Source organism: Plectropomus leopardus, chromosome 3, assembly GCF_026936395.1.
Source record: "Plectropomus leopardus strain MGB_pleo_1.0 chromosome 3, ASM2693639v1, whole genome shotgun sequence".
Classification (NCBI taxonomy): domain Eukaryota; kingdom Metazoa; phylum Chordata; class Actinopteri; order Perciformes; family Serranidae; genus Plectropomus; species Plectropomus leopardus.
The window spans coordinates 28,162,266-28,450,623 of record NC_142178.1 but is presented as its reverse complement, the minus strand read 5'-3'; the positions used below and the strand labels follow the sequence as shown (position 1 = coordinate 28,450,623).

The window sequence follows — 288,358 nt, the reverse complement described above, 5'->3', positions numbered from 1 at the left end:
GTACTTGCAACGTGTATTTAATTTCACCCTGTCTTCAACTAGCATGTTATTATCTTATTGCTGATGCTAAAATTGCGTTCAACCAAGGTTAAGATATGAATATTTATCAAGATCAGTCTCAAGTACAGCTGAGGCTGAACTGAAGGTCAGGGGATCACCAAAGTTACTGGTATTAATCCTCTGACGATTTAAAATGTGTACCAGATGTAATACTTCTTAATGCAATAGTTGTCGAGATATTCTACTTTTGTGGAAAGTGTTGGGACCACCAGACGAACCCAACACTTCTATCCCTAGAGCGACGCTGCCAGCATAGCTAAAAAAAGGCATTCAGGAGTTTCCTCTTGATAAATAGCTTTCTAAAAAGAGTAGTGCATTCTCCCAAAACCGAACTTTAACTGACATTGTAAGTTCTGCATTAAAAGTACAACTCTTTGCACCACTGGCTCCCATAAAACAGACATCAGTTATATGACCTCCCACACTCTTAAGGGCTTTGTTTCTGCAAAGAGGAGAGATGAAGCAAAGACAGCCTGAGGGTAGTAATCCGGTTATGTCTCTCTCAGGTGAAGAGGGAGCCTGGATCTTAAGGCCTCGGGACATAGCGAAAGGTATGATATGACACACGCAGCCCTGGGGGTCATTTGCTGTACAGCATAATTAATCTAGCATGTCACGTTCAGCTTGTTAACACTGGGGTTCAAAGTAAAACAAACGAGCACCGCCACGCAGCGTCCGGTTCTGCATTGTCAACATGAATGCACTCAAGGATTCCTTTGAGATGTAATGGATAAAAAGGGGATGGAATAATGAATAATTTATCACGGTGTGTTAATTTCATGGTCTGTTAGTATCCTGGACAATGGCACAATGTGTAACATCCTATTGGAGGGATGTTATGCAATTCTCCCCTCTAAGACTTCGCATTTATGCTTTGAGTTAAATAAAGAGCTCTTGAGAAGTGTGTCTGTATTTTTTCTTGACAGCTTTCTAAATTACAGGATTATAATGTCATTAAAAGAGCAACATTAATGTTCAATTTCATTTACTGCCTTGTTAATAAGGAGTCCTGCTTTGGTTAGTGTTCATAATTAAATACAGATTATTCATTCATTGATTCAATACTGCTTACTTTAGACTAATCATAATACATACAGTGGATGTTATCATTCTGAATACTATATAATAATGTTAATATATAAAATAGTCACTGTTTTTTTTAAAGATATTTTTTAGGGCTTTTATTGCCTTTATTAGACAGGACAGGCAGATTGGAACCCACGGCCACTGCGGCGAGGACACAATCTCTGTACATAGTATGTCTGTTCTACCTACCGTGCCACCATGCGCCCATTAGTCACTTTTCTTTAACGTGTTATTATCATCACTATCAGTTTTTGAACATAGCTGTGCACACACCCACTTTATTAGAAAAAAGCATCCTGTTACAATAATTATCGCATATTTATTCAAGCATCCTTTGCAATCTGCAACACTTTTTTATGTTATTGTTTTTTTATATAATACACAGCAGTCAAATGCTTGTTAAGTTATGAGACACAGCTTTTGTTGTGCTTAAATTAACTGTGTCTATTTCTGTGTATGTACATGCAGTGGTGCCCCCAGAAAGTTTTCATAGAGATGGGAAATCATGCAGTGGCACAAAAAAGTGGCACAAAAAACTTTAATTTAAAAATTTGCTTATGCTGTTTTAGTAGTCTTTAGTGATCTACATAGGCTACATGAAAACTGTGTCAGTATGGAGAGTTGAGGAAATGCACATCCTGATTAGTGTGATGTATTTATTCTAAATTTTATGAGATCATGGAATATGTTAATGTTTTTAAGATGTTATATTTTGTGATTTGTTTTGTTTTATTCTTAGATAGAAAAGCCCAACAAGGGACAGGGGTTGCAAACTAACCTTGGCTAGAAGCCTTATATGCAACACATCAGTAAATGGTTTTTGAACTTGCTACTATGTTCACTGCATTGTCCCTGTCAAATAAACTAATTAATAAATAAAATTTTATTTTATAATAAAAGTTTATTTTGTTTTTTTAATCTTATCACAATTTTGGGTTGTTTCCACAAACATAAAGTGACACATTGTAAATGCGGAAAGAAGAAATAACACATTTAGGTAGATATGTCCTCTTTCAAAAATGAGACAGTCTGACTCATGAAGGTCCTCCAGAACTAAGAAATAATTCACATTCAAAAACTATTGTTGTATGCGGTGTTGAGCTCTAAACTTTGCTAATCTGGTCAAATTAAGCTGAGCCAAAGTTAATTCAGGAAGACACTATGCATTCATTAATTCTCTCTCTCTCTCTCTCTTTTGTCATCATCTCCCTGAGCCAATCATACGGTTACTTTCAAATTTCAAAACAGTTCTTTCATGCCATCGCTGCAAAAATCTATGTTACCCTCCTTCATCCCATTCACCTCCACATCTCATCTATTCGGATCTTTAGCCAAAACTTTTCCCCTCTTCACCACAACCAATTGTGTCTAGACTCCATCGGGGGAATGTTCCAGTACCACTTATGGCGTCACAGCCCCCTAAATTGATGATGTTTAGTATCTTAGCATCAAAGACTCTTCACATTTCAACAACTTCTGTCTACAGGTATCAGATGCTTAAATTCAATGCTTTTAAGACATTTTTATATTATATTTTTACCAAATTTAAGACTTAGACTAAGGCTAGTTCATGATTTGGGGCAAATCGTCTTTATCTTAAACACTGCAGGCATCAAAGTAAGTAGGTGATCCTGGACAAAGTTAGTTTTATCTACATTTTGCCAACAGGTAAGTGCAAGTTTAAGGTAAAAGGAGAGTATTAGGTTCAGTGGTAGGTTTTAAGATATATAAGATCAGAAATGTGGACTTTTACACAACAGAGTTTCACTCTTTTCTGCAAAAAGAAAATGTAAGCAGGATAAATGAAATTTGTGGCAATTAAGAACTCACAAATTAAAATGTATGGCTATTTAGTGACTTTTAAGGCGTAATATTTATAAAATTAAATGTAAGACAATTTAAGACTTTTTGAAGTACCAACAGACACCCTGCTTGACAGTGCATGTGATTAAATTTGTTTGACCACTATTGATATATGGTGCACTGGGAACATGCTGCAGTCCTCCCAATTACGACTGCAGTTATTATGGACAGATCTGATGTTTGCTTTGTTGCGAAGGATGATTCAACACTCGATAGCTCTCTCTGCAGTGGTGGAGACGGTGCACACTAGCTCACTGACTCCAACATGACCTTTAGGAATTAGATGATGTAGCAACTTTACATGCTGCTGTTCTCTCCTGTCCTGAGGCCTCCAGTCATGTTTCCTCCACTCTCCCTCTATCTACCGTGTTTTTCATTTGTCCCAAGTTCTCCCCTGAACCACCATAAAACATTCACACACACACACACACACACACACACACACACACACACACACATATACAGACGCACACATGAATATAATTGAATTCAGAGCAGGAAGTCTGTGAGCTGCAAGCGCTCTCCTTTATCTGCCCACAGACTGAGTCAGATCTAAATCTTTTTACTGTTATCTTAGATTGCACCAGTCTCATGTTTATCTTATGGATGAATAATGGCCACCAGGGAAGTCTTCAACAATTATAATCTATAGGAGGAAATAGAATAGTATTTCATGATGCATTAGCCAGACCTGGCTATATTTGTATGACTTCTCCTGTGGTGTGAAGAAACACAACAGAGCACAAACAGGGCAGAGCTGCAGCTGTCCTTATAACTAATATCTTTTTCTGGTGTTTTCTAAGGTGATACACATATTCCTTAAACCTTACACATGTACTTTGACCCCTGCTGCATGGCCATTAATATAACCCACGATTAATTTCTTACAATCACGCAGAAACGAGCACCGTGCCTTATGGAAATGCATTTAATTACAATAATACAATGTGGGTGTAGCTGAAAATTCTCAGCTGCCCCTAGCTAGTTCATTTAGCGTGGCCATAACTTAATGAAAGATGAATGCTAATATTGAATTCATGCCATTTAGGGTTCATTATGCTAATAAATCTAGTATGCTGTTAAATGGCACGAAACAGTTTGGTCGCGTTTCCACAGCAACCCTTTTTATTATTAACTGGCGGAATCATAAAGATGACAAGTAATGAATATCAGAGCTGTATCCGAGCCAAAAACAACACAGGTGACGTGACATATTCTGGATTCATGCAAGGAAACTTCTGAGAGGATGGTGTGATATTCGCAGGCTTGCTCTGTGAGGGGGGGGGGTTGCATACTTTATATGGGGAATCGACGTTTTGGGGCTTCGTGACCTTTCTGCTGATCTGACCATAGTTGTGAATGACAAGTGCATTGATTCCTGCAGCGCGTGCTTTGTTCCCACATTAAAGGTGAGTGTGCTACTGTGATGGGAAACAGGAGTCTGCATCTGACCACAAAGAGCAACAAATGTGACAACATCTACACTAACTTTCCATTTACTCTTAATATTTTAATATGAGGCAATTATTGCAGATTAAGTGGTGCCTTTGAGAACACTTTCTAAACGTGTCCTTTTTTTATTTAAATATTCCTTTTAATGGCGAATTTAAGATGAGAATTAATCATCCTTATCTCAGCAAACAAATGCCTGTCATGTTGCACCTACTGCAAGCGATCCATGCTTCGGGGATTTAAATATCATTGGCAAGATGTTCCTATTGTCTCAGTGACGAGGAAATGTTGCTGAAACAGGAGACATAAATAACCTTGAGCTCTCATTGACAGCTTGTTACTCAGTCTTTATTAGCAAAAGGGGCCTATAAATCATGGCCTTGGAAATGATAAGTTCAACATATGAGCTATGGTGTTTGTCAACAAAGAGGTGATGGAGAGAGTCTGGGATATTAAGAGATGAAGAGCAATACACCTGTTACGCTGTGCATTTAATTCATCTAATCTAAGACTCTCAATAAACTAATCTGGATTTTAGTTTTTCAATTACTGAGTCAAGCTCCTAACTTAGCAGGAGTAGTTTCTCTGTAAAAACGCACTGAATCAGCTTGAAAATGTATTCAAGGTGGAACACAATGCTCTGTGCTCCACCCTGCTTCACTCTCTACCGGATGAATTTTAGGTAGTAGTTCCCCCTGCAATTTTCGACCTTTCGAAAAGCATCCCACCTCTGTCTGGCTCCCCTGGGGTTTTTGACAGCACTGCAGCCCTGGGCATCATCAAAGCCCTTCTGTGAAATCTCTGACATCGAAGCACCTCGTGCCATATTCTGCAGGATATGCACCTCGGCAATGATCGCTCTGGAAATGTCTGCCAGTTTAGCACCGCAGGTAGTAATGGGAGCTCCATTTTGCTTCCCAAATGACCTGCCTTTACTCTAAGGCTTTTTTTTTGCCTGTATGTCATTCTCTTGATTCCTGTCAGGGATACGCTGACAGTAATACAGCCAACTAACAGCATCCCATGAGGATCGTGGGACTGGAATTACAGTTAGGGACTGGACACAGAGTTATGACAGTGCCTACTTTTTTCCTCTTTAATTATGTAGTAAACTTATTGCAGAAAGAGCCTCATATCATCAGATTTTTTAGGAATCTTGTGCTGTTTCTTTGATTTATGTAAATACATTTATTCAAGTTATCTAAATAATATGCAAAGCAGAGAGCTACTTTAAAGCTATGTTTTTGTAAATGATATCAACTTTAGCTCTGTTAAGGGACCGTATGAAATCTCTATTTTTATTTTTTTTAAAGCAAAACATTTTTACAGCCAATGATGGAGTTGAAATGGTAGTAATGTGGCTGTGAAGGGACAACTATCAATATTTTTACCCAACCCCTGCATTTTACAAGATGAAAATAAGTAGAAGATTAAAAAATGACATAATGCTGTAGCCTGGTCATAGGCGGTATAATATATTATTGGATGTATTCACAGTGACGTCACTCACTGGTTTTTGGATGCCTGATCTGAAGTCTTGAGTTTGGCATTTTTGCCATCGCCATCTTTTTTTTCTTGTTTATTTTTCTATCTTGTTGAAAAAATGTGATGCGAGTCATAAAAAAATATTTTTAGTTTATTTACTCTTGTTTACTTGTATTTCTTGTAAAAATAAAATAAAGGAAAAAACCTTAGGAACTGTTTGGATGCAGGTTTTTTACAGCACTTGTTTAAATGACTTGCATCAGAATCATTGGGAGATTGGGACATCCCTACTATAACGTGATCATTTGTTAGATGTTGTGTTTCAAGATTGTTCACTGACCCATAATGGGGACAAAAAAAAAAAAAAAAACAATTAACGGAGCTTTAAAACCCCCTATTGCCAAAACACACACAATATGAATAAGCAGTACCTAACGTACAACATCCGGATATTATATGATGCAAAGCCCTGCATCCCAAGGCTATTACTGCAGATTAGAGAAGTGCTCAACAAAGTAGATGAGTCAAATAAAATACACTTCCAGCCCTTTTTTGGGTAATGCATATTCATTAGACTGCACCCATATACTGTAGTGTGGAGATCACGCTGAGCAACTCACACTGAAACTTGGATAACTGCACTGATACGCAGGTCTGCCTCCCATATGCTCCCGCTAATGAGGTCAGACCAAGTCTCACACTTATTTGAGTGGTCCAGCTGCCTTATAATAAGCCTCCATGTTTGTGTATGCTAATGATCTCGCTGCTAATAATGTAATTTAGAAACTTGCCAACATTTCACCCCCTCAGATTCCCCGTGTATTTCCATCTCCTTCTATGTGAATAAGCATTTTAAGTATGACTTAAGACCTGGGAAACACTATGGGAGAAGGGGTGGTCAAATGTCAAGGTTTACTTGCCGAGCAGAGGTTGTTATGAAGAAAACGATTGTATGGAGCGACACAAGTGTTCAAGGTTTGAATGTAAAAAATACCGAATTATGATAAAATGGAAACAAGCCATTTTGATGCTTGCTTTTCATTTATGCAATTGTGCTCTCAAAAGCCGAGCCTTTTCAGTGTTACATACAAAACACTCATGCATGCAAGATAAAAAAGCTCTCACTGTTTGAACAAAAGCCTCTTTCGCTGCTCAGAGTACAAAGCAGTTTCTACCTCCACGCTTTTAGCTGATACAGGGAATGTCCTCATAGTTAGGACACAAAAGCCATTGACAGAATCTACAGATTTACGCAAACTCATTTTAAAAAAAATCCATATTCTGTCATTAAACACTTGGCCTCTCCCGCCTTGTCGGTGCTAATCTGATTGCCACTGCACAAATGAATGGTGAGTCAACAATTGAGTAATTTATTTATATATTTATTTATTTCAGTAACCTAAACCTAACCTACTTTAGCTGCTTAGCAACAATCAAAGCAGTGTAGAAAAACAATACATTTGGATATGAAATAATAAAAAAACATAATTCTTCCAAAAGCCTTGAACAGCCAATCGTTCATAACAATTAGGATGAGTTATTGGTCCAATCAAGCAAATCTATCTGTAGACTTTGTTATAGAGGGTGTTTATTGTGGTCCATCATCGCTATTAGACAGTTTAATTTGATTGTAGGATGTCCCCAAGACATGGATGTCATTTTCAACACATAATGGCTGACCGCTGATCCGAAAAGGACAGCACAAATTTTACAATTATATTGATGGATTTCTTATTTCTATTAATAATTCATCAAATAAGACTGAGTACATTTTACCTGGAAGAAATTTATGGCAAATGTTGTGGGCAGTAATTGCCATTATTGTACTGACCTTGACATGGCACTGGCTTAATGTGATGAATAAAAAAGGAAGTGACCCAGAGTTCACCTCCTGAGCAGCAGCAACAGAAATAGCAACAAACCTCACAACACAGTACGTTTCATTTTAGTCCCCTTTGCTGGTTTGTTCGCACTTGTTTCCAGGCCAAAAAGCATGTAACAACATTACTTTGACAACAATTGTATTGGCATTTCACAAAGCAGTGTACGATAAAGTGATTTAAAAGCGGTACCGTAAGCATGTTTCGCTCTTTCATCTGATTGGTGGAAAAAGGCAAATACAGCAGGTCATTGATCTGCTGAAACCAAAATGCTGATTCAGTAAAAAACACACCAAGGTAGAATAAAAATCTTAGAATTTTTTTTTCACAGGGAAGCTGCAAAAACATGGACTTTGGGCTCATACAGAAGATGAAATATATTTCCCAAATTGCTGTCTCTGATCACACTGGCATATATAATAGATTACAGCAGCCTGGCCTCCAAAATTTCCGTAAAGACATCACCCATACATTCAGTCTTTGGATTCCCTCCCTGCTCTTCTGTTCTGTATTTGCAGGCAGTAACTTATAGATAATACAGCACATTGCATGAGTTTTAAATCTTCCCTAAATCGCCTACTTTGCTCCAAATGGAGACAAAACAGCCTTTCTGGGGGGCTATTATGATGCCAATGATTAGTTATTTTCAATTTCGTGTGCCTTGAACCATGGCAGATATTCGGCTCCTCATTGCACCGCTTCATTTTACTGTCCTTCTTCAGCCCACTCTGATCACCTCATGTTTCACTGTATCTCATGTAAGCTCCTCGTGGCTATTATTCACAGCCTTCTTTGCCTGCAGAAGATTCTGCTACGTTGCACGGTGAGGTCTGAAACCTCGACATCGGAGGCTGAGGCAGACGGCTTCCTCTGCAGGGGAAGAATGGACTGTTGTGCTCACGTGTAGGTGGAGATAATATTTGCGTTTTATTTCTTGCATATTGCAGGCAGCCTTATGTAATGTCGGTGTGTACTCAGCAGTGGTGGAATGTAACCAAGTACATTTACTCTATTGTACTGAACTAAAGTAGAAATCTGAAGTACTTTTACTTCACTTTAATGTTTTCATTTCATGTCACATTATACCTCACTATATTTCAGAGGGAAATATTGTACTTTTTAATTCACTACATTTATCAAATGCTTTACAGAATACAATTTTTGCATTTAAAAAAAAAACATAAGAAAAGTTTAGAAAATACAGTGTTTTGCTATAAATTAAATGATCTAACAGTTTATATAAGTAGAGCTACAATGATTAGTTGATTAATCGATCAGCTGATTGACAGAAAAAAATAATTACTTATTATTTTTGATAAAGGTTAAAGTCCTTTTCTTTTTCAAATAATTTTGATGATCTTTTGTTTTTTTTTTCCTTTTGTTTGTTTGTTTTAGAGTTGTCTGCATTTGTGTTTCATACTTTAAGTACTTTTTCCTGAATATATTTACCAACCTTCAGTAAAATTTCATTGTAGAATTTAAACTTATAAGAGAATATTTTTACAATGTGGTATTAGTTATTTTACTGAAGTAGAGGATCTACATACTTCTTTCACCACTGGTACTCAGGAGTGAACAATTTACAGCAACTGATGTCCAAGCGCTAACATCCACCCGGCCTGTCAGCTTCACTCATCCCTCAGACATTTGCTGCTTCATTAGTAACATAATGAAAGCAGTTTCTAATACATCGGCATTTACATCCACCTTTGTATGTAGTGTAATGTCACCTACAGCAGTTGTGCATCGCACAAACACGTGGGGCTATAAGGTTCTGAATTATACATGATTTAATTAAATAGATTCAGGAGGTGATTCAGAGAGCACAAAGGAAATGAGATTCCTAACACGAGATGGTCCGCTGCGCTTTGTCACTTCAAGATTAGCATTGTATTGCCACTTTCTTTTGTCACTGCCTGCTATTTGAATGGGACAATAATAGCTACAATTTCGTTGTCATTAAATAATGAGCAGTGAGAAATATGCTGAATTCAAACTTTTAGTGAGAGATAGCTTGGCCCCTGAAAAGCAAGAATGTGGAGAAATCTCTTGCTTGCTGTAATCACTTGATGATACTGATTCGCAGCGATTGTCTTCCCTAAAAGAACACTTGACATCAATGAACGGATTTACACAACAAACAGAATTAACTACTGTTGATGATTAATGATGAATAATAGTTGTGTGATCTACACTCTTGACTTCAAATGTGGTAATTGATATTCTCTGTACCGTGCTACACTTGTTTCCCACCTTTTCCAAAAATAATTTCCCCACTGATTGGCTGCTTGGGTGAGCTCAGCTGATGAGTTGGAATCATGATCTGACCTTTGCCTTGCCTGAGTAGATGAATCAGAGGCTGGGGGAGTCTCAGTGACCCTCATTTCCCCACAGCGGCATCTCAAACGGCGCAGCTGATGCCCAGGTATCTGCAGGATAATGTGATTCCAGTTCATCGCCGACACTATTGCCATGCAGACAATGGCGCGGGAAAATGAGGCCGTTCTCAAAATTGCCATGTAGGATGCCAGAGCTGTCCTCCTCTAGTCAGCAACATTTGTCAAATTCAGATTGAATCAGCGGTGTTGTGCTCACACAGGCGATTAGGGAAAATAGGCTTCAGTTCAGCATCTCAAGGCGGAGGCAGTCTATACAGCCACTGTCTCGTCTTTTTACTCATAAGCCTTAAAGGTTATGTGACTCTTCAAATTAATGGCAAATATGTTACAAAGTATGGCAACTATCAGAGAGCTACTGCCTTCATAAGAGTGAAACAGTTTCATTTAGTATGCTCTAGATATTTCTAGCCACTTGATATATTGTAAAACAAACAGAGCAGCAAGAGAACCTCTACAAGAACTTAATCCCTGGAACTGAAACTCCTGCTGCTATTGTTCCAGCTGCTTTCGCTGCCGCCGTAGTATATGCTTTCTCCCTCCATACAAAATAATGAGAAGTCCCTGCATAATGTACATTTGGAGCTCTTTCTACATTCTGAGTGCCAAGAGATTCATTTTTCCACACCGTGGTGGATCCAGCCACTGCCACAGTCTAAATTTGGATTCCTCCTCCGTTTTGTGGAACTATGCTAATATGGCCCCCAGTCATCCGATGGTTACCCTGGCCCATTAGTGGCAATTACACTGTTTGTGTGACTAGTGACAAAAACTTGGAACCTGACTGTGAAAACGGTTATTTTCCCATTAACCGTTCCAGCGCTTTATCAACCCAGAGCTGGCTGTGCTCCGAAACCGCACCATAAAACATCTGCAGAAGAAACAATGCAATTATAGAAGCCATCTGGAACAATAACGTTGGAGAATAGATATGATTAACACTAACACAAACAGATGGCAAAGTGTTAGATTGCTGTTCGACAAGCACATAATAGGAGGAAACCTTAAGTCCAATTATCAATGGCAACAGTCTGCGGCGTTTAGGAGGAAGCCGAGCCTTTGCAGCAAAACGAGGCTGCTGGGGTTTTTGCTGCGACACGGACTCTTGTTTCTCGTGAGCATCACTGGTGCACTTAATGGCGCACTAAAAGGAGGATGGTGGCGTCCAGGTACACATAATGAGTTCATCAAGTGGTTTGGGTTAGGGTGGGCTATTTAAATGAGCTGTCGGTGTGGTGGGCCCTCGTGAGACTGACAGCATGTGCTCGATAATAACGTCTGGAGTTGGATGCTGGATCCTTTGTTACTTTCCACCTAATGACCATACAATCAGTTATCAATTATAAAGTTTGCCTTCATCTGAATTCACTCCATTAGCAAAAGCGACATCAGCCATTAAGTAATCCTAATGATCTTTGTGACAATAGAGATTTCTCCAAGGATGATGTTTACTTTTCTCTGCCTTATGCCTTTCTGTTTTTTGGGAAGGAACATCACTTTATGAGCAATTTCAATAACAAAATACAGTGTTTCTTTTCAGCTCTGCCTTGACTGCTGATGATTGTCAGCATTGTCACACATTCTCCTCTGTCTAAAGGAACATATCATCTCCCTTGAAAACCTAATCAGGGAATGACATGTAATTGCACTCTGCAAAACTATCCTTGTCAACTAGTCTGGGTTTAGCAGCCGTTCACTGTGCACCACTTTGATAAGCCATGTACAAAACAAGAAACACTCCAACACCGCCGCCGCCACCACCTTCCCTTAAGCATCATCCAGAGGTCTTCAGATCTGCCAACAATGAGGCCTCTGCAGGAATGTATCCAGGAAAATATACCCCTATTTGTGTGGGATTATACAAAATGCATTTGGCATCAGCTCCTATTGAAAACAAGGCTTACCAATGCCCTCATATTCTGTAGGTCGCAATGTATACTAGAGCAAATACATCAAATTGAATCTATTTATTGCCAAAAAGTCACAATCCTCTACAGGATAAAAGGAAACTAATCTCTGGTGGGTTTGAGATGAAGTGGAGTCGCTGCAGTTTAATTGAATAAAAACACTGGAGTGCCAACTTTTCATCATTTTTAACCATCACTGTTACTGCACTGGCTACACCAAACTGCTTTTAGTTTGTTTTGTTTTTTTTAGCATTTTACCACAAAGCTTACATTAACAAACTTGAACTTCCAGGTTCCAGAAGTGAGAAAACCTTATTTAAATTGACTTTAAAATTTGTAATGCTGCAAAAGATCTAATGCTGTTTATTAAGTATTTCAGTTTTTAGACGTCATAGACTAAAGATTGGAAAAAAAAAACATCTTACAAAGAGTGTTGAATATTATAGATAAGAACAAAATCATATTACACTAATGTAGCTACCCAAACTGCCATGATGGCAAATTTTCATATGAGATGTAGTCTTTCGACCACACAAAGTAAATGCTTTACTTTGTTAAAAAGGTATTTTAGTGCTGGAAAAATGGTCTTTTCATAAAATTTGAGAGGTGTGCACACAATAAGCATGTCTGAGAGTAAAAGTTCATTCTTGACTTGTAAATTGTAGTTTAACAAAATAATCAGGACTTAAAGCTGCTATAATAAATATTCAAACATTAACGATGGATAAATATGCTGCTCAAATGACGAACCTGCAATCACCACCCTACCCTGCAGCTCCTCTCAGCTCTACAGAGCCACCTCACTTTATTGTTTTGGTTTAAATGCTGCCAGTTTTACTATTTTTGGTTCAGCCTCGCCACTCTCATTAGCCTCATTTTTAGATGAACAGGTATTTTAACAAAAAAAGCTCTCAGACCTGCCCAGCACCAAATGGCACACAGTCAAGGTTTGCAATTAGCTGGTGAATACAGAACAGCATTAAACATCTGAAGAGACAGATCTTTCCCTCAGCAGTTGGTGGTATCCAAAAACAGAGCCAAAAGTAGAGTGTATATTGGGCTTAAATTTATCAGGCGGCCAGTAACACATTTCCAAATGACTGTTAATGTCGCTTGGTATTCAGTTTGGCAACAACTGACGCCTGGTTAATTTCTTTAAGCAAGATAATCCTGATCTGCCTGCCTAAACGCAGGCTATCATGAAGGTGATTTCCTTGTCAATCTCCAAAATAAGGTGCACAGACCTCTGGGTCCATGATTTTTTTTTTTTTTTTTGGTGAATGTGAAAATATGCCTTTGTATTGGTCTTTGCATGCTTCTCTCATCGAACCATGTAGAATGAAACAAATTAATGTGCCAGACATTAACCTCCTGCCCACACTGCTGTCATCTGTACGTATAATTCGGTGGAGACAAGGATTAGAGCTGCTGGTGGGTACGATATCGCTGATGCACACATTCTGTAAATGAGCTTGACATTTAAACCAGACATGCACCTTATTGAAGCTGACAGCTGTGGTAAATAATCAAATTAATTTATTTTGCTGAGATGGATCATGCCTCTGCCAGGTTTGATGCCTTTATATTTTATGAAAGTGGCGTCAAAAATGGATTCTGCATTGACACTCCAATTTGTTATATGCAGAAAAAAAATCTCTGAATTTCTAACTTTTAGGTTTTCATTGTCAAGGTATGATTGAATATAAGTGCTTAATCAGGAGAAAAGCAAGCCAGTAACAACAAAAATGATAAATGATAAATAAAAATAATAAAATACAAGAAAATTATATAATCCCCTCACATAGCTGTGGATGGAGATGTTTGTAACAATTGCTCAATTTATCACCAGATTCTAACAATATGAAAAAAAAGCTTATGGTTTATTTAGAATCTTCCTCTGCTTGAGAAAACACATTGATTCAGAGCTGCTTTAATTATTTATTCAAGGAAATAAGGAGTTTTGTGCTGCTCTTTGGGGGTTCAGTCATAGAAAATGTTTTGTTCTGTTCCTTATTTATAAAAGGAATGACATATGGTAAAATATAATGCTTTTCCAGGAATATTGTGCCAGAGCAACTTAGCACAAACTTGTTCATACACAAGAAAATGTGCAGATTGTTTGAGAGGAACGAGGGATCAAAAGCTAACTCTACCCTTGACATCCATTATCAATCACTGTACACACCGCAATGTCTGACAGTAAGAGTATCCCTATTGCACACATCAAAAATGAAGTCATTTTCATCACAGATATAAGATGTAACAGGCATCAAGGAGTGAGCAGTGAGCCTCTGCCAACATTTTACCTGCCCGAAGGTACTGCTTAATCTGACAAATACACCAGCCGCCACTGATAAAGTAGACTAGAATTTGCCAGCTTTGTATAATCTGATCTTCTTGAAATATCTTCAAATATTGTAGAATATTAGGTCCTAACTTTGTGTGGAGGGCATCTTATTTAACTCCAGAAGGGGCATTGCTACATCTGTTCATCCTCAAATAGGATGCCGCAGGGAAGAGGTTTTTTCTGTAGGCCGACGCAGAATTTAGCGTCGCCGTGGTTCTCGCGTCAAAAAGCCTGATTTTTCCAATAGATTTTGAATTATTGCAGAAAATTTGTTCTGTGGCAAACAAACATTTATGATACTTACACATTTTGTATAGCAAGATAGTCTTCACAAAAGGAACACCACTTTTAGCATTTTTGAAGCCTAAATGTAATTGCCACAATTAAAAAGATAAAGTTTGGCTATAAACCAACTACACTACGATCACATAACTTAACGTCACCACCACAGCAAGGCTGTACAGCTGTGTTCAGCACGGCTTAGCGTGATGACATATTTTAGTCTCATTTCGCCACATATTAGAAACCCCCTTTTCTAAGACACAGAAAAGCCTCAAAGGTTACAAGTGGCGTATTTACTGTAATATTTTATGCCGTAGAACAAAACCTGAAAGTCTCTTAAGGTAGTGTTAACCACAGCCCTTATTTTAATCATCTAACTCAGACCCCATTAAAAAAAATGACTTTGAGGGGAGTGAACAGGAAACACTGGAATGCCAACTCATTTTCAGGTTCAGGACTCATTCCTCTATGACCAACTAACAGACACGGAAAAACATATGAGAATATAGTACTCCAGTAAAAGCACAAGGGAAGGTAAGACAGGTAAATGTAATCTGAGTAAACATTACTGCATTATATTTTAAAATGGGGGGGGGGTAGATGACATATGATAACAAATTAATTGCAATACATGTCAACTTATACACAATGTCATTAACAAGAGCCCGCATGTCTAAACAAACATTACTTTGAATATCTTTCAGCACTCTGCAGCCTTTGCACGAAACTTAATATCAAAAACACAACAGCCTTCCTCAGTGTAACCTGACAAGACTTAACCTAACAAAATTCAGACAATTAAACAAAATGGCCAATAATAAATAAAAAGAGCTATGGGCACGGCAGTGGACGCAAAAAGATGAATTAAGCTATGTACATTAAACAGCTTAATGCTGCTAGAATCATCACAATGAGACAGCCACATCCACAAACATTAAAACTGCTGCCAGGAGAACAATATGAAGCAGTGAAGGTTGGTGAAGTCACACCGACGACTTCAATCTACTTTCAGCCCTGGGTGTAATTTGCTTAAGACAGTTGCATCATGGTGGGCCCTGTTGGCCTCTGAGGGGAAATGTTTTTACTGAATCCAGAAGTCACTGACTGAGACCTCACAGACTGCTGGAGGACGGTTTTACGCTGTGAGCTCCACTCAAGTGCTCAGCATGAATATGTAGGTTTGCAGAGCACTGCATAAGATGGTATCTGTCCCCTCTTACTTATCATCTTGGTGCAGTCAACTGTAAGACATCTTGGTGGTACTGAAATTTGTACCTCTGGGTTCAGCACTTGTGTGTTTACTGACATCTGTGGACCAGTGTGTTTTGATTAGTGTGGTCTAAAGTAAAGTCTACCACATGGAGGAAAACTCTGCCTCTCACTCCTGAGCTATGAATTTACACTAAACATCCAGATGAGATGAAGTTGCTGATAAACAAATGAATCCCTTTGTAGTTATCTATCTCTACCTGTTTTGTTTGAACAAAAGGCCTGAATTCTAACACATCATCACTCCGCCATCGCCTGTTGCTCAGTTCGCTTTAGCATTTCATAAATTACCAACCTAAAGTTAGAGTGGAAACACTTGTTGATGGCAACTCTATGCAAAGTCATTAGAATTCACCAGTATGCAGTTAGGTCTACTATTTTCTCTATGCGTCCCTCCAACAGCAAAAAACGACATAAAACTGTGTAAAAACTGAGTACACACTAGAAATGATTGAAATAAATACTAATGGCCTATATGCTTCAAAATCCTAAATAAACTACTTTAATACTTTGCAAAATATGATAATCTGATATGCACACCACAATTTACAGTCTGTGTAGCAGGTGAGAAGAAAAAACAAAACAAAAAACTCTGCGATGCCTGCATGCCTGCATGGCATGTCCTGACTGAGCCCCGTGTATTTCAACCGTAATGTCTAACTTAAGTTACGACTCAGTGCCAAACAACACTGCTGGAGTTAACTTGAGTTCTAACTTTAAAGGGTTAAGCTATCCCTTCTCTTTAGCGTACTTACAGAAGTTTTGATTTGCAGCAACACAACCTGTTTGCATAACCAATTTAGCACAAAACAAAAGGGAAATAAAATACAATCATAAACCGTTCTTTTGCTGCAGAAAAAACCCCAAAAGATTAGTCCTACCTTATTCAGCTGCATGAATCAGTGTCCTTATTCTTGGAGTCTAAGTTGGTCTGGCAGAAGGAGAGGCCTGTCCAAGACAATTTCTCCAAAGTGGTGCAAACACCTAATGATCTTCACAAACGAAACGTGGCCTGTGGCATAAAAATACAGATACTTTAGTCTTACATATTGTGTGACAAAATTAAGTATTTGAGGAGAACTACTACATAAATACAGGACTACGTTCAGCCCCAAAAAAACGTTGCAAAACATTGATTTTAATAACAAAGGTGATGCGTTGTGTTACACTCTGTTGTGTTACACTCTGTTGTGTTACACAGGCGCACTGCCTTTTAAAAAGGCAGCGTTTACTTTAGTTCAATTCAAAGGTTTTTTTTTCCATGGGAAACAAGTGTTCACCCTGCTAAAGCAAGTGTGATATGTAAACCAAAGAAGTAGGTACAGTAAGGAAAGATCTAACATGTGTTTACAAGTTGCTACTGATTGGTGACACCTCTGAAACACCCACCAAATGAGAAAAAAATTGCCTTAAAACCCGTTGCACACTGTTTTACTGTGCGTTTCATACCATTACTACCATACCATATATTAAGGCAAAAAAAGATTTAGTATGTCCCAATACATTACATAGTACGTCAAATGCAGTATGCCAAAAATACCAGGATGTTCTACTATATCCAGCAGTTTTTGCAGCTCACTTTTTCTGCTAATCTGACCCACGGTCCTCTTGGCAGCGGAGGACATGTCACATCCACTGAGCAGCAGAGACAGATGACAGCAGATTGACTGCTGATTGACAGCCGACTGATAGCTGTCACAAGCAGCAATGATGGATGACAAGGCACTGAAGTGGCTGATAACCAGTCCAATGGTAATAATGATAGGAATATAAATTGTTTAACCCTTTGAAACCTAAACCTAGACCTAGTTAATTGGCTGATTTCTTTCAAAAACATGGGGACAAGGAAATTAGCAACTAAAGAAGAAATAACCCCAAAATTAGTAAAAAGTACTAGAAAATTATCTGAAAAATAGCAAAATCAAAAAGAAAGTAAAGTAAAAAAGTAACAAGCAAATTACATGAAAAACATGCTTATATATCAGTCTAATTCTGAAACATATCTTTGAAATATATGAAATATATAATGTTGATAATTATACTTTTCTGAACATTTTTTCCCTATTTTTTTTGTTGTCATTTTCTAAAACCTACGCATTTCTTGCCGTTTGCAGGGCGTTTTTTTGTCACGTTGCTCTTTGCCTTTTCTGACATGTTTTTGAATGAAATCAAACCAACTTTGTCAAAGTTCAAAGCTTTAAATGTTTGTGAAAGGCATCTGCATGTAGCACAAGAAAAGTAATGTTGCTCCAGGTTTCAAAGGATTATGTGAACAAAATGATCATAAAGATAACCAAAAGCAAAAAAAAAAGAAAATTACAGACAAAAGTTACAAAGAAATGCAAATACTGGTTTATGTTATTGTAAACATAAAATGTTTGCTTCTACAATGTATAAGGTTTTAACTTAAAAGTTAAACTATATAAATTGCAAAGTGCCAAAAACAAAGCTCTTGGCGTTTTGTTTTATCTCCATGGTAACGGATATATAAAAAGGTCAAAGTTAAGGGTGCAGTGTTGTGAAGAAGTAGTATGTCCTGATTACTGGACGCAACAGAGCATAGGCCTGCTTTGTAAGGGTAGCAAGAGGACCTACTAAAAATAATATGATAAAAATATGCCATTCAAAACGCACCCATAGTTTCAAAGAAACATGTGGTTCAGTCCATAAACGGTTTTGCTACGGTTTAAAGTGCCCCAGGTCAAAGGTAAATCTGAACCCAAAAATGGCGACGCCCTTTTACCTAGCTTAACTAGCAAGGCTAAATTTGACCGGTTACATATAGACTCACAACTTACTCAACTTAAAGAAAAACGACAAAATACACAGACTTAACCACACTATCTCAATTTAGCTAAAGGCAATTTCGGCTGCACATTCAGCTTGCAACACAAGGAAATAGCATGCTGATGTTCACAGGAAAAAGTTTTGAACTCACCAAATCCTCTTCAAAACTCAAAACCAGCATCCAGCAAGTTAGACCGAAGGTGAACACTACGTCCTCCAAAAGGCGAACAAATAAAAATGCATATTCCTCAAATTTGCGTCTTTACGCTTACTGTCCTTTCTTTGCTTGTTTGCGACTTTTCGCGTCTCTCCTGCAGGTCTCTCGTGCCATCTGCTGTCGTCTCTTTGTTTTCCCTCCCTCACCAGCACGCGGCGCTACAGCTGCACTGATTGGTTGTTATCGCAGCACTGCTTAAAGGAACAGTACACCAAATAATAATAGCAAACTCAACAGTGTAAACAGTGTGACACTATATTTATGATGTGTTTAACCTTTTATTTGTATTTCCAGTGTGCAGGATTTAAGAGAATATACTGGCAATGATATAATATAATATAATATAATATCATATAATATGTATGCTGGTTTCTTGCAGAACTACTGCACCTTGCACGCTCGTGGTGTTCACACTGGGAGCGTTGTTGCTGCAGCACTGCTACAGTGCTGCCTGCTGCTGTAACTACTGTATTTCCTCAATTTAAAGCTGATACTCTGGGTTGTCAGCAACATGGTCATGCAAATATTTCACACAAAAAAGTCTAATGTTAACAATTGAAAGGATTCCATCTACAGAAACATTGTCAGGGGGCTTTTATTTTAAAAATGGAAGCAGAAAAGGTTGAGTAAAATAGACACAGAAATTGCACATGCTTAACAAGAATAGGCTATGAGTAAATGTGTACATGTAAGCCTACCTATAGAGTAATATATAAGAGATACTGAAACTGAAAAGCATGTCAGACGGTGACTGAATTACATTTTATTTTTATTTTTTATATTTACTAATATATTCATTCAGTGCAACAAGAGATTAACTTATTACTGTCACTTAACCATGGGTGTATTTTCTTGCATCAAATGCATTACTGCAATGCATTGTGGGCGAATTCCACCTCTCGAGTGACCATCGTTGTTCACCAGCTCCCACAGTCCTCCAGGGGCCCATCTCACCAAGTTCACTTCAGGTTTTCAGTTCAGTTCACAATTGGAAAGACACTTATGATGGCGGCTGGGATTTCCCCGTGGGCAAGTGCTGAGGCGAAGTCAACAAGGGCATGTTGAGTAACTATTGAAATGCAGTCCAGGTCTCTTTATACATCCCGGCCCAGATAGGACAGCATCTGGATCAAGACCTGAGGGAGAAGGGATGCCAGGTTAATAGAAGGGACACATTTTGGTCATCCCCCTTCAAATCGCCTACTGGAGTCATCCTCTGGCAAACAGAAGAGTCTGTACATGATTTCATGGAAAACCACTCAGATACTGCTGACAGATAAAACCATGGCCAGAATAACCCACTAGGGGGCCAAAAGTCAGGATGTGTGGCCCCTATTTAGTTCCATTCAACCGTCATTCTCAAGTTAGCTTGTAATCATTCGTGAGAATTTGATTAAAGGCAAATTTAATGAGGAATGTGAATCATATAAGAAATGTACCAATTGAAATATTACAATTTCATAGCTAGTGTGAGACACAATGCCCCTACATGGGATGGGGCCACCTTTAGGCCCCTCACGGTTTGATTGGTCTGACATCCCTCAGCCCACACAATTACCTAAAGTGAGATTCCACATCACACTGCACTGAAATCATCTGCTCTGTTTAGCATTAGATTTAAGACTTTTCAGTTTCTGTGTGTGTGCAGCTTTACAGAACGTTGGGTTGCGTAATGGAGACAGATAACTTTGTTTTACAAATACAACTGAATGTCGAACATTGCAAGAACCGTGTGCTGTGTTGCATTCTTACTCTCTTGTGTTTAAGTGGTATTTCGTATTATGTAGACAAATATTGAAAGAGTTTTAATTGCTGTGTGAAAAGAATCTCAATTCATGCCATTTGTTTTGGTGAGCAGAGTTCATAATTAAGTACTTGTGTCAATATTTTGTTGAATAAATGTTTCTCATTTCTTCTTATCTTTATTGACATAGGGAAGATCCTCTGAGAGTCGGTCTGTTTAGATGAGCTTTGTTCACTTTCAGTAGAGGACATATAAGGTCTAACCTCCTGAGCAATACAGGCCTGGTGGATTTAAGGCTTGATAATATAGCAAAAATATTTTACATATTGACCAGTATTGATGTTTTTAACAATATTTAATTTGGTAATACTGCCAGTTTGAAGATTATCCTGAGAATAACTGAAGCCAAAAGAAACCACAGGTGTAAGTGTGGTTTATGCTCACCTAATGTCCCTGGTGTGATGGTTCACATGCCAGAAAATAACATAATTGCTCTTTCATGTTGAGCACAAAGGTTCAAAAGTTGTTGCAGTGCATGGTTGTGTAGCTCTGATTTTGTTCTAACTAGGTGCCCACAGCGCACACTGGGCTTTTAAGTTCAACAAGGAAGACTGGCTGGGAAGGTTCACCTGTACAGACATCTCTATGACTCTTCAGTGAGAGACCAGGGAAAGTCAAATGGCCATAAATTGTTGGAAAGAAATAGCTCACCACCACACTGAGAGGCTTTTCACTGCAGGGTGTGAAAGTACATGAAAAGTTGAATTTGTCCACCAAAATATCCAACCTGTTCTCATTTTGAAGTCATCAATACTGCCACTTTGTCAGCATAAGATGCAGGTGCCAAAAGTCACTTTTCACTGTATTGGCCAGACTGCACCTGGCATGGCAGTATGATACACAGATGGGCAGCACAGGTTGAGAACGTGGCTGGACAAAACCTGTTTCAGCTCTTTAGTATAGAGCTGGACAGTGTCAGGTTGAAACAACGCTGGTAACAACATTATATAAGGAAGTGGGAGGTCACTATCAGGGGGGCCGGAGGAGCAGTGGATGTCTACAACAAACCCTGAACTTTCACAGGGGAACCTGATGTTTGCTGCCAGAATTAATGTAGAGCAAAAAGATTATGTTTTGTTTTGGTTTTTTTTGTGTTTTTTAAACCTATACCTGCTTTTGTTGCCTAAACATAACCATGTGCTTTTGCTGACATCCCAGTGCTGGTAGCGGCATCTCTGAACGTCCACAGTGAATGTAAGAGTATACCTCCAGCATAATTTGTGGACGCAAGAGTCCACTGAAAAAGTAGCAGTATGTGACGGCTTGGTATGAGAACGTGTTGAAATGTCTCAACATCTACTTCATGGATTGGCATAGCAGTTGGTACAGATATTCAGGATGAATCTTTCCAACGTAATGATGAATTGCAGTGACTTGTTTAATCCCCTGATTTTTCTTACAGACATCATCAGGTTTAAACTGTGGTAGTGCCATGGGAGGCGAATGGTTACAGTATATGCCATACAGCTGCAACATCCCCGGATCAATTCTAGCCAAAGTACTTTGTTGCAGGTCACACCCCTCCATCTGTCGTCTACTCTCTCTGTCTCCGTCTCACTCTCTCTCTCTCATTAGACAGATTAAAATACCCCACCCGGCAAAAAAGCATGTTAAAATTGTCTTTGTGAGCATTACAGCATGCTGATGTGAGCATTTGGCTCAAAGCACTTCTGTGCTTACATACAGCCTCACGAAGCCACTAGAATGGCTGTAGTCTTGTTAGTTGTTAAAATGCGAGTGAATGACCACAGGCTCTGTCATGTGTTGTATTACTGTCGACACAGGAACTCAAACACAGATTCTACGTGTCAACAATTTAACCAAAAAAAGTAGAAAAAAAAAAGACCTTAACTGGATCGCTGCCAGTTGCCAGCTAGGCGACTCCATGCCTGCAGAGGCATCCAGTGCGAACACTTCCTGGTGATAGTGACTGGAGATGGTAATTATTGATGTGGAACACAACATTCTGTCATTCCCTAGACTTCTAGTTTCATGCTGTGTAGCCATGCTCATGTGAAGTGACAGACTGGCGCGAATAAAGGACCCACACAGGCCCGTGAATTACTGTAAGGAGGCTGAGTGTGATTTATTTTCCTCTCAAGGCAGATTACTATGCAGCAAATTTGAATTATGATGTCCAAATTGCACTGGAATATTGAGCAGTTTATGAATTCCATAGATGAGGCTGAATGAGCTGCGAATACACTGAGGTTACTCTGAGAAGTATGAGAAGGATGAATGTTTAACAACCAGTAAATTCCCTGTGACTTTACTGATAACATGCCACAATAAATCAAAAAGAAAACGTCTTGCACAGTTGGGATTATCAAAAATGTTCATGGTATCTTCAGCCTGTGGCAAAGAGGAACATTTTACTTCACTTTGTTCTGCTCTCTCTATAAATTACTTTTTTTTATTTCTCTACATCCCAGTTTCTATCATTTCAGTTTTTTATTTTTTTTCTCAGTCCTCGTTTGTCTTCGCTGCCATTTTCATTCCATCTCCGCCTTTTCTTCATTTGAATGTCAGGAACACTATTAAAGGGCATCTTTCAATCGGCACACATCGTGCGTATACTTGACCGGGCTTGTTGTTGACAACCACCCCTGGGTTCTCAGTTGCCTGTTCTTCTTCTAAGGAGGACAGACATGACCTGGTTACGTTACTGAACAACGAAGTGAGGGCCCTCCACGCTTGCCTCCATGGCTATTTTCGGGAGAGGTTGGTGGGGAAAGCCGAGTTGGCAGATATTTCCAGACTTCATAAATGAGCTATGCAGAGGGCCCCAGGGGACAAAAGGGCATAAGATACTCTCTGTGAATTGGAAAAGGAGGGGAGCAGAGGAAAGGAGAGGAGCTGTGATCAAGAAAGTTAGTGGTCACATTGACTTCACCCGCAGCTCCCAGAGTATGCTCTGCACTGCCTGCTTGTTTCATAATAAGCAAAGCAGGATGGCCCCTGACTTTTTGTGGACAGCTTGCTAAGGTTAGCCTTTCTAGGTTGACATATGACTTCCCAAGGGAGCAAATGGTGGAAAAGTAATTTGGGGGTGACAGTATCTGGGGAGCAACAATTTAGTTTGTTTTACTGAGCTTTGGTGTTACTTTAAAGTCCATGGAAGAGGGGGCCAGCCAGGGTACGGTTTTGGCCATAAGACACATTACACTGGTATGGTTTCTTTTTCAGAAACGGGTTATGTAACGCATTAATACCTCAACATTTTGGGAGGCTAGCTTGTTTGCTGTCTTACCAGAAGTAGGATGAGAGGTTTATCAATTTAATGCCACATTGGACACACTATTACAAGATGGGTGGTTGCATAGGCAGGAGGTGCGGAGAGGCCTCTAGCTTCAGGAATACATGAATCTGGGAAAGTACAGAAGCAAAGAAGTCGCCACAATTTTAAAATTTTACCTTTACTTTCTTTGTAATGTTACTTTTGGAAACAATGTCTAGGACTTTGAGAAGAACCTGTGTAGTTCTTGACTGCTCCAACAGTAGTGACAGACTTCAACTTTGGAAAAAAACTGAATGAGAAATACACACACCTTTTCTTCATGTAGAGTGCTGCTGAGATCGTACAGTCCACACAGATTCCCTGGACATGCAGAGGACCAAGATCAAGAAGTGGATCCAGAATTTTAAAAGAAAGGACTTACCTATAAAACAACACGTTTAAATTTTTACTAATGTAACTGGTCTGTAATGATTTAAATGCAACTCTTTGTTCACTGTGCTAGCTTATGTTAGCTAGAACAATAACTTCAGTAATGTTATGTTACAGCACTTATCACTTGATTTTAAGTTATATGTAAACCTGAATAACATTAAGATCGCCATCCATATAAAGTAGCTTCAACAGTAACTGTGGGCCACTGCTTAATGTTGTCAATCCAACTACCCATGTGGCTATCACCATGATGATTTAATTTTACTGTTTAACACTGTACACACGGCTGTCACTGTCAGCAGGCAGCAGTCAATTGCACTGCAGTAATGGCGGCGCAGCAAGATGTTGGAACACACAAATCGGTCGCCGTATTTGTCTCTACACCCTCTGATCACTCTAAAACTGTCTTATTCATTCATTATGTGTCCTCTTCTTTGGCCTCTACTGAGCCACTGCTAAGGTGACATTTAGGAATCACCTGGATTTTGTTCAGAGTTGGAGGGTGCAAAACCATGAGGCTTTAACACGAAACAAATCCCAGCTTTATGCAGTAGACACATTCATGTGAACTGAAAATGTGTCATTTACTGTGTTGTTCCACCACCAGTCACCCTTTGGGGACAAATACAAATTTGATTGATTGACTGATGAATACTAAACACTGGACTGGTAATTTGGAGGTTTAATTACATGAAATCTGAAGGGACGCCCTATAGTTGCTCACCGGGTAGTGCGTGTAGCATGAGTCCTTACCCCGGCGGTGCGGGTCGAGTCCAACTAAGGCCCTTTGTCGCACGTCATCTTCTCTCTCTCCCCTGTCTCCTGTTTTTATTAATATAAAGTAGAAAATGCCAACAAAAAGAGAAAACAAAAACAAAAGAGTTTGAAATATGAATAATTTACATGTTTAGATTACAAAACTTCTCATTCAACAGCATTTTAATTACTGGTTGCAGCATGGCCAGATTAACCTGAGTCGGACATCCTGGTGCAGAAATTTGGGGATGGACCTCTGTTGCCTTGAAATTCTTATCAATTACAGTGCTCACAGCCCACTATATCAATGCAAAATTAAACCAGTACTTCTATAGTTGAATACTTACTTTTTCCAGGTTTTCTGTTTATCAGATACTGTGGCTGGTGGTAGTTTGATGACAGACAATTTTATTTAGGAATATGTATCATGTAAGTACAATGTAAACTACGTCTTAAAACTAGATTATGAACAGTGTTGGGCATGTTACTGAAAAAATATTGAAAACCTGATTTATTGCTCATTGCATGTTACTCTTTTTAAAAGTAATATTATTACTGCATTAAGTACTCCCTGCCAACAGTATATTTTTGTTATATTACTTTTCCGTTACAATAGAGGGGTGACAATCAAAGCAAGGTTGAGTTGAGTTGTTTTATGGGTAAATGTAATACTATTACTTAAATTTTATCAGCCCTGTATAGTCTGGCAGCCTGCAGGGAGTCCCCCAATGTCAGCTGGGACAGGCTCCAGTCCCTGGTTACCCTGAAACCTAAGCCTCAGGATAAACCTGAATAGAACGGGTGGTTACGAAAAATGAATAATGTGCATTAAAATGCATCTTTTCATTCAACTTTTTATAGATGTCTGGGGCATTTTTTTGGCCTGCAAATACAACAGCTAGTTGTCTTATGTTGCAAAAATATGAAAAAAATCACATCAAGTGCCACCTGTCTGACCTCTTTTGTACCTGACAAATGCTGCTTTTTGTTGTTCAACCAAATCTGACCCACCTTTGTTTATGTGGTTTTGTCTGTTCCTGTACCTGCAAAGCTCTTTGTAGCCAGCTTTATTGTAGTTACTGTGTTTTTCTGTGTCATTAGCAGGGCACATTGTGTTAGAATTCATCTTTGGTCCCTGGAATAGTTATTTTTATGTTCTTGAATAAAAGGAGAACACATTCACAAAGATGTATCACATTGTCATTTCCTTTCAAAAAACACTTAATGATTTTCACCACTTTAATAAAATTAAACCTCAACAGTTAAAGGGGCAATTAAAATGATTTGTGCTGCCCCATAGTGCAGAGAGACCGAAAATATCCCTGCAGGGGTTTGACAGAATTGTTGATCAATACCAGTGACTTAATGATTACTTCACCAGGTGCTGACATCCCTGGATTTTTAAAAGCTTTTATTTCCTGGCCAGTGCTCTGTTTTCAAGCAAAAACTACATATTGCATATTGAGAACACTTATTCCCTTCACCTGCTTCATTTTATTCAACTCAAAGAAAGGAGATGGCTCCATGGATGACATTAATGGACATTTGGGCTGCAGAGGCTAATACATCAAGCCACATAATACTAAAGGACAAAACACTGTTTACATGAATACATAAAATCTTTTTTCAAATAAACTTACTATAAGGTTAGGCAAGTTAGATAAAGAAAAAAAAGGTAGTTTGGCTTAATATGAGTGTGGCTGTAACTAATGTTATGTAACGTCACATGACCTGTGTTACTAGCGAAGCATGCAAAACATTCTAACACAACCTGGTTATCGAAATCACTCGATTTCCGTTTGGTTTCATACGGGACACAAACACCTGGGTAAAAGTTTAGACACTGTTTGACCCATCCACCTCCACTACCACACTACTAATGTGCACTTTCTCACTCTTTATACTACAAAAGCTGCCTGGTGTTTAAAATACTGCTGCTGCTCAGTGCATTTAATACTGGCACTAGGGGTGCTTCTGTGCTTTGGTGTCTGATGCCAAGGGCCACTGAAACTGAAGGCCATTGGCCATGCATCGGTATTTGACAAGTTACACTACATACATACATACACTACAATGGCTGACACAAAAATGCCACTGGCCCCATCTGGAGGCAGTATTATGATTTTCTGTTCTGGCCTAGCATAATACAACATGGTGGACTCTGTAAAAGAGGACGCACCCTGTATGTAGATATAGACAGCTCATTCTAAGGTAACAAAAACACAATTCTTAGTTTCATGTGATTTTATACTTGTTAAAACATAGTTATGAATATTACATTCCATGTCTGCCGATATATCCCCCTAAATCCTGTACACTGGACCTTAAACAATTGATCAATGGACTGCATGTATGAGAGAGGGGTTGCTTGCAATGACTAACCAACAGACTACCGTGACCTGAGTTTGTTGTGGAGCAGCTTTCAGCTAACTGTTTAGATTTTACTGTCTGCATCTTTACTGTTTGGATTCACTCCCACCACTCTCATCAAGTGGCCATTAGGAAGTCAAGTGAGAGCAAACAGAATTGGACCACAATCAGAAAAGACTAATCATGCAAATTGTTGCAAAAACAGGCAATCTTATAGATAACTAAAGTCTGCGAAAATTAGCCTTCAAGTCATTGGTAACACCTGACCAAGCGAGGCTGTTGTAACAAAACCCCTGAGTGTATTAAACAGGGGTGTGTCTAGGGAATGGCCTGGGATGGCACAGGCCACCGAGAAATCTGATTGCTTATCCCATTAATACTGGCTGACCGCCCAATCAGTTTGAACTGTGTGACGTGTAATCTGAATTTTCGTTTGTAGATACAGTTTAGTCTTAAACCTGAGAGGCAGTAATGTGCGAGAGTAGTGTCTAGCCTGACTAATTTTACATACAAATACACGTGTAGAACGATTAAAAAGTTTGTTCACACATACTTATTTATTTTTAAAGTTTTTGGACACTTTAATTTTGTTGGCTAATTTTTTTGGCTTGCTATTGTACTATTTACTTTTGGAGGAACAATTTCTTTAATAAAATATGGAAGCTTTATTTTACATTTGTGTGGTGTCACTTTGTGATTGGTAGATTGATTTATCTTTTAAAATAAACTATAAACAGGATAAACAGGACTGTAAAACACTGCAGTGTTAGTATTTAAAGTAGGGTAGCGGAGACAAAAAATGGTAAATTAAATCTATGCACACACATGTACCCGCAGCTCTCATACTTCATGCCACCCCCACATAAGTCAGTAACCCACTCGGGCCATCCCCGGAAAAAAAAATATCTTGACAAGCCACTGGTATTGAAATGAGCAAGAAAGTCTTTTATGGAAAAACAAGAACAATTGTCTTTATTTTGTCTTTCTTCTTTTAAAATCCAACACGGTATACAGTATATTTTAACCACAATATTTTACCAAACACAACCAAGCACATAACCTTAACCAATAATCCCATTAATCATCTATGTGAGTCATATGTCAAGTATTTTGGAAACCTGTTTTGTTGATAAAGGAAACGACCTTGTAGGTTATGGGAGGACTTGCCCCTTCAGGGTTAAATATAAAGTAACTTGAGCTGTGTGAGTGTTTTTATTTTTTTTTATTTTCACATATTATTACAGTTTTTAGGGTGAAGCAGCTCACACAATTAGAAATGACTATCCCTCTGCAGGTGGGCCATGAACCTAAACGCCTCTTCAGGCAGAGCCTTCTAACCCTCCCTCCTTGGTGGTCTCTAAAGACACCCTATTAATTGAACAACACATGCACTATAACACTTGTGCCATGTCAGCAGGGGAATCCTCTTCTCCCCACTCAATTGAAACCTCAAGCACAGCTGCTCAGGCTACTCCGGGGTAAATACAGGTTATGCTGCCGCCTACACACAGCAGGTCCTCCGACAGGAACCCACACTCCCACATACGAGTTTGTTTCTGCGGCGGCAATGACTGTAGTTATCCTGTAAGGGCTCTGTGACTGTTTTTGTAAACTACATAATGTCCCCACCCGAGAGTGTTTTGCAGATGCTTTGCAGATACTTACCAACATTTTTGACAGCTGGATGAAGAGAATCCTCCACATGAGGTGGCGCCTTTCAGCTGCAGGTAGCACTGTGCTCAATCCCTGTGGTCCCCCTATAGGATGTCAACAAAAATAGATTTTTTTACAAAAGGTTTGTTGTCCCTTTCAATGTGATGATGTACTCTGGGTTTTTCTGTAGTCTTTATAAGTTAAACTCAGTGAAATGTTGACAGATAGGGGAAAAAATGTCACTGTACAATCACTTGTATCCTCTCTGAATTTGCAGGATGACACAAAAGATGCCTGGAAAGCTGACATTTTCAGTATTCATTCGTGATATTTATGTTATGTTTTTAACGATGTGTAGACATTTATTCAAGCCTTTGGAGGGCAATTTAATTAATTTACTGTGTAATATCACAGACAACTGCAAGCCCCACCTTTTCTTCTGAGTTATCAGCTGCCTCAAGCATTCGTGAAGGCTGTTAGTGGCTTTAAGGTGAGTAATTTCCTTAGCCAGACCTCATTAGCCTGATTTATCATCCCTAAACGTGTTTTGTCAAAGGCCATTGGCTAATTGATAGCCACAGTCAGCTTTTTTCAGTATCTTTCACCTTGCTACACATGTTAAGGTTCTTGTAGTGGTTCTGTCAGTGCAGAAGAATTGTATCTTTCATATAATCCAAAATCCAGATCCTCCTGTGAGATGTATTGCTTTATTTTTAGAAGAAAAAGATTTACGAGTGCAAATAAAACATAAAGTTCTGTTGAAAACTGTCTGTGGCGGACAGGCTCCAACAAGGGAGAGAACAAAGTCAGGAAATTGTCCCAGATAGAAACTTTCAAATCCTCCCTTTTGGCCTGTTAAATTTTTGCCTGCATTTCAGTAAAATTAAGATGGCTCCGTTGACAAAATCCAGCAACTTTGATCATCATGCCATTCACTTGAAGATTTTATTTTATTTCTTTTCTGCGTGTTATACACAAAGTTACTTCAGTCATATCTGGAGGGTTTATAGATCAGCTCTCCCTGCACATTTCCATCTGTCAAGGAAATGGAGGTACCCTACGGCTTAAAGACAGTATCAGAGAGCTAAAAGGAAAAAGGAAGGATTGAGGCTTCTCTTGAGACACCAGCTGCTCTGATGTATATTCAGGAGTACAGGAAAAGAGGTGACGAATCTATTGAAAATATGTCAAGTGGCATTCAATCATGGGGCAGTGGGGCGCTCTGCCAAGGGAGAACATAGGTCTAAAATCAGCTCCGGGGCCATCTCCCTAGCTCTGGAGCAATGCCCTTTTGGAGCTGAACTTGCTGCATCATCGAGTTTGGATTCTTACTGGAGGACAAATGAGCAATTTATACCACTATGCTCTTATCAACAGCTGCAGAGACATCCTGATTTTACAAAACGTGAGTTTTAAGCCACAAAATGCTATGTACAATTACAAAACCCATAATTACCTTTGAAACCTGAGAAAATTGACTTGATTTCCTTAAAAACATGGGAAAAAGGCAATGAGCAACAAAAGAAGAAATTACCCATAATAACACAGAAAATTGTGCAATAAATTAGTAAAATGTTGACAAAAATGACCTGAAAATTAGCTTGACAAAAATAAATTAAATAAAAAAATTAAACCATTTCAAATAAGAAAATGACGTGGAAAAAGAGCTTAATATACAATCCTGCAACATAATTTTAAATTTGACATTTTTCACTAGCTTTTGAAAACTTATTTTCCAAATCTATTAATTTTGTGGTACATTTTTTAACCAAGTTGCTTACTGTCATGAAAGATATCACACCAATTGGCCAAAGGTTCAAAGGTTTAATATTCGCAAAAGGCATCTTAAAGCAGCACCAAAAAGATGATGTCGCTCCAGATTTCAAAGGTTTAAACCGAAAGCCTTTTTTTTTTTTAAAAAAAAAGGAGTTTTGAAACAGTAGTTGTGCTATACAGTGCTGTACAGCAATGTAATGCAGTGCACTTTGTATATATGCTAAGTCTGTGAACACGTGATCAGTGTGTTTATAGAGGTAAAAAAAAAGTAGTACTGTAGAATAAATGACTAAAAGTTTGCAAAAGTAGGGAGATTGCAGTGATGGATGGGTCAGTCAAACAAACACACTTTCTCGAGGAGACTGGTATTTGAAAACAAGAACTATGAGTTATTTTTGAGTTGTGTTACCACATTGTTTCTTTTCCTAACCTTAACCCCTAACTCTAGTCCAGTGAAGTGACAGCACGACCGGCCATCTCTCCGACAGTCACTGAGCAGTTTTGGAGTTTCTACTTTGCTGTGTTAAGTAGTGCCTTTGGCTGAAGAAGACCCATAGAGGTCAAAATGATTCACATACAAGCACACATTTATTGGAATGAAATATTTTTTGTGACAATATTTATTTTAAAAACAATTTCCATTTTTGAATTTTTTTATTTCCTATACTTTTTTCTTTACTTTTTTGTTCATATAAACATAAAACTCTATCAGTTCTGCTCATGAAGAGAGCATCATTTGTAACTTTATGTAAAATACGTAACTTTGCATTAAGTGGGCTTTGTAACATAATCCGAGGGGTGCTAATTTGTTAGATATCATATACAAGTTACACTGTGACATTTCTGCCAAACACCCCAGGACTTCAGGGAATAAAAACTTACGGAATTGTCACACAGTCAAAGAAAATAAAAAAGCATATGTTCTGGGATATAAATGCTGATGGAGTTCAAATCACCTTTTCTTGCTGCTGTGCACCTGACAGTGTTGTGTGCAGAGATGCATTGGCAGAAGAGGAAGCGATAGCTGAATATTTTTCATTGTTTGGTATGGTGTCATTGTTTGGCTGACCGCACTCTGCACCAGAACTGAGGGTGGCGATCAGCAGAGCAGCTGTTAGACAATAAAATGCGTCTGGACACCGATGTAAACACAGAATGTGAACAATGCAGATTGCAAAACATTAAAAAGGACATTTTTTAAAAGTAGGATAAGCATTCAACCTGCTAGATAGACCTTTACAATACAAACAATGCCATTTGGTGAGATATTGTATGTTGAATGTGCTCACAGGGTGCCTTTTGTCAAAGTCCTAGTTCATGAAAATCAATCATCTCAGGTCTTCTTTCTTCCCATACAAGCAAGGGCATACTTGGAAATGTTACCCTCATTTTTGTATTTTAATCACTAAAATCTCGCTAAACAACATCTTGGTCTGTCCACCTGTTAAAATGCTGAGGAGAGAGGAGAAAAGTTGATGAAACTGTTGATATATCATCTAGGTCTCTTTAATCATCACCGTGTGTTTACAGTAATTAAGCTCTGCAAGCAGCAGCAAGTAGTCAAAAGACTTTCTCTGCCCCAGGTTTTGCCTTTATGGATGCTACAGTGCCCTGCCTTCTAATTGGTAGATTTATACCTGCAGCCTGAGAGGAAGAATTGCAGACACTATTTATAGTCAGTATTCTCCTAAAAAGGCAGCAAAGGACAAAGCTCTTCTTGAAAAAGAAGAAACTACTATGTTTATCTAACTTCGGTCTCTAACTTTAAATGGTGTTAGTGCCTTAATAATACCACAATTTACACACATACAAAGCCTGATAACCGGCTTCATTATAAATTGCTATTTCCTAGATATATAATTGTGGGAAATAGCACTTACATATTTACAATTTTCATGTGCCTCCTGTGGTCCTGCTACTTCTGATGGCTTAAATATACCCTGTATACAAGCATTAATGCAAGTGCCTTGGCTTGCTGAGAAAACAATCACTGAAAAAATGTGCATTGCATGGGGTGTCTGGAGGCTCAGTGGATACGGCGGAGCCCCATATACAGAGGTTGTATCCTTGCTGCAGCGGCCGCAGGTTCATCTCCAGCCTCGGCCCTTTGCTGCATATCACCCCCTCTCTCTTCCCCTTTCACGCTCACACTGTCCTATCAAATACAGGCAAAAGTCAGTTTCTAGGCTTAAAGAGCCTGAAAGTGTCAAAAAATGCATTTCCTCCAATGCCCACTTGAGGCTGGCTCCAAAACGTAGTAACTTCCCAGAGACCCCCATGTTAAAATGCCCAACTTTACAGCAGAAATAAACATGTTTACAGCCTGGCACAAAACAAATTTTTAGTACCATTAACAAAATAACAGCAGGTTCCACTTATATTCAATGACAGCATAGTATAATTTAAGCACCGCCATTTCACCAGACAAGCTGGCTCCATTGAGTTTGAGTCGTCTTTTATTTTGAAGGAAACATAAACCAGACCTTGACGTAAGGACATGGGCTATAACTCTAAATGACAACAGTATTTTTTAACAGTCAGAAGGCGTACATCAAGAGCATAATGACTGCATTTTCACAAGACTGCAACTCTCAACAGATTGCAGTGCATTCTGAGGTGGCAGAGTCAAAACAATTCATCACTGATTTTATTTTCCTGATAGAGCGAGAGAGAGAGAGAGAGAGAGAGAAAGAGAGAGCATGTTTACCAATAACGTAACTTTCAAAACTTACTGAGTGAGGAAGGATAGGAACTACAGATTCTTCTGATACTTTCTTAGTAAGCGGTTCAGATAGTTTCCTTGCATTCAGGTCAGCCTGCTTCATGATAAATTCATGAATAAAAATCAACACTTAGAGAAAATCGCTTGATGAATTCAAAGCTATTGCTGATATTTCTGTATATTCTCCCATTCCTTTAGCTGTAAATGGGTACTAATGAATCAGCACTAAACAGCCATTCTGTCCTTCAGTTGTCCCTCCGTCTTTGCAAGGTTAGCGGTCCCTCTAAAGTTTAAACTCTGAACTTTATATCAAAGGATCATACAGAGGCATGTTGTTGCTCAGGAAACACATGTAAGCATAAACTCCCAGGGAAAGATTATGCAACATTAAAGACTTAATACTTTCTTTTGCCACGTTAATAAAGTTAATGTTTGGTTGATAACACCAAACAAAAATAAGGACTCTTGTTTAGCGCTTTTGAAGCTGGTGACATGTGAAACAAGTCTGCTGAGTTTTCTTCAGTACTGTTGTAGCGTTAAATTCCCATTATAAAGAACTCCAAGTTGCTGGCTGCACATCAGTTCACTAGAAATGAAACCTTGTGAGCTGTTTGATTGTTGTTAGAGATGAGATTAGTCCTATCAATGTGGTATTATGTGCATACTGAAACAAGGTAAAAGACTGGGAGCGGAGAATACGGTTATTTCTTTAAAATGAGCTTAACAGTGGAGACAAACTCATCCCTGTGGGACTCCAGTTTTAATGACTACAGACTTGAAGAACATGTTAACCGTGACCACCTGCTTTCTCCCATGTATTATTGATGATTTTGTGGTGATTTGTTTCCCTCTCCCTGACTCTCTCTCTCTCTCTGGGGCATTAAATATCATGTTATTTCTAAATTATAAGTTAATTTACATTAAGCAATTCACATGAATGCTGTAACTAGAAGTCCAAGCAGCAGCACTCGCTGCTGGAGCCCTGCTGTTTTTGTTCTCATTATTCTTTTTTAAATATTTGTCTACAGTGTTCATGCAGCAAAAATTATGTAACCAAAAGTCACCAAAATTGAGAGGTGTGATCCAAACTCACTACTCAGACAAATAAAATGACACTTATCAACCTGAAGGTAAGGCTATAATAATCAAGTTTACATTATCACAATTATGTCTAAAAGTTTAGCAGCAAAATTCTTTCATGATTTTTTATATTTCAATTCATTTCTGTATTTGCTCCCATCATCTACTGCTCCAAAAATACCAACTTTTCTGTTTTTCACTTTTTGAGAACTTTTCGGGTTTGACTGGCTGAGTTTCAGTTGCTACATATCTATCTATCTCACTACCCATCTATACAAATGCATATCCAGTGTCAATTAATAAGCATGCTCACTTTACTGGGATCATATACAATCCAAAGCTTAATTCACTGAGGTCACCCCCTCCTCTCTAAGTTATTCCAGGAAACACTCAAACCATTAACTGAAGTGGAAATAGGTGAGGCAGGGTGAGGTAAAGTGAGTACACCAAAAAGGTAAATTACCACATTTTGTCACATAATAACTCCTGGAGGGTACTGGATATCACTGATTGATTATATATAACAGTTTAAGAGTATCCAAGTGTGGAATTGTCTTTAACATTCATCTTGCCCTAAGTTGCTGGCTCTGCTCCCTGACTGGAGATAGTAAAGGAGTGACATTTATTTTCACATTTTCACCCAATATTGAGGTGTTTTAAATGGATCACCTATACTATTAAAAGCATTAAATGGCGTTTTGCGGCTGATTTATTATGTATTTTGTGCTAAAGATCCATATTCATGTGTGAGGAACATGAAAAGCAGTTCTGTAGTTCAGCCAAACTGCCAACATTTTTGGATGTTAATTGGCCCGATCCTTGCTGAGAAAGAGTCAGCCATTGTTAAAAATGACCTTTGGTTTGAGTTTGCAGGAAAACATTCTTTTTAAGTGACAAAATGTTTTATTCTTAAATCACAATCAGAGTACGTTAATGTCATTGTGGTTATTTTTGACGTCTTGTTTGAAATTTTCCTGTATAAATCTACCTCACAGTATTACTATCAGGCTTAGTATAGCTTCAGATGGCTGTAAATACGGTGTATAAACAATGCTGCAAAAAGTATTAAATTGATTTTTGTACTTAAACTTCAACATCATGGTGACATTTGGCCACTGCCATTTTAACTGCAATATGAATTCTTTTTCATGGCTTTATTGGTAGAGTCAGTGGTGTGTGTGTAACCTCTGCAATTTCACTGAAAGGAGGATGTATGTAGTAAAGTAATGAATGATAAATTATTAAAAAATAAATAAAGCCATAGATGAAAATAATTAGGTGAAATAAAAAATAATGTTGGAAACAAAATGAGTGTCATCTGGTTAAATCTACTGCACAGTTCACACTGGTACACCTACAACAATAATCTGTTATGCATGTAATTGATAATACTGTTAAATATACTCTAAAATATTTCCTAAAAAATTACATGTGCTCCTGTCGTATAAAAAACAAATAATGAAAAAGTTGATTATACGGATGGCAATTCTCTGCCATAGCATTTCAATGCATTTATACTCTGTGATTTCCTCTCAGTATAGAAGTTTTCATTGTTAGTGATAAAGTCCATCATTCTTGGGCAGGATACAAGAAGAATTTTTTTGCCTCGAAGGTTGCCGCTTGATTTTTAGTAGGAATTTTTGTTTATAGGAACATCTTACCCACAAAATGACCATTTGTAGATCAGTCATGCCATATTACCTTAAATTTACGGAGAAAAGATTTTTCTCGTATGCCTCAACAAAACAGGGTGAACATATTGATCTATTGATTGACTAGGGACAACATAGAAAATCAACAAAACCTTACTATTAAAACTGAACCAAAAGAAAAACTTATCTATGCTCTCTTCAAAGCAAGGATCCAATATTAAGGTTGTTTTAGCAAAAATGCATGTGTTTGGGAAGTACTGAATGTGATTTATGAGACGTGGATTGTATTGCACAAGTTGTGCAAGAGTTTGTAAATGGAAAATGTGATATTGTCTTGCTGTTGTTAAATGTGGTCTCCAATCAATCAATATGTTCGCTGTTTTCTGTGGAGGCATGCAAGGGAAAAAAAGTCAAGGTAACGCAGCATGAGTAATTGATTTACATTTAATTATCATCTGTGAATTATACCTTTTATGTGCTAATTCTGATGCAAGAAACATATAAGCATAACTATGGTAATGTAGTTCAAATGGATAAAGTTTCATTTAGTAGATAAAGAGGAGGAGAATAGGAAAAAAATATATGAGTAAAATCATCACTGCTTGTAAGAGGATTCTCTGCTAATATATTGTTTTTAAGCTTATATTTTGAGCAAATGGATGTACATAAAATGTGACAGAATTCAAAGAGTGAGTTGAGTTTGCCGCTTTTAAAGAGAGTCTCTATGCACCGCTGTTTCAGACACAACTGTGCCGAGTCATCCCAGCTGCCTGACAGTGATGTATCATTAAAGTCACTGTCAAGTGACCTCCTCACAGCATTCATATTTCTAAGTCTGTTCTGAAAACCTCTCATCTCATAACGTACCGTGATTATTTTCTGCACCAAACTCAGTCAGAGTGAAGTTCAGGTGTGCAGCAGGAGACATATTGTGATGTGACATCCTAGTACAGCCAATTCAAAGATATTTTCTGTGTCAAGAAGATGTGAAACGTATGGTCGCAGATAAACTCAAAGACTTCAATGAAAGCTTAAATGTTTTGTGAAAGTGCACAGAGGCTGACTGTGGGTATCAAAGATGCTGTTGGTTGTCTATGGTCTTTCTTCTTTTGGCTTTGATTACATATATCTTTTCTCAGTAGGATAATATGGAATAGATAATAGATGTGCTGTCTGCAGTCCAACCACAGGCCCTGTACTACTTTGAATGTTTAATTCAATTCTGTCTATTGAAATTTTTTCTATTCTTGTGGTGGGTAACACCACTGCAAATGTGAAAACAAAACATGTATAAACCTGTTTTTGTCTGCAAGGTTTAAATCTAAAGTCAGTAGAGTTAGTGTTGGTTGGGAAGAAAATCTGGACCAGGCCACTATTAGCATAACGTATAACACAGCCAAACTATCAGCATCTCTGGTTCATCTTCATCAATTCTGATACTTTTTATGATCAATTGTCAGTCCAACAATGTCAAATCTAATTCTAATAAGCAAGTTTTAACCCAGACAGAATAAAACATTATCTTTAGACCTAAATTACTTTGATTTTAGCTACTTGGGGCCAGCAGACAAAAAAGCTGTACATACAACATGAACACACTATTACTTTCTGAACTTGATTTAGCAAACTTGCTAATAGTCTTTGACCAAATCTGGATTTTTTGAATTTAAATACATAAGAAGGATTAAAAGGATAAAAAAAAACAAAACTATAAAAATATTATACTGGGGCTGCACTTTAAGCATTTGGTTCCCTTATAGCATCTGTACACTATTTTATTTGATTTTTTTTGTTATTGTCCACCACAACATTGTTGTTGAAAGAAACTAAACCTATTTTCTCAGGCCTCAAACCCAGCACAAGAGAACTGATGTCGATCCAGGTGTTAAGGGGTTAAATGACTTTGAATATGGCTTCGCAAACAAACCTGTCATTCTGAAGAAACATGAGATGAGTTGCCCTTGTTTTATGTAATGCTGTTTATGTACTGCAGCATCATATCAATTGCTTTGTTAATAATGACAGCTTTCTATTAGTCTGCTGCCCGCTGGAAACAGCGTGCAGTTGCACAGCAACAGAGAAGGGCAGCTAATCAGCTGAATCAATCTTATTGGTCTGATCACTTCAGATACCAGGGGCGACTGTCACAAAGGAAGCACAGGAAGGGCGTCAACGTTCACTCTGTGGCCACCAAGTTAGAGGAGGAGGCCTCTGACGAGGGCTCAGGACATAAGACGATGGAGATGGAAGTTGTCAGTGAACCCTGTTCATGAAAGATAGTAGACAATATTATAGCAAATAGCGTGTTTCTATCTTTTTCTGTCATCTTGGATTTCCACATCCAGAAGAAAACTATTTGTCATGTACCTGCAGCAGCTGTGAACCAGTGTGAGGTGGGAGTAACTGAATGGAGAAAGGTAAATACTCCCTCTAGTGGGGTGTCATGCTGTGAAGTGACCAGGGATCGGATGATCTGATGGTTCAATATGGTGTGAGATACTTAACAGACTCTTCACTGAGGAAAGATCCCTTAGTGAATGAAAAACCAACACACAGTCCCCAAGAAAGACTGGCACTGTCTTACATTTAATACTGATGCAAGGTTTTAATTTAGCTGTTGATACAAACCGAAACTATAAATACAACAGTCTCAATATTGTGCAGACAAATACCTATTAAGCTCCAGACTACCTGCCAGACTGAAAAACAGTCAACTCAAAGCCTATACAAAGCCACTTATTTCATATAGATTACTGAAGAATTCTTTATTATTTGGAGCTCATGCTGAGCGCATGAACTGACAGTGACTGTTTTCAGTGCTCGTAAATGTTTGATCCTGTTATCATGTGTACAAAAGAGAAAAAAAAACTATTCAGTTGTTGGTAATTCAAGGCAAATAAGTCATTACCACTACTTCTCCTTCAGATTACTATGCTAATGTGATTATTTTTGTGTGCTCATTCTGCAGTGATTGAGGAGTGCACAAACCATGGCTGTCATTTGCGGCTGTGTGCCTCGCTGATTTGAAATGTGAAATATTGTACAAATGACCACAGTCATTTGCTGGTTGAGGGTGATAAAACTTTCTCAGCTAAGTATACCAAGGGAGAGAGGATGAGATCAAATATATGCAGGGAAAATTGACTTGGAAGCCGAATGCTACAGAGTGAGAAAAAAACATGATCGTGATGCATGCTTTGTACACATGCACGCATTGAGTATTAATTCAAGAAGCATGAATATGTAAATGAAGTCATAAAATGTAACTGTGTTGACAAAATATGAGTCAAAGTCAAATAGGTTTTGGAGACAAAGCGCTAAATCAGTGAACTATTCCCCAAATATCCACACTGATCCTCCTGGTCTGCATGCATAAACTGTGTTGTCATTGGCAACAGCAATGTCACTAAATCCTTGCAGGTGTGTTTCTTGTTTAAGTTGCAAAGGCAAATTTTATCAACATAAGAGTTCCTTCACACCAGCAAAAAAGTGCATTTCTGTCTGAAATAACGTCATCAGGAATTACCAAAATGTCACCTAACTATCAGGACAATCTACAGCACAACGACCCACAAATACTACCAACTTCTCTTAAAACCAAGTGTGTGTCTCCATACAATTTCATTTAACCTAAATCATGTATCATATCTGCTCATCACATACAAATACTTTAGAATTCCCAATAGAATTAGTCTTGATATGATAAGTAGTTTATGAAGAGTATGAGATAAAATGTATGCAATGTGAGTTCGCTATCAGATTCTGCAATTCAAATAGACTCTCCTCCCTGTTGGTCTTGTTGCACTGCAAAAACACACAATCCACTTGAATGGAGAAATAAAGTCCGAGCATTACTTCCAGGCCAGTTGTTTTTCTTTTGTGGGTCACTGAGAAAAAAAAAAGTTTTTCCATATTATAAGATATCTACTTTTAGTTTTGTATATGTGTATGTCTGCCCTGGATTATTAAGAGAACTTGATACAGCATTAGAGAGGGGACCCTGTTCATTTTTCTGAAAGCTGCTTAGTGGCAAAAATCTATGGCCACAGTACTACAGTAGTATACCCAGATCATCTGCATCATGGCGTACATAGAGCAAGTGCACTGAAGGGCTAACTACCACCAGCAGAATGAGGCTATTTCTTGCCTAAAATGTCTTCAGAGAGATATTTTAATGCATTGCTTGGTCATAATACAAGACCTTGTGAACAGGAAGTTGATTCCATTCTGTTACTTGTATTTTAAAAAGAAGGCTGAAACTACTGAGATCAAACATTAAAACTAAGCAATGCTGATGAAATAAGACTCAAGATTCTGTTACTTTGTTGTACGGAGCCCGGGAGGTGACATCAATATAGTTTTATTTTTTAAAAAACCCACCCGCGCTTTCAATTCCCTGCACCCGTTTCATAAATTGCAAGTGCATTTTAGTAACTTCCACTTGAATCTTTATTTAAAATGCGTGTGCTGTATAGTAATTCGCATGCAAGTTGCTGAATCACGTGCAATTTATAAAACAGGTGCACAAAATACAAATAAAACGCACATGCAATTTACTAAATTGTGCGATTGTAACGCAAACCACCCATGCAAATTATTAAAATGTGTGTGAAATAGAAAGCATGCAAATTTAAAAAATAAAACCATATTAACATTACCTCCAAGGATCTGTAGTGTTGCCTATTTCTCACCTCAAATGGTTTTAGAAACACAGTATTTAAGTGTACTGTTTTACTGTAATTAGAAATTATTTGTTACCAGCTAGCTGCCATATTACTTCACGTGTCAAAATGGACAAACACGCATTACATCACTAACCAGCAGAAGTGTTTATTGGTCTGTTGTGGCACAGTGCATTCTGGTAGGTTTTATACCCCTTGAGCAAAAGCAAATGCAACAGTCCACTTCCTCTGGCCATGTAGCACCTATTTCATGTATTTTAATCTTTTTCCTGCATAGTCAGCCCAGTTTTACAAAAAGACCATCTTTCCAGCAGTGAAATCCCTCTTTAATTAGCTCCAGCTAATTTATTCTGCTTGCAGAATGTATTACCTGTTAGTTTATCATCTGAAGCGACAAAAACAACTGTTAGTGGCTGCTACTTGTTTGTATATAGCCCCTTCCAAAAAGGACATGCAGAGGTAAAATATTTGGTAAGAGATCTGTTAGGCAAAGAGCTTAGCAAATCCACATTTTTGGCATCATGGACCTGACTCCTGGGGGCCTCATTTTCTTCACAATGTAACTGGCTATTGGAACGGAACCCTCAGCCTTTGGCCTGTTATTAAGTTATGAACGTTAATTAGCTCCATCTGATATAATCTGCTGCTAGAGCATAGAGCCTTGTAGCATCCCAAATACGGGTATTCTGCCAACCTGGAACCCAATCCTCAACCAGACACAAACACATTAAAAGACCAGAGGAGGTAGTTTTGTGCCATTTTGCCTCTAAAAAACAAACATAGAAACAGAAGCAGATGACATGAAATAACAGCTGGAGTGGTTCCAGATGTCTAGCAGTGCGCGTTGACATCAAAATGTAAATCCACTCAGCGGCGTCCGTGCTAAAGAACAACACAGTAATATTTGTCCTTAAATCCCCCAGCTGAATGGACTCAGTCTTGATTTAACCTTTTCCATTGTGGCTCTTACACTTGGTGGCCAGAGTGAATAATGCTTACCACATCACTTGTGGTAATGGGATTACAGCAGTATGAAGACAACAGCTTGTGACATTACATGGAAACACTTCCAAGGCTAATGCCTCAAAATGCCTCTCTCCTCTTTTCCTCCCCCTCCATCGTTCTATCTCTCTCTCCATCTTTGATTCCCTATTTCTGTCTGTCTCTGTCAGAGTCAATAACGAACCAGCTGTTTCTCCTCTCTTACCGATCACTAAACATCGACTCCTTGTTCTCCGAGCTTGGCACAGGCATAGATACAGTATTCCTTGCTTCACCATCAAAGCCTATACAGTGACAATAGCCCACAATGCACCTATTATCAATTCAAACAACAGCGTAAACAAGCCTCACTGCTGTGCTTGACATTGTTTTCAAGATTCCTATTTTGCTGTATTTTGCTGTTTGAGTGTGTCTGACCTAAAAATGAGCAGCCAGGACTTGTTGGATTCCAGTCTCTTCAAAGAGGAAATGTCTTGGGAACCAATTTGCCAGCTCTATGGGACGGCATTGTTTAAACTTTTTCTGTAATGAAACAAAATATTTTTAGACAGATTTTTATAGCTCGTCCTATCTTGTATTTTCAGGGTGTTACAAGTACAGTGCAAACTGCACCAAACTATCTGAGAACATGAACTCTAGTTTGAGTCAGTTTGAGGTGGCACATGTTGTCATTTTCTGTTCTGGAGAGCATTTCCAGATGACAAGAGTGACAACTTTGTGAGAGTGTGCAACTGAGGGTTTAGGGAACTAAGTAGAGAGAGAAACCTGTCGCAATCAAAGTTAATCAGAGAGAGGAAAACAGCTGCCATGGAAAATAACTAAAACTGCTACAAAAGTGTTTCTCTGGTGTGGAGAAAGTTGCACAGTTCAGATCTTTAACACATGACAAGGGCTTGGGTAATTGTGTTCAATTAAGACCTGTGCAGAAGAAAACACCCATTAAAGGCTCTTGTCATTATTTACCTGTCTGAACAGAGTGACACTGATGAGACATATTGACCCTGTTTATGCTTGGTTTTAGAGATGCCCTTTGGGTGATTGGATCTCAAGTGGACGGAGCTAAATAACCAAACACACTTTGGTCTCATCACTCAAACCACTTGCTGAGGTGCTCAGGGAAGTATTTGACCACATATTATGTTTGTGCAAACACTTATATGTCCTGATGTGTCCCCAGCCTGTTCTCATGATGAAGTCGTCAAATGCTGTCACTTTGTCAGTGTTTTTGCCGTAAGTAACCGTCACCGAAAGTCACCTTTTCACTGGGCGGCATCAGTTTGTAACACAGCCAGATGGAAACTGTCACAGCTATATGATACTCCACCAGTCAGCTGGACAGCACCTGGTGCAGCAGTATGATACGTGGACTAGCGGTCGATAACACGGCCGGAAGAAGTCTGTCACGGCCATATGATACGGTGCTGGATGGCATCAGATTGAAACACTGGGTAATAATGTTACATAAGGAGCTTGAAGGCCCTTATGGGGCGGGCAGGAAGGGAGATGGATGGGTGCAACAAATCTTGGACTTTCACCCAGGAGCCTGGTTTTTGCTTCCCATATGAATGTAGACATAACCATGATGTTTTTTTCTAAACCCAACCATGTGCTTCTGTTGCCTAAACCTATCCACCCATGCCTTCATTGCTGAAACCCAACCATGTGCTTTTGTAGATGTGCCAGCATTAGTGGTGATATGTGATGACTTAGGAGATGAAGAAGAGATGTAAAATATGGCGGTGTGGGACAAATCTTTAATATAGTGAAAAGAATTCTCAATCCACATGTCACAATTTATTTAGTGGCCTCAAGGATTACCGCTATCTAAAGTAATGCCTTTTTAAAGGGCACATTATTACCACCTCCTCCACCATGGCCTTGATTTTTATTGTTTTGACTGCGCTCTCTAATGCCATCTACTGGCGATTTTAGCTACCATAAAGGACGCATTAAAATATGAGCGCAGTGACATTTACAATGTTCGAAATAGACATATCTATTTTTGTATGCAAAGGGAGTATAACTGAGCCATATCCTTCTTTTGGAAGTGACATAGAAAACAACAAAATCTAAACAGTGAAGACTCAGGATAGACACAGGTGTGAGCGTTGATATGTCTCGGCTGTGCACTTGTGTTCTGAACACTGAAACACATTTCCCAACAAAGTGTAAACAGGCTCATTGGCAGACAGAGCCACAACAAGACACTATGGACATGATTGATTTAGAAAAGGAGAAGAGAGAGGGGGGGGGGTCACCTTTTGACTTAAACAACACTATAAGAGATCTCCTCCTGTCTCTCCCTCTGTGCTTCCTCACAAATGTCCCCCAGCAACAGCTTAGCAACTTCACAGCAAGGACATCATGACAAATTACCTACTGCAGCATCCAGTATAGTTTGTGGTGTTTTTTGTATAGTTTGTTGGTGCAACTAAAGCAAGACCAATAAACAAATTAAAATCAGAATGAAACATAATGTTATATATATATATATAAAAAAGACATAAATCACCAGAGAGCCAAATGTCAGAGTAAAGAATAATACCGTAGCTATGTGAGGTATGTGTTAACTGAATAGTAGGTTCATTTCATATATTTTCATTGTTTTTTGTTGTCTTGTTTTGTTTAGATTTCTTTTAATCTCACCTAGGTGTTATGTGTTCCTTGTACATTTTGTGGCTGCATTATTCCCACCTTGTATCTGTATTGTTGTCTATATTCAGGGCTAGCACTGTGGCATAGGTGGACTGGCAGGGCTCCAAAGGTCCCGCCCTTTCCTGAGGGCTCTTGTGTTTGAAGCTTTATTCATTTATTTATACATTTATTCATATCCGACTCTGCTTGCAGATAGGACTCCTGGTGTAGCTATAAGATCAGCATTGAACTCTGTCCACTTCCAGACACAGTTAAGATTATTGTGCAGATTTTAAAGTGAGACCATGTAATATTTGCTGAAAAGCAAAGGCATAGAATTGTAGGTTTGTGTTAAAGGCTAAAAAAACTGTGTTACAGTCAGTAAACTGACTCAGTAACACTGCAAGGTCTAGCTTATGTTTGCAAACATTAGCCACAATAAGCAAGTGATCATACCAGACTACCTAAACAGAGGTGGACTTGCAGACAGTGGAAGGGTACCCTTGTGGGCACTTCATCAAGTTTCCATTAAGTAAAGTGCGTACCACAACAACTTATTTTCTGTTTTTGAAAATTATTTGCTCACCCAGACAAACAGAAACAAATCAGTAGTCATATACTGGAATAATATTGTGGGCACGAGGTTTTCTGTGTCGCATTTCTTGAAACACATCTATATTTAAAAATATGAAACTGTGAGCTGCAGATACCAGAAACAAACTTCCAGGAGATCTGAGACCAGCTTCAACACCTTTTGCTTTAACTGTAAATCTAAGTTTGCCACTGCTTACTTTGGGTGTTTTCAGATCTGCACTTTACATTTTATTTTCTCACCTATGAAAGCACATTGAATAGTGATGTGTATGAAATGTGCAGTACAAATGAAGCAGTGTCTCCTGTTCCTGCTGCAGCCTACATTAGGAAACCTCAAGGAAACTATACACAGAATACAGATAAATAACAGAAATTGAAAGTGCAACAGTGGCAGCTGAGGAAATATGAGGATTTAGACTGTGGCTGATCAGCCTTGAAAGGTGTAACTATCGTCTAACAAGCTCAACAAGGCTCCAAATGATTTTCTGATCAGATTGATGAGGAGATGTAAGCACTGAGAGGTAAATAAAAAATGAGCTAGACAGGGTAATGAAGCTGCTTTTTCCACACAGAAACAGAACCAACCACACGATGTTTTAGACAAATAGCAGATGGTCGAGCACTGAAGGGGAAGTGTGTGAAGGATCTGACTTCTGACCAGCTGGGTCCAATGCCAATGTGACAATTTGTGTGGCAGTTTGGTTTTGCAGTGAATGGACCTCGTAACATTTGTCATAGAAAATTTTGAAGAAACCATAAAATTGTAGTGATATGTGCAGCATTTTATGCTGCTCTGCCGACTGCTTTTACTACTGCTCTCTGTGGTCACCATGACCCTGATGAGATAAACACTAATTAGCTCTAAATCAGGTATTATTCATTCAGCAGAATCTCCATTTTGCGAACAATGGTTAAAGAATGAGTCACAGCTTATTACTAATTCAACTGGCCTGAGAACATTATTACTGATGCACATACTGCTTACTGTACTGCTCTCTGTCACCCTGACATTTCCATAGCGCCAATCTCACAAGGTTTACTTCTCTGTTTTGTGTGCAAATTATTGTCATAGCATTTGTCTCAAATACCAAATGACTCTCTTTGGAAAGACACATATCAGTTAACAGTAAGTAACAACCATAAACTCTACAAACCCTTGGTGGTAGTGTTTTCTGATGCCATCTATGTGCCTATGCGGCTTCACTGCTTGTGGCGCTCTGTTTCATTTACTGTAACCAGAATATCCATAATTGGACAGCAGATTGGAGATGAAGTGAGCAAGTACCACTTCTCTCTCTGTGTTTGAAACCTCTCAATAAAGTAAGCTAGTACTTATTTTCATTATCAACTAGTTCACTTTAATTTTTCAAGTTATCAAGTAGTCTGTAAAATGTCACAAAATGTCACAAAATGGTGGAAAGGCAGCACAGTGGTTCAACTGTTAACACTATTACCTCACAGTCAAAATGTCCTGGGTTTTGAATCAACCAGTTGAAAGCAGGTGGATTGAATAGTAAAAAAATAGGCCATTACAAAGTTCTGGAGTTCAAGGTAACAGCTTCAAATTACATGTCATTTCCAATTGATGTAGTCATGACCAAGATCAGAATGTAACGAACCATCTGTGACTTTGTTGCCTAATCCTAATTATTGTGAAAGTCCGTCTTGATGCCATGTGCTCATGTTGTGTAAATATAATGATGTGCTGCATCATCCCACCATGTGCATTTGCTGACATCACAGTAGCCACATCACAGTAGCCACATCACAGTAGCCACACCAGAGTAGCCACATTTCGGAGTGTAAACAGCTGACACAGAAGGATACCTAAAACATCATAAGTAGATGCGGAAGGTCACTGAAAAAGTGGCACCATGTGATGAGCTGGGATGAGGACATGTGGGCACAGCCATAAACAGTAAAAAAAAAAAATCAAATTAGAAATGTGTCTAGCAACTGGTTGCACTTCATGTGGGGAATTTTACATCCAATCACAGCAATTATGTTAAAAATAAGTCACAATATGTACAGGCAGTTAAGTGATATGGCAGCCACTGTGGTCTTGACTGGTCCTTTTTTCTGAAACAAGACTATGTAAAAATGGTTGATTTTCAGATAAGGGTATTAAAAAATGCTCTTGAGACCAACGTTAAGTACTAAATGGACCTGCACTTTTATAGTGCCTTTCTAGACTTCTGATTACAAAAAACACTTGAACATAAAATGTCCCATTCACCCATTCACACTGGTGGCTACTGTACAAGGCCCCACCTGCTACTCAACTTAAAATGCACCCACAAACTGACAGAATAGCCATCAGGAGTAATTTGGGCTTTAACGTCTTCCCCAAGAACTTTATTTGACCTGATGAAGATCCGAGTAGGATTGAAATGTTGTCTTGAATAAATTTGTGTGGCATAGAGTAAGTGTGCAGACATTACCTTTTTTCTTCATTCAAGTCTTTCAAAAGCTTTGCACCTACACGATGTGCATATAACCATCTTTGTTCAACTTGCCCAAGAACTTTGACATACAGACTGGAGGAGCAGGGAATCAAACTGCTGATCTTTTGCCTAGTGGACTACCTGCTCAACCACCTGAGCCACGGCTGCCAAAACAGTGCTGTCTCTGACTACTAGTTCAAAACTCAAAGGTGTTCAGTTTCTGATGACATGACTATTACTTTCTTTTGAATCAACAGTCCTTTTAAACACTGCTGACCTTGTGGTCTGGTCCCCCCCATTGTTGACTCCATGGCTACAGCCTTGGTCGTCCTGATAAATGTAAGTCCATTATTAACTCTCCCTTTAGTTCTCCTTTTATTTTTCATCAACTCTTAAAGAAAGTATCTGTCTCTTAAGCTGTTAAATGCTCCAGCAAGTCACTAACATTGTTACATTACGAAAATGTAATCTTCAGCGGTTTCAGTATCCAGCCATGTTGGTGGCGTTTTGACAATATATAATTTTGATAAATTAATCTATTAAGGAAATGATTCAATGCATTACCAGAAATGTCGTCTAACAAGTCGATGGATTTCAGTGTGTCATTTCCTGTCTGCCCCAGAAAATAGTGCAGAGATGAGATATCGTCTCTGTGTGACTAACAGATCTCACCATGGTGGTCCTTAACTACATGTGATGTGAATGATATTTCCATTACAGTATGAGCTTATCTTCCCTTTTGCAATTGCATCTCATAATAGTCTATTATCCACGGCTTTTCATGCTTGATTATTAAATAGGATTTCAAGGCTCCACAGGAGTTTGCCAGCAGCAACAAATGAGGCAGAGAATTGAGAATTGATTTCTTATTGAGCAGAGAAAACACCCTCCCTCCTCAAGCCCACTGAGCTTGACTACATTCTCGGATATACATGACAACTTTATCCGAGGCTGTCATATTTCATTGGGGTTGTTTTCCCATAAGAAACAGAGAAATGGCAATGCAGACTTGCCTTCTGTGGGTTTTGAGATGCAGTGGTGAGTGCTGGTCTCTGTGGGGAACCGCAGCGGTGAAAGCGGAGAGCTTCACTGCTGAATTATGAGTCCCTTAGCCCCAGAGCTTTTATTGTAACCTTTATGACACACAATATATGCTGGCACCCACACAAGCATATGCACAATTGTTCACACACACCCACGCACACAATCAGACAGAGGTGCAGACATACTCTGCAGACTGACCCAGCAATGTATCTGCATACTCATTCATACACACATTCACCAGCAAAAGCGCAGGCTCTGCTGTGTCTGTGCAGTACGATGTAATGATTCAGCTCAGTGGCCTCCTGTGTATTGTATATGGCCTAGAGCGTTGCAGAGGACACACCAGTTGGTGTTTGTCTGTAGATTCCTTTTTAATAGAGAAGCATGCTTCCCTCAGACAACATCTGCCTCAATGTAAGGACAACCCAAGTAACATGGATAAGTGACACAGAGTTTCATGTGTTTGCTGCTAAGAAAGAAACAAGACAGATTGCTTCAAGATTCAACCGTGTCCTCGACTGTATAAACAGATAATAAACATGTTTAAAGGAAACACATGAGAAGATATGGATAAGAGAATTTTGATTCTGCAATATCTGAAAAGGCCCTGTCAACAGACCATAAACAAATGTTCTATTATGCATTGGCTGCCATCTATTTACCCAGAAGTTCTGTCAGACCAAGTGCACCCAAAGAGAATCCCAGTGGACACCAGGATTTCCCAAACATAATGGTGGGCAACCACAACTAAATCATCTGCTGCCACATATGTATACAGTTGGATTGTTCATAGCGCACATTCGGGGCAGAGACAGCGCAGCAGTTTGTCAGGTGTATTGAAATCGAAACTTAACCATTTCTTCTGCTGGTTCACTTGAAATGTACTTTTACTTATAAGCTGCTCCTCTCATCCACTGATGTGATCTGACAACATGTTCTCATGTCGACTCGTCACATTTTGCTACTTTGTCAGTGGACTTCCGTGTTTACATATTACGCTCTAAGTATCCTTCTGCGTCTGATGTTTAAACTCTGGGATGCCGCTACTGTGATGTCAACAAATGCACATGTTGTTGCGACATGGGATAACGCGACATGTGGTCATGTTTTGACAACAGGAGCACATGATTACCAACGCTGGGCTGTCAGAAAATGCACATGCTGGCCCGCATGTTAAGGAATAGGGGAAGGAGGCACATCATAATCGCATATCCACCACCACTTCCACCTGCCCTATAGGTGCCCTCGCACTCCTTATATTACGTCATTATCAACAGTGTTTCAACCTGAAGTCGTCCTACTGTACATGTACTTTCATGTACATGCAGCAGGTGCTGACCGGCCATCTGCTGGCATGTAATAACAATGCACTCAGTTCCATCCGGCCTGACAAAGTGGCACTATTTTATGGATTTGGAATGACAACAGGCAGGGTCTGATCAGCTGGGAATGAATCAACAGATTAATTATCCACCCGATAAGTGACAAACTGCTGCTGCTGAAAAAGACAAGTCATGGAGAGCTCCGCCCTCTCAATGCATTCATGGAACCGTGAAATCTATAGATGATACAAAAGGATACAAGGGACACACAGGCATTTAAGAGAGGCAAAAAAGGTCCTTCTCTTGAACTCTATGTGTTTGATAGCCAAATCTAAACATTATTTGGCAGATGCTTCTGGAGAAGCAGCCATCAAATCTCCTCTGAGCATTAATTGCTTTGGCTCAGGTCTGCAACTGACATACAAGAATGAATGAGAATTTGGGAACTCTGAATGAATGATCTTGGGTAACGTGTTGGCATTATGCATAATGTATCAGGGCTTAATATTAATCCTCTATGAAAGGAGAAGTTTTGCAAGACAAAAAACTAAAGATTTCACCCAAGTTCTACAGAAACGCAATAACTTGAAGTTTCCAGCAGCATTTAAGATTCAATAATATTTTACCGCATGTGAAACTGAGATATTTTAAGACATAACACAGGCATCACTTCACAAAGTGCTGACCTTATAGATATATAAGATCTCCATTGAAGAGAAACAATATCCTCTCAAAGGCATAAAACAGATTAGTAATGAAATCCCCGTGCAACAAACAGACTATCAGCTGAGGCATACTGCAAAAGGATTCATTATGCATCACCGCATGTTGATATCTTGATATCTCGGCTGATTTTTTCATTTCTTTGCTCACCTAACAATAGCCCAAAACGTTCCAGCTTGAAGCAAGAATGTTTTGTACCACTGTGTGTGTGCATGTGTGTGTGAGGATAGGAGGGCATTGGGGGTAGCAGGCAGGAAAGCAGTGCAGGTAATTGACACCAAAGTATGTGTGTAGGCCCCTGGCTAAACCGAGTCTATAGAGCAGGCACCCTGGCGATTGTTGTGCCACACTATTGTTGCTCCATTCCTCATTCCCCTCTCAACAATGGAATCTTCCCTATGCATTTTTTCCACACTGGTTGGAGGAGTATCATCCATTCATCCACCTGATTGTCCCCAAATGCAAAAACCCTCTTAGCTTTATTCTGTTTGGCTCCTTCGGGAAAAGTAATAACTGAAAGCATAATGTTCTCGGAGCAAGCAAGACTGATTTAATGCCTCACCTCAGAACACCTTAGCATGCATATGTCTCTCTTTCCTTCCTCTCCCTGTCCTCCCCCATGGGGCCTGGACTGAGTGTTTGCACAATGCAAAGGGCTTGAACTCAGAGCCCTGGTAAATGCTCTGTGAGAAAAGATCAATTTTTCATGAATGAGACCCTGGTGTTTTAAGAAGCGGGCAGGAGCAGGCGGGGTGGTCTGCTTTCACCAGCCGATTAACAAAAGAAACACTGATGTCCCACAAGACAGCACAATGCAAATCCACGAGGACTCTGGTGGATCTAAAATGATTTTTTTTCCTTTAAAGTCACAGAAAGTAAGTTTGAGAATAACTAGCATGGTAAATAATTTTTATCTCTGCTTGCTAAGAACTTTCAGCTGATCAGATGTGAGCCACAATGAAATGCAGTTGTTTTTTTTTTGCTTTTTTTTAAAAAGGAAATTGAAACAATGAAGCTATGAATATTGTCAAGTGAGAGTCTGACATATTTTCTTACTTATTTATACTGACCCAACACAAGGTTTGCTTAATTTAAACAAAACACACAGCCGGTATACAGAATGAAAGGTTAATTAATGGTGTCATGCCGTTGATCCAGCGGCCCATAATTTCGAAGCCCCAATAGTCCAACACTGGCACCAAAGCCCATTTCTCAGACAGCCAGTTATCCCAAAAATAAACGCCCATAGCTCTGAAGTTTTGTTTCTCAGAAAATAAACACTCCCTGTGGTTAATTTCTCTGCAACATTTCAGAAACTGATCTTGGGTGTTTTTACTGACCTTTCACACCATTTCCCCGGCGGTGTTTGAGCAATCAAACCCAGGTGTTCTTTATCGACCCGTCCCTGCTTTTCCAGCAATTTTGTGACACCAAACACAGGTGCTTTGAGCCTAAACATAAAATTTTACAGCCTGTTCTCATTCTGAAATCTTTAAATTTTTCGTTGTCAGTTATTTCTGTGTAACCCTACACAAAAAGCCACCTTTCACAGCAGTATAATATGCTGTCGATGGCACCTGACGCAGCTGTATGATACATACATGGACAGGCATCGTCAGTTGATAAGGTGGCTGGACGGAAACTGTTGTGGCTATATGATAGATCACTGGACAGCTTCAGGTTAAAAGGTTGCTGGCAACAGCGTAACATAAGGAGCCTGAAGGTCCTGATAAGGCAGGTGGGTCCCGGACTTTCATCTGGGAGGCCGGTGTCCTTATGTGCCGGCATTGGCTGCCATGTGCTTTTGCCTAAACATAACCTTGTGTTTTGTTAACATCCCGGCGTTGGTTGTGGCATCCCAGAACATCAACAGCAGTAGCAGGAAGATACCTAAGGCTAAATATGTAGATGCAAAGTCCACTGATGAAGCAGCGATATGTGACGACTTGGGATGAAAATGTGGTGTCTTTTCTTAACCATAACTCAGTAGTTTCTGTGCCTCAACCTAACCTCACATTCACATTGTTGTTGGGAAACATAGTTTCAGTGTATCTGCTACAAAATAATGTGAAAATGTCACATATCTGTCTGATGTAAGACAAGATACATTTCATGTTGATAGTTAATGGAAAAATGCTACTTAAAAACAGACCTTCTTTGTTGTCTTTTTTTTACTGCAAACTGGTTACATTTCCACCAGCTAAACTGGCATCCCAAAATATGAGTGCAGAGGATGGTATAGATGAGGATGCATTTAATAGAGTTTTGCCCGACTCAGATATTGATTCAAGCCAGATTACACGACCGAAGAAATGCAGCAGAAAGAGGCAGAGGCTGTGCCTGCCATGCAAGAGGATATGGCAGGTGGGGACCCTCCAGAATCTAAGGTGCTGAGAGAGGTGACAATAGAAGCTTGCACGTAATGCATCTTGGTATATGAAGTTCGACTGGCACAACTCTGCAAGCACTGAAGAATTTACATAGACTGTATAAAAATAATGGACGTAGCAACCATTAATTCACACATTTGTTTATGGACTCTTGCTTTTAAGCCTCAAGTTTGGCATTTTGGATGTTGCCGCTACAGTTTTTTGGATCCAAAAGTGACCAAATTGGATGCGAGGATGGAGCTGTGGTGGAGCAAGGGGTGGAGCAAGGGGTGGATCTGACTCATAGACCAAGAAAGCCTTGAAAAGAGCCTGTCAAGTGACGGTGCCCTTAATTACCAGCTCATTCTCATTCCAAACTCATAAAATAGTTTTTGGCATAAGAGCCCAATGCAAAAAGGCACTCTTCCCGTGTGCATGAAATGCTGCTTGACGTCAGGTCAAAACGGGGATGCGGTGTTATTATAGTTCAGCAGACAGCAGACAGCCAGACGGCTACTGCCGCATTTGCCTGATATGCGCAAGGGTAGTATGACTCTTTTTCTACACCTACCCTTGCACCTTATTCCCCTACACCTAACCATCCATGCCAGCACATGCGTTTGTTGATGCTCGCATTGGTTGCCATGTGCTGTTTTTGCCTAAACTTAAACACGTGCAGTTTATCCCACCATGTGCATTTGTTATCATGGTAGCGAAATCCTAGACTGTAAACAACAGATGCGGAATGATAGTTAAAATGTAATATTTGACACGGAAATCCACTGACAAAGTTGCAGTATGTGACAATTTTGGATGAGAACATGTTGTAATTACACATAACTTTAAGCCTTAATGAAATGTAAATGGAAGAGTTATGAAAAACATCCAGTTATGAAACTGAAATAGCTATAGAGACCACGACTGCTTTTATTCCAAGCTATGAACATGTTTTTCTGCTGTAAAGTTGGGCATTTTAACATAAGCATCTATGGTGATTGACTCACCTTTGAAGCCAGCCTCAAGTGGCCATTTAAGGAACTGCAGGAAATGCATTTTTTTTGTACTCTACATTGGCTTCATTCTTCAGCCTTGTAGGTAACCACTTGGAATTTTTTTACTTCAATTGATTGCATTTACCCTCAACACTGATTGGACATGCACATTTAAAGTGGTGAATTGTCCCTTTAAATAGCAGCAAGCAGATAATGAAGTGTCAAGTATTCACCTACAGTGGTACCAAATAGTGCAACTGGTAGCAAAACAGTCTCATCATCCCACTTCTTTCAGTGAGTGAACTCTGTGAAGTATTGCTGTGGACACTTTAATAGACTTTTCAAGAGGGTCTTTTTAGTATTAATTTCACAGTTGCATAGCTACAAGAGGATTTAATTTGTTCGGGCCAAACATGGTCTGTGTGACTCTTTGACTCGCACTGTGAGATTGGAGAAAGTCCAGTTTGGTGGCTACGCAGCTAATTGTCTGTGAAATACAGCATGCCTATTTCAAGCCAAATGATATTTCTCCCTTTTCATCAGCTGCAATTTCAAAGCAATGAGGTCGCTGAGTGGCACTGAAACCAATGAGGCATTAAAAACCAATACATTTTTGTATTGTTAAGCACATGCCCTTATACTCTATGTTCAAAGCGTCCTCTAACAATACATATACTTAGTGTGTAATATACCAGTCGCACATCCTCAGCATACATCCTGCATATCAAGACAATGGAAGGACTTCTTTGAGGAGCCAGAGCACGCTTTGTCTCGGGGGTTGGCCGCCAAGACTTTTTTTAAATATCACTCACTGGGAACCGGGAGAAAGAGCAATCACCCAGTTGATTAGATTAGCGGACACGGGACAGATGAAGTGTCGGTCGGCTGATTGAGAGAAAACGGAATGCGGGCCAGGACCTGCTACTGCGGATCACATTAATTGTGCTTTAAGTCTACTGGCCTACGGCTTAGCTTACACTTCTTCCCAGGAACACAATTAATATGGAATGTCTACTTGTTGCCCGCCACATCCGTGTGTGATCGTGATTTCACACACAAATTAATGCTCTCACATACATGTGCACACACACCAGAGCTCCAGGGATGATTAGTGACGACGTTAGCTGCCTCCCAATGAGATTTACCACATCTACTACGAATCCTAAGGGCGCAGCATTCATCAAATGCTCATTGCTGATGGCCATTTTGTTAAAGTCTCTTATATCATAATTGCCTGGAAGCATGGTAATGCTTGTTGTGGCGTTGCCGTTTAGTCCAACAAACCTTCCAACTAATGAAAGCATGTTGCTGCCCACTTGACTGGACAGAGAGATGTTCTGGACAAAGACAAACAAAATGAAGGGCTTCACGTTGGCTAATTTGTTTTTCTTTGTAATACACCAGGAGTGTGTTACAATGGTAATGCACCTCTGTGTGTATGTGACTGACTAAGAGAAGAGCGCTGAACAGGGATCAGCACCTCCCCGACATGACTCCCACCTGAGCTACACAGTGATGGTGGACAGCACAGAGAGCAGGAGTTGCTCAAATTGGACACCAGGGAGTTCTCAACCAATTAAAGGTGTGGCTGACCTATCAGTCAAGCTGCATGCTTTAACAAGCTACTGTTGTCCAAGCAATTGCTACTAAAAAAGGTTAAATGGTCAAACAGGTTTAAGTTTGATGAGTTTTTTTTTCAATGTAATTCTCTGGATTTCTACCATTTCTGCATTTTACCAAGCAGTACAAATACAGCTAGTCTACCTTTTATAGCTCCTTTGTTTTTATTTTATAGTAGATACTAGATTTGCTCGAAACAAGGACAACGAAACTTCTTGTTTTTTGTTTTGTTTTTTTATTTTAGTCATTAAGCTGTGCTTGGTTTTGTCTTCAGTTATCTGAATCAAGAGTGTAATGTTTGTTGGGCTCATAAAGACAGACATCTAGACTTTCTTCTACTGTACAAAAATGAAGCCAAATTAGCACAGATACAGTCGTTGCCATGTCATGCTGGGGACGTCATTTGGAGCCAGATCGCGAGCACACAGCTGTCAATCATGAAGTCAAAACCCAGTTTTTAAAACATAGGATAACTTAGTTTGATTAGCATTTAACATACCACATGACGAGAAGAAATACCTAAAATGACGGAAACCATCACAACGCAAAGCAAATTTTAGAGTTGTCATGTTGTCATGATTAAAAAACACAGCCAATACAAGACTGACACAAGAGCTGAAGACTATGTATAAACCAAAGGACAAAGGAGGCTGGAGGGAAATAACAGAAAGAACCACAGTTTATAATTTCTGAGATTTGTGAGAGGCTGAACTGTTTACAAACAGGTGCATAATAAAGCCAGTAAGCATATTTATCAAAATGTTGAGCTATTTCTTTAGAGAAGAAAAACGCTTGGAGGTAGCTCTGCCAATGAGTCAAGGTTATGGTTCTGTGTCTTGTTTTGCTACAAGAATTGTACATTTTCTTCCTTCCACAAAACTATTAATCTATGGATTACTAATGCGTAAAGGAACATATCAATTCTGTTGACAGCTGTTGGTTTGACTATGACGTAATATCATACAGGTCGTGAGAAATCCCTGGACTTCAAATACCATGTATATCATGGAGCTATACATGATATATCTTTCATGTTGCCCTTTCCACCCTCGGCTTCACCTTCATCTCCCCCTCTTCTCATTCTTGCTCATTAAAATCTTCCCCATTGCACCGGTTCCTCCCCATTAGTTCTCACGCTGGCCTTTGGAACTTTCTCAACTCAAACTCTTGAGTTCTTCCTTCCCATCCCCTTGTCACTTCATTTTTTTGATCCTCGTTTCTCCCTAACTGTCTCCTGTATTACCCTCCTTTCACAGGAGACTCGCACATCCTCCTGTACCAGTTTTAATTCTTCTTGATCTCGGGGCTGTCTCCCTCTAATTCTCTGGCAGACTTCAGTGCCTGCAGGACAGATTCACACGGACGTCGTTTCACACTCAAGCTGAATTCTGTCAACTTTTTGGGTCTTGTAATGTAATATTTGTGCTGCAGTGAATCTTCCTTTTCCATGAAAACGTCTGTTCTCTACAGCGCCCTCTGGGCACCTGATGTAGTCCGTAACAGCACAAGAATGGGAATTTGACGATGCAGTGTCACAAAATACTGTGATGTTGTTATAGTGTGTAACAATAGTGTTATCTTATTATTTAAATGAAAAAGCTATGGAGAGACTGACATTTAATTACATTTTAAACTTTAACTTTTTGATATAGAAGTCAAGAAAAAATTGTGACTCTTTCTTGTACTGATTTGCAAGTCTGGAATGAGATCTCCCTTTTTGCCTTTCAGAAAAGGAAATTAAAGGTTTATGACATCAAGTTCAAAGCAAGGGTTTTAAAAATGTTTTTTTTTTTCTAAAAACCAATGTATAGACTCATACAAAAGTAATCCCTCTGAATCATCACTTATGACTCACTTGAAGTGTTTTGAGGTGTATTTATCTACAGAAACCCTCTGCCTGTATTTTTTAAAATTTTCTTTTTAAAGTGCTGTGTCATGGTGCATTTATGCTGCTACCTTTGGGCACTCGTGTAGCCCCCAACAAACTTCAGCGCAAAGGCATGGTCAGAAGTTAACAGAAAGGTAGAATTTGGGAGAGGGGGTGCAGGACAAATGTCCCACCCAATATTTTGAATATGTGCATTGCGCTCTGTATCAGTGCACATGCATACTCACAGTGCATATCTGTAGACGTTTTGTCCATGTTACAGTGCAATGGCAGAAAATTATTTGGTGAGAAAAATCAGTTTAATTACAACAAAAAGTTGTTTTTATCTTTAACCAGAGGGATAGTGCTGTGAATGTGAGCTGCTCTGTCACACTCCTTGTGGTTGAATCTTTCTTCTGATACCATACTACACTGGTCACACTGACACAAACAGCTACTGAAAGCTCCCTCGCAAGTGCAGAAAGCCCATCAGACAGTCTCAAGTGAGACAATTATAAGTTCTATCCAAAATTTGCCGCTTGTCCGATAGCATACTGTGTCAACCCTCGGATAGCCTATGATTGTGCCTCACACCCATAAACACGCCTTGCGTTGCTGAATAACTAACCATCTGATGTGAGATGACACTTTTTTAGATAAGAACAAATGGGGTCCTGCCCCCTTTTCTACCATCTGCGGCCCCCTCACTAAACAGTTTAAAGTGCTAAGGGGTTATTTCCAACCGCTGCCATGCGCTTTCAATGGGAGTGGCGAAAAGGTTAATGAATTCAACACTGTAAGCCACGACTCCCCTTACAGTGGGCACAGCGAGAGGTGGTGGGTGCACGGGGCTCCAGCAGCATGCTGATGAAGGTGCAGCAGTAGAGGAGAGTGTTGCTGCCCCCTGAAGGTGGAGATCAGCAGGTGCAAGGCTGGCGGAAGGAGTCGGTCAGAGGTAGGCTGGGGAAATGTCTGACTTAATTTAACAAAATGTCAGTAATTATATTATCTCTGTAGAATTAATGATTGTCTTTTTTTTATTTCTTGAATGAAAAATACCTGGAAATTACTTGAGATAGATTAGAGTGTAACCTTTTTTTTTCTTTATTTCCTTGAGGAGTATCACAATTTTAACTTTTTCCTAATTATGGAAACTATTCAGAACAAAGCTGGAGGAAGCTGGTGAATTTTCATAAACTTCCTTTCTCTTTCTCAATAAGCAGAAATTTCAGGTCGGATGTGGGGACATGTCCTCCTTAATATTTAGAATATATGCATTCATCCTCCCTAATAAAAACATTGAAGTAGCATACGAGAAGGAGGATTTTTACTTTGACAAAATTTGAAATTTTTGACACAAGACATTTGAACCATAAAAAGGCACAAATTACCGAATAAGGGAAGTAAAGTGTATGATGCTAAAAAAAAAATCTGTGGGAGCAACCCCAGGCTCCCCATTTCAAATGTGTCCTCCCCAAATACAGTGTCATAAGGATGAGGTTTTTCTGTGGGCTGACGTGGAAATTAGTGTCACCCTGGTTTGGTTCCCTTATCATAAAGCCAATGGGATTTTCCCATTGGATTTTGGATTATTTTAGAAAATAAGCTCCATGGCAAACAAACGTTTATGATACTTACGGGTTTTGTACAGCAGGATAATTTTCATAAATATCCTAAAAACCCATTTACTCCAAGATGAGAGAAATTGGATTGTTGAAATGCAAGCTCATTTCCAGGTTTTAGGACTCATTTCTGGGGTTTTCTGTATTGAAGCCAAACCTACGTCCTTGCTTGTCTCCATTTGAAACAATTAGTCAATGAACTGATTTATCACCCAACAGAAATTCAGTTACAAAGACTTTCTAATACTTTTGGCATCAGAATTTTGTGATGCACACTTTCCATTATTTTTTGCACTATTTTGGCATCCAAAAATAAAACAATTGATTGCAGCTCTATCTGTTACTTTGTAGTGTAGTAGTAATTGGGTGGGATTAGAAAACAGGCAGAGTGAAAACTACTGCACTGTAAGATCACACTCCACCCTCTGCCGAGTAATCTTGTCAGTAAGCAGCAGCACATGCAAATTCACCAAGAAGCTGAGGCAGATACAGAGAAAAGGAGAGGCTTATAGACAGAGAGAAAGAGAGGAGAGCACTCACAATAACAATAAAATCCTCCAAATTAGGGATTTATATTGGATGAAGTAATTGTTTTCGATTGTATACTGTAGTGTACTGTATTATATATTATATTGTACAGCAATCAAGAAATGGACTGCGTCAGTATAATACAGAACTCACATATGTGATACTTTTTTAAAACATATGTATATGTAATATTCGTAATCTTCTGTAAACTGCTTTGGCAGCATGTTTTTGCTCATGCCAAAGATGCTTTTTGAATTGAAAATTGAACTGAATTGAGAGGGAGACAGAGAGAGGCAGGGAGGATTTGTGTGTGTCTGTGTACTCTGTCCCGGTATCTGAGCTGCATCTCACACTGCATCTCAACAACTTGACAGAGGGCGTCAGCAGCAAGGGACCTGAACCAGTGACCAGAAACAATCCCCAGGCAGGCTGTGTATTTCTGCTTTCCCTCCACACATCCCTCCATCCATATCCTACCCATCCCTCCCTCCCTTGTAAATCAAAGCCGCATGCAGCTCAGCTCCAGAGCCGGCCAGTGGTACATCAGGTGGAAGAAAATCCAATCTATTTGATTGAGATATTATTTGCATAGTGCGTACACTGCGGCTATTACGACTATGATTAAAACAATCATTCCAAATCTGCTCTTACGGAAAGCTGGCGGAGCAGAAACCACATTATTGCTGTGATTGGCTGCAGATAACTTTTGCCATGCGTGTCAGTTGGAGGAAAAAAATCCTTTGGAGACGCGTCTTTGCTCTGCATCCCATGAGGCTGCATCATTCATTTTGCGACGTGGCGTATGGTTCAGCATTCAGAGTCACGGGCCAGCAGCTTTGTGTTTACTCAGTAGTTACGAAGTCCATGGAATCGACACAGGGGCCATCTCTGTGTTTTTCTACTCCCCGTGCAGTTACTCCCCCCCCCGCACTTAAAATGACAAGCAGTGCATATGTGGCCCTGCGACTCTTGAGTGGGAAGGCATCCAGTCAACACTGAGAGGGAGAGAGGGAGCAGTTGGGGTGGATGCACCATCCTTTATTTATGGAGCTGGAAGCAGCCATGACTGACAACCTGGGACAGCAGAGAGGTCCGTCTCCCTCAACCCCCCTCGAGCCTCAGGCTGTCTCACACCCAGGACGCTGTCACAAACACTCACACAATCATCGGCACTGTCGGCTGAAAACCTCCTTTCTCCATAATGTCATCTTATCAGCGATGTTCTTGCTTAACAGCCTTTCTGGGTTTATCTAGAGACGATGAGCATTTTGCCAAACTGTAGATGACCAGGTAAACTTTCAAAGAACAGTGTGTAGGATTTAGAGGAATCAAGCAGTGAGGAGTGCAGATGGTAAGCAGCTGAAACCTCTTCCATGCGCCAAGCATGATGTCCTGGTTATAAATCCTTCAGTATTTATTATTCCGGAGATTTTTTACTGGGAGCCAAATTTTCCGTAAAGGTCTCCTTCTCTCCAAAACGAAGGGACCTGGTGATTTAAACCAGCTAAAAACACTGAATAAAGCAGTTTCACTTTACAAACAAATGTTTCTCCAACGCTGTTTGGATTGTATGGCTTGGCTTGTGTGCTAACTTTTTTCTGATCCAGACACCCAGGAAGTTGTGACTGCGAGCTAAATTATATATAAATTATGGACGTCTTCCCCTTTTCCAAAACAAATGGACTCTGTGTTTTCAACAATCAAAAACACTGAATGAAGCAGTTTATTGTAAGAAGTTGTTTCTCTGATGCTTTTCAGTGCATTGCAGATGGATTGTTAGCCTAGCACCTGTTAATGTGTGCTCACATTTTTTCTCTGATAACTTAAGATTCAGATGCTCAGGCGTTTTTTACCAAGAGCCGAAAACAAATATACATAGTGTAAAAGTACTGAATAAAAGAGATTCACGTGAAAAAAAAATCTGTGTTTTGCGGAGGGGCTGCTAACGACCGCGGCACAAAAATAATTTAAAAAAAAAAACAAACTCAAATGGCTCTGTTTAGAGGCAGTGATTGGTTTGTCTGGTTTGGGCTACTGTAGAAACATGACGGTGTACATGGTGGACCCACTGCCTATGTAGGTATAAACAGCTCATGCTAAGGTAACAAAAACACAACAGCACCTATTTTCAGGTGATTACACACCATACCTATGTTTTTACAATTAATTTCTGCCAATATATCCCCCTAAGTCCCGCAAACAGGACCTTTAAAGCTGAAAAAAAATAGATCTAATTTTTTTTTTTCGTTTAGGGAGATACAAGGCTTTTGATATGACAACTGTGACGCTTTGACCTGAGTGTGTAGAGGCACCAGCGTGTTCACTGACATGCACGCACCCCTAAAAAGAGAGGATTGGATGTGTAAGTGACAGATACATGAACAGATTTGATCTTGACAGGCTTTCATCCTATGAGAAGTCTTATTCTGTCTGGCTGCTTTTCACACACACTCCTCTTGTCCTGCTTTTAATTATTTTTTTTTTTTTCCGACTGAACCGTTGTCCGCGTTCGTGGCCCGCCTGCACTGAAGCAATGGAAGAGCACATAAAAGCCTTTGCTCAAACAGTGCAGCATAAATATTGTAACACACAAACATATTTGGCCAATTTACACTTTTTCCTTTGTCTGACAGTTCCATCAACAAGCAACTGGGTGGTTTCCATTCACATAAATAAAATATCAGGAGGAACAATGTGTGTGTGTTTTTTTTAAAAAAAAGTTTCTCTACATCAGATGCTCGGCATGGATGTGTTGGACTACAGAGAAGCGAGTGACAGCTCTCACATAACTTTGATTTTATCTGTTCTAGCATACAAGAGTGCATTTTATTCCATGGGAGACAGTAGCAATGGTCTTTTTTTCCCCTCGCAAAGCTATAAATAAACTTCAAAGCGATAGAGAACGACACATAATATCATGGAAATAAAATGCAGAGTCTCCTTTCAGGACTCGTGCTTGCCGCAGAATGTTTAAAATTTAAACATGCTTGTCGCAGCTTTTACAAAGTGCCTGACAAATTATCAGCAGCAACTGTGAGAACATGAAATGCCTCCCCAGATCGAATTCTTTTAATAGCATGGAGATGGTACATCGGTGAAGTGTTTGCTTTGTTGGCTAGAGATCACTTCACAGAGCTTCCATTGGTCTGACAGCCGGGGAGAACCCTGTAATAAGTGCCTTAACAGCTGAAACACCTACCAACGGGATGACAGCGCTTTCATACATCATGTTCGCTGATCGATAAAGGAAGAAAGTCGACACCTTCTTAAGAGCACCACTTGTCCTGAGACTTTGAAAGGAGTCTGAGAGACTTTAAGGGTTTGAGGCAGTGGGTTGGAGGTCCAGCAATGTGATTAAAAGCGCTGTTCTTTTAGGTCAAAGCCAAACTTGATCAGTAGTTCGCTCAGGCCTGCAACATGCTAAGGATCAGTGTCTGTGGGAGCAATTTGATTCACAGACACACGAGCCCCAGCTTTGCCCAGAGCAAGATGTGTTTTTTGTTTTAGCACGAGATAACCCTCCTTTCATCTGCTGGTTTGTGACTTGCAGTGCGATGTGGGTTTCACTGTGGACACACTGAGCGGAGGCTCTGAGCTGAGGACAGACAGAGAGCAGGTCCAAGCTCGCATGGCAATTACAACGATACATGCAGGAGATGTGTTTCAGCATGGCTCAGTAGTCATGTTGATGGGAAAGTGATAATGTTTGTATATGAGAACTTGATATACAATATATATTTATCAAATTCATACATGTGAGTGTTTGCCAGAGGGAGAGAGCTACAGTGCAGAAATTCAGTTGTTTTTTGGCCCTTTTCAGTCGCAAAGAAACACTCGCAAAATAACCATATCAATTTTTTTACTGCATGTGGAATTAGTGAGGAAAATGTTTCCAAAAAAGACAATATTAAGCACACCAGTATAAACAGTCTCATGCACAGACGACAGGCGGGGGCTGCCTATTGTTCTGACCAAAAATATTCTGATGCCCAGTTAGTCTAAAAAATGTCCCATTGGACTGAAGCCCATCTCTTCAACAGCCAGTTAACCAAAAAACAAACAGCCAGTGCACCAAAGTCCAGTTAGTCTGAATAAATGCACACCCTGAAGTTTATGTTCATGTAAACCATAGATATGTTACATCCATCCATCCATCCATCCATTTTGATCCACTTATCCAGGGCCGGGAGGGAGGCAACAGGCTGAGCAGAGTACTCCAGACCTCCCTCTCCCCAGCAACACTTTCCAGCTCCTCCTGGGGGACCCTGAGGTATTCCCAGGCCAGATGAGGTATAGAGTCCCTCCAGAGTGTTCTGGGTCTGCTCCAGGGCCTCCTACCAGTTGGACATGTCCAGTACTCCTCTAACAGGAGGTACCCAGGGGTCATCCTTATCAGATGCCCAAACCACCTCAACCGGTCCTTTTTGACACAAAGGAGCAGCGGCTCTAATCCGAGCTCCCTCCGGATGTCTGAGCTCCTCACACTATCTCTACGGCTGAGCTCAGCCAACCTCCAAAGGAAAGTCATTTTGGCGGCTTGTATTGACAATGTCATTCTTTCGGTCACTACCCAAAGCTCATGACCATAGGTGATGGTCAGAACATAGATGGACCAGTAAATCAAAAGCTTTACCTTCCAGCTCCCTCTTCACCACAACAGTCCAGCAATACATTTATACAATATTTTGTAGCAGAGAATTTGAAACTCCATGTTCTCAACAAGGCTGTGGCGATTACATGGTTAGGCACAAAGACCACTTGGTAATGCAGAAAAGTCAATGGAAAAGCAGGGCCTGGTCAGTGAAAAACACCCAGGTTTGGTTACTCAAGTACTGCTTGAAAATCCCGCTAGAAAATGCTGCAAAGTGCGGTAAAAACACCTGTATCGGTGGCTTATATGCCACTGGGAAACCAAAACTAACTGCAGGGAGTGTGATTTTTTGAAGAATCTTTACTATGGTACAAAGGGTATTTATTTTGGGGATAATGGGCGTTCAGGAAAATGGGCTTGTGGTCAAATCGAACATTTTTGGTCTAATGGTGCCTCTGAATTTGCCTTGGGGGCACATGAAAACTTTAGAACTTGGCTTGAGGAGAGTTCAAACGTTTTCACGTGCTTTGCGTGCGTGAGCCCAGGCACACTCAGGGTGTGGTACTCGTAGGCGTAAGTGCCTTTTAGCAAAATGTATGTGTTTGGGAAGCACTGAGCATATGTCTGAATAATGGGATTAGGATTATACTGCACAAGTTGTGTGAGTTTGTAAATCGATGTTTAGATACAATTTTGCTGTTGTTAAATGCGGCCCCCATTTACTCCAATTCATCAAAAATTTTCTTTGGTTTTGGATTCTTTGTTCACTCTGGAGGCCTGCGAGAAAAACAAAGTTTTCCTCACAAATTCACCGTAACACACACTGCGTAATTAATCACTGGGTGGGTGAAGCATTCCCTCAGGCTGAGCCAGTTTTATTTATATAGTCCAAAATCACTAATTTGTCTCAGAGGTCTTCACATTCTAGACAACCAGTAGTAGAAATACAATATTAAGTGAATAAAGCTGTCTCAATGGAGTGAGGGAGAATCGCAAAGAGGGAAGGTCCTAATGCAGATTTAAAGCAGCTGGACAGTTTCAGTGAAATATTGAAGACATAGACAGACAAGGTTTGGCCAGCAGGCAGGACAGGTAATGGAAGGAGCCCAGATTGCAGGCAAGAGAAGCTCAAAAGCTATGACCAAAAACCAGATCGCAATCCCGATACACTGACAGAGAAACACAGGATCTGGGCTTGTATACAGAGAGCAGCTGATGACAGAATGGCCAGGCTGAGCAGCAAAGCAGATAATAGGAGTGGTAACAGGTGTGTAGATGGGTTGGGCAGTCAGGTGATGGGGGAAAAGTCTGAGGGCATGTGGTGGATGGATGGAAAATGACATGAAGGTAAAAGTGGAAATGAGAGGATCAGAGCGGCAGAATGAGCAGCACTATGCTCAAGTAAAGTGGGCAATGTGACAAAAGCACAAACGGATGGTACAAAGTAGACATTAAATACAAAAAAATAAAGAGTTTCAGACAAAGTTAACCAGTGTGTGGCTGTTATACTGTTGAGACTGACATTGGATGCAAAAGTCTCAGGCAAAGAAATTAAAAAAAAAATGTTAAAGTTAAAAAAAAATGTACATCTTTGGGGAAAGTATTAATGGTTATATAATAATTGTAAAACGATACTCTAAACTACAAGAATGCAATGCAGTGTGTGTGTGTGTGTGTGTGGTGTGTGTATGTACTGAAGAGGGACATTACAGTGCACTTGTGCAGCTCTACCCAACACTTTGGCGCCTCCAAATGGCGCCATGTGGCAACTTCACTTAAAACTCAGAGATCATGTAAGCCTATTGGAAACCTGCCACACTCCTCATCTCTACATTTCTTTACAATAAATTTCATAAAAATAAACATGATCAAATCTAGTGCATCTTAGTATGGTATAATAAATCTCTCATTTTTTACAATAACCCTGTTGTCACATGACCTAAAAATTGAACTTTGGTCTTGTGATAACAGGTGGTCTTATACTGGGGAGGGATGGTAACCTCTGGCTCTATTCAAGAATTGTCTTTAGCACCCCTGAGGTTTCCCCAGACCCCCACTGACTGCTGGTCAATAACTCTGACCCCTCCACAGTGCACGCTGCAACCTGTTGTAGTTACGGATACATCACCTATGTATCGGCTATGGTATCAATGCTCGACCACACCCCCTCTTACCACCCGGAGATTAAAGAAAAGATTTGCAAAAGAGGGAAATGTGACCCTCCTAAAAATTACTTGGTAGAATGGAGGCAGCATTTACAGTACTAAGCATTGAAATGTTCTACAAAAAACAAAGCTGCGTGCATGTGTGTGTGTGTGTGTGTGTGTGTGTGTGTGTGTGTGTGTGTGTGTGTGTGTGTGTGTGTGTGTGTGTAGGCTACGTGCATGCAAACCTTCTGGCAAAAGAGACAATGGAGCGGAAGCAAAAGAGGCAGACAGAAAGCAGACTGCAAAGATGTGGGTTTGAGGTGAGCAGTAGGTCTGTGGATTGCTTGAACAACACTTGCATAACAACACTGTTGGCAGCATGTCACATGTTGTATTAAGAATTTCAGAGTTTGTCCGGGTTGAGAACAAATAGCTTGTAAAACCTGGCTAGCAGCCAACCTCCATATCACTAGCTGGTGTCCTGAGGTCTCTGTCTCTTTTTGGGTTACTTCCTTCACTAAATAAAACATCAGTGGTCTGGATAACCTGTATCATGAAAGTGGATCACCAGGCTCTGTTAACAAGAGGGTTACCAGCTATGTGTGGAGAAGAGGTGGGCTGTTACAAGCTACAACTTTCAGACACATCTCACAGTTTTTACTCAGGGAATGGAGCCGGCTCCTTTTTGTTTTTAACAAAGTTAAAAAAGTTAAATAAGCCTTCTGCATTAGATTTTCATTGACATGTGTATAGTATGAATAGAGGTATACGCTGTGATATTACATAAAGTGGTTATTATGTAATTGTATGAAACCTGATTGTTAGGTGCTTTGTATATATGTTGGTTTATCACAGCTTGAAAGATGATTTTCTCTTGAGTTTGGAAAAGTGTCAGCAGTTGGCTCACTTTTCTAGCCTTGGTCTGGTTGTGAGGAGCTTTCTGTTTTTGTCTTGAGGCAGAGACATTAAGTACTGCTGAATTATTATTTTAAAATATTTATTTATTTATATATAGGCATTTATTTATTTTTAATGTTCCAAATAAAATATGTTCAGTTTTATTCAGTGTCTGCGAACATTCAGGCAGTGGTTCAGTGCGGGATGGGGGGGCCCTGCTGGTTAATCGACACCAGACAACTAGAAGACACTTTGGTACCATGTAGCTTATATTGTAGCGCGTGTTTCTTGTCTTTACATGTGGGTGCGTAAGTGTGTGTGTGTGAATGGCCAGACAGGACGAGCACCGCCTCAGGACCCATAGATGGAGTGGGCTTATCGAGGATCTATTCTTTCCCACACTCCTGTGCTCTGACCCAGACCAGGCCTGCTCTGATTTCCCCTGAGTGAAGCCACGGCAGCTCTGATATTCTCCGGAAAACTTTATCTCTCCAGCAAAGCTAATGGTCAAAAATCAAGACGTGTTGGCTCAGCTGATCACTCAGAGGAAGCTGGTGTGGTTGAGAGGCAGATCGGGCCCCGGCCAATCGATAACCCACTTAGCGTTACGACGTTAGCATTCATCGACAGACAGCTTGGGGATGAATGTGCTCCCTTTTATTCGGGATGAGCAACAAAAGTTGTGGTCATTTTACAGACATTATCCCATCAATCAGCACTTCCCCTTTGATCTGCCTGACAAATGATATATGTCATCTGTGATACCTTTTGTGTATTGGTGCAATTTAAAAAACTTAACTGAAACTGAAATTTATTTTTGCAAGCACATAAGTATATATTTTTGGTCAAAAGTGTACATATATGTATATATATAATTTATTTTTTAAAATAATATATACATATTTATATATATTTTTCTACTTATTTTTAAAGTTGACATAAGTTGGCATAAAAATTATTTATTACTCCAATTGGCCATTTACCTCTCTCAATACTATCAAGCTTTCAAGTCTTGCACAGCACATAACGGGCAGATTTAACACTTAACATTTATCATTTCTGAGACAATGGGTCTTTCATTTCAGACAGAGGCAGACAAAAGCACGCTTCAGATCATTTTTACTGCCAAATTTGGCGGCTGTTACGACATCTATAGCTACACTTACGCGAACATTAGCTCCATTAGTTGGTTTAAAACACCGTCCATGGCTGACTTCAATGTTTCAAGCTGACTCACTTAAAATGAGAAATATTAATAATGCAATAATAAGTATTGTCATTGGTCGAGGATCCATATAGAGAACACTTAAGAAAAACAAACAAAAAAAAACATTTTTTTTGCTGTGATGACTCCATTGATGGATAACTGAACAGGGCTACTGCGCACAGGCCCAGTGGCCCAACATGTCAGGGTGCCCCCTGTCCTTCACTTGCAAAATGCCCCTTAAATGAACATGTACGGAACAGGAGACTCAAAATGACCACAGAAAGACCACAAGGAGCTAAGAAACAGCCAAAATGACAAAGTGATACAACACAACCAAAACAGAGAAAAACTTACCTTAGAGATCCAAATGACGGGGGGACCGCTCGCTCACCTATTAGAGTGTACGTCCCATAAAGGCTGAGTCCTTTGGAGTGGCCCAGGTTTGATTCCTATAAAAGACACAAAATAATGTCAAGGGGATACAACATGACTAAAAAGACACAATTACTTCAATACAATAAAAAAAAATACCTAAAAAAGACAAACTACAAATATAGCTGCAAGTGGCAATTCCAGGGCTCAAGCCAGAACAGATCTTTGAAACTTGAAAGCTGGGTGAGATCAAGACCTTTGACAGTTAATGACAGAGCTTTAAAGATAACAGTTTTTGACGATCGGACCAATGCTTATTCATTTATGTGTCCAAATCTCTACCGGGTGACTCTTTTTTGGCAACACTACCACTTTCTATTGGTCAATTGCAGAAACATTTTGGGGACAAGATTCAATGGATTAGTCAGAAATATCCACAAATTTAGTGATGTTTGTACAAATAGTCACTGATATATTTCCAAATTTCGTGAAAGGCCAATGCAGTTGTTTGGGTGTGGTGACACCCCATATTGAAAGACTTCACAACAATTTTCCACATGTGGTTCAACATTATTATTTAACATATTCTGCAATTTTTGTAATGATAGGACAAAAAAAATCTGTTTAAAGACTGATTTGTGTTGTGCCAGATACACTTATTGCATTTTTTTTATTGCATTTTTTGCATCTTTTAGCACCAGACAGTGGTCATTTTGAAGGAAACTTTTAGGGTATATTTGAGGTTCCTCTGTGGACAACTTAAAAACCACAAAAAAATACCACATAGTGGTGCAAAACTTCCACAAAGTCTGTTTTTTGCTCCTGTGTAGGGGAGGTTTGCATATCTGTGCAGAGGAGCCCATTGTCTCAATCCGCCCACGTGTGAGTGTGTGCATATTTAAATCATGGTTTAACATAGGGAGCACTGACCACCCCTTGCTGTAATTCTTGACGGTCTGGTCATTTTCCATCACAACAACTGTACTCATTGCACTCAGCAGGTGTTTAAATAAGAAAAAGTCATTTCTCATGGTAATGATAACTGATGTTGGCAAGCTAGGAAAACTAGCTTCCACTTTCCTGGTGGAATGCAGAACGTCCCATCCCACCGCAAAATTGTAATTTCTAATCAGGTATTGGGAATTTCTTCAATTAGGTTAGATTACATAGACTTTATTGTCCATCAAGTAGTTGGTAATGACCTTCATTTAAACTTTTGGCAGGCTGAATGGAGCAAAGGTCAGTATAATCAGGTTGCAGGTAAGGAGGGACAGTTATCAGTTCATGGGTCGAGCAGAGTTCGTAGAGAGACTCGGGTGAGCTCACGTTCACAGGTGATAGTTCAGAGTTCGAGTAGGGAAATCGTGCACGTGGAGCGGACTGGCAGGTGAATGTATAAGGTAAGTTGCAGAAACACTTGCAGCAGGGAGCTTGTGGGAAAAGCGGGTACACCAGAGAGGCAGTGCAGACTGACAGTGTGAATGCGTCCATGTCAGAATAGCAAACATGTTTCCTGTTCTCACTCTTCTGCTGACATTAAGGAAATCATGCAGTCCTAGACACTATTTTCATTGTCTCTCACCCCTTTCACTCTGGGAGTCTTCTTTGTTTATTTTGGTCATTATTTATATCTCACTTCAGGCCTGTGTTAATGAGGCGTTACAGCACCTGGCTAACAAGATTATAGCATGGAGTAAAAACATCCAGACTCCCTCCTCATTGTTCTTGGGGACTTCAACAGAGCAGACTTCAGTAAGAACTGCCAAAATACAGACAGCATATCAAGTGTCCCATCAGGGACAATAACACATTGGACCACTGAAAGTTTTTACATGCCTGCTTTGATTGGAGAGTTTTTGAGACTGCAGTTACAGACCTGAATGAACTCTGTGACTAAAACCTTCTGCACATTCAACAAAAATTAACTGTGGCCTATTGCAAAACTCAGGCAGTGTCATCAGGCCAAGGAGGAGGCCTACATAAGGGGGCCAGAAAAACAATGGCAGACGATATCATGGTAGCAAAGAGGAGGTTCTCTTCAAAAAAGCTGATGCCTCGGGACCTCGACTCCCCCCAGGGACATACACAAGGATCCTGTTTGTGGATCTCAGCATTAAGCACCATCATCCTAGAAGTCCTCTGCTCCAAACAGCTCATTGTGCAAGCCCCCGCCTGCAGTGCATCACAAAATTTCTGACAGACCAGATGTAGCAAGTGAGGCTGGGCAAAATCACATCCAGCACCCTGACATCAGCACTAGTGGCCCCCAGGGATGAATGCTCTTCCCACTGCTCTTCTCTCTCAGCACCAGAGATAATCAGCTAGCTTTGCTTGGGGCGACTTTTGCAAAATGTTAGGAGGTAAGGGGCCAGTCCCAGTGTGAATCCGTTTATTTTTATTGTGAATGAGAAAATGGTTAGGGGGGCACCAAGCACCCTATTGCGTGCCAGATTTGGCCCATGAGCTGCATGCTGAGTATCACTGCTCTACACCAACAACTCCACCTCTGGAGACCATCTGTAAAACTCCTGAAACCTTAAGATGACACAACCGTAATTAGCCTCATCTGGAATGGTGACGTCTTACACACGGGAGTTGAACAGCTGACCCTCTCGTATGGTCAGAACAACATGAAGCTGAACACACTCAAAACTGTGGAGATTGCTACAGACCTCAGGAGGAGCCCCACAGCATTGCCCCTCCATCACCATAATAAAACAACACTGTGTCTAATGTGGAAACCCTCAGATTTCTGGAATCAAGCATATCCCAGGACCTCAATCTGATGTCAACTGATGACCCAGCAGAGGGTCTACTTGCTGCACCAAGTGAAATCAGTCATACACTGCCAATACACTGAAATACCAAAGCATCCACTGCTGCCATTACAAAGTACAATTTTACTGTACCTATCATATGTCACTGTTAATATAACCCTACATGCTGTGCATACAGTATATAGAAATGCATACATGCACATACTGTACATAATCATCCAGTCCAGGTATATCTATTCAGTATTTATTTCTTTGCACTATTTTTTATAGTTTACAACTTACAGAACACTCTAGTTCTATATAGATATTTTTATTTTATGTTTATTTTTGGCCATTGGTAATTGTTATATATATTTATATAGTATTTGATATAATATTGGGGGCAGTAGCACAGCAAGGTACCACAAACCTCAACTGCTGGGGATCCCTGTCCATGGGCGGCCCTCTTGCTCATCTGGACATTTCTCCATTTAATGCATTTGTATATATCCAGTTTGTACATGTGCATGTATTTCTGCTCTGTGTGTATGTATGTAAAAAAAAAATCCCCTCTGGGATTATTAAAGTATTATTTTTTCTTCTTCCCCTTGAATTTATATAAAAACCTTTTTGTTTCACGTACAAGTGCACATAATAGTCCTTTCTATTTTGAATCTTTATTTGTACAGCTGTGTTGTCTTTGTTCCTCGCTGTTATGTCAATTTCTGTGTAACTACAGGAGCCTAATTCCTTGTATGTGTATACACACTTGGCCAGTAAAGGTGATTCGGATTTTGATTCTGACTAATAAAGGCAACAGAGGTTAGTTAATCTAGCTTGCTAATTTCCCCTTTTCAAGTGGAATACAAATTTAACAGCATAATGGGTCCTTTAATCGTTGTGAAGGAACAGATGGTAGTAACAGTAAAACTATGTGAGCATCTTAAAACCAATTCTGCTTTAAAAAAAAAAAGTTTTATCGTGTTATGAAAAAAGGAAAATACTTTAAGTAACTGCAGTATAATGTAGTTTTTTGTCCTTTCACAAAAAATCTGATGATTCAAATCTCAGTTTGACTTAAAGATTATTTCCATGATGCTCTGTTGACTGAGGTATTAATAACTTTAGCAGTCGTAACTCATCAATTTTCACCTCGGTTGACAGAGTCATGAGATGCTTCAGGAGTCTCTCCTCTGCCATGCCGCCTACAGCTGCTACAAACAGCTGTGGTCAAATTTTCTCACGGGCATCATTTAATTGTTATCATGCAAAGCCCTCCTCTCCCAGAGGAGAAAGTGGGTTTTCTATGATAACAATTAATTTGTCACTCCCCGCAACAAAGTCACTTCAGCGTCCTCAAGTGCCAGCTGCGTCTTCGCTGCAGAATAATAACCGTTTGTTTTTATTTTGATGTTGTCCGCTTGCTCGGCTACAGAAAGCTGGTGGTGAGCCACAGGTTTCATTATGAGGCACACGTGATGGCAGCTGAAAACAGATGGTTCACAAGATTCCAAAGGGTTATTTTCTTAGGATTTTAAATTTGATGGTATTTTTTGTGCCAAAAAACTGGAATAAAAACAAACAAGCTGTATCAAAATTTGCTTTATTTGCTCAGACTCAGACATTTGTAAAAAAAAAAAAAAAAAATCACAGACATAACATTTTTAAAATAAATAATCTGCATAAATAGCTCTTATGTCAAGCAAAATAAAAGTGTGTGCATTTCAACAGTGCCATTTTTTACACAAACTTTCTGCTATAGAACTGTACATACATTTGCATCTATACCTTAACATCCATAACTCTCCCCTTCCTGTGTCCTAGCTGTTAATCATCTCCCCCACACCACTCTTCCCCTCTCGATGTCATTTCCCAATCCTCTCCAGTGCAGGAGTTCAGTGAAAGCTCTGCTCTCAGCATTCTTCGGCATGTGTTCTCAGTCTTTATGTGACCTCCGGGACTCTGTTCCGGATAACTTTCCTCCCCAGTTGCCCCCAAACAACCCCCCCCCCCCCTCAAAAAAACTCTTGTACTTTCACTCTGCTCTTCTCTTTCTGTCGATACACTCCATCTTACGGGTCTCGTTTTTGTTTATCCTGAAAAGAGTGAGGAAGAAAAACTGGGATCAGGCCAGAGGACTAATACAAAACATCTGGAGGTTTGTGCGAGGAGTCACGTGTTAATGCTTGATGAGATTTGTGGAGCCAACTAATGCAATAAAACCCTTCTCTTTTACAGGAAGATTGCTGTCTCATTTACTTTGTTTTTTTACAGATTAAATTGGTACGTTTTGGCTCCAGAGTGCTACATCTTTGGGCCAAATCAAGCATTTTTGTGGTGAGATTTTCTGCATGAACTCTCAAGAAAATGGTGCAAAATGCCAACTGTTGCAAGAGGATTCAGTCAGTAAGTCTAGCTCAGATGCCTTTTAAAAAAGGTTGGATTTGTGTGCAAATTTAAGCTCGGATGATCAAAATGACAACTGCTTAACTCCAGGTCTAGTTCGAAAGTTAGTCGAGCTGAAGTGATGTTATTGTGTGTGCTCAGCAGTGATTGTGTGCATCAATTGCATGATGCAAATTACCTTTCCCAGCATTTCAAAAAAGCATTGGCCATCCTCCCCTCAGTGTTTATACAGATTTTGTCTGTGGAGTTATCTGGATTGTTCATGGTTACACTGAAAAACAAAAAACAAGAAATCAAATTCTGAATCAAAATCCCCTGGACTCATTCTAAATGTTATGAAGCTGCATATATTCTAACTTACATCAATTCAGTTTTATCACATCCAGGACGCTTTTCAAGGACTTGGAAATCCGACATGTTTCCCCTGATGAACTTGATTGTGCTGAGGCATGAGCAGCGTCCGATAAAGTCATGAGCTGCAGGGGAAAGTTTTTAAGAAAGCAGTTAAGTGGGCAACCTCAGAACGAGTCACATACAGTTTATACACAGAAATAACATGCATTAAAACTTTAAGAATGGGAGTATTACTGTAGGGTTAGATAATGCATGATCAGTTTTTAATCTTTTGCATTTTTTAGTCAGTACTGCAGCACACATTTTGCAATCTGTAAATATGCTGCTTTTAGAATGATAAATGGTACTTGAACTCACCTTGATAGACCTGAATACAAACTGCAGCCACAACAGCCAGCAGGAGAGTGCAGCTTTTCTGTGACATGGCCATTTATGTGTCCACCGACAAATAAGTCCAGAGATCTTTCGGAGGAGAACAGTTAGAGGAGAGAAGAGTGAAGAGCTGCGACAAGCCTCTTGCCCTTTTATAGGCAGAGGAAAAGTGGGTTTACCCAGAGTCCATGCTTTTTCCCGTCAAGCCAAACCTGAAACATAGTCTGGAATTTCCACACTAACTCTGGCGACACACACAGGAATGTGCCCCGCACTTCTTTCACAGTCAAGAGAAAATGATCACTTTCAAAATGACTCCACTACATGGTGATTAATACCTTATTAGACACTTTGCCTGGGCATGTCCAGGCAAACCAAACTCTAAAGAAACTGTATTTATCTGAATGATTACAGCTGTTGATGACTTTAATGAAAGTTCTTCTGAGAGGAAGTCAAACAAGTTGAAGTGGGAGGTTTGCTTTAAAGGGATAGTTCTGATTTTTTAAGTGGGGTTGTATGGGGTACTCATCCATAGTCAGTGTATTACATACAGTAGATGTCAGTCGGTATGTGTCCAGTTTGGAGAAGCAGGCTGAAGTCCTGGAGTCTGGCTCTCAAGAGAGCACTATAACACCATCACTTTCCAGCTGGAAATCACTGTGTGACACTGAGGTCACGCAATGAAAAATACTTTTAATATGTCTAAAATGCGTTCGGTTGCTCACCACCATCCACAGCAGTACATAACTTAACTTCTATTTCAGCCTCCAGCCTACATCTCCAAACTGAAGGCATGCCAACTGCCATGTACTGTATGTAATATTGTCTATAACTAAGTACCTCACATCAAAAAATTTGGACTGTCCCTTTATGAGCAGAGCCTCACTTTGGTTTTACAACTGTGCAATTATGATTAACAGCTAAACGCTGCAACTCTATAAAATGAGCCTGAGGATTGTATTTATTCTGTGTATGTAGATGGAAATTCCTATTTTATGCTTATTAGTTTATGTTCTGACTAATGAGTACTGCATATGAGTTTATGTGCTGTCAACTGACGGAAAACAGAGCGTGGAGCGTTTTTGTAAAATCTAAACTTTTAAGGGCGATCTCTTAATTTTTTTCAACATTCCTCTCGAGTGTTAACGGTTTACTGGCAACCTCAAAAACATGATGACACACTGTGTGAGGGAGGACGTGGATGCACTGGAGGAAAGCCAGCAGACTGAGGAACAGCACCTGTTGTTCTATGGAACATACTTAAATACATTTACTGTAGTAATGGTTTAAACTGCGTCATGAATCAGCTTCTGATTCTGGTATTTACAAGTGAGCATTTTCATGCTGTGGCAAGTGTCATCCCATTCATGACTGAACAACTCCCTGTGTGGTAAAGTGCAAGTTCCCATGCCTTTGCATGGTAGATCCATTTTCTAAATAGCCTTGGGTGACTCAGTGATTGCTTTGCCAGGAGTTGGTATTTCAGCATTTGGAGCCTAAACAAGGTTGAAAGTTAAACTCCATGTAAAAGCAGTCCCACTGTACTTCATACAAAACTCAGGCCTAAATAAAGAGCTGAACTATGCTCCATATCTCTTAAAATATTTCTTAAAATGAAGCACTTGTTTCACGTTCTTAATCTCCTTACACTGTAGTACTCCTCAGTACAGGTAACCATCTTCAGTGAAGAATTGGAACCTATACCCCCTTTTCTACCAAATTAGCTCCAGGTCTTAAACTGGTTGTGCTCATGACTCTTTAAATTTTGATGCTATCTAGTAAACCAGCTCATGTTTACACCAGTTTTGAGAGGAATCATTATAATGAAGGATGTGTCATTGTTGCAAAGTGCACAACAGGAGCCAACAATAGCAAAGTGGCAGATTGCATTGATTACCTGCAAGCTTTCGTTCTGTCATTACAGCTATTTGTTTGACCCAAAAACAAGCATGGATGAACTATTATTAATGGGATCACTGCACACACCTTTTCTCCTTATGATTGCTCACTTCATCTCTCAATTGTTGCCTTATCCATCTTGTCTTTCCAATCTGTACAATATGACACAGCAGCTGATAATGTCACAGTTTGCACTTCAAGTCACAAAAAAACCCAATTTTTTTTGTTTAAGCTAAGATACAACTTTTCTGGATCTGAATTAATTCATCTCTAGTCAAAATGCTCAGAACTGTTCAAAATTAGGTGGGGGCAACCGAAACAGAACCATTACCATGTTGGTAAAAAGCGGTATGAGAAATCATGTACACTGAACCATGATATATTTAGATATATTAATTTCTTATGTCTTTTTCTATGAAGTTATTTTTTTCTGTTTTGTTGTGACTATCTGATGTTATTGATTGTTTAAGATAAATTTGAGGGTCTTGAACACATCAGTGCTTTGTTCTAGTTGACCTGATTGTGTACTTCATTGATTTCACTTGTGACAGTTATCCAGACCTGCTCTGATTGCCTGGCAGGTGATGCCAACCTTGGTATATCTGTGAGCTGCCGCCTGTTTTTACATGCCCTGATGAAGACTGGGAATGTGCAATGCGTAGGCGCTAAGCCCATTTATTAAAGGCTTTTTAAATTTTGCAAAGCTGGGTCAGACGGTTTCTGCTGTATTTTTTTTTTCTTTTTAATTTTTATTCATGTTTGAGAGGAAATAGAAATCTATCAAAACAGGCAATGGAATTTGACATAGTGTTGGGGCAGCAACATGTGATGGCATTAACTTAGATATATATTTATAGTTATTAGGTTAGAATTTTCATACTGTCTGCCAAAGAGTCTTCAAGACATGCTGTGAAAGGAGAGGTCACACTAAATACTTGCAACTTTAGCCTGTTGAAATTGTTTGGTTCTGAAATTTTTACATTTTTAATACTGTAAACATATTTCCTGTATGTTCTGGTTCTATTTTAGTAAAGAGACTACTGAGAAACTAAAATGTTTGATCATAATAATCTTGCTATAATAAGACATTTTAAGGTGGCCTAAGAGACTTGCAAAGTGCTGCACATGTTAATTAAATTACATTGTAAAGTTACTTGTAATCGATTAGTTAGTTAGTTACTGAGGAAACAAATGGAATTAAATTACATTTGTTAGATTAAATGTGGGTGATTACAAAGGAAAATTCAAATACGAATATATTCTTTTTGGTAGAAAGCTCACATGCATTGTATGACTGATTCTTTTCATCTTTTGTCTGTGCAGGATTTTCCTCTTCTAGCGTTTTTCCGGATAACGCAGGTCAGCAAACCATTTGGACAAACTTGATTGCAACAAAATTAGGGTAGGATGCTTACTAGAAGCTGTCTCTAAGTCCATTTCTATTCATAGAGCATTGTTTTTGTACTCTTGTTTGAATGTGCACTCCTTTCCTCTAAGCAGGAACACATGTATGTTGCTGTTTGAGGTGATTCAGCTGTGTGCTGTATCTGTGTGCTCTCCCTCCTGTCAGCACGTGGAGTACTGCCCTTCCCTACTCTGCTTCTTGCTGGATTGTTGCAGTGCGTAACCTTCATCTCCACTTTCTCACAGCAGTAAACTTTATGGTTCTAAGCGTTCGTCCCCTGAGGAAGAATGCATGGTATTCTGTGCTGTGCCACTGAGGTGTATATATAAAGTATTGTGGTACGATCTGGCAGTGGAAAAACATTTATTATTTTGTTCCGGAAGCGGGTACAAACCATAGACTGTAAACAATGGACGTTGCAACTATGACGTCAGCCATTAGTTTGTGGACTGCTGTTTTGAAACCACGAGTTTGGCATTTCAGTCATCGTCATGTTAGGGTTTTTTTTGGCACCAGAAATGACTGTATTTGGACGAGAGCTTGCAGATGTGAAAGAACGAGGATCGGATCTGACTCATAGACTGCAGCGACCGGTAGCAACTCCTCGCAGACAGCCTGTCATTCAAACAGCACCAACCCTAAATATGCGCAACTTTGGGCCTTGATAAAATGTAAATGGGTGAGGCATATCAAAAAATACAAAATAAAAAATGACCTCCCGTACAGTTGTCATGAATGTCTAAATTAGCTGTGCAGACTAAAACTGTTTTTTTACATGTTTATTTCTGCTGTAAAGTTAAAGCCATTCTTATTCAGAATCTGTTCTGGAGCCAGTCTCAAGTGGCCATTTAATGAACTGCAGTTTTTGGCACTTCTACATTGGTTTTATTTTTCAGGCTCTGCAGACAATTCAGCTCCCAGTAAAACTGTCCTGATTGTCTGGATCAAAAATAAGATGAGCCCACATTAGCAGCACATGCCACAAAAACCACCCAAATCTTACACAGCTCATCTCCGCATGTTGCGCATTGTATTGTGTACATTTGTATGTTGCTCTGTAAAACATTGCATGCTTCATTGCCCCAACTGGTTGTCTATTTATGTCTGTTGATAACGCCCCTTGGAAAACAAAAAGGAACTGAGAGATTCCAGACTAACATTTTGATTTGTTCTGGCAACGCCAGCCTAAGCATCACCAAGATTGTAATGTGAATAACATTCTCAGTGTAGCAGGAAATAAGCCTTTTACAGAAACTTTTTTCCTGATTATGAGGGTTAAAATTATTGTTTTAATGAATTTATTGCACAGGGAACTGTTGTCACATGGGACAAAACAATTTTGTAACAGGCCAGCAGCCTCTGACTGAGTCTGGAAGCAACATGTTCTGACACAAGCTCAGTTTTGTGGTCTATTTCACCTGTAAACAGAAACAGATGGGTTAAAAAAAAAATTGGCCTGGAGAGTCAGTTGAGGACAGCAAATGTCTTGCATGTTTCGTAACAATAGCACAAAAGTAAGGAGACTTTTGCAGCCTGCTCTCTGCAGAAAATCTCTAACCAAAAACAAAAGCTCTCTGGCAAATTTTCTATTATACCAACTGAGCCAAAGTAGTGAAAGATGAGAAAGAATTCTTCACAGCAGCATCTTGCAGTCTACTAGAGTGTGTGATTGCAGAAAACAAATGACAAATGTATTATTTTCTGCTGTGACATATTACCTCATTTGATGCTTGTCTCTGCCTTAATTATTTGGCCCCCTCATCTCTATTGTTGTTGCAGTTTCTTAGTCAATAACAACAAAATAAAAGTCGTGCTTTAATTTACTTGAGGCCTCTTCTTTTATTAACAACTATAGTTCAGAGCCAGGATGATTGTATATCATATTACAGATCCTAGATAATCACATTTCATTTTTATGTGTCTATTGAAAACATCACAAACTCCCCGTGGCAGGAAGTGTAAAGTCATCAGACTCTGAGCTTGTACACCTGAACACAAAGAAAGTTGTAATTATTGCTCTATAAACCAACAGATTATTTTGATGAGGTATTTTATCTCTTTAATGTGCAAATGCTTGCTATGTGACCTCCTCTGTTATTTATTGTATTTTCAAGGTTATTTACCATAAGAGCAATGTTATTTTTAATAGATCACCTAGCACCAGCTTTATTTATTCATTCAACAGGCAAACCTGAAGGCAAGTATATCTGTACTGCATGCTTCCTGTTGGACCTGAACCAAATATTTTCCACATTCAAATGCATATTAAAATATCAACAAACGGGCCTTATGTCATTTTTACAACAAAGAAAACTTGTGCTAAATACTGTGTTAATGTTTCCACTTGTGCTTTTTCCTTTCGTGACAAGTCAAAACGACCGCTGTGAGTTAACTTGTTAAATAGGCTTCCTCTGTACACAGGACACTCTAAACATGTTTTTATCCGCACTTCAGTTCCAATAAACAGCCATTTTATTGTCCATAAACATTAGAGTGCAAAAGACAATTTTGCATGCATTTATCAGGCGTAGGCGCACACACACAGTTCTCTCCAAAATCACAACTTTCTGTTACAATATCGCAGCTATTACAAATCGAAATGTCCATAAAAATACACCTTGTAATGTGATTAAAACTGTAAGCCTGTAACAGGTTAGACTACTCACTATTAATGTCACTGACAGCCGGGTTTTGCCCAAACACATTCTGCCACATCTACTCCATTATTATGAGGATTTTTTCTCACATTATTTCCAGTGGTTGTGTCATGCACATGGATGCGTTCCCACAAAACCTCTCTAATAAAAAGATAAAAATCTTCTCTGTTAAAAAAAAGGCAACAGGAAGTAACAATGAAAACATTTTATTGCACAATAAGTTCCTGCAGTTTGATAAACCACCATTACACATGGAAAGGATTTTCAGTGTTTACAAAATCATAAATTTAACAAATGAAAACATTAAACAACACTGACAGCATATTTGGGGTATTATTGTGGTACTTTAGGCTTCATGGGGGTTAACTTTTCCAAACTCAAACCACAGCAGCCTCTCCTCCCAGGCTATTTGAAGTGTCAGCTGGCACTGCTAAGTGGCTATAGGTTTGGAGATGGAACGCTATGTGTAATGCTCACCGCATTTTTAAAATAGCATTTGAAATTCAACATCTCCTTTTCAAATAAATTGTAAATACAATGGAGCGGAATAAGAAGAAAGTAGAAGCAAGAGTGTAGGTTTCATGTTGAGAGGGGACCAACACATTCGAATCCAAGATCAACAAATACCGCCACTTTGTCAGTGGACTTACACGTCTAAATATAACACACTTTACACACTTGAACAATGCAGCGTTCTGCTTTGCGAAATAATAAGATCATGCAAAGTAAATGTACTGTGACTGCTTTTGTTTAATTGTCAGGAAATGTGAAATCACCCACACTAAAACCTGTTTATACTCTGCGACTGCAGTTCACTGCAGTTCAAATCATGATACGAGCCTAGCAGTTTGCAGATTTGATTCTAATATTGTCTGTAAGTTCAGTCATTGGATTTCAGGCAGATGACTTTGATGAGATGAGATGGATTTGATTGCGTCAATGCTGAGATCCTGCGGCATCTTCAAAGCTCTTAATATCTTTCCGCTTTCTTCTGCTGTATTTTACATTTAAAGTTACCCTTGTAACTGTTTACACATGACGAAAGTCTTCGGGATATTACATCCAAACTTTGAATGAGCTACAACAAATCTGTTTTTTATCACTTCTCTGGCACACTTCTGTGTATCTTATTGCAGAGGTCACAGTAACGCACACCTTTTTTTAATTTAATAAGTTCTAGAGAATTTCTTATCTGCACCTCAAAATCGCTGTAGATTTAATTAAAGCATATCCTCTGTTGTTTAAAGATGCAGTGCAGAAGCAGCACTTTCCTGTAAATGTTGTGCAATAGATGAGACAACGGCTCATAAGTCTTTTCTTATCTGCACACTGTTCACTTACTACATGAATCAATGTATTCGTTTGGAAAATCATGGTGTGTCTGAAGGTTTTTGCACGACAATCATCTTTCTGAGGAATACACGAATTTTCACAATCTTTGTGCTTGATGTATGCACTGTTGCACAATGCGTATGAGCAATTAAGGGTCGGTCAGAATACAACTCGCAGGCTTGTTCTGTGGAATCGTCTCCGGGGGGGCCGCTCTGCTCCCACTTTCCCTAACCACATGTTTGTTGGACATAACTTGGGTGATTCCTGCCAAGACCCAGCTGGAGACGCTTCCACATGGTCAGAAAACTTCAGGGAAAAAGAAACTAAAAGTAGTCGGCTGAACATGAAGTACAGCTTCAAAAGATAATAAAGTACAGGAAGTGTTTAGAGTCTGCAGGATGTTTACATGTCAAGGGACAAGGTCATCGCTGAAGCATGAGTGAATTACATGTTTTTCCCACAATTGTTTTATTGTGTTTTGAACAACATGTATTTAAAGCTTTTGCACAGTACTGTGCTCTGCATTTGAGCAGTGTAGAGGTAGATAAGGTAAAGTCAAACAAATTACAAAAAAACATACAGTGAATTACTACACATAAGGGATGATGGCCAAAAAGGAATTAATTACCAACGTGAGTGTGTGCAACCTGACGCGCAGCACAGTGTTATATGTAGTACAGCAGTGTTTCTCAAATGGGGGTACGGGTACCCTTAAGGGTACTTTAGAGAACAATAGGGGGTACATGGGATTTTTAAAAAAATGCTCATTAAAAAAATATCAGTCATGCTTTATTCCTAAAGTAATTACACAATATTACATTTTTTAAAAAGTACAAATAGTTACATAGTTAACATAGTTAACCATATTTTATATTCAGGAGGGGAGCGTGGAGTTAGTTAGGAACCTTCTGCATCAACACAAAATTACCTTCCACAACACTAACACTTGTAAAGTTATGAAATAATTATGGACTCTGCTAACAATTTAGCAAGTTTTTTAAAGCACAACCCAAATGTGAAAGGCACAGTTTTGTGAGTTTTTTTTCCTAAAATTCTGCATCCACTGGATGGTCAGGACACCTCGCTAAGACATAATAACTATATAATTTAAACTTAAAAGAAAGTGCATACTAAATATGAGCAAAGTATGTTTAAAATGTCACGTAGTCACATATTTCTTTGAGAGAATTCTTTTTGTTAAATTGTACTTTTATAAATTACTGAGATATTGAATTTGATTTTCTTACTAGTCTTTATTTCAGTGGCCCCCATCAAGTAAACGTGGTTACCAAAGGTTACACGTAACATTAAGATTTTTGTAGCCTATTGAGGCTGTTTCATTAACAAAAAAAAAACAATGACAACAACCTGTGAGTTATATAAAAAAAATATATATATATGCTCAGGGGTTGAAATGAAGGCCTGTAAGTTACTGAATGCCTTCTAATTCAGTTTATCTTTTTAAGCAGAAAATCTCTTAAATCTCGTAGCAGATTAAACATTCACTCTGTGACTTAACAGCGGGTTTTATGCAATAAGGAAAAGCCTTTGTCTTGTTTATTTGTTTTTTCTTTTTGTAATAACTAGACAATTCTGCCCCAACCAGTGGTGTAGTGGAGGGTATATGCAGGTATATGGGGTATACCCACCAATCAGGCAAAAAGCCATTGAAATATATAGGACAGTAAAACCAGTTCCTCTTTGGAAACCAACCATCTGCCTTATAGTTAACCCACCTCATCACCTGCCACTACACCACTGGTTCCAGCTGCCCCAGGAGAGCAGACACACTTTGGACTTCTGTGCTAGCTACCACAATAGTTCAGACTGTTAACACTTGGGGTTAAGTAATGAATTCGATATTTTGTTAAGTTCACAATTGTCTGACTCACTGGATGTAGACTGCGAGTATAAGCCTGCCATAGGCTGCCATTTATTAGCGATGCCGAAGACAATCGTGATTGATTTAGAAAAATACAAACAACCCAGGCCCCCCCCCCCCCAATACTGAAATGATAATGGATGCTTCTAGACCTTTCTCCGGCAATGACACAGAGTGATGAACATGGTTTTGGCTACCTATGGCTATTTTCAGGTAGACCAGAAATTACTGTGTTTCAGGTTTTGATCTGGCAATGACAGCACAGCAACAACAACCGTGTATGTATTGAGGAAGTGGATCAAATGGAGGATTCATTGAATTCATTCTGAAAGACAAACAGCCAAATTCAACAGATGATAGTGTTACTCACTCACTCAGAGACAGATTTTTGCCTGTACATGTGTCGTTGGTAATCCACCTATTTTTTTTAGTTGTTTTTTACCTATCCTCATACATTTATGGTTCATATGATATCCTACAAATTAGTGCCCCACAAATAGTGCTGTGAACTAAACATTAAGTAACGTGATTAAAATATAGTTACGGAGGTAGGGTATAGGAAAAGAAATATGGTGACACTGTACCTTAAAATGACTAAAAGTTCGCATGAACACTGGTTTCCTCGGACGTCCTGAGGAAAATTTCTGTGTTTTAGGAGCCATTTTCCAAACCAAACTAGCTTCCTGAAGGGACCCCTCCCTTCTTTACTCCTAGTGCATCAGTCATGTGATCATGGCTGTACATACTATGTACATATATGTACGTATGTGTACACACACACACACACACACACACACACACACACACACACATATATATATATATATATATATATATATATACACATTTTGGTGCATTAGTTTTCATAGGAAAACATACAAACAGTGCACGAAAACAGCCTGTATTTTTATACTTGCTTTACATATACAGGCCTTCAGATGAGTCTGATAGCACAAATCAGAGAGTGTAACTTTAAATATTTAAATTGGAACCTAAAACCCAAAGAGAGTTAACATTTCCAGCTTGACTGAGGGCCCCCTGGTGGCTACGGGGCCCTACGCAACCACTTAGTTTGCTCATGCCCTCGGCTTTTCATTTGTTTGTTCTGCCCTTGATATTTTTCCCTTTTCATCTTTTGTTTCATGTGCTGCGCTCATTCAACACTTCAAAGGGAATGCATATCACTTTTGGAAAAGTGGCTGCACTCAATTATTCCTTACACATAAATGAAACATGCAACATCGAGCTGATGTCGAAGCACGCTGCAGGGGTAACTGAGTAAATCCAGAGGTGAAGATAATCTGTTCACTCGGTTAATCCCACCTACAGCTCACACCAGGCCTGCAAATAGGGATTGTGCAACCAGCTTGTCACGCAGGTTCTGGTTAAAATGCACTGACGAGTCACTGTTTGAATAATCAGCTACAGCAAGTGATATATCTGATAGTTCAACTGGAATCCAGGGTGCGTAGGTGCTCGAGGAATTTGAAAGTATAGATGGAGCCAGGGGTGTTACTCCGGGGCATGTGCGCGCCATCCAGCGGCGGTGGCCTCTGAGGGGCCCGTGGAGGGGGTAAGGAGATGGCTGGGAGAGCTCTTTGATGGAATCCACATACTTCTTCATGGTATGTAGGGAACAATTCACGTTGCCATCCTCTGTGTCGCTCTCCTGCATCTCGTTGATGGTGGGAAGTCTGTCCACTGTGGACAGGAGACATCTGGACTTCATCCTGCAAAGACATGCATGTCTTTTAATGCTGCTAATGTGACAACATGATGTAAACATAAAAAGTGATTCCTTCTTTTTTATGCACTCCTGAGCCATTTACTCAATCAGGAAAGGGTAATAGATGAAATTTACAAAATATAATCTTTAATCTAAAGTTCCTCCTGAATAGTGATAAACATTTGGAATATTATATCACAAGTGAAATAAAAAAAAGGCACATTTTTAATGGCTTAACTATTCATACACTACCCCCCTCGACACCACCCTCACAGCAAAATATAGTCTCCTTTTCTTATTAATATTTGGAGTTTCCAAAGTTAGCTTTCTGCATTTTCTGCAAAGTCTATCTAAAAGGAGCAGTTTTTAAAAAAAAAAAAAAATCAACTGCTTATAAACCCAGCTCACTAAACATTAACCACAGTAACTTTATCAAACATAATGTGTCTACTTTCCCTTTAATTTGTACCACTTTACATATTTTTTCTAGCTACCTTCTAAATAAAATATCAATAAAGATTTGCACAATACAAAAATGCTGAATGTGTTTTCAAAGTAACATTTTGGTGGATCATAACTTTCCTGACAGTATGATGCAGTACTAGTGCCAAGCTGAGAAAAACAAAGTGAATAAAGCATTGAGAATAAAGTCATAGTATTGCAAGAATAAAAGTGTAATTTCGGGAAAAAAATTATAATATTACAAAAATAAAGTTATAATTTTGATTAAACAATAACTGTAATTTAATGAGAATATAGTCATATTATTTCAAGAAAAGAGGGGAATTTCAAGATAGTCATTATTTTTCATCATATCATGAGAATCAGGTCATAAAATATGGGATTGATAGTTCAAATAGTTATTACAAAATTTAAGTCAGGATATAATGAGAATAAAGTCATACTATTTCACGATTACTATTACAAAAAAGCCAAAATATTACACAAATTAAGTCACAATTTTACAAAAATGCCATACAACTAAAGTTGTAATTCAATGAGAATGAAGTAATACTATTTTAAGAAAAAGACATAATAATACCAGAATAAAGTCATAATTTTGAGAAAAAGTTATTCTATTACAAGAATACAGTAATCATTTAATTAGAATAAAGTTATGCTATTTCAAAAAAAAGCTGCAATATTAATATAACACAAAAAAGTCATAATATTACACAAATCAAGACATGTTTACGAAAAAAGACGTAATATTAGATTAAAAAGTTGCAATTTTTCAAAAAGTTGTAATATTATGTGAACAAACCCATTGTTTTATAAGAAAAAACAACAACTTTAAAATCTATGCCAAAAAGTCAGGTGATCGTATAAAGAGTGACAAAGTCAGCTTTTAGTTATCAGGGGTTTTTTCTCAACGTGGCCCTAATACTTCTTTGTTTAATGGAATAATAATATAATAGATCAGTCTCAAATTAGTACATTTTTAATTGTGCAATGTAAAACCCCCCTAAGGTTGCTAAACTCCCAAATTACCAGACTAACATCCCACAAAGGACATGACATCATTGTGTCTTAAATGGTAGCTAAGGCCCTATTTAGGAATACTGAAATGAGAACCATCTCTATACAAATTTCCATCAAAACACAGACTCACCTAGAAATGTCTCTTTGATTCCTCCTGATGACAGTTGGTCTTGCGACAGCAATTTCTTCTCCGTGTCTTTCTGTTTCTTTCCTGCCAGTGCTCTCTTCTTCTCCTTTCTATTTTCACGTGGAATGCCAGCAGTCTGTGGGTGTCAACTGTGCTTTTGCTAAGGCTCTCAGCATGTAAGGAACATGTTGCAGCAACATGGAGGTGTGAATCTGTAAAGCGCTGTCGGAGGATAAACCAGGCCGGGGGAGCTTTATAATGCATTAACCAGACTAGGCTAACAGAGCCAATTATAGCCATCAGTGCACAAAGAGAAAGTCAGGCTGTAATGGAGGATTTGGGTTGAGACGTACTGTACGGCAGGGTGAAACAAGGTGGTCAGGGGGTGACGAGGTGATCAGTGTGTGGGTTGTCGATGGGACAATGTCATTATCTCACATCCAGATAGTTAGTGGCTGCACAAGTTAGAGTTACTTTCATTGATAGGTTGAAATACTCGTTCTGAATACGTCAGTCTGTCAATTTTCTTTATTGAGACCATAAGTCCAATAAACTGCTTTCTTTCTTCTTACTGAACTATAGTGGTTTCCCCACAGCATATTCAATGAATTTTAAAGTCAAATTTTAATATAAAAAGATGAAAAATGTTGTTTTATGAAAGTTACTGAATGCAAACAAAAATGGAATAAATTACACCTTTTATATCATACTGTATGACCTTGTGCAAAGACCTTGAGTAAGTATTTTTGTATCTTAAGGTCATTCAAATAAATTAATTAGAAATGAAAAAAGGATGTAAAATAGACATTTTTGTCATACCCCTTGGCAGTAGAAGATTATAAAACCACTGATGAGAAATCTACAGGTAGATTAAGCTTCTATTCACAGAAAACGTGTAACAGTAAAAGAGCCTGCTTTTGTTTACAACACTCCATGGCTTCCTTTTAAACCATTTGATTAACACTTACTATTACATCTTTTTTTTATTTCACTTGAATAAAGACTCTTTTGTAGAAGTGGACATTCTGCTAAATTAGATATTTTCTCTGAAAATTAAATTATTATCAGCTCTGAATACATTTTTGTTCCTTCAGGTGACAAATTAAAGCCGAGAAACGCCAAACTAACATCAAAGAACAAGTGGTGAAGAGACGAAGGCCAACTGCTAAAGCGCCTCACGCCGCATTTGTCAAGGCCAAAAAGTTGACTGGACTAATAGCACATATTTTCGGCACATGCATGAGACAAAATAACTCTCCATACCAGCCGGCGGCAGCATTCATTGTAAGGGAAACTGGAAGATCGACAGACGCTAGTTAGCCAATTAGCACTTCAACAACAATACCTGATGTTGAAAGAATAAAGCATATTTACTGTGTGCTAGCCACCATATAACACAAGGAATTGCAAACCTTTTCTGCTAGAGTTCAATGGGTAAAAAAAGCTAAACATACGCAATATAATAAGTTCATTTTGACCTCATAACTTTGGCTGCTTGTTTGATTTCCTTCACTGAGCTGAACTGCCAGAGTGATGTCTCTCCCTGCCAGGCATCACCAACGCCAATGCAGATTTGAGATGCTGAATCAGCTAAAAAAACAAAAAAAAAACAGCTGACAAGGGTTGACAAGGGCCGACTAGTGCTAATGGTGCAGGATACACCGCAAAAAAACAGGCCACCGATGACCCGACATTGACAGTCGGCCAGCTTGGTGTGTCAGGGCCCTGAATAAATGAGTGGTGAAACATAACAAATTTAGATACTTAAAAAACAAAGGGCTTGAGAGGTTTTAACAATTTGAAAATAATGCAAATCATTTACTGTGGCCTCAACAGTCACCAGAGTTTAACACCATCAACAAAACAGGATTGTGATGGAGTATCACCTCACTAACACACTTTATGTTGTTTTCACTTTCCATCTGTATTTCGGCGCCGGCCCTCTGTTCGTCTCACTGAACTAATCTATTTAGATCAGTGATGTAATGACCAATTGAGACCACTATACAGTCTGCCAACATGGTCATAGTCTCACATTGTTCACAGAAATTGCGATGGTGGTTGAGAACAGCTGTTACAGAAAATACATTTTCGTAACCGTCTAGGAACTCAAGCCATCTGGTGTTGCACTCAAAGAAAGTCACTCTTGTTTTAAAATGTCAATATATTTCTCTGTCCACTGAAAAAGACAAAACCCACCATGTAGTTACTGCTCGGTGCTCTTTCTTAGGGTCAAACAAGCAGCAAAATACTGAACAAACTACCTGTGTGCTGTCTACCAAAGCATTACAGGTTTTTATTGACTGTAGACAACCCAAAATTACATTATTCGAGTTACCCTTATATATTGGTAATTACTAGTTTAGTGAGGATCCTTTTATGTCCTCTTGGAAAAAAGGATATTCAACTAGATTTGCTGTCTTTACCAAAATTGTACTATTATCTGGTCATCCTAAAGGTGCTGGCAATTACTTATCACTTATTTTAACCACAAGTCTTTTGAAAATATTTGAACATTTCGAAAGTCATTCACAAAAAAATAACAGGTCTTTCTTGAGAACTGACCCACATCTTTGATCAGCACATCGTCATAGCCTCACAGAAAAACATGGTGTTAAAAAAGGACTTTTGTTAACAATAACAACTGTCAGCTGCAGCTGAGTCACATGCCAGGGAAACTGCATTAGGTTTCAACGACAGAAAAAAGTCTAGGAACTGAGACCGTCTGCTGCAGCACTCAATGAAAGTCACTTCCAGTAGAAATACCACCCAAGGGATTGTACAAACATCCTTCACAACTCCTCCCTGCGTTCAACATCCACCCTTGTCTGACTATGCTGTCACAGTTCCAGGAAAAATGTACATCAATAACTCAGGACTTTCACTGAAATTGTTAGTAATCACTGAATTGGAAGCAGAATTTCAACACTGCACTATAAATTAAGTGTGACCTTATTTTTCCATTAGCTAGACACCCGGCGTCAGACCATCTTTAACTTTAAAAAAACAGTAACACCACAGTGCGGAAGTATTTAGAAGAAAAATCCAAACTTAAAGGTTCACTGTGTAGGGTTTAGAAGGACATGTTGGCAGAAAAAGAATAGAATATTATATGTTTTCTTTAATGTATAATCCCCTAAAAAATAAACAAGTGTTATTGGATTCTCATCCACAGAGATCGCCGTGTTTCTACAGGAACCCCGAATGGACAAACGAAATACTGGCTCTAGATAGTCCATTTGCATTTTAACATCGGTCACCATAGTGAGTAGCCCCTCTGCAACAAGAGTGTTTGAAAAACAAAGGGTTTTTTGATGTGAAACCGCTTTATTTCATGTTTTATTGATTTAAATCATCAGGTCTGTTTGTTTTAAAATTAAGAAATTTCTGGGGATAATTCAGCTCCCAGAAAAGACCTCCTGAAAGTCTGGATCTTAATGTGTTTGAGAAAAAACGATAAGCACACATTAGCAGGTGCTGGGCTAACAGCCCATATCTGACAGCATCAGAGAAACACTGATTTCAATCGCAAAACTGCTTCATTCAGTGTTTTCAACAGTTTTAATCACCAGGTCGGTTTGTTTTGGAGAGGCAGAGACCTTTGCAGGTAATTTGGCTCCCGGTAAAAAACAGTGACCAACATCAATGAACAATGAAGGAACTCTGAGCAGGAGATGTTTCAGCTGGTTGCAATCTGCATAATCCTCACCGCTAAATCCTGGAACTGGACCTGAACTAGTAGCTAAAGTTACCAAATTAATAACAATACATTTAATGTAGTGGAGTAGACGGAAAAAGAAGCATTACATGAAAATACACGTTGCTCAAAATTGTACCTACATATAGTACTTAAGTGTACTTAGTTTCATTCCACCGCTAAAAATAACCACACCTGATATTCCTGATATTACTACATTCCAGTTTCTCTTTTTCATAATTCTCGATTAATTACAAAATGTGATGAAAAAATTTACTCCAGACATTGCAATAATGGTATTATGTTAAATAGGCAATTAGTCCTCATTAAAATGAGATTTTTATCTGGACACGGTTGGGTTTTAATGAAAATAAAGTGCAGAAATTTGCATTAACACTCGTCTTTAGGTCTGCAGCAACACAGCCGCTCCTCACTCTCTCCTCACTAAGGCTGTTACCTCAGACACTGCTCCGCTGAGAGCTGACCTCTGGGACACACAGCTAACTATAAAATGGTGTACACTAAGCTTGCATGCTAATGTGCTATTTGAGGAACATTTCTTTGTCAACACAGCCAGACATAAAGCCTGAGATTAAGGCCAGAGCTGAAAATAGGTGCTGCTGTGATTAAGAATAGACTGTGAGGCTCAAGTGCTGTAGACGTTAAGGAGGACTAAGATGGGCTAATTACACCACATCTCCTGATATAATGGTAGTCCACCTTAAAACCTGGATAATCTGGTCAATTCTTTTCTCCAGTTGGTAAGTTAGTTAGTTGGATTCTCCACTGAACTATTTGCACAGCAAACTGAATAGGGGGCTCTGTTATAACCCTTAGGTGGGCCAACACCAGAATCTCAAAGGATTTCATGAACACAGACGTCAGGTTGACAGGCCTGTAGTCATTTAATCCTGTGATGGAGGGTTTCTTGGGGAGTGGGATGATTGTGGAGCGTTTAAAGCAGGAGGGGACTTCACACAGCTCCGGTGATCTGTTAAAGATCCTGATCTCCTGTCTCTGAAAGAGCTGACACACATCCTCTTCACAGATCTATTAATAGATATTTTTGGAAACTCTTGCCAAGAGTTGCATGAGTAGATCGATACATCTCTCATGTCTGCATGCTGAGCAAAAATATGCAGCCAGCAGCTGGTTAGATCAGTTTAGCAGATTTTGAGATTGCCAGCCCTTTGTGGCCTGTTAAATCATAAAATGGCTTTTTTTAACTTCTGTTGGGGGCAAACCAACCCTGTGAAATCTGAGCAAATTGGCCTGATGTCTTTCAAAACCTGGCAAAAAGGCAATGAGTAATTTAAGATGAAATTACCCCAAAATTAACAAAATGAAAACTACCTAAAAATTAGGCTAATTAGGAAATGACCTGGAAGAAAAGTGCTTAAAAATAATACTAAATCTGTAAAACAATTTTAAATATATAATTAGGATAATTACAAATATAATTTTTTGGGACATTTTCCTCTAGCTTAAAAAAAATCCAAATAAACTTATTTATTGCAGTTCGTGGAACATTTCTTGCCAAGTTTCTCATTGCCCTTTTTCTACATTTTCAAAATTTGCTTAGATTTTGAAGATTTAAATACTTGTGAAGGTGTCTGAATGCAGTTCAAGAAAACTGATGTTTATTCAGGTTTCAAAGGTTAAACAAGATGTTAATTAGTGAACTTTAGGGGTGTTGGTCGGTGGATTTTGTTTCCTTTGGACAGAGCCAGGCTCACTGTTTCCACGTGTTTGCAGTACTTACGCTAAACTAACCAGCTGCTGCTCCTAATTTATCGGGCAGACATGAAAGTAGTATCAATCTTCTCATCTTACTCTCAGCAAGAACGCAAATAAGCCAATTCCCAAAATTCAAAACTGTTCTCTCAAAGATATATTATGTAGGGTTTTCCTAAAAGACAACATATAGACTCATTCATAAGTAATCCCTCTCAGTCACCCAGTAGTAGTCTGTGGTGGTCTATTTATCTGCAGGAACACTGCCCTCTGCCTCTATTTTCTTATTTTCTTCCTAGTTTGCTGCGGTCAGGACATCTCTTGGCACAGGCCACAGGTGAGCTTAAGATTTAATAAAAAATTAAGGACTGGCTGCCAGACTGTCCAAGAGGAAGATATAAAAATCGCAGACACCGCACCAAAAAATGCAAAAACAAGGCCAAATGCCAAGCAGAGTCAATCTGGGGTCGGTTTTCACTTTAACAGTCACTGACGATATTGTTTACAAACAGTAACTGACAATTTCCTCAGTGTACCCTAAATATTTTAATTAAAGTGTTATATATACAGGGGTGGCTTCGTCAGACTAAAGTTTTTTTGTTAAAGGTTTTTGTGTCTATGTATTTCATTATACAGACATTTTAAGGCCAGTTATTGTTCTGAAACCTTCTTAGCCGAGTTTTCTCTCCATTTGTCGTTAGGTCAAGCATGCCACTTGGCACATAACATACCATAATACTTAATTGGGAGACATTGAAATAGACATTGAAACTGATATTTAAAATGCAGACTTGTTTTTAACACTGCTCCCTTTTTTATGCCATGCTGGACTTCTGTCACGTCACCTGGCAACTTATACATGGCAAAATTTAGTCAACTTATTTACCAGGACAAAGTCAAATTTTAAAACAGTGCTGTTTTACTGGCTGAGACTAACAAACATTTTATGTCTATGGAGATTTAACATTTAACGGGCTTTCTGCGTGGACTGAGGCCGTTTTGGGTATCTAATTGATACTTTTTTAAAATGAATTGATGCCATTTGATCAGTTTTGAGAGTGTTTCCCCCCTTGTCCCATTAAATCTCTTTAAAAACACATAAAGTTAGAGAAGTGCAATTACTGAATATCAGAAGAATAGAAAAGCATAAAGGATGATTTTTCCACTGTTCTCAAGAATAGCAGGAAACTTTGTTTCCCCAGGGACACAACTATTTAATTGGTGAGCAAGATAAGGACTTGTTTGCATGTATTGCTGCAACATGTTCCAAATTAAACTAAACCATGTGCTAACTTTGTTTGGTAAACTACTTCTGATGAAGGAGAAATTGCATTTGAAGAAAAGATTCCCAGCTGTAGCAAAAAAAAAGATAAAACCTTTATCAAATCTACAAACAAGGTGGCCAACAAGTTGTGTTCTATATGAAAAACTATACTTTTCTGTAATTAAAGGTCTTGCAGACTTTTTTCCAAAAGGTGGGGGGCCTACAGCAGACATGGTGTGATGCTGAGGACAAAGCAACAGGTGGCAGGCCGTATAAAACACCACCTGTCTTTACTGCTTGAGAAAGACAGCCCTGAGAGGAGAGCAGATGTACTTGAGAGAGCCCGAGGAAAGAAAAGAACATGAGAAAGGAAGGCACAAGATGAGAAATGCTTGAGAGTTGGGAAAGAATGAAGAAAGAGAGAGACAGGCAGGGAGGCACATGTCTTCCTCTTCAAAGTCAAATTACTTCCAAACTAGTTTACATAAAATATTCGGCAATTGGCGCTGTTGTTGAGAACAAATATATATAAATATGTTCTTCTCCTATGGCATAGCCTCCGAGCTATGACAGCAGTGGCTGCATAGTGCCCTCAGCTGGTCAGAAGGGACTACTACACACAGTTTTACTTCATCTGAGATTGGCTTCCTTGTTAGATCTTGCAGAGTGCAAACAATGTTAAAAAATAAAGATGCATATATAAATAAGTCAGAAGATCCTACAAAGAATTACGGAGCCCTATAATATAAACAGTAAAATGCAAAATTATTAGGAACATCAATTTCGGTATCAATTTCATATTATTAAAACCAACCTAAAAATTCAAAGAAGAAAAGGTCCATTTTTACATCATTTAACCAAGACCTGATGGACTCCATGACAAAAAAAGCCATTCAAAGTGAGTCATCTTCGAAAAAAACATGTTCCATATTTAGGAAAAAAGTCTGTACAACTTCCTGTATAAAATACAAACTATTTAGTTATTCATTACAGGCATGTTTTCCCTCTCAAATATTGGCTCATCTTATTTTGTTATTTAGAGAATAAACTGAAGTAAGATAACAAAAAGCAGATGCCACATTCAACACACTCCTCTGTGTGTGTGTGTGTGTGTGTGTGTGTGTGTGTGTGTGTGTGTGTGTGTGTGTGTGTGTGTTTCAGACTGGAACACACTGAGCTCAGACTGTACAGATTACGTCAGATTTCTTAATGTTTTTGTCTTGTTTTTGATTAATAGGAAGTTCTTAGATGCATGGATTGTGTGTGTTATATTAAACTGTAATGCCATTTATAAGAGTTTAAATGCAACCCGGTTAAACTGTTTAACTTGCTGTTGTTAAGTATTGATCCCGCCTTCTGCCTCAGCAAATGTTTTCTTCATGTGTCCTCTGGTTGGATCAGATACAAGAGCAGCTCTTATCTATATACAAACACTGTAGCCGATCCTGGATCAGAGTGTGTGGTTATCTAACAATCAAGTGCTGAGTCACCAGTGACTCAGCAAACAGAAAACAAAAAAAACTTTGTCTGTCAAGCATAGTGCTAGGACACACGCTGTGCCCTACAGTGAAGGACCAACCTGCTCTCATCCAAAGGCAGGGCTGGAAATTAACTCTTTTGTCTACCTGCCACTGTGGCAGCTAGACTACAAAATATACCAGCCACTCAAAAGCTTGCCGGTGTGTTTTTGGCTTCTGGATGAAGCAAATCTAGCAGCCACTTACATTTTCTATCAGCATTTGGCTGGTGGCTGGTGCAAATTTCCATCCCTGTCCATAGAGAATCAAATTAGGCATTAGGTAAATTTGATTCTGATGCACAAGGCACCCTTTAAGCTTCTGCATGAGACACACAGGGCTTGCAATTAAAGCCCCTTTCCCACTAGACAAAAAACACTGACAACTGATAATATCTGGTATTTAAAGAAAAGGTTACAACTCATTCACTCCCGGGTCAAATGACTCTGCGTTGGTATTTACTGGCTCCGTTCAGCAGTGATGCAAATACGATACCCAGGTGGACACATTAACTTTTTTTCTCTTTTCTGGCACGATACAATGACATGCTGCTACAAATACATTCTCCATCCAAGCAGCTCTTGAATATTGTTCACAATAAGTCTGTATTGAGTTTGAAACAGGGACTCCACAGGTAAGTAGGTATAAAAAATAAGTAACTACTGCAGGATTTTCACTGGCCTCCGTGCATTTTTGTTTTCTTTTCTGTTCTGGCGCATCCATGATGTCAAACTTGACAAAACAGAACCCCCCCCTCCAAAAAAAAAAAAAAAAACCCCCAAAAAAAACACAGTGAGGCACACTTTTTTACTGCAGAGTAGCATACACAGCTCTGGTCCACTGGCAATGAGATCACCTATTTTTAGTGGATTTTGACATGTTTAAAAAAACAGCATCTGCTGCAGCCCATCTGCCTGAATGATGTATCAAGTAAGAAAGTCTGCATAGTGCGGGAAGGAGGTGTTGGAGATGGATCAATTAAACACAAGACTTTGACCTAGGAAACCTCTGCTATGGTTCCCTGGAAAATCAAAAGTGAGCACTGTTTTTTTCCCGTATGTAACACAGCTACAAAGACAAACATGTCACATACGTTTCACTTGCTTACATAAGTGAATTATATAACAAATGCACTTATAGTAACCCAAACTATTATGTTTTTTCTACGTTATAAAGTTTACCAAAACTCAACAACTCACAAAACTCAGGAAAGACAAAGCATTTTTTAAAGAGAGTCTGGTGCTTAGAGCCTGAAACCAGAGAGCTGAACTGATCACTTCTATTGATCAAACACATATGTGAGTGGAGTCTCAAACTGAACAGTTTTAGGCTGCTCTGATAACTACCAGAACTTTTGGAAGCTTCAGTCGTGTTGGTACCATGACTCATACAGGATGCCAAAGAAAATGAATGCCTTGGCAAAGTTAGTTGTGTTAGTGTGTGTATAAGATAGTTGAAATAAAAAGCAATGCAACATGAAGAATAATGTTAGCCTCTGTGTCTTTCTGAATGTATTGTCTATACATTGTTACGCCCCTGTGAAACTCTCTTAAATGTTTTTCTTTCATGCAAAGAAAGAAACTGACTTACGGATGTTGGAGTTCTTCCCACAGATGGAGGAATAGCCACCAGCATTGCATGGAGGATTGCTCAATGTCTCTGTGGAAAGAGAAGATTAGAAAAAGGCCATGAGAATAATGGAGCAGAGCGTTATGCAACTGTGCAGATAATAAAACGCCTGAACTCACAAAAGTGTCTCAAAGCTTTGATTATTCATTCTGAAAATGAAGTCCATGTGTGTAATGTACTAAATCATTCTGACAGAGACACTATTGTTTTCTGCTTTCTACTGGCTGCAGGCCATCAGGAAACTCACTGCTGAACCCTCTTATGCACTGTGTTATTAGGGTCCCTGGACCTCACTGTGTATGTTTTCTTACCCTTAGAACTGAACATCCAGCAGAGGCTGTTGTAGAACCAAGAACAATCATTTCATATCCACCGGTCCTGGAGAGAAAGCATGGATCATAATCACTGATTTGTTGCACAATGGAGATTTTTTTTTATAAAAACAACTGAGAATAGGAAGGAACAAAAATCAAATAGCAACATGTTAAAATGAGCACAGTTGAAGAAATAATTTTGGGCAAATACCAGTAATCTGAATGGAGCCAGTAACACTAACCGAACTGAGTGGGGGGAATGCAAAAGTCTTAAAGCATGAGGGAGATGTAACACTTAAAAAAAATCTGTTTGTCCTTGTTGATGCATATTTACATGTACAGAGCAAGGTGCTCCAACCTCTCAAATTACAAAAGAAACAAGTGGACAATGTGAGGTTTCTGTCATGTGTTCAAAATAGCGTCACCACACGGCAAACAATAGATCAATAGAGACCATACAAAAACATACTAAATTATCATACATCACTACCTCAGCTTGAAAACACATCTCAAAACCTAATTATATTCCAGAAATTCCTTAAACAATTCCGTTTCCTCTATTGTCTCTAATGCCTTAGCTAATATTCACTTCCTCCAGGATTTCAGGAGTTGTTTTATGGATAGCTGCAGCCTGAAATGTCTAATTTCATTCAAAAGAATTGCAAAGCATGATGCAGTGTTTGTTGATGTTTTTTGTGATGAAATTGCAGAAGAAAGTAAAAAATGCAAAAGTAGCTGTGATTCTGTCTGGGATTCGGGACCTATTGTGATGACCATTCAGTGTTTCCCACAGAATAAGGATCTATCAGCAACAGCTGATCACCGATGATCACCTGTTGCTGCTGTTAAATGCAGCGCTGAAGGGCCATCTCCTTGATCAGCTCTCCTCCTGCTCTCACTACCCGGTTAGCACATGCTAACATAGCAGCAGTGGCTAATATCTAACACTGAGGCATTCAACACTTCCGCAAATCACGGCTCAACTGTGTCATTATACAGCTTAATAACCATCGGTCGCCTTAGCCATGTGATGCTCAGAGTTTGCTCTGTCACTGTTTGCATGACTGTCCCAGGTGTCACGCCTCCACCCCAGGAGTCTCATGATAACCAGGGAAAGAAAGAGAGAGAACAGGGCAAGGAGGGGCTGAATGAATCAATACACTGTGTGCAGATTTACAACAAAATGAGATATTACCTGTTTTAAATAGACAAATTTGTAAAGATGTGATAAGACCAAACTGCAAGGTTGTTCAGAATGCATTTGGATTGGCTAAATTTGCAATAATTGTTGCAACATCACAACATTATGGAGGAACTATACATTATATAGGCCTACATTATCGTGGTATGGTTTGTACCTGTAGGTAGACACCACCCAGCCAACTGTCTTGATTTCCATAATTGTTGGTGAGTTGTTGGAGAGACCCACACTCTGGAGGACTAAAGATGGCACAGTTCAACTGGTGGAGGGGAAGAGGACAGAGGGACATAATGACACATTAAAGTCTGACTTCCTCAAGTGCACACGGTCATAATCATTTATAAATATTATATTATAACATTTGCTGCATAGAAATTAGATGGTTGACAAATGTGAGTTTGAAACAGGCTGTGAGGATATATTTACCTAATTGAAATCCAAATTTGATTTCCAAATGGATGCACATTATGTAAGAAATCAAAGTGATTTAATTTAGGGAATCAAAACTGCATTTAACAACCTGCTTTGACTGTACAATGAACTAATTATATGGAGATGTGAGTTTATGTGAAAATTATATTTGCATTACTACAGCGGCTATTTTGATAGATTAATTAAACAGATTACTACCTCCTTATGTACCTTAATCAACATATCCCTCTGCAACTGCACTCTACTATAGAGTGACTGGTCTGTTTGTACAGTTTGAGGATAGGATGTGTTAAAAGCTTTGGCAGCATGAAAAGAAATGAGAAACACTGATATATGTCACCACGTTTTCACACAGAAACATTCATGTAAGATCAGATATGACATTTGTGACAACATTATCTTCTGTGTGTGATGTAGCATTTAAGTCAGTAGATTTCTATATCATATGCACAAATGTTACAGCTTCAAGTTTGCGCATGAAAGATTTACTTGATAACTTGATGGCTAACAGTTGTTTTACAGTTCATCATAATGGAAAAGAATCGGGACTTCAATCAAATGATCCTTCATCAGTTCCCTGATTAAAACGTCAGCCTGTGATAGCCGATCTCTTTGCACAAACTCTGGTGAACTAATTAAAAGTTGATGAACTAATTAAATCCAAAAAACTTTATATCACATCTTTCCATTGATGTAATTGCACAAGCATGTGCATGAAAAATGAAACACTGTTACAAGTCACTCCATCATTCACCTGACCTTGAATCCATTACAATAGATTCTGTGAAGTTGGTGAAAAAATATTATGTTGCCCTCTTTCCAGTGGTTTTTGTATACTTTTCTCTTTTAATGAAAATTCATCAACTTTTTAATACCCTTCATGCCATGTGAACAGGTGACTCTTAAACCATACTGTATGTTTTCACTACACCGGACAGATGAGACAAGTCTGCTTTAATTGGATGTTAGTACTTCCTCTGTTTCATATTGATATTTAAGTTCTGCATTTCTTTTTTTCACTGACTACCACATTTATCGTATTCTTTGCACTGCATGAATGAGAAACTCCTCTTTTAATTGAATTGCGGTGCTTCTATTTCATATTAATATTTTTTAGTGATCTCAGCCCTTCTATATTTCATTAATATGGAAATAGATTTTTTTGAAAAAAAAAAAAAACCTTCCATGTCCTGTGGCCAAGTACTCCAAACCAAACTCTACACATAAAATAAATATGAGACAGACTAAAATTTTAAAGGAAATGCTATTTTTTTAAGTCACAGGGTCACATTTTTAAATACTTGTGTGTCATGAGACCATGTGACCCCAACACAACGCCAAATTGTATACTACACTGAAAATAATCTATTGGAATTCATTGCTTCTCATATTTTACATTATTTTAGCAGAACTTTATCATTTTTTAATAGCCTTAATGTCATGTGATTCCAAACCAGTGCCAAATTATTTTACTACACTGGACCAATGAGACTGTTATTAGATTTTATTCCAACTTCTATTTTATGTTAATATTTTTAATGGAGATTTGCTACACACAAGCTTATTTCAAAATTGTACTGAAGGACAGTACTTGAGTAAATGGATTTAGTTTTACATTTCTACATAACTACATAGACCATTCCTTTCATTTAATCTCTCTTTGTCAAACTTTGTTTCTAAAGGTTGCTACTTTCATCATTTTGTTGATTACAGCTTCAGCAAATGACATTGAAAATATTACACTTGATACTCATTCAGACCACTGAACCAAAAGCATGAGAAATGAATGTGATTAAATTGATTTGTGTGTAAATTTTAGGAATTTACAATCAAATGCTTGTATAATTTGTGTCAATTTTGCCTTTAAAGTCATTTAAAGTCAGTTTTTTTTTTTTGTTTCACATAAATGTTTGTTACATTCAATAAATGTTTTTTGTTTCATTCCTGGGAGATTATGTTCAATTACTACGAATCCAGTCCCATAATATGTAATCTTTTTTTTCATTTTATTTTCTTGTCACTATGTCCATTGTTCAATGATATTCCTAACTGCAGGTGTTGCAGTTGTTCATTACTTGGATATGTTGTTGACTATATTATCTGGTAGCATATGTTCAGAATTAAACAAGTTTACTGTAAGACCACCTCACGACAATGAAGGTTATCTTGTGAAACAGTTATCTTCTCACAACTGCACCTTGTGCTTGAATTGGGCTTACAGGTACACAAGGATGTGAAGCTTTTTCAGAGGGAGGGGCAAGGTTGTACCATGTCTTCACACTTTGCTACTCTTAAATGATACCTCCAATAAATGTTTTCTCCAAATAGGCATCAGTGATGCCAAGAAGACGCTGGCTCTATACGGAGTTATTAGTGGTGAGATAATTTGGTGCTGGTGCTGTCTAGGCATGGAAAGCAATGGCAGATGTATTCATTGCTAAATTTGGGATGCACATGCGCTGCTAAAACTGTATGGAGATCGTTGGAAACAGGTTGGGTGTGGGAAGGGGGTTGGCCACTCATCACTAGGTTAAGCTTTTTGTCTTGTTTTGTGTCTGTATTGTACTGTGGTTGTCATTTATATTGTGTTTTGCCTGTACACATGTAAAGCAAAAAATGTTTAAAAATGTAATTACAAAAAAAGTTTACTACAAGACATGCCCTTTGTGTGTGACAAAATTATTTGCATCATTAATCGCTACTTTCACTCATCAAAACTGAGAATGTTGCTCGTATACTGATGTGTGAACTGAAAGCTATTTAGTATTTCTAATTTAACTTGTTACAATATGGATTATACACCTGCTGCTTTTGAAGTATGCCCAGAACAGGATGGAGGCACATGACTGGTGACATCATTCCATTTGTTATGTTTTTGAGGGGAGACAAAGCCTGCACAAAATCAAAGGCTGAATTTGTGTATCAATATAGTTTCACTTGAGAAAATTCTGACAAATCTAACAGAGTCTGTGACAAATTTTCTGAAATGTTTGCCTCAGTGTTAAAAAATGCATTAAGGACAAAGGATGGTTCATCTTTCCAACTTTTGATTACCGGCTAAATGTTGGACAAATGTGCACTGAAGGACATTTGGAGATGCTGTGCAGAGGTATTGTACTGAGATGAGGATCTGCAGCTGCACAGTCAGGGAGCAGGGTGACCACAGCATCACTACAGGAGACATGAGAAAAAAAGAAAGAAGGATTTTGAGTCAACAGCTCAGATCATAGCCTACATCGCTGAGGTACTTAAGTATTTAAAGCTATACAGAAAAATTTCAGACATGTATCTAACGTTACACAAACATTCAAACATGTATATCACCAGTTCCTCCTGACACATAATGTGTATTTACCTAGGCCGACGAAGAGCTTCTCAGATAATGAGCCTTTTAGTGTGAAAACCTAACATTTATCGTCAGACTGACTTGATGTCAATCTGTGCAGCGGCTGCATCTACAAGTGTTCATGAAGCATGGACACACTGCATAACAATCCTAACGTTAGCTACGTAGGCTAGCGTATTAAGGTTCTCCCCCTGGATAAAACGAGAAAAATCACGATATACGGTTTTCAAGTTACATGCTGTATATTTAATATACACAGTGAGTTTTCTCTATAAGCTGTCGCCTCTGGAAAATGCGCATTTAAAGGGAAAAATCGACGAGACTCACCTATTACTACACTAACAAGATCCGTGCACGGCCATGACTGTATGTCATGATTTAAACCCGGCGTGACGAAGCGACCCAGTCAGCCAATCAGACGTAAGTTGAGGCGCATAGAGCCCGCCCTCTCCGGCATCCCAATACACCAATAAAAATAAAAGCTCTTTCAATTTTCCCGCTGTTCTGTTCAAAATTACACAAATAACAAGAATGTAAAATAACTCAAGAATCTTATTTGTTGCCTACATTGTTCTGACAAACCAAAACCTAAAGTCCAGCTGTAGAAAATGAAATTATTGATATTTTCTCATTTCCATGTTTGATGTGGAAAATTGAACTGATAAGTGTCTACTGTCTGTATTGTGCTGTAAAATAAAGCCCAGCTCAGACACAAAATAAATCACTTATTGTTACTACCTAAGATGGCAAATATATGATTTTGGTAATCTTCCATGTCTGAGTGACATATTTTAATATGATAAACTTTGCAGAGTGGCAGCTTAGTTATTTATAAACATGACTTTTATACTGACCCTATGGCAGGTGTCTGGAATAAGGAAATGGGCATTATTGCTGAGAAACTACCTGGCCAAAGCCAGCTGGGTCACAAACTGGCCTTTGTATAGCCAATGGAGTACCAATAAACAACCAATATACAATACTGACAATCACATATACATTCGCAATTACATTCGCAAATAATTTTGGTGTTTACTGCTTCTATTCTTTCAATTGTATTGTATACTCTTATTGGTATGTGTTGTTATTGTCATTTTTATTTGGTAATTGTTTCTATCTATATTTCTCATTATCATCTGTCTCCCTTCCAATATGTTTTTTTTTTTTTTGCTTGTTTATTTCTACTTTAAATTTTGTATCACCTTAGTTCAGCATTATTGTTTGCCTCTTATAGTTATGTCTCTGCAAGAAACCCCTCTTGCTTCTGTTTAGCTTTGTTTGGCTTGTCAAAGCACATTGTAAACTCTGTTTTTAAAAGTGCTATGTAAATAAAGTTATTACATTCTTCTTCTTCTTATTATTATTATTATTATTATTAATATTATTGTTGTTATTATACTTAGTTGATAATATATGTAATCCCTTATATTTGATTTGTGAAGAAGGTTATATTATTGTTATCAACCTCTCTGTGTACTTAGTTGTTAACAAGGGTAACCGAGTTAAGAATCACTGTGCATCAATTTATACTGTAAACACAGTAATTTCATCACAGTCACTCACACTGTATCACTCCAAACTGAAGACCCAGGCAGGATCAAAATGTTGTCTTTAATAAACTTGTGTGGCATGGAGTAAGTGTGCAGGCATCCAACCTGGGTGATGTGTGTGTAACTACCTTTTTTTTTAACTTCACTCTAAACTTCCTCTCTGACTCCCCAAGGTCAATTTCTATGAGTTATTTAGAGCCACTGAGCATTAAAAATCTTAAACAGTTAATCACCCTCAAAACTGAAAGGAGAATTTCCTTCATATTTTCGATTAAGGTGATCTCAAGCATTAGAAATTGACTTACATAAGATGTATGATCAATAAGGATATTCAATTCCAATTTATTTATAACTTACAGATTCTTTGCTGCAAGATTTAAGCTATTATCCTCAGCATGCACATATTCATACTGTCCAGTAGATGGCAGCAGAAGGCTCTATAAATGATCCAGGGGTTTCCTAATATATGCTCATACCCTTCTTATGATTTCATAGTGTCACAGTGGTAATAAAACTCTTTGTTAGTTCTTTATTTATAAATGGAACTGATGTATGTTGGTAACTATGGGTGCTGTAGGTAAAGTGGGCATTGTAATTTCTACAGGTGCAGCAATTCTTTATTCTTTATACATTGTTTTAACTGCAATAATTAGTGCAATAATACAACTACATCAATCATCTGTGCAATTATTCAACCCAATTCTCATTTGAAACAACGAAGGTAGCTAAGATGACCTGGCCCAGCACTGGCCCAAACACAGCAAGCTGGAAGAAATAAGTAGGGCCGTGTCCGGTTGCTAGACTTGGCTGAGACTTGGCCTGAATGACCCCCCAGAATCTGGTGAAATAAGCTGGCCTGAGACCAGCTGCCAACACTGCCATCACTGGGCTGTTGTCAATTATGACCTGGCCCAGCATTGGCCCAAACTGGGCAAGCAGGGGAAATAAGTGGAGCTGTGTCCAGTTGCCCAACTTTGCTGAGAATCGGCACGAATGACAAGCCAGCATCGGGCCAAATAAGCAGAGCACCTCTGGCTGCTAAGACAAAGACAGGGCTTAGTCTTCATCCACAGCAAGGAAGAGTTCAAAGCCTGCCGTGGTGCTGTCGACCTATTACAACGGTTTATGGAGAATAATGTTGAAAAAATCTTTTCAGAGACTGTCAAAGATCTGCATCACCACACCCATGATCCTGGCAGATGCAGAGAAATGCTTCTAAACCTGGAAAGTACTTAAACTTTTCTAAGAAACACCATGAACTAAGTGCAGCTGAATGCATTGACCATGCTGTCAATGAAGAAGAAACTGGTTATGACTGAATTTAATCAGAAAGTCACTGTGGATTTTGCAGGCCAATGCTCAAATAGTGTTACTGACCAGTGTTTAGATAACATCACAATGTGTTGGGCCGTTTGTAGATTTGTTTTTGTCATCTTTGCTGAGCAATGTGGTGCAGTGTCAGCTCCAATGTCATTTTGGAGAATTGGCAGTACATCCAACCAGTCTAGTGAGCCAGTTCAAGGTGGAAATTTGCATTTCCTAAGTGGAGCAAAGAATTGACCCACCTTGCTCTGCTTTACTCTGCCTCTAACTGGCCTACCCTGACATTCTTATCCTAACCCTCACCAGTTTCTCTCCTCCTGTCTTAACTCAACCAATACAAACAAAAAAGACAATTGTATGTACTGCCAAATCATCAGAAGCAACATGCAGACATGTTATGGTAGTGAAAAGATCATTCAATTAACAGACAGCTCTGGTGGACAGTCCTGCAGTCGGCATGCCAATGGTACATTCCCTTAAAACATCTGTGGCATTGTGTTGAGTGATAAAGACGCATATTTTAGAGTGACATTTATCAGTGACCATTCCAAGGCACACCTGCGTAATGATGATACTATTTAATAAGCATCTTGATAGGTGCTGTCAGGTGGATGGATTATCCCAGCATTCATGTGGTGTTGGAATAATCTCAACAATGACATCCATACGAGAAAAATTCACATGGATGTCCCCTCAAGTTGGAACAACTTGAGAAGTCAGTGAAAATATTGGCACACAAGTTGCCATGTTAATTTTATATATGCAGAAGCATGGCAAATGAAAGTAAATGATCAGTTGATGGTAATAAACTATTTATTCATTTCCTCATTGTATGTTAATTTTTTGCTAACATGTATTTTGTAACATGATATTAGATTCTAACCATTAGTTGCTGTCTATGTAGTGATCTAGATAAGTAAAAAAAAAGTTATTTCTCAGCATGAACCCCAATAGCAAAAAGACATATTCTACAAGATAAATTGACTGCATTTGTGTTGCACTTTTCTAGTTTTTTGACCACTCAAATTGTTTTATCACTACAAGTCACTCCATCCGTTCACACACATATTCACACACTGCTACCGTACACCGTGCTACCTCTTACTAACCAACCAATCATACACACTTATACACTGATGGCACAGCATAGGGAGCACTACTTCGACATGTTTACTGAAGGAGATCGAACCGCCAATCTTTCGATTAGTGGAAAACCTGCTCTACCTCTGAGCCACAGCAGCCCAAAATTTTAGCAATAAAATACGACAAATATTCTTTGGAGCATCCATTGTTTCCACATTGCAACTCAAAATACTGGCAATTCAGGAAAGATTAACATTTAAAGATAACTTCTAACTTCTAAAATAGAGGGTAAAACTGTCAGTGTTGATATTGTCGAAATTGTTTAAACTCTTTGCATAGTATAAAGGAATTTACTCTTTCCCTTTCTTTCTCCCACTTCTTTCTCTGTCTCTCTGTCTCTCTCTCTCTCTCTAACACACACGCACACACACACACACACGTTCACAGACACACACCATGACCACCACAACTCTCCATGGGAGAGTTCTGTCATGCTCTGTAGATTGGGTGTCCCAGGGTGATTAACAATTGATATGGTGCTCAAGTGACACACCTGATATCTGGGGGGGAGGAGGGGGGCAGGGAGAAAGAGAATAGAAGGAGGTGGGGGTAAAAGAGAGAGTGAAACAGAGATAAATAGTGAACATGAACAAAGGGGGAGACAGACATATGGTGAGAGAGCGTAAGCATTTTAACTCGCCATTTGTCTGTTAACTGGCTTCTGCTTTACTCGCATGCTCTAGAAATCTACATACAGGCCCATTTTCAGATTGGAGGGCTAGTGGATGCTCAGGCCTGGCAGCTAATAGCAGAGTGGTACATTGTGATGACTCAGGGCATAGCTGAGGAAATGGGATGCCGAGGGCAGTGAATGTATCGAAAGAGATGAAGAGTGTGTGTATGTGTGTGTGTGTATGTGTGTGTGTGTGGAGGGCTGATGCATAAACAAATGGATCACTGTTCGAGAAGAAACATCCATTTGTCTTTAACTACACACATTGTGGCCCTGCTCTCCAATGCCCCATCCCCCAAAATAATGCAAATGTAAATTCTCTTCGGTTGATTTGTGTGTGCATGTGTGTGTTTACCATGTAAACAGACCCACCTCTTTGTGTGACAGTCAAGTGTCTGTGTCAGCATAACTACAATGGACTTCAATTCCTTATCTCCGCCTCTTTTGTGCCTGATAAGCATCTGTCCTCTCTCGGCTGTTTGTCGTTGGGGAGTTAACCCCCAAGCCCCTTCTCAGCCTTCCTACAGGTGCACAACAGCTTTTCTCTGCTACATACCCTCAGTACAGCGCGTGTGTGTGTGTAATGAGTGTTGTGCTTTATTAAATGAAAATAAATGAGTTGGTGGATGAATCATGACGAAGCTATCGATAACACAATGTTCACAATCATCAGCTGTTGGTGTTTGAACAATTAATGGCATTTTTGTTGACCTAGAAAATACAACACACACACACACACACACACACACACACACACACACACACACACACACAAAGGAGAGGTACAGATGGTATAATAATGTGGCTCAGCACAACAGTTTGCTGTGGATAGCTAATTATCTTGCTGATTATAAAGATATATTACAAAGCATTTTGCCAATATGGTTTTAGTAGAACAGAGCGCTGAATTCCAGCACAATCAGGAACTTTATTTTCCAGCCCTCCGTCATTCATGTTCTAGGAGAACACACACGAAGCAGAGATGTATAGCGTTATGTTAGTACATAACATAATATTTGACATGCCTTATGGACATGGAACAGTCTTGGCAAAATACCAAGTTTTTCAGTTTCTTCTAATCTCTTATTACCATGAACCTTTCCATACACAGAAGATTTACTCGTTACTTAAAGTTTCTATTGAATGCAAATCTACTCCTCTGGTTAAGTAGAAAGGGAGAGGGTCATTGGTGGATCATGAGAAAAAGGGCCCCTAGGCACAGGTATGCAAATAGCGCCACCATTCGTCCTATACAGAAGCAGGACTTTGTGGTGGTTTAGCCCCTTTTTTGTTGTATTTTGGCATTTGTCTTTAGTCTTGTATCTCTTTGAGGTTGTATGCCTCTTTGGGGTTATTTTGTTTCTTTCGTTTCTCTTTGTAGTGGTGATATTTGTGGTTGTTTTGCTCATTTTTGTAGATATTTTTTGCCTCTGTGTAGTTCCTTTGTAACTCTATGGTCTTTTTGTCTGTCTTAAATTTGAGTCACTTCCTGATAATGAAGATAATCCTTGATAATTGCAGTGACATTTTGCAGAAGAAGATAAAGGCCATGTAGAACCATGGGTGGATTATTCAAAGGGCCTATTGGGGACACACCCGGGGGCCTACAGTTGCCCCCCCCCCTTCACCCACCAGGAAAAGACTCAAAATGACCAAAAAGGCTGAATCCAAATGTCCACCCTTCATGTTCGCAGACTGGGCCCTAGCAGACTTTGGTTACACGCTCTGTGACATTTTCTCTGTCATCATGTTGCACAGAGGCACAAATAAACTACAGAAACAGGCAACACAACCTCAGAGAGACACAAAACAACTACAAAGAGAAACATACTAACCACAAGGAGACACAAAACGATGACAAAGAGACCAAAAACAACCACAAAGAGTAGAAAAGACCTCAAAGATACAAAAATGACTAGAAAGAGACACAAATTAATCACAAAGGACACACACACACAAAAAACAAAAAGACAAAAATTATCTAAAAGGGTCACACAATTTCTTTAATAATACACAAAATGACCTCAAAGTGACACAAAATTACTACAAAGAGATGTAAAACTACCACACGTGACTCTCTTGGTCAATGAAAACGTGGGCCCCATTGTCCCATAATTTACTCGTGTACATCTCAGACCCTATCTGAAAAATGTTTTTAATTACATTTAAAGTTACAGACTATATGTCTTATATGACTGCAAGATTACCAACAAACATGAATAGACTACAACAATTTGATCTGAAACAATTGATTAGGCAATGCATTGCTTGATTGACGGATTATTATTATTTTTAATTCATTAATTGTTTAAAGTTATTTAGCAAACAAAAATAGATATTCGAGAGTTCCTGCTACTCGGATATGAAGTTTTTCTGCTTTTCTTAATTTTATATCTTTTTTTTGTAATTAACTACTAATTAATCAATTCATTGAAACCATGTAATACTTCACATATTAACCCATAACAAAAATCTTCCTGTAGTCCAATCACTCTTCATGATTAATCATTAATTTCATCCACTTTCTGGCCTCCTTCAAAACTGACCTATGCCCCAAACATTTACGACCAAATATTGTCAGTATCAACACAGGAGTCACCTGTAACTGAAGCACAGTACCGAGGACCGATACTCCCACCCTTTTTGTGCTCTGGCCAACCACAGTGTTTTTCCCCTCTGCCGCTCCCTTCCCTCCACCATGTAACCCCGCCTATCACCGCCTCTGTGACACGGACTGGGAGTTTGATGTTGCCTCTGTCTGTGATCGATACCCGGGGACACATTTTACTTTACAGCCATTTTTTCATCACTACTTTTTTGATGTGTGTTACCTCCCCGACACTTTAAATTGCGTTAAAAAAAATTATTGCAGTTTTGCCCCTCCACCTCTCCCGAGCAACACTGAAGCCTCAAGGTAAGCACAACAGCTCTGCGCGCAACACAACAGGTGCAGCGTCACCTCAGCGCTCAGCTTCCGTTTTAGTCTGCTTTTTAAAATTACTTTATTTCCTCCATAGTTGTGAAGAGTGAGTTGATACTGTTGAAGTTGACGGATGTGAACTCTATCGTGGTTGTTTGGCTGTTTTTGGAAGCTCAGGTGCGACGGCGAATCCTCCTGAGGCGCAGGTGTATCCGTGCTGCAGTGCATTCAAGTGCTTTGCGTATCATACATGACGAAAAAAAAAAAATCACCTATTTGTGGCGGTTTGATTCTGGTATTATTTTTTATCTTGAGATACATCACCATGGCAGCCTGTAATATATTTTTAGGCCACAGTTTTACTTTAATTTTTCTGCATGGCATCATTTTAAATGCGTTTTTTAACAGTTTTTTTTAACAGTGGTTTTGCTGTCTGGATTATTAGGGTTTTGTATCAGATTTTGGCAGTGGCGGATGAGGTACCTGAGAGCCACACTTGAATAAAAGTACAGATATCGCACCAGAATATTACTTTTGTGGAAGCTAGAGTCACCTATTCATCATCATCTCTCTTTTTCTCTGTATATATTGCTTATATATTTTTTGGTCTATATTCTATTCTGTATGTTTAATATGCTGCTGGTTACTTAAATTACAGGAATTACCACTGTGGGCTGAATATACAGTGTAAGGACATACTTTTTACTTCTACATGCCAACCAGTCTTTGCATTGATTAGTGCATCTTTATTTTAGCAAGAGCTGTACTGACAATGGTAACTGGAAACTTTTGTCACTTGCGTTATTTGTCTATTTGCTATAACAACTGTTAACTCTTAGTAGGACAGAGCCTGTCGGACCTGTTCTACTGTGTGTCAGTGGTTGTGGTGTGGAGGAGGAGGTATGAAGACAGAGGAAAGAGTATCGAGAATGACAGCAGTGACATTAAGGAAAAATTGCAGAGGTGAGGAGGAAGACGGCTAGGAAGGAATGTGGTTAAATAGGACACTGAATGTCTGTCTGGTTTGGTACATTGAAAACAGCACTGGATTGATTGAGTTAATATGGGTAATTGAGGAAGCCAATTACCCTGAGTAGGACATTTGGTAATATTTCTTTAGCCTCTGTGTATGAGGAGTAATTTTCTCAGAGGATATTTACAAGAAGGCTTTATCTATATCCATTTTACACTTTCTGTCAAGTGCTGATGAAGCTTCCAGATATCAGGGCATGCAGAGACCGTGTTGCCATTATAAACAGCTCTTCATGTGCCCTGACATGGGAAAGTCAAAGTTTTTTTTTTCCCACTTAAATTTTGTTTTCACCAAAATTCAGGATCTAATGGCTCTTAACCTAAGTTTAACTTATTCTTAAAGTGGTCTAGGCTCCACCTTTCGTGATAGTTTTCACAGGACATAACGCTTATTTTACAGATATTGTAATAATATGGTTAACCTTGTGCTGACTTTGACCTAATGTGCTTTTTTACACATGCATGCACTGACGTAGATATGTTTAATGTAGACATTGAAACGAAGCCACTGGGCCAATTTTGTCAGCATCTTAGAATTTATATCAACCTCTGACTTGTGATGTGTTGAAAAAATGTATGCTAGAATTAATGATTTCTTTACAGCTTTTGTTACAAATCTGTAACAAAAGAAAATACAAAAAAATTAAAGAATGCATAGCCACGACTTTCTTTATTTGTGCAAACGAGAAAGAGTCAGACTTTAATTTAAGATCACTAACCCGAGCAGGAGGCAAATAGTAAGCCTGCAAACTGGCTTAGCCTAGCTATCTTAGCTTGGTTGTAAAGGCCTGAAGTGGCTGACCTAAATACACCTGTATCATTGTTTCCTTTGCTTTTTTATTGTCAATTATGGAAGAGGAAGTATTAGCACAATAAAGACTGTTGACCTTTATGTCGGCAGAGATCACAGCTATGTCAGAACAACAAACACTTATACTGGATTCCAAGATAATTATAACTGGTTAGCGCACTCATTTCTGTAGATATCTCTGCAACACAGCACATAGACATTAGTTCATTTTTTTAATGTTTTACACTAAAATTCTGACCATATCTCACACATTGCATCTTTAATAAGTTCTGTGGAAGAGATGATTCAAGTTTTGGATGAGGTGGAGTGGTTATAAAGTTTTGGAGTGATGCTGTTTATGATGTAATGAATAATGGTCATTATATATGCTGAGATAGGCTACCATAAACAGAGTTTTGGTCAACAGATGGCCCTAATCCCTTAAACACAAACATATGAGTGACATCAGAAGTCTGAATAAGAAAAGATTTTATTGTAAATTCATTTGGTGTCTTACATCTATGATGTGTGTGTCGCTGCTTGTTTGTGCAGCTTTCAGTCGTATGGTTCGTTCGTTCGTTCGTGGAAAAGCAATCTATTGGCAGACCATTACAGATCCCATTAAGTTTTTAACTTGTCGTAAAAACAAACACTAAGTCAGGTCCAAGAGCAAAATACAGGAATGACCCATGGCTGAGGCTTTAGGGCCCAGAGCTATGAAAATCAGTCAAACATCTTTGGTTTTTTTTTTTTTTTTTGCATTAATGCATCCATATGTAGCCATTTAGACTTCCAGGTCATTCCAGCTGTTGTGTGATGAAATTTAACTCCCAGCATATCGTTTGCGTATTAACCTGTGCATTTTGAGCAGCCGAGTATTAAGTGTCGCTTGCTTAACTGCAAGTGACTGAAGTATGTCATGGTAATTCCTAGATGAAAACAAAACAAAATCAATTCAATTGTGTTCATTTTTAGCTAAAGCTACTGATGATACACTTGCAGGGAAATCAATGATTTAACAGTCATCTCCATAGAGATCAATACTTCTCTCAAAGCTATCAGAAATTATTTAATTCCCACCATTTGTTTGAGAATGGCTATGGCTTAATAATTTTATTCCCATTAATTAAGAAAGTTGTTGCCACAAAATTTCTTTTTTTTTCCCCCACAAATGTCACCAGGTGGGCTCCTTCCTTTTTTATGATCAAAGCCTTACTAACCCAGTCTTGTAAATCTTCAGCCCGAATGGGAACCCATTTTGATTATTTTGCAGTAAACAAACCGAGAATCAATTAATCACACTTCATTTGAAAGATATGAGGAAAAATAAACAGCTTGAACACTTATGTTTGACTTAAAATCAGTTCTTGGAAGTTACTTCTCCCCTCTCAACAGGGTGCATTGAGCTAATGAACCCCCACTGTGAAAGCAGCGAGACTGCTCCTCCCGCTGTGCCAAATCAAGGAAATGTTAGTCAAGATTATCATATGAGAGAGTGATCATCACTGTATAATTACCTTTTTGTGCCATTCTTAATAGATGAAAGTAGCATCCTCTAAAAGCTTTAATTGGTTTGATTTTCAATCATAGACATCTGAAAGATGCAATACAAGGCAATTAATGTGAGAAGATAGCAGAGATATGTTCTCAGTTTCTAATAATTACAATATTTTGTCTGTTGAGGCCTAAGTGGTGGGATTTTCATGGTACAATAACCATCTCAGAGAATATCACGGTTTCACTTGATATATGATACTGCATAATTATTATTATTATTGTTATTATAATAATTATTAGTAGTATTATTATCAGTTATAATGACCTGTAAAGGAATGAAAACAGAAGGGTGTTTTTGGTTGGACAGGTTCAAGGTTTAGTACTATAATTGAAACTTCGAAATATTTTTTAAATGGAAGTATGTGTAAAAGTCTAAAAATAGATTGGATGAACTTTTGCTTCTACACATTATTTTGAGTTGGAATTAAAAGACTAAATATGATGGGTGTGCAGGTAGAAGCATGATTGTAGATTTCCCTCAGCTTTGGTATCAGACATTTGATAATAATGTAGCCGTTTCATATCACAATATCACATTGATATGGGCCTTTTGCCCAGCTCTAATCTGCTTAACATATTATGCCTTATATAAAGCTTTCCGTGAAAACTTTAAATTATGTTTAACTTGTGCACCTCATTCCTCTCACTTTATCTTCACCCCAAACACTCTGTCATTTCGTATCCTTTAATTCTCTTAATCCAGATAATTTGCTCAGCCCTCCCAGTGCGCAGGGTAACCAGACTCCATTGTTAGTAATTTAAGTCATGACGCCTCACAGTCCTCAGTAGACAGCGGCTGGTTTCTATAGTTACTGTCAACAGTCCTCAGATTGCTAAACAAAATAGTGGCCACCTTGATTCCTCTTCCCACCCGGCCCCAGCTGTTTGCAGAGAGAAACTTCATATTGTGGACAAACAGGTGGCTGATACACTATGTAATCCTGTTAAGATGCTATCGGGAGCTTGTCAGCAGAAATGATATGGACTGTGCTATCTGATATAGACTGAGACGTAATGTAAAGAGATATTAAACGTGATGCAAGAGATACCTTGAGAGGCTGACAGGACAAATAATCCCTTGTACTGTTCAGGATCGCGTGGTGCTGCAGCCTATTACTGAACACATTGAACTAGAGGCAGGGTACAGACTGGGCAGGCTGCCAGTCTGATATATAAAGACACACAATTACATCTACACCTCCAGGCGGTTTACAATTTCATATTCCTCTAATCTGTAAGTTTTTAGATTGTTGGATGAAATCCATGCAACACTTGAGCATTTAAACTCCACACAGAAACACCCAATAGACCAGGCTGGGTTTAAAACATTGACTGCACATTTCATTTATTAGCTTAAGAAGATGTAGCACATGCTAATGCTGATGATTTACAGTGCCAACGTATGAGTACGAACTACTGTGTGCAAGATTTTACCTTACATGCCCTCAGTTTCTCTTGACCTCTTTTGAACTCATGTGCACTGATACTATGGAACAGCATACAGCTGTATGCTCTCCCCAACATGGGACGAAGGCAATGGGCAACTTAACAACAAATGGACAAAAAATTTGGAAAGAGACAAGGCAATTACCTTATGAACGTGCAAAAAACAAAACAAAACAAAACACACACACACACACACACACACACACACACACACACACACACATATATATATAAATTATAAATCTAGTTTTCTGGACATTATCATTCCTTTTTTGGAGTAATATCTAAAAATCTCCCCACAGCTTATTTTCAAGTCATTTTCTTGTCACCTTTTATTTATTTTTTTCTCTAGACATTTCTCGTCAAGTTGCTAAGGATCTTTTTCCCATGTTTTCTGAATAAATCAAACCAATCCTCTAAGGTTTCATAGGTTTAAATGCTTGTTGGAGGTGTCTAAATGCAGCACAACAAAACTGATAGGGTTAATGCGATGGAACACTACCCATATTATGTAAATAGTGCAAGAAATTAATAATCTGCTGCCATGTTGTGTTGTTTGCAGTTTAACATTTGAACTACTCACTATGCTACACAAAGCCCTTCTTTTAGCTGTGGCTTTCAGTGCTTACTTGGCCAGTAAAGTCAAAATCACACTTCAGTTCATGAAGTGTCATTTATACAACTTCCTCCAAAGGTCAGCATACTGAAGCAGGGATGTCCAAACATTTTTGAATGGGGGCCAGATAAAATAATGTGAAAAAACCTTGCGGCTGGATGCTTCTTGCATTATATGGGTTACTAAAAAAAGTCACATACAAATTGGACAAAAGCAACTGTTTAATCTTCCACTGAGAAAATATTCAACTCTTCACTGCTCCTGAAAGCAGTGACCTTTGCGGTTGATGCTGTTACGCTGTTAAGCTTCTGTCTTTGTTTGTTTGCTTGTTTATCGTATCTTTATTAAAACATACTAGTTCTGTCTGCACAGTTCCTACTTGGTGCATGTCCACAAACTGTATGATAGTCCTGCCATAAGTGCAAAGAAAAAACCAATACCAATGATTAACCAATATTGTGTGTTGTGCTACATATAGTATATTTTGAAAGACAAGCCCGAGGTCATTTAAAATCTGTCCGAGGACCGCGAGTGGCCCCTGGGCTGGACTTTGGACACGCCGGCCTTAAGATGTAACACCCTGGAGAGCATGGGTTAGTCATTGTAGAGTACGAGGATAACTGATGGCTCGGAGAGGTTTCCAGTGTTGATGATTAATCCAAATGAGAAGGAGGATGTAGGCATATAGGGCACGGACTATGACATGGTGGCATGAGAATGGCTCTTTGTATTTGTGCTTGTGAATAGAGCGGCCGGAGGTTTAGAATGACGTTGGTGCTACCCACACCATGTCAGTGACGGCTGAGCAGAGTGGGGAAGGATGAAGGATGGAATCGACAGAGATAGAAAAAAAGGCAAAAGTTGATCAAGGAGGGGAAAATATTGAGAATTAAAAAAAAAAAAAACTACAGACACTAAGAGGATGTATTTTCTCAATACTGCTCCTCAGTATGTGTGACAGAAAGATGAAATTTGAGGATGATGACTAGACTCAATGTACTTTCAGGCGGGAAGTTTGATGACTACAGTGTAAGATAGGCTTTTTTATCCTTTGTGAAATACTCCTTTCCTCATCTTTGATGGATAATGATGGGTCAAAGTAAGGCTACGTAAATGGCTAAAGTCTAGAGGGCATGAGATCAAAATAAACATGTTTTATTAAGATTATATTTTTAGCCATTGAGCTCTTCAGCTGAAAGAGTTTGCAATATATTGTGTTATTCTTTGCTAGCTCACAGTAAATATCCTTTGTTGTTTCTAGCATCTTAAATGCATCATGTTGGTCTTCGGACTTTCTTTTTTAAATGACGATACGATGGAGGATGGAGAATTGATTCCTCTCACAAAGGCGCAGAACATTTGTGCTAATTGGCTGTTGGGTGTAGTCTTTGTAGTTTGTTCAGGTGTAACTTTTTGGCCGAGACTCAGGCGACATGAGGTACTGCATCAGTTGGCCTTTGTCACGACTAGTTCTTTGATGTGGATGTGCTGTGTCTGGGCCTTAAGGGTCATAGAAAAGTTTACGACTATCTAAAAATAATTTTAAAAAAAAATCTTTTTTATCCTCTCTGAGTTGTGGTTAGGCAACTTTATGACCTGTGATTTTATGTCAGGCTCATCCATAAAGATGTTAGACTGTTTGTCTAAATAATTATCTCTACCAACTGTGTAACTGTGTATATTATGACATTTCTTTTTCATCACTGTCCTCTGGTTTTACTCTAACGTCAGGCATTAACATTGTTCATTTCTCTATGATTTCAGCCATGTTACTACCCTCGTCACTACTACTCCTCCTCCTCGGCCTCCTCACCTGGAGTCCCAGTGCATCATGGGCTGCAAAAGTGATCGTGGTCCCACCCATCATGTTTGAATCACATCTTTACATCTTCAAGACACTGGCCACGGCTCTGCACCAGGAAGGCCATGAGACCCATTTTTTAATTTCAGAGGGCCGCGGGGTGCCCCCCTCTCCTCACTACCACTTACAGCGCTACCCAGGGATCTTTAACAGCACCACAGCTGACAACTTCCTCCAGTCCAAAGTCAGCAACATCTTCTCGGGCCGCCTGACATTTCTGGAACTGTTTGACATTCTTGACCACTACTCCCAGAACTGTGACGCTGTCGTTGGCAGTGTCGAGGTAATGACCCGCCTCAAGGAGGCCAAGTTTGACCTGCTGCTGGTGGACCCTAATGAGATGTGCGGTTTTGTGATCGCTCATATCCTGGGTGTGAAATATGCCGTGTTCAGCACAGGCCTGTGGTACCCTGCAGAGGCAGGTGCCCCGGCCCCGCTTTCATATGTACCCGAATTCAACTCGTTGCTGACTGACCGCATGTCTCTGCTCCAGAGGATCACCAACACAGCTGTTTATCTGGTGCAGCGCTTTGGAGTCCATTATATTGCATTGCCCAAGTATGACCGGATTATGAAGAAACATGGAGTGAAGCCTCAAGTGGCCATGGCCGACTTGGTGCAGGGCAGCCGGCTGTGGATGCTTTGCACTGACATGGCTCTGGAGTTCCCCCGGCCCACGCTGCCACATGTGGTGTACATAGGAGGCATCCTTACCAAGCCCCCCAGCCCTTTGCCACAGGTCAGTACTTGGAGAAACACAGGCGGCTTACAAGCACATGGTGAGATTGGTGAGGCACAAACAGGTTTTGTGTGGTCTCGTGCCAATGTGTGTCCTTGTTGAAGGAGAGTAGGAGTCACTGATATGGATAAAATCCTTTTGTACAGTGTATGTAACTTTATATCACATTGTCAGTGACAAACCAGATAAAAACCTTTAGGATCAATCTAAGGATAAAGTACACAGACAGCAATGTCTGTTTGTTTTTTTTTGCTAATCCAGCTAATTAAATATGTGTCATATCAAGGTAGTGGTAAAGTCCGATGTGGTCATAAATCAATCCTGCTAATGATGTGAAACATTTTCCACAGTGGCCTATTGCACTGAGAGAAAAGGTACGGTAAAGGGATAGTTACCGCAGTATTAACTGCATGGCAAAGTCTGTGATGGATGACAAATACATTGTCACAATCTCACAGTGGAGACCAAATCACTGTGACATTGAGCTACAACAACAACAACAACAACAACAACAGTAACTTCTCGGTAGACAGCTGGCAGTTGATTTTAATTTAAATTGATTTTTTATGTGCTTCGTTGTTTTGCTGCTGTCGTTGATTAACCACATCTATTGGCACAAAAGCTAAACATTGCACTGCTGTGGACTGGGGCTGCAGTAAACCGTATTTTAGCCACCTAAAAAATGATTTGTGTGCACTTAATTTGGAATGTTTTGTCCGCTTTACCTGACACACTAACCAATCAAGGCAGCGGTACACCAGCAACTCCTGTGATTTGCATAGTCAAATTATGGTTTTCTTCAAAGGAGTCATGTGGCTTTGAGACAATGGCTTCAGTTCCCCGTCAGCAAGGGCAAACATTGTGACTTAGTCCATACTGTATATTATCAAATGGCCGAGCCCTGCTATGGAGTCAATGTCCTCACTCATTTATATTAAGAGATGGTCTCAATAATTCAAAGATCCTCATGCTAAAGCAAAAATTTCATCGCTGTGTCCATTAGTATTTTCAGAGCCCACTATGGATGTTAGAGCATAAAATGAGGGCTCTATGCCATAGGTGACTAAAGTACTGCAATACAATGGCTAATTCATGTGAACACAGTTTGACCATGACATTATCCAAAGTATGGTTTCATGGAGAGGATGGAAAGCCATATTGCTTCATTCAGACCTGGAGGAGGTTTAATCCTTTTTATATTACATTTAAGTATATAGGAAGAGCATTTTCACAGTTTTTAATTTTTAAATAGCAACAGTCAACTTAAACACAGCGACATTTAGCGCTCTGCCTTTCTTAGTATGTGTGTGCTCTGTGCATGCAGCCCAACGGATTTAATATGAAGGCGACAGGTAGAGTTTGGTCTTGCCTTTGTTTTGCCTCGCATGAATCAGTTTTCTATCAACTGTTTGTTATTGACTAATCATCACCTCAGAATTATAAGTTTATATCTGACATTTTTGTCAAAGTTGATATATTCATATATTCTTATTCTGTGATAAGCTTTTAACATTATGTGAGGTTGAAGTTTTATGCATTTTCTAACTTTTTATTTAAAAAAACAAAAGGTTCATATCATTTGTGCTATGTGGAATGAAAAATTCCAAAGCTCAATATGTGAAAAATACTCAGAACACAGACAGAACCTTAGAATTATAAGGTGGTGCAATGTCAGATACTTATTTAAAAGCTGAAACAAAAAGAAAACATTAACAAAAGTGGTGGGAGCTCTTATCGCTTACATCCGTTTCAAAAGAAAATTTTTGTTGATGAGTGGAATCAAGCCAGCACTTTTCTCACTCACTGGCTGCAACGTCTCTCCCGTCTTAACAGTCTCACTGAGTTTCAGTGTTTTTTGTATCTGCCCTCGCTTGACCCCATTGTCTTCCCCTTCATTGGTGTACCTCTGATTATCAATCCCACCACAAAGCGATCCTTTATAAATGATGCTGGGGTGAGGATGGGTTTGGGTTGAATGGACGCGGTAGACTTTGAGCCGAAAGGGTGGGGCGTCATGGAGAGCAGAGGCGGGTGGTGACGGGGGTTAGTCCAGCGTTCGGACGCCGAGAGCGCGGGCCGTCGGTATCTACTGTGGGGGGTTTTGGAATGCCACTCCAGCCAATAGGGAGCATTGTGCCATGTTGTGTGGAGGGAGTTATAATGGAAGTGGAGGGAGAACGAGGCCATTGTTCTGGGCTGAGCTCTGGGGACACTGAGACTCTTTTATGGGGTCACTGAGGCTGCGTTGTAGGGACAGTAGAGCTGCGCTGCAGGGACACAGAGCCCAGTGTGCCCCTGATGTTGCTCCGTGCCAGGGCCAGCTTTAGCTGCCGCAGCTGGGCCGTTAGCCTCCCTCCCATCACTTGTCCTTCACTTCTATCACTCCAGCATGGCTGCTCCCTGATCTCCCACTGTCACTCAATATTTCCTCACTAACCAGAAGCTAGTTTACTAAAAAATGTGGATTACTCCTTTGATTAAAATCTAAAACAGGGAAAGGGCCCAGGAGAAGCTAATTTTTTAAATATCACAGTTACTTTTATTTGATAGACTAATGCCATAGTGTACCAATGGTTATAGGTAGCAGGTTTGCAAGTAAAATAATGTAAACGATGCTTATGAGGTCTTGCTTTCCAATTAAATAGTTGCCGTTTCTTTCCCCTAACCCTTTAACCTTGTACCCAGCAAGATCATAATACTTTACAGAGATGTTACGATAGTAACCAGTTTTTAACTTGCAAATACTGTTCATGTCAGCGTCCCAGATTTAAATATGACAGGTCAATCTGTGAATCTCATCATCCGGTAAAATTTTAAGTGTCATATGTCTTGTGAATGCTCTTGACTATATAAACTCGTAACCTAGATGTTGACTGATGGGGCTGATAATACATTATGAATACCTGAATTCACCTGATAGCCTATACACCTTAACAATCAACTATAGCCAGGACTCATAACCTGCTATAAAAGCCCATGCAGTGTCATAGGTTGTCATTGTACGTGTTCAGCAAAGTGAAGTACATATTAATGCATTATTTAATTGCTGGTGGCAAGTAAAGTGTAATGCATTTCCATGCTTTTAAAAGAATATATGCTGCATCATTAGTGAGTACTGTGTAAGTATTTGTGTGTATTTAATAAACCATGCAGAGAATTACAAGCAAAATGTTTGTGCTTTAGGAATGGGACCTTTCATTCAAAAATATGAGGCCCACCACACAATACTGATTAATTAAGCAAGACTTAATTAATGCCCATGCACTTAGAAGAAAGGAACTACATAGGCAGAACTATTGTATTGAACTATTGAAATTTTATGAAGATTTCATCAAGCGTAAATGTGTCAACAGCGAAAGCCACCGCTTTCAGTAATAGTTCAGTAATAGTAGTTGCATGTGTCTCATTTGTATGTGGTTTTTTTTTGGTTTTTGAAATCCATATGATGTGAGAAGTGGCTGGTCCCCCATTCTTTTTAAAAAATCTGGGCCCCATTCAAACAGTTTGAACACCCCTGATTTATAGTCAGAAAAAGACAAAAAACATTTTGTCATGCTTCATTTTCACTACAGGATAAAAGCAATGAGTTCAAATGTTTTAACAAACCATCATCAACTGTATGCATCGACTGTAATAGTTACAACCAGTACAACCCCTTTTCTCTCTCACACACACACACACACACACACACACACACACACACACACACTGTGTAAACTACAAATGCCCCAATATTCTACTCGACCCTCATACAAAGAGCACTGTCTAAAGGCAAACAAATATGGATACCTCAGCTCGGTTGATACACTCTAGTTAGTAAACTTGCTGGATGCTCATGTGTTCATTCCTCCATTTCTGCAGACCGGGGCATTTCTTCTGTAGAAAATAGTTGACAGATACAACTGTTGTATGTGAGGATTGTGGATTACCCAAACTAACAAGGATCTCGTTTCTAGAGCTACGTAATGCTGCTGACTTTTCTTTGACCATCACAAAAGAATTCCTTTGCTTCAATTGTATTGCTGGCAACAGAAACTTCAGACACCTCAAAACTTGGCACATAAAACTGACTGTGTGGTTCAAAATCACCATGGGGACAAGAGGAAATACCGTTTCTTGTGATTTAGGTGAACCGACCCTTTAAGGGTGTAAGTGTAATACATTCACAACAAAGAAGAGTGTTTGAGTGTGGACTTCAAGGAGGATATTTGTACCTGATTGCTGGTTGCTCTGTTGACTCTTATGTAGTTTGATGGTGTTTTGTAAATCAAATCAGCACCTGCAGTACTAGTTTTCCCATAGATGCAGTGAAGTATGTTGCATTGTCATCACCATAAGAGACCAGCATTTGTTTGGTGTCCTGTTTTATAATTGATTTGTCGAGGCTTCAAGTTTTTTAAGCAAGTTGCAACATGCAGCTATTCAGAGGAGATTTATGTCACAGTTTGTGAAGAATAAAATTTGCCCAAAAAATGCTGTCGATTTTACTGTAGTATTGAATGTGTTGAAAAAAGAAAATTGCAGTGCCTGGCGGATAATGTCTGATAGGGCTAGTCTGGATGTCACATCATTGGAAAATGTTGCTGGTCCATCAAGATTCATCAATCTGTAGACCTTCAACATTGAAATCATAATGCAATACTTGGCACCACATTGCAGAATGCATACTCAGCACACCTTTACTTGTAGTTGTGAGACATTAACTTAAATGTGTTTAACAACTTTGTGCAGTAAACATTCTGTGTTTTGGTTGATAAACTTCTTCTGTGGACATTTCTTACATTAAAGATTTAAATTTAAGTGGTCCACATGGACCTATTGTAGCAATCTGTACCAGCTGCAGCATGACTTGTTTGGGAGTCTATTTTCTAATTCACTTGTTGCTTTTCAAATGAACACATAAAACTTTACTGTTAACTACATGCTCACTGATATGATTCTGCAAAGTTCTGCAGTGAGTTTTATGGCATCACCTCACATTTATCTGTAAACCTATAAATCATTCAGATCATTAGTGTGACACAAAATTCACTTGTAAAGTAATAAAGACAACAGCAACACTATTAAAAGTTTATGTGAGGTGAAGGGTCTGTTTTATTGATGTCAGTCAGCTACTTGTTAATGCTTTAAAAATAATCTGATATGGCGCTCAGCTCTTAAATTGCAACGATGACATTATTGCTTCAATATGGGTCATCTGAATGCCTGCAATACACAAGAATTAATCTACGATGACAAAAGGGACTTGATAAAGTAAGAAATGGAGGATTGTTTTGTAGTTTGTGCTTTGCATTATTATAAATATCTTTATTTTTATTTTATTTTTTAGCTTACTGTCTCTCTGTCATATTCCGACAGGATTTCGAGGCGTGGGTGAATGACACAGCGGAGCATGGCTTTGTGGTTGTGTCGTTCGGAGCTGGGGTCAAGTACCTTTCCCATGACATCGCTCACAAACTGGCAGGAGCCCTCGCCAGGCTGCCCCAGCGTGTTGTCTGGAGGTAAATATGTTTTCTCTCTCATACTGTACACAGATGTGACTGACAGATGTAAACAGGATTCTGTAGTTAGCTTTAAGTTAGTGATTTTTCTCCACTCAGCATTCATAGGGCTCTGGATGGCAAATGATATCAGACTGTAATTTATGGTTTTATATGGACCACCATAATCAACTAGACTACTTCTGTTTAATGACACATCATAAAATACAGGCTGCACGTTGTTCCTCTGTGATGGTCTTTGCCTGTCCAAAGTCCATATTCCCACCTCATATTTGCTTCAGGGTATTATATGAGGTCATCCAGTTGTTCAAACAGCATAGAGTGGTGAAGGGATGACATGTTTTTGTAGGCCAACCAGGAAGTTAGCATCGCACTAGTTCCCTCATCAAAAACCTTATGGGATTTGTGAATGGGTTTTTCCATTATTGCCAAAAATAAGCATCCGCCTTTTTAAGATGCATAAAACCTTAAAAGTTTGAAATTTTGGTTTGTACGGACATATTTAATGTTTCAGAACAAAACGTCTAAATATTTTTGTCCTATGTTAACCACAGACCTTATATAAGGCATTTTACTAAAAACCCATTCAAAAAACCCATTGACTTTGAGACGAGGGAACTGGAAGTGCAAAAAGGCTAACAGACTTCCGCATTTTGAGATTCATTACTTTACTATTGAATAGTAGAACCTGCCCAGTAAGATGCTTCACATTTTTATGGTGGGAAGACATTTGCATTGATTTAATTCAGCAAAGTCACATAAGGCAATGGATTTATACAGCTCAGTTAAACACACTACTTGGTGTCTCACTCTTAAACTTGCAGATAAATACCTGCATGTTTGAGGGAATTGTGGCATATTATGTCACTGATGGGGAAAACTAAAACTGCCCTCATATCTGTGCATGCATGTGTCTGTCACAGAGTTATACACCATAGATGCAGATGTTTCTATGTGCTCAGGGTGACTAAATAAAGAGAGGTCATTCACAGGTCTGTCTAAAATGATTGTGCTTGGCCAGTGAGAGCGATAGGTCTGATTAAAATCTAATCTTCTTGTAATCATTTACAAAGAGTCCGACAGCAGATCCTCTGACTATGACCTGAGCAGCAAGGAATAAAGAGGAGGGCAAGCAGGGCTGATAGAGGAGGGAAAAAATCTGTCTCCTGGTTTTGCAGTGCTTTAAAATTCCATCCATGAACCTGTTAATCATTAACTCTTATCTCTGCATATTTAAGAGTTTGTGATTCATTGACCATCACATGCACATTGTGTAATTTTTATCCCATAGATGACTAAAGAAAAGCCCATTAGACTGACTATTTTGAGGCTGCAGATCCTCATGAGACAATGTGTGCTTATATTGTCAATATACCCTGGGGAATCCAAGTAATGCATTACTGATATAGAATGCAGGAACAAAACCTTAATCCTAGTACATATATATACACAGCTCTCAAACCTGACATTCTATACATTTATGGTGTGGCTTGGTTAATGTTTGAACATGTGCCTGTGTGCGGATGCTGATGAAGGTCATTACTTTTGCAAACACAAAAACATTACAACGATGTCATAACTGACAGCAGAGTCAAGTTTTCTTCCATGTGTTATGTCTGTGGCCAGATAATGAGTACTTTAAAGTAGGCTATTGTTTTTATTCTTATTTGGATCATAGATTTCAATTCCAAAAATTCGTATTATTTCTTGTTATTTTTGTTTCTGTTTTGTTTCAGTTTTAGCTCTGGTTTTTAGCATTGTTCTGCACCCTGCGGTTGTATGTGTAGAACGTGTTTTTTGTTATGGACCCACAGTAGTTGTATTATTGGACTTTGAATGTTGCTGACAAGTGTTCCTCATTTATATTTTTATATCAGTTAATACATTGGAACTATTACATATTATTCGTGGTCATATCACGATGTACCATTACGTTTCTCTCTGGCACTGTGTGTGACTTGCAAATGTGCCCTGTTAAGCATTTACAGGTGTTTAACAAATAATTTAGCGAAAACTTTAAATCATTCAGATTTTTTTGTCAGACTCAGGACTCAGTTAATTAGAATTCAACTAAAACACAGAAACTTGTGCTCCAGAAAAGGATAAGCACTCAATGAGGATCCTAGGTTCACTGATCAGCAATTATGACTTAAATATGAATGCCAGAGAGAGGTCAGAGAGAGTCAGAGAGCAGTGAAGACTAACACATCTTTGGGGTCATCAGGTGGGAACCTCCTTTCATCAGCTAGGCTGGCTATCACAGCCCAAACAATAATACCACCTTCAACAGACCCAGGCTATATCTATGCAGACTCCAGGTAGTGACTGTGTTGATGCTACCTTCCTGAGCACATGCATAACAATTGCCAATATACTACAACTCACATACAAGACTAAAGCTAAGGGAAATAAGGGTGAATTGGATCAACACACACACTTACTTGGATGGCAGCATGGTCTCACACAGAGAGACTCAAACAGGCAACTCCCACTCCTAAATACCCTCACACTTCATGGATTTTCTCCTGAGAAGACTGATTGGTGGATCTCTCCACCTGATCTCAAGCAGTAGTCCATTCAGTGCGTCCCCTCGCTGGTCCCCAACTACCATTGTTCCTCCTAATCCAAATCCACTGACTGGATTTAACTGCCTCATCTGAAATTTCCCTCACTGTCTTCCTCAAACTCTGTCCCCTCACTCCCAGTTCCACCAGGAGAGAGATAGCTGATCCAGCTACAAATCCCCAACCTCCCACTTCAACTGGGCGAACCCTAGCTTTCCATCCTTTCTGCTCAGCTTCTGCCTGTAAGTCTGTGTGCCTCAGTTTCTTCCTTTCATAGGCTTCTTCCACTGAAGCTTCCCAACGGACTGTAAGCTCAGTGAAATAAACGATCCGTCGACTCACCGACCACAGCATTATCTCAGGACTCAAATTAGTACAGGCTATTTCCTAGGGAATAACAAGCTTTCCTCCTAAATCTACCTGCATTTCCCAATCACAAGCTCCCTCCAGGCGACCACACCACTGCCTCCTCCCTAACTTACTGCCTTTATGTTTCTCCCCCTCAGGTACATACTGGATATCTCAACTTTTTTAAAGCCTCCTGAATTCACCTGTCTTCTTCTCCCCTCAATACCTGCAGCTAAGCTTACTGGTATGATCGTGAACAATATAATATGGCACACCCCATGTCTGTAGCTCACTTTTCTTGAGTGTGTCTGCAATATTTGTGGTTTAATTGCATTGGAAAGACAATATGAAGCATTACGTGTTGTATAGTACTTGTGTAGTACTAAAAGCAGCATGCTGGGAGCAGGATTCAACAACAGACACACACTGTATGACTGAACTTGTGAGGTTGGAAAAATCAGTGAGCGGCTGGAGCTGGGCAGAGTCCCTGGTGTGATCTAAAGCAATCAGCTTGTGGTTGCAGTGTCTGGAATGAGGTTTTTGTCACAAAGATTGCCAGAGCTGTGGGCAGTACGTAGTGTGTGTTGTAATGAGGGTGGCTGGATTTGCCATGGCATTCAACATGTGTGCGCAACAATGTGTGATAATAACTGTGGAAAATGACAACAAAAGCACTGAACTTTGACAGTGAGATATCAGACAATGAGACTCCACATGTAGGTCTCTGATCAGGTCTGCAGGTGAAGTGGGACAATGTTGTGAAACTTGCAGATACAGGCAGGGGCCTCTTGTAAGTCCAAAGACCGTGTGTGTGACATTGAATGGTAATCTGGCTTTTAGTGGCCATTCCAAACTAATGGAAAAAGGAAGAGGGCTGATGAGAGGGACAGGGACCAGGCCAAATGAATCGTGTCATTGATAATTGGCTGCATGAATGTAGGCTTTGATTGGCAGGACAGTGAATTGGTGCTTTGTTGAGAAGAGAAAGAGAGATGAAAGACTTTGGGTTAGGGAGGGAAGGAGACAGAGATGGACGGATGGGGGTCGTAATGTTGCATGCATATGTATTGTGTGCTGCATTTGTTGGAAAATGCTTCCGCACACACAGCCACAGACACCAACAGACAGACACACGGCGCTGTGCACATTCACCACCACCCCAAGAAGACAAAGTTAAAACCTAAATGTCTGGGTGAACAAGTGGGGCCCTTCAGCTTTTTGCTTTTTAATCAGGGAAAACGATTGAATTCCCCTTTGTTCACTTTCTGCTTCATGTAAATGTTACACTCAATTAATTCATTTAGCCTTCTGTATACAGTATCTCTTATACTCACTATACATACTGTGCATTCTCTGCCATTACTATGCATGTCCCTCAAGCCCAAGAGTATCATTAGCATCACATTAGCCTCAGAGAGCTAGCATAATAGCTAACTTGGTTAATCATTGACTGATCGCAGGAAAACTAAGTTAAAGGAATAGTTCAACATTTTGGATAATGCAGTGATTCACTTTCTTAACTTCCTGGAGATTTATGGTGACCATAAAGTTGCCAGAAACTCCTTAAAGCTTCTGAGTGTGGTCAAGAAATAGTACAATTGTAATAGCTCATAACTCACCGTTGCACTGCAAACTGTTATTTTTACACTTTGTTTTTTTACTGGAAAAAACATTTGGTAGGGCACAGTTAAGACAAACCGTCCGACGAAATGGCAGGAAGTTAAAACAAAGATTACAATATGTTGTGATGGTGATACCATGCTTTTTTGCAAAGATTGAAATAAAATATATAACATAAAGTCATTTCATTTTTATAATTTTATGTATTTTTTCCAGCAATTTCCCATAATTGTCTAGATCAACTGTGTTTTTCCCTGTGCGATGGAGCAATTTAACACGCGGTTGTAAATTCCATCATGGAAGACAGCAAAAAGTTGAAATATTTTAACCTTGGAGGCAATACCGTCTAGTGTTACTGTTTCTGGTGTTTCTGCCAGCCTCACTTAATTTTCCCGTCGTGCTCTCATCCACTAAAAGCTGCCGTTTATCGTACCCCTGATTACATGTTAACACAGCATTAGCTGTACTGGTAGATGGATTTTCTTATCTTTGGTCAGAGCAAGACTATCTATGTCCCTGTGCTTCCAGTCTGTGGACAAAAGGCCACGCTAACCAGCTGCAGGCTTTAGCTTCATATTTACGGATATGAAAGTGGGATTCGGTATTAGCACTCAATACCAGGTATCAACTGCAATTAAACAATATCAAGTAGTATTGAAACATCGCGACTCAAATGATAACTGCATTTGAACCTTTTTGTACTCAGTTTTAAAATTAGTTAAGTTTTAAAATTACTATTTTGACTGTACTACTATGTGTGGTTTTGCTCACAGTCAGTCATCGCAAGCGTTTTTTTCAGTTTAACGTGAAATTTGATTGGCACACTACCACAGGTACTGCAACCCACACAGTATGTGTTGTGGTGAGGTCATATTTGTGACAGACGAGGTAGTTCAGCATGCCAAGATGCCACCAAAATCTTTGAACACACTGGTATCGAGTGGCATTTTATGCAACTGAATGCTTCCTTTCACATGGTGTGTATTGTATTAGATGGGGAAAAAAGGTATCAAGTAAAATACTCTATTTGTATCATTATTACTTTAACAGTACTGGTCCTAGTATCGTCATTTTTTACACAATACCCAGCCCTATATGAGTGGATTGGATTTTCTTTTTGAACTCTCTTTTAAGAGAGCCAACAAGAGTATTTTATTTAAGTTTTCTTTTAGCAAATTAACAGTCGCAAAAGTGTTGATATAAAAGAGTACTCACAGATAATGCTCCGACAAAGGTATTTACGAAGCAGATATTAAAATGGCTGTAAACATTTACCTGTCACATATGGGACAAACATGAAATAAACCCAGAACTACTGTGTGAATAACCACTCAGGGATTTTCATGGTGTTCACAAACTGTGACGACAACCTTATCTACTAAAAGTTGAGCTGAACTGTCACATCATTACTTCTTTTTTTCCTTCCTTAGATTCTCTGGAGTTCCACCCAGTAACCTTGGCAACAACACAAAGCTTGTTGATTGGATGCCTCAGAACGACTTATTAGGTGAGTACACACCACAAACTGTAATGTGTACTTCACCCTCTCTTATCAACAGTCACACTGGCTTACTGCACCATAAAAATTGAGATGTGTTTGGCTGGTTCAGGGCATGTTTTGACACATGGCTGATCCTCAGTGTTTCTATATTAGATATGTCAACTGATGGCGCGGCGGACTAGGGTTATGTGTGGGTGGGTTCCTCCCATACCTTCTTATTAACCTCAGCAATGGGTAGAATGTGAATGTGTGAGCCACTTTGTGCCTGTCAGGAATGAGGAATGTACAACAACATTCAGATATTGACAGCCAGCATTGTTTTCTGCATCGGTGTAATAGCGCTATGGTTACCCAATGCCTGCAAATACTGAGACATTGTGCCTGTCTGACTTTCTATTAGGTCAGTGAGTCAAGAAATGTTTAAAAGAGACAGTTAAACACAAAGCAATAACTTTTCTTTCCTTTCACTCTGTTACACCAAGGTGGACTTGTTGGCATTAAATGTTGATTGCCAAATTATCAGTTCTCTTTTTATTTTATTTAATAGTACTGCAGCACCATCTCCTTTCAAATATAACAGTATTTGTGGGCAAGTTTTAACTGAAGCATATCTCTAATCTCTTGAGAGACAGGAAACCTTTTATAATATAATAAAGTTTAGATCTTTTGAAGTGGGTTGTATGCTGTATTTTTTAGTAGATAGCAGTCGGGTATATCCCCAGTTTGGATAAGCAAACAGGGGTACTGAAAGAGAAACTATGAAATGTACTGCTGTGGACTGGTTTAGCAGGAAAATGTGTTGTCAAAATGTATTGGCCGCCTAAAATAGTTCCAAAAAAAAAAAAAAAAATCAATATCAGTGCATGCTATGATGAGAACATTTTCACCACTTGACCTTGTGGACAGCCCTTCCCAATGGGAAAGCTGTTGACAGCTTCAGTTCCCTATTTATGCCCTCATCAAAGCCACCAGACTCCAGAAACAATAATTTTTGCTTGCTTAATTTGAGAGCCTTGATCAACTTGTTAGTTTGTTTTATTGTGTGACTGTGGTGAATCCAAACTGACCCTTTTAAATGCCAAAGTCACGCAATAACACAAATGAACTTGCAGATCGAGGTTGCAGTAGACCAGTGTTTATCAGTGTCAAATTACATTTTTAGTCTGGCTTTTAAGAGAGTGAAACAAAGGCTTTCGTTTCCTACAGGAAATCACCATCTGACATAAAAGTGAATACAGCGTAATCTTACAGTGATATTGAATTTTTGTAGGTGGGCCTGTTTTTTTAGGTAGCTAAAATACATTTTGTTGCTGATGCTGCCAAAACAGTACATTCAATACTGGGGGAGTGCAGACATACATTTACTGTATGTAATGCACTGACTGGATAAGTACCTCATACAAACCAACTTAAAAAAATTCTGAACTATCCCTTTTATTCTGTTGTTCTTTTGGATAGGAATTTTGCTATTAAAATTGTATATTTGCTGTATTGAGTGCCAAAAACCAAACTTTCAGGCTTCATTGAATCATACTTAAACTACACAGGTGGATATACAGGGCCTTGAAAAGGAGGGAGGTTTAATTTAGCTGTTTTAGGTGGATTAAACCTTTTTTGTAATGGGTATAAAGAAAGTAAAACATTTACATTTAATTATTCCCTTCATAAAAACACTGACTGAGGTATTTTATCAATCATACTGTTGAAATGATGCAAACGCACACACACACACACTAACACACACACACACCCCACCCCACCCAACCACACACACTTTCATGAAGGTGGGATCAACAGTGAAATACTGCTGAGTGTGCAGCAGTTTGTGGGCTCTCCTGTATAAACTGTAAATAATCTAGAACTACCAACCCAGCAAAATTTGCACCCTGTCAAAAAATGAATAATGAACACAACATCTAACATGCAAAATAACATCCCTCATCCCTCCTGTCAGGCCACGCCAACACACGGGCCTTCCTGAGCCACGGTGGCCTGAACAGCATCTACGAGGCCATGTATCACGGGGTGCCAGTGGTTGGTGTGCCCCTGTTTGGAGACCACTATGACACCATGACTCGTGTGGCGGCTAAAGGAATGGGCATCATGCTACATTGGAAATACATGACCGAGGAAGACCTCTACACAGCCCTGACCAGCGTCATCAAAGACAGCAGGTTAGATTTTTGGGTGCTGTATGCACAGTCACACACAAATGCTTTGTATATTAGTGGTATTGTTCATCAGTGCCATCTGGTGACCATATATTGAATTAGCACTGTGTGACTTAGTGGCACTCATAGTATCTTTATCCTGCTTTCATTAAGTTGTGCTCTCAAGAGTTTTCCCCTTGTAGCATGCTAAAAGATTACCCATTATTTAGGGATGTCCTGATTAATTGTTTCCCCCAGACAGAAGTTATTCAGTACTGAATATCTGTCAATACAGAGTACTCCAATGTATAGCCTATGCTTGATAATATGAATGTATGAATAGCTCTGCAATGCATTAAGAAAAAAATACCTGCATCCTCCTCCAAAGCTTTTCCTTGGTCTTCTTTCTCCAATTACAATATATTTATTTATATGACAAAATGAATTAAGAAATTACAAATCTCTCTTTAATCTTTTTGGCCATGTTGCTGTCTTGAGGGAATTTCACTGTCACTTTAAAAGAGTATTTTCCAGTGTTTGGTGCTGTGTGTTTATTTTTATCTTCTGTACATCTTTTGTGTGGATTATGCTTCATCAATATATTAGCCATGTTGGCCTTATGCTCGCAGAGCTTTTATTGCGCTTCCACTGGCGTGGTGGTGTGGTTATAGTACGCACTGCACCGCGGTCTGTCTCTCCTCAGAGTATGGGCGGAGAAACATCTTGCGCTATAGTTGAGAGCAAATTGTAAGACTCTCACACTAAGTTGAAATAAGACAAGTGCTCACAACTTTGGTAAATAACATAAATAAACAGTCTCATACTGCAACTCAGCCCCTACTCTTACACTGGGGAGATCAGCGGAGTGGAAAGACAGACAGACAGCGTCCAGTTGACAAAGCCTGCAATTCACGTTGCTGTGCCTTAAAGTAAAAAAACCTCTGTTTCAGCTGATTTAAAACAAAGGATCGGATTGGGCTCTCTAAAGTCAATATAGAGAATCCCAATCAGTTGAAAAATGCCTGGATTGTCCCCAATACAGATCTTTGACATTGGCTCGGGACATCCCTTCCATAAATAGCTGTCTTCTTGTGTGCATACTGGCCTCCTTATATTGTTTCCAACTTCTGTCTCTCCCTACCAAGGTACCGCCAGCAAGCACGCACTCTCTCTAACATCCACAAAGACCAGCCGGGCCATCCTGTGACCAGGGCCGTCTACTGGATCAGCTACATCCTACGTCACAAAGGTGCCAACCACCTGCGCTCCGCCGTATATGATGTGTCCCTCTACCAGTACTTCCTGCTGGATGTGATTTTTACTGTAGGGGCCGCTGTGGCTCTGGCTGTCTTTGCCCTGCGACGGCTGGTACGATTGATGCGGGGGAAGACCGGGGACCAGAGCAGAGGGGCTGGTGACACAAGGGATGATGGTAACATGGCCAATGGACATTGCCATAGCGAGAGCGTGGCCAACGGGAAACACAAACGCAATGGCTCCTTGAAAAATGAGAAGAAGATGAATTAGTGTTTTGAATGGCCAAGAGGGACGAGGAAGAAGTTGCCCCAAGGACTCAGCTCTAGGTTTGGTTAAGTGGTTTTTATACAAGCTTTGAAGAGAAAGCTGTTCTTAGGTCTGCGTCGAGAGGCAACTGCTACTCAGAGCAAGCAAGCGGCTGTAGAAGGATACACAATGCATTGTGTGGGGATGGAGCAAGGCATAAGGTGCTCAAGAATCTGTGTGTGTGTGTGTGTGTGGGTGTATGTGTGCACTGAGGCGAATTTAACGAAAAAAAACTCTAACAAAAAAGCAGCTACAGCAACCAAATTGGAAAGTAATCGAGGATGAAACATAGGAAATACACGTTGGGAGGACATTGTTTCTTCACATATGTCATCTCTCCTGCATGTTCTCTGTCGTCTTCCTGCCTTCCGTACCAGTGGAAGGATGATGAAAAGGGGAAATCCTGAGCGCCAACCCCTCATCCTCAGAACAAAACAAGAAAACAAATGGATAGCTTTTGAAATAGTTAGGATTTAATGTTTTTAACTGCAAACTCCGCTTCTACAAGTGTCTGGTAAACTGTAAATAGAGGACAAATATATTTATTACTTTATAAATGCATTTTAATGATGGACCTTTTTAACCTATCTTATTTTTAATTTATTTCATGTTGCATGATGGTACACATACACTCCCTTCTCTTGGCACAGCAAAGTGCACATCATATTGGTGAAACAAACTGAAAGCTGCAGCCATGACAAGTCTGCACAAGTCTGTGCTTTCCACAGTATTCATGGTGGTCTTGTTTTCAAGTGTGTTGAAAATATTTTCCATTTTTCCCTTTTCACATGGTAGTGCCATCCTGTGACTGCCCTTAGCTGTGCAGCGTTCCTACTGTCTCCAAACTGACAGTTTGTTCTGTTTGGCTTATCAGTGTGAAAAGGGCTAATCACGTTATCATGAAGAGATTTAATAGCAATGGCTACCAAGGATACTATGGATAGGCAGAGCCAGATCAGAAATGTGCTCATCCAGTCATCTGATCATGGATTAGTCAGAGCTTTACTGATTTGTGATTACTTGCTTCGTCAGTCCCACATCTTCATTCTGCATCCCTCATTTATTTATTAATTGGTAAAGATTCACCTTTTGACTGCCATTTTTAAAGCTACACTTGACTTTGTACATCATACGTGTACGATTCACTTGATGAATGATCTCTCATTAGACTCCCTAAAAACACGAGGTTTCACCCATGTTACAGGGCGTAGTAGTGAACACTTCAGCAAGCTCTGTGAGCTGTTGGGAAAAGTTTGCGTAGAGGGCTTTTCCCCAGAAATCTGTTTGTCAGGGTTAGGAAAAAAGTTGTGGTTGAGGTTAAAATGGATAGATTTCTGCCAGAAAGGGATTTCTGTCAGAAAACACACAAGGCAATGTTTTCCCATGTGCGCTTTGTGACTGTCTCAGCTTGTGCATGTTTGAGTTTTTCAAAATGAAGGGTGAGTTTTGCTAGTTTTGTACAAACAATAAGCCGAACACAATTTTACAAATCCTAGGATAGCAACAGACCCACCTTACTCTCCCTACGATTGGCTAGTACTTGCTACATCTTTATTAATTGATGATTACAAAAAATAAAAAACACTTCTGTTTGAAGTTACAGTTAAGCTTGCGTTCTCCCATAGGTTTAATCTTGGGGTTAAGGCAACGATTAGGGTAATAGACAGCTTTTTCAGTGATAGTTTTGCTAGTTTATCCAAAAAGTGAAGAAAGGACCCAATGCAAGCAGATGAGAATGTGCATCAAGCTTACAACACACTGCCTCTGGGTGAAACCCCATGTTTTTAGGGAGTCCTGTTCTGACACAGCTTATGTTGCAAATGCTAGTTTTAAAAGACACATTTCAGGTAGAAATCCATTCAGTGCCCCTCTTCTGCAAGTTGAAATCTGTTATATATAGCAATAGAGGTTCATGTACAAACTAGGAAGACCTCATGTAATTAAATTAACTTTGGGTGTGAATGATTCACATTCTGTATGTGGCCTTTTATAATGCAAATATTTGTGTATGCAGTATGCTTGAATACATGTGTATGTGTGATGTTTCAGTGCTAGTGATCACTGTACAGCTTTAGACTGAGTGTATGGATGAAACAATGAGGTATGTTTTAATCCACTGAGAGTGATGTAAAAACCATTGGCTTTTCCACCATTCTCTGAAGTCATCATACTAATTGAAAACCTATGCAGTGGATTCTCTATGTTATTTTCATTCAGTACAACCGAAGTTGCCTTCTGTAGCTTTTATATCATCTTACGTGTCAATCCACTCTGCTTTATTTTACTCTTGTTTCTCGGCCATCGTCTCTGTTAATTCTTAATGCAGATGGAGGAAGGGTGTAAGGAGGGTGAAAGAGTGACTTAGTTCCGACAACAAAGGTGAACCCCGCTACTTTTACAATGGATAATACTGTGTCAAAGTGACACTGATCCCCACAGCGAAATTCTCTTTTCTTGAACCCCCGTCGAGGAGATCAAAGTACAGGGCAAGCTGGAAGAGAATCGTCACAGTTTGTGGGGATTCAGTATCTTGCTAATGGACATTTCAGAAGGCTTGTGGACATGGGACATAAAAATCTCATGAACATGAGACTTCTAGCTGGACAGGTCTGCAAACCACTGCACCACACTTACTGTACTTTCCTATATTCTATATTGTTCCAGCAACAAAACCCAGACGTCTACTTTGTGAATCACAACTGTAATTGGCATTCTAGCAAAGTTATTGTTTACCAACTTACTAAAGCCTCACATGGACAATACAGCAATGTATTTAAAGGACACAGAAAAAATGCTATCACTTAACCTGTCAAAAGTTGTCGAGGACTTAACATCCAACTATGTATGTTCACAAATCCTGTGATAATTGAGAAAAGCTTCATGATCTTCCTTTCTCTGTGAGCTACAATTACACCTGCACAGCCCGACCCCGCCCTGCTGAAAACAGACTATTATACTTGAATCATCATCATTATCATCATCTGTAACAAGCTCAGCTGTTGGGTATGGGAGGCGGGCCTGCAGGTGCTACACAAGCTATGAACAGGGTCTGGAGAGAAAAGAAATGTTTGTGAAGATGCATCTATTTTTTAATTATTATTTTCAGTATTAATATTATAGACCACATTAAAAGTCCATCCATGCCTGTCCTTTACTACTCTCCTATGTTTCTGTGCTCACTCCTCAGTCTGACATGTCTCTGTTCTTGTGTTGTTGCATTTCATCAGCTTGAAGTTTTTCTTTGTTCCGTCTTCAGTAGTGCACTTGTTTGTTCCATGTGTCCGCCTCTTTGTCTTATTCTTGACTTCCTGATGTATTTGGCTGTCTTTGTATTCTTGTCTTATCTTCCTCCTAACCCCTTAAATATTACATGTCTCCACTCACTTGCCTTTTTTTAAAACTTTCATTCTACTTTGATTTAAAAATGACAAAGTCCTCAATTTTCCTGTCATGTGTGTCCATGTTGTAAATAGAACAATGTAAACAAAATACTAATGCTGAATAAAAATGACATATTTTGTTTGCAGAGATGATTGAAACTTTTTTTTTCTCCAAAAGTGGCTGTGGTATAATGTATTATCTATTTTTTTTAATATACATTTTAAGAAGACAGATGAAACACTGAACGAAAAGTTGAGAAAAAGTTGTACTACAAATACTTAAGTATGTCTAATTATATTTTTGCTTCCTCTAGTTGAAAATTGCCTGTTGCTTTCTACTATTTCACTGTACAAAATCAAAAAATTGTACAGACGCATAATACCCTCACTTGAGGAAAAGAAAGCCCTGTTTTTCTGAATTAACAAGATTACTTTTTCATAATTCTGATTTTTATTTCATGATAAGCAGACTTTTTTTCATGCTAATTATTCGGAATTAACAATTTCATTATTCTGAACAACAGCAGAGAAATTGGGCAAATATTTTTATTACAATAAAAACTTATATTATTCTAAAAAAACCCTCTAATTATTATAAAATAATAATTGCATTAATTTGTTATTTCCCGATGAAAACATTTCTTATAATTCTATTAGTTGCCTTATTTCAGAAAAACAGGGAAAACTATATTTTTTAACCATGAAAACTTTTGTCATAATTCTGACATAATAATTGTGTTACTTAAAAAAACAAGGCAAATATTTTTATTTTCTTCAGAAAAACCTTTTTTTCAGAATACTGAAATAATAATCATGTTTATTAAAAATACTGACCTTTTTTTATTTTATCATTAACTTTTCTTGGTATTATGACATAATAATCTCTCAAATTATTCTTCTTTTTTCCTAACACTTGAACAGACAAGCACATACTGTTCATGCTTTTAAGACCTGACAAGGCGGATGTTGATTACAGCAGCTGATGCTGCCTGTCTCACTTTGATAGGGGATATATAGGCTTTCTGTCGGGAATTGTTACCAGGCAGCAAAGAGGTTTTGTAGGTATCAAATGGTAGAATCATCTTAAGTAGCCAACTGTACAGACACATGCACACGAGCTGGGTGGATAGATAGGGTTATCTAATGCTGTGTGTGCGTGCTGAGTGAGGCTGGGGTAACAAAACACCCAGCCTGGTACCCTGCCTCGCTCACTGGCCCTCTTAATTATTCACACTGCCTGCAGGGGCCCACAGACCTCTCTCCCTCTCTCTCTCTCTCTCTCTCTCTCTCTCTCTCTCTCTCTCTCTCTCTCTCTCTCTCTCTCACACACACACACACACACACACACAGAGTCAAAAGCATCAGCAGGTATGTTTAATTTACGTTCCTGAAGTTGTTTTCTTTTGTTGTCGCTGGTGGCCAAAACGGGCACTGTTCTGTTAACTGAGACAGGAAGGGGGGAAGAAACGGAGGGCAGGCCTCTGCTGATGAGGAATCTGATATCACAGAAAGCACAGTGGGCATCATTCATGCCATCCTCCATTCATTCTCAGCGAACCCCTCCCTCCTCAGACCTTGTAAGTGCCTATTATATACCTTTCCTCTCCACCTCGATGGACAATCATCAGGAGCAATTAACCACTTTGTGTTGGACTAAGTGGGCTTAGCGTATGGACTAAGAGTCCTCCCTCTTTGCACAAGATCTAAGTGATGGATTTGCCAATAGTTTGACATCAGGGTGTGCTCTAATCTTCTGCACACTGACATCCACCGTCTTCATGTGAGTGTAAGGCTGGAAGTATATAACAGGGATTGCATGTGTGCAGATGTTGGCGTGAGCTTGTGTGTGGCTGTGTGTGTGAGTGTGACACCTAAGGGTGTGTGCAAGTTTGGAAATTGTTGACTTAGCTCCTATGAGCTTAAATGAGCGATGGTCTTCCTTCAGTGTTTATTCGTCTCTGTCATCTCAGCACATATATACCAAGAGCTCTACCAACAGATCTGCCCAGAAGCACATCGTATTCCTTTGCAACTTGTTTGACAGAGTTGAAAGACTTTCCTACCTCTACATCACCCCAGCGCTAAACTGACCTTGACAACATTACCAGAATTAGCACACTCTTTTCTCTAGGCCCCGCATCAGACAATTTTATTATTAGTATTAGTATTAGTATATTTACTGTATTATTACAAACAAGAAAAAGAGCTGATGAAAAGTCAGTACAACTTAGCTAAAAAATAAATAAATAATAGAAAAAATATATAAAAGAAGACAGTATGTGCAAGTTTTGCTAATTTTATCCTGTACTCTTTAATTATTCTGAACCATGGATGGCTTGAGGCTCATTTATGCTCAATGTTAGATATGAATACGGAGATGGACCGAGCCTTCTGTCTGTACTCTGCACTCATTTCATGCGTATTTGTTCTCAGTAATTGTAATTGAGTACAATTACCTTTAATTTGTAATTTAGTTACTGTAACTAATTATATGTTGCTAGTTACTCTCCAACACTGGCTGTATCTATGCTATCATAAAGGACACATGGAAGTATAAAACCACTGACGTTTACAATGTCTGAAACGGATGTACCTATTTTCACACATAAAGGGGGTATAAATGAGCCCTTACTTTTCATATTCCACATACACTCCTTCATATTTGATTGACCATTTATGCATAATGGAAAAACGTAGAAAGATCAATTAATTCAATGGAAGTTTAGTTAAGCCTGTGAGTTTATTGCACAGTGGAAAATAGTCTTATTTTCCTCTTTTTCTCATTGACCACCTGGTGCTTTGTTTAATTGTCCTCATACTCTCATTCACATTTGCATTGTGTTGCTGTGAAATCATGTGAAAAAAATGCCTTGTTCCCTGAGCAAAAATAGCCCAAATCCTAACATGTATTTTAGGATTTGGCTGGTCTGATTATGGTAGAGCGAGCGAGCTGCAGTAGGTGCAGTATGTACTTTGCTCTTAAAGCTAAAAATATTTGCTTCTTTTCCAAAAGCACCAAGTTACCTTGTCACCCTCAAGATAAGGACCACGGAGTCTACAGTCGCTGTGCGTGTAATGAGAGGACTCATCTTCACCAAAAAGGCCTGTGAACGACTCTGTGAAAGGTTTTCTTTGGTCCTCTTTCACTCTTTGTCTTTCATTGACTTTCTTTGCCCTTCTTTTTCTTTGGTGCAGTGAGAGGTAGAGAGCAGGATCAGTGGAGTGTTTCATGTTCTGAAGGGTTAGGATCGATACAACTGAAGGGCAGCCTCTGCTTGATAAAAAGAAAATGGTCAGTGTAACTAGTACCATTAGATGAGTGTATGAGTACAAAGGAGAGACAGGAACCATCCTGCAGGGGACTCTGTTGCCCAGTAGAGGGTAGTAGTAATCCACAAAGAACTACTCTGGTTACCTCATGCCTCTGTCTTTTTCTCCCGTTTCTCCATCCTATTTTTCTCTACCAACAGCTGACAGACCTGTTGACTAAACTTTAGTTCTGACGCAAAGATCCTGCAATGTCTAGAGTGTGTGGCTTCCTGAAGTTTCTTGTGTGGAGGCGGGCTGCTGTTGTCAGTCTGGCCTAAGTATATAACCAGCTGTAACTCCTATTAAATCGCCCTCAAAATCTCTGGTCCCACACTCTGCATGACAGATGTGGCCCGGTGGAAGCCTTCGAAGTATTCAGCTCAAACATCAGAGGCCTTCAAGTGCTGCATGTGTGAGTAAGATTTGGAATGAAAGTTAAATGATCTGTGTGGAGGAAAGGCGTCTCCTCGGCAGCCTCAAAGATGAGCCGAAAAGAGGCGAATGGAGGTAATAAATAATAGCAACAAGCAAATATAATTGGCATGTGCTATATTTGTGCAGCATGCACATGCATTTACATGTGTTTTCTGTGTTTGTAGGTGTGTGCGAGTGTGTGTCAGGGTATTTGGGATAGATGGAGCCCTGTCACCATGTCACCATGGAGATAAGAGAAGCCTGACAGCCAGGGACAGAGAATGACAGCTTTTATATCAATCATACTGACTTATAACTGCGTGTGTGTGTAAGTTAAGGGGTTAGGAGAGGGTATTAAGCTGGAATAAAAAATAAATCAATGTCATGTGGTTTGTGTGTCAACATCTGTCAGATTGGCCTCACCTCTCGCGGTAATCTCTAAACTCCAGTGACCACACGTAAAGTCACACACACACACACACACACACAGGCACTGACACACAAAGAGACAGATGCCAGTGTGTGTCACCCATCTCTAAGTGCCTGGACATCCGCCAGGAGGAGAGAGATGGCCAAATGTTGTCCTGGCACAAAAATCTACATCTTTCAGCTTCTCCGTGATCTAATTCTCTCGGTCTAATTTACTTTCTGCTCTTCTCTGTATCTACTCTGAATTCCTCCTCTCCTCCTGCAATTTCTTCCCACTTCATTTTCCACCCTCTCTCTCAATATTCACTTTCGTTCCCTGTCTCCAAACAGCGTCCAACCCAGGGCCTCAGTGAGTCTGTAAGCTGATGCAGCGTATCTGTGAGGAATTGGGAATTCAATTGTAGAAAATCAGGCTTTTGAGTTTTCAGCCAGATATTTAATTATGGGAGTGAATTATAGCTGTGTCGCTGCAGGGACACAGCGGAGAGGTAATGTGACTAAGTAAACAATAAATAACCACTAAATAAACATAAAGTCAATGCCATGCTTGATTAGAAACATAACACCCACTGCTGCCCTTGCTAAACCTCCTGTGCTTACTTACTTTAAATCCGAACAGTTTGCACTCCGTGTGTGTATTTGTGTGTTAATACCTTCAAACATATCGCTAATATTATCTGAATCCTTTGCCCCACAGCGGATCTCAGACAGTAGCCAAGAGAGAGGCCAGTAGTGAGATGGAGAGATAGGGAAGGAGGGGGGCTTGGAAAGATAGTGAGATAGAAATCTAACCTCCACTGTGATTAGGTACTGACCTCATAGGCCTGCTGTCTGCACTGATAAAGAACAGGATGGCACACACGCACACACATGCACATGGGCGCGCACACACACACACACACACACACACACACACGCTACCCTATCCTTTATTTTGAACTCAGTGAATCATTTGATCCTTATCAGATGTTCATTCATTTCATTTCTCTCTTGTCTCTTTCGCTCTGGGTTTTCTCACTTTTCATATTTCTGTCCGTTCCCCCAAAAGCTAAGGAAAGAGATAATCTTGTCATGATCTGTTCTCAGAATCTATTGTTCACGCAGTCTCTTTCATTTTCTCCGCTCCACTGAAAATGTTTTCTTTAAGTTAAAAACGAAGTTCAAACGAGGTAAACTCGCCATATCTGAAGTTTTCCAGGCTTCACTCGTCTAATGCATTTTTTGCTGATGTCCTTTTGCTGAGTCACCTATTAAGACACGGAATGAAAAAAAATCAGTGATGGGTGGCATCCTAAGCATGGATGGATTACTGAACGGGCCACCAGGCACAGGCCAAGAGGCCCAAAGTGTCAGGGGGACCTTGGCATTCACTTGTAAAATTTAAAATGCCAAACTAACACGTAGTAACCGGGGAGAGACTCAAAATGACCACAAAAGGATGCAAAGGAACTGCAAATGACACAAAATAACTACAAAAACAAGCAAAACTATCACAAAGTGACATGAAACAACTACAAAGACACAAATTACCACAAAGATACCCCTAATTCAAACACAAAATCACCTCAAAAAGACCCAAATGACTACCTCTAGAACACAAAGACTCAAAATGACCACAAAGAGACACAATTCCCCCCAAGTAATCGAAAAGACTACAAAAAAGTCACAAGGAGACACAAAACAATGAAAAATACACAAAAAAACCCCAAAAGGACAAAAAACAACCACAAGGAGACAATGGAGAAATGACCAGAGACACAAATGGATGCTAAGGACAAGCAAAGAGACACAGAACAAGTACAGAGAGACATAAAAAACTACAAGGAGACACAAAATTTCTACAGAGAGACACCAAACAACCAAAAAGATCCACAATTACATCGAGGAGACACAAAACTGCAGAAAAAGACACAAAATTAGCCCTAATACACAACCTGAAGGAGACACAAAATGACCAAAGCAAGACACAAAAGCACATAATGATGCATAACAACTACAAAGACATACAAAAACAATGTGTGCCTCTCGCCCATGTCTGAGAGGTGGTGGGGCCCTTTCCATATCTCTGCCCAGTGGATCATCGTCTCATGATTCACCCATGATCATAAGAGCACAGTGCATCTGGGGACAACAATGGACACCTATCTCTATTAGGTGATGTCTGATAACTTTCAGTCAGTGATAACACACAGATAGTGAATTTCACGAGCCGTGCTCTTTGCTGCTGCCGGGGTTCTGAAGGCCTCATCTGATGTTGAGTAACTGCGTTACCAGACTTGTCAGATATCAGATATCCGCACTGTCAAACATAACTCATTTTAAAGGCTGGGTTAAAGCAGGGGATAACATGGTAATCTCCTCTCATACTGTATATCTGTTGCACCGACGTATTCATGCACGCACGCGCATGTGCAGAGGGACACTCACACACACCTCCATTGAGTCAGTCAGCGAGCTCTCCATCATTGCCAGCGGTAGCCCGGTGCTCTTTGGTTGGTTGCAGGTTGATGGATGAGTCTCCCTTGAGCAGCTCTGTTAAAGCGCCTCTCTATCAGGCTGCAGCCGCATGGGCCCTCACATTTGATTAGATCCCAATGGAAGCCAGTTGCTCCCTGTCATCACTCATACAGCATAGGCCTGAGATGCAACAGAGACAGCCAATGGAGCACGGAGCTTGACGCGCTGAGGAAGCCATTTCGGTGCAAAGAGAGGATATTATGTGACTCATGTACAACTCTGTCTCACATGGGTGGCGCTGCACTTGGCTGGAGAGGAGAGATAGTGCGAGGGGAGAGGGATACTCATAAAGAGCTGTGTTATTTCCATTCTTCATGGGTTATATTCAGAGCCGAAAGCCTCATCCAAGATTCTATCAATCAAATTGCCCACCTATTCATTTAAATTACACCTGAATGAGAATGAGGACCATTACAGCACTTCAAAACTCAACAGCCTTCTGTCGCTTTGACTCTGTCTCTCTCTCTGTTTTTCCCCTCTCTCCTTCATCTCTCATCTCCCTCTGTTGGTATTTACATGTCAATGACTTCTGTGTAAGTGCCTTTCTCTTTTTTTTGGTCTCCTATTTACATGTCAGTGGCTTTCGCTGCTTGATGGCGCTGCGTTAAAATGAAAGTAATTTGCTCGGTGACAGTCAGACCATTTTACCAGCTATTACTCTCATCCATTCTGGTCAGTGAATACTGATGACAATGAAACCAGGGAGCTGTGAAGAAATTTTGCAAGTTCTCGTGTTAGTGACACTGGTATGGCTTTCATGTGTTGGCAGTCCTGCCCCATTCACCTCTAAAAGAGTTATTTAACATGATATGCATCTTTGTCCCTTTTCTTTGTTGGTCTTTGTTAAACTCTGCAGTCATTTTAAATCTTTATGCGAGTTAATTGCTTTAGTGTAAAGTGTCTGCTGGGAGAGAACAGTTCTTTCTGACTTCTCATCTTGGAAGCAGTTGGAATATAGTGGTGTTGTTTATTGCTCTGAAGCTGCCTGGTCACTGCAGCCTTAAGTCAGGTCTGACATTCTTTATGAACTACACAACAATGTGAAAGCCATTACACTTCCAGTAAATTGCTTTGAAAACTTGATAGCTGCACCAAAAAAAAAAGAAAAAAAGAAAAAAAGCAATTTCAGCATGAAACCATGGAACTTCCCAGTGAGGGCCTGGAGATAAGTCTCAACTGATGATGCGGTTTAAAAATAAAGACTAATTTCCTTTTAATCAGCAGCGTAGACTGTGCCGCCCAGAGTGTTAAATCACTGTTGCAGAAGTGATTTGAGAAGGGGGGGTATAGTGACGAGAGGGCGCTGACATGTTCAGGGTCACGTGTGTGGACAGACACACAGACAACACTCTGCCGTGTTGTTTTTAAGAGTTCCGTTGGCCATTAATGATTTAGTCTTACAGGCAGGACAGAAATATGACTGCTTATGACTGAAATATTGATGCGGCTGTATGAATTATTAATAAGGCTGATTTCTGGAATAAAGATGCAGTTGACCTACTGTAGTCAGAGGTGAGGCACAGTGGTCCTGCTGTCTTGTTCGATGGATGGGGCTGCCGTCCCTGTTTTTTTTTTTTTTTTACGGGGATGCATTTTTTTGTGTGTGTTTCTGTGTCGTACCCCCTGGCTCTGCGAGTCTGCGACAAATACTCGTCTGTTCCTTGAGATATGCATGTATGAATGAGAGCGAGTTGTACCGAGGCCATTCCGCCAGTGATGTGTTTATTCTTTAAACAACTACATTGCCCACAGATTGTTAGATAGTCAGCTGACAAAGTAGCAGCCTATGCGCAGCACTCTTTTGCCAAAAACAACCTGCATGCTTTTAAATCTGTTTGTGTTTGTGCTGCCTCCAGATGAATTTAATTTGGCACAGAAGAGCGGGGAGTTAGTGAAAATCTTAGCGTGCTCTTGGATCCGGCAAACAGGGTATTAGAATAAAGAGATGGCACGTCTAAAGTCGAATTAATGCTTGTGTTCATTAATCTAAAGGATTTATTTTTGTTTACATTGGATAAATGTATCTCCATATATAGTTCAATTAAATTTCTTCTTCTCCTTTCCTAACTCATTCCCTTAAAGATTTATAAGCCCCTCAGGTTGTCTCTCATCAGCTTCAATATTCACAGTCTCCTGTCGTCTCCTCGTTTTGTGGCAGTTAGTAAACCATCACATTGGCTTTCACTGCCGGCTCAGTTCTCGGGCTTCGCAATTGTCCTCTCTCAACTTTGTCCTCATTCCTCTCTTCCAAATTAGTGGGGCATTAGATTGATTTTTCACCCTTTTCTCGTTTTATCTTAACATGACCCTCTGCAGAGCGTTTGATGATGTTGGAGGGTTTTTTATTTTATTTTATGGAGCTGTGATAGATAGATATGGAGTTCTGGAGATGAGTTTGACTTGAAGCTGGAGGCAAAGGAGACTGTAATACATGCTAATGACTCGCAAAAATGAGGCCCTAGAGGTGCACAAAAGAGTTTGGGCGACAGGAAAAATTGTCCAGCGCAGGCATGTTTCAAGGAAGGACAGAGAACAAAAGGAGATTATTCTTGAGCGTTTAGGCCTCGGCTAAGTTTGCTGGCTTGAGCTGCTTCGTCCTTCGTGTGGGTCAAGAGGACAGGGGTGCAGGAAGGGGGGGTGGACAGATAGTATCTCACTCCTCAAGGGATGGAGGGAGGCTGAGGGGATAGAGAGGTAAGCACGGTGAGGAAATGGAAAGATGGAGGGATGGAGATAGGAGTGAGTGGTGGTGAGAGACTATAGATTGGGGGAAGGAAGACAGATTGGGAGGAGGAGAGAATGGAGGAGAGGTGTTTACTCCTCTGATAGGAGTGGGGAAATATTTCGGATAGATAGTGAAGACCTGTTTTTCTTCCAGCAGCTCTGTTTTGTTTACATTCAAATTCTCGCCCAAATAGATGAGGCATATAATACAAAAGGTGGATATATATCTCTCTGCTTACAACAATCTTTTTGCAAAGCTTACTGTTTCAGTTACACTGTGGGCCACAAGGTGAATACCTGGGTTTAGATGGCAGGTACAGATGAAACAGATTTACGGCTGTAAAGAGATTAGCTATAATCTATTGCTGAAAGCAGGGGGCTTTGAGTAACATCGTGCACAAACGCAATGGAGGTCTGCAGAATTTGGATTGTGCAGGCTTCGGAAGTGTGTGAGTGAGTGTGTCTCTAAATGATGAGGTTGAGTCCCGAGCCACCAGTTAATGGTTTCCATAGATTTATTGGCAGCACCAGGGGTACTTTGTTTTAGACTCACAAGACAAGTCGCAATATGTCACCTACTCAACCAGCCTACAGACATCAGACTTAACACCAGATCTGTCTGAGTGGCTGTCAAGATGTACATGGGAATGTGAGCAGGAGAGGAATGAAAATGAGAATAACAGGACAGTAGAAAACTAAAACAAAGTGTCAGCTAATGTGAGTGACAGAGAGGCCTTAAAGGTCCAGTGTGTGAAATTTAGGGGCAAATATACCTAGTGATTTAAACCAGTAAAAACTGTGAATAAGGGAGTTACAAATCAGTGTTTCTCAGACACTGTTGGCATGTTGGAGATGGGCCGCTAACCTAGCACCTGCTAAGTGTGCTCAACGTTTTTCTCTGAAAACTTTTTTTGTGATCAAATTCTCTTTTAACATTCATTGTACAGCACACATCATTAATATCCAGACCTTCTGGAGGTTGGACAAATGGACCCTGTATTTTAAACCAGTAAAAACACTGAATAAAAGCATACTCAGAGGGACAGTTTACCAACCTTATCGAGAGCCAATGTTTGGTTTGTCCATTCTGGGCTACTGTAGAAACATAATGGTACAACACTGCAATCTCTGTATATGAATACTCACTGCCTATGTAGACATTAACAGCTCATTCTACGGTAACTTAAACAGCACTATTCTTAAGTTCAGGTGATTATACAAAATAAAGAAAGTATTATTATCGATTTCAGCAAATTTATACCCTTAAAGCCTACAGACTACACCTTTGAATACTGGTTCAGTTAAACCACAACTGGTGTTTTTTGGTTGATTCCACCCATGGATATTGGATATGCCTCGCTATGACCACCTGTGAAATCACAGCACAGAGCATTTGAAGCCTTTAGGCAAAGTACTTGTCTCTCCAACAATAGTGTTTTCATAACCAGCCAACTGGGAGGAGATCTAAAGAGAGAGGCAGGAGCACTAATCAATAGGAGAGGGCGGACCGGTGTCAAACGGCAAATAAACAAACAAGCCATTATCCTGACACACACACATACACACAAATGCACACCAGGTTGTGTATAAATGCAAAGACAGATAAGCACAAAGGCTTGGTAAATGTATAATAAAAACTCTGTTAATGTGCGTGATTGTATTCAAGTGGCGAAGCAGAAACCAAATCATTCCTATTCACACTGACTCTCTTCACTGCTTCTGTATGTGTGTGTGTGTATAACATTCACATACAAACAGGCTAACTACGTGTGTGACAGCTTTGCGCATTTATGATAAATGTGGGTGTTTTTTGGTTTTATTTCTGGGTTGGAAAAAGAAGATAAAAATAAAAGAAAAGCAGGAGCAGAGCAGAGACTGTAGCTGGTGTAAACACTGATATTACTGTATTGATCAAACCCTCATATCTGGTGGCAGTTAGATGGCCCACGGGCGTGACTCCGTGTGCGAGCGTGTTAAAGTGATCTGTGCATCATCTGCTGCGTATGCACGTGCACATTTGTGTGTGCGTGCTTTATCTCTCTCTGTCAACAATTTGTGGTTGTGTGTGTGTATGTGTGTGTGTGTTGAAGTTTGTTCTGGGCAGCGCTGGTGACAGAGCAGGGGAGAAGGAGAAGTGCTATCGATTTTTAGCCCAGCCATGCTAGAGAAAGATCTGTTTGGGTGGAACTGTGATTACCTCCCTTTCTCACCCATCTCCCTCTTGCCTCACCCTTTCACTTAGCATACATGCAGTATCTATCTATCCGTCCAACATCTCACCCGTCTCAATCGTTAGGCCTAAACAAAGCGTGTGATGTGCTCTTGCTGTCGTCTATTTCTGGATGCCAGCACGTCTGGGAGAGAATATGTTTCAAATTTTTTGCAGCTTAGAAATGGTGCGTTTATATTCTAAGTATACCACACTTGCCACATTTGGGATTTTGTGTATTTTCGTGCACATCCACATATGTGTTTGTGTTGGTGTGCTCTTTCTGAAACAATGGCAATAGTATCTGAGGTTTTAAAAGATTTAGGAGTGAATCAGTTGCCTGGTTACTGGAGTCTGTTTGTTTGGTTGCAGTCTGCATGCATACAATTGCATGCGCGCGCACACACACACACACACACACACACACACACACACACACACACACACACACACACACACACACACACGTATAACCAAGTCCATCAATATGTATGCACTTACATGCACAAACAAATATTTTTCATTTTCAGAGGGCATGTATGATGTAAAACATGCCCCATATACTAACAAACTTAATCCTAACTGCTAAGTACAACTGGACTGACTGGCGCTTTCTGACCCCAGACCAGCATGCACGTGTCTGTCTGCACATCTGTCTGTCTCTCTGCTCACCAGCTTGTCAGTCCTCCTCTCGGGCCTGTTAGAATTTAACAGACGGCAACACAAAGGCAATCTGTGTTTTTCAGTGTGTGTAGCGAGATAAACAGATAAATGATTAGTTGCAATAGAGGAGAGGGAGTCTTAGTGTCATCATTACGAGGGAGAGAGGGATCGGGATTAAAAGACCCGCATTGTGTCTAACAGATTATTGGGTCTGTGTGTGTGTGTGTCTGTGCCTGCATGTGTGGTTGGCTGGTTTTCTCATTACAGGATTAAAGAGCATCTGGTTCAATGTTCCTACTCAACCCTGCCATTCAAAGTCACGAGGGAAATAATACAATGTTGTCTCATGTAGGTGAACTGCATGTACTTGTCCATGTGTGTCCATGTATCTATGTTTATATATGTGTGTGTGTGTGTCTGTGTGTGCATGCACGCATGCCACATACATGATCGTGCACGCATGTCAACTGGGAAAACAGATATGGATTGAATGGAAGTGGACACGGGCAGAAATGAAATTGCTGCGTCTCGAGTCTGTGTCACAGAGAGTGGAGAAGCTTGTATTGTGGGCTCTCTGTGTGAAAAACTCAACACTCAAATCTATTTCTGGTTATATAATGAAAGGTGGACTGCGAAGGGCTTAGCTGGATCTCTTGGTGAGTACAAAGCCAAAAGAGTGATGGAAGAGAGAGGTGGAAGGAGACAGAGAGAGAGCAGGAAATCTATAGATAGATAGATAGATAGATAGATAGATAATTCTTTGGTATAGACAATAAGTGTTCTAATGCTCTTATAGATTTTCTGTCTAATTGGCCCATTGTGGGATGTGGCAACACAGCACATCACATTAAGTGTCTAAGTGTCTGACACTATAAGCTCATTTACCTGATGCACTGGATGACCTTAAATAGTCTGCATTTTCCTTTTCCCAGGGCTTCTGTCAGTCTATGACATGGATATGTGACATTTGTGTTAACCAAAAGCTTCATTAAAAAGCTGTTTGGTTTCCAAAGCTGCACTCTCATCTTCAAAAAAGTGTTCTGACTGAATGGGATTTCAGAGGAAGTGCATACGTACGTAAAGTTGACACTAATAACACTTTTTCACCAAAATTGGCGTATGTTCGCTGCTTTTTAAATGCCCCCTAAAAATAGTCTGTAAGTTCGCTCCCATTGCCAGAAGACCACAGCTGTGTACCTGGCTCTACAGCAGACAAGTATGCTTTTCTGTGTGTGTTTGGGTTTTTTGGTGTGTTGTGTTTGACATCATAGACAGGCTAACAGGTTAATAAACTGTAGAAAGCAGCATGACTGGAGGCTTGTGAGAGATTTATGGTGGTTGGTTCTTTTTATTTATCTTACATATTCCGTCTCTTTTTCAAACTTGGTGCAGGCTAATTTGGATCAATGTTTGAGCGCTGCTTGGGCAGAAACAGACGGTATTTTTTGTTGGTTGTCAATGCATCTTGCTGGTTAAGGGGTTAAAACAAACATGTTCGCCTGGATGTTGTCTTTCAATCAATGCTGATAGGAGCCGGAGGCGATAAATACCTATGACTACTCTGAATTTATTTGACTCAAGTTTGAATTCCGATTATAACCCATGACATTAAAAAGCCAGATGTTAGCGGGTTTGCAGTGGAAAATAGGCTAAAAAGATGCACATGTGGTCTGTGCCAGGCAGAGGTCAAGCAGGAGAGGTCAAGCAGTAATTAAATGAAATCAAGACAGAAAGAGCAGAGTTAGTGTAATGAAAATACCAATTAGTTGGATAAAAGAACCAAAAAAATTAAAGGTAGAGCAGAATCTCGTTAGCAGCAATCTACCGGCAGCACCAAATGAACAGGAGGGAAGAGTAATGTGGCCAAATGAGCAGTAGAATGGCTGAAACTGGTGGAGTAACATTACAGACTACACAGATTTGGTTCCGTGATTGGCTGGCAGTATTGACAAGTTCAGGACTGCATTGGTGTTTGGATTCTGCGGGTACAGCAGGACCTAACACAAATCTCATAGGAATTGAGTTTTATATTTGATGAGGGAGGGAGAAGGAGGAAAAAAAAAAAAAAAAAGCAAAAAAGAAAAAGAAAAAAGGGGAGTCCTGGGAGATTAATTACTTATTAACATGAATAATGGAGACGTCAACAGATGAAGTGGAAAAGAAGATAAGAACAGGACATTACAATTTAAATGGAAAGCAAGAAAGGTTTGAAATTTGGAGTTATTTATCAGGAACATTCCAGATAATAATAATAACACTGAATCCCAAGGACACCAAAGTAACTGTAATAACTGATATAATTATGCACTTGAAAGTAATTTCAGTATGCATATCTTTCTTGATACCACAGTAAAATAACATGTTTTCTTTGTGGGTATGGAAGAAGATTCAAATCTATTGATAATCAATTTATTGTGTGGGTGTGTTTAGTCAGAATGTCTGCGGGAGCTGACACACACCGTGCCGGAAAGGGCAGGAACAGACAACACACTCTGTGGGAAGGGCCAGTAATGGTCAGAAATCCAGCGGGAGCAGGTAGAGGCTTGATTAGGGAAAACAGTCTCGCACAGGGCTCTAATTTTCAGCTCTGCATATCTGACACCTGACCATGTCATTGTCTGAAATCATCTCCTTTTTGCTAAATTAAAATTAAAATTGAGAGTAATATGTATGCTGTATATAGTCCCCACAACAGAGGGGGAAAATGTCTTAACCATGTACACAACATGTTGATAAAACTCCCACAATGCTTTTAATAGATGTGTTAATTAGAATTATGTGACACAACACCTGTGAGTAATGACACACAGCGGTGATGATTTACTAAAAGTGTTTAAAATTTCAATTTGCTGTTAACTATAAAGTAAGTCACTGGATGTTTACATCGCACCAAATTTTAGCTTTAAACATTTGGTTTAAATTGCACTATTTCATCACACAAATATTTACGGCACACTCCAACACTGCTGCTTTTGAATATAACATTATTTCATTAACTTAAAGAGAAACATAACTCGCTCTTTGAAGCATTGACTTTTGTTGGTTGGTCTATAAACAGTTATATAATAATCAATAACATAATATAACAGCTGTAATTACTTAATAGTAATTAATACATTTTTTTGAACACATGTTCTTCAACTGTTTTAATTCTTATGGTGAATAATCTTTACAAATGTGAAATGGGGGAGACCAGAGTTGGTTGGCCCACTTTTAAATCTCTGTTGTATTTCTCTTGCATTATTTACGTTAGAATATTCTAACCAGCAGCACATGAATGGTTAAGATCTCTTCTATAAATTAAGTTATGTACGAACGTTTTTACAATTAGGTGATTTGTGATTAAAGCCACGGTGTACCATCGTACCAATTAGCGCTATCAAGGGGTTTGTTGACACAAATGTTAAAAAGCTCCAGAAACAACAAAAAAAAAAAAAACAAAAACAACTAAAAGACATCATTTGAGTATTTGATTAAAGTAAGAACCTGCAAGCATGGGTATGTAATAGAATATCTGCCTATTTTAAAAACTGAACACCACTTTTGAGCAATTTATCTGTAGGAATGTCTAACTACTTTAGTCATTGACCATCCACAATAATAATAACAAAGCAACAATATAAATGCTTTTAACTTTCTGAAATAGCTTTAATGTAATTTTTATTTAGTTTTGTTAATTTAACGATTAGTTGGCACATGCGTGAGCCAACCCTGTTCACATTTGACACAACTTTGTGACAATTGAAAATAAATAAATACATGAATAATATAAGCCTGCTACCATCACTCATCACAGACTTTCAAATCTTATATCAAAATGTGCCTGATTCCTTTTTACAGTAAACATAAGACACAAATTTCCAATGTCTCTATCGAACACAGTTTACTAATAGGTTTTGTACAAAAACTTATACTATAAAACTAACATGTAAAGCTCACAAAAAAGTAAGTGACTTTTAACATGATATATATGTGCAGGTGTGTGTTTTGTTTCTGTAACCTTCAGAAAACCAGAAAACAGCTGCATGCTAACCAACCCCAGTTTCTCCTGCTTAGTGCACTGTAAGATGTGTTCATGTGTGTAATCATACAGTTGTGTTACACAGTGTTATCAGTCATAACTCATTAACTCTCTATATGTCAGTTTTGGATGCTGGGTCATAATCGTGATGACTGTATTTCAAAATATTTCGAATTTATGTAACGAAAGAGGTATAAATGTTATCTATTTAAAGTTTTGAGTAAGTGGACGAATGAAAGAATGGATGGACATCTGGGATGCCATCACGAAGGTTTGAAAACAATTTATTCACTTTGCTTTTCATTCAACCGAAACATTACATGGGTAAAAAAAAGAATAAGCGCATACCTTAATTGCATAAATTGTATTTTCATTTGTGACCGACACAATTATAATAAATCATTGTGATTGTGTTGTTGATGGTGGTGCTGGGCTAATAAGAGTTTATGTCAGTATTTCTGTGTGTTTGTGTATGTGTGTGTTTATTGCCTGTGCCCCTATTAATCAGAACCTATCACTTGTGCCTAATGGAGATAGATTATCAAGCAGAGAGACGTGACTGTCCCTCGAGAATGCCTGGTTTCTCTCTCCCTATGTGTGTGTGCGTGCGTTATAGTAAATACCCCAATAACTGCGTGATTTTCTGCTTGACTACTAGAGCCACCATCGTTTGTGTCACCTGCCCCCGATAAGAAGGGTGAGGGTGTGTTTCTGGAGACACAGAGGTTAAGCACATTCATTTATTACACTGTGTGTGTGTGTGTGTGGGTGTGTGTGTGTGTGTGTGGGTGTGTGTGTATACATTTCGGTGAGTATAATTAGCTGAGACTATGCTTGCTGGCGTACTCCATATTTATTTCCCAAACAAACAAGACTTTAACAGCACCTGTACAGGCCTCTTCTACACGCCCGGAGGTAGAAAAGAGTTTGCCACCAGCTGCAGCACAAGGCTTTAATCCCTCAGAGATACCTATATTATCCTTGCCGCTCAGGGTAAAATATCAGCTACATACTAATATTTCTCCCCCGCTTCCTTGAAACATGTCCTTGCATGGCTCCCTGGGATACCTCCTTGCCTCTTTGTATCTTGGAAACGTTTCAGGTGTATTCAGCCGAGCAAAATTACCACATCAAAGGCTACAAACTGCAGATCACATTAATTCGGTGGGAACAATATAACTTGAATGGTTTAGTGACAATAACAAACTCCGACTGATCCTTGCCATGCATAATCCCGTACTGACACGCTCTCACAACGAAACACACACTTGTGTAAACCCATTTTACTTTCATTAAGTATCACTCAAAATGGATGGGAGCTCTCATTTCACGGGGTACTGCCACAGACTTGATATGAATGTCTCTTTCACGCGGAGACACGTGAAAAAGCCCTCATATGAATATTCCTCAGTCTGAGGGTGGTTTTAGGAAAGAGAGCAATTACTGGGGCAACACGCTGATAATAAATTACAACACTTCGGGGTTCATACACCTTTTTACCAATAAATTTCCGTAAGTTTTCCATGAGTTTACCATGCCTTTGAGGAAAATTTCCATGAACATACATTCTCTGAAATGTCTCTGTATAATGTAACATGAAAAATAAGAGCAATTTTGTTTTTTTAGAATACGGAGCTAGTCCAAAAGTACATTTATATCCCTTTTCTAGCAATATTAGCTTGTGTGTGCAGTTTTTTTATACACTGGAAAACCCGCTAAATATAGACAACAGACTCCCTTCCCACTGCCAGTACACTACAGCTGTCTACATGGCTCTGCAGCAGATGAGCGTGCCACTCTGTTTTTTTTCTTTTTTCTACTCTGTCACATTCAATGTCACAGACAGGCCAGAGAACATTAAAAGCAGCATGAAGGCCAGTGATAATGTTACAATTACTTCTTTTAATATCTCTTACTTATTCAGACTCTCTTTCAAACTCAGAATAATTTGGAAAGATGTTAAGCGTGGCTTGGGCAGAGAAAAAAAAAAACAGTATTTTGCAGTGGCGCATCATTGCATCTTGCCAATGAAGGGACTCAAATTAGTCATTTGACCTGTTGTGAGTGCTGAACCTTTTTTTATTAAATACAAAAGGCAGATGTTAGTGTGTTTTGTGCTGTGGGACAGGGGCTATACTGTATATGAGCACTTGTATTCACTGCATGTAAATCTGGGAATCTTGAAAAAGCAGGCAAGTGTCTTCACGTGACTTGGAGTAATAACATTGGTGAGAAATAGCCACCTTTAGCGAACATTGTACTGCTGCAGTCAGGGTTTTGTTTCTGGACACAGTACCTGAAATGGTCCCCAGTTTGATGGTGGACAAAAAACCGCTGGTAGTGGGAGTTGATTTGTGCAGCAGCAGCAGCCTGGTGCTTAATGTTAGCTTCTTTAGCATTGCCAGCTATAGGTGCCTCTCCCAGCCATGTATAACGACACCTGGATACAGCACATTCCTAAAAAAGTTGCTCGGTGGCACAAGAAGCCAAAATGGTTCAATGGCCACATATAAAATTTTGATGATTGGCACTGCCTCCACACTGTATTGCCCATAGAGCAAGCGTAAAAGAGCCACCCGCTGGCCGTGCCAGCTACTTCTGATATAGCTCTCTGTTAATTTTAACTGGTATAAAATTATTTAATAGTGCAGCTTTTTTTTGGACTTTCCAATTGTTATCAGACCGAATGGTTACATTTCCTGAAAGGAGTCATTTCATGCCATGTAAGTCTGCAGGAAAAACAATTTTTGGGCTGCAGGGCATGACATAATGGTGTAATTCCACCTTTTGGCCACTAAAAAAGTTGGCTTGAAAGCCCAGCTCACTTCCGGAGGGACAGCTCGAAACATTCAAAATGCAAAATATTTAACTACACAGTCCACATTTTGCACGTCCCAGATCATGGTCTTTCTCATGCGATGCCTTACACTTGTCCAAGTTAAGCCAAACATAAATTAAACTGCATTTTGCTGGCATCATGCAAATTTGCATCAAAACTATGTGGAAGCAACATATCCGGTCATCATTACGACAAGTGACGTGACTGATCTGCCTGAACATTAACACCATATATACAGTGTTACATATACTATATATACTTAATTTCACAGGTCTTTGTAAAACAAATTTTCTCAACTTTTTCAGAACATGCATGAAACATCAAATTAAATAAAGAGAAAGATCAAACCAAATGCAATCTCTGACTGTGTGAAAAATATGTCCATATCAGAGCAATAAATGATGTTTTTTGTACTCATTGTTTATATGTTTTCAGTCTCATATTGATGATACTTTGATGGCTACACAGAGAAAAATGTAATAAAATGTCCTCCAACGTTATTTGGACTGCTGATGCCATTTGAAGGTCAACTGAAACAACATTCAAGTGTTCTCATCTCTAAGGGAACAAGTACCCAAATAACAGCCTCCTTGCTTATTGTTCCATCTTTTTCTTTCTTCTATTGATTGTCAGCTGTCTTCTGGGTAGTCAGACTTGCTGATGACCTTTAAATTCTGTGTGCGTGTGCTTGTGTCTGTGTGTGTGTGTGCTGATGCTGCTGGTGTTTTTGTGTGTCATTACCTCAGTGTCCAGCCGCAGCATGTGCTCTCTTTGTGCTCTGTCATGTTATCATATTTTCTCCTGTTCTCCTTATCGATTACCTGTCGTCAGGCAGAAAAGTGGACTTTTGTTTCATCTAATAGTGTGTGCTCTTGTATTTTCTCATTTTCTGTCTCTATTTTGCCTCTCCTGTTTCTAAAATACTAGATTCCTCTGCCATGCCAATCTTTGCCTGCTTATCTTATCTATCTGGACTTTCACACATTTCATTGTGAAATATTCAGTGACTGTGGTTCTTTTTGACTCCCTTGAGCTACGAGGTTGTTAGACGAGGTTGCGTAACTTATTAAATACATCCGTATATCTGTTTCTTTTTTCAGTGCCATATAGTGCCTCTTGTCCTAGAAAGTGAAATCAAATCAGACCTGTCATAACACATCTGCTATGCATGGCTTCGTTTGTTTGTGTCTTCTGCGTGAGTGTTTGTGCGCGCAGGTGTGTGCATGCCTGTGCACCTCATGCGTGTGTGTTTGCAGTGTTGCTGTGCACGCATGGCTGAGCGCGGGACAGGTTCTCTTGCTGGGATGCTAAACGGCAGAGGAAGAGAAGGTTAAGTAGGAAGGTCAACAGAGTAGAGAGGGGAAGATATCCATCACAGAAACCAATACATTCCTGTGGACACCGTGGCTATTTATTTCTATTTCTATGGAAAAAAAGACACTTTCTGCAGGTAAGCTGGCAGTCTGCCTGGGGCCGACTTGACACATCCTCTGCAGACATTTGGAGGAGAACATAGAGCCCTGGAGTAAACAAACTGACTGGGCAAATCAGCTTGAAAAGTTGTTTGCTCGGCTGTGGAGGCAAGTTTATTTATTCTTTCAAATAAGAGGTCATTCTGTCAAAGCTATATATAGGTAAACAAATTGACGCATTTCATTAAAAACACTGGAAAAACATTTTCCTACCCTTTAAGGACAAAAGGTAATAGTGAGTGTCCGTGAATTTTGGCCTGCTTTGATTTTTCTCCCACTTTTGAAACCAATTGTCCTGTGAAACTATTAATCTCTCCATCATTAGACTTCGGACCAAAGCTTCTGGGTTTATTTCCAGCCCACTGAATATGTGGAGTAATGTTTCTCTTGCTGGCCCCACCCGCAAGTTCCCACTCGCCTCATAGACTTTACATTGTGATGATGTCACAGATTTTGAGTTTTTCAAATTACCAACTTGACTGAAAAATATATAATTGAAAGATTTATAATTGAGCTTGTCTGAAGTTCAAGGTGTCCTGTCTACAGTTTTATTGGTTGTTTGCAATAGTGGTGTTGGGGGAATGTTTCTGTGCAGCAGGGTTTTTTTTCTGCTGCAATACTGCGAGTGGCCACTACGAAATATTTTCTGCAAGGTTGAGTGGTTTTACAAGGGGCCTGAGAAATATTTACATTTGTCTGATTTTGTCAGGAGGACAGATGACAAGAACATCATTGCTCCAGGTACTGAGACGCTTTCCACTGCAAAAATTACAACCTCAAAACCTCCAGTCTGACAAAAACGTAAAACTCTAGGATGTAAAACCCACCAAAGGTGAGCCCTCTGCGGCTGCGGAGGATGGCTGCTGCCCTACACTGGCTATACAAGCAAAACTGGATTTTAACCATGGACAGCTGCAGGCTATGAAGAACTTGTGGCTGAAAATGTGGTGGATAAAGTATTGCCTATCTCCACAACTGACTCTTGATCTTTCAGACAGATCCTTGAGAAAACACGAGTCGAAAGCAGAAGAAGACACCCAGCTTAAAGAAAACATTTGCAAGCTAGCAGGAAAAGTAAAGGTGCATTTACTAACATTAATGATGGCAGCATTTAGGACAGGTCCTGGTATCATGCATGCTGGCTCATTGGAAGAGCTTACTGGCAACCTTAATGGAACTGAACCATCATTCATGTTATCAGTTTCACTGGTGCTTTTCCTACTATGACAAGTCACATGTAAAAGGCTGTAACAAGGGTCCATCATTCACACACAGATACACACAGCATTGAATCTGAATCTTGTGGAGAAAGGAAGGGATTACAGATTTTGTGGGATGTAACGGAAAAGTAATATGAAAAAATGTGTAATGAATTACTGTTGGGATGGAGTAGTCATTTAACTATTACTTTTCGAAAGTATAACAAGTAATAAGTATGAGCAATAGTATATAGTATGCCTTCTGCTATACAGCAGGCACCCAAGATAAAAAATAACTTACATTTATTGAGCAGTGAGCCAGACAATGGTAATAATATAATTTAGGCACATTATGACATCAGAGTTTCATGGGTGAAAAAAGGAGTCGTCAGATAAATCTTCAGCTCTCAGTGTATCAATGTCACTTCCAGCCTAGTCGTGTGATAATCAACAGATCTAGCAAGAGTTAGCTGCTGAAAAACTGGTCAGAAAACCAGGCCAGTCTGATTCACTGGTTAAAATGAAGGATCGGGGGCTCTGAGAGCGAGATGAGCTGCTTACACACTGCTTCATCAAAGGAGCAGCAGCAGAATTAAAAAAAACATGTAGCTTTTCTTCAGCCTTAGCATGTCAGTTATTTTATTGTTTAGTCTATAAAATGCCAGATAACATTAATTATCTGGCATTACTCACTACCAGTTTTCTAAGGTAACATCTTAAAAATGCAGTGACAGCTCAAAACACATAAAACATATACAATTAATGATAATGATATTAGGATTTATCTATTCTCAAAATTGTGGCCCATTAATTTTCACTTCATTGACTAATCAATTAACTAATTGCTTTGGTTCTAATATGTACTGTATTCTCTGTAGTCATCGTTTTCAAATTGTCCGTCATTCACATTTTCAAATCAAATCCCTTTTCTATAAAATAGTAATTTTGCTATTATATTCATGAGTTAAAAAAAATATAGGACTTTTTTTTCTGCACACAAAAGGCTTAATTTATCAAGATCCGTGTTAGTGAGCTCTGCTTTGCCATGATAATCCATCCACACGACAGGTGTGGCTTAAAAAATTATCTGTGACCACAAAAGGTATTTCTGTAGCACTAGTTATGTCAAATCCTAATAAATGTCTTCTTTCAAGGTAAAACTGAACATAGTCCTTTTTTTTGACCAGCCTAATGCACACCTGTGTAGTAATCATGCTATTTAATCAGCATCTCGATGTGCCACACACGTTAGGTGGATGGATTATTTTAGGCAAGGAGAAGTGCTCACTAACACAGGCTTAAACAAAATTGTGAATAACATTTGAGATATAAGGCAAAGAATCTTTTTTAACTAAAATAGTAACAAAAACAACATGTTGCATTTATATTTTTTATTCTGTGTACATTCTTCTTCCTCTTCTTCTTAATCCAACAGAATTACAACACATTCTGTCCCTCTCATACCTTCATTTCTTGTTATGATTTTCTCTGTCCTACAATCGACCAACTTTTCTTGACTCTATCTCTCTCCACCTCCCTCCCACATACTCTGTCACTACCCTTCTTTTTTTATACCTCTTTCTGCTTCTGTTCTCCTCTCTTCCTCACCTCCCGTCTCCTCCGCCTCTAACACCTCTTGTCATTATGGCTAACTCCTGCTATGACAAGCCACGGCTTGATCTATTTCTATCTCCTCTCAGACAAGTGTTACATATACACCAACTGTTCATGCGTGTGTCTGCGTGTGTGTGTGTATGTGTGTGTGTGTGTGTGTGTGTGTGTGTGTGTGTGTGTGTGTGTTCTAAGTACAGAGAGTTGGGGACATCTGTGTGCATGCACATTTACTGCATGTGTGTTTGACAGCTGTTTAGTTGATATTTGACAATCAGCACTAAGATTTACATTGCCAGCATGTGTGGTACATTGTCAAGGGTGACATGCGTCTTTGATGTGTCTAAAAATGGCAAGTTACCAGCAGAATGGTGTTTGATATGAAGACAACTATGGTGAAGTTGCTACCGGCGAACGAATGCACATTAAATCGCTATGAGGGCAGTGCAGCACAAGTATCAAATTAAAAAATTAAACTGGATTGTTAAGGTCATGTTTGCACTTCTGTATCTATTGCTAAGTTCTGACTCTTTCCATAAAGTGACAATGATAACACAAATCTCCAATGGTTAGAAATGATTAACTCCAGTGTTTAGCTCAAGACATGTTTATCCATATTTGTCTTCAACGTGGGCAGACACAGGTCAGCGGTGGCAGCTCTCCAATGGAGATATTTCCTCAGGTATTATAATGCTGTGTTGTTTATGTGACCTATAGTCTACAAGTTGCCATCCGAGCTGCTGGAAGCGTTCTGTGCCTACATGTATTCTTTAGTCCAAATTCAACAACAACCCTAATGAGTTTTGCCTTGACAAGCCTGCAACTTCTGTTTCAACAATGCAGCTGCTGTCCATCTAGAGAACAATTTGTACCAGGGAGAATGTTAGTATATGTTATAAAAGCAAGCAAAGAAAGTGAACTATGTAAACTGTTGTTAAGATTTAAAGCTGCTGTCAATTAATATTGTTATGTTACAGGGATACTGTGGATATACATACAATAGTTGTTTAATCGCAATAATACACTCGAGGGTGTACTTAAACGTCATTTGAGCACTTCAGTGATGCTTGTGGACCGCATCACTGTCATGCTCAAATGACGTTAAAGCACACCCTCTCGTGTAATATTGCTAAATTATAATATGTGGATTTCTGTTCTAAAAGCACTCATAAATGATAAGCAATTTTATTTTCATTAAGTTGCGTGATTATGGGGCACCCAGTAGCTCACCTGATAGAGTAGGTGCCCCATATACAAAGGCTATGTCCTTGCCTCAGCGGCCTCAAGCTCCAATTCCACCTATGGTCCTTTGCTGCATGTCATCCCCTCTCTCTACACCCTTCACGCCAACTGTCCTTTCAAATAAGGCTAAAAGCCCCAAAATATAAAAATACTTGATTATGTGTTATTTCTTATGTCCATTCTAATGGATTGAGAATTTGAACGTGATAAATTACCTTACAGCAAAATTTACAATAAATAACCTTTTATATAATTTATTTATTTCTAATGAATGCTTAAAAACACATTGTGTATAAATTTTGTATTGTATTTGTCATAACTACTAAGAATATTCTCTGTATCTCTGCTGTGTCTCTGGAAAACAGCATGTTCAAAACCTGCTAAGATGAATACTCTGTATACATAATCAATAGGACACATAATAATTTGATTGTATCATTAGAAAAAACAGATCCAATCAATAAAGGTTCTGTATTTGGGTGGAGTCAGATGACAGTAATCATAGATCTAGACATCCTTGAAAAGCTATGGTTGGAGGATCTGAACATGTTTGGCGTGTTTTTACCGTTATTTATGAATTTTTTCACATTTTGGGAGCCTCTATGTGTTTGATTATACCATGAACACATGACTGAAGACTTATTTTTCATTTGTGATCTGTGATATACTGACATTTCTTTCTCTCTAGCTTTTCCTTCAGGGCTTACATCTTTTTTGAAAATAGTTTATCATTTTAAACATGCGATCTGATCATGTCAAAAGCTGATCTGTCGTAAAAAATGTTAATCTCCAACGTGTTTTGCTTCTGAGAGATGATTCATACAATTATTTAATATCTGCTGTGTTTCTCAACTATTGGATTCTGCATTAGTAAAAGTTGAAAGGTAAAAAGCAGGAGAGTATAAAAGCAAACACAGAAAAGTGAAAAGTGATGACTGAAAGTGCTTAAAAAACTAAATAAATATTGTTTGGCATGAAGCAAACCATATATACTGGAACCAAGCCCATATCCAACTATATCCATCTCTGGTGTCCCCAAAACAACACACTGCTGATTGATCCTCATAAATCCTGGACAGGTACTATTTTTCTGGCAGCTCATTGAGGTCAACAAGTCTGCTGTGCGTTTATGTCTTTGGAGGCTATCACACTCTCTTATGTCTTGCTTTTCTCTCCATGGGGTCATCAAACACTTCACTGTAATCTCTCTGGAGACTTTGATGTTATTAGTGTGTGTATGTGTGTGAAAGTTAATGCAGGACCCCCTGTCTGCGCTGGCCAAAAGATAGCGTGGTTTTCCTTTTTGACCTCTCTTGTACCCTTCCCTCAGGGGCAAACGATCCAATCAGAGGATAAGCCTATTTCCAGACCCTCCCCCTGGGAGCGAGAAAGATCCAATCGGATAAGGGTTCATCTCAGATCAGAATCAACAGGGGAGGTGGATGAGGGACTGCACGGACACACAACCATCAAAGAATGATGGGAAAGGAACAGACAACCACACGAAAATAGCCACACAAAAACTACAACAAATAACCTAACAGATGTTGCTTGTAATGTAATGAGCGAATAAAGCGTTATTTTCTTCTCAACATGTTTACCTTGTCTTTGACATTTCCGATAAGGACAGAGTGGGCTCCTGTTTCGCTGCTTCTGACTGCGGCAGAACCCCTCTGTGATAATTCTCACTAAGTGGGATAGCAAACCCACTAAAATGACAGAAATACATGAAAACTCACCCTGATTAAAACAAACAAAAAATTCAATGCAGCAGTCTCATGCAAACAGGGCGAGGATGGTAAATATTGTGAGAGTGATGCTTTAATACACCCGGGCTTTGTGCCTTCTTATGCTGCATGTGCCCTTGGAACATTTATTTGTTTTTTCTTTAATATTCTCCCAACTTCCTTTGCCTTTTTGATTAGCGTCCCTCCTTCCCCATAAACATCCCTCATTACGTTCCTCTCACATGCAGCAGGTTGCACATACAGTTTTTGTGTGGGCTGTGGGCTAGTGTGTTTGTGTGCCTTGTGGTGCAATTGTCACCAATGTCACTTTCATCTAGGCGTGCTACTCCTCACTCTATCTAGCGCTTTGAAGATACAAAGAGACTTTAATTCCCTCTTTTGCTCACAGTGACACCCCAAATATGTACACACACACACCCAAACATTCAGCACTGACACTGAAAAGCTTCATTTGCATCCATATTTTAGCCCTACAGGAACAACTGTGATCTGTGAAGCATCTCCTTCTGTTTAATTGTTTGATTGCCCCGAGGATGTAATGATTACGCATGCTACAACATTCCTAAGTGATTGTCTTTGTGCACGTCAATATTTGTGTGGGTGAAAATAAGTGTACACAATGGGCTTATATGTGTTTGCGAGAGATTGAGAACTGTTGTTGTGGTCGACAGAGTCTAAGGAAATGTTGCTGTTGGGGTCTTTTACTTAGTTGCTCATATCGTAGCAGCTTTCTGTCAAAGAAAAGTACAGCTCCTAGAATTATTTCAGTAAGATGTGGGCGAAGTTGAGAATTTCTTTTGTTATGATACAGACGTTTTTGAATCTATATACTAATTTGATAAAAGTCTGGCAGCCATACACTGTGCGTTAGTGTGTATTTGCATGTCTGTGTGTGTTTTTCTGTATCGCTAAGGGCAACAAATGTCCTTTATCACTGTCAAAATGCCAAATAAGTTATCAACACCTCCCCTCCTGCTGCTGTGACAACTATGCCCCCCCACACACCACTCACACTCACACTCACTCACACACACACACACACACACACACACACACACACACACACACACACACACACACACACACACACGCACACACACACACACACACCATTCACAAGTCAGCAGGCAGACAGTATTACTCAGACACAGAAAACCTGCTGGAGTAACACTGTGTACATTTTTATTAAGGTGAAAGTGAAGAATTTGGCATTTGAATGAAATGCATAATTTGCTGTAAAATATATTTTGGAGTGTGTGTTTGTACACTTGCCTCCTATGTTTATGTGTGCACTGGACGCATTAATGCGTTTGGCATTTCTTCACCGTCAGTTAAAAACTCTTCTCCGGTATAAATGTAGATTTTCACCTCTGTGACACACAAACACACACTCAGCTGTATTGACTGCTGCCTTAACTTAGAAAGCCTGAGGCAGCTGAGTAGGATGGACTTCAAAAAATTCTCTCTGGCAATTTATAATGGCTACTGTGGACAGTGATACAATGAATTAATTAGCACTGCCAGATGAAATGGAACTGTCCTGAGATTAGAAAGATTAAATATAATAAAAAAAATAAGCAAAAAAGTGTTCTCAAAGACAATGAAAATCACTTAGAGGCATACTAAATCATATGCACACAATATAAGGCTGATTACAGTTTTGCTGTGTTAGGACACAGCGTTATGTATAAACCCAAGCACAGTAAAAGCTTTCCAATGCACTGCACCTCTGATGCACAATAAACTTACAAAGAAGAGAATTAATTGCTCAGCTGTATTCAAAGCGACTATCCAAGCAAGAGGCACAGAAAAAAAAAATTAGTCAGTCATCACAGTCTGAACGATGCACGAGTCAAGGGTACATCACAGGAGCTTTTTACATCCATCTACCAATCACTATGCCATTATAATACACAAAAGAGTATATCTACTTCCTCCTCTGTAACCCACCCATCTACCTGGATGTACACCCACCTCATCAACTAACACTACACTACCAAGAGGGCTGTATGTGGAGAGAAACAAGATGAGAAAACAAACCAAAAAATCTGCATTGAATTGGCAGGAAGAATGATAATTAACGTTACCTCTAAGCAACCAGTGGCCACAATGAACAGCTCATGAAAGTTTCATGAGAGTTATGATGCGTTCAAACTCATTTCAGTAAAAATGAGCACTACGCAAAAGTCAACTATAACATTATCATATTGTGTTCATTGTGATCTCATAAAATGTAGCTTTTAGAGAGAAATAAATAAGCTGAAGGAGAAATTTGTTGTTCTCACAGCAATATAAAATAGAGATTAGAGAGGTAATTATGGTAAAAAATAGCAAAAGCTTTTTGCTTTCTTTTTTTATAAGAGGTTTTTCATACAAAAAAGGTTACATTAAAGGTTGTTTCATAATAAAATGAAGGGCTTAATTACTTTAAAGCAGGTAGTTATTTTTTTATAGTGTTCGGGTTAGCTTGCCTATGGCACAAAACATGCTAGAACTGCCACTGACCTGCTACCTGTTGCTGGCTAGAGTTTTTCTCTTTTTGTACCAGTTTTATGTTATTGAAGCTTGCTTTTTGCTCCACCTATCCTGCCTGTGTGGTGTCTTGCAATTGAATACACTCATAAACACACACACACTGAAAATTTCAGTAATGGAGGGTCTTTACTGCATGGGAGGTAGTAAGAACAATAAAATATTTCACCCTTTCCATTTTGCCTGCTCAAACACATCCTCTCCTTGTTCAAACAATATGCACTCAGAGCCACTTCTCTGTCTATATATTAGGCAGTGTGCGTTTGTTCATAAATTCCACCGGTCCCAGTTGTATGGTCATTAAAATAAAGTAAACGCAATAATGTATGTAATGTGATAATGGAATATAAATAATGAAATAGGCAAAAGCAATGTTGTACTATTATAGCGGAAGATATTCTGACAACTAAATATGAGACAAGGAAAGAGTGAAAAGTGCTGCGACACAAAGCAGATTTATGTCTCCTCCACTGAATACATTATTTTCTATATTGTAAATGTAATCTCTGACTGCAGGCAACAACAGAAGATGCTTTTACTTATTTTTTTTGTCAGTTTAAGTCATGTTTGGATCAGCTGGAGCCATTACAAATCATTTAATGTTTTAGCTGTCTAATCTTAACCATACATTAAGTATAGTAAGTACAGTTTATTTGCCATAACCACAACATTACACTCACTTTACATCATTAGCATGCAGAGCAATTGTGAAGAAAAAAAATGACGGCAAAAAAAAGTAACAAAACACTAGGCCTCATTCGCTGGTATGTGTAAAAAATGTTTTTACTCTTCACGTAAAATACGTAAGCATGCAAAATAACCACCTGAAAGAAGATATGTGCGCACTGGCCATTTTTGTTCATACCTTTGTGCATTTGTTAGAGAATAAGAATCCTCCCAAACTGACAGGCGCATGCCTGCTATACTATACAGCATACTGCCACACCCCCATTTCTTTATATAAGGAATACACTTGCCAGGAGGTGTATCATGGAGAAAGAGGTAAAGTTGTTTCTACTCACATATTAAAGTGTCGGACCATCGGTGAGCATCTGTGAATGTCGGAAATGGCTGATAAGCCGGTCTCTGAAGATGCACCCTCTCCTGAAGGCACAGTTTGCCACATCTTCCAGCAAGGCCAGATATGCTTCCTAGCACCTGTTAGAGGTAAAGCAGAGCCTTTTATATACCCTGGATGCCTTTAGAAACAGTAATAAGAATTTCATGGCACTGGAATATAGTGGGGGTAGCCATCATTACAGGCGGATTCAACAAAAACAATGAAAACCAAAACTGTTGCATTTCAGCATTTTAACAGGAACATATTTTATTATTTTCATAATTTTAGAAAAAGCATTATGTCCTTTTAAAAGTAAATACCACACTAAAACTAAGTTTACATCAGCTATATTAATGGGAGCCATGCCATCAGATAATTGGTAATTGATAAGGCTAGAAAATATCTCGGGTGGTTCGGATGTGCGGGACAAAAATTCACAAAGCAGCGTTCAAACAAAGTCATTAATATCTTACAGAATTATTGCATGAAATCATTCGCTTTCACCTTCTCTTCCTCCACTATTTCTCCCTCTGAACACACACACGCACTTCTATGAGTGGCACTCGTCTCAGTCCCAACAGTCTGTGATGCATAAAGTTTGTGGTTTGCAGGTCAGGTTATTCATTAACACATATTTTTAGTAACCTACGTATCTTTTGTGTTATTCTATATTCACTTCTGATGCTACTAAATATGACAATATGTTTGGTGTTCATTTTCTGCAAAAGCAACTCCAGTTCAAAACAGGAGGTTTTGTTTTGTTTTTTTTTTTTATTTTAAACTTCCTGAGTGTTTATTGGTCTGGTGCAGCGCAGTGCATTCTGGTAATTGCAGGGTTTTTTTGCCTCTTGAGCAAAAGCATCGTTTTTCTGTTTTCTCCAGTGATGAAGCATCAATTTCAAAAGTATTTGCATTATGGTGTTTGTGCATCGTGTGATTTACAGTGCTGTGAAAACAAATTTCCCTATGGTACAATAAAGGCTATCTCTCTACTCCATAGACATCCTACTGTTATGAAAAAGCCACCATTCCAGCAGCGAAACACTTGTATAATGGTGATAGGGCGGGTAAGTGTTTATGTTTGTCTCATTCAAAAGAGGCCAATGTCACAGGTGATCACTGGTCATGGATTGCTTCCAGTTTGATGCCAAACTACATGCTGCTAAAACAAAGAATTAATTACACATGATTACCTATCACAAAATAATGATAAATCTTCAGCTTACTCTCTCTTTGTCCAATACTTGATACATTCTCTCTTTATCTCACTCTTTTATTAGACCATTCAGATGGTTGGTGATGAAAATGTAATTTAAACATTAATAACATCCAGACAAATAAAAATCCCGATCCTCCATGGAAAGTCATGTTCACCAAAGCAGAGCAGCATACAACTCACAGTTATTGGTAGTCAAAAAGAGGGTAGGTCTTGGAACCTGAATGGACAGCATGCGTTGACCCTGTCACATCAAGTGCAAATGCAGCTTTAACCCCTGTCAGTCTGCAGCCTGAAAGAGATGTAAAGATCTCTTTTACACTTGAGAAATTTTCTGCTGCACAGCGCAGGAGGATACTTTCAACATCGATACCTTTACATCTTCCTTGAACCCCACTGAGGATGAGATTACATTAAAGTGTCCACAGGGCAGATCTTATGTTACAGACATGTATTGCAAATTGTGCATAGACAAAGGTTCAAATCCAGCAGGCTACTGCAGTTTCATCTCATTAATATCAGCCCAGTGAAACTATCTATACTTTCCTTCCTCCTTTTGATGCTCTTTAAAATGCATATAGCCTGAATAATCCTCCACTGCTTTGACAAAAACAAGTAAAAGTAAATGATTTTTAAGAACCTGAAATGAACTTTGCATAGTTATCGATTAATAGATTAACTTCTTTTGACATTTTGTAGAACCCCCCCACCCCCAGCTTTGAGACTTATTGCTTCATTACGCCATTGTATTATTGAAAGCTCTCCATCAAGTTTTTAATATCTTCTTTCATCACAAATGTATGTGTTTGATGTGAGTCTTAATGAATTGGAATGAACTTCGTTATTCCAGTGATGCAAAATCAGTGTAATACTAGCCTGAATATTTAGCGGGCAAGTGAGCTGTGAAGATTTGGAGAAAAAAACTGTACACTCAAACACACATACACCTTTTTCCCCCCTCACATACACGCAGAGGGTCTCTGTCTCCCATACATGTATAATTACCAAGCATGTCCTCATAGCAGTGATTAATTCATACATGTCTTCGTTGTGTGTGTTTCTGGCACATACATTTGTTGAAATTCTTCGAATGCAAACGAGGCTCAGTGAGGGTTATTTTCCTCTTTTTATATTCATCAAAAGTGGTCTCACTTAGTTGTAAAACAAAAAGCAGCAACACATAAGTCCCATGTAGTGGTATGTAACAGCAAATGAGGCAAATTCATGATAATGGCCACAACAGCTGATAGCCAAAGTACATCTATGATTTAAATATATGGGTCAGATTGGGGCTCATTAGTGGTTCATAACCAAGTGCTTTAACTCTGTGGGGAATAGTAATAATAGAGTACATGTTTATGGATGAGATTCGCTGCATGTATGTAGCTGCAGAGTTGCATGGGCTTGTGTCCAACTGTTCTCACAAATATGACATTGGTAAATTAATGACGAAGCGATACAGCCGGGGTGGCAGCAGTGGTGGTAAATAAATTAGGCCTTACGAGCGAGCTTCCTTAGAGATTTCAGACTTCAGAAGGAAGGGAAGAAGAAAGGGATGGAGGCAGGGAGGAGCGATTGAGGAAGAGTAGAACGCGCCAAGATGAATGGCCAGACACAATTTTGCGATTTTCTCCTCCCTTTCTTCCTCTCTCCGTCTTTCTCCTTTGTCTCCTTTTTATTTCTGTCCCTTCTAGTTTTCCCTCACTTTCCGTCTTTCCCTTCTGCTTGTCACCCCCCTCTTCTAACTAAACGCTTTTCTGTCTGCCCCAGCCTGCACTTCGAGTCTGTCAGTTCTCCTTTGAGAAAGTGGGAGGTGAAAAGGGGGAGGGAGACAAAGATGGAAAGAGAGAACAAGAGAGGGAGATGGAAGATGATGGCTCTCAGAATGTAGATATTTCAATATTAATACGGGGTACAATTTCAATAATGGAATCCAACCTCGAATCTCTTCCTCTCTGCCTCTCTCTCAGGGAGCCTCGCTGTCAGGATGAGTTTTCACCAGGATGGGTTAAACTGGGGGCTAATCCATCTTGCTCTGCTGAGGACACACACAAACAACAATCTGACATCATGTAGCCTTGCGAACACTTGGAAATTCAGATGAAGATGCCTACAGCTTGGAAAAGTCAAGGCTCTTTCTCCTGTGAGAGCCGGTCCTGACTCTCTGCCAAAGGAATGAAAATCACGGTTGGGTTGTACTCATGCAGTCAAGGTGACTTACACCATCTGAAACACCTTGATGCACACACACACACACACACACACACACATACACCCTACAGTGTCTCTTCTGACTAGTTTCTGGATGGTCAGTGTATATGAAAAGTGGCTTGATGAGGCTGCTCTTCATTTACACCTCCTGCTCTCCATATCACTGCATGACAGAGTTCCTCTTTTTTTCCCCACTGATGTTTCATCCCAGTTTCTCCTCTCTTGACATTTTAATTCACAAGTGTCTAGTTTTTGGGCAGCTGTGCTATCTGCAGGTGCAAGCTGGCACTAATGGACTGGAGAGCCAGAGCTGATATAAAATAATAAGTTGTGTTGAAACTGTCATGCTGCTAACTCGTCCCCTGTATGAGCAGGTTGCACACTGGCCAAACACACTCCAGTTGCTGCAGGTATTTAATTTATTTCATCCTGCCGGCACTATAAATTTGCAGTTCTAGTTTAGAAGCTAATGTGGACTAATTGCATCTGTGTCATCATTTATTCCTACTTTTTATCTTTTGACCATTCAAGAAGAGCAATATCAAGACGAGTTTGCCCGTGTGTCCGCATCTACACAAACATGACATGTGCTGAGGACTAGGAACCGGAAACTCTGGTGTGGAAAGAGCCTTGGTAAGCAATATGCTATTTCAGGGTGATTTTAATCATGATGAAGCTCAAAAAAATAGAAAAAAAGAATTGGCCATACATTGTTTTAGTTCTCATATTTTATAAAGATATGATACTTTAAATTATAGATGTAGATGTAACGTTACTCTGCCAAACACACAGTGCTGTCAGAAAAAGAAGAATAAAAACATGAACGTGTTACATATATATATATATATATATATATATATATATATATATATATATAGTGTTAATAAAACTTTTTTTGACCCATAAGACCCTGCCCCAGCAACTCAGCCAGCAATAAAGCTTGTGTGTATGTGTGTGTGTGCATGTATCAGGTGCCCCAGGTATTAGGCATTTCTGTGGGCCAACCGGAAGGCTAACATCGCTCTGGTTCTCTTGTCAAAAAGCCCATGAGGTTTTTACTTTGGATTTTGGATCACTGCAGAAAATAAGCTCTGTGGCAAACAAACTTTTATGATACTAACACATTTTGTTCAGCAAGATAATCTTCACAAATAATTACCACTTTCAGGGTTTCTGAAGCCTAAATGTTGTCACCACAGATAAAATGCTAATGTTAGGCTGTAAATGAACTAAATTAAAGTTGTGTTGCCAACGCTATAAGGCTAAACAACCGTGTTTGGCATGATGCATTCTGTAGTCTCAATTAGCTACTTGTTAGTAACGGTCTTTTTTAAGACACAAAAGCTTCAAAGTTTGTGAGTGGGGTAGTTACTGATGTATTTTATGTCGTAAAACAAGACATGAAAGTCACAAAATACATTCAGTCCAAAGTCATTGAGCTCTTGTGGAATTTAGTATGTTAACTAACCAACAATTGGAGATTTTGGCACATTTTAGGATGCATACAGACAATATTCACATTTGTTAATTAAATAACCAGATGTAACACAACCATAGACTGTAAGATGGACGACATGACAGGTCCCCCAAAGTGAGGTTATTCAATCGCCCCTGGTGTCTGGCTGCAGTACAGGTCCTAAGACCCGCCCCTCCATGTTAGTGAATAGTCATAGGCTGAACTAAAAACTCAAAGTACACGCTAAATAAATATTTCCCAAAGATGGTTTCTGTCACTGAAGGTAGTTCTCATCACCCTGATGTTTGTGTAAGTGTTTGTTTTCGTGATAAATTCGGTTTTAATGAGTAATTAAATTATACAAAAGAGGACTTTTCCGCCATGATTGACAGCTGGGACAGCCAATCCGTGCGCTCATATTCAATGGCGCTGCTCACGATTGGTCGGACGGGCAGGAACTCCCCCACCGCGGATATCATTACTGCGCAGTTTCAAGGCTCCCAATGACATCACCCTCGCAAAATGGCAATTCGCATAGCCGGAATATTTAACCTCACTTCAGCAGAACGGGGGTAAGTGGGGGCGCGTCGTCCATCTTTATTTACAGTCTATGAACAGGACACATGTCCAAAGCGATTAAGCTAATGTGGAGTTTAGCATGCTAACGAGCTAACAATTAGACATTTGAGTTCATTTTAAGTTGCATACTGACATCATTCACATTTGTTTATGAAATAACCAAAATACATTCAGTCCAACTTCATCAATTCAGTTACCTTGATATTTGTAGCATGAGCTCCAGTCTCAGTTACCCCTGTGGCTTGGATGTATTATTGTGAAGTAGTATTTTAGTGAAGCTCACCGGCGCAGAAAGCAGAAAAAGCTATTTTTCCGGGTTTTAAAATGTGTAAAATACCCGGATTACTCGCCCATTCAACGGCAGCCGAATGTGGCCGAGCGCGGCCGAGTGCGGCCGAGCCGGTAATTTTCGCCGGCGGAGCAACCGACTTCCGGATTAGCTCCTGGCTAGCTTGAATGGCGGTCTAAAAAATTTGAACTTGCGGCACTTTTAGACTTTTCAAATGTTATCGAACCGGATGGTTTACATCGAGATGGGGATACAAGACGTTTCGCGGGAGTTTTGACGCTCACAAAAACCTATTTACTGATTCACAGACGTCTCTTTCCCGATGTTAGTCAATGGGTAAAGTCTTTCTGGGCCAGTGTCATCGAGTGACCGACCGAACGGTGAAATTCCACATTCGCCCACTACGTAAATTTCGCAGTAACGCCGCACTTCCTGGGGGCTTGGCTCTGTGGTCCAGAAAGGAAGTGGAGAATCCCAATGGATTTTAGAGTAGGTAGACTAGGGGGGATTGTCATTTTTAAGTACATGAAACAACTTGGACTGCAACTATTTCTGTGTTAATGTAATTTCAGTAATGTGTAGACATTGTAAAAATTGTTTCTATGTGGAAATGTTGCATATATGGTTTTAAAGATTAGAAACTAACTTTGGTTTGTCTTAAGGAGGAGCTTTAGTTTTTAGGATGCAGTATGTGCTAGCTTCTAAATACCAATGGTTCAAGCCTATGTTTATTTGTGTTTCCACAAGCCACAATGACTGAACTGAACGGCACTGTTCTGTCTGCTAAAACAAGGAGTAAACCATCAGGTACATTATTAGTGTTACACATTTTTCCATTTTTAACATCAACACATTTTTATTCTTGATTCTTGATTTATATACTAAGGTGGAGATCATCAGGTGAAGAAGATTCCTGCCATGTTCCCTTCCTCTACCACCAAACCCACATCTCAAAGGAACCACACACAGTAAGCTATTGATTTCATAAACTTTTTTTCTGGGTAAATGTAAAACAGACAAAACATTTACTTTGGACTGTGAATGAGAGAAACAGTGTCCGATATCAGTTTGAAAAACTAAGGTAGTGTCCACACCTTTGAATTGCATCACCATTTACCATTGTTTATGTGTCTGACTTAACTTATTTAATTTGCTCCAACATAAAATAATAAGCATAGTATGTAGGCAGCAAAGTATTACTGCTGTCAAACAACAGGAGTGCACTGAAAATGCAATGTTACCCACCGCCAGTAACTCAGAGTCCTATAGCTGAATTTCCCGTTATTTGGGTAACAATATCCATCCAGGATGTAAACACACTTTTACTAGAACAAAATGAAGAGGCACTTGAGAAATACACTCTATAGTCTGTTTGTTCTTTTTTGTTTGAAAGAGACAAGCATTGTGCTGCTGGGAAATACTATAAACAAGTATGAAAAATATGAAGCTCTGTATTTACTCATTGGTAGTTTATCTTCTCAGGTCTTATAATTAAAAAAATATCAAATATAATCTTATAGTGTTTAGTGACTTTAAAGTGACCTTAGCATATTTAAAATTCTTCATATATTCTTTAAAATATTTTTATAGTAACTTTTGTCACTCTTTCCTTTACCCAACTTTAGCTTTTTGTTATATGATATACATACACAACAGTGAGTTAATGGCAATTTACTCATATCTGGCATGTTATTAAAGAAACTGTTTCGGTGTACAGTCAAGTGTCCTGATGGAATTAATTGCATTGCAGCAGTCCTGTGGTTCTATAAAGTAAAGGACATTTGTTTGTTTTTTCATTCGGCTGTTAGAGGCGGTAATGCACTAGCCAGTGTTGAACACTGTAGGTGCAATTTTTATAACACACCCACATTGTTAACTACACCCGACACACCATTCTGTCAGAACAAAACACTGGGCCATTATCAGCCAGTTGCACCAGTTTAGCACCATTATACCAGTGTCCATGTGACCCCTTTTGTCCTTTCTTCCCACTTGTCCATTTACTCCCAAAGCAGGAGCTGAGAATTTTTCTCAAACTGGAGCAGAAAATTCAGACTGTCTGCCTTATAGCCCTTATCCCCCCTACTTCGCACTCCCAAACCTGCACACTCTTCTTTTGCCCTTGCCCTTTAAGCTGAAAATAGTGTGCCTGTGTACATGAGTGTGATACAGTTTGTGTGTGTGTGTGTGTGTGTGTGTGTGTGTGTGTGTGAGAGAGAGGGAGGAAAATGAGGACATATGGCTGTGAATTCCCTGAGATCCCACCTAAAACACTGCAGTATTCAACGCATAAATCACCCAGATTGCTGAAACACACAGGATCACTCTGCGCTTATGTTTATGCATCCGTGTGTGTGTGCACGCACATGCACCTGCACCTGCACATATACCTGTGCACAAGCCTGGGAGTATTTCCCTGCAAGCAAACTTTGGTCAATGTGATGATCACACCCATTCATTTGCATTTACATGCCTGCGCACTTGTAGGGACATTAGTGTATGTGTGTGTTCTCATGCACTCATGTTAGTGTGTATGCATGTGTGTCTGTGTGCATGATTTGCATACCAGTGTACCATAATGGCCCTGCTCTACAAATCCTGGCCTCTAGCTCTGGTCCACCCTACCCCCTCTTTCTCCCTCTGTCTCTTTTTCAGGTTCAGATCAGGTTCTCTAATGCTATCACTCTAACCATATGGTGGGAGCATCAGTTAAATTGCTGCTGTTTCAGCGCAGCCTGGCCTGCGTACAGATCAAACATGCACAGACACACACACATACACACATGTGCGCCTATTCTGGCTGGCCTGTGTACAGATCCAAACAAAGCCATATGGCCCTTCTCTTTCTTCATTTACCTCATTTACTGTATGTATCCTGGGTGCAGCTGAAGGACAAGAGGATCTGGCAACACCTGTCTGTGCAGGCCACAGAACACAGGAAGAGGGGTGAAATAAAGTGGTGCACACGGGACGTTCCATTTAAAGTGAGCCTAGATCCCTGCCCTCCTGCTGCCCAACCACTTACGCTCCACCACCAGCTATAGGCAGGCTGCATGAGATTGAATTATAAGATTGAATTAAATTCTCCATGTTATCAGCACTGCAGTGTGCTGCAGATGCATTTTTATGCCTCCACGCCAGCAACAGCCAAGGCCTGAGGCAAAATGTTTTCTGGTTGTCCGTCTGTCCATGCCATTCTAGTGAATGTGATATCTCAAAAATAGCTTAAGGGAATTTCTTCAGTTTTGGCACACAGATCCACTTGGACTCATTGGAAAACTGATTTGATTTCGGCAGTCATAGGTCAAAAGTCAAGGTCACTATGACCTTGTCTATCTAATTCTTGTGAATGCTATATCTCAAGAACACTGTGGAAATTTCTTCAGATTTTGCACCAACGTCCACTTAAAGTCACAGTTAACTGATAAGATTTTGGTGGTCAGAGGTCAAGGTCACCAAGACCTTGCATCTTTGTCATTCTCGTGAATGCAGCATTTCAAGAATTTCTTGAGGAAGTATCCTCAAATTAAGTACAAACGTCCTCTTGGACCCAAAAATTAACTGATTAGACTTTGGTGGTCAAAGGCCTCTGTGACCTTACAAAGAATGTTTTTGGCCATAACTCAAGAATACATACACTAATTTCAACTCTCTGTATGAAGCATCCATGTTTACACGGGCATGCATGTAAACCATAAGTGCAACTTTAATGGTTTGTGGAGACCAACAACCAAGACGCAGTAATTCTAGTTTTTAAAGTCAGACCTCTTCTGTTTGCATCATTTTTACTCATGTAAAAAAGGTCAGAGTGGTGCCCTCAGAGACCAAAATTTATCCAAGAGAGGACAGAGCAACAGCATGTCTGGTTGCCTTATCTAATGCCCATGTATGTGTGTGCATGCTCGTATGCGTGCATGCATGTGTGTCTGTTTTGTGGGAACATGACTGTGGATGTTTCCTCTCCTCCTAGCCATTAGAAGGGGCTCATATAACCAGCCTTTGGGCCTCAGAGAGACACACTCTCTATAAATACACACCACTTAAGGGCCTGTGGGGGACTTGGTACACACATATACACACACACACACAAACATACATACACACACCACACAAGCAGTAGTTCCAAGACTTCCTATTAAGCCTTCAAATGGATGTTTATGCTTTTGCCTAATAGGAAGAGGCTTCAAAACTATACACTTCAAAATTCAGCAAGGTAGAAAAAAAAAAACTTTATGCTGAGCAGCAAATGCATTCCCCCTCCCTATTGCCCCTGTTATGGCTTACCTTACCTATTTCATACTGTACTCATGTGTGTCTTTGATTAACTAAATGAATAAAACTTGTCATTCATAGTTATCTTAGGGGAGTGCAAGGTGGCATTTTTAGAGTTCAACATTTTTTTTAAAATAAGGCTTGTTGTTGCTCTCTTCATTCATCAATGTGTGCCTTCAGAGCATTCTGCTCGAAAGGAGATAAAACTATGGAACAGATGTCCCTGTTGTCCTTCTGCCCTATGTGTGTTTTGTTGTGTGTGTGTGTGTGTGTGTGTGTGTGTGAATGTTTTTGTATGTGTGCCTGTGCTTGTGTGCATCTTGTGTTTGTTGCTGTGCATGTGGATGACTTTTCAAATCCTTTGCCATTAGTATTTTTAGTCTTTTAGCACCTTGTTTTGGGAGCGTGTTCACAACTTTTATCTAGTACCTCGATAATGGCTGGAGCAGTATTAGACATGCATGTGCGCGCAAACACACACACACACACACACACACACACACACACACACACACACTCACACACACTCACACTGCTGCATGAGCAAGCACACACACACACACCTGCATACACACTTTAAAGTTGAGTCCTTCCTCATGTTGATGGTCTTCAGAGATAAGACGTCCTCTCTTCACCTGGCCCCGGGCATCACAGCCCCATTTCTACATCAGAATGTCAAGCCTGTTCATTTTCCTGTCTGCCCATTTAGTGAGTCCCAGTAGAGTATCTGTCAGTCTGCTAGTCTGCTGGTCTGTTTGTCCATCTCATCAAAGCTCGCTTTTCCTAATAGAAGCACCATCTGTCTATCTGTCTGTCTGTTCAAACTGTCTGTCCATCTGTTTGTCCACACAGCCTGCCAATCTCTTTTTGCCCTCGCTTTGTGTCTCTCTCTCAAGTTATCAATCTTGTTGTTAATTTATCAGATAGTCCAATCCGCCTGATTGTCCGTCATCAATCTGTCCATCTGTTTGTATAAAAGTCTTTTTCTTTTTGCATCCCCCGTAACAGAAAGCGTCTTAATTTATAGATGCCAATAAAACAATTTTACTTTGTCTGTAGATGCTGTGGAATCACAGATCATTACACACTGAATGGCTGGTACGTTTAGAACTTACAGATGGTTCTGTAAAGTAAAATCCATAAAATGTTTTATCAGATTCATTTATTTGGAAATTAGATGAAGCTATAAAGATCCCCATGTGGATGGGTTATTGTCACTGTTGAGAAAAGGATTCACAGAACAGTATGAAATATTTGTATAAATGAATGTGTTGAGAATACAAATAACTGAAAGAACATAAATGGAACTGGAGATGGTAGAAATGGTAATTTGCAGGTAAAAGAAGCAGTGCGTAGGATTTAGTGGCATCTAGTGGTTATGATTGCAGACTTCACTCAGCTGAAGCTTCCTCCGTGTAGCAAGCGTGAACTCCTGGTTTGCAATCCATCAGTGGTCATTGTTCAGGAGATTTTTACCGGGAGCTGAATTACCCGCAAAGGTCTCTCTCTCTCTAAAACAAACAGAACTGGTGATTTCAACTAGTAAATACACTGAAGAATGCAGTTTCATGTTCTAAAATATGCTTTTTTGTGTAATCTTTCTGCTCCTCATGGAGGGGTGGCCGACCAAAAAATGTCCCTATCTAGAGCTAGTGTTTGGTTTGTCCGTTCTGGGCTACTGTAGAAACATGGCGATGCAACATTGCAGACTCTGTGGATGAGGACCCTCTCTTATGTCGATATCAATGGCTCATTCTAAGGAAACTGAAACACAACAATTACTATTTTCACATGAATATACACTTAAGAAAACCTACTAATTATATTCAATTTCTGCCAGTATATTCCCTTATAATAAATCCTACACATTTGACCTTTAAGTCTGTGTCGATTTTTAAGTAAATACCTACTAGCTGAATTGTAAGTTGTTAACATAGTTATGCAGAGGGAAAGCCAATAAAGAATATGTAGAAATATCTCAAAATATGCATTATTAAAAGGGTTGACATTATTCATACATAAATAATGTATTATAAAAAATGTTTGTATCATTGTTTACAGTAAATTTAAATGTGATAATAAATACATTTGTAAAGTCAACAATATTATTTACTGAAAAACAAGACTGCACATTTAGCCACCCACTTGTGAACTGAACCAAATGACCAGACCATGTAAAGCATACTGTTCTCACATACTGCCGGAGACACCATGCTGTCACTTACCTGTTTCAGTCTGGCTGCTGTGCGGTTGAGTGTTTGTAGCTGCTCCTCTCTCCCACTCAGTGAACGCAGTTGTCACCCCAGAGACACAGCCACAGTGAGCAGATTCATCGAGCTATAGCAACTGTCCTCAAGGATAGCTGATGTTGGCCCAAGAATTGAAGAGGTTTATCACTAGGCTTGTTTGCAAAATAAAGTCACTAAAGTCACCAAATCCAGCCACACTGCTAGGTTGGCAACACTGGTGTCTATTCAAGGATGCCCTGTTGGGTTGCCTTGAGACAGTCGAACATTGTGTGCCTATCACCTTTTGTGTTGGTTAGGCAACATTTATTTGATGGAAAACTATTAAAAAAAACAGTAAACACAACTTAACAACAAGCACATTAACAAAGATGCTCCATCTTCAGACGATCTTTTTGGCACATTTTCATTTGGTTCATCACTGACAATAAAAGCCTCTGCCGTCATTTTAATTTATGTGAGTCACGGTAGAAATAACCTTTTGTATTTGTGCTCTGATACTTCAGAAAAGCATTAATTAAGTTAAATATTTTTAAGGTGTTTTTTTTACGGTAGATTTATGGTAGAGGTTAAATATTTATGCTACCAGACAACCTGTACTATGTTCAGTATTGTGTAGCTTTGTGTAGCCAGACTTATCTCCACAGCGCTGTAACATCCCTTGAGAAACAAATGAAATCATCATATTACCATTCTGCTAAAGGGAAAAAAGACACTCTGGTTTGTTTTTGTTTATCTAAAACATTCACAATCATCCTGGGCAGCACAGTCCTAGGATGCAGTGTTAGTGCCATTGCAAAATGGCGAGGGAAACAAACACAGTGACAGGGCTAACTGTTAGCCTTACCCAGCAGTTATTAACAGCTTTAATGTCAGAGTTGAGCTATTCTGCCATTGTTGTGAATTTGTAGTGTAACGGTTCAGTGTTGGAAGTTAGCGCTGCTGCTGTGTTAGTTGTGCCAATCACGTAGACTCTCCGGTAGGAGAGCGGCTCCATTGACAGCGGCAACACAAAGTTTGCTGATCTGACAGGAAGTAGGGACAGAAAGGATAGACAGAAATATTTGCATTCAGGTTTTGTTTGAGTCCTACGAGACAGACTCTTGGCTTTACCAAGGTGCATTCACAAAGTTGTTTTGTTTGTTGTAGATCTTTGCAATAATTCAATAAAAGAGCAAAGCAGACATGCCTTATTGCAAGATCCAAATCTTTGTCAAAACTTGCCATATTCAGTGTAAGTTGGTCACTCAGAGGTTGTTATTGTTGTTTCACGTAGTGAAGGGAATCTTGAAAACGGTAAAAAAACACAAAGTGGAAGGAGGGGAGAATGCTGGCTTAAAAGGTCAGCCAATGACAGGCCACAGTCTATGTCCGGTGAGTTAGACGAAGTATTGTGTAACATCTTATAAAGAAACGAAGATAGCTTACTATTTACTAGACTATGGAGATCACACAACCATCTTCCTATCCACAAAAAAATTGCACACCAGTTGAATAAATATCAAAAATGATTTCAAAAATAAATGGACTTTATTAAAAACTCAAAACATAAACATTCTTGAATTATTTGGGTTACTGTGCATACATGTGCACAGAGCTATGCACCTTCAAAACAGAAAGGAAGAAAGCTTTAACACAGTGCATGATGCTTTTATCAGATCATATTATCAGATGGAAGAAGCAGAAACTTACAGAAATGTACAAACACATATTCCCTGAAGCATTTGCTTTTGTTTATAGAGCTACAGTATGTTTAGTATCAGATGTGTGCATGAATGCAGGTCAGAAATATTCGAGTACAGCAGCAAACAGAAACAGCAATAGCCCACAGCAGTTCATTGAGACAGTGCAATACAACCAGGCAGCATTAATTCATTTTCCATACCTGCTTACTCATTTTCAGGGTCACGGGGGCGCTTGAGTTGATCCCAGGGAAAGCAGAAAAACACCTCAGACGGTTTGCTTATGCATTGCAGGCTAATGCATAAACAGAAAAACAAATTTAAACCTTCGGGCAAATTTTGAATCTTCAATTCACTAGACTTGGATTTGGTAGAGAGGAAAGCAACATGGGAAGAAACATGCAAACTTCACATAAAAGAAAGCAGGGCTGAGAGTTAAAGCTTTGCTGTGAGCTGACATCATTAACCACTGAGCTGCAGAGTCTGGTCACACATTATCCCCTCTTTTAAGATAACTTAGATGAGGTCCGCTGTGGCAGGAATCATTGTACACGGGAATAGAAGTCTGCTCTGACAGGTACACCTCGGGGTGCCCCTAAGGGGTATGACACAGAGGTTTAAGGTGCTCTGAAGCTCCATCAGCTCAGTTTAGAGATGCTGGCAGGGTGAGTTCCTCTGCAACCAGTGCACGGCTTTTACTACAGAAACTCTTCCTGGCTGACAAAATGGAAAAATTTAACAATGTTTTGTGTGTGTGTGCACATGCACGTATGTGTAACTGTACGCGTATGTGTTAGTGTACTCAATCCTCTGGCTTATCCACCCAATTCAACAGATGTTAGAGTCTGAAATCCAGCCTGGAATCATTAGCAGTAATTTACCTCATGAGTACAACCTGATTACTGACAAACACTGATACACACAGGGTAACACTTTACAATATGGTGCACAAAACTAAATAAGGAACGAGTGAGGAACAAATCTAAAACTAACTGATGATGATTCATCAAAGTAGCATTTCCAAGTGGTACTATTGTTGGCGCAGCTGTCACAAAGACAGCTGGATCCCTTTCCATTCTCCTCAGAGTCTAGCAACTACCACAGTTTTCACTAACTTCAGTTGTTCCACTCTCAACACAATCTCGCTCCCAACTTATCAAATACTGCCGCTATATATCAAATTATGATGCTTTAAGTACCTTTCCAGTGCCAGTTTTGAATGGTCAGGAACGATGTGTCGATGCATACCACCACTAAAGGGTGCCTCAGTGTTTGACGCCAGGGCCACTGACCCAGCGTTTGGTATTTGGCAAGTTGGGAGTGAGACCAGGTCAATAGTAACTGCAAACAACTTATACTGAAACTCTTTGGTAACTGGGATAGCTACCAATAGCTACGAGGGAAACAAAGTGCTGTCCTCTTCCTGTTTTGGCTGTGCAGTGTGCAGGTTGATGCACTTTTTTTTTCCCCGTGTGCCTTAATTTTACCTTGAGAGCCTACCTGGTGGCAGACAGAATTGCACAACATTTGCTGGAAGAAAATGTTGGTAGTGTACATTTCTGCATAATATGTATATGTCATATTTGTGCATTTTATAAATACTGTATCAAACTTTTGAAGTAGCATAATATATAAGCTGACTTTGTCATTGAGAAGTGAAGGGGAAGGTGGATGGTTGTGATTTAACCATTGCTGTGTTCCCAGTGACTTTTTAGGCACTAAATGTGGGTGTTTGTAGAGACCCATTACTGCTTTTCCATCAGCTTTTTAGGCACAGAAGCTGATGTTCTTAACGTAGACATCGATGATTTTCTGGCCAGGATTGTGGCCCAAAAAGCAGTAGGGTTTTTTTAGAGAGACATTGCTGCTTTCTGGACTTTTTGGCTTTTTGTAGCCGTTACTAAGTGGTTTTTGTGCCCAAACCTAACTACGTTTTTTTTCTGGTGATTGGGTTTCATTACATAGTAAAAGCAAGGCTTATTGGGAACCAGTCAAAACACAGATGGTATGATTATTCCATAGCCATAACTTTGTGCAATCAACGTTTACTTCATAATAAGTTAAAGCGAAAAACATGCCTATTTCCACTGTAATAACTGGATCCTGAACAACTGAGACATTATAGAGAACAGCCTGGGAGATACTGACGAATCATGAGGTAATGATTATTTCATAAATATCTGTGAATTGATGCACAAACTACTCTGTATGTTTGTGTCCCTTCAAATGAAGTAGTTAGTCACTCATTACTTCACAATTATCTGACCATTTCTTAACCTTTTGTTCTGCACTCATTCCTCCGTAACTACTCACAATTTTGTGTAAAGTGTAACAGCACACAGTTAGAGAGGTGGAGCAGCTGCAAGACGAGCGCCTGTGGGATGTAGACTGAATGTGTGAGTTTTTGAAATCATGCTCTTGCTCTCTCTCTCTCTCTACCTTTTGTCTCTTGTGTGTGTGTGAGAGTGTGCAAGTGTGCACATGTGTGAGTGCAGGTTTTTTTTTTTCTGCAGGTGGTGATCCATTACTATGTCAGCTCTTTCCCATGATGCTTAACAGCAACAGGAACATTGTGTCTGGGGAAAATGACTTCATCCTCTAGAAGACAATACTACCTCATTCCTTTATTTCCCCCAGACTGCCTCTCTCGCCTTTGATCCCTCATTCTGGCTCTTATAGTCTACTGTAGTATAGTGTCTGTATCAGTGTCTGGATCACTTCTGCTCTTCCTATTTTCTGTCTATTACTCCTTTTTCTCCCCTGCTGTTTCTCTCTTCTCCCTTCTGACGCTCACTCTGTCTGCTTTGGAGGTACTGTCTGTATCTTTTTGTCTCAGATGCTGTGGTGATACGTCTCTCGAATGAGGGATGATCGAGCTAGCAGCCTCCTGATTTTACATAATTGTAACGTGATACACACACATATTGTATTCTCTGTAAGTTTCCTCTTTCTGAGTCCCCTTTTTTCTCTCCGTCTCTTTCTCTCACACGCAGATTTATTTTGATATGTTAGAGTGATTAGCATCAACTCTCTCTACTAGCCCCAAGCTACCTGACCTTGGTTGCCCATTTCCATGCAAAGAGAATGTTGAATTTTACAGACATTAACTGTTAAAACTATACACTACATTGGTGGTTATTTTTGCATTTTCCAGTATATGAGCTATTTCATTTTCCATTTTATTTTGTAGATACATTTCTCCTTAAATTGAGTGAATAAACTAGTTTTTTTTTCTCTCGAAATATTAAATGTAGCCTAAAAAACTCAAATCTCCATGGATGATATTTCATCATGCAATTGCAATCACCATAGTAATCACTCTAATAATGTTGTTTTCATCCATATTGCACATTTTTTATTCAAATCTAAGCACAGTCTGTGCATTGTATTTGCAAACGGTGGTTAATTTGCAATGTAATTGAGAGGGTTTGGTGATCAGGGATAAACGTCTTTGCTAATCATATTACTTGTCTCATACCTGTTGAGCAGCTGTGCAAAACACAACGGAGCATGATGAAAATTGCTCACACTGAAAGGCTGCTCCTCCAGAGATTTACTGTGCTGCTGCACAGGGAAAAAACAACACAGTTTTCCAGCGTTAATCTAACCATTCTTGTTTCTTCCTTCCTTTTTTTTAACAGAACAATTCATTGTTAGTGAAAATATTATGAGTGTAAAATAGCAAGCTTCCGTAAATCATGCCGGGAATAGTTAAGTGTTTCAAGTGTCAGATTGCAGCAACACAGTTTCTAAAGGGACTGATTTTGGATACAAAAATAAGAATTTCTACAATTCTTATTGTTAAGACATATGAACCTGTTTTTAAATACTGTTTGGCAAAGCAACACAAAAATAATCCTCCTAAGATGCATTTAGAAGAGATTTGAAGTATATCAAATTTGTCCTTATTTCCCAGTCATGAGATGTTTTTTTATATATATAAAATACTGCAGTCACTCCTAAATGTTTTTTTTTCCTTATTGTTAAAACTTAGATAAAGAAGTAGCAAAGGAGAAAAGAGTGTCACCGTCAGGGTGGAGTGACAAATGCTTGAAAATTGGTACTGTCCTTTCTGTAACTGGAACATCTAATCACTGGTGTTCCTAATCTGGGGAATCCCACAGGAAACTGGAAATATGATCTACATTCCTCCGTCTTGTAAAAAGTTTTGCCACTGCCTTTTGAATGAGTGGTACGACAGGGTGCTTCACAGCTAAGACATGAAAAGAAGGATTTGCAGTCACTATCGGTCATGTGAGGGAATGAAAGAATAACTTTATCAAAACCTGACAAGGATGAGAGAATTTTGCTTTGATGTTGTTCTTAGTTGATAAAACAGGAGTTAACAACCCTCAGTACTTGAACTTCAAACTACGGACAAAAGTAGTAATGCGCTTATCTGTTCAGATTTTCACGCCATTCTTTGATGTCAGGCAGATAATTCCAAAGAGATGATATAATTTACAAAATACAGGACCAATAGGTGATTGAATTTGTTATCATCTGTCAAACAGTGAAGAAACACCATCAGCATGAATGGTATTGTAAAGAGGAAGAAGAGTCACTTGTAAAATGCTACCTCCTGTCTCACTGTTATCAGGTCTTACACTCGGGGTGGGAATAACCAGAGGCCCTATGATACAATATTTTCACGATACTTTGTTTTCAAACTTTTTTCAGCTACACATAAAGCGAAAACTGTCAACAACAGTTTTTTATCGAATAAGATAGTTTTCAGTATATTCATCTCACTTCAGTCATCTTTATTGCAGCAAAATATACTGAAAAAACAAATGATTTTATTATTGATATAAGCTACCAAAAGTTTCATTTGTATTTGCAATATTAACAATTTATATAGTAAAAAAAATTGATACTTAGTGTTCGTGTATTGATACAGTTTTTGTCGTACAAAACATAGTGATACTTTACCCAGCTGGCACCGGAAGTTAATATGATGTCTTAAAGATGTTGAACTCTTTGGTTTGACAGACGTTAAATTTGGTTGGAATGATAATTAGGGAGCCAAACTTTTAACTGTCTGAAGACATACAAATTTAATGTTGAATTGACATTAGCATATTTTTTACATTTTGCTGATGTTTAATTTTGTTCTCCATACCTTATGACTAAATGTTGTTACTTTACATCACAATGAAGTTTGCATGAGAAATTTGGAAGACAGTGATTTTGGTTATTTAACAACTCAACCTAAAACCAACAAAATATCACTGTCATCTGTTCTATGTCAAACTGATGTTGGCATTCGACGTTTTTCGTCATCACAAATTTCGGTCACCTTACATCACCTGACATCACAACCTAAATTCAACCAAATCAACATTAAGTGATGATGGTGGCCAACTGGGTGCAGTGTGTTATGTTCCAGCCCCACCTCAGAGATAATCAATTCCGAAAAATGCCTCTGTTTACACCTGACCTGTGCAGGACTGCTGTGACTGGATTTGCATTCGTTCATTGTATCTGATAAATTTTACTAATGTTTGTTTATTAACTGGCCCATGGCCTCAAGTCATTTTGCAAAAGTTGCCCCAGGGCAAAACAAGTTGAGTACACTGCAGAAGTGTTTTGTTTGCCCTCTATGTCACGATAAGTCGGGCTTTCACCTGGTTAAACAGTGAGCTAGACTAAGAGGCATGCACTCACCAGTGTCCCATAATCATTGTCTGCTAAAACAGAGGATTTATTCCTTTTATTCTTCATTCATGTTGCTGTTGAAATTGTTTTTTGTTTATTTTGTTTGGCTTTTGATTGAGTGTTTATGAGTGAATCCTGTTTTTGCATGCTAGTGAAAGCACCAAATTATCTGGTGATGCCCTGAGAATAGACGCAGTCTATGGGGGGCTCTTGTCGCCATGACTTAATTCACAAATAAATATCAACACTGTGCCTTGTGGTGGCTCATTTACATGCAACTCATTGTATTTCATTTTAGTCCCTTTCCTCCCACTAGTTGAATAGGAGAGTGCCTATCAAACTGTAAATGCCAACATGTCACAGCACAGACAAACAATGGACTCTAAGAGTTTCAGCTATCTGTTGAAACTTTGGGGTGTGTGAGAAAATAATATAAATGGATTGTGACTTGTAATTATCGTGTTTACATAGAATGAAATGAGTATAAATTAAATGGACTTTCATTAATGGATTATAGCTTTCACCTAGATCAAATATCTCTTGAGAGGCTAATTATAATTATCCATTACAACAGTTGAATACAGTGCCGTTCTTTTCATATATCAGCTTCATTCATTACAATCGGACCAAAGCCTCATTTGTTTCTGTATAACAGAAGCTTTTTTATCTTTTGCTGCACAAAACAGAGAGAATCAGCATTGATTTGCAGTGAATGAGCCATTTTAACACATGTTCATGGTCCATATGAATCTTTTGAAATGATACATTTTGTTCCTGTTCCAAGAACTCTTGCATTTGCCAAGTTTGCGGCTGTCTGCCTGTGTGTGTGTGTGTGTGTGTGTGTGTGTGTCTGCGTATGTGTGTGCACACACATGTGCAACAGCCTCTTCTCTCTACAGTATTTTTCCACACAATGACAGCCCATTCAAATCCAATTAAAGCAACACAGAGGGCTTCACAGCGTCATTCATTCATCTGTCACTCATCGTCTCCCCGTATCTCTCTCTCACACACTCTCTCTCTGCTGTCTGTGGACGACTGGGTGGTAACTGGGTGGGTGAGCTTGAACTTAGTCTTCCTCGTTATCTCTCTGTCTCTCTCTTTAATACCTCCTGTCGTGAGCCAACACCTCGGGGTAAATATGTTTTACTTGGCAAGATGTCAAGATGTTTATTTGACTAGAGGAGAGTGTGTCTGTGTGTGTGTGCGTGTGTGTGCACGTGTGTGCACGTGCGTGCGCCTATGTGTTCGTGGATGTGTTTGTAATTATGCTCATCCTGTAGTGTCATGTTGTAATTTGTATTTACTGGTTGTAGTTCATTTCAAGTTCTCTAGTTACTGTAATTAATAAATGGTTTGTTACACACTAAAACACACTATGATATAGTTATCCTCATATGGAGCATTTGTAACTTGAATATAAACAATTTATTGTTAGTCAACAGATGTAATAATATACATTTGGATGTCTTTACTAATTTTAAACACATTTAGAAACAGTTTGTCAAATGATCTTAACCAAAAGGTCCATCTTCTAGCTTTTTATAGTGTTTTCAAAACTACTACAAACTATTGTTTCTAAGGTCAGGAATGAACTTTTATAGTCAACATTTATAAACACAACCCTTAACTGTGATTTTTATGTGGCTAAGTAAAAAGTTAATATACATATTCTATTACTTTAACTGGTGATTTCATTATAGTTGCCCGAATGAATGTTGGCATTGTACAGTTCTACAATCCACAGAAATGATGCATTTGTACCTTTAAGTGGTCCTCCTCCAAAATACAACCACATAGGGCATCTTTTTAAGCTGAAATTATACCTTATATTGATATTTTTTGTAAGGCAGTGGTGTCTTGTGGCCATAGTACTTATTATAGGAGCACAGGACAAAGTCAGGGGAGTGTTGTAGGGATAAACATACAACTTATGTGGTCGTATGGATTGGAGGACTTGATGGTATCATGGTTGTATTACCAAATGGGGGGTCGGGGGCCCCTAAGCCGGAGCATCCTCGTGAAGTTGCTGTTATTAACTTTGCATTTCTTGTCAAAGGGCTTAGTTGTCATGTCAATAAAAGAACCCAAAAAGTACTATTAAAAGAAAAAAATAAAGGAATTACCATCCACTTTGAAGAAGTCACAAGAAAGAAACCATAATGCATTTTAAGGGATTGTTTATATCCCCTCAGTTTATCTAATAGACTTGAGATGGGCTTAATACTTTAAGCCAGTGGTTCCAAACTGGTCTAGTCACAGGGTCCAGACTTCTTCTTTGTAAATATTTCAAAGCCAAATGTTCAAATTTTAAATTGACATTTATTTTTGACATTCTATTCTTATTTGAAATAAAATGTAAACAGCATGTGGGCTCAGAACACACAGAAATAGGACATTACCAGGAGAACAGGAACTGCACTTCAAAATATAAGCTCTGTGCCGGAAGTTCACTGTACTTCCAAAAAAAAAAAAAAAAGCGTTTGATTTTTTTGGGTTTTAGTTGTTTGTTTTTTACAAACTTAACACGTTTGCAAGTCACTTGCAATCCAGGCCTGCAACCCACTTTTGGACCTTGACCTACCAGTTGGGAAACACTTTTTTATGCAAAATGGGCCCTAACCCTAACTCTGTGGAGAGAAACAACAGCATGTGACACCTGCAGGAAGGGGGAGCTTTTTACACATTTGTGTCATGATCTGCCTAACGGTTGTATATCTCATACGTATCATGTCAGCATTTCTAAAGTGATGCCGTTCAGAATACATTTTATATGAGCTGAGTTTCTTATCAAGAGGACATTGGGATGGTGGATGGAGTGAGACCTAGGCAAAAAGGCTACCATGCTGCAGACAGCAGCAGACCAGTGTTTGTAACATCTAAGGCAGGTATTTTTAATGTCAGGTCAGGACAATTTCAATCCAAGTGTTTGGGGACTACACCAGGTAGTTTAAGCCACATCGTGATGTTTTCCTAAACATAACTACATGGATTTTTTTTGTTCCTAAATCACAACACAAAATAGAAAATCAAAAATTTTCAACATATCCATGTATATATGAAACATACAAATTTAACATCTCTGTGGTTTGCAGAAATGTGTAATGCCAACATTTATTCTGGCGATTGGGTTGGTTATTCATACAGTTTTTGTCAATCACAAGCAATTCATGGTAAAAAGGATTGTGTGTATCATCCATGCTGCTTTTCATGTTATAGCAGAGACCCAGTTGCAAATCCAAGACCTACTACTCTCTAAGCAACAATGCTAACATGGCACTGACAGGGTGTCTCTTTTGGCAGACAGGGTATGAACTGGCCTTTCCAGGATGGCTCCACTATCTCCACAAAACAGGAGAGCATCCCACTGCCAAATGTCACGCATGCCCACATGTCTTGGAATAACAAAGCTCTTTAAGGGCCACAACCACACCATCCATTAGGGTTAGGTACAGTGCATTGCCAGGATGGACTTTGACCATATGGGGAAATTAATTAGGCAGCATTACTGATGAAGCAAATATGCTGTTAAAAACACCCAAAGAAGCCAACATGCAAGTCTTCCATGAACAGCAGATAACAGTTGTGGACTAAGTGCAACATAACTCAGCTGAATTATAGGGTATTGGGTAAACATGTGATACATTGCAGTCCTTAATTTACAACATTTTTGTTTTTAGACATGACTGAAAATACACTGCCATGTAAGATAACTGACAGAAGCAGCAGGTGTGATGGTGAGGCAAGTCTGAGTTAGTGTCATGGCAACAAGTACAAACACTCTTTTTACAATTTACAAGTTGATCATCATTTTGTGCTCTGTGAATTGTGAATGTTACTATTCTTGTTAACTGGATACTTCTAAGCAAGGTGTGAAATTTTGTCACAGTTTTAAAGTATATTTGACTCTGGCGTGCATGGCTAAAGTGGTATAGGATAACAACACATTTTCCAGATTTTTTTGTGAAATTTCTGCCTTGCTTTTTTCAACTTAAGACTGAGAGAGCAGAGTTGTTTTGGTAATTTCAGCCTCCATGTGTCAATCTTTTCTATTTACTTGCCTTTTCCTTTATTACAGTCATAGTTAATTAAGTGCTGGTGTGATTACCTGGTAATTTTCCAATGTTGACATGCACTTATCTACAATGTAGAATGGCTTTCGAAGCAATGGTTACCATCATGTGGATAGATTTACACAACATATACACAGCTACTGAAATGTGTCAAATGTGCATCACATGTGATTTGTGAAGGTTAGCATCTGACTGCTGGGTAAGCATTTATTTCATGTGCATTTCAGCAGTGGGGTTGATATATATATGTGTGTGTGTGTGTGTGTGTGTGTGTGTGTGTGTGTGTGTGTGTGTGTGTGTGTGTGTGTGTGTGTGTGTGTGTGTGTGTGTGTGTGTGTGGTAGGGGTGCACTGCAGGGAGCACTGTTTCCATTAATGTCTTTGCTAAGATGCAACTCAGCTTTCTGAATTATGTAAATGAGGCGCTGTAAATTCATGACAGAATCAATGGCTTTCATTTTTATCAAATCAATCAGGCCTCCATCAGTCCACAAACTCCACACTGCAGGACACACAGACACACACACACACACACACACACACACACACTCACAAACACCGCAAGGCCTTATATTAATCCTGCCAAGACAGGCCTTAGAATAATGAGTTTTGGAATGATGTGTATACAGTCATAAATATAATTTTTGCTTTTAACCATCAGCTGATTCATGATAATGTGTGTGTGTGTGTGTGTGTGTGTGTGTGTGTGTGTGTGTGTGTGTGTGTGTGTGTGTGTGTGTGAAAGAGAGGGAGAGAGAGAGAGAGAGAGAGAGCAGTAGTGAGGCCTTTATGATGAGTCAACTATTGGGAAGTTACCAAATGGACCTGAGCCTGATACACTATAAGTCATGGAAGATGAAGAGTCCGAGCATTTTACTACAGTACTGCATATAAACTCACACACACACACACACACACACACACACACACACACACACACACACACACACATGCGCACACACACACACACACACACACACACACACCTACATGTACACATAAAAATGCTCCTGTTTCCAGCATATTGTCATTTAATATATTGGTTTTATTAATCCCTGTCTAACAACAGTTTGTTGCAAAAACCACTGTATAAAGAAAAAAAAAAGTTAACAGTGTTGCACCACAGGACACACTGAAAAACGTTCAGGAGGCAGTTTTCTACTAATATCCATGATTATTAAAACATGGATTCAGTGTAAACCTAAATGCCTTGTTTTGTGTTTACTGCTGAATCCAAGACATTTGACAGAAAAAGGCAGAAAAATGGAGCTGAAAAGGGGTAAATGAGAGCAGAGGTACAAGTTAAGACTCCTGCCAGTGCCCCAACATGCTTACATACTTTTTCAGATGTTCTAATGGAACAGTCTTGTAAGTCACTAACAACATGAACCCACTTGTTCATGTTCAGCAGTGCTTTCTTCTTTTAAATTAGGGAGTTGTTCAGTTTTTGTTGGGTTAGGCTGAGACATGTCAACAGGCTACCTGTAGCAGAAGAAATTAATGTGTAGACACATCAATGTCGCCTCCTACAGGCAATAGATTCTGCATGGGCAAATAGCAAAAGAAAAATAACTGTGTTACTCAGAATGTTTAATCGTCTTAAGAAACAACCATTTGTCCAAAGTTTAAAATTCATCACCAAAGTAAAATTGTGATTTATTTAAACTCGGTCTCACTCACAAATCGTCAAATTCTGATGCTTGGTCAGGGACCCTCTGACTGTGTGTAGCATAGCCTACTATGCTACACACAGAGTTTATTTTGAAGAGACTGTATGCATTAAACGAGCCAACGTTTCCTGTTAAAATGGAAATTAATTTTGAAAAGACACTGCATGTAACAAGCATAAATTGACACACCATCCCTAAGCATCCAAAATCGACACTAGATGGGTACCTCAAGTGTCACAGTTTGACATGTAGAGCCACATACTAGGCATCAGTATTTGGTGAGTCAGGGGTGAGAATGTGTTGTTTTGTTGGATTTTTTTCTTTAACCTCATTCCCATCTTCATGATTTTCTTTTGGAGGAATAGTATCTGTTAGGACTCCCTTTGCTCATTTTCCTATTCAAAGTAACCAGAGAGAACTCTGTGGAGGACCAGGACTTCTGATTACACTCAGCTTTTACTCTTATTTTAAAAGCTTTTTATACACAAATATCTGCCGTGTCAAATCATCCAGTTCTACTATCAGTGTGCTTCCTTTTTAGACATATGACAAGCATCTGTCCAGTTCAGTTTCGCTGCCTCTTGTGTGCCACCATATCCTATTCTTCTCCCAAGTCAAATCAATATCAAATTCCCATTTCCCACCTATATCAAATAAAGTCTAGTGTGGGTTTTTCGGCACAACCTTGATCTGCCATTGAAGGCTCACTTCACTTGTCTGTCTCATCATGTTACACAGGCATTGCATTTCACCGTACCTCACCTCATAAGATCAAACTTTATGTCAAACTTTTGAACCTGTGTCTATTTTTAAGACTGTGTGACTCAGTACTCCCTCTGTGCTACGTGTCAGTTGTAATGTTAAACATTAAAGTCTATTTAACTGTCACATTTAGATCTGTTGGGGCTGTGGAATAACAGGTTCAAATTCCGCTGCAATCCAACACCATCCTGCAAGGGGCTGCATTGGCCAATCAAATACATGAAAGAGCTCCTTGTGGATTCATTTGCAAAAAGAGTGCTGCATTTCTACTGGTTAACTTGCCATCGTTGTGACAAAAGATGCCACCTTGGTCACTTTCCAGATTAGTAAAATCCTGCCCTATGCTATCCTTCATTGTCTCACCAGTAACATAAACAATTTGGCTTTACTCTACTCTAAAAAAATTAAGTGAGACCACAAGCTGTCCCCTGTGCTGTTTTAATAACGAAAGGTTGTTAAAAGAACAGTGTGTAAGATATAGGGAGATTTGTGGCGTCTAGCAGTGACGATTTCAACCAATCAACCAGCTGAAACTTTCCCATATTAGAATTCTTTGTTCATTCAAGTATCCACAGAGGTGTCTTCCTCTCCAAAACATATGGACCAGTAATTAAAACTGGTAAAAACATGCATAAGGCACTTTTATGTTGAAGTTCAGTTTTCTCCTATGCTTTTTGGCATGTCTGCAATGGGTCATCAGCCTAGCTCCTGTGAATGCTTGCTCTCCTTTTTTCTCTGATGGTTTAAGACCCAGCCAATCAGGATGTTTTTACTGGGAGCCATTTTTCCGATGCTGCCATCATGGAGGGGCTGCTAACTACAGTTACTGTAAACGAAATGCAAGCAGCCCTTACTGGAGCCAATGTTTGGTTTGTCTTGAGTGTCTCTATTTTAGGTATCGGAAATACAATGTTTAATATTTTCAGGTGATTATACACAAATGGAAACATACTTATTTTATTATGTTCCTTTTCTGCCAACAAATATTCTCAGAAATCCTACACACTGGACAAGACTAAATTCTCACCAAGAGGTCTAATTTGGCTGAACTATCATCAGTGTGGCTCATTGGTTTTAGGGGTATGATTCTCTTGGTTTAATTTGGGTTAAAATTGTCAGTCAGGCTAAATTTGCAATGTCCAGCACTGCAAACCATGGATGAATAGAATGCGTTTATCTCATGCTTTTCCATTCTTAGCAACCACTCAAAGTGCTTTACAACACAAGCCAGCATTCACCCACGCAGAGGCAACCATGCAAGGTGCCACCTGCTCATCAAGAGCTACAACCGTTTACACACACTCTCACAATCTGAGCAATTTGGGGTTCAGTATCTTGCCCAAGGACACTTTGACATGTAGACTGTAGGGGGCCTGGGATAGAGCCACCGGCCCCCTGATCAGTGGATGACCGTTCTACCTCCTGAGCCACATCCGCCCACTGATCAGCAAGTGTGAAGTAGTGCAGCAGTGGTGTGAAGTTTGAAGTTTGTGTGAAACTATGGCAGAGTATCTTCAGTGTCTCTATGGGTCAGCTATGGCTCAGCAGTAAGAGTGGGTTGTCCAAACATTGTTCAGTCCCCTGTAAAGAAATGTCCTTTAGACACTGGAAGCCAAATTGCTCCTGATGGATCAGCTAGCACCGTGCATGGTAGTTTGGTGGTAACCATGTGTGAATGATGGGTGAATCAGAAGCAAAAAAGAAAAAACAATCAAAATGCAGATTATTTATTTATTTTAGATGATACTAAGAATGGCTATTTTGTTATAACTCAATCAATTAATATTCATTATTTATTGGCTGCATTAGGGTAACTTTCATCAGCTTACTCGCTTCTCCACATGGGGCAACAGACATTCACAAGAGTAACAACCTTAAGAGTTGGCAGTGATTCAGAGGTCTAAAACCTAGATTGCCATTTTGACTTGATATAAATAGCAAGAACTAAACAAATAAATGAATGCATGATTTGAATGCATAATGTTATGAACTCAGGACATTTCTGCATCAGTAAATGCAACTGGGAGCAAAGCAATGCATATGTATATGGGGAAAGACACAGTCGAGTACAGCAATGTTAGAATAAGGTAGCTGCTGAATTATTCATTAATCAGACATTATTATTTAACAAATGTTGAGATGATTGCCTCTTTAAGTGCTGAATTTAGTTAGTTATTCATTCTGTATATTGTAGATCAACAAATGTAAATTAGTAATGTAAAACAAAAAAAAAAACAGCAATTGCTCAACACAACTTACTTGTTGGGTTTCTGAGACTTTCAACCAGAAATCATGGTCATCCTCAGTGGCTGAACTCTTCACCTGTCATGGAAGTGCATCAGAAACAACACAAAAGTTGAACCTTGCATTTACAGAGGGCTTTTTTTAGTTGTTGTTAGTTAGTTTTTGCTGTTTCCAAAGTCAAGAATAAACCTTCAAGCCTAAATAAGAAATTGGGTGTTTTGTGATGTTGCATTTCAAACATGTTTATGTATTCGTTAAATAATTTATTAAATATATGCTCAAGAATTGCTCTCATTTGTGTGTATATGCAAGTGCTTGTGTCTTTGTAAGTATGTGTGATTGAGTGGGAGGGTGTGGGTGTTTGCTTTCACTTCCTCAGCGTATACAGGTGTGTGCGTGTCTGCAAGTATGTGTGTGAGAGAGAAAATGCTGTTGGGGTGCAATCATTTCCTGTCTCCTGGTTTAGAAAAGATGTTGGCATGACAACATGACACTTGGGAAGGGTTGCAGGGTAGACATGGAGGGAAAAGAGGAAAACAGTGCTCTCTCTTACTCCCATAAATAGACAACTGGAGGTTTCATGCCAGCTTTGAGAGGGAACGTCAGGCCTGGATTTGTTTGTGAACATACTTCAGATCTCAACTTGCAACTCACCCTAAAAATATCTATGGAATGAAGACAAAAATATATACAGATGCTGAATATTACATTATAAAATGCATGATATGGGAAAAAACAAAAACAAGAAGGCATTAGTATAAAATTGTAAATATAATAAACAGATTATATAACAGGTTAGTCATATACTAGGAAATTAGGAACAAAGTGTTTTTTATGTATAGACAAAAATGGTGGGTTTATATGTAGTTTAAACTAAAATTATGAACTCACTGTCTCATAAAAAATAGCAACAGCGTAGAAACATATGTGAAGTATAATTTCAATAAAGACTAAGATCCCTATGTGAACATTTATTCTCAGGAACATAACTGCCATCCTTAAGACCCAGACACACCTTAGCGACATCAAAGTACTACTGGTGACAAAAGCCAAATGCTGCTTCACCTAATGTTGTCTGTTTCACTGCAAAGACTATAACTGACAGCCAACCAGCATGCACGTTCTGCACTGATAATGTGCATGCTGCTACCAATATGGCAGCAGTCTGTAATCATCATCTAAAAAAGGGAAACCTGAAGACTGTCTTGTGCAAGTTAGCCAGTTAGCAACACAATGTTGAAAGAAAAAAAGCATACATACCGTACGGCAGCGAGCAGCAAAACAAACCATCAGAAAATGTTACTGCCGAACAGCTCAGTGACAAACAATAATCGTAGCTAATATAACAAGTTTGATTCAATCTCACTTTCTCTTGATTTAAGCTCTTTGTTTACATTCCTCACTTCTGTTTCTTTCCTCGTGTGCTGAGCCGAGCCACCATCAGAGTGATTTCTCTAGCCGACAGACTCAGAAGTCTCCAACGCTGATTCAGCATGCCGAGAAAAGTCATCAAGGGCTGAAGGGCCGCTAAGACTAGTCTCAACATTGACTGTCGGATTGGTCTGTCAGCGCCTTTAGAGACCGGCAGTTAATGCCACTTCTGAGGAGGAGAGACGCTGTTAGTTATGTAACAGAAAAAACTAAAAATGAGGTTCATTTTTTTGTTTTACTGTCCTCCCTACGAAAGCATAGGGGTTTACTTTTTAGTAAAAATTACCTCCACTTGTTAAATTTCTTTGGTTGGCTGATATATATGAATCTTTTTTATTGTGGCAGACATCTTTCAGTGGGTGTGGAATGTAAGGCGTATTTTTACGGGGCACTGAGCAGTAAGAAAACATGTATTTTAGATTGCTAACTGCAACAATATTGTAATGGTGTCTTTTAAACTTGTTACAGTGCTGCTCCAGGTCTAGAGACTGTAAAGACCTTTTGTTAGTCAAGAACCTAATCAGTTATCATGAGGTTTTGTTTTCTAGTTTTGTTTTTTCATAGTTACTCATTCAGTTAATAAGTGTTTCCCATTTCATTTTGTTGTACTTCATGTCTTGTTTTCTCTATGTTTGTCTGTGTCCAGCCTGTTTCCTTTCACACCTGCTGTCTATCAGTCTTGTTAATCTGTCCCTGTTCCAGAGTTTTTCCTGCACACCTGTCTTGTGTTAGACCTGTTTGCTCCACCCGACTGTTGTTACCTACCACACCCTTGTTGTCTGTCAGCCTATTCTTGTGTTTCCCTGCTTATGCCAGACAGTGCCTGCCTGCTCCAGCTGTGTCTTGTTCTTCTGATTAGTTCTGTATGTACATACACCTGTGTTTCCCTTTGTTCCTTGTCAGTCCATCTGTGTTGGTTTCTGCTGCGCTCCCTGTTGGGTTCCCTCAATTCCCAGTTTGTTCCTTGTCTGATTTTGTGTTTTTTGTTGGTAGCCCACTTTGTCTCACTTCAGCCTGCTCCTTAGTTTTGATGCCTGCTCATTTTTTGTCTTTTTTGTTCAGCTTTACGTCACAGAAGCTTGCCTTTGGTCGATTCAAACCTCCAAATGTGGTGTACTGAATTCGAATCCACTTCTGAACCTTGAAACATGACCAACCAACAGATTCTCATCCCAACGTGCCAGATATTGCTGCTTTGTCAGTGGACATTTAGATCTAAATATGATGCACTTGGTGCTCTCCTGTCTGTTGTTGACATTACAGGACAAATTGTTTACATTGTTTATGCTTGTTACGTGCATTGTGTCTTTTCAAACTACACTTCCCTTTTCACAGGAAGTGTAAAGTTTCTGCTTGTTACATACAAGCAAAACTATTTATACAGCATGTCACTCCAGGCGTGAGGTATAAGTTGCAAGCACAAAACAAAGCCAGCTACATACCATGAAAATGAATCAAATCCATTAAAACTAATGAATAAACTTTATTTTGTGCAACAAAAGCACATGGTTAGGATTAGAAAAAAAGGTGTCTGAGCATGACAACACTGACAAAGGGATGATATTTGTCAGGCTGGAATGAGAATAGACTACAACAAAACCATGAGGATTGGGCACATGTGTGAATCATGTCACAAATTAAGAAATCATTCAGTAACTCAATTTATATATATTTATATCTATATTGACATATATATATATTCTCATTTGTGAGAGGCTAAGCCAAGATCAGCAGTTATTACGAGACATTAAAGTCATTTAATACTGCTGGCATATTGATCCCATCTATCTGTCATTCGCTTCATATAATATTCATGAGGAGGCAGCGTACACTTCATTCCCCCGTAATCACAGATACCAGCACATAAACGTTTCAGCACTGTCTTGTGACTTTATTGCCATTTTGAGCACTTTGCTCAAACTTTGTAAAATTAGCTAAAACACAGCTGCATCTATTGTATCTTTCTGCTGAACAGTGTTAAACATCTAGAATAAGAAGCAGGGAAGATGACCTGTAGATTTTTTCCCACTGTCTGTTATACTTTGCATTCAGCAGGAGGCATTATCATTGCTCATGATACAGTATATGCTTCAGTTTTATGATAGCATCTTCTAAAAAAAATCATCAAAAATGAGGAGATAAAATAATAAATGAAAAGGAATATACAGTGCAAAAGAGAGGAGGAAGAAAAAAAACTGGGGATGTTATCACCTGAATTATTAATCAAGATAATTCAACTCCCAATGACAAGAATATCTATCTCTGCACTGCACTCACACCCATTTTCGCATCCACAAATACACAAGCACACACACATTTGTTCTTGCATATGCACAAGGCACTTTTATCTTGCCTACTCGACAGTTATCTCTTTAAAATGGGTCAAGACAAAATGAAAATCGAGAAACTTATTGCGTGAAAGAGATAGACAAGGGGAGAGGCAGATACACGGGGGAAGGGAGAGAGATAGGTTGGGGCTGGAGGAAGGGAGGGAGAATTGTTTGATAAGAAAAGTTCCCCTCAAAACTCACAAGATTGCAAAAGGAAGTCACCTCGTGTTTGCAGATTCAGTATGAATATTTTTTGGGTTTTTTTTACACATTGTGCACGAGTGGGCGTCTCCATGTTTGCAGGTACAATCTTGTGTGTGTTTTGCAGACTAGAATGAACTTTTTTAAAATATACAATTTAAAAAAGTGCCACTCACTAGTGAAACTGTTTTTTTTTCCTGTAATGTCCTCTCTGTTGCCAAGACAACCAACATATAAAACTAATGTTTTTCTCAGCTTCAATTTGCCCCCGGCTTCTTTTCCTCCTAGGTCAAAAGGTCTTAGAGCATCCAGTGTAATATTATTATATTGCTAATGATTCAGCAACTTTTAAACCCTTTGTGTTTGCCTTACAGGGTTGCCAGTTAACACTGAGTGAGGCAAAGAAATAGTGTGCGAGACTGTGAGAGGAAGCAGAGGAGGATGAAGGAGCATCATGCTAACACCCACAGTGACAACACGAGACAGATCTCAGTGACGGTATGATCTAATAAAAGCCACATTTGTTTTGTATTTGCATGTCATTTGCTTTTCTGGTAATCAAAGCTGTTTAATAATGACAAGCTGCTGTATGCTAACACTGCTATTAACATTTATCATACAAACATGCCTCAAAGCCTTTCACTAATGTACCAAACACTGTGGTTTTTTGCAGTGTGTGCTGCTTTTTTTCCCCTTCTCATTGCCATTGACTTTATAAAATTACATTTTTATTTTATTTTTTTTAGATCTAAATGGAATCAGATTAAAATAACTGCATCACAATGACAACTGACAAACCATGACACTTTATTAAAATGTGGCCATATTGAACTTTAAAAGGAAAACTGCTTCTGCACATTTAATCAAAACAAATTTTTAATTACATTGTCAGACTTTTAGCTTGTATCAAGACATACCAGATGAAGGTCATTTTGGACAAAAAGCACCACAATATTGCTTTGATAAAGTGTGAAAGCTGTGCCTGTCATACTGTCTGTCTTCCAGCATGCTTTCTGAGTCTTCCTGTGTCTGTTTGGTTTTCCCATAGAAGGCTATTTTTACCACTGCCTATGAAACATGTGTCTAGTGTGCCATATGAGGGTATAGAAGTCGTGCAAAGATAAGATAAGATAAGATAACTTTATTGATCCCCAGCAGGGAATTCCATTATATTCTTCACTTGAATCATCACTCAGTCAGGCCTGACTGTTGGCTGAAGGATAAGAGGAGCAATGATGAAGGAGAACACAAGCACAGATTTCCAGCTATTTTAAACACATACAGCAGGGTGCCTATATACACTTCACACTCAGAAAAAAAGGGTAATACTTCATGACTATAAATGAGCTACAGTATGAGGAACTGATGTTCATAATTCAATAGCTAGTGACACCATTTTGTGTTTGTTGTACCACTTCTATTGTACTTTAAAATTTTTGCCACCTTGCAAAGTAGAGAATATTTAGGTTGCACTGAGTGGCTTACATTAGAGGGGAGGCACAAGGGACATGTCCCCTACTCTTTTTCAGAAGAGAGTATGCAAAAATGAATACTAAAGCTATTAAAGCAAAAAGTTTTAAAGGTAAGAATGATGTTTGTATTGTAAAAGTTAGAGGAAATCACATAGAGACTAAAAGGAGAATAACTTAAGACTAAAACAAAAAAATGTGAAAATCTGTATAAAAATCCTTAAAAGTGGTAACAGTATCTGTTATAGTGATGCTTGGAGCATCCAGTTTGAACAATGTGAGAGAAAATATATTACACAGCATTTAATAGAGTTTAAGTTTTATTTTTATGTACATCTCCCCAAACAAGCTCATAAAATAACTAAAAAAATAGTTTATTTTTGCATGCTTTGTTTTATATTAACATTAACATAACATAAAATGAATTTTACTCACTATACATTTTGCTTCATAGCACTGCTTTTATTGTTTCTGTGCAAAGTCGCTTAATCATTGTGATGGCCTGAACTGTACAGCATACCATCAACTATTTCCGAGAATACACAAGAATGTAGATTATGAATAATAACTGCACATGGCAACTCTGGCATTGTTAAGACTAGGGAGAGATTGCTGTGAGTGCAAATAAAATATGGTTAGGGTTAGGCTATTTTCTTTATTATTCCTGAACATTGAAATCAGACATAAACATGCAGAATCATCCAATATGGAGGGAATTTCCTGGTCTGTTTTATATTTTGTCGGCTCTAAATTCCCATTACACAGTAGGGCCCCACTTTTCCTGTTTGGAAGTACCTTGGATGGAGGCAGTGGTGGAATAGAACTTAGTACATCTACTTAACTACAATTTTGAGGTTCTTGTACTTTATAAGTATCTCCATTTTGTGCTACTTAAAGTTAAAGAGATAAATATTTTACTTCTTACCCCCCTAATTATGCCAGAGAAATATGGCAAAGATTGAAAAGTGTGCCAACCAACCCCTATCTCCCCTATTTTATGGATTATGCTATCCAGTAGACCTAATTTAATTTAGTGCCACTTTTACTAACATAAGAGCGATGCTTACATCAATCAGAATCTGATAATAAAACAAACAATTTTCTGGCCATTTTGCACTTTCACTTTTGGCATTTTAAGTAGATGTTGATACTAATACTTTGGGGCTTCTGCTTCAGTAAGATTTTGAATGCAGGACTTTTACTTGCAACAAAATATTTCTGTGCTGTGGTATTGCTAGGTTTATTTAAGTAAAATATATGAGTACTTCTTCCCCCACTGAATAGAGGAATAGAGAAAAACGGTAATCGACAGATGAGCGAGGTCCAAATTCCTTGAACTGAGCTGTGTTGCCTCAGGGTTTTACAGTACATGAGCATAACTCAGTTGAATGATCATAATAACAGTACTCAACATATGCGAAATCTGTGACGCATGATTAACATGTGGTTTAAGCATCTTCTTCAAATGCATTTCATTTAATTGTTTTCCTCTGCGCTGGCAATATCATGGCCATCACGCAGCAGTCTGTGTGCGTCAGTCAGAGGACACTTAATTTGTCAGCCGCCTCCCGCTGATAATGCCATTAAACATGTGTAGTCTTGCAACAGCAATTTTGAAACCCAGCTGCTAGGGGGGAAAGCTGAACACCACAAGGGCATATATTTTTAAAATTGTTTTCTTTACATTTGTGGATTTCAAGAGATTGTTCCAACATTGTCTTTTCAGCCAAAGCAATGGCAATAATTGTAATCATCATTCTTTTCATTTTTCCTACATTTGCCTCTGAAAGGTAAAACCATAAACAAATGCCCATCAAATACCTATTATTTTCTGAAATCTCTGAAGTCACTTCTTGAGGCCCAGTGTTGCATAAATGCAGTGTGTTGTAATTGCTGAAGGTCTGTACACTGATTGTGCTTGAACATTCATCTAATGAAAACTGTCACGAATTCTTTTCTGTTTTTGCATTTTGGCATTCTCCTTTAAATGTGCTTAAATACTTTCAAATTCATTATTTTTAGCCCCTCACCCATAGTAATCCTGCACCATGGATTTGCAGGATAAAACGGAGTGGACCATGTGGAAATGTTTAATAAGAAATCCATGGGGATTCCTGCACACTATGTAAATGAATGGAAATCATCTCTCATGGATAATAAGCTGTGGTGTTGAATTCTTGGAAGGCTTTTCATATACTTATGTTGAGATTATAAATAATATAGAATGTTTAAGGGTTATAAAAATACAAGGAATACCAACGAACCAAGGTTTCTTCAAACATCAGATTTTGTAAAACAACCAGCAAATCATTTTCAACATTTACATGCATAATTTAACTACATTTAGTATCATTATGCAGCTTCCAGCTTTTAATATATGCTGAACATTTCCAAGTACATACACATGCACATTTCACATCTAGCACTAATAGTTATAGCAAAATGTTTGCTGAGGTTTTCTGCATAACTCAGCTCCAGTTACTTTGTGCAAACAGGGTTCTGCTGATTGCCATATTTGTAGTGTAAAATATGACTATAAAAAAGGCTGTATTGAAATGAAATATAGGAAATATCAGAAAGTGGCTGCAGTGATACTTGTGGCCAACATCCCTGATTAATTGAGGTGATTTCAGCTGTTCATTTATCTAATGACTTTTAGAGCTCATAAAGAGAGGAAGGGGAACGCAACAAGTAACAACTGCAAGATGTTTCTGTATCCAGAAAAATGTCTGCTTAGCTTTGTATTTTTGCAAATTAGCAAAACAATATTTAGCTAATTAAGTGCTGCTGAGTCAAACAGTATCTCCTGCGTACCAAACACTGCAATAATGAAATGAGTCACCGGTTGAAAGCAATCAACAATTAAAACATGTATACCATAATATAAGACAAAAATAGAGATATGAAACAATGATTTCACCATGAAGTTTGATGACAGAGGTAAGATCAGGACTTTGTACTCAAGTCAAGTTGGACATGTCCCAAGTCCTATAAACTTTGAGTTTTACTCCTAAACAAGTCCCAATGTGCTTTTAAGCAAATGTGTCATTTTGACAACAGAGTAGTTAAAAATACTGATGCTTTTTAAATTTTGTGTTTACTTGTTAAAATAAGGTTGTTGGATGTTGTATCTCCTTTTATATTTTTTTACCCACACAAATTCTTTCTCTCTTCACCATCATGTAGTTTTTGTACAAAATATCTTCAGAATAATTTTTCCCATTGGTACTCAGTAACACGTTAGATTATCATGGTGTAAACTTGTTAGGAATAGCGTTCATGTTAGCTGATTCAGGAACTGAAGATAGTTTTATTGATTCATGGCACACTTTTTAAATAATGTACTTAATCGCTTGGTTTGGGCGAAGGTACCAAGTATTTGTAAGTCAAAAGGCTCTAGCCCAAGTGAAATCACAGGTTATTGACTTTAAATGCCAAGTTGAGTTGCAAGTCTTTTTAAAATTTTGTCAAGTTAAGAAGTTGATGATGTTACCCTGCATCACCCTCAGTCTCAGAGAAGGTAAAAAGGGGCACCAAGAAAATAGGAAAAACCTGATATAAAATGAACTACAGGTACATTTATAGGGATGTGTGTTTGCAATCTGTTGCTGTCTTAAACCTGCAAAATATGTAAATGTAAATGAATCACAGGTCTGTATTTTCATAGATGTGGAATAGCAAACCAGCTTTGTCGATTTACGTTGAATAATGCTAATGCACAAAAGAAATAACCTTTTTAATCTTAAAAGTAAGGTTATGTATCTTAGTGACAACACAGACAAGTCTTAACTTGTTTTTTTCTTGTTCTTTTTCAATGACTTGTTTGAACGTGAGATGCTTGGTCGAATAATAGGAGATTCGACTTTTTTCCACTGCTGAGAAGCACATGATTTAATGATGCCCATGTTCACACCCCCACAGGCCAATTAGTACAGGAAGTTAATTAGTTTATAGTTGAGTTCATTAGGCCAAAATGCCCCACTAACACACAAACAGCGAGGAAGAAAATCAGCTCTGTTCCAAGTAATTATGATACCATCATCTCACATCTAAAGTTGTGTTTGTCTAAAATATCCACTTTTCTTTAAGAACACATCATTTGGATTCCAATCTTAGCTTGAGTGGCACTTATGTATTTTTTTTTACGAAAAGATGTTTCTAATTTGTTGTCTTTGGCAGCTCAGTAATACTGATGAATACTCTGTCGGCTCTTGAGCTCAGAAATGTAAGCTGTGATGTTAAAAGAAGAAAAAAAAAGACATATTCTAAATGCTGACTTTGTGGCTTTTTGGGAGTTTTCACACCCAAATGAGCTTTACTTCTTTGTCAAGTCAAAGCTTTGAACCAGAAAATTTACCCACATCCCTGGAAGAGCACCTGAGGTGCTGTCAAAGTCTCTAACTGCTTGTCTATCACTCACTCTTGCTTTGAGCTTTCGTGGAGATTTATTTACATCAGAATAAAAAATGAATCCTGATTGATCATCACTGTAAACAAACACATTTTTTAACTGTGATGTTCACATCTTTTACTGAAACCTAAATTCACGAAATACCTTTTGCTCATTTAATTTTAAATGACAACCTGATATAAATATCTTTTATCAGACTTTTGTGTGATAATTAAAGTCATACATTTCATAAATTAACACGCACCTGTAGTTTAATAATATAACTATAAGTGCTTAACAATTATTTACATTTAGAATACAAAACAAGGGGTGAGAACCAGAGGGGCATAAGTAGGATTAGGATGCACTTAATAAACAATATTTTAAAATTAATAGAAAAATGTACTCTTAAGTGAGTAGGAGCCCTATTTGGCCCCAATTACACAATTTGTTTAGTGATAATTAAAATTCCAATTTACTGGCATCCAAAGGTGAGGTTCCAAAACTGAATCTTCTCCTGTTTGTCCAACATGTAGGAGAACAACGGCGCGAGATGTGAGCAAACAAAAGCGTGAACTACCCAGTGTAAAGTCAAAGTTTGGTTTGTCCATTCTGGGTTTATGTAGAACAACATGGAGGACTCTGTAAGAGAGGACCTGCTCCATATGTAGATGTAAATTACACATTCTAAGGTTACAAAATGCAACAATTTTAAAAAATGAAACAAATCAATCAAAATATAGCTATGAATAGTCTATCTTTCTGCCAATAGATGCCCTTAAATCCCCCACACTGGACCTTTAAGTCTTTTGTTTTTTTTATTGGTATCTCTGGATTGATTTGGAATTCACAAGTTCCCTTTTGGCAGTACAAATAGCTCATGAGGAGCTTTTGTTTGTCATATATAACTCAAAATTTCACTTATTCCGCTCTGGTTCACACATACGCAAAAGAAATTTAAAATAAAGAAATAACTTTTGCAAGTTAAAGTCATCGTAAGAAAACATCAGATGTAACTGATAACTTTACTGATGGCTCTGTTGTATTCAAGTGCCCCAGTAAATCACGCCAGTATACCAGTGACCCAGTAAACAATACCAGCACAATGAAAGAAATTAAGCTAAATGGAGTTGAGCCATAATTAATTCTTTCATTTAAACCTGTGCCTTTCCCATAGCAACATTTTAAACTTGTCTGCCGTTAAAAATGCTAACTTTAATGGATCAGTATAATTTTTTAGCAGATGCAGTGTCAGGTTTTCCAAACATGGAAAAATGTACAGGGAACCTTTGATCTTTATACTTAAGGTCAGGTGGGCTCTTGCAGCACTTTTGCACAGATGTACACTAAGTGCCTTTTACTTGAGATCAATGCCTCAGTTCATGAGGGCAATGATTGTGTGTGTGTGTGTGTGTGTGTGTGTGTGTGTGTGTGTGTGTGTGTGTTGACAGGATTGAAAGACAAAATGATGGGTAACACTTTCTATGAAGCCCATCTATAATGCATTATGTTATAATATGTTCATAATACGTCATAATGCATTACAGGCATAGGCTTCATAGAAAGTATTACCAGACTTTGTTTTTCTTGCATGCCTCCATGGAAAACAATGTATATAGTGATTTACTGATTAACTGGAGACAGCATTTTAACAATGGTGAAACGTTAACACTGAGCTGAAAGTGAAATGTGTTGGTGCTCTCATAACTCAAAGCTATAGTCTGCTAAAAAAAACCTTTGTATTGAACATGCATGTGTTTGGGAAGTCCTGAGCATACAACTGGATAAATGAGACTTGGATTATACTGCACAAGTTGTGTGAGAGTTTGTAAACAGATGTTCTGATATAGAACATGGTCCCCAATCAATTCTTAAATCAATATGTTCACCGTTTTCCATGGAGGCATGTGAGAAAACAACTTTTCTTCATGAAGTCAACGTAACAGTGCATGACTAATTGATATTCAAATGGTAATTTTGTGAATGAAGTATTACTTTACTTATGAATTTGTATATTTGTGTGTGTGTGTGTGTGTGTGTGTGTGTGCGTGTGTGTGTGTGCGTGTGTGCGTGCGTGCACGTGCGCCAGCCACACAAAGAGAAGAGAAGAATTATCATGTGATTAACGGGGCACCAAACGCTGCTGAGTTTTGGCACTTTTCTTTTCTTACTTGTCACAACTTCTGACGAGTTCAGTGGAAAGTGGATCACACACACACACACACACACACACACACACACACTCTCACACACATAAACACATAAACACTAAGGCTTGCCAGTGCACACATGCATACACACACACACACACACACACACACACACACACACACACACACACTGCTAAGCTTATAACACACACTTCATTTGCGCTCTGACAGCTCAGTACATGTTCTAGATGAAAGAATTGACAGTTCAAGGTGACGGTTACCTCCAATCAATCTAGTGTTGCGCTGTGTGATGTGAACTCTGTGTACAGAATTTGTGTGTGCGTGACTGCGTGTGTTTGTGTGTAAGTGTGGGTACACATGTGTATGTCTCCTCTGTTGTAGTGTTGGTAGGTAGGGGGTAGCTGACAGGTGTCCCTTCTTTTTAGCCATGCAATTTATCACCCCACTGGTGGTAGGGACCTTTGCTTGAGTCCAAATGCCCATAGAACAAAATGCTCTCTCTCTCTCACTCCTCCCCTAAATAACTAAACAAGTAGAACAAGCAAAGATCAAATAATTTCAAACCAAAGCCTTACAAATATGATAATATGGCTCTGTTACAACAATAACATGACATATTCCTCCCTGTCTTCTCCCTCTCTCATTATCCATATGCTGACAATGGCAGCAAATATATTCAAACCAGAAAAAAAAAGTCAAGGCATGCTGAGCAGCCATGGAGATTTTAAATCTTTTGTTCTTTCTGGCTTAATAATAAAAAGGGTTTCAGGGCTCAGTAGGAGCCAGCTGTCAGAAATAAACCATGGCTATCAATATAACTCCCCAGATATCATTATTTTAGTTCTTTTCAATTAATTATGAGAGCGTGGTGAGACGGTACTTTAGATCTCATTTCAAGGCGTAAATTGGTTTGTGAGCATAAAAACCTTTATTGTGTATGCCCTCTGGCACTCGCATACACACTCTCAGACACGTACACACAAGAAATTGTGTGGAGAGTGAGTTTGGATACGGAAGTTAGATGTATAATTTTGTTGCAACATTTTGCTGGATATCGACCAGCTAATCATCAAGCTTTTATTGGAGGTAGAAATCTCTCTCTTTATAGTGTGTTCCACTGGATGATTTTTTTTCTATTGAAATGCACATTCCTTCACTCTCTCCTTGGTAACAGTAGCTTTCTCCGCTGGGGGGCCCCTTACCAGCACCCCATCCACGCCCACCCCCCAACACCCCTTTTATTCTGTTCATCTAATGCTGCTGTACCAAATCAGCTGGGGGTGAGGGCTTTAGGGAGAGCGGGGGGTGGGTGTCAGGGTTATGAGGGAAGCATGAACCATGGTGAACAACAAGCATTAAGGCAGACCTTAGTGCCCACATACTGATTCAATTCCTTGTTTTTTTTTTTTTTTTACTCTCTCTTCTATTTCTATTGCTCTAGCCTTGCTGTCTTCATCTGCCCCATCTCTCTCTCTCTCTCTTTCTCTCTTTCTCTCTCCTTGGCAGTGGACGGAAGGAGTCAGGGTGATAAATAGGTGGTGTCCGATGTGCTTCTCCTCTCCTGTCGTTCTTTCTCTCCTTCCCTTCCACTCTTCCTCCCCGGTCTCAGCTCACTGCACTCCCAGCCCAACAGCGTGTTCATTCCTGTCAGCAAAAAGAGAATCACTGAACAACCAGATCTACGGCGCACATGCGCACTCACTCACACTTTTTACACTTGTGCACACACGCAGACATGCACATCACCAGAGAACATAGCAGGGTTGATAAAATAGGGCGGCGGTGGTATGTTGGTGTGTAAAAATGCACTCTGAGATTCACAGCGAGCCACAGTCGCTCACTGAGCTTACAGTACATGCACAAACACACTCACAGCCAGAGTCTATTAGTGTTCACAATGCACACAGTCTGGATGAATTAACATCAGTGGTCACCAGCATCGACACTGCGCACACACTTATTTATCACAGACACTTTCTCCTCCCTTACCTCTATGTGTGAGTGTGTGTGAGTGTGTGAGTGTGTTTGGATTATGTGGTTGTAAAAATCCCAATTTAAGGAAGAAAGAAAGAAAGAAAGATTGAAATACAAAGGAAAGACAGAAGGAAATATGGAAGGACAGGTGAAGAAAAGAAGGAAAGAAAGACAAAAGTGGAGAAGGAAAGAAATAAAAATGGAAGGAAAGAGATTGAAAGAAGGAAAGGCTGAGAGATGGAAGGACAGACAAAAATAAAAGATGAAGGGAAGATGTAAGGAAAGGGGAAAAAGAGAAAAAGGAAAGAAAGAAGGACAAAGGGGAGGGTGGAGGGAATTTAGAAAGCAAGAAAGACGGGAGGGAAGATGGTAGGAAAAAATGAGACAAAGACAAGGAAGGAAGGAAGGAAGGAAGACATAAGGAAAGATGGAGGGAGAGACAAAAATAGTAGCAAGCAAAGTTGGGAGAAAAGATAGAAGGAATGACAAAGAATTATGGAAAGAAACATGGAAGGAAAGAGACAGTAAGAAGGAAAGATGAAAGAGACAGAGAGAAAGAAAGGTGGAAGGAGAAATGAAAGGAAAGGATGGAAATAAAGATGAGAAAAAGCTGGAAAGAGACAGAAAGGACCAACAGAAAGATAGAAAGAAAGACAGGAGAAGGAATTCTTAGTTGGAGAAGGTGGTCAATACCTACCTCAGCCATGATGGATGGAGGCCCTGGAGTTAAAGCTGAATGTAGCTTTATTCCTCCTACCCTCTAGTGACATGTGTCCTCCCAGAAAACCATTATCAAAGTAAATGCCTGTATCTCAAGCAGCACCATATATTTAAGCCTATAAGAGCTCCAAACAGAGCAGAGCTCCCTCATCCGTTTCCAAAATCTCTTGAAACGGCCACCTGTCCAGATCTTATCAGTATATCTCAAACGGGGGCAACACATCATACACTGCATTCAAGCTTATAATAACACAGCCTGCAGCGTCAGTTACCCCTCTCAAAACAGTCTCAGCGTAGTGCACTTCCCATGACCCCTCGCTAGGTAAGTGAGTGTGTCACTGGAGCTTTATTGAGGAACAATTGGTGTAAGCATCCCCTCAATGCGGCCATGCATCACCTGTTGTATAATTGAAGAGGCTGAGTGCCTGTTAATGATCCTCTGCTTGACCCTGGGCCTGTATTTGCATTGTTTTTAGCTTAGCACATGGCTAATAGCTAGCCTGAAGGCACGCCAGCCTTGCTGAGGATCGAACACCAATTTCCTCCGTGCCAAGGGCGAGCTTACAACATCATTTGGAACGTGAGGAAAAAAAGGTGCATGCCTGCACACAAACACAGACGCCAGTTCTCAATATTTCCTGCCTGCCGCAACAGGGATTGTCACACACACACATGCACACAAACACACTGTATAACTATAACTATAGTATAACTGGCCAGGGGGTGCGTTGAATAGGAACAGTGAAAGGTGCTATTTATTTAGCTGATGAGAGTGAACCTGTTAGCAGACGGGCTGTGAGGGAGAGGCGCTAACACCTCCAGAGAGCTCTTTTCTTTAACCCAGGAAGGCACTTTCAAAGAGGTCACAGGGGGTGAAGAGAGAGAGACAACATGCTACAAAGGAAAATTGAGCCTAAATAGAACACACCAGCAAACAGACCCACCCTGCACACCCTGCCGTTTCTCTGAACATGCCTTTAAATTGGGTTGTAAAAGTGTGTATCTCTCGGGTTTATACGAGAATCCAATCTGCAACGAGGAGGGGGATGAGCAACAGAGCAAGTGATAAAAACAAATAAATCAATTTAGTTGCAGGGTTTATTTTCCGATCACAGAGAGCAGTGAGTAATAAAAACTGTATTACACCAATGCTAAGCTTTGCTTGCATTTTTCATTTACGTGCATAGCATTTGTGTGTGTGAATATATTTGTGCAAGACAGTTGCCTTCGTCAGCGACAGCAGCACTTTCGTGTGTGTGCTCGTGACAGAAATGTGAGTTTCTGTTCACCTAGCAGATGCACATTGTCATAACCAATACACAGTAAAAGCCCGCTGGGTACCATTTAACAACACAGAAATATCTACCATGGTATGTGCGTGGATATAAACAATGTTATAGCCTCATCCCTGGCCCACTGCTGTCCTTATGCTGTGTCTATACTTCACTCTCTTTATGGCACTTATTATTGGAAAGTCAACAGACATAAAAGACTCAGAATGAGGAGAAAAGCCCAGCCAATGTTTTGGAGTGTCATTTGGCAGGTGTAGTGAGGAGGATATCGGGAGAAGGGCAGCAAAATTGCCGCAAATCGAAAAACTATACAGGAAATAATTTACTTAGACTGTATGTCTCTAGGCACTCAACATTTAAAATGGGCTCTGCTACTTTAATTGAAAGGGAAAGAGAGACAGGGAATGAGAGAGGAAAGCTGTTACAAACAAGAGCATGATTTATGAAATCCACCCCTCTGTTCGTCAGAGCGAGCTCATTATGTATGCACAACAGTGAGAGTGTGAGAAGACGGATGAGTCGTCCCGGTGGCGGAGGAAGAGGAATGGCGGCGCTAAACTCCGCCGGTAATCAACTGGTGAAATTAAACATCAAAAAAACAGGAATGATTGTGTGCGGCAAAGCGATTTGTCTGCAATTAGCGACCGGTCGCATAACTCACACACAGGCACACATAAACACACTCACGCTTAATGGAACAAGACGTGTCAGTGGATGTGTATTTGTGTGTGTATGCAGAAATACGATGCAGGATAACCATTAAAACAGTAAGTTAATAAACTTGAGAGACATTAACAGGACCTGGGGCAATTGGTGAACAGCTACTTCATTTGTCAGCAGCTCTTATTGAACGTTTTCTGAGAGGTAGCTGCTTGTATTTATAGCCTTGTCTCTATCATTTGTTTATGCTAGTTTAGTTAATGTGAAAGAGAGAGTGGGAGTGGAAAAGGCCAAGGAGGAGAGAAAAGACTGAGACATTTTTGTTTGCACTGTATTTATAGCTTATCGTCAGTATTTTTAGTGTGGTATCACAGCTACTTCCATGACTTTTAATGCATATGGTATTGTACACAGTCACCTTAGACCATGACTTCAGTGGTTTGTATAAACTTTGAACAAGAACACACATTGCAACCAATATAAAGGAGAATGTCTGGAGAATAAGGCTGTCCAGAGTTTGCCATTTGCACAACACAGGGGACTGTCTGTCAGAAGCATTCCCACGTATTGGAAATACTTGGTTATGGGATGGATGACACCTGGGTAGAGTATGCTTTCAGTTTAAGATCCCGACGCCGAAAGCCACCTTTGTTGTCCACATGATATGCCGCTGGATGACATCAGTTCTTATTATACAGCAGCAGATGGTCAAATAGCACCTACTGCGGCAGCATGATATGCAGATGGTTGGCATCAGTTGAGAACGCGGCCGGATGGTACCTGTCACGTCAACATGATACACCACTGGACAGTGTCAGGTTCAAACACTGTCATTAACAACATAATATAAGGAGCACAAAGGCTCCTAAAGGGCAGATGGGAAAGGCAGTGGGTGAATCAAACAAACCCTGGACTTGCCCTAGCAGTCCAGTGTTTGCTTCTTGTTTGAATGTGTTATTTTTCTTCTGCACTTAACCATGTGTCCTTTTGCTTAAACCAAACCATCTGTGCCCTTGTAACCTAATCCTAGCCATTCATGTCAGCATGTGCTTTTTTTGGCATTGCAGCATTGGTTGCCATGTGCTTGTGTTGTCTAAACATGTCCAGCGTCATCGGGCCACTTGGATTTGTTTTGTTAAAACATTATATGTAGACGTGAAAATCAACTGCAAAGCGGGATTATATATGACAATTTGGGATGACAATGTTTCAGCAGGACAGATAGCAGTCATGTAGCCAGTTCATAATTTGATCATAAACAACAGAATCTGTTGCTGTTGTTTTGTTTTGTTTTTTGTTTTTGTTTTGTTTTGTCTGATGATTCGGTGACAGTGACAGTTTCGGTGATAGAAGCATCATCAACATGCTAAATCGCACACTACTAATTCTCTGGACAATTACCTGCTCTATTCTCATATGGGCTCAACTGGACATTACACAAACTTTGTACTGACGATTTTGCAGGTTAAAGTCTGTTTAATGTCCAATCCAACTGATTCAGACACTTCTGTTTTCACATACTAATATTCAGGTAATTTTAGGTTTGCAGTGCATGTGCAAAAGAGGCCAATGTCCCATCTTTTTCTGCAATGGAAAGACAAAAGAATGGTAACCTGAGCCTCAGAGCACTGTATGAAGCTGAATTTCATCGTGGATGTATTGTGAATCCTGTCACTGGTGTTAACCTTAGTAGGGGCTTCACACAGCAAGGACCCAATGTCAATGCTGAGAGTGTAGCAGGAATTCAAACATCTTAACTGGTTCTTTTTCAGTAGCTAAAAAGCTGATCTCATATGTCTCTCCTTCTGTCTAATTGAATTCCCTGTGCATCATAGGATTACTAGCTGCCTGAGCTTAAGCTTGTACTTTTCTTAATCTTTAACATGATTGCCTGTGGTTGTCTCAGCTGACAGAATAACCTGTGCTGTAACCCAGACGCTGTAGACATCAACTTGTGTCGGATTTAGTGATGTAGATTACTGCGCAGATGTGGCAACTAAATAGTCTGATAAATGTGTGATTGAGGAAGCTTTTTTGTCATTTTATTCAATAGAGGAGCATTTTAAGAGAGCAACTAATTATGGCATGTTGTAGTTAGTATCATCAGGGGTCTTTGTCAGTATTATCAATTCCTTTCACATGGTCTACTCGCAAAATAGTAACAAAATGGTTTCTTGAATGGTGCTTGCACCACCTTGACTTGACTCAAATTGACTTGACTGACATTATCAGCCAAATGACAAAAACAAAATGTATTTTGAAAAGACACAATGCATGTACCAGGTGTAAATTGACATGGCATCCCAGGACTGCAACAACAGAAGCACCCAGGATACATGGAGCATCATATGTACACATCAAAAGTCAAAATATCTAGAAATAGTTGAGAGTGAGAATATGTAATCAAATTTGTGGGCAAGACCATTTTCTTGACTTTAGACACTGATGTTTTCTCAGTGGCTGAATTAATTTTTATCATTTAACCTGCATTTGAAACTGTTACAGTCTAATGCATCCTGGTGCCTTCAGACTTTTTGTACTGTCTGTACTGATGATTATGTGGGATATAGATGAAGTGGGTGCATTTTTTCAGGAAAAAAAAACAACATACAAATGTGCACTGCAACAGCATTATATATTAAATTGTTTTTATTTTACTTATCAACAAGTAAGAATGACCACAGAGTAATTCTCTGATGTGGGCTTATAATAATAAAGAAGCTGTGGGTGCTAGCAAGGCGGAAGCTAGTAGCTCTTTTCTGGGGTCACGTGACAAGCATTTTGTCGCCACAGTTGTCCATGTGGAAACAGTAGACTTAAGAGTGTAGGGTGTCGTGGAGCTCAAAATTGGGAGAAATATGGGAGAAATGTGATGCCAGGAGGACGCTGGGAGAGGGCTGTTAAAAATGGGAGTCTCCCAGGAAAGTTAGGAGGGTTTGCAACTATGGATTTACTGCCTTTTTGGGCAAATCCACTGATTGTGATGAATCCTTCAGAATTACTCGATTTAGCCATTTTAAATGCTGGTGTGGCCGGTCCTTAAGACCATAATTTAACATTGCAGAAGTCTGGACCACTTCAAAACATGATTGAACTCCCCAGTTGCCCGCCAGTGACTCCATTTCATTAGCAGGGAATGCTAAGGCTTAGTCTCCCCTCCTTATATGAGTCAGATTAAAACTGGTTGTGAAATGAGTGAAGCATCATAGCTTTTCCCTTTACGGACATCTGAAATTGTTTTTTTCTTTGCTTTCCTCTGTCCTCTGAACAGAAAATTGCCTCGGCGCAGCTCACTGGGAGGCTGTGCTGGGGTTGGATAAGGGGGGGCTTTAGCTTCAAATGATTTGTGTGAATTGCTCACACACCGTATGTTGGCCTTTCACCTCGTGCCACCAAGCAGGTGAAATAGGGTTGACCCTAACCCTGCTTTTTCACAGCTTGCAACGGAAATGGGATCCCATATGATACATATGGTTTGATAGGGTTCAACAGATTGCACAAACTTGAGGGCCAAATACGAAATCCACATGTTCCGGTGTCTCTTTCTGGACCATGCTCACCCGTCTCGGCCTCTGCGTCCCCCCTGCAGTCTTCAATCTATCTTTTCCTCTTTACCTCTGACCTTTTCATTTTTGAGTTCCTCCATACCAATCTGCTCCTCCATCTTGTCGTCTACACTCTCTCTCAATCCTGCCATGCAACTGACCTTTCAGTTTCATTCTTCCTCTATTTCTCTACCTCTCTTCTCCTTCTGGTCTGGGCTGTAATTCAGCTTGTTTCAGGGCCAGTTAGGCAGCCAGTGGAGTTAATCTGTCTTTTCAGGTCATAAATCACTGCTTTGGCATCTCTCTCTCTCTCTCTCTCTCTCTCTCTCTCTCTCTCTCTCTCTTTCTGTCTTTTTCACTCTTTCTTTCCTCTCTCACTTCCTTGCTCTTACCTGCTGCACGGACATGAAGCATACTTTGAGGTGATTGTGTCTGACAGTCAATGCTGGTGTTCTTTGCATGCGTATTTGTGTGCGCATATGTGAGTTCGTGTGTGGTTATCACTGCATTAACACCCAACAGATAGGGAGTGAAACTGCATACTCTTGAAGTGCCACAGCCAATAAGAAAAGATTGTTGAAATGTCAAGACCAATCAGAAGTGATGCTCCTTTCTGTGGTGCAGTTTGGATCTCTCTCTCAGTGTCTCAGCCTTTTCGCAAACACAACAAAGGCTTTGGATAAGATTGATTCATAAGATGAGCAAATTCTTTGGGCTTTTAGAGGGTTAAATCAAAGCTGTATTTGTGCTTGTATGTGTGTGCATTCTGACATATCTACGACCTGGCAGGTGCATGGGAAACTGCTGGCCCCCACAACAGACAAAACCACATCAGGAACCAGAATGGCAGAATTGATGGGTGGAGAAATACAGAAGAAAGAAGGGGAAGGAGAGAAAACAGCTTAGCGTAGCAGGAGGGAGGAGAAAGAAAGAGGGAGAGCGCGGGAGGAGAGTAAGGTTGAATAGCAGGAGGGCGGGAGTGGGAAAGCGGGTGAATGAATGTGTTGTGGATCTATTGTGCCCAGCTCCTGAATGGAGTGTTAGTAAGCTAAGTAGTAACTAGTGATTTACAGCTCCAAGGCCATATCAGCTGAAGTGGGCAAACAATACCCTTTCATAAGTGACATTCAGCAGCTAGAAGAACCATGTAGAACTGTGCTATTATGGATCTAAAGTGGGGTGAAGTGCTTTGGAAGTCTGTGGTTAACGTACGAGAAGACACTTCAGCAGAGAGGAAGAAGGGCGATAGAGGAAAAGCTTGTGAGGGGCAGACCAAGCGAGGAGATGAAGTGAAAGCTGAACGAGCAAAGACATGCTGTTTGTCTCATTTTAGCTTTAATGGAACATTTTTCAACCAATGTGTTAATTGAGTCTTGTGTTGTCTCTGTTAAAAAGTGCACTACCTGATATTTTCACTGAATGATCAAGAGAGGAGCATTATCAACTGGGTTCAAATTCATCGCAAAGCTGGAGTGTGGATGTCTGTGCATGTTTGGGGGTTGGGGTAGCACTGTATATAATCTCCTCGCTTTCTCTGCTGGCTGCAGGTTTCCAGAGATTAACTTTCCTGAGCTTTGTGCTATGTTCAGCACCTTAAAGGTCTAGTGTGGCAGAAATGGAATATAATTTAACAAGTATGTTTTCTTTGGTGTTTAATCACCTGAAAATAGGAATTGTTGTGGTTTTGTAACTTTAGAATGAGACATCTACAGAGTCCACCAGCGCCACTTTTCTTCAGTAGCCATGACAAACAAAACAAGGGCCTTTCTTTTGCTTTGCCCAACATTTTTACGAACCTGATGCAATGAAAGCTTCAGGAAAACACTGATTTTTTTCTAATGTGAAAGTGCTATTTTCCAACATTTTTTCATCCCTTTGCGTCTACATACAGCACCCGAGGTTGTATGGTTTAAATTTACATTCATTAGGAAAGTGAAGTGAAGAGCTGGCTTCTGGGTGAAAGTCTGGGGTTTGTTGGAGACATCCACCAACCCTCCCACCGACACTCTTGGGACCTTCCAGCTCCTTATATTAAATCGTAACGGGTGGTATTTCAACCTGATGCCATTCAGTGGTGCATCATACTGCCGTGCCAGGTGCTGTCCAGCTCACCGCCAGCTAACATAACTCAGCGAAAGAGTCTGTCCGGCCTTGTAACAAACGGATGCCACCTGGCAGCATATCATACCACAGCGAAAGCTAGGCTGGTATCTTACACCAAAATTACTGACAAAGCGGCAGTATTTGACAGCTTTGGAATGAGAACAGGCTGTTTATTCACCATTTCTACTGGTTTAATCACTGTATTCTGGAGAGGAGACCTTTGCAAATAATCTAGCTCCTGTTAAAAACCTCCTGAAAGTCTGGATCTTGAGTTAAAAGAGAATTATTCAGTGTTTTTACCAGTTTAAATTGCTGGGATCGTTTGATTTGGAAAGCAAGAGACATCTGCGAATAATTCGGCTCTCAGTAATAACCTTGTGTGGATCTGAAAAAAAAAGATGACCACACATTAAATTATCAGCAAAAAAAGCTGTGTGTGTGAGCTGGGCTAGTGGCCTCCTCTGTGACGTGCCAAACAGCATAGAAGAAACACTAATTTGTAACGTAAAACTGCTTTTTTCAGTGTTTTTACTGGTTTTTATCACCTGGTCTTCTTATTTTGGAGAGGAGGAGACATTTAAGAATAATTCAGCCCCCGGTGAAAACCTCCCAAACAATTAACACTGAAGCTTCAACTGGTTGCAATCTGAAATTATCACCTCTAGATGCCACTAAATCCCCCTAGATTTTTCACACTGTTTCTTTAAAAACACTTCCCAAACCTTGTTAATGGAAACACACACAATAACTTATTTGCTACTCCGATAACAAAATGCTGCATCTACTTTAAATATAAATGTTTGTTTTGTTTTTGCTAAATATGTCTTCAACCATTTCCTCCATCAACCTCTCACTTTCTCCATCAGCCTGTCTCTCCACAGTCGGTGAGAAATGTTGAGACGCTAGTCATTATGAGCAGAGCGGCCCAGCATGGGGACCCTGAACGCAAACCTATCCATGGCATTAGAACAACAAGCTCTGTGACGAATGGGAGAAAATAGAGGAGTCGCGCTGTGTATGTGTGTGTGCAACGTGTGTGTGTGTGTCTGTGGGTACACGTTTGCCATCCTGATTTGTTGAGAAAGAGGGAGATTCAGTCGACCATTCTGACTGTATTGCGCTGCAGAATTATGATAAGGGCCACACACACGCTCGCAGACACACACAATCATTCACCTCATCAGCAACTGCATTCCATACTGCAGTGCCCATTCTGCTCTGCATATAGATTGCGAGGGAGATAGTCTGTTCCGCCGAAGTGTCATGGGAGAGGGACACTCACCTAAAACACACTTTTGCATGTGCACTCTGCAAAGAAACACACTCGCAAGTGCTGCAGGAGCAACAGTTGGCTCTTGCTCAGCTCCCCAAACCCATGAGACCTCCTTGCAGAGACCCCAGAGACCTCAGCCTCCCTCCTAATGCTCCTCCATCCCTTTTCAATTCATCCTCTTCTCTGTTCCGTTCCTCCCCCTCCTCTGCCCTTCCCGCCCCAGAGAGTTCTCAGTTCTGACAGAACAGTAAATCATATACTCTCTGCAGGTCTCATCCTATGTGTGTGTGCGTGCATGTGAGTGTGTGTTAGTGTGTGCACGCGTGTGTCCAGATGTACACCTTCATTTTCAAGGAGATGGAGGATCTATCTCTCTCGCCTCCATTTTTCACTAATTTCTTTGCACTTTTTTTCAATTCTTTGCCTGCTTATCCTCTCTCATATCTTACCCATGTGAGTATTAAAAAACACAAACAAGTATTAATGAAAACACACTCTACAATATTAACACCCCAGTGTGTGTTTGGTGTACTTTGTAATGATGTGACATTTTTGTTGTCGGCATAACCAGCCCCATCTATCTTTATTTTGGTAGATTTCTTCCCTTGTTGACAATGATTATGTCAAACAGTGTGGATATTAGCACAAATATAGAGCACCATTTTTTGGCAATGGTTGCAAAAGGTCTGTGATGGAAGTGACAATCTGTAAATAAGTATTCCTGCGGTTTGGTTCACAATTCTTCAAGTTTGTCCTAAATCAACACTCAGGTGCCCGTTTATAGACTGCAACAGGCTTTGCTCGCTGTAATACTTCCTTTTGTTCATACTGACCATTTAAGGGGGGCTACGCCCATTTTCTCTCCAAAATCCATTACTAGAGTGCAAAAGCTAACATTTGTGACATTAACAATAAAGTCTGAAGCTGCTCCATGGACATAAATGGTGAGGTATGTTCTAGATGACACAGAGCACCCAGGGGAGTGATCTGAGTATATAATAATGTTTTCTGTTTCTGAACTGAGAACACTACAATAGGATAAAGTTAATTTGAGCATAAAGAAAGAAAAAAAAAACAGTGTGTGGCTCCACAAAATCAGGCTCCCATTCATTCACGAGTTTGAGACTTATGGTGTGTTCCATTTGCACTGGGGAGCCCAATTCCTGAGTTCCAAAATTTCAGCAATAATGCCCCCTAAAGTCAGACTTCTAAATCGGAAAGTTGGAGGAACCTCACCCACCCTGACCTCAAAATCAGTAGTGAAAGCCATACTAATATACTGTTTATTAGCACTTCTATCTTATTTGCATCTCTTTGAAATAGTCATACACACAGTAATGTCCAACTTCTGTCTGTCAATATTTTGTTATGGTGTTTGGATTTGCAAAATGCAGCATAATGGGTTGTTATCAGCTGGTATTGCTAACAATGGCTAACTTGGCTTAAAGTGGGATTCCTAATAACATCTTGGTTTTCTGTCTTGTTGTATTGGAACATGCTCAAGTTGGGTTTGATGTCATTCCCAGCTCTGACTTCCAAGTCAAATGGAATGCAGCATTTCTTCTCTGGTTTCTGGCTTTGAGAGAGAGTAGCTCGTGTTCACAAATAAAAATTGAACTTTCTTCGAATAACATATCCGAATTCTTAATTTAGGTGTCATTTCCCTTTAAAAGATCCCTCCCTAACTTGTTTACATTTTGGAAGTTGGGGGATTCAAAAGAGTTTATTCATAAAGAAGAAGAATGGGCAGAATCGATGCAACAGAGGCTCCTGACTTTTTTTCCCTACTATGGGCCAAGATCCAAAAAAGCCAGATCCAACAATTCCCATTATGCAACATCATTAGTTTGACTCTCCCTGCAGCTCCCTGCAGCTCCCTGAAACTCCCACATCTTTCCCGTTCCTGTCCATAGTTTGCAACAGAGACTTTTTGATAAGAATTTGAAATCTCCATATCCAAAACTGAGATAAGCCACAGAGGACATTACACAGCTGTTTTTCGCAGGCAGTACAAGTACTCCCCATGGCGGGTAAACTGGTCCAAATATGTAAAATCGATGGAGCGCCTCTTTAATCAGAAGTAAAACTCTGGTCTATTGAGGCTGCTGTTGGTGAAGGAGCTGGCAATTCTGTGTCTTCCATGGTGGATTTCTCCTTCTATGACTATTGTTAGCCCAGAAAGAAGCCCTGTTTAAAGCTGAAATCTGTAACTTTCCGCATGTTGTCGCCCTCGCCTGTGGTGAGAAGTCTCCAGCAAAGATGGCCGAGTTGTTACGGGAGGTTGTGTGGAATCAGCCGTTGCAAGACTTGGAGAATATCTCAGCTAGTGAAGTGTGAACCTACTGGGGCTTATGCTTCATTTTGATGCGTGAAACTAGAAATGTGGTGCAAAATGTGCTGCTTTCAGTATGTTGGCTCAGTTTTATGTGGACTTTATCGGCGCTGTCAGCCAGGACAGGAGCAACCTGAGGAGTCACGACTATCCGATCAACTCACTGAGTCTCCATCCAGTTGAAGTGCTGACTTGTGTGTTTTACACTGCACTAGAGAGGATAAATATCTTAAGAAATTATTCATTTAAACACATTATGTGTGCACAGTGCTGGACTAAGCACATTTGGCACTCTGGGTAAGCTTCCCCTGCGCACATCCTGCCACCCCACCCACCGCCAAAAATAATAATTATTGTTATCTTTTGTATTCATTATATTTATTTCTAAAATAAACAAGAGCTAATGAAACATCAGCACAAAAAATCAACTTCGCTAACAAAAACAATAAAAATAATAATAAAAACAATAATAAACTTCAATAAATAACAAGCAATTAGACAATACCCTAAAAATTTGCTAATTTCATCTTCTTGTTTCTTTTTTTTTTTTTTTTTTTTTTTTGCACTGTGCCCCACATGGCTTTTGCCTTTTCGTTCTCTCTTACTTTAATGCTCTCCACATATGTTTGAGATTTTTGAATGTAAAAGACAAACAAAGTTTGGGGTGTTGATTGGAACAGCCCCACCACCCCAGCCCCTGTAGGTGGCCCCCATGGAGGTGTTTTAATTCTCAAGCAAAAAAAACACAAAACCTCTATCCTCATAACAGAGTTTGTATGATATCCTACAAATTAGCGCCCCACAAATGCTGTTACATCGTTAAAGTACAGTTGTGTAATTAGAGAAAAGTTACAAAGCTTAGTTCTGGGCAAGTTAAGTTACTGTGGTTAGGTTTAGAGAAAGACACTTGGTGGGGACGTACCTTAAAGTGACTCAGAGTTCACATTCTTCCCAAGACATGCCTCCAGGGGACAGTCCGTACATTTGTGACCTGTACACCACCCCAAACTTCCTTCGTACGAGACTGCTGGGGACGGCTTACTTGTTTTCTCCCGACAGCACATTGGTCATGTGATTGTATTACTTTTCATAGGAAAATGTACAAGCAGTTTATGAGAACAGCCTGTCCAGATGCATGTACAGCTGCAACTAAATTTTCAAAAAGTGCAACAAAAGTGAAAACACATTTATTCCTGAGTACAGAGAACTATCCAAAATCAAGAGCGAGTATACAGTTTACTGTTGCATTCTACAGTTAGCAAAAATGTAGCTGAGGAATGTTGCTTTGTGCAGTAATTTAAGTATTGGTGGTGATAAAAATTATGATAACTCCTCTTTACTACTGAAAATTCAGCAACAAGTCCAGCCTGAAGTAAGTTTAGGTAAATCATCATCATAAATCATCATCATACATGCCCACTCACCACCCTGACCTCCACACTCATACTTCTCCACCTCCAACAAAGGCTGCTTTTTTTCTTGCTTTGGCATTGAACATTGACACTGAAGGTAAATAGCGTGCTGCAGAATCATTCAATATGAACGTTATTTCTAGGATACTGGAGTTTACAGTGGAAATTGCTTTGACTGGGTGCATACGCTGTATTTCTTCTGTTACAAATAAAATACAGGGTAGAAATCACCCAGAGTATCATTAGATCACAGCCTCCAGAAGTCAAGGACAGTTAGAGCATTTTTAATACAGACCCAACCCACTCTGGCTAGCTCATCTTTGTTCGCAGATTGAGATTCGGGAACAGTTTTGTCCCTGGAGCCATCACCTGTCTGCTCACCACCGCTGACTCTTTCACCACATCTGCCACCCAGCCAGACTAACAGTCAAAACACTACACACCCACTGCATACGCTGCTGGGTTTAAGTACTACCTGTGCATGTTTAAGTTATATTTCCTTCATCCCTGAGCCAAATTTTTGACATTCAACACTGCTTAATTTGGGAGTGAACATTAATCTAATGTTACCCTAAAATAGAAATTACATATAAAACCAATTTTAATTAAATTTTTCCTATGTTGTGATTTATTAGTATTTCATGTCTTTTCTGATAAAATAAGAGCACCTTTTTTCATGGGGTTATTGTCATTTTTAATAAAATAAATGTACAAATGTCAATTCAGGAAGGTTTTTTTTTTTCTTTCTTTTTCAGAGTTTGTTTATTTAAGGACCACACTTAACAGTCATCTGATAAGACAGCACATGGCTGACTGGAGGACAATTAGCTCAGAAAAAATAAGAAGAATTTAAGGTAATGTTTTTGTTTTTTGTTAAATCATGAATATATTTATTGGCTTGGTCATTTCAAAACGGCTCATATTTCCTTCGAATGAACAAATAATAAGAACAGTTACATGTTGGATATGTTGTGTATATGTTACTAAAATGGACCTTAGTGAGCTTACATTACTATTATTATTATTATTATTGTTATTATTAATTGAATGTGTTATATTACTGAAAATATTGTAGCCTATCAATATTTTTCATGTTTACAGAGCAAAATAGTTGAAGAGTGACCCATACACTTACTGTTTATATGTAACAGATAAAAAGACATTGCTTTAATTCTTAAACTTCTTTATTTAAATTTTAAATGTAATTTTTTTGTCAAATGAAAATATGTTAACTTCTCTTTTTCTTTTCTTTCTTTCTTTCTTTCTTCTTGCATTTTATAATTGTATCTCTATTATGAAATCAAATATTGGGGCTAATAGTTTTGTTGGGCATTTATGCAAGTGAGCACTTGGTTATAATATAGAGGAAAGTGAATTATGTTGGGGCATATTAATGTAGGAGATAGATTGGATCACAACTTTAACTTGCTCTGTTCGTATCCTCATGATATGTGTTTTTCACTGAAAGCTGCAGATAAATGAAGGTATAAGTCCTTGTTCTCCCTCATGCTGATATGCTATACTGACAGACATACATACTCTCCCTCTCGCTCTCTCTCTCACACACACACACACACACACACCCATCAAGTGTGCATGGAAGTGTGGTGGGTGCGAGTGAATATTACAAGTCAGCAATTTTGGAGGTGTGAAAATTGCTCTTGCTCTCCGGGATATTTTTAATTTCCTATTAAACATCATTGCACTCGCATGATTATGCAACAAAACCACACCCATGCGCATGCACACCTGCACACTCACTACACACACGTATATGCACCGTCTCACTCTGTCAAAGACAAACTCGCCAAGTTCACACTGCGTGACTGCCCATGTGATGCTCATCCTTGTCCTCCATTTCATTAGACAGAGGGGCCGAGTGAGCTATTCTGGGAAAGAACGGTAACTCTTTGTTGGTTGCTCAGCTGAAGAGATGTCTCCAATAGCAACTGAGACCTTTGGCCTCCCCCCTGTGGTGTCCAGCTCTCATACTCGTCGTTTTGAGCATTCATGTTTGTGTGTGTCTGTGTGCACGAGTTCATCCCCCTGTGTGTTCATCCTTTAAGTGTGTACCTGTGTTTTGCATGTGTGTTTGTGTGTGTACAGGCGAAACAGGATGCTATCTATCACTCGTGGATCTATAACAGTGGCACACAGCGAGGGATGAACACGTTAGTGTCAGTTGCAGACGAGGGAGACGAGCAGAGGAGAGGAGTGATGTGACTGTTATCGATCCTGCCTGGTAATTACAGCGCGATTTATTACCAGAGAGAGAGGGTGGGGGGAGAGAGGGAGAGACAGAAAGAGAAGGTATCATATTTAGTTTGGGGTTGTAAGTCAGGTTTTTGGCGAGAGGGAACAAGGTCAGAGAGAGACAGAGATAGATCACTTTACCCCTCCCTCCCTTGAGTGCTGTGCGATCTGATCACTGTTGTGCTTCCTGACATCCTCCCCTGTCCTTTCTCTCTCCACTCACTCTGTATTTTTCAAAATCATCACATAACCATATAATGCAGTGAACACATATGTTCAACACTGCCGTGTTTGTTTTCTTAAACACTTGCATATATTTAGTCTTTCCATGCATGGTGCCTCCTTGCCTGTCAGAAACATCACTTGTAATCAGTGCAGAGATGAAGTGTTGATATGATATGAAGTGAAGGTGTGCTCTGTCACTCTAACAACAAGCCTGCCAGTGTGTGTGGCTTGTAAAAGTGTGGGAGTGTTGGGTTGTTTACAGAGATGTGTGGGCGTTGAGCATGATCTTGTGGGTATGTGTGCGCATTTATGTGTGTTTCTGTTTGTGAGGAGGCAATATTGTTCCTGAATATGTCAAAAAACTATGTTCACTTTGGCGTACCACATCCTGTCTTTCAATGAGTCACGGGAAAACATGCACGTATCAAAACGCTCTACTACGATCCTACTCACGTATATGTGTGGTTAACTGCAGATATGTGGTGATTTTTTTTTTTTTTTTCGTCCTGACCACTAACTGTTTTGTAAATCTCACACCAGATGCTGTTCTTGCCTAAATAGTGTTGATCTTAGTGTATTACCACGAATAACAATCTTTACACATTGATTTTTTTTCTGACTTTGCTTTCATCATCGTACAAAAACAATTTGTTGCCAAAAGTAAAGATTTCAGTGACAGTAAAAAATCATCAAAATTGTTTCTACACAGAAGTACACACATACAAAGACAAAAATATGAACACAAAGAGAAAACAGAGCATTATGTAATAACTTCAAACTGATGAAAAAACAAATGCACTATGCAACCCCGTGTTGTTTCAGTGGTGCCCCAAAGGGAGGCCCATGACCACCCTGATACAGTTGAAGGTATACCCCTTTCCCACCAGAATTAGCATGTGCATGCAAGTTTTATCATGCGGGAAACCGTTAGATTTCTTTCCTATTGCCAATAAACCAGAACTGCATACACAGCACTGAAGCAGACAAGTATGTCTATATGTTTTTTCCCAGTGTGTCACATGTGAGGCTACAGGCCTGAAAAAAAGGTTGGTACATTGTAGAAAGCAGCATGGAGGCCACTGAAAATTTTACGGCGGTTACTCGTTTTTTTTAATATCTTTTTATTATTAAGTTTCAAAGTTGGTGTGGACTACATTTTGTACCACGCTCGAGTGCTGCTTGGACTGAGACAGATGGTATTTTGTTGGGGTTTGTCATTGCATTGCATGGGCAAAAAGGCTAAAATAAGTGCATCCGCCCAGGTTTTATATTTTGGTCACTGCTCCTCAGAGCTGGAGCTGATAAATACCCGTGATTTCTGGAGAGTAATCTGTCTTGGGTGTGAATGCTGATTATAACTTTTCCCATTAAATCCAAAAGCCAGATGTTAGTGGGTGTTAATCGTTTTTTTTTTTTTGTTTGTTTGTTTTTTGTCCAGTGGGAAAGGGGCTGTAGTGGTATCTTGTGAAACAAAACTATATAAAGCTGGTTGCAACCATGTTGGCATAACTTGTCTGCTAAATAACAAACGCTGGTGAACGCACAACTGGCATTGCAATTTCAAAGGGATCCCCTGAACTCACTCAATATATCTGAATGAAGATGGGTTCTATGGGTCCCATGCATCTCCTCTGACCTTGAGAAGGCTTTTTCTCAGTAAATGCTTTGCTCTTAATAATCAATGTACTCCTTCAAATTAAAGTTGTAGACTTGTCTTTTTAAGATAGAGGACAACCAGCCTGTTTGAGGAAGAATTGCTGTATAATTATAAATATTAAAACACGATTGTTGAGGAACTCAAAATACCAGTATTCATCTTTGCACATCATGTAATTAGTAAAATTATCTGTAAAATCAGAAACCAAAGACTACATCAGTATAATATTCCTTAACTCTCACACTGACATCATTTTCAACTTGCCTACATCAAGGCGGTATGGAGTAAACACTTTGGGGAACCAAATCTGCCAGGGGGTCTTTCAATCAATATTGAGCTTTGAACTTGTCTTGAATTAGTATTAGTAATTCTCATATTGTCTGCCCAAGAGAGTTCAAGACATGTTAAATGGAAAGGGTGGTCAAACTTAATATTTAGAACTTTAACCTGTTAAAGTTTTTTTATTCTGAAATATTTGTGTTTTTAATACTGTATACATATTTCCTGTATCTTCTGGTTGTATTTTAGTGAAGAGTTAACTGAGAAATAAATATGTGTGATAATTATACCCTTGCTATAACAAGAAAGTTGAAGGTAGCCTAAGACTTTTGCACAATACTATAGGTTGGGTTATAATTAGTGCTTTGGCAGACATACTTCAACATCATAATCAAATTTCTAAAATTCATTTACAGATTCACTTTTGATTTTGGTGTGCCACCTGATGATTTTAAGCAACCCCACCTAGCCACCCTAAGTAAAACATAAAGTTTTGTTACTTAGTTTTACTTTTAATAAAATAATTATTACTGTTGAGATCTTTTTATGTAGAAGTTGTCCTACATAACATACAAATTAAATCAGGCCCCATTTCACTGTAAATGTTTTTTTCTTTTGATCAAAGCAATACATACAGGCCTGCTATAGGAGTGTCACGTTATACTGAAGGATGGATTAGATTAAAATTAGAAGTTCATTTGGAGCTGCTAAATAAAGAATTGATTTGACGTTATTCATAGCAGAGTATAGTTTGCTGGTGTATGTTGCTATGGTAATCCTGCTATTGGCAGCATTCCAGTAATGGATTGATTTGGGTCTGGTTATTCTATACACTACACTATTTTTTTTTTTTTGTGTGTGTGTGTGTGTGCTGTCGCGCATGTTTATCTCTGCCTTATCAATCTGTAAGCGCTATATATTGATTGGCCTAAAGATATTTCCTCTAATGTGCTTGGGGGATGAGGAATAGGAGAGGAGGAGGGGGGGTGGGGCGACAGCTTTCACTTAGCCTTCAAGCTCTTAAGAGAATATCTATCTATCAACATTTCCAGGCATGGGGAGGGGTCAGGAGCAGGTAGGTGGTTCGATTACACACACACACACACAAACACACACACTCACACACACGGAGGAGAAGCAGCAGGAATCATTAAAATAGCAACGGCATCAAGCAGCCAACACACCTAAGCAAAGCTCAAGCTTGTTGTTTACACTGTGGGAGGCAAAGAGCTGATGCATCTCCGAGAGCTGCTAGTTTAAGCAATAGATCCTGCTCTTTGTGGAAACAGCCAGGAGAGACGAGTATCATTATTAGTGCCAGGGGCTCAGGGTCTGGTATGTGTTCAGTGCGAGCATGCAACAATCTGTCCAGTGTTTTGTTTTGTTTTTAATTATGGGAGGGTTAAAGCGTGAATGTTGCACTGTCTGCATCCCTCCTGCCCTGACTCCTGGGATGATGTGATGCATCGTGATGATAATGCCTTCCCCCCTGTTTTTACACTCGAGCTCCATTTGCTCTCTTCAGGCCTCGAACAGGACTAGAGACGAACAGAGCCTCCATTAAACTCTCAGCAGGGAGAGAGAAGAGGGGGGAATCAGTCGCTCCTCCTCTCTTATCTCTCACTTAACAAAAGCCTCTGATGAAGACAACAAGCATTCTCCCGCTCTCTGTCTCTCTCTTGCTCTCTCTCATTTGTCTCTTGCTCTCTACTGTTTAACTGTCAGAGTGCTAGTTGAACATGGCAGCTCCGACACTTTTCACATCTCTAGTCCTTTGTTGTGTGTGCACCCACATGTGTGTGAGCGGCTGCATCCTTGCGTGTATTGTTGTATAAAACCTTGCGTCTCTGCGCTCAGCGATGTTTGTGCTTTGTGTTTCTTGCACCCTGTGTCAGCACACGAGTTTGTTTGATTGACCGTATGTGCATGTGTGCATTCTTTCTTTATTGTTCTTTTTTTTTGCAGCAGTGAGTGTCACCACAATTATCTTTGGGGGTTAAAAAATGTGTGGAAACACACACACACACACACACACACAGTCAAGCCTATATTGTAGTGTATGCGTAGCTGTCTAGTTCTCATTTCTAGCTCATTGTCTCCCAACTAGCACAATAGCAGAAGTGGTTCTTAGCTTGCAATGTGGAGGAAATGGGTGAACAGCCTCTCTAATTACACTTCACCCACTGACACTAATTTACATACAAACACAATCGCACTCCAATCCAAACCTTCATTATCTCCAGATTCCATTCTGTAGGGCATGATATTCGGGCTGTTATATTTCATTCAAGCTCTGTGTCTCAGCACCACTGCTTAGTCATTACACTAACTGAGAGACACAAATAGTTTCTCTGGCAAGAGTGTGAATTTATCAAACTAAGTAGAGGGTAAGTAAAAGGAACATGATACTAGTATGAAAATAGGTCCGTTCTCTGCGCTGTAAGTGCACTCTCTGTGTGTGTGCTCATGTGACTGTAGCCCACTATGCACCCCAACATCACCCTCCGAGACAGCCCAACTGTGTGTCTGCCTTTCATTTTCTTCACACTTTGGACTTGTGGTGGCTCCCTTCAAACACACACACACAGGCACACTCACACACAGTCTCTCTCTCTCTCTCTCTCTCTCTCTCTCTCTCTCTCTCTCTCTCTCTCTCACACACACACACACACACACACACACACACACACACACACTAAAATAAGCCCTATTGTAAGGCCATTACAATGTGAATGAGGGGCCCACCAGCTCCATTGAGATGTGTGTGAGTGAGTGTGTGTCAGTGCAAATAGGTTAGGGAGATTGATGAACTAGTAGGAAGGGAGAAGGGAACACCTAATCAAGTTAAAAACACTGTGTGATTGACATGCTGTGCTTGGCTGATTGACAGGCTACAGAAGTGGGCCTAATGGGGCTGGTTCACACGTGGGTGAACATGCATGAATGGGTGTATTCTGAATAGTGAATAACAGAAATGTCTTTTCATGCACATGATTGATACCATTCTTGATTATGTGATTTTTTTTAACATCCGTTAAGTGTCTCTTCCCCTTCTTTTTCTCCTTGAGTACTACAACTTGTGCAAGGAGCGAGGGAGAAATCAGCAAGGCGCGCCATTTACTTGCACTGGTGCGTATCCGTGCGTGACATCCCTCATCCGACTAACACCAACTAACGGGCCGTGAGCTTTTACCGGGGCCCGTGATCGCTGATGCCCGAGAAAAAGGCTGTTTGTGTCAATCAAATCGAGCCCACTCCCCTCTTTTCCTCCCTACCTCTCTCTCTCCCTCCCTCTCTCTCTTTCTCTCTCTCTCTCTCTCGGTCGCCTCCACTTGTGTAGGCGCTCTTAAACCAGAGCATTTACGCACGGCAGTCAGTCGTTAACGGGCAGCCCCGATATCGGTGCTTCTCCGTCTCTTCGCGTAGTTAATCTCCACCTTAAAAAGAGCCGAGATTAAGAGAGAAGTGAGCATAGCGGGAGAGAGGAGAGAAGACCGCGGGGGAGACGAGGGGAAGAGAAAGAGAAGAATGATGAAAGGGGGGAGGAGGAGAGCCGATCATTCCGGCTGCCCGCATCTGCTGCTCTAGTGGAGGGGAAAGAGAGAGAGGGAGTGTGTGAGATGGCACAACGCTTCAGCATCCAAAACATACGGGAGTGGTGCGCCACCGAGACCGGAGCCCCGGACCCACCCGAAGCAGCATCGCACTCAGCGGTCTCCCGTCACGCCTTTTCCCCGCACGGCAGCGCCTCAGCCACGGTGAGAGGTAAGTAGGCGAGTCGGGGCTTGTTCTTCAGAGAAACTTCAGCGACAGGAAGCGGGATGGGAAACTCTTAGGGATCGTATGTTGTTAGTTTGAGTTAATCTGTCAATTAGGCATGTTTATGCTTCAGGTTGCTTTTTTTTCAGTTGAGATTTAACCACAAAATAGAACCGTAGACTAGATTTACTATTATTTAAGTTTTTTTCCTCCATTTTTGAATGTTTATCCTAAAGTTAACCCACTTTTGATTTAATTCAGTGCAATCAAAATTGCATGATTTCCTCGTGGCTTTCAGATTCCACTTTTTGATAACTGGTTTAAATACAGGAAAAAAAACACACTTTTGATTTTAAAGTTGAGTGCATTTTTGTTTCAAAATTTGAATTTTAAAACTTAACTCACGCAGCATTTTATAAGATGCATGGAAAACAACTCCTAAGCCAACGTGTAAGTTTAGTGTTCTTCATACAGCATGATTTAGATCACCACTGGGAGTTTTAGCTATTAAAAGGACAGGAGGAAAACTTCCACGTGAAGTCTCTTGTGTTCATCCAATGCAGGCGCCCTCATGTGGCTTCTAATAGTGAAACACATGCATACCTCCAGTAACAGGTTAGCACTCACCTTTAGCTGTGACATGTCATATTTTATGTTCTTACTCATTATGAATCCCAAAACACTTTTGAATGAACCTCCTCCAAGACTGTGTGCTCCTCTTCTTGGAGACTCAACATTTTTTATGTGGAATAGAACTCACAGGCGATATCTAACAGAATTAGTCTAGTTATTGAAGTACCAATTAAGATGATACAGTTTTTATTTAACACAAAATGACTACTTTCTTCTCTATTTTGCAATTAGTTGGAATTTAACTCTTAAGAGTTTTTCATTTTCTGGAATCATATTTAAAGACTCCTTCCTCTATGACCTTCTCTTTGCATGTGTTCTCCAAAGGCAAAGAACAAGCAGAGAAGGATGGGGAACATGAGGGAAGACTATTGATATTCAAACAGACAGAAAGAGAGAAAGTGGGGGTGTAGAAAGACAGAGAGAGGGGGAGAGTGAGGCATAGAGAGAGAGAAAAGAGAGAGAAAGAGATGCTGTGGGATCTTTTCTTCTCCCTGGCTCCCGGCACATACATTAAGATGCTAATCCTGGTCTTTTTTGTCTCTTTCTATAATTCATTGCATTTTGTTCCTCTCTCTCTGCTCTGTCTCTCTTATTCTTGCACTTTTCTCTTGCTCTCCATTTCCTCTGTACTGTCACGGGCTCCCCCCAGATTAGTGCTCCTGGCGAAAGGATTCCAGCTCTAATTTTGTGGTATTTCAGATGATTAGGTTCAGAAATAGGACAGAAGTGCAGCGAGTTTGGCGCAATTAGAGGAATTCTCTGTAGAGCTTTATGGGACTGATTAGTTGAGCTTCCCATCCACCTCCCTGCACGGCCACATTAACGCACAACCAGCTGTTGTTTATTTGCGCGGATTGACTTTTTGTGTTGTGTTTGTGCTTTTAACTGTGATGTCACTTTGTGTGTGTGTGAGCCAGAGGTTGGATAAGCCCTAAGGATGCGAGTTGTTTTCAATCAGCTCTGTAGTTACCAGCTGTGCCCTCACATTCCCCAGGGTGGCACAACCTAGGTACGCGCACGCCCGCGAGCACATTCGCAGAGAACTAATGCACGCTATTCAACCTTGCCCGACAAATTCACTCTTTCTTCTTTTCTCCTTGTCCCATTTCTCTGCAGGCATTAATCATCACTCCCTCAGTCTCTGCGTGTGATTCCTCCGTGAAGATTGGAAGAACCTTGACAACGTTTCCCTCAATGAAGACCTTTGTTCCCCAACATCCAGCACATCTCCCTTCTCCACCTGCCATGGTGACATGACACACCCCTGAGTGGCTTTGCTCCTTTCTCGCACACACAGACAATCTCTTGGGCTCCTCGAACCCCTAGACTCTCTAACTAGAAATAAGACATCTCCTCCTACACACAACACCTCCCCACTTCACAATGACAGTGGCCGTGCGTTTCCGCCGCCACTTACGCAGGCTCCTGCTCCTGCTGGCTTCCTGCTGTCTCCTCTCCCTCCTTCTCTCTGCTTATTTTCTATTTACAAACTCTTCCCCATCCATGCAGCTTGGACAATCCCCAGAACCTGCCTGCTCCCAGCCGCTCTCCCCTTACCATCAACTTCCATACCCATACCCCCCTAACCCTCCTCACACACATGTGCACACTGACCCGGTCGTGCTGGTGCTGGTGGAGTCCCAGTACTCCCAGCTGGGTCAGGACATTGTGGCTATATTGGAGTCAGCACACTTCCAGTTTCGTATGGAGATTGCCTCAGGCAAGGGTGACCTCCCGCCGCTGACAGAGAAAGGCCGCGGACGATATTCGCTCATCATTTATGAGAACCTATTAAAGTATGCACATGCAGACACATGGAACAGACAGCTGTTGCATCAATACTGCACAGAGTACAGAGTGGGCATCATAGGCTTCTACCGCTCCACTGAGAACTCCCCACCTCTCCTCAAACTCAGAGGCCTCCCGCTGGTGCTCAGAACCAACCAGGTGCTATGGGACTGCTGTGTGGTGTCTAGCTCCCCTCTCCTCCACCTCACCAAGCCTGGCACAGATCGAGGGGCTTTACCCGGGGAAGACTGGACATCCTTTTCATCTAATCACTCCACCTATCAAGCTGTGCTGCATGCACGGGCCAAGGATGGTGCAGGGGCAGGTAGTGGAGATAATCCAGGGCCTGGCTTTAGTTTGGGCCTCCAAGCGACTGTGGTGCAGGACATGGGACTCTATGACGGGGTGAGGAGGGTACTTTTTGGCCAGGGACTGGGCTACTGGCTCCACAGACTCATCTTGGTGGACGCCATCTCCTATCTCACTGACAGGAAGCTTACTTTGGGCCTGGACCGGCACATACTGGTGGATATAGACGACATTTTTGTGGGGAAGGAAGGGACACGGATGAACGCCAAGGATGTGAAGGTATTGAGGGTGATGGGTGTGTGATAATGTGATTAGAGACTGTTATAGAGAGGGTGAATTCATGTTAACTCAGTTATGTCGGATTAGTTTTTAGGGATTCACGATAATATCGGCAGATCGTTGGTATCGGCAGATATTGGCTTTAAAATGAAATATCGTAATTGGCCAACATGCAGATTTCTGTCAGTATCACAAGCCGATATATATATTTTTTTATTGACAGAGTTTACATGTACAAAACATACACCCTAAGTTAGTGTATTTTTCTTGTTTTGCACAATGAATGAATATTACAAACATTGAAACGCATTGTATTTGGGTGGGCCATAACAGTATGAATAATATGATGTTAATTCCACTACAGAAGAGACTTGATGAGCACTAATGGGGAAAAAATGGATGTATTGTTATCAGCCAAATGAGCTTTTATATATCGGCATATCAGACATCTGAAAAAAAAATCCAATATTGTGGATACCTATCAGTTTTCTAAATCTGTTATCAACTTCAAAAAAATACTAATTGATGGCAGTGCAGACACCTCAGCAAAATATTTTATTTGGAGTGTATTTTTGAGGATTTTAGCTTGGACGCGGGAGCACCGAAAGAATATTTGGGAAAGCCCATGCTTGTGTGAGTCTGTGCATGTTGTGTACCAAGTGCATATGTGTTGGGGGTACAGCGTGAGGGTATTTATCTCAAATGGAGGTTTAGCCAGAAGTAAAGAGGCCATTTAAGGGAACAAAGCGGTGGACTGAAAGAGAGAAAGCGAGGTAGTGAATGAGCCAGTGAAAAGATGAATGGCACTTATTCCTCTTTTCCCACGTTCCTCCTCTTAGGGAAACTAAAGGAGAGTCAGCCATGCAGCCCGCCTCTCAAGACAGCCATTGTTTCAACACACACGCTTGCATGAGCAAACACACACACACACACACACACACTCACATATACACATACACATACATATACATGCACCTCCACAGATATATTTTTACATGCATTTGAACCCTAATTTCTGTAGGAATTTAATGTTTTTTTAAAGAGAGGCAGAAAAAAAAACCTTACCTTGGTTTGCTGGGGTGTGCATAAAATGCTTCTGCAACAGGAATTTTGTTTGAAATCGGTGGTCACATCCTCCCACTGCGTCCTCACTCAAGACTATTCAAGTGAAACAAATTGTCTTTGGTGGGTTTTCATATGTGGGAGTGGGTGTATGTGCGGGACTTTAAGACAGGTGAGATTGATGCCGCCCTGCACTGATGTGCATGAGCTTATCACGTCTGCCCGTCTCTCTGCAGCCACAGGATATACATGACAGGGAAGTGTGTGTGTGTGTGTGTGTGTGTGTGTGTGTGTGTGTGTGTGTTTGAGTGTGGGTGTTTTCTGAATCACTACTTTAGATTAGAATGTCACTTCCCGTCAATGGTTGACACCTGTCCCGTCAGGCAGTGGAGAAAAAAAACGAGCCACCTGTCTGTGGCTGAAACGTGGGGAGGAGATGAGAGGAATGGGGAGGCTGAGAAAACAGGAGGGCAGTGGGTGGTGAAGTGGAGAGGAATTCCACACTTGAATATAAAAAAGATGCTTGAATCCAAAAAGGATAAAAGAGTGCATATTCACACAGAGAGAGATAGAGAAAGAGCGAGTGCACACATGGTCGTGCACGTACACATTCACAAAATGAGCACACAAGCGCTCTCTAGTTGGAGTTTTCATTTTAAGTCTGCCTGACTCTTCAGCTTTGTAGCATAAATATACATGAGGATGAACCAGTGCCATAACAGAAGGACAGGGAGATGGGGATGGAGAAAAAGGTGGAGAGAGGGAGATTCAGAGATAGAGACAGAGAGAGAGAAGGGAGGTGGCAGAGAAATAGAGAGAGTGATGCCATTTGAAACACACTTCTTCAACATTTCTCTCCTTCAGGATAGTTGGCAATCACAGAGAGGGAGACTGGAGGAAAAGGAGGGAGGGGAAGGTGGAGTATGGCGCCTTGGGGAAGAGCTAGCAGCTAACTTTGCGATTTCAGAGAAACAAAATGCTGAAGGGAGATGGAGAAGCAGAGGAGGGCGAGCAGGAATGTGGTGATTTGTAGCAGCCCTCCCCTCGGAGATGGAGAGCCTCAGGTAGAGTTGTCAGATTATAGTTTGAATAAGGCTTATTTTAAGTGTCAAGGGTGTAAATCATGTATGTTCCTAATCATATGCAGCAACTAATTTATTTCACTGTCATCTTAATCTTTGTCACGATGCAGGGATTTTTTTTTATAAGTGAATCCTGTCAGTTATTTTTCAGACGGACTCCTAAATGCTAGTTTCCCCTTTAAGCAAAGTGTCATTGAAAAGCTTTTGAAAGGATGAGTCATATTAGATGACCATGTGTCAAATATATATCGAGCATTGGGTAAAATTGACAACTGAAAAGATGTTTCTTCATTTTGTTAAAAAATGATAAATGCATGTGGAATCCAGGGAATTTTTTAATCATAAAAGCAAAATGTTTGCACCGCGGAAAGTGCAGGTGACATTGGGTTTGATCGGTCGGCCACGATGCTTAGATAAATCTTCAATGACGTCATCTTTACTTCATGAAAGCATCGAAGAATATTTCACTCTTAATATTCTCGCCCTGCAAATATGATTCTCTCATAAGCAAATCTGTTACAAGACACAGAGCACAAACGGGTGAATAATTATGAAGGAGACACAAATTACATGAAAATGTAAATCCTCTCTCATCCCTGGTGCTTCAAAAACAGCTTAGGTCTAACACTCTATCAAAGTATGTAACAGGATGTGTTAGTGACCAATTAGTCGGACAAGTCATTTGCAGTGCCAGTGTTGGAAATCCTCTCTTACCTCTGAAAAGCCTGCATTCAATCTCCTGTTCTCCCTGAGAGAGGAAGAGAGAGGAGGGCAGTCTGGTCACCAGACAAAAATGTTGACATTGTACGTTTCTGCAAACATTGAATACACCACATTTGTACATTTATTATGCATCATATAATTTCTAAAGTGGTACATGTAAACATGTATATGAGATGACTTTGGCATTTGGACATGGAGGGAATGGTGGACTGTGTGATGTCTTTGCCGAACCACTGTTTGAAACCAACTACAAAACTGTTTTTTAAGCAAAAAATTGGCAACATTTCCAGCAACGTTTGTGCCACCAGTACTGGGTGCTTTTTAGTTGGGGCTGGAGGCATTTCTAGCGGCAACTGTGTCACCAACACAGGTTGTTTTTTAAGCAACTTATCAGAAGTAATGACTGCAATGACTGTGACACAAAAACTGGATGTTTTTTAGCCAAAGTAGCAGTGGCATTACTAGCTGGGTGCTCTTCAGCAAGACATCAGCAGCATTTGTAGTGGAAACTGTGCCACAAAAACCACGCATTTTTAGCAAGAAATCAAGGGTAATTCTAGCTGCAATCTTTCCACCGAAACTTTGTTTTCTAGTGATTAATTGGCGGCATTTCCAGCGGTTGTTGTGCTACCAAACTGGGTGTTTTTAATGAGACATTTGCAGCATTTCAAGCAGCCACTGTGTGACCAAAATTGGCTGTTCTTTAGTGAGACATAAGAATTTTTAGGCCAATTGTTTCACCGAAACTTTGTCGGGTTTTTTTGTGAGACGTTGGTAGCAATTGTAGCAGCAATTGTGCTAACGAGACTGGATGTTTTTTAGAGAAACATCAGAGGAGCTCCCAGCAGTAATTGTGCCACCACAACTGGATGTTTATTTGCAAGACATCAGGGACATTTTCAGCAATTATTGTGTCACCGAAACTGGGTGTTGTGTTAAGTGAGCGAGCGGCTGCATTTCCTCAGCAAGTGTGCTTCTAAAAGCAGGACATACATATACATATATTTTACAACACAACACGATCTTTTCCTTACCACAAGTGTTTTTTGTTCCTAAACACAACCACAAGTTAACCACAGTGATGTTAAAATGTAAAGTTTAAGATATATACCAAATAACAATGCACAAATGTTGCATATTTATGGTGTGCAGGATGTACAATGCCAACATTTAGTCTGGCTATTGTGTTGAAGAGTAAGACAAAGAGAGAGAGAGGCCAATTAAAATACCTCCCTCCTTCTCTCTGCACTCTTCATTAGTCTCACCCCACGAGTTCATCTGGTGACAAACAATACCTACACCCCCTCCTGTCTGCACACACACTCACACACACAGCTGTATTTCCTCTATTAAAATGATTCACAGGGAGGCACCCCACAGATGACATTTCTCAAAATGAGGGATGATGCCAGTCAAAAACTCCCATCAATGATCCGCACGTGCCGGTGCTTGTGTTTTTTAATTCACGCCTGCAGGTTTTCTCTTCTTCTCTGCCTCGGAGTGGTCGTTAGGGAGGTGTCCGATTCCCATCTTCAGATCCCTCTTTATCACCTCCTCCTTTCTCCCCTTCCTTCTCCTCCTCCTCTTCCACTCACCTTCTTCCTCTCCCCCTCCTCGTTTGAGTCATTGATCACTATCTGCAGCCTATTTGTATTCCTCCCTAAACCTCTCTCTCAACCCCTCCCCACTCTTTCCCTCCCCAAGGTGCTTTCTGAGTCTAAGTTGAGGGGCCACACATGTGAACACAAATACTGTATATGAACTCACAAGTCAAGACACACTCTCTTTAACTGAAGACTAGATAGTTTCAGATTTTCATGAATCTAAAGCAAGATAGTGGCTCAGTGATATGCACTTCACATTTCTGTGAAGCGTCGCTGTATGCAAATTCTTACCCAGTGTTTGTGTGGGTGTAAGTTAGTTAGATTGTCCAGTGACGGACTGTCATCATGTCAGAGGAAATCCCCTGCATTATGCACATTTTCTATTCCTACAGACAGCCCCTTGTACTCCTGAAACAGAATAATTGGCTAAATAAGATGAAAATACAAGTTTCCAACGACACAGTTTGGCAGTTGTTGTACTTTCATTACTTTATTCATCTGGCAAGTCAAATAATTACAACTTTCATGTGGCCTAATAATCCATAAAGTGGCAGTTTGCCTTTAGGACTGAATAGAAAACCTGTTTTAACATTGTAGCCAGCTAGATAGCGTTGCACTAAGGAATGAATGATTAAGAAGAATGAATAAGGTCTCATTTATATTCAACATTTATATGTTTATGGACATGGACGGAGCCCTCTGTCTCTACTATGCCTTCACTTCTTCCATATTTGTGCATGTTTTCTGAAAGCTTACGGATACAGACTTAATTGAGCAGTACCACAGAAAATTGTCTTGCCAGTCTAGCATAGTTCAACTTAGGTATGACTGTAGGAGATGAGGAAGATATTTTAAAAATGTCTGAACTGAATAAATATAGTGAAAAGAATTCTCTGTCAACATGTCACAATTTATTTAATGGCCTCACAGACCACCACGGTTGACAGTGTTGCCTCTTTTAAAGAGTGACCAAACCCCTTTTTTCAGTTGAAAAGCAATACGTATTGTTATTTAGTAGTGTTGTTGATTGATTCAGGTCCAACTCTTGACTTTGGAGTGTAAAACATAAAATTCTACATGTTGTGTTATAAATATGCAGTGACTGCCCTCTAAAGGTGTAAACATGGCTGTCGCCATTGAATTTTGCTGTTGGCTGATCCTGGTAGCAGGAGCCTGCTTTCATCACCAACTGAGCCCCCGGTTGCCGCCCTGTTGCTGCTCTCTCACCAACCGACTACTTTGTGTGTTTGCTTGGGGAAGGGAGGTGCTGTGAATTGAGAGGTGGCACGATTGGGTGACTAAGTGTGTCTTAGTCCCCCCTTCTAGCCCTTCCTATTTTAGAGACTCTTTTTACATTACAGGGAGGAGACACTCCAACCAAAAGTGGTGGGGGGGGGTTTAGTTGCTATTTAAAAGGTAAATTATTACGACCTCCTCCATTGTAGCATCAGTTGATGTTGTGTCTTGTAGTACCATCTATTGGCTGTATTCTTGTTACTATAAAGGATGCACAAAAGTATTTGGGCAGTGACACTGACAATGTTTGAAATGGACACATCTATTTTAGTACATAAAAGGAGTATAATGAGGTAACGATGTTTGAAATGAAAAGTATACATGTCTGGGCTGAAGTGTTTTTTCAAGTCCTCGTGATTTCTCTGGTCTGGCAGTGGCATGAGATTGAAGCTGAACAAAAGAGGGAATTTTACTAAGTGTTCAATAATCAGACTTCAATGAAGGTTTTTGGTGCAGCAGTATTTAATTTATTGTGCAGTCCTACTTAGAGTTAATCTTTAGACTAATTAAATATGATGCATATAATGCCTCTGAAGTCAATGGAACTGAGCTCGTTCCATATCAGTTTATTACTTTGCCAAATGCTATTACATAAGTAATGAATAAAAGACATAAACAGTTGAGAAAAGATTAGAAAACTACTGGAGGCAGACAAGGAAATGTGAGAATCTTCTTTTGTTCTTTGTTGCACGAGGCACACAATTTTATTTCTTTTTCCAAAGCTGTCAGGTGACATTCATTTAACACATGGTGGCAAAGGTCGGCACCCTTGCTAAGGAACTGTAGGTGCTCGATCTTAATGGCTTTTAAAGTGACGAAGTTGCAGGTGGGAGAGGCAGAAAAGGAGAGGGCATATAAGAAGGCAGATGGGAACAGGATATTGCTTCCAGCATGATTTGTCCTGACATCTGCTCTTATTCACCCCCTGATCTGGACAAGTGAAATGATCACAGTCAGCCCTGCAGGGTAGAAGAACTTTTACAGTTACACTATTAGAAAGAAAAAGGGCATTTTTATGTATACGTGGCTGTCATTCTTAACGTATGCAAAACAAAAGACATGGAAGTGTAAATATAATGAATACTTTAAAGAAGGCACCTGTCAACATGGAAATTATCTTAATAACTTTTTTTGTTTAATTTTTTTTTTTTTTTTGTCAGTGCTCTTGTTTTTACTCCAAATTAACTTGGAGAATGTGGCAGTGTGCCATGCATTTTCTTCCACGAAATGAGGCAGGTTTTGCGGTCACAGCAATCACTGAAACTCAAAAATCCTTGAGGGGCTGCCAAGTAGAATTTAGTGTAAGTATAGCGATGCCAAAGCAATCACAAGTACCTTGGATCCGTAAATGCAAGTGAATAGATGATTTTGTAAAATGCTCCGATATAAAAAAGCTACGCTGAAGCTGACAAGCGAGACTGGAAGTGAGACAGAGAAGGAAAGAGTAAGCAAAAGAAAGACTGGCATTAACTGGTAAAGTGCTCTTCCTGCTCATCAAATAGAGATGACTGACCCAGTTAAATGTGCTGGTCTGGTGTTCACATTACATGCACAGATACACACATACACATAAACACATGTGCTTGCGTAGATCAATCAAGAACTTTGACCTGCTTTTGCACAAGAATTAAATGGTGTGAATGTGTTTTTTCTTCTTCTAAACACACCTTCAAATCTGTTTGCACATAAAATCCCACTCACAAATAAATTCCTTTATAATTACTTTCATTTTAGATCTCCCAGCCAGGCTTAAGGCTGTGAAAAAGAAAAGAGAGGAAACAGTGCAAAGGCGAGAATGACAGAATGGGGATATGGTGGGGAGGTGGTTGGTGTAAAGGGTTTGTGAAAGGCAGTGAATGCCAGCTGTCCAGATGCCTGTCTCCCATCTGTTTGAACCCCAACATCTAGCTGGCACCTCTTCTAGTGCTTACCACGCACACATGCGAGGACACACACAAACACACACAACCACTGTCGCTCTCACAAACACAGAAACAAACTGGCATTGCTTCTGACACTAGCAGTGTTAGGCAGCTGTGGGATTGGGCACAGAAAGGAGGGCTATCGCTAACCGCTAATCCATTTGTGTGTTTACCTTCATCACTCGGATTGTCAAGATCTCTCACATGCTACATAGTCCCACCTCCTGCTAATCCAAATCCACCCTTCTTTCTTATAAAGTATCTCTTATGGCCCATTTTAAAACCATCTCCAGCTTTGAGCTAAGTATCCAGTAGACAGATTGGCTCCGAATTGCTCAAAGCTCTCCATTCCTCCCCGATCTGCTGCCGTTACCCTCAGAAACTCAGCAGGAGGGAACTTCATTTGTTCCTCAGAGCCAGAGGTAGGGTTTTGTCATATGCTCAGTGCGAGTGTTTCCGCTCCAAGAAGTGCACTCCTTTTTATTGCTGTGCATAGTTTGTACACAGCTCTGCCTCCTCATGATCAACAGTAGTCCTCCCATTGCTCTCTATTCTTGACAGTAAGGTTTCTGAAAATGACACACAACACTCATTTTGCAGAAAATAAGCTCTGGTTCTTAAACCAGCTCTGTTTAGGACTCTTGGAACCTTGGCGCTGTCTAGTGAACCAGCATGTTTTTCTATCATTTCTTATCAGAATCATTGTACTGAAGGATGTGTTTTTAATGCAGGCCGTTGCACAATGCACAGTAAGCAATAGAAGCAAAGTGGCAGATTGCAATGATTACCTGCAAGCTTTAATTCTGTTATTACAGATAGTTGCTTTTATTAAAAGAAAGCAAGTATAGACCAACTATTAATGAAACAACTGCACAAGCTTTTTATCTGATGATATCAAACTAAATGTCTTTATTTTTGCCTTCTCCATCTTATCTTTTCATCTTGTAGAGTATGACACATCTAGTGATGTCACAGTCTTGCACTTCAGGTTAAGGAAAACCTGCTATTTTTTAAATTTCATCTAAGACCCAATTTTTCGTGTTCAAAACCAATGCATTTTTGTCAAAATTCCCTGAACAGTTCAAAATTAGGTGTGGGGACTAGAATGGAACTAGTTCCATGTTAGTGGAAAAAGTGATATTTGTTGCAGATTTGCAAAAAATGCATTGCAGGTGCTGATAGCACTATTAACTATGCATTACTTGAATTCACTATCTGCCCTGTCCTAATGTCCAATTTGGAGAATAACAAATGATATTACAGCATAAATGTGCCCAAAAAAATATGCTGCAAAGTGTGTTTGTCAATATTTTGCATGTGATTGCAGTTATCAACATGGCAAAGTAAAGATGCTGCCTTTGTGCCAAGAACAAAGTTTGCAAAACAATGGCACAAAGAGAAAAAAAAAACTTTTCCTGAAATTTTCAGCATGCAAGCTACAGATCCTGAACAATGAGGTTGCAGGAGCATTCCTCAAAACGTCAGGGAAAGAATTTAAATGTGACAGAGAGAAATTATGTTTAATATCTAAGTCTGTCAGTGTGCTTCAGGTACCACAGACTTTACATCTCAATATTCTAATAATTCCACTATAACCACATGTGGCCATTACTGGTTATATTGTGAATTGGATTGTTGTTGCAATGAGGCTCATCTGCAGAAAAGGGCCAGTTTTGCACCAAATGTATTACCTAAATTAAATATGTGCAAATAGCACAGGAGCACTGAGAAAATAACTTGGCATTTAGAGATGTATTTCTCTCTTTGCAGGTACTCTGAGAATTAGATAGATAGATAGATAAAACTTTATTGATCCCACATTGGGGAAATTACACTTTTTGTATTATTTTTTGCAGGTTTAGTGGCTACAAAAGCAGGACAATCCTTTTGTAAATTCACCCATTAGCACTTACGTGCTACAATATGCTTAGATGCATGCTTGCTTCTGCATGGTGATATGGTAGGAGGGTGTTGTTGAGTAGAAAGAAGATATACTTTCAACACCAAATTGATCACAAGAAGGTCTGTGGATTATATTGAGTGATGATTTCTTGAAAAAGACATCGCTGTTGAGTTTTTCAATTGTACTTCTTAGAGTTTAAGAACCATAGGCCAAGTGCCACATAGTTCAATTCCAGATATCTCTCTCTATGAGCGATGTCTCCAACACTCAACATCTCACACTAAAACAATCTAGAGTGATTAATAGCACTTCAGGTAAGCGGAAAATGTGTGTTTTTGATTTTTAGGTTAACTTTACCTTTAAGTTTAAAATATTTTGAAAATTAAAAGATGGAAAACAATTTGTTAAATGAAGTCACTATTTGTCCCCAGAGGATCATGATACAACAAAAATCAAACAGGATTTGAAAAGGTAAATTAATTCAATTGTAGAGAAGAAAAATGTTACTTTGAAATTTTACAATAGGTTACTTGTCAGTTGTGTCTCTTGTCTCCCTATCATTATACTTGTCAGTCAAACTGAAATGAAACCAGTAAACTGTGAAGTTTATCTTTTAAATGTGGCCTGTTACATCTTTGAAATGGTTTTGAAAACCACTTTTCAGAGATTTGAAACTCGCTTCAGAAAGCTAATCCATCACAGTGAGCAATTTGTTGCCTCTGAAAGTTTCATAATCACTGCTGCGGTTGGAAACAGAGGGTGTTTTGAAAACTCTCCTTGTATTGTTTGTGTGTTCTCTGTAAGATTTGGCTGCTGAACAACAACTCCTTTAATGTGAGAATTGGCCAAGTTCACATTGCCCCTTTTTAATGTTTGCTTTTTTGGTGTTCTGGGTTTGTCAGCAAGGAGAGCTTTAAAGTGGTTCTCTGCTCACAATGGCATTACTGCGCATTGAAAACAAAACTTTCCCAAGAAAGATATAAGGGTGACAAAATGTTCGCTGTGATAGTAAAAATGCTAAAACATGCAGAAGCACCTGTAGGGTCATCTGTGGCTCTGAGTTTCACTGACGCATCACAAAAACTGGTCATTTGCGTAGCTCTTCTGTTTCGGCTATGGATGTTAGGTAGCAGAATACAAATGAGGTGTTTAAACGAATATACTGCACACTTGGACACACACCTCTGCAGACTTTCACAGATACCAACACACACGTTAATAATGCATTTCGGCAGGGAGTGTATATTGAGTTACAATGCAAAGCACTCAGCTACAAACTTAATTTAATTCTTAAGTCTTTGTATCCACATGTTTGCCTGTGTGTGTGTGTGTGTGTGTGTGTGTGTGTGTAGATGTGTGTAAGATGTAGAGGATGTCGTAACAGAGGAGACAGGGGATCAGATTAGGGAGCTGTGCACATCTGTCAGCATGCAGCCATCTTCAACACCATTAGATTAGAGCTAATGAAGACACTGTGTGCATTTGTTTGTGTATTTGTTAGCTTGGGACACACATACAGACACACAAAGGCAGTGGTGGAAGAAAACTGTGAACCAAAAGAATCATTTCATGAGTCAGTTCACTAGTTTCAGGTGAACAACACTTAAAAGAAGTTAGTGTTAATGACAAGTTTTGCTGATGCTAAGATTACATCAACAGGCCTTTCACTGCTTGAGGTGCGTCTTATTGTAGTAAACTGATAACCCCTAAATAAGTGACATATGTTATAAGTATCTCCTATTACATTTTGTGCATAGCAATACAAGTATAGAAGCAGCAGATTATTTCCTGTGTATGTTGCATCACAGATCAGTTTTCCTGAACTGAACTTTTTTTTGATTGTCTGTCTGTATTATGCATATTGTTTATTTTTAACATACATCATACATACTTGCTAGGCTTCTTATTTTGACAAATTCATAGTTTGCTTTTGGCTGATGCTCATCCAGTGTTGTGTTAGCTCTTTGGTTGTTTTTAATGCATATTTTCTAATGCAGGACGAGGCTGTTTAACAGAGAGTGAAGACTCTGTCATTATAGCTTTATATCTTGAATGATTATCTAAACCAGGGGTCATTTTCTCGGCCAAGGACCCATTCGCTGAAAGAGAGACGGAGCAGGGACCCTCTATTACACATATATTGTGTAAAATAGCACTGCATATTAAACTGGGTGGATGGAGGTTGTCAGGCAGAAGGCTATATCGGCCTCAAGCTGCTGTCCTGACCTGTAATTGCCTTCAGGTAAATTAGGGAGGAAACTCTGTGTTCACAAAGATAAGTTGTTGCAAAGGGTGAAATATGTTGGATTTGTTTTATTGTGTATTTTCAGTCATATATTAATTTCTGGAAGAAAAAAATAAATAAAATGATTAAATAAAATAATTTGGCGACCACCCTGCAATAACTCTTAGGATCTCCTAGGGGTCTTGGACCCCCTGTTGAAGACAGGTAATGCAGTTTAGTTCCTTTATGAATCACTCGGAGAACCTGATATGGAGAGGGCAGAAAAGAGTAATGGCATGGAGTGCCAGAGTGCAAGAAAAAGTCATGGTGCACCAAATAGTAAAATGTAGAAGTGCCGGTACAGTGTACTGGTGAGTATTGGCCCACTTACTGTGACTAAACACAGGAGAAGAGAGAGAGAGAGAGACTGCCTGGAAATGATTCCTTGCTCTGACATTAGCTGCTCAGGTCTCGTAAATCAGGCAGTGTTCCTGGGGATCGATTAAAAGCAGCATGGCAAAGATTGGTAATAGAGATGTGGCACGTAGCCCGACAGAAAGACCCAGCAGACGGAGATATACGGGGAATTATAAGTTTCATAAATAAACAAAATATTAGTGCTGGAGCAAACGGTGAGAAGTGCAAGGATAGCAAGAAGACGGGGTTTGAGAGTGTAAGAGAAAGAGCAAGGGGAGAGCGTTATAGAAAGAGAGAGAGCGATCTTTCCTCCATGCTGCTTCAGCCTTCCTTTCAAATTAGAACAGCCCCGTCTCCTGAGAATGTGACATTTTCACGGAGCAAGCGAGGGAGAGATGGAGGTTGAGAGAAGGGTGTGGGGGGAGGTGGAAGACAAATGGGGAAGGGGGGCAGAGAGGCGACTGCAGGTTCTCAGAAGCGTAAGATGGAAGAATAGAGGGGGAATCAGAATGAAAGGAGGCAGTGAGAAGGAGAGGGAGAGGGAGAGAGAGCCGGGACGCAGGGCTTCACTTGGTAGCGTTAGGGATGGATGGAGAGAATGATGAGAAGGGAGGAGTGTGTGCGGGGGTTATTAGTCCACCCTCCAGAGGCTACTAATGCACTGACCTTCATTAACTCGCATTACTGTCGGTGTGTGTGACTGCGTGTGCGAGTGTGCAACTCTCTTTAGTTAACACTCATTACAGAGTCTTTGTTTAAAGGCCAGTAAACTAATGAAGTCATTAAATAAGTGGAGAAAATCCTGATTCAAGCATTGAAACCAGAGACTGAGGTAACTTTAAGGACAGGAACAGCCACTCGAACACTTAGTACACGAAGAGAAACTGGACGGAAATAATCAACGCACCCTGTAGCATGTTGGCAACTACCATCATCAAGCCATAGGTTAAGCACTGATGAGTACACGCAGCATTCATGATAGTTCTCTGAGGAACCAGAGTTCACTTACATGTACAGCAGAGACATAAGACTGAATCAGACAAATCAGCTGTTTATCTGTGCAAGTGCAGGCTGGGAATACATGAACTTGATACACTGATTCTCTCACTAATGTTCTTTTCTTTCTATCTGTCTGTCCATCTTTCTGTCTCCAGGCTCTCCTTGATACTCAGAAACAGCTGCGCTCTCAGATCTCCAACTTTACCTTCAACCTCGGCTTCTCTGGGAAATTCTACCACACAGGTGAGCTCTGTTTATGGTGCTTTCCATCCACACATGCATACCACTGCCAGACATACACAGAAGCTGTGACAAATATAAATATGATGACTATGAAAGGTCTAAACAAATTAATGTGTTTTTTTTTATCATTTAGACTGATGGTTTGTTTGAATAATTCATACATACCTAATTCACTGATGAGAATTCAATTCTCAAAATGAGGTTCTTTTATAGGTTATAGACTTCATAAAATCCATAGAATGAAAAATAAGGAAGGTGTCAGGAGAGATCAAGGGGTCACAGGCTTACACAACAGGCCTTTCCTTATCTTAAAGAGAAAAACAAACAATAACGGACAAAAAAAGGAAAACATAATGTAGAAAAATACAGCAAAAGAAATGACAATGAGAAGCACACAAATAAGTAGAAAATCAAACCAATCAGTAGACAACGATCCAATAAAAACAGAAAATTACGTGAAAAGCAATACGGAGAAAAGAACAAGAAATATATATATGTCAAGACATAATGGGACACAATTAATTAAATGCTTCAATACTTTTCTTTAAATTTCCTAAGGATAAAGAGCACCTCATAAGTAGTATTTTGGTGTTCCATATCTGTATGCCACAATATCTAACTGGCCATGTTTTGCCATCTTACATGTCTGCAAAGAAAAGGTAGAAATTATGCTATTTAGATTTGTGCATTTCAGTCAATTCATTGCTTGTATTAACAGTCACAAAATCAATTTAAAAGACATATACTAGTGAATAAACTTGGTCAGATGCAGAATGGAATCTTGTGTGCTTGCTTTAGCTTGAGAGAAAAATATCTCATACTATCTGTAGATTTTGCGCTATGTACTGTAATAATATTTATGCAGGCATATATGTGATGTGGTGACACACCGCTGTGAATTGAGCTCTGTTGTGCTTCCAAGGTGCTTTATTGATTTTCGAGTTAAACTGTGTAAATCAGCAGCAAAAGAACACAGGAGATCCACTGGAGAGGAAAACAGAGGTGGGACTAAACATACCGTAAATATAATTAGAGGACATTTGATACAGAACAGAACATATTAAGATAGCTTCTATTATTGCTGTTGCCTGACTTTTTTATCACCATGGTATCCGACTGCCACCTCATTTTGCAATGTGACCTTAAAGCAACCCAGTTGCTTAGTGATACTCTGACCTTAAACCAGTGAGAAGATGTGTATAACAACACTTTCGAATGTGTTCTGAATCTGCATGAAGTGTGCAATTATACATATTATTCCTTGTCCTTTTGTCCTTGTGTGTGTGGTTGTGTGTGCAGGCACGGTGGAGGAGGATGAGGGAGACGATTTACTACTAAAGTACGTGGATGAGTTCTGGTGGTTCCCCCACATGTGGAGCCACATGCAGCCTCACCTCTTCCACAACGAGTCCTCACTGCTGGAGCAGATGGTCCTCAACAAGGAGTTCGCTCTGGTGAGATGGATGCACACAAGCATGCACACACATTTCTTGCAGCTGTCTGTTCCGTTGTTGCTTTCTTCTTCTTGTGTGTTCTTTTTATCATGCTTGCTTCGCATGGTTGCATTTTCTTCAAGGACGTCTTTTGCTGTTCGTGATTGTTATTTCTTTGCCGAAGCAGACGTGACATTTGCTGGTCAAAGCGCTGGAACTGTGCGAACACAAAAAATACACTTTGTGTCACATACTATGCTACATGTTTTAATGGAAACACTATTGCTGCCATCGTTTGAAATGTTTTGTGTGACATTCCTACACCAGAGGACGTAGACTCTGTAAACTGGGTTACGTGTCCTGCATCTTACATTTTGTTAGATTTTGGTTTAAAGGTATTCTATGCAGGATTGTCAGTAACTGTAAGTACACTCACCAACGAAAGTGAAAGTAAAAGCCAACCCCCGCCCCCCAAAAGATCAGCAAAATTCCTGTTGTTTTTGTGTGTGGTTTTGTTTTGTTTTTTTAAACCTCGTATGTGTGTGTGTGTGTGTCCCTTTTGTCATTCTGTGTCCCCTCTCTGTGGGTTTGAACACAGCGCAGGATGGAACTGGAATGGAATTATGAGTTCTGTTTCTCTTTGAGTTGTGGGTTGGATAATTAATCTTTCGATCCGGTTAGTGCATTTTAGATTGATGGCGCAATGAATGGTTAAGTTTCATTTTCAGTGCACCTGACGTTCTGCTGCTCCTTGTGTGCCTAGAGTATGCTTTGCACTTCAAGACTGTGGTGCAATTAATATCAGAACGGTAGATGTATTCCAACAGTGCTCCTAAAAAATGGTCAGCTCCAGAAATATAAAATTAATACATGGCGGTACACATGGGCTGCCACAGATAAATAAACATGTGGGAAACCCTGAGCTAGTTGGTTACTGCGTCACAACATCACCTCGTGTGTGTATGTGTGTGTGTGTGTGTGTGTGTGTGTGTGTGTGTGTGTAGAGAAGGTGAGATGGGGTAGGGGCAAATTAAGAATGGAAGAAGTAGAAAATGATGTGAGAGCTACATTATTTACATAATATTATCGTGTGTATTTAATCATCACCGTTATCATCAGTATTGGTATATTGTGACACCCTTATGAAAGCTTTTGTGGCTGTTTTGCAGATGTGTGCAATATAAACATGTCCTTGTTATGTTGATCCAAAACATTCAGGGTATAATTACACTTCCTGCAGAACATATTTGTTAATGCTAATTGCTTGCATATGAACATATTTTTAAGTGGCAGGGTTGGGAAATTCATTCTGTCAGCAGAGACAATAAGAATGCTTTAACAATATTTACCATCATGTACTCATTCTCTAAAACCAAATATCCCTGTTGAGGAGTGATGTACCTATTTTGATGGGCACACCTGAGCCCTCTTTAATGTTTCCTGTTTAATCTGAAGTCCACAAGGTCAAGCGCTTTTGTTGCCTCGCTCTGCCTTGTTTTCCTGTGTTTTGTTAGTACGTGTGCGAGTGTGTTGAAATGATTTGTATAAGCGTGCCGGAGTTCCTTGTCACACATACAATACAGTGAGGGGGGGCTGGTTCATGTTGAAGGTGAATGCAATCATAAAGTGTGATCCCTCACCTCTATTGTACACACATACACACACATATACATACTCCACTCCCTCATCCCCTGACCGCTGATGCTTAGCTTTGACAGTGTGTGTAGGTGTGTGTCAGAGCGAAGGACAACACCATCAGTCTGCAAGATGCAGCCAGCAACCATCCACCCTCACACTCCCACATGCTCACACAAACTATTTTTTTTTCTCATTTCCAACCTGAAGGCCAGCGTCGTAACAAACACAGCACAAACCGCACACTTCTTCTACAAGGTCAGCCTGGTGGGCTCTGTGTTTATGTCCCACCATGTCCTTTGTCAGAGCTTTAAACATACCATAACTTCTTTTTATGTACATAACCCTCACATACATGTCCATTTCTCTTTCATCTCCAGGAGCACAACATCCCAGTGGACATGGGCTACGCTGTGGCCCCTCACCACTCAGGCGTCTACCCAGTTCACCTGCAGCTGTACAAGGCTTGGAGACGTGTGTGGAACATCCAGGTCACAAGCACTGAGGAATACCCCCACCTCAAACCTGCACGCTACCGCAAGGGCTTCATCCACAACAACATCATGGTGAGGAGATGATGCTGTTAATCACATGTGAAAAGCCTGTGGGGGTGCACACACACACATGCAAATGTGCTTCTCCACACATGCACATCCTTCAATGCCCTTTGATCAATTGACATGTTTCTGCACAGACTTGAAAACTGCTGGTTGCAAAGTAGTCTGTCATATTTATATATTGTTAAACATGTTAACAGAACTTGTCCTCACTCCATTATATGCACAGTAATCTTTATCATAATCAGCATAGTCAGACTAACTTGTTTTACTGAAGTTGCTAACACTAAGGACAAGCTAATTTTATTGGTCATTTAGTTGGAACAACTTCACAAAATTAAGTAAATACAGCTACATTTTAAGTAAATGTAACAATTAGATATAACTTTTTTATTGCAGTCAATTTCCTACATTTAAAAAAAAAAGATAAACTTGTTAGATTGTACAGTGCATCTTCATTATTACCAACTGGGTATTCATTATTAAACAGCTTTTATTTTATTTTATTTTTTTGTTTAGCTGAATGCCAAAAAAAATCTAATTTCAAAATATATTATGCAAACAATCATCCACATTACTTTTTAATATTTTTCTTGACTGTTAAAAAAAAATCTCCTTTTTTAATGCTTTTTGGGGCTAGATTAGCTAATACTTTGACAGCTGGTGGTCGTAGGTATCCCCAGATAGGTGTGTGTGTGTTGTCTGACAGAGGTGAGTCAGATTAGCCAGATAAATGTCATGAATTTCACAACAATTCCTGTAAGTTACCATATGCTTTTCTTACAGTTACACAAACTCTCAAAGCATGTTGGTGGAAAAAACAGCTTATTTCGTCTGACTAAAATTAAAACCATAAATTGTAAATTGTCAGAATAACTAAATCAACACTTTAATGCAGAATAATTTAGTCACAAGAAAAGTCTGTTTGGATTCTTTTATCTCACTTTGATAAACAGTTTTTATCTGCCGTCTCTTCGCTCAAATAAGTGTTTGCTGAATAGTAAATTGTGTGCTGATTGTTTCTTGCGGTCTTAAACAGAAAATCAATGATGCTGTGCGTGGTGTGTAACCTCTGCGCGTGTGCAAGCGTATGTGTGTGCGTGCGTACAATATATATTCTTTGACCTCGTCTCACCACAGCTCTATGTTGATTCAATATTTAATGGTTTCCCAAGGAGGCTGAAGGGGTTAGCTTTTCTGTGTGTAGGAGTCTGTGTGCATTTGTATGTTTGTATATGTGCAAGATGTGTACCATAGAGTAAGGATCTAGTAATGAGAGCATTTTACACTTTCATGCCCCGATAAATAATTCATCAGTCACTGTTTGAGACAGCAGTAGAATAAAACTCCTGTCGCCCATTCCACCTAGGCAAGTTTGTCCCTCCCTCTGTCTCTCATCCTCCTCCTCCTCCTCCTCCTCCTCTTCATTCACTTGTCAGTCAGGCTCTTTGTCAGTGTGCACAACTGCTCCCTTATTGACAAAAGAACCAATCACATCTGACACCAAAATTACCAGTCCATGTTGTTCTGCCGTATTCGGCTCTTGAGCAAACAATTTGAACCGACAGCAATGTCAATTTCCTAATCAGTCCTACGAGTCTGCTTTTATTTCTTGACATCTTGTCACAGCGTCATAAAAGACAGCCACTTAATGCTACAGCCTTTCAATACAATAACAAGGCGACACTTTGACAGGCTATAATGTGCTATTATACATTATCAATAGTGAGGTATTGAAAAGCATCAGTGAATCACTGAGTTAGATAACAAGCCATTGAACGAAAATACATATTCAACACAATGCATCACAAAGAAAGACAGAAAACAGGAGAAGCAAACTGGCAGAAAATTTAAAAAAAATCTTATTTTTGTTTTGTACAAGATGAAAACAAGCTTTTTGAAGAGAAACTGAGGAGGAAGTAGAGGCTGAAATCAAATTAAATCCCCAGCAAAAATTACTCTCAAGCTTACCATCGACCCCAATGATGGATGCAGCACTTCTCTGAACATTGCTTTTAAAACTTTTGTTCTTATTGTCTTTCAAACAAAACTCCAGACAGTAGTTTTTATTGGCCGGAATAAACTTTTTGTTGATAATTTTGTCCGTGCACAAAAACACACTGGTAGGGAAGTGAGGACACATGCAAGAATTATAACCTACAGAGTGAGATTCAGCGTTGCAATGTTTAGTAAGGAGATCATGTGTAACACCGTTCGGTACAGTCGACTATTATTTATTTCTCTGAGGAAAATATTATGATAAAATGACCTCTAGGAAGCACAGCTGGATCTCAGGTCTATGAATTAGAATTAGCTACCACTGGTGGTCCCAGAGGAATCTAGTATAATGTATTTTCATTCACTCTCAACTCCAACAGTGTCCCTCAAAACAACAGCAGATGGAGTTACATTTCTCCATTTGTGTGTTTTCTTGTCTGTCACAGTCTGTCTAATGTGTCCTGATGCCTTCAGGACTTTTGGGGAAAAAAAAATACTAAGTTTCTGTAAATGACTCATTTAAGTTGCCTAGATTAGTTTGCATGTCTGTTTTCACTTGTTCGATTTATATTTGAGAATATTGTGTTGTCTTGATTTTGGGTGTCTGTTTACTTTGTTTTTCCCCCTTCCTGTGTTCCTGTGCTGCCCTTCCCTCATTTGCCAGCCTACTCACACCTGCCCTGCAGCAGCCTCATTAGTTCTCCCCAGCCAATCAGCTCCCTGCCTGTTCTCCTACCTAATCACCTTAATTCACCTCACCTGGGCTTCTCCGCCTCTTTCTCCAACTGCACTTGATCCCCTCGTCAGACTAGTTTGTATTTAAGTGCTGGTGTTCAGTTCAGTTTTTCTTGGATGCTAGGTTTTGTTGTGGGATAATTAGATTGTGTTTTTCCTGATCAAACCTTGTATAGCGTTCTGTTTGAGTTCCTGTTGCCTGCAGTCTCCTGCGTTTGGGTCCACCTGCCCAACAACAAAACACTTGAAAGTGTCAAGCATCCTCATTTTTTTGTGTGTGTGAGTAAACTTCAACACTAAGTTTTAAGCAAGGGTGACCCAAAAGTGCACGGACCCCCACACACACACACACACACACACACAAAATTCTCTACAATTCTATAAGAACAAAGCAAACACCATTTACTGATGAAAATCGTGTGATTGAAAGCTACATAACAGCAACTCGAAGGACCTTGAGGTGACATTGCTCTGTCAAATTCCTTTTACCAAACATTGCAAATACTCAGTATTAGTGGCCATTGTTAAATATAATAAGACAGTGGAGCAATGTGAAAGCAGTGGGAAATAGTGAAGCACTCTATAACACTGCATGCTGCACTGACTAAACAGCGAAGGCATAAGAGAAAACAAACTTGAAACTCAGCTCATGGATGCCAAACATTTTTCCGTGAGGCAGTGTGTTTTGTGGTTTGTGTTTGTACCTGCATGCAGGATTTAAATTTTAAATAATTTCACCATAAACCGACTGAAGAGCTTTTGGATTCCGATAATCCAGCCAGCCCCCTGACCTCTCGTAAAGTTACCGCGGCACATCACTCACAACCTTCCCACTTTCCTCACCTTTCACATTTCTTCACTTCCAATTTTTCTTGCAATTTCCGTCTATTAATCTCTTTCCCCTCTGCCCCTTGCTCCATCTTTGTTTGCTCCGAGGAGGACAGGAAGTTTCTCTTAAGGCTGTAAAATTGGTGTTTGTGTGTCTCTGTCAGCAGATTGAGAGCCACCCACTGGACCCACAGTATCAGAACAAATCAGACTGAGATATGGGTTTGTGCTCTGTGTGTGTGTGTGTGTGTGTGTGTGTGTGTGTGTGTGTGTGTGTGTGTGTGTGTGTGTGTGTGTGTGTGTGTGTGTGTGTGTGTGTGTGTGTGCGCACACACACTCACAAACATGCATACTTGTGTGTGTGTGTGTGTGTGTGTATTTCTTTTTAAAATGTACTATATCAGTTTGAGCTATAGCTCTGTGGATAATTGGTTTGGTGAAATAGTGCTGAGTGTCTGTGGCTCTGGTGGCCTTCTCTCTCTCTCTCTCTCTCTCTCTCTCTCTCTCTCTCTCGTGTGTGTGTGAGAGAGTGTGAACCAGTCTGCAGTGTTTTATAGATAAACCAATATCTGCTCTTCCAGCCTTTACTCTCTATTTCACATTGAGAAGTGCTCCACAAGGAGTTCACAATAAAGACCTTCTTCCTCTCTTCTCTTCATTGAAGTCATTTAATGACCAAATGAAAGGGAGATTCATTCATCTGCTGATAAACACTTGATCCAGCACTCTTAGCCTTTTTTGCTTGTTTTGTGAACATTATTTAAGTTTATTGAATATTTACACCTGTCAAAATATATTGTCAAATCTTTGACATGTTAATATTGCAGTTGAAGTAATGTTTTGACACTCCCTGGTAATTCTGATATGGGAATATAAAGCAAAAAGATATTTAATGTTGTGTCAATATCTCATTGTGGATGAATAAATTCTTGCAGTCTCTTTTAAAACCTCGTTCAACTACTGATTTTTAGATTTACCAGTAGCAATCGAGAGAATCTGAAAAATTGACATGTGCTGCCGGCTTTCAATGATGAAGGCACGAGTATGTAACTCGGTGGTGTTTTGTGGCCAAGGGTGCACAGTGCACCTGCTCAAGGTGGGATTTAAAGTAATCCATTATTATCTCCTTCCGCTTTGGTAAACAACGAGTCACCAAAATACCAAACAGGTGTAGGTGAGGGGATAAAACTGAACAGTGCCCCAGGAACACTTAACTTCACCAGTGCAATTCATGCACTTGCAGGAAAATGAAGTGTCTCTACAGCTGTAGTGAAGTCATCTCAGCTGGACAGGTCCTCAGGACTCATGGCTCTAACACAGCAGCAAATGGTGTGTCCTTGGAGAATCCTAATTTGACTCTTATAAACCTTTTTCACAGCAGACATCTTGACTTGTCATTACAGGGAAGGCACAGCTGGAACTAATAAAATTTAATGATGGCTCCTTTCTAAAGCTGAGCAAAGCTGAGCAACTTGACTTGATTTCTTTCAAAAACATGGGAAGGAGGCAATGAGCCCCCCAAAAAAGAAGCAAAAAAGGAAATGAAAATTACTTAAATTTAAAAAACAAAACAAGAAAACAAATCAAACTCACAACCAAATAAGACCTGAAAAAATGCTTAATAATAATGATAATTTGGTATAATAGACTTAAGTATATCATTATGACAATTATAAATATAGGACATTTTTCTCGAACTTAAAAAAAATAATAACAGTCAAATCTACTTATTTCTTTCAGTCTGTGAAACATTTCTTGATGAGTTGCTCATTGCCTTTTCAAATGTTTTTAAAAGAAACCAAACCAATGTGCTTAGGGCTCAAAGGTTCAAATACTTGTGAAGCAGTCTGAATGTAGCAGAAGAAAACTGATATAGATCCAGGTTTCGGAGGGTTCAAGAAGTATTTCAGGGCTGGAAAGACTGTCATTTCATATAACTAGGCTGTCCATGCAGTAGAAAGATGAAAGAAATTAGTGTTATATAACCAGAGAAAAACAAGAAAAATGGCTGTGGTGTTTGCTTTAGCTCAAGAGTAAGGAAGCCTACAACTACCAGAATGCACTGCAAAGCACCGTAAACACTCCTGCTCGTTGACGATGTTATACAAACTTGGCTGTTTATCCCGGCCCCCCTCTCACTTGCATCTTTCACGGCGGTATGATATGCACTGGGCATGCTCTTTCTCCACAGTAAATGTTATAGCAGCTGGCTGGTAACAAACAGTCTCGTAATATATTTTATTAGTGAGCTAAAATATGTTTCTGAAAACATTTGAAGCAAGAAAACTGCAATGCAGTGACAGAATCTTGGCTTATATTTTATCAATCTGCTTAATTTTACTGTACAATACAGGAAACAGTGTGGCGCCCACTTCCTATTAACAGCTGAACAGGGCATCAAAATATGCCTCGGAAGACATGAAAGGTGAGAAATAGGCAATGCAGTGACAGACTATTTATATGTGATACATTTTACAGTTTGATCTGAATTTGAGAAAGAGAGAGGGGCTGTGTCAGTGAGCCAACCTGCACAGTGTAAGAGATCTCAAACCCTTAAATGGAAGAGAGTCATTATTTCTGTTATTAATTACACCTGTGCTTTAATCTTATGACAAATTAAAATGCCAGCTGTGAAAAAAAGTGTCTATTATACCCTGTAAGAAAGTGACTTAAACCATCTGTAGAGTTGGCACCTGTGCTTCTCCACTGGGACAGTTACCATTACCATATGCTGGATGACACAACACATCAGAATATCCCTGACCCTGCTCTGCCGTCTGCTTTTCATATTTAGAAACTGCCATGTAGACAAGATTGACTCTATAGCTGTACATTTCATCCGCACACCTGTCATCTCTGATGCTGCTAGCTGAATTATTTTTTGTTATTTGAAGTCATCTTTGTACCTGGTTTGTTTGTACTTTTGGCCTTGAAATGGGTGAGTGATCAGCACTTTAAAAAAAAACCTCACACAGAGCTGGCAGTTTTAGTTTCCTGTTTAATCTCGAATCATTGTATCACAGTGGTTTCGTTATGCCATTTAAAGGGGAACTTCAAAGCGTGTTTACAGGTCTTAGGGAGTACTACAGCATGTGTGGAACAAGTTGTAGAAAGCCTTTTGTGGCTCCAGCAGGACTTAAACCAAATCTTATAAATGCAGCAGAGCTCTTTAAATTATGTCACACGAAGACTACAAGGTTGGAGATGAAAAAAAAAATAATTAGAGGGTGTGGAGTCACAACGATGTAAGCTGACCAGACCTCCAGTCCACTTCTTAGGCTATCTCTGATTGAGCTGCTGCTAGCATGACACACACAGCAACATGTCCAAAGATAGAAGTTGGACAGTGCTGTGTGAAGAACCGATTTAATGAGACACTAATAAGACGGAGGTGCCAATAAACAGTATATTACTACAGCTGTCACTCCTGTAGATGTGCGGGGAAGCCATATTGTGGTGAGGTTCCTCTGACTTTCGAAGTTGGAAATCCAACTTTAGTGGGTGTTCTTGTTAAAATTACAGACTGGAAACCTGGAAATTCCAACTTCTCATTGCAAATGGAACTCACCACCATTAAAACAAGTTGAAAAAGCAAAGTATTTGCAATACCAGTTCTGTCCAGGTCAGCCGTCGTTGGCAATACCAGTTGATAACAACACATAACACTGCATTTTTGCGCATACAGATACTGCAGTAACATGCCCACTGATAGAAGTTGGAAAGGAATGTGCATGGCTGATATAATGAGACACAAATATAACAGAAGTGTTAGTAAACATGGGGATTCCTCTGACTTCCAAAGTTGAAAATCCACCTTTAGGGGGCATTTCAGTTGAAATATTCAACTTGTAACTAAAAAATTTCGACTTTCCAGTGGAAATGGAACGCACCATCTAACTGTTGGCATGTAGACTCCAAGTTTTCAGTTCAGAGCTTTTATTGTCCCTCAAGGGGAAATTTGATCTGTAGTTGGCAGTACAAAAAAAAATTAAAAATACAGTAAACAGGCACATTGGACATCATAGCAGCACACAACCAAACTTGATTAAAAGCATTCCTGATCACTAAAGTTAAAGTAAAAGTATCAGTGAAGATCAATTAAAAGTGTCAATAAAAGGACTGATCACAGTCAACCAGTTAAAAAGTAATTAAAATACAGACATGTCTATAAAAGCAGTGATCACAGTCATTTCCAATCATTAAAAGTTTTAAAGTGCCACAAAAACGGTGCACTTAAGAATTTGGCATGTTAATTACATTGATTGTACATGGAACAAAAGAAAATGTATACCTTTATACCTTGTCAAAAAGAATGTGCAAAATTAAAACAGGTGATATCTCTTGTTCTGCTGCATCAATTTGGATTCATCATGAGACCGATGCAATGTTGTTTTGACATAGATATTATCATTATTGCCAGCTGATAATAGTTTGCTTGGTTAACTGTTATCACGTGCTGTTTGTTCAGTTGCACTTCCTGTGTGAACTGAAGATATGAACAATATTAACAACTCCTCCCTTATGTGTTTGTGCGTATGTGTGTTAGGTGCTGCCCCGCCAGACGTGTGGCTTGTTTACTCACACCATCTACTATAAGGAATACCCTGGTGGACCTAAAGAACTGGACAAAAGCATCCGTGGGGGAGAGCTGTTTCTCACCGTGCTCCTCAACCCAGTGAGTCAGACAAACACACAGTCATGCATGCAAACAGATATAGGGAGTGAGAAACAGCGAGGCCTGTTACTTTCTATTTTGATTTTTGCACCTTAAAGAGGCACCAACTGGGTTTCCCGCTCTCGCTGTAAAGGTAACTTCCTCTCTGTCTGATTCATTCTTTTTCATTTGTGTGTGTGTGTGTGTGTGTGTGTGTGTGTGTGTGTGTGTGTGTGTGTGTGTGTTAGTGTGACTGTGTGCTTGCATGTGTGTGTATGTGTGTGTGTGCATGTGTCTCTTTTCCTGTCAGGGGCTGCTTCTCACTGTGGAGCTGTGTTCATCTCCCCACTTTAAATTGGGTCACACCACAGGGGGAGTTGCTGTCACACATTCACACACACACATACACACATCCTCCCCATCTCGTTTACCCCTGCTGTGTATGTCAGCTCAACTCGATTCTGCTTTGAATTAGGGAACAGAATTAGGTTTTGGTGGCCGTTGAAATGCCCGCGCATATGCTCACAGCACATGCATGCACACATTTAAAGGTAGAAATTCCCAGGAATTATCTCCAAACAATCTCTCTCTCTGATAAAAAACGCACACGTGCACACTCACAAACACACACAGAGACGCTCGTAGACCAGCAGTAGGCTGTATTGAAGTGTCAGGTAGGGGAGTGCTGAACTAGAGGAGCTGTCAGAACTCTGCGAACATCACAGAGTCAAGAGCAGCTTTGCACAACAACCCAATCTAGTCCTTTCTTCTTTCTCTGCTCCACTTTGTCTTGGTCTGTCTTTATTTTTGTTTTTCTTTCTTCTTTTTTCTGACACCCTTCTTTTGTTTCTTAGTGTCTTTCTTTTGTCTTCCATTCCTTACTAGTTTATTTATTCAAATTCCTCTCTTGTGCTGTCTGTCTTCTGTGTCTCTGCATGTCAGCGCACCCTTGTTTCTTCTTTTGAGCACAATGTTTTCACCATCTTAAAATGGTAATGATGCTTGGCAGAAGTACTGTATAAGCTTGTTGTTCTACTGTCAATTGACAGTTGGTATAACAAAACAGTTAATTGCTTAATTTTGCTGCCCCTAACTTCTGTGTATCAGGTCCCTTTGGTGAAAAAAAGCTTTTGGTACAAATTAGGTGAACTGTTTTACATTTCCTCCAGCAGGGACAATGTTTTCTAATAATAGACAAGGAACTAGGTGGTTGGCATGAAATTAAAAACTACAGGAAGCACTAGTTTGGTTTTTCTGTTCGAGAATAGAGCTGGATCAGTTTCCAGTTTTGCCGATCCGGTCCCATTTGCAGCTTAAACTGGATTTATTGTATGCAAAATGACTGAACCTAAATTTGTCATTATGACACATTCTTGCAAATTGAGAAGTATCCTACATCAGCAACTTGGGCCAACTTTTAAAGCATTAGTAATAAGGAAAATTACAAAGTAATTAAAATAATATTATGACTGTTTATAAAAGGACTGACACCACCTGGTGTCTGACAGGCCATGAGTTGATTCTGAAGTCGTTTTTTTGCAGTGCTTTAGGCTTAAGAATCCGACGCCGGACCTCATCAGCTGAGGATGTGGTTTGACAGAACCACTCGCAGAGTTATTATACTTTACAGGATTGCAATCGCCAGGGAGCTGAGAGTTTCTGGTGAATGACCATCCCGACCTGATTCAACGGTGAAATGATTTGTATGAACACAATGAGTCAGTGGTAAAAGACCACAGCCATATAGTCACCTAGCCCCCTTAAAATCATTCTCATGGTCATTTTGAAACACTATGAAATGTGACAAATAACTGTGGCGTTTCAGGCTCTGTCATTAGTTTAAGTATCACAAGTCAACGTGGCTAAACAAACCTTGAAGAACATCAGTAGTTTAGCTTTGGATTGAAGATATGAGAAGTAAAGACTTCCTGGAGTACCTTGTTAAAAGGAAATGCCAAGGGCACTATAAACTATAAAGGTTGTTTTTTTTTCTTTTACTGGAGATTTAACAGGAAGTACATTAAAAGATGTCAGAATCTTTAGAGGCATAGAAGCATGCAGTCCGTAAAAATTACTCACATGGCTAGTTTGATTGGAATAAAATGATGGACTTGCTCTTATAAAATGTACATCAGGGCACCCCGGTAGCTCAACTGGTAGAGCGTGTTACCCATGTACTAAAAGGCAGACTCCTCAGCAGAGGGCTGGGCTCCATCCTTTTCTGTCTATTTTCAGCTATAGTAAAGGATATAAAAGCCCCAAAATATAATCTTTAAAAAAAAGTACATTATCAGTCAGCTGAATTTTGGTTGCTAAAATCACCAGAAAAGACCCTTAGATGATAAACTTGAGATTGAAAAAAATATATATACGCAGTCCAAATATTCAAACACTGACAAGCCAAACCTACTTGAACTTTAACTAGTTAATGAAAACATCTTTTATGAAGGACGGCAAACACATTACACTAATTATGATACAGTGACATCTTTCCTGCGCAATGCCCCAGCAGACAATGCAGGGCTGATGATAATGGTGATGGCGATAATGATGGTCCAGGTAATGATAACACTAAACTGATACATTGTGGGTTTTAAGTGCAGCTATTTTAATTTAAAGTTTAGAGTTGCTCATTATAATTGCAATAGTGTAAAAGAGCATTATTTGACAATGATGATAAACTGTATTTTATGGACAAAGTTTTACTAACTGGGTTAAAAAATGCAGTTAAAAACACATGGCAAAATTAAAAAAATACTGTAGAGCTAAAATATGAATAAACCAAATTCTATATTACATTGCATTTCTATAGTATATTAGACAACATTACAATATTACAGTATATTAAAATAATTTGAAAAAGTATAACAAAACAGAACAATATGACTGTATAAGAGCATGGTTTGTAATAATATAGTATTAGTTTGCAATATATAGTAAACCCTATATGTTTTCCTCCACTAAAATGCCCCAGTTTCCTAACCGTATGCCAGGCACAGGTAGAAGCAGTTGTTCAAAATGTTTAGCTCATTATAGTGTCTTCATTATATTTTAGTTGTGACTGAGCTGTGTATTCCTGATGTGTTGATTAGTGTGTGAAACATTTCTATAGATTATTTGTGTCTGTGTGTGTGTGTGTGTGTGTGTGTCTGTGTGTCTGTGTGTAAAGGTGTGTCTGTTAATAGAAAGAACAAAGGACCGAACATTTTTTTCACATCACCAATGATGTCATCTCAGTATGAGCTCACAAACTAACAGGGATGCCTCTGCAGGCTCACTGTCTCCCTTTCTGTCCCTCTCTGTCTCTTACACACACACACACACACACTAACACTAACACTCATATATATTACATAAGGGTTTGAAATTCTTCCTGAAAGCCAGAAACACAGAGGCTAATTACATTTTTTTCTCTCTGTTTCCACAATCTTTTGTCCTTCTCTCTCTCACTTCCTCCCTCTCTTAATCAGTGTAATAAGAGATGAAACTCTCCTCTTGTTATAACTCTAAATGAAGAGACCTACTCTGCCATGACGCGCGCTCACACACACATGCTCACACAAACATAAAGACTGATGATTTATTTTTGCTTCTCCCCACTATGTTTCCATTTGCAGAAGCAGAACGCTTTCATTAGTGTGTGCACTTTGCTCGCATAATCAATAGTGTTCTGTAGCTCACTGCTTTAGTCCCCGGGGGGTTTCCTATTGTTTGATGATCTGCACATTGGTAACATTGTCACTTCCCATTCAGTGACTTTAAATCACATTTTAGCCTGTGGTGACAGTTCACTGCTGACAGACACCGGCATATTGGATGTGTGTGTGTGCATGTGCATTTACTGTGCTTGTACATGTACTGTATGTGTGCACAAATGCGTGTGTATGTGTCTATGTGCATTTGGATACTTTTGCATCATTCGGGGCTGCATCAGCGATCATTGAGCTCCCCGTCTCGCATAAGCTCGACAATCGATTGGACGACCTAGACTCTGCAAACAGCCAATAGGGCACAAGTCATTCCCCGATAAATGGCCAGAGAGATGGTGAGAGAGAGGGAGGATGGAGTGAAAGAGAGGAGGGGGGTAGACAGGGAGAGCAGGGTGAGAAGGTGGCAGACAGATTGAGATTTAACTTTCAGGTCACGGCATCTTGTGTCACTTGAGAATCCAGACACATACAGAGAGGAAGTGATGCACATACAGACACACACACGCACACACACACACACACACACACACACACCAGTGCATATGTATGTGTGTCACCACCCAAGTATCTGTGTATGTGTATGTTTGTATAAGTGTGTGTATAGCTGACATAAGCAGAGCTGTAGACATATATCAGGGCTGACATTTAGCGCTTAGCTCTGCCACTAAGCTTATTAGCCAAACACCAAATATCAGCACAATCTCCCTCCCTCTTCGCCCCTCTTTTTTTATCAAGCACCCCCATCTCCACCCTACCCCCTCTCAGCCATCTTTTTTTTTCTCCATCTTTTTTTTCTCATTTTCGACCGGTTCATGTTGAGTTTCCTCTCACATGTAAATCTGTCCACACTTTTTTGGGGGGGTCTGATTTCCACTCCTTCCTTCCCTTTCTCTGTAGTCCTGCTGATTGCTTCTGAAAGCTTTGGCAGCTCATCAACACATACACACACACTCTCCGTCACATGCACACACACACACACAATACGCTACAATCTAAACAGGAGGACAAATTACAAACTTAGAATAAAGTGGTCAAAGATGGCAGAATGGAAAGGGCCAGAAGATGTTGACTGGAGCAGGCAGAATAAATTGAATCGAAGTCATTTGCTGTTTTGACGTTCAGCTTTCAATTATCTACTGATGAGACAGAGACAGCGAGATGGACTGTGAGAAAGAGAGCCATACACTGCAAGAGCAAGAAGGGGAGAGAGGACGATGGTAGTGAAGGGGAGAGAATGAAACCGGGAAGGGGGAGGGAGGGGTATCGGCTTCTTTTTAGTAGCAATAACAATTCAATCTGGGAGAAATGTATGTGGAACTAAGTGCTCTGTAATGGGAAACAGGCTGCTACAGCTACACATTGAAGGAGAGACAGACAGGGATCGAGACAGCGGTATAGGCAAGAGGCAAAAGGACAGATAGATAGAAATAGACAGAAAAATCCCCCTTCAACCGTTGGCCAGTAAAACAAGTAATTTCTTCAAAAATGCAATCATGTCAGAGCGGATTGAAGCATGTCAAAAACTCAAATACATGACTGGTGTTCTTTTAATCTTCCCAGACATGGCATTTGTGTGTGTTTGTGTGTCTGTGTGTTCTTGTGGATTTTGAAGAACATCGCTTCCATGTTGGACTGACATGCTTCATCAGAGCATCTAGGTCAGCATAAGATCCGAGAGAGGAAAGAAGTAGAGAGAGAGAGCAAAAAAAATACATAAAGTGACTTTTTGGAGCAGAGTGAGTGAGAGCAAGACATTAAAAGGATGAGAGAAGAGGGAGGAAATGAAGCTGCGTAGGAGCAATGAGAGGAGAAGACAAGGGACAAAGATTAAAAGGGGGAAGCTGCAGGGTTGGGTTTATTTCTCTCATTTTCTTTTTTTTCACGCTTTTCTCCCAGTCCAGCTCCAAGTATGATTTGAGCCCAATTCTGGTGTTAAATTATTAGCACTGTATTCTTTATTAAAGGCACATAGGGGACTCAAAGCAATCCAATATTCAGGAAATGAGACGTGGCACCAGATGCAGAGAAAAGGTTTATACGGTTCAGTTAATTGAATTCTTACCCACGGTGAGTTCTTCCACCAAAAGGCTTGCACTGTCGGGAGATTAACACTCTCTCAAGTGGCTTTTTTTTGTTGTTTTTTTTAATTCAGACTCACCTGCCAAGGTTACTCTCTCTGTCTTTTCTTTGTTGCCCCCACCTCTCTGTACTTTTTTCTGTCCTTTTTTTTCTGGAGCTCTCCAATTACAAACACAAATCATCTTCTTTCTCTCCCTTTTGTTTAATTTGGCAGCCAGTGCTTAAGCTCCATAATGAATGTTTCCATGTTCAATAATGCTGAGCTTTTCCCCTCTCCCTTTCTCTCTCTCTCTGTGTCATGCACACACACATACAGTACACTCCGTCCCCGTACAGCCTCGGCCAGATATCATAGGGTATTGAGTGGTTTGAAGGGAACATAAATCACTTTTTGATCACCTTGCCTGCTTTCAAAACAAGCACAAAACAACACAAAAAGGGAAAGGCGCTTTATAGCCTCTTATTTACTCAGGTCAGATTTGTCTGTATCCGTTCAAAACCTTTTCATTTATAACACTCACATCCTCTTTTTTCAGGGATGTACCAATTTATCATCCGAATACCTGTATCAGGTGATATTCGCCTTGACTGCCATCAGTTTATGGGCAACATTCACCAATGGCAGTGGCCAATGTTTTTCTGTTGTGTCAAATCAGTTTAGAACAGGTTCAAAAGCACAGCTCGAGACTTACTAGGCCTCGCTGGGATAATAAAACACATGTTTTGGAAAAACATAGATCTTCCCTAGGATGCCACTGGACACAATGAAATCATGACTGACGTGTCAGCAGACATGCCTGTGATTTTTCCCTGATACATCATAAATAACAAATCTGTTGAAATCAGCTGCAGGAAAACTAGTTAACGCATCAATTTCTCCTTCAAACAAGTGTATTTTTTCAAGTTAAGTTAATGTTTATACATTTCAGATTACATTGAACACATCTTGAGAAGGTTAAAATGTACCCGTGTCCAACACTAATTTTTATGGAGTTATAATGTCACCTCAGTTAGCTGTTAGCTCTGACCTCCAACTGCTTACAATCACATGAGGTTATATTATGATACTTTTAGGCTCTATTCAGTAAAAATGAGTACTGAGCATGAGTAGACTATAGTGTTCTCATGATGTGTTCAATGTAATCTTGAAAAAATTTACTTTTTTGTAAGAAAATTAAAAGACAGTTGATTAAGGGAGATTTTTTATCTTTAATGATATACAGAGTAACAAGGTTTTTAAGCTGTTTTTAAGCTGTTTTTTTATGTGAAATTCATAAAAAAGGTGTTTAATAAATTTGTGTTATTAAATTTACACACATTCAAAGGTAGTGTAATGAAGGGCTTAAAATCCTGTAAATTTCTTTGTTTCCCTAGCACAAAACAAGCAATAAATTACACAAAAATACATAAAGAAATAAGCAACAACATCAACAAACATTGGTAATGGCTATCAGCCAAATTTTCATTTTAAACATCAGCCCAGAATTTCACAATCAGTGCATCCCTACCTTTATCCTTCCCCTCAACCACTGCAGCATGCTGTGAGGAAATACTCCTTCACAATCCCAAATGTGAATAGATGTTTCCGTTGAGATGCTGTCAAATTCAATTTGGCACTTTTTTTAAGAGCAATGCTCAAAGTTCTCCATGCGTGCTTAAAAGAGGGAGGTTTTCTGGTTTTTGACTTTACGAGTCATTGCAGAGCAGGAGCAAGCAAACATTTCCCACTGGTTTGTGCTCCTGGTTGAGTGCTTGGTGATGCCTTTTTGGCAGTGGTTCCACATTGTTGCCCCAACATCAACCAGATTGATATGAAGCAGGCTGCTTGGTTTGCTTAGAGTGAGCACGAGATTAGGAGGCGGTGGCAGATGCATGCAATTGCACCGGCATACACAAATGCATAAACAATTACGCTGACACTCACACACATACACACACACATGAAAAATGACTCTGACATGCATACCCTTGCTCCTCTCTGTTCTTTCTCTGTCACATTCTTTGTCACAAAGACACACACAAGTAGCCACACAACATGTCTGGTCCCTCTTTCTCCCTCCCACAGTCTCGCTCTCTGTCTCCCCCCCCCACACACACACACACACACACACACACACACATCAGTATTCGAGGGCGATCAGTATTCTGAACAGCTTTCCAGGTCGGCCGGACGCTGATCCATCAAACCTCGACACTGTGTCGCTTTGTATCTGCGGCAACCTTCAGCGTTAAAGAGGAGCGGCGACAGTCCTCTGTTACCAGGAAATTCACTGTGTACGCTCGTGTGTGTCTTTTTCAATGTATGTGTGTGTTCACACTCATGGACATTCTCCCAAATACACTGACACACAATCACTCATGCACACACAGGGACACACACACATGCTCACAACCACCAAATAATTCATATCTTAATGGCTGATGTTACCGTTTCACCCAGACACTTCACGTTCCCCAGCTCCCTCCAATCACAAAAGAAGTGTGTGTGTGTGTGTGTGTGTGTGTGTGTGTGTGTGTGTGTGTGTGTGTGTGTGTGTGTGTGTGTGTGTGTGCATTTGTCTGTAGCAGCTATCTTAGCTTGTCTCTTTGATCAGCCTATAAAAGCACTGAGGCGTGGACAGATAGCCTGGACCAACACACTATCGCTCCTTCACTCCCTCTGAGTCTCTCCTGCTCTCTCACACACATTAACCGCCGCGAACACACACCGACACACTCGAAAACACTTTCCCCGTGTGTAGCTGCATCTCTCCCATCACCCAGTGGCTATGAGAAGTATTGTGCTGCCTCCTCGGCTTTATCTATCAGGAGTGGTGAATACATCAGTTTCGCTTTATCTGTTTTCCACCCCTTTATACTTGAAACTGTATTGTACTGAAAGTTAATGTATAATCTTACATAACAAAAGTGAGTGTGTCTCTTTGCAAAGTGATAGCAAATATTGATACCCACCAGACAGCTGCACTGTTAGTGACTTTAAAACCATCACACACTGAGAAATAATCTGTTTGCTTTCCACTGCAGTCACAACAGTAATTAGATTTACTGCGCTGCCTCAGTTTTTCACAAACATGGGAACTTGGGAAATGAGATTTTGACTTTATCACAATTTGGCACAATCCAATAAGTATGTATTTCCTTCTCTCCATTTGTTTCCCTTTTCCGCCGTAACCCCCCCACTCTGTCTTTGTTTCACCACTCTAGATCAGTATATTCATGACCCACCTGTCTAACTATGGCAACGATCGACTGGGTCTTTACACGTTTGTCCACCTGGCCTCCTTCCTTCGCTCATGGACCAACCTGAGACTTCACACGCTCCCACCTCTGCAGCTTGCACACAAGTACTTCCAGCTCTTTCCAGAACAAAGGAACCCTCTCTGGCAGGTATGTCTGCATGGGTATTTGCCCACATGTATGACCTTGTGTGTTTCTGCACCCATTTGTAAATTTTACTGTGCATTTCTGTCTTAAGATATTCTTATTATTCTCACTGTTGTATGAGAATTCAATTACATTGTTTGAGATGTTTGATATTGAAAGTTAGTCCCATATTAATTTGTATTGTATGATGAGTTAGTTTTCACTGCTACATTTGTCACAAAAGGAGATTTGAGCTTTGAGGTGGGACATGGTGCTATTAAACCTTTTTTTAACCAGGTGAAGAAACATAGAGATTTAATTTAATACTGGATTTGTACTGTATAAAGCATAGACTGTAAAAATAATGGACAAAGCGACCGTGACTTCATCCATTGGTTCGTGGACTGCCGTTTTGAAGCTTTAAGCTATCACCTTCTTGTGATTTTTGAGCCATATGTGGCCATATTTGGATGCAAGAGGTGGATCTGTCTGAGAAGACGAGGACATTATCAGCAGACAGCCTGTCACTCAAAGCAGCCTGCCCTTAATTATGCTTAAATTTAAGCCTTAATAAAATGTAAATGGAAGAGTTATGTAAATATTCACCCCATAAAGTTGTCATGAATGTTGAAATTCGCTATAGAAACCAAAAACATTTTTTGTACCAGGCTGTAAACATTTTCATTTCACTATAAATTTGGGCATTTTAACATGGGAGTCTAATTTTTGGCACTTCCATGTTGGATTTATTTTTCAGCCCAGGAGGTTGCCGCTTGGTATAAACTCATGATTAAGTTCATAGTGTATAATCTGCAGTTAGATGGCAATCGGCACGCTCCCAGTGTGGAGAAGCAGACAGGAGTACCAGTGCACAGAAGCTAAGCAGCACTGCTGTGGATGCCACATTAGTTTGGTTTCAAAAGTCACATGATAACACTATCACCAGCAGTGTTAACGAGTAACTGCATGTGTCCTGTGAAATAAAACCACTGTTTTTGTCAAAAGAGTCTGGTAGCTGTGGTTAGAAGCAAGTGCAAAACATAATTTAGCCTCCCAAAAATAGGACCATCTAAAGAAGAATCAATATGAGATTAAGTGTATGCTATAGAAAGGCTATTTTGCAGCTTTACCTTGCCATCAGACAGCCCTTTCTCATGGGAAACTGAAACCATTATCTATGCTCTCTTTAAAGCAAACCGACTCCATTAAGAAAAACAGTAATTTTACCTCACAGTACGCAAGGAGTTGCTGGTCTGTTGATGACTTGATTGTTTAGTTTGTTTGTTATTGTGTGACTTTCAGAATCAAATTTATGTGGCATCCACAGCAGTGCATGGGTTCATATGTAGCACTGACATTGTGCAAATTGTGCAGGTACAAATGGTTTTAGAGGGGCTTGGGCTATAGCATTTTGAGGCTAAAACATTGGACCAAAATTTGATATTTCGGATTTGAATACATCAGGAACAGCATTGGGGAGTAAATAGTTACATGTAACAGAATAGATGTAATTGTAATCCCTTAATTACTGAGAATAAGTGTGTTCTTAAATTACAGTTACTAATCAAAATGTTGGTTATTACCAAGGAGTTACTGATGAAAAATATTTTCAGTAAAAAGTTTATATGTTGAATAAAACATTCATCTGGTTGCTCTACATCTGTTTGCTGTACAGGAATGCCTTCTTTTGGCATATATTTAGATAACACAGGTCAGCAAAGCTGTTGAGACAAATTTGAGTGCTGCATTTATATATATATATATATATATATATATATATATAGGTCTTTTCAGCTTTATTGCCCTGAACAAAACATTTGTAAGAAAAGTTGTCAGAAATAAATTAAACATAATAAGTTTCATTACTTTGATGAAGTAATTAAAATAGGTACACAACTTATTACATTTTTAACAGGGTAAATAGTAATGTGTAACCTAAGTAACCTTGCAACACTGATCAGAAACACGACATGAAAGCTATTGAATCATATAAAAACCTCAAACAATAATGCTAATAAAAATAATAACAGTGACGCTGCCCTTAAACAGGTATTTACTCTTACTTATTGTGGAGAAAAAAAGTGGTTTGTTTTTAATTTTAATTTTATTTTTGAAAACTAAGGTCTGAGAATTTAATTGTAAAGATGTTTCAGTTAGTTTCCATTTATTTATTTATTTTTAACTTTCTGTTTGAAAAGCAGCATTATTGCTCTTTCTTATATGATTTTATACTATCTTGTAAGCCCTTGCTGTCTGTGTATCGTTTGTGCAAAGCCAATAAACAAAAAAGTCATTCTATTTGGTAAATCCTCCATGTACTGGAAGTCTTGGCATGTATGTTTTTGAATGCATTATAAGTGCATCATTACTTTAACCTCTAATCCTTTGTCTGCGCCTCTTTAGAACCCATGTGATGACAAGCGACATAAAGACATCTGGTCTAAAGAAAAAACCTGTGACAGGTTACCCAAGTTCATGGTCATAGGCCCTCAGAAAACAGGTGAGCTGCACACAAACACAAACTCAGATATGCACACACAACAGAGAGACTCCCTCTGTGTGCCCAGGTGTCTAGATCCTCAACATCACAGCCCATTCATCTAATCCCCCAAGCTACTTTGGCCCTGTCAGAGCGAGACAAAGGAGGAGGCTCTTACCTCCTTTCTTCCACCCACATACTATCTACTTTAGATGCATAGAGATACAGTACTGAGCTACCACCCGCTCCTTTTCTGACTTTCTTTCTGTGGAAAAAAAAGAGTGTTAAAAATCTGTATACGCTACTTGGATCCGAAGTGTGATTTCAGGAATTCTAATTGCTGGTGTTTGATGTGAGAGGTGATGAGGTCCAGTAATGCTGCCAATTAACCAGGTGATAATTAACTAAACGGGACGAGGGGTCACCATAGCAACATTATCAGCCGCAACAACAACTACAGTACAATAAATTCTCATTTAATCACAGGGTATATATATGACTCGCATGTCAGAGATGTTAGAGCAAATAAGAAACAGGGTGAGGGGGGAGGTGGAACAGGATGCGTGGGAATAAGTGTTAGGGGACTGGGGTGAAAAGAGAGCTGCTGAGGGTGAGACAGAGGGCATGACCAGAGCCCCAGTGCTGATTGGTGTCAAATGGTTTTGAATCATTTGATGGGGAGGCCTGTGATCATTACAGACACATACACACATGCAGGCACACACAAACACACACACACACACACACACACACACACACACACACACACACACACACAGTGTATTCTGAACGAGATATAAATCTTGTGGATGGGAGAAAAATCATCCAGTATGGATCAGTGGATGACAGCTCTCTCTCTCACACACACACACACACACACACACACACACACACACACACACACACACACACACACACACACACACTGCTCTCTGCTGAGCTGAATTAACGAGCCAGTTATGAATTATGCCCTTTCTTCCAGGAACGACAGCACTTTATCTCTTCCTACTCATGCATCCCTCCATCTCCAGTAACTTTCCCAGTCCAAAGACTTATGAGGAGGTCCAGTTCTTCAACACCAATAACTACCACAAAGGAATCGACTGGTGAGAATACAAACACCTATCTTTCATTCCCTCTTTGTGCCTTTTTATTACTTAAAACTTGAGGTGAAAAGAAAGATTATAAACAACCTCTTCACATTTTGCAAGGTTGTTGAAGACCGTAATGTTTAATTGCAGACTTCAATTATACATTAAGCAGTTCAAAACAGTTCAAAAACATCCTCAAAATGATCTTTTAAGCCTGCAAACATAAGCCAACAGACATATGGCTGCCTAAATTGACCCATAAATGGGTTACTTAGCTGACAGAGACACAGCTGGTGCAGTCTCCGAAGTCATCCAGAAAAGACTTAACTCTGGAAATTTGTCATTTAACACTGTTCAAATTATATTGTCAAGTTCATTTAATGTTTGTTGTCTAAGCACAGATTAAGGCCATAACTTTGTGACTGTTATTTGACTTTGAAAAAGTGTATAAAAATGTACACTCTGGGTGACTGAGTTTGCAGTAATGTCGTAGCGCTTGTGCATGCAGCATGCGATCATTAGTGAGTGCATGTTTATTTGAATTTCCTCTGAATTCCGTGCATCTGTTGCCTCAGGTACATGGAGTTTTTCCCCGTGCCCTCAAATGTTAGCACGGACTTCCTTTTTGAGAAGAGCGCCAACTACTTCCCCTCAGAGGAGTCCCCAAAGCGAGCTGCTGCCCTGCTGCCCAAGGCCAAGATCATCACCCTGCTCATCAACCCCTCTGACAGGGCCTACAGCTGGTATCAGGTACGTACACAAACACACAAAATGTATTAGATGCCACCGGCTGGCGGCACGTGTTATTTTTAACTCTCTACATCACATGACATGCTTCATCTCTGTACTGAGTTTAATTGCATTCTGTATCCAAGATTGTGTTTAGTGTCTGGTTTCTGTCTGTGAGTATGGAGTTAATGAGCCTGATTTATCTATACGTCTCAGTGTTGGAAATGTCACCAGATCCTGAAATCTTCTGTTTAAGTCTGTTTGATTAATGATACATGAATGTCAACAATGTGCCTGCTCAAATGTTATGTCATTGTCGACAATAAAAAAAAATGGTCTTTTGTGCAAAGTCGTGAATATATTAGTTGATGTTTTAGAGGAACTGATGAGGTACAAGTGGGCTCTTTAAAACTTATGTAGCTGCATCTGCTAACCTTCCCAGCATCAAAGAGCCCATGAGGACCACGCAGCCCTGCGGTTCACCTTCTATGATGTCATCAGTGCAAGACCGGGAGCACCGGCTGAACTGCGCTCTCTGCAGAACCGCTGTCTCATTCCTGGGCTCTACTCGTCACACCTAGAGAGGTGGCTCACTTACTACCCTGCTAACCAGGTATGCACAGATACAGATGGACTCTGGAATATCAAACACATACATAGATCATGCAGTGTGTTTTGTGTTAGCTGGGTTTTGGTTTTGTAAGGTGATTTGTTGTTCACCACTTTGAAGAAAGGGGATGAAAAATAAGATTTTTTTTGACTTTTTGAGTTTGAGTTTTTTGAGATAGTAGCTATACATTAAAAATGTCTTTATTTTTCAGTTTAGATGAAAACTACATTGATTAATGCTTTGTACATTTCCTGCAGAAATTAGAAGAAATACTTCACACAAATAGTAAATTAATATAATACATCCAGGGTTGAACCCAATGCTTTGAACATTCATGCCACATTATCTGCCCAAGCTTCAGTTAACGGACACGGACACGGACATTTCTTACTGAAGCTTTGATGCCCAAAAACTGGTATTCAGGACAGCCCTAATTGCATTTGCTTTCAGAGTCCCTTTTTCCAATGGTTGTGGTTGTCATTAAAGTGCATCAAGTTACACTAAATAGCTTCCTATGTGCTTTTACTTTTACTTAAATGACTTGTAGTGCACTAAGTAGTTATGGAGTGTTACAGTATGAATGTATCTGTGTGAAGGTGATGATCATCGACGGCCATCAGCTGAGAACTGACCCTGCAGCAGTGATGGATGAAGTCCAGAAGTTCCTGGGAGTCACTCCTCACTTCAACTACTCCCAGGCCCTTACGTAAGTATCTTTTACTTTCTTTCTTCAGTCTTATTCTTTCCTGGCATCCTTGGGTAAGGGCACCTCTCACCTGGCATGTACCATGATGGAAATAATAGCATGGATTCAAGCTGTAAAGACTCAAAACCCAAATCTGCGAGAAGCCTGACATCTACTGGTGAACAGTGGGGCGCTAAACTGCCCATATCCTATGTGCCAATGTTTGGTGCCAGGTGGTGTCATTCTCTGAAGACTACAGATGACAGAGACGGTGACATCACCTGGCACCAGAGATCAGCCAATAGCAGATGGTCAGTTTGATGCTTGCTTTGAGCTACTACATTTCTGCCTTGATTTAGGTTTGGACTATTGTCAGCATTTGGAAGAAAGAAAAAAGTAGTTTTCGATCCTAACAGAGAGAGCCAAGAGGATATGGATTGAAGACCAGAAATGATGAGACAAAAAAGAGAAAAGAAATCATCAAGGAATTTGTTGCTTTTAAGTATAGAGGACATGGCAGAAATTCATGGCAAACTAAGAAAACAAAGTTATGAAAAGGAGTAATATGTTAGTGTCAACAAATGTAGTAGGTAATTTGGGGTAACGCCTAACTGTTATTGATATACTTTTATTATTCTAATTGCAGGGAATCAATTGTAGACACTTGAATCTCCTGACACTTGTATTTTAGGCATCAACATCTGATTACTTGCTTGCACACATCTAAAGATGATTAATTATATACACCTAAACACACAATTTTGTTTGAGCAATTAAAAAAAATTATATCTATTGTTGCCAAAAGACAATCAAGTGGGGAAGTCTCAGCCCCATGAGCTGCTGGCCTTGGACTAAATCCCAAAAGAGTGTTGACTGTCTCACTTACACTGCCTGCCTGTCTGTGTGACAGCTGTCTGAATAAATAAAAGTACAAAAAGGTTAGTGCACTGCACAATGTCAATCTGAGAGAACTAAAACAGCAAAGACATCAGCGCTACCAACCAAGATAAATAACTAATGCAACCTGTACACTTTGAACTAAGCATAGTCTTTGCAGTCTTTCCCAAAAAAACATGTGAAAAAGAGAAAAAAAACGGGCTGTAATATGAATATAGTATACTTTACAAACACTGTATTCAGATAGCAGTATGTTTAATATGCTGGCCTACAATATGCATGTCAACCAAAGTCTCTGGAGTTTTAATGCAACTCAAGAGAATTTGCTCTGGCCTCTTGATGCTCTGTTTCAACTCATCCTCCATTAGAGATTTTGCTTGTGACCTTTAAATTTGGGAGGAGTGGAAAACGGTTTATTTATCTCGAGCACCACTCATCAGAATGCAATCTGCCTTCAAGCCCTCAAATCTCCAGACAGGGACATCTAAAATTTGTAGCTCAGATTGGGACAGAGAGAGAGTGCCTCTGTCGTGAGTGCCTCTGTCTTGAATCACAAGCCCACATGCATACAAATAATTTGTAAAGAGATGCATTTTGACAGAATAATAAGGAAGCTCTGTGTGTGTGTGTGTGTGTGTGTGTGTGTGTGTGTGTGTGTGTGTGTGTGTGTGTGTGTACGCACGCACGTGTGCGTGCGTGTGTGTGCATGCGTGTGTGCGTGCGTGCGTGTGTGTGTATGTGTGTGTGTGTGTGTGTGTGTGTGTGTGTGTTTTGGTTGAAGACCGAGTTACACAAAAGCCTAATCTTTCTTTTCTCCTTCTCATTCTTTTGACATGGCAGCGGTCTGACAGATCCTCAACACTGGAGCCTATTTATTTAATCCCCCTCTCCTTTCTTCCTCCTGTTCTGTCAGAGGAAAACTGAAGGAGAACCACTTAACTCTTTTTTCCCTCTTTTATTCACCCACTGATGCATGCAGATAAAGAAAAATATTTGCATCTTTCAGTCACATCCACATTAGCCTTTATACTGTGACTGCCAAATTGCAGTTTACAATAGTGTATATCCTTTTACCACCTCTTTAGCTGTACTACTATACTGCAAACACTAGGTGCGTAAATGTATACATGCATAGAGAATTACTAAGAAATGTATATTCTATACGCAGTAGTTAAACATACATGCAAATACACATACATGTGCATGGATATCCATAAAAACTGTATTCACTTAAAGAAGCAATGTGTATAATTTAGTGGCATCTAGGGGTAAAGTTGCACATTGCAGCCACCTTAATACCCCTTCCCTCAGTCCTTTCCAAGTGTGTAGGGCAGCTATGTCCAAAGTCTGGCTGATTTGAAATGGCTCTTTCAAAATATTAAAAAAAAAATATGAAAAAATGTAGCCTGCCTAACTTGCTTAATATTGGTTAAGCAAGTTAGGTTCACTTTGCATTTTGCTCCGTTCACCTCACAATGGGGGGTCTTTTATACACAGGTCGAACTAATGTTGTTTTTAAAAAGAGACGATAAACAAGAAGAAGAATGTTGGGGTGCCCATTAGCTCACCTGGTAGAACAGGCACCCCTTAGGCTATGTCCTTGTCCCGGTGGCCGCAGATACAACACCAACCTGTGGCCATTTGCAGTCATCCCCTCTCACTTCCCCTGTCGCATCAAAGAAAGGCAACATCCAAAAAACAATCTTAAAAAATAAAAACATGAGGAAGAGTGGTTATATAGCAGCAGACATTGAGTTGACAACAAGGGTCGCTGCTTTTGGGAACGGTGAAAAGCTGAGTACTTTTTCACTGACAGATAAAAGAGTTGCATTTGTCTCCTTTACAGCCCATATAATTTGACAAGCAGCTTGCCACCGGGTATTTTCATTTTCACATTATCTAATCTGTTCCCCATTCAAAAAGAAGTTTTCACAACCCTGGTGTAGGAGATGCAACTGTTTAGGAAGGCTCTCTCTAGAGCCAATGGGCTACCTAAGAAACATGGTGGTGCAACTTGGCATGCTCCATAAAATAGCACCTGCTCCCTATGTACATATAAAGGGCTCATACTAAGCCAAAAAAAACACAAATGATTCTTAATTTCAGGTGGTTATACACTATTGAAACATAATTATGGATATTATATTCCATTCCCTCCAATAGATCCACATAAAACTCTTTTCATTCTGACATTTAAAGTGTGCACGTGCATAAATCTATGTGCATGTGTATGTACTCGTGACAACAAGCACGTGTATTTATAGGTTGTTTTGCTTTGAAAGCAAACCATCTCCTTGTGTGGTGACAAATTGTCACATAATATGCTGCTGGGGTGTAATAGTCTTTGCAGTCTGCTAATAAGAGAGGCAGTTTGGCTTTACAGTGAAGGCTCACAGAGCCAATATGGGAACGTTATAGAGACATCAAATACATTAAACTAGTTCTCCCTCACATTTATGTTTTTTTTTTAATACATTCAGTAATGAATTAAAATTCTGTCTCAGGCACATACTTACATCCTCCAGTGATGATTGTGTTATTCTTTTTTATCTCATTGTTATTATCTCTGTCTGCTCTTTCCAATTGTGAAGTTGTAGTCACTGTCTTCACTTTGTCATTTGCCTGTAAACTATGGCAGTCAGATAATCTTCCATCATTTTTTTATTTTATGATTTTCATGCCTCTGCGTCAGAGACATTATGTTTTCTCTCCCTCCCATTCTTGTAAAGGTGATATCTCAGGAACGCCTTGAAGGAGCAAACATCTGCTTGGATTCAAAGCTAAACTGATTAGAATTTTGTGCACAAAGGTCAAAGGTCACTGTAACCTCACAAAAAACCACACAGCATTACTCAATGATAAATATGCCAGTTATGACAAAAAAATCACTCAAGTTTCTTATGAAATAAAATGATGAAATTATGATATTTTATATCCAAAAGGTCAAAGGTCACCTTGACTGTGACATTAAAATGTTTTGCTAAAACACTTTTCTGGCTGTTATTCAACACCATAACCCAGGAACAGAAGGGGACACATTTGGCCAGATACTGACCTGGTGACAGTAGTTGTGAGCGTCCACCTTGAAGGCTTTAAGTTACGCACATTTAAGGGCAGGACTGATGAGTGACAGACTGTTTATGAGATGTTAGATCCACCCCTTACTCCTCCAAAGCTCCACCCTCTCATCTGAATATGCTCACTTGTTGCTCCAACAAACCAAGCGAACTCCGGCCAAGATGTTGAACTGTGAGGCTAAAAAATCTGAAGCCCACAAAGGATTAAATGACATCACAATGTTTACGTCCTTTAAAATGATTTTTTTACAGTCTACGATAAAAGTAAAACAATCATAAACAAAGAATAACAACAGGAGTGTTTGTGGTGTTCCATGCACTCACTTGAGGCTCTTGGAGAGGAATAGTGATTTAAAAATGAAAAAAAACATTAATTGGTAGTTTGAAGCATAAAGAATCCAAATTCCAATCACTCAACTGGATGGATGAAAATGAAAAAGCCTTACTAGTATGTAATAAAATAAACCAGCTCGTATTGGCACAGTTGCCTTCCTCAGGGTGTCGTTGCACACAATGAACCTGAACAAATAAGTAAAGTAATCACCTATTAAGGGAGTAAACAAAGCAAACTATGGCCTATGCATATTTCTAATTCTGTTTTACCATCTCGTAAAGAACAAGTAATATAGTGATGCATTTCCAGCGAATTGCTGTATTAACCAACCAATTAACTACACTCATGATTGCTGTGTGTCGGCACTGAGAGGAAGAAAAAGAGAGAATTAGAGAGAGAGGCTGCACAGCGGAGAGAAGAGACACAGAGAGGGAGGCTGATATAGATGAAACAAGACAGTGCGACAGTCAGAGAGACACCAGTAGCACAATAGCAAAAGAGTACGCGACAGACAGAGAGTGTGTTGAATACGTTGTGACATTTACGTCTAGTTAGTGATGGTAAGATGGGCTCACTTTTTCAACTGATTTCTTAAAACTTCTTTATATTTCGGACTTAACATACTACTCATTTGAATTTTTATTAAGATTTCTCTCTTCTCTCTCTTCTGTCCGTTTCTTTTCTCTCAGGTTTGACCCTCAGAAGGGCTTTTGGTGCCAGCTTCTTGAGGGAGGAAAGACAAAATGTTTGGGGAAGAGCAAAGGCAGAAAGTACCCTCCTATGGAGCCAGAGGTAAACATTTTAATTATAATAGATTTCCGCTCAGTGTGACAAAAATGATATGAAGATATGGATGTCAGAGAAAGAAACATATAAAAAAAGGAAAAAGCATCAGCCTGACTGACAGTGATACACAGTCCCCTCCAAAATTTCCCACAGGATTCGACGTCGGGGTGGAAACTGTCAGCCAATCAGATCCAGCCAGAAAGTTACAACCTAATTATGAGGACTCAATAGTGGCACAACACCCGTGAGGGAGAGGATTGGAGGTTGGGGGGGATTAGGATGGTAGGAGGAAGGTAGAAGGAGAAAATCCAATCCATAAATCTTTGTCCTGCCTACTGATTCCACAGAGGAGAGACCAGACCAGCCGACAATGAATCACACATTTGCTCTCACATGAAGACAAACTCACGTAGATACAATTTGTCTTCCCTCATGTGCTCGCACACGGTTAACGGCTGCGCCTCGGTGTCACCTGTAATTAAACCGTATTTGAGTTTCCACCGGGGTGGCAGAAGGAGGGGACAGATGCGGGGGGGAGGAAATAGAGGGAACACCAGGGAGGAGAGTCAAGAGAGGGGGGAAATAAGGGATGCACACAGGAGGAAGAGAGATAATGGATCTCATACATCCTTCATGTAATTTTCTCCCTCTCTGTTACCTCTCTTTTCTCAGCTCTGTTCATACCACCCGGCACTTAGTGGCCCTAAAGTCCTATTGAGGAGAAATAAACTAATCTAAAGATGGTGGCACGTCATTAATCTCTCTCAATTTCTTGTTTGGCCCCTACTCCCTTGCTGTCTTTTTATTTTCTCCTCTAAATATCCCTCGCTCCAACCGTTCTCCAACTCCCTGCACTTCTCACCTTTCCTGTCTCTTTATATTCCTCTTTTATTCTCATGCTTCTCTCCCATTTTCTGCCTATTTTCATATGTCTTACTATACCTTCTGTCCTCCCCGTCTACCACTTATCAAATCCTGCTTCACCAACTTGTATTTTTTCCCTGTTTGTTTTATTTCCTCACTCCATCTCCCTTACTTCCCTATCTACGTCTGCTCAACCTCTCAATCATTTTGCTCTTGCCCTTCCTCTTCTTCCATCTTTCTCCCCTCTCTTCTCTCCATAGGCACATGCATATCTCTCCAGGTACTACAGGGAACACAACGTGGAGCTGTCAAAGCTGCTGCATCGCCTCGGACAGCCCCTTCCCTCCTGGCTAAGAGAGGAGCTGCAGAAGGTCAGCGGCATTTCATTCTGTGACACTTATCTCATAAGCTATTAAATGCAAGTCAAAATTTCTAAGCGCACTTGTGTCAGAGTTTCATAACTTAAGTACGTCTTTACAAGATGACATTTTCGCAATTGAATAATCAGTAATTAGAGGTAAAGGGCTTTTCTGGGTTGCTGTTTTAAACCCCCCTGTTATTCATTAGGAGTCTTCTTCTCAAAAATGCGTCATGACTGGGGCCAGTTTCAAAACAAATTTTAAGCTGGTCTGTAGTGTAGACCAGTGGTTCCCAACTGGTGGATCATGGGACAAAAGTGGCTTGTGTGTCTATTCTCAATGGACAGCAAGTGACTTTTGAAGTCAAGTTTGCAAAAGACAGGCTTTATTTTGAAGTACAGACCTACAGACTTTGTTAAGGAACTCATTTAACACACACTTAAAAATACATACTTGCTTTTCTTGAGACTGTTAGCCACCCTACCCCCAGGGCTAACCCACGTTTCCATGGTAATAATCGGATCAGTTGCAAAGGGGAAGACACGGCTCATAGTTTGTTTGCCAACATTGTTGTGAAGCGAGCAATATGAAGGGAAAAAGTTTGCAGAGGCTGCAGAAGTACTGAGCCACATCTCAGTCCTGCCACAGGAGTTTTCTTGTATTGTTACACTATGGGATGAATTTTCTAGGGCTGGAATGATATGCTTATCTCCCAACTTGATACTATCACAATACTTGGGTGTGAATTTCTTTCTTTTGAATTGCTATTTTTAAGCATTTTGCTTTTACAAGTATTTCGATTGGATATGACAATTTTTTACAGTTTTTGTTTACTTTCTGACCATGGCAAAAAGTTGAATCATACACCTTCAGAGCCTGTATACCATGAAACATATTTCCAAAAACAGTCAGTCAGTCTTTCTAACTTTCATTTCAGCAGAGACATGTATACGGCTTAGAAAAGTAGTAAATGAAATGCACATGTATTTAGAATCAATAAAAAATATATAGCCTTCTTTTGAAGTAAACTCAAACTGTTAGTTGTTCCTGCTAATCAAGCTAGTGCAGTGTTTCGTATACAGTGATTTATTTGTGGCAACCTCACTTCCCACCACGAGGAGACAATGATGCAGAGAGGAAAGCAGGCTGCAGCTCCAGAGATGGACCAGCACAAAGCCCCAGTGCTGAGGAGTCACAGCGGGCTGGTGACCAGCGGTAGTGCTGGATCTTAACCTACATAACAGCAGCAACACAAAGTTTGCTGCTGAAAGCAAGGAGTCAGGCTGGTTCTGGATCAGACCTCCGATGCTGGCATTTGCACTGGCTAAATTCAAATTGCTACAACCAAAACCTGAAGGTCTGTGTCCTTGGACCATGCTTCATTTTCTGCTTTTTTTTAAATTAATAGGATGTCACATTAGTCTGCAGATTACAACAATAAAAGTGGTATCATCTTTCCACCTCCGCATAGAATTAAAATGATAATTTAAAAGATTGTTTAAAAAAAAAACACAATACTTCAATGAATCCTTTTTTTTTTCAATAAATCTTACTCAAGATGGTCAAGAATAAGACAGCATTGCGTAATGACTGAATTCAGACATCTGTCTGAAGTCTGACAGTTAGTTGGATCTAAGCCATAATCATCTTTGTAAAACTGGCCCCAGATTTGATTGATAGTGCTAGGAACATAAGTACGCAACCCTTCACCAGTCGTGGAATTTGGATTCAAACACTGCTCAACTCTGAAATGTCTGTCATCACCACCCTTTTAACAGAGCTCCACTCGCTTCAAACCAGTGAGAAAGGAAATATTTGTCATTTACGCAGAACTCCCGTCACTCATAATAAGAATGTCATTCATTGTATCGGGCCTTTAAGCCTGAGTTAAACCATACAAATCAAGCAACTAAAGCAAAATGTTTCGAGAATCAATGGATGATAAATAATACAAAGAAAACACAAATATTTCTGTCCTCTAAGACAAGAAAAGACATGGTGTAAACATGATTGCCTCATAATCCTGCCAGTGTATTCAAAGCATGCACTTATATGAGGCTTCCTGGTTTAAGGGCTGTCGCTGACATCGTGATCTCTGCAGAGCCTTCTTTCTTCTGCAGTGCTCAACCGTGTTTGTCTTTTGTCTGCAGATTTGTTTGTGCTTCTGTTGGTCACTATTTATGAATCAGAGGAAGCAGGTTGGCGAGTCTGCTCAAGTTTTCTAGCCGATTTACACCAATCACAGCGTGCTTTCTTTCATTTTTTGTGGTTGGCATTTGAAATGTTATCAAAATTAAATGACCTTTTCTCTCTCTTTCCCCTCTTCTCTGCATTTCTCTCTCCACCCCCTCTCTCTATTTACCCCTTTCTTAAGGTTAGATAACCTTTGCATCCATGAACAAGGGTTAAAGGTCAAGGGGTCGAAGACCAGGAAGTGACCAGGAGCACCTGACCTTCAGATGCACTGTCTGTGGCCTTTTAGTGAACCTGAGGTGAAGGCAAGGACGGGATGCCTTGTTTCACCTGGGAGCTGTGGCACTGCTGAAGGGAGCAGAAGTCATGGAAGCGCAAAGAAACTCTGATGGGCTGAAACTGAACTCTCGGATGGATAAGTGGGTGGATGGATGGATGAGTGGGTGGGTGGGTGGATGGATGAGAGTTTCAGGTGACCTACAGCTCTGCAGAAAGTGGGACTAAAAGAAAGAGCCACATTATAAGGATGAGGAGAATTATGGGAGACAAGGAGCATTTTGCAAGTCTTTGACACCCACACCTTGTTCTGAACTGCGGTGAACTCTCCTGCAGACCTGCAGTGACTTTGATGGTTATTCCTTTCTGTTTTATTTTCACCTTTAATTTATGATGCCACAGCAGCGCTGGTCAGCTGTGCGTGGTTTCCATAGAGATGACTTTGCACTTTGAAGTTCTGTTCCATGTATCTCCAAGACAAAAAAAACCCCACACACCTTTTGTGGTTTTGTTTTATTATTCTTTAGGTTTTTTTTATCACAAAGGGAGTGAATAAGCAGGGAGGATAAGTGCATAGACTCAGGGTGAGTGATAGGCTGTTACTTTCCATGACAGGTTTGTTTTGTGAGTTAATTTTTTTAAAATGAAGCTAGTTTCTGATAGATCTGGTAGCCGTGTTCACCATTAGAGATGTCACTTGAGGCTTTCACTGGAAACTATGGACTGGAAATGAGTCACTGAAGCAAGATGCATTGCCCGCTCATTATTTTCCTGTGACAAGCCATGCAGAAGAAGGCCGTGTCCATTTAGCGGAGCATGAGCACTGATGATTTAAGCGCTAAGGACCGAGGGGGACACGAGTTTGCAGGGAAGACAACTGACCAAAATGAGCCTAATAGATATGACATTTAATTCCAAGACTCTTTAAGTAGCTACTGTAACCGCAGGCAGTTTATTGTTTTGTCAGTGTCTCATTTAAGTCTCAACCTCCTTTTCTTTTCCTTTTTAAAACCAGTGGCCTACGTTGTTGAGCTTCAATTTGAATGCAAAAAACCCTAAATGTCAAACACAGAAACCAAAATTAAAGAAATGGATATGACTGACAGCATGAGAAGTTTTTTTTTTTCTTTTCCTTTTGTAACGACCAAACAACCCAGATGAAGCATATTGTGTACATCAGCACACACAGATATAACGTCACAGAATCTTTTACCTAACTGGTTTACAATAGACTCTTTGTCCTCACAGGTAAGTAAATGTTTGCTGTTTGAGGAATTTGTGCCTGTCAGGTATAACATCAGTCACCACTAACATACCTACCCTACACTAATATTCAGTGTTAAAACAACAGTTATTTTACTTTTGGTTTTAAACTATAACACAAAAATGAACAAAACACACAACATCATGCCAGACTGCAAAACAGGAGTGTTAAAGATAAAAAAAAAAATGAAAAAGACATAAAGTCAACATGCACAAAATACCCATTATTTCCATCAGTCCTATATGTTTAACTCTTTGAAACCTTACCAACATTTTCAACACAAGGACTACTAACTACTGTAAGAAACAGTAGTAGTAGTAGTAGTAGTAGTCACAGCAAAATATTAACTTCTGTCCTCTCAAAACAATGTGACGACCCCTCTGCTCCACTTGGTGTGCTGTTTTCCTGCTCTTTGTCTTGCAGGATCTGGGTAAAGGCAGAGAGGGTCTTCGTTAAGCTCGTGAGCCACACCTGGACCCAGGCACATGCTTGATTGCACCTGCTGATTAGGTGATTTGGTTCAGCTGTGTGCTCTGCTGTGCTCTCTCTCTTTTCTCTGTATCTGGTTTACTGGGAAACATGAGTTTGGTAAGTTTGCTATTTTTGGTTAATGTAAGCAGCTGTATTTAATATTAATTCCCTCACTTGCACAGATGTTTTTTTCCTTGCTTTCTACTGACATTTCCATGCACCCATACACTACTGATTCTGACTTATATGTTTATTTTGTTATTTATATTTGCTTTTGTTTAATATCCTTTTACACTTTTGTACACTTGTCTGGTCTCCCATCTTTGTTGCAATCTCTGAGCTGGGTTGTAACAGTAAGTACTGACATCTGACAGGAAATGTTACTGATAATTTGGATATTGCTTAAATCAAAAATATATACTTTTCTTTAATAAGAAGTAAAGTTCTATGCAAGTGCCATTTACTTTAGCATTTAAAAACGTATATGCCAACCTTTGATTCCTGTATTTCTGAGTTTTCAGTAATATCAGGCCGCTGCTGCCACGTAATTATAATTCTGTGGGAGACAATGCAGTAACTGAAATTAAACCAGTTATTCAAACATCTTTGTCTTTCAAATCAAAAGTGGAGACCTTGGCATCAGTATGACCCTCTTTCAAAGTAAAGGAAAATAAATGTAACTCAAATTTAAATTAAAAAATAGATAAATTATATGATTTACAATGAATAGTGTATGAACACCACACGCTGCAGGCAGTTATAGAACATGACTTGACTCATACTATGCTCAGGGCACACTGACATGTGAAGAAGTAAATATTTGATACCTTCCTGTCTGTGTTTGGGAGCAAAGGCAACACATTTTGTTCAGTAGATTTTCCAGCAGAGTTTTGGATGTCCACAAAAGCAGCTAGAGTCTTGTTTGAACTGATCAGTCTGATAGTCTTAAAACATTTTAGTTTTTTAATGATGTAATGCATCTTTAACTATGGAAATTATCTGAACTTACTGAACAGCAGAATTTAGGTTTGTGGACAGAGCACATGAGGAAATCTGTCTGCTGCGTCTATGACTTTCTCCTTCACAATGACTGAACTGAACAATGAGTGCCACAACCTCCCCTTATAGAGTGTGATACTTTAAATCAGAATCTGTGGCAAAGAGAAACTCAGAAACTGGTGCCATGTTTTAAACGTGCACAGGTGGTATTGGTTGCTTTTGACTGGAGTCCCCCAGGACCAATTAAAACAGAAACAGGAAACAATGATATAAAGTTTTTGGGAATAAATTGATAGTCATAGTTGTGAAAATAGGAATGATAGAAAAAAGCATCTGTGAGATATGACAAAGAGTGTACCTCTGGGATCCCAGGAAGGATGAGGTTTTAAAGACTGTAACTTTTAGATATCCACCTTACTTGACTAACTCAGACTACTGAAGCTTTACATTAACTTAAGATAAACTTACAAAGAAGTCTTTGCCTGAAACAAGGACTCTGGATTTTGTCCTTCATCAACGGCGCTGAGAGTGCATTGGGAAGGGATCTTTTAATGTGATGGGGTCAAGGAATGTTGACAGCAAGCAAAACCTGTTTTTAATTATCATATGGGAACAGAAGTGAAACAATGTGAACCTTTCCCTTAAGGTTCAACATGGTAATAACACATCAGTCAGTGTTAGAGGGCGTGGGGTAGGGTTTTGATATACTGCAGTGCAGTTTGCCAGGTGAGATTGTATTTGCCGATCTGTTGTTGAGCTATTCTTTTTATCTGTGATCATAAAATGTACAACATTTGCAGTAAACCTTGAATGTGATGAAGGGCTTTGACACTCTGGGAGCAACAGGAAATAACGTTTAGCCATGAAGTCACAAAAGGCATCCACCTACAGATTTATGTCATGTGAGTCTAAGCAGGGCTAGAAGATCAGAGTGGAGGACTACACTGTGTGAGAAATCACTTAAAACATCTATTACCAGAAAGGCAGGAGGGAAGGACATGACACAGCATGTGGATGGCAGAGAGAGACAAGTAGTCTATGTTTGGAAAATAGACACTTATTTTAAAGCAGCTCAATAACAAATGTAACATATCGAGAACCACTTTTTGGCAGATGTGGATGAAAACTGAAATACAGTTTACAATATAGCTTCTTATGAATTATTATGTACAGAAGCTACTCCCTTATAGTAGCTCGTGTTTGTAGAGAGCCAGATCTGACTGTGTGAGAGGGCTGAAATAATTTCAGGTATTCCAGTTATGCCTCATTTACCGCTCAGTCTTTACTGCAGAGTTTACGGGGGGTGGGGGGTAATAGCAGTCAGTGTTTTCACCTAGTAAATCGCTGGTCTCTAGAATAAGTACCTTTTTTGGATCATGGTTATCTTTATTTGCTCATTATAGTATAGATTAAATAGATGGATTCATAAAGAGAGCAGAAAAAAGTGTAGCAGTGTGACCAGTTGAGAAAATGATATATGTAGTTATTAACAATTTAAAACCTGCAGTGATATCACTTTTCTTGTGCTGCTCTCAGATACCTTTTATAGGTGTTTAAAACTTTGAACTCTGAGCAAATTGGTTTAAAAAATGTTGGAAAAAGGCAATGAGAAGAAATGTTCCCCAAACTGTTGGAAAATTTGCATATTTAGAAATGTATTTTTAAAAAAGCTACGGAAAAATGTTTAGGGAAAAACTATATTTATAATTATCACAATTATCATAATTATATATTTTAAATTATTTTACAACAATTACACTTTTTTATACCATACCAAACAATACCATGCTATATTTTCTTTCCTTCAATTTTCAAGTGATTTTCTAATACTTTTGTAACTAATTTATTGCAAATTTTTGGGTCATTTCTCTTTTCATTGCACATTTCCTTCTAACCATGTTTTTGAAAGACATCAAGGCAATTTGCTTAGGTTTGAAATGGTTGAAGGGGATACTTCACCCACAAAATATTCCACTAGTGAAATCCTGAATAAAACATTGTTATTCTCACATGCACGGTGTAAGAAGACTACAAAAATGTACTCGATACTCTCCTGACTGTTTGTACTGACATGTTTTAAATATTAAAGTTTCAGAAAGAAAGCATGTGGTTAGGAAGTACTGAGCATGTGACTGGATAAATGAGATTTGGATTATGAATGAATGACTGAACGGACCTACCGGGCATAGGCCCAGGGAGCCAAAGTACCCCTTGGCCTTCACTTGCAAAATGTCAGTCAAATTAAAATGTACCGACCAGGAAGAATCTCAAAATTACCACAAAAAGATCACATTGAGATGCAAAGTATCTGCAAAAAGAAATAAGTAACTATAAAAACGGGAGAAACAACCAGAGGTGGACAAAAAACAACAACAAAGACAATAAAACTGACCACTAGTCAACAAGAAACAACCACATGGAGACACAAAATGACCACAAATAGACACACACACACACACACACACACACACAAACCACTATAAAAAAGACCGCTATAACGTCTGTTTGTCTTGCTGATTTGGAAGAGGTGTTGGGGGCCTGTGCATATTTGTGCCCAGGTCCTTTCACAGTAGGCTTATGGTTAGGATAAGGGGAATTTATGTACAGCCACTGCAAAGCATTAGTTGTAGCCCAGTAATATGCTGCGATAAGCTTTAGGTTGTTGCATTATCTTTTTCAGTAGGTGTCTTGATCTAAATATAATAAGTCTAAAATGAACCCAAATCTTCTATAAACAAAATTCCAGCCACCTTCAGAGGAAGCTGGTAGAGGAGGGAGTTCCTCACAGCCAATTTGATGTGCACAAGATCACTCTTATCCAGGTTTAATCATTATCCTCAGATCTTTCCCAAATGGTTTTCCTGAGTGTTGCCAGAGTTTAGGGGATGGAAACAGATATGAGTAGAAATAAATTAACCGTATATAATGAGACCTTCTGTTCTGCACCACCTCTGGTGACATCTAAT

The 288,358-nt window shown here is 39.6% G+C and overlaps 4 protein-coding genes and 1 long non-coding RNA gene across 12 annotated transcripts; 2 read left to right on the top strand and 3 right to left on the bottom strand.

Annotated features, from left to right (window-relative positions):
* Positions 1-19,774: 19,774 nt before the first annotated feature.
* Positions 19,775-103,087, bottom strand: LOC148190015 (uncharacterized). 2 transcript variants are annotated; one of them, XR_015776287.1, is made up of 9 exons: positions 103,031-103,087; positions 102,412-102,528; positions 99,083-99,184; positions 97,722-97,788; positions 97,372-97,440; positions 69,154-69,248; positions 29,297-29,388; positions 25,259-25,327; positions 19,775-20,167 (listed from the first exon to the last, which is right to left on the bottom strand). XR_015776287.1 is itself a non-coding variant. In XM_088075990.1 (7 exons), the coding sequence occupies exon 7, from the start codon at positions 85,961-85,963 to the stop codon at positions 85,565-85,567; it is 399 nt and encodes a 132-aa protein (XP_087932116.1). In that variant the 5' UTR covers position 85,964; positions 87,573-87,791; positions 97,372-97,440; positions 97,722-97,788; positions 99,083-99,184; positions 102,412-102,528; positions 103,031-103,087; the 3' UTR covers positions 85,051-85,564. The 2 variants fall into 2 exon arrangements, 1 of the variants encoding a protein (XP_087932116.1); XM_088075990.1 differs by lacking the exons at positions 19,775-20,167; positions 25,259-25,327; positions 29,297-29,388; positions 69,154-69,248 and adding exons at positions 85,051-85,964; positions 87,573-87,791.
* cxcl18b (chemokine (C-X-C motif) ligand 18b) lies at positions 73,515-75,288 on the bottom strand. Its single transcript, XM_042485731.2, has 4 exons — positions 75,045-75,288; positions 74,695-74,809; positions 74,512-74,604; positions 73,515-74,023 (listed from the first exon to the last, which is right to left on the bottom strand). The coding sequence occupies exons 1-4, from the start codon at positions 75,115-75,117 to the stop codon at positions 73,963-73,965; spliced, it is 342 nt and encodes a 113-aa protein (XP_042341665.1). The 5' UTR covers positions 75,118-75,288; the 3' UTR covers positions 73,515-73,962.
* A 7,015-nt stretch (positions 103,088-110,102) lies between the features above and the next one.
* On the top strand, positions 110,103-137,128 carry ugt8 (UDP glycosyltransferase 8). Of its 2 annotated transcripts, XM_042485695.2 has the most exons (6): positions 110,103-110,306; positions 117,518-118,353; positions 123,712-123,854; positions 129,817-129,893; positions 131,842-132,061; positions 133,183-137,128. In XM_042485695.2, exons 2-6 carry the CDS (start codon positions 117,520-117,522, stop codon positions 133,562-133,564), a joined length of 1,656 nt encoding a protein of 551 aa, XP_042341629.1. In that variant the 5' UTR covers positions 110,103-110,306; positions 117,518-117,519; the 3' UTR covers positions 133,565-137,128. The 2 variants fall into 2 exon arrangements, with proteins under 2 accessions (XP_042341629.1, XP_087932115.1); XM_088075989.1 differs by lacking the exon at positions 110,103-110,306 and having other exon boundaries at positions 117,516-118,353.
* Positions 137,129-166,931: 29,803 nt separating this feature from the next.
* LOC148190014 (uncharacterized) lies at positions 166,932-172,888 on the bottom strand. Its single transcript, XR_015776286.1, has 4 exons — positions 172,629-172,888; positions 170,124-170,220; positions 168,369-168,477; positions 166,932-167,067 (listed from the first exon to the last, which is right to left on the bottom strand). It is a non-coding gene; the product is annotated as an uncharacterized LOC148190014 (long non-coding RNA).
* Positions 172,336-283,761, top strand: ndst3 (N-deacetylase/N-sulfotransferase (heparan glucosaminyl) 3). Of its 6 annotated transcripts, none has more exons than XM_088075984.1 (19): positions 172,336-172,424; positions 173,468-173,527; positions 173,607-173,688; positions 199,663-199,786; positions 223,385-223,483; positions 232,552-233,811; positions 247,199-247,286; positions 248,586-248,740; positions 250,735-250,920; positions 259,019-259,147; positions 268,120-268,302; positions 270,682-270,778; positions 271,740-271,863; positions 272,424-272,598; positions 273,020-273,190; positions 273,784-273,893; positions 278,870-278,972; positions 280,091-280,201; positions 282,569-283,761. In XM_088075984.1, exons 6-19 carry the CDS (start codon positions 232,819-232,821, stop codon positions 282,596-282,598), a joined length of 2,655 nt encoding a protein of 884 aa, XP_087932110.1. In that variant the 5' UTR covers positions 172,336-172,424; positions 173,468-173,527; positions 173,607-173,688; positions 199,663-199,786; positions 223,385-223,483; positions 232,552-232,818; the 3' UTR covers positions 282,599-283,761. The 6 variants fall into 6 exon arrangements, with proteins under 6 accessions (XP_087932110.1, XP_087932112.1, XP_087932111.1 ...); XM_088075985.1 differs by lacking the exon at positions 172,336-172,424 and adding an exon at positions 173,081-173,209; XM_088075986.1 differs by lacking the exon at positions 173,468-173,527 and having other exon boundaries at positions 172,347-172,424.
* The last annotated feature ends 4,597 nt before the right edge of the window (positions 283,762-288,358 follow it).

Coding starts and splice junctions, on each gene's coding strand:
- cxcl18b (XM_042485731.2), bottom strand. CDS start 75,117: ATGGCCATGTCACAGAAAAGCTGCACTCTCCTGCTGGCTGTTGTGGCT. Junction 74,810..75,044: donor TTGTATTCAGGTCTATCAAG/GTGAGTTCAAGT, acceptor TTTCCCCTGCAG/CTCATGACTTTATCGGACGC. Junction 74,605..74,694: donor TGTGATAAAACTGAATTGAT/GTAAGTTAGAAT, acceptor TTTGTTTTTCAG/TGTAACCATGAACAATCCAG.
- LOC148190015 (XM_088075990.1), bottom strand. CDS start 85,963: ATGAAGTCCAGATGTCTCCTGTCCACAGTGGACAGACTTCCCACCATC.
- ugt8 (XM_042485695.2), top strand. CDS start 117,520: ATGTTACTACCCTCGTCACTACTACTCCTCCTCCTCGGCCTCCTCACC. Junction 118,354..123,711: donor CCCCCAGCCCTTTGCCACAG/GTCAGTACTTGG, acceptor ATATTCCGACAG/GATTTCGAGGCGTGGGTGAA. Junction 129,894..131,841: donor GCCTCAGAACGACTTATTAG/GTGAGTACACAC, acceptor CCCTCCTGTCAG/GCCACGCCAACACACGGGCC.
- ndst3 (XM_088075984.1), top strand. CDS start 232,819: ATGACAGTGGCCGTGCGTTTCCGCCGCCACTTACGCAGGCTCCTGCTC. Junction 268,303..270,681: donor AAAGGAACCCTCTCTGGCAG/GTATGTCTGCAT, acceptor GCGCCTCTTTAG/AACCCATGTGATGACAAGCG. Junction 273,894..278,869: donor AACTACTCCCAGGCCCTTAC/GTAAGTATCTTT, acceptor CTTTTCTCTCAG/GTTTGACCCTCAGAAGGGCT.